Source organism: Lithobates pipiens, unplaced genomic scaffold (assembly GCF_037356315.1).
Source record: "Lithobates pipiens isolate NorthernLeopardFrog02 unplaced genomic scaffold, aLitPip1_a1.2 Scaffold_1, whole genome shotgun sequence".
Taxonomy (NCBI): domain Eukaryota; kingdom Metazoa; phylum Chordata; class Amphibia; order Anura; family Ranidae; genus Lithobates; species Lithobates pipiens.
Genome location: NW_027507685.1, coordinates 217229951 through 217518308, shown reverse-complemented (window position 1 = coordinate 217518308; position 288358 = coordinate 217229951). Strand labels below are relative to the sequence as shown.

At 46.1% G+C, this 288358-nt stretch overlaps 2 protein-coding genes and 1 long non-coding RNA gene across 6 annotated transcripts in view; 2 read left to right on the top strand and 1 right to left on the bottom strand.

Moving 5' to 3' along the window:
• Positions 1 to 92588: 92588 nt before the first annotated feature.
• Positions 92589 to 142113, top strand: LOC143983230 (uncharacterized). 2 transcript variants are annotated; one of them, XR_013274585.1, is made up of 3 exons: positions 92589 to 93226; positions 109546 to 109595; positions 141784 to 142113. It is a non-coding gene; the product is annotated as an uncharacterized LOC143983230 (long non-coding RNA). The 2 variants fall into 2 exon arrangements; XR_013274586.1 differs by lacking the exon at positions 92589 to 93226 and adding an exon at positions 103066 to 104470.
• Positions 142114 to 153468: 11355 nt separating this feature from the next.
• On the top strand, positions 153469 to 261354 carry MAP3K10 (mitogen-activated protein kinase kinase kinase 10). Of its 3 annotated transcripts, none has more exons than XM_077482664.1 (12): positions 153469 to 153609; positions 154280 to 154364; positions 156141 to 157215; positions 201672 to 201852; positions 207283 to 207431; positions 212308 to 212483; positions 213885 to 214125; positions 229246 to 229368; positions 232463 to 232601; positions 241749 to 241861; positions 248720 to 249442; positions 260429 to 261354. In XM_077482664.1, the coding sequence occupies exons 3-12, from the start codon at positions 156474 to 156476 to the stop codon at positions 260821 to 260823; spliced, it is 2982 nt and encodes a 993-aa protein (XP_077338790.1). In that variant the 5' UTR covers positions 153469 to 153609; positions 154280 to 154364; positions 156141 to 156473; the 3' UTR covers positions 260824 to 261354. The 3 variants fall into 3 exon arrangements, with proteins under 3 accessions (XP_077338790.1, XP_077338779.1, XP_077338798.1); XM_077482653.1 differs by lacking the exon at positions 153469 to 153609 and adding an exon at positions 154070 to 154182; XM_077482672.1 differs by lacking the exons at positions 153469 to 153609; positions 154280 to 154364 and adding an exon at positions 155903 to 156021.
• Positions 261355 to 281356: 20002 nt separating this feature from the next.
• Positions 281357 to 288358, bottom strand: part of TTC9B (tetratricopeptide repeat domain 9B) — a 19632-nt gene continuing 12630 nt past the window's right edge. Inside the window, exons 3-4 of the mRNA XM_077482641.1 lie at positions 287999 to 288022; positions 281357 to 282375 (exon numbers count right to left, since the gene is read on the bottom strand). Coding sequence (XP_077338767.1) covers positions 282281 to 282375; positions 287999 to 288022 — 119 coding nt within the window. The 3' untranslated portion in view covers positions 281357 to 282280. The remainder of the gene's footprint in view (positions 282376 to 287998; positions 288023 to 288358) is intronic.

Here is a 288358-nt window from a genome sequence, read left to right as displayed (position 1 = left end):
GTAACATTACAGTAGCAAAAAATAAAACATTTAATGCAACCTGTGCCTAAAATATATATATGCCGAAGCATGGGGGCATCCTCCCGCAAAAGTTAGGAGCAAATTGCTCCTCCACCCCTTCTGCCCCCATGCTTCGGTATATATGCTCTTTTTTTAACTGTGGTGGTGAAATCACCTCCGACATTGCTGAAGTCACGGCTTTATGTATCGTGGGAGCAAACGCTGTTGCTGTCAAGATAAATAAATCTGTGCTGCAGCTGAATGGCGTACCTGCTAAGCAAATTATGGTTAACAATAAAACAAAGTAACATTACAGTAGCAAAAAATAAAACATTTAATGCAACCTGTGCCTAAAATATATATATGCCGAAGCATGGGGGCATCCTCCCGCAAAAGTTAGGAGCAAATTGCTCCTCCACTCCTTCTGCCCCCATGCTTCGGCATATAGTATGTTTTTTTTAACTGTGGTGGTGAAATCACTTCCGACAGTGCTGAAGTCACGGCTTTATGTATGGTGGGAGCAAACGCTGTTGCTGTCAAGATAAATAAATCCGCGCTGCAGCTGAATGGCGTATCTGCTAAGCAAATTATGGTTAACAATAAAACAAAGTAACATTACAGTATAACAGTAGGGCTTACCATACCTGCCAAGCAAATACAAAAAAAATTGCAAAAAATAAAACATTTAATGCAACCGGTGCCTAAAATACATACCGTATATACTCGAGTATAGGCCGACCCGAATATAAGCCGAGGCCCCCAATTTACCCCCAAAAAACTGGGAAACTTATTGACTCGTGTATAAGCCGAGGGTGAGACATGCCTGTCCATCCCTGTGTGTCCGTCCATCCCTGTGTGTGTGTCCATCCATGCATCCCTTTGTGTGTGTCCATCCATCCATCCCTGTGTGTGTGTCCATCCATCCATCCCTGTGTGTGTGTCCATCCATCCCTGTGTGTGTGTCCATCCATCCCTGTGTGTGTGTCCATCCATCCCTGTGTGTGTGTCCGTGCAGCCTTGTGTGTCCAGCCTACCTGTGTCCCGAGCCTCTGTCCCGAGCCTCCGTCCCGAGCCTCCGTCCCGAGCCTCCGCCTCCGTCCCGTGCTGCCTCCGTCCCGTGCCGCCTCCATCCCGAGCCTCCGCCTCTGTCCCGTGCCGCCTCCGTCCCGAGCCTCCGCCTCCGTCCCGTGCCGCCTCCGTCCCGTGCCGCCTCCGTCCCATGCCTCCGTCGCCCCGTGCCTCCATCCCGTGCCTCCGTCGTCCCGTCCTGAGCCTCCGTCCTTCAGCCATGCCAGGATCGCCGCTCTTCGTCGGCGCCTCGGCGGCCATTCCTCTGGTCAAAAGCCGCGCCTCCGTCTGTGATAGGCGGAACACTCAATTTCCCAGCAGTCTGTGTTCCGCCTATCACGGACATCCTCTCATCCTCGTCCGTAGAATGAGGATGAGCGGATGTCCGTGATAGGCGGACCACTGACTGCTGGGAAATTGAGTGTTCCGCCTATCACAGACGGAGGCGCGGCTTTTGAATAGTAGAATGTCCGCCGTCTGTCTGCTCGACACGCTGATCGGGCAGGCAGACGGCGATGACTCGAGTATAGGCCGAGGGGGGCACTTTCAGCCTCAAAAAAGAGGCTGAAAATCTCGGCTTATACTCGAGTATATACGGTATATGCCGAAGCATGGGGGCATCCGCCCGCAAAAGTTAGGAGCAAATTGCTCCTCCACCCCTTCTGCCCCCATGCTTCGGCATATAGTCTGTTTTTTTTAACTGTGGTGGTGAAATCACCTCCGACAGTGCTGGAGTCACGGCTTTATGTATCGTGGGAGCAAACGCTGTTGCTGTCAAGATAAATAAATCCACGCTGCAGCTGAATGGCGTATCTGCTCAGCAAATGATGGTTAACAATAAAACAAAGTAACATTACAGTATAACAGTAGGGCTTACCATACCTGCCAAGCAAATACAAAAAAAATTTGCAAAAAATAAAACATTTAATGCAACCTGTGCCTAAAATATATATATGCCGAAGCATGGGGGCATCCTCCCACAAAAGTTAGGAGCAAATTGCTCCTCCACCCCTTCTGCCCCCATGCTTCGGCATATATGCTCTTTTTTTAACTGTGGTGGTGAAATCACTTCCGACAGTGCTGAAGTCACGGCTTTATGTATCGTGGGAGCAAACGCTGTTGCTGTCAAGATAAATAAATCCGCGCTGCAGCTGAATGGCGTATCTGCTAAGCAAATTATGGTTAACAATAAAATAAAGTAACATTACAGTATAACAGTAGGGCTTACCATACCTGCCAAGCAAATACAAAAAAAAATTGCAAAAAATAAAACATTTAATGCAACCTGTGCCTAAAATATATATATGCCGAAGCATGGGGGCATCCTCCCGCAAAAGTTAGGAGCAAATTGCTCCTCCACTCCTTCTGCCCCCATGCTTCGGCATATAGTATGTTTTTTTTAACTGTGGTGGTGAAATCACTTCCGACAGTGCTGGAGTCACGGCTTTATGTATCGTGGGAGCAAACGCTGTTGCTGTCAAGATAAATAAATCCACGCTGCAGCTGAATGGCGTATCTGCTCAGCAAATGATGGTTAACAATAAAACAAAGTAACATTACAGTATAACAGTAGGGCTTACCATACCTGCCAAGCAAATACAAAAAAAATAGCAAAAAATAAAGCATTTAATGCAACCTGTGCCTAAAATATATATATGCCGAAGCATGGGGGCATCCTCCCACAAAAGTTAGGAGCAAATTGCTCCTCCACCCCTTCTGGCCCCATGCTATGGCATATATGCTCTTTTTTTAACTGTGGTGGTGAAATCACCTCCGACATTGCTGAAGTCACGGCTTTATGTATCGTGGGAGCAAATGCTGTTGCTGTCAAGATAAATAAATCTGTGCTGCAGCTGAATGGCGTACCTGCTAAGCAAATTATGGTTAACAATAAAACAAAGTAACATTACAGTAGCAAAAAATAAAACATTTAATGCAACCTGTGCCTAAAATATATATATGCCGAAGCATGGGGGCATCCTCCCGCAAAAGTTAGGAGCAAATTGCTCCTCCACTCCTTCTGCCCCCATGCTTCGGCATATAGTATGTTTTTTTTAACTGTGGTGGTGAAATCACTTCCGACAGTGCTGGAGTCATGGCTTTATGTATGGTGGGAGCAAACGCTGTTGCTGTCAAGATAAATAAATCCGCGCTGCAGCTGAATGGCGTATCTGCTAAGCAAATTATGTTTAACAATAAAACAAAGTAACATTACAGTATAACAGTTGGGCTTACCATACCTGCCAAGCAAATACGAAAAAAATAGCAAAAAAAAAAACATTTAATGCAACCTGTGCCTAAAATACATATATGCCGAAGCATGGGGGCATCCTCCCGCAAAAGTTAGGAGCAAATTGCTCCTCCACCCCTTCTGCCCCCATGCTTCGGTATATATGCTCTTTTTTTAACTGTGGTGGTGAAATCACCTCCGACATTGCTGAAGTCACGGCTTTATGTATCGTGGGAGCAAACGCTGTTGCTGTCAAGATAAATAAATCTGTGCTGCAGCTGAATGGCGTACCTGCTAAGCAAATTATGGTTAACAATAAAACAAAGTAACATTACAGTAGCAAAAAATAAAACATTTAATGCAACCTGTGCCTAAAATATATATATGCCGAAGCATGGGGGCATCCTCCCGCAAAAGTTAGGAGCAAATTGCTCCTCCACCCCTTCTGCCCCCATGCTTCGGTATATATGCTCTTTTTTTAACTGTGGTGGTGAAATCACCTCCGACATTGCTGAAGTCACGGCTTTATGTATCGTGGGAGCAAACGCTGTTGCTGTCAAGATAAATAAATCTGTGCTGCAGCTGAATGGCGTACCTGCTAAGCAAATTATGGTTAACAATAAAACAAAGTAACATTACAGTAGCAAAAAATAAAACATTTAATGCAACCTGTGCCTAAAATATATATATGCCGAAGCATGGGGGCATCCTCCCGCAAAAGTTAGGAGCAAATTGCTCCTCCACTCCTTCTGCCCCCATGCTTCGGCATATAGTATGTTTTTTTTAACTGTGGTGGTGAAATCACTTCCGACAGTGCTGAAGTCACGGCTTTATGTATGGTGGGAGCAAACGCTGTTGCTGTCAAGATAAATAAATCCGCGCTGCAGCTGAATGGCGTATCTGCTAAGCAAATTATGGTTAACAATAAAACAAAGTAACATTACAGTATAACAGTAGGGCTTACCATACCTGCCAAGCAAATACAAAAAAAATTGCAAAAAATAAAACATTTAATGCAACCGGTGCCTAAAATACATACCGTATATACTCGAGTATAGGCCGACCCGAATATAAGCCGAGGCCCCCAATTTACCCCCAAAAAACTGGGAAACTTATTGACTCGTGTATAAGCCGAGGGTGAGACATGCCTGTCCATCCCTGTGTGTCCGTCCATCCCTGTGTGTGTGTCCATCCATGCATCCCTTTGTGTGTGTCCATCCATCCATCCCTGTGTGTGTGTCCATCCATCCATCCCTGTGTGTGTGTCCATCCATCCCTGTGTGTGTGTCCATCCATCCCTGTGTGTGTGTCCATCCATCCCTGTGTGTGTGTCCATCCATCCCTGTGTGTGTGTCCGTGCAGCCTTGTGTGTCCAGCCTACCTGTGTCCCGAGCCTCTGTCCCGAGCCTCCGTCCCGAGCCTCCGTCCCGAGCCTCCGCCTCCGTCCCGTGCTGCCTCCGTCCCGTGCCGCCTCCATCCCGAGCCTCCGCCTCTGTCCCGTGCCGCCTCCGTCCCGAGCCTCCGCCTCCGTCCCGTGCCGCCTCCGTCCCGTGCCGCCTCCGTCCCATGCCTCCGTCGCCCCGTGCCTCCATCCCGTGCCTCCGTCGTCCCGTCCTGAGCCTCCGTCCTTCAGCCATGCCAGGATCGCCGCTCTTCGTCGGCGCCTCGGCGGCCATTCCTCTGGTCAAAAGCCGCGCCTCCGTCTGTGATAGGCGGAACACTCAATTTCCCAGCAGTCTGTGTTCCGCCTATCACGGACATCCTCTCATCCTCGTCCGTAGAATGAGGATGAGCGGATGTCCGTGATAGGCGGACCACTGACTGCTGGGAAATTGAGTGTTCCGCCTATCACAGACGGAGGCGCGGCTTTTGAATAGTAGAATGTCCGCCGTCTGTCTGCTCGACACGCTGATCGGGCAGGCAGACGGCGATGACTCGAGTATAGGCCGAGGGGGGCACTTTCAGCCTCAAAAAAGAGGCTGAAAATCTCGGCTTATACTCGAGTATATACGGTATATGCCGAAGCATGGGGGCATCCGCCCGCAAAAGTTAGGAGCAAATTGCTCCTCCACCCCTTCTGCCCCCATGCTTCGGCATATAGTCTGTTTTTTTTAACTGTGGTGGTGAAATCACCTCCGACAGTGCTGGAGTCACGGCTTTATGTATCGTGGGAGCAAACGCTGTTGCTGTCAAGATAAATAAATCCACGCTGCAGCTGAATGGCGTATCTGCTCAGCAAATGATGGTTAACAATAAAACAAAGTAACATTACAGTATAACAGTAGGGCTTACCATACCTGCCAAGCAAATACAAAAAAAATTTGCAAAAAATAAAACATTTAATGCAACCTGTGCCTAAAATATATATATGCCGAAGCATGGGGGCATCCTCCCACAAAAGTTAGGAGCAAATTGCTCCTCCACCCCTTCTGCCCCCATGCTTCGGCATATATGCTCTTTTTTTAACTGTGGTGGTGAAATCACTTCCGACAGTGCTGAAGTCACGGCTTTATGTATCGTGGGAGCAAACGATGTTGCTGTCAAGATAAATAAATCCGCGCTGCAGCTGAATGGCGTATCTGCTAAGCAAATTATGGTTAACAATAAAATAAAGTAACATTACAGTATAACAGTAGGGCTTACCATACCTGCCAAGCAAATACAAAAAAAAATTGCAAAAAATAAAACATTTAATGCAACCTGTGCCTAAAATATATATATGCCGAAGCATGGGGGCATCCTCCCGCAAAAGTTAGGAGCAAATTGCTCCTCCACTCCTTCTGCCCCCATGCTTCGGCATATAGTATGTTTTTTTTAACTGTGGTGATGAAATCACTTCCGACAGTGCTGGAGTCACGGCTTTATGTATCATGGGAGCAAACGCTGTTGCTGTCAAGATAAATAAATCCACGCTGCAGCTGAATGGCGTATCTGCTCAGCAAATGATGGTTAACAATAAAACAAAGTAACATTACAGTATAACAGTAGGGCTTACCATACCTGCCAAGCAAATACAAAAAAAATAGCAAAAAATAAAACATTTAATGCAACCTGTGCCTAAAATATATATATGCCGAAGCATGGGGGCATCCTCCCACAAAAGTTAGGAGCAAATTGCTCCTCCACCCCTTCTGCCCCCATGCTTCGGCATATATGCTCTTTTTTTAACTGTGGTGGTGAAATCACCTCCGACATTGCTGAAGTCACGGCTTTATGTATCGTGGGAGCAAATGCTGTTGCTGTCAAGATAAATAAATCTGTGCTGCAGCTGAATGGCGTACCTGCTAAGCAAATTATGGTTAACAATAAAACAAAGTAACATTACAGTAGCAAAAAATAAAACATTTAATGCAACCTGTGCCTAAAATATATATATGCCGAAGCATGGGGGCATCCTCCCGCAAAAGTTAGGAGCAAATTGCTCCTCCACTCCTTCTGCCCCCATGCTTCGGCATATAGTATGTTTTTTTTAACTGTGGTGGTGAAATCACTTCCGACAGTGCTGGAGTCACGGCTTTATGTATCGTGGGAGCAAACGCTGTTGCTGTCAAGATAAATAAATCCGCGCTGCAGCTGAATGGCGTATCTGCTAAGCAAATTATGGTTAACAATAAAACAAAGTAACATTACAGTATAACAGTAGGGCTTACCATACCTGACCAGCAAATACAAAAAAAATAGCAAAAAATAAAACATTTAATGCAACCTGTGCCTAAAATACATATATGCCGAAGCATGGGGGCATCCGCCCGCAAAAGTTAGGAGCAAATTGCTCCTCCACCCCTTCTGCCCCCATGCTTCGGCATATAGTCTGTTTTTTTTAACTGTGGTGGTGAAATCACCTCCGACAGTGCTGGAGTCATGGCTTTATGTATCGTGGGAGCAAACGCTGTTGCTGTCAAGATAAATAAATCCACGCTGCAGCTGAATGGCGTATCTGCTCAGCAAATGATGGTTAACAATAAAACAAAGTAACATTACAGTATAACAGTAGGGCTTACCATACCTGCCAAGCAAATACAAAAAAAATTGCAAAAAATAAAACATTTAATGCAACCTGTGCCTAAAATATATATATGCCGAAGCATGGGGGCATCCTCCCACAAAAGTTAGGAGCAAATTGCTCCTCCACCCCTTCTGCCCCCATGCTTCGGCATATATGCTCTTTTTTTAACTGTGGTGGTGAAATCACCTCCGACATTGCTGAAGTCACGGCTTTATGTATCATGGGAGCAAACGCTGTTGCTGTCAAGATAAATAAATCTGTGCTGCAGCTGAATGGCGTACCTGCTAAGCAAATTATGCTTAACAATAAAAAAAAGTAACATTACAGTAGCAAAAAATAAAACATTTAATGCAACCTGTGCCTAAAATATATATATGCCGAAGCATGGGGGCATCCTCCCGCAAAAGTTAGGAGCAAATTGCTTCTCCACCCCTTCTGCCCCCATGCTTCGGCATATAGTCTGTTTTTTTTAACTGTGGTGGTGAAATCACTTCCGACAGTGCTGGAGTCATGGCTTTATGTATCGTGGGAGCAAACGCTGTTGCTGTCAAGATAAATAAATCGACGCTGCAGCTGAATGGCGTATCTGCTCAGCAAATGATGGTTAACAATAAAACAAAGTAACATTACAGTATAACAGTAGGGCTTACCATACCTGCCAAGCAAATACAAAAAAAATTGCAAAAAATAAAACATTTAATGCAACCTGTGCCTAAAATATATATATATATGCGGAAGCATGGGGGCATCCTCCCACACAAGTTAGGAGCAAATTGCTCCTCCACCCCTTCTGCCCCCATGCTTCGGCATATATGCTCTTTTTTTAACTGTGGTGGTGAAATCACCTCCGACATTGCTGAAGTCACGGCTTTATGTATCGTGGGAGCAAACGCTGTTGCTGTCAAGATAAATAAATCTGTGCTGCAGCTGAATGGCGTACCTGCTAAGCAAATTATGGTTAACAATAAAACAAAGTAACATTACAGTAGCAAAAAATAAAACATTTAATGCAACCTGTGCCTAAAATATATATATGCCGAAGCATGGGGGCATCCTCCCGCAAAAGTTAGGAGCAAATTGCTCCTCCACTCCTTCTGCCCCCATGCTTCGGCATATAGTATGTTTTTTTTAACTGTGGTGGTGAAATCACTTCCGACAGTGCTGGAGTCACGGCTTTATGTATCGTGGGAGCAAACGCTGTTGCTGTCAAGATAAATAAATCCACGCTGCAGCTGAATGGCGTATCTGCTCAGCAAATGATGGTTAACAATAAAACAAAGTAACATTACAGTATAACAGTAGGGCTTACCATACCTGCCAAGCAAATACAAAAAAAATAGCAAAAAATAAAACATTTAATGCAACCTGTGCCTAAAATACATATATGCCGAAGCATGGGGGCATCCGCCCGCAAAAGTTAGGAGCAAATTGCTCCTCCACCCCTTCTGCCCCCATGCTTCGGCATATAGTCTGTTTTTTTTAACTGTGGTGGTGAAATCACCTCCGACAGTGCTGGAGTCACGGCTTTATGTATCGTGGGAGCAAACGCTGTTGCTGTCAAGATAAATAAATCCACGCTGCAGCTGAATGGCGTATCTGCTCAGCAAATGATGGTTAACAATAAAACAAAGTAACATTACAGTATAACAGTAGGGCTTACCATACCTGCCAAGCAAATACAAAAAAAATTGCAAAAAATAAAACATTTAATGCAACCTGTGCCTAAAATATATATATGCCGAAGCATGGGGGCATCCTCCCACAAAAGTTAGGAGCAAATTGCTCCTCCACCCCTTCTGCCCCCATGCTTCGGCATATATGCTCTTTTTTTAACTGTGGTGGTGAAATCACCTCCGACATTGCTGAAGTCACGGCTTTATGTATCGTGGGAGCAAACGCTGTTGCTGTCAAGATAAATAAATCTGTGCTGCAGCTGAATGGCGTACCTGCTAAGCAAACTATGGTTAACAATAAAAAAAAGTAACATTACAGTAGCAAAAAATAAAACATTTAATGCAACCTGTGCCTAAAATATATATATGCCGAAGCATGGGGGCATCCTCCCGCAAAAGTTAGTAGCAAATTGCTTCTCCACCCCTTCTGCCCCCATGCTTCGGCATATAGTCTGTTTTTTTTAACTGTGGTGGTGAAATCACTTCCGACAGTGCTGGAGTCATGGCTTTATGTATCGTGGGAGCAAACGCTGTTGCTGTCAAGATAAATAAATCCACGCTGCAGCTGAATGGCGTATCTGCTCAGCAAATGATGGTTAACAATAAAACAAAGTAACATTACAGTATAACAGTAGGGCTTACCATACCTGCCAAGCAAATACAAAAAAAATTGCAAAAAATTAAACATTTAATGCAACCTGTGCCTAAAATATATATATATGCGGAAGCATGGGGGCATCCTCCCACACAAGTTAGGAGCAAATTGCTCCTCCACCCCTTCTGCCCCCATGCTTCGGCATATATGCTCTTTTTTTAACTGTGGTGGTGAAATCACCTCCGACATTGCCGAAGTCACGGCTTTATGTATCGTGGGAGCAAACGCTGTTGCTGTCAAGATAAATAAATCTGTGCTGCAGCTGAATGGCGTACCTGCTAAGCAAATTATGGTTAACAATAAAACAAAGTAACATTACAGTAGCAAAAAATAAAACATTTAATGCAACCTGTGCCTAAAATATATATATGCCGAAGCATGGGGGCATGCTCCCGCAAAAGTTAGGAGCAAATTGCTCCTCCACTCCTTCTGCCCCCATGCTTCGGCATATAGTATGTTTTTTTTAACTGTGGTGGTGAAATCACTTCCGACAGTGCTGGAGTCACGGCTTTATGTATCGTGGGAGCAAACGCTGTTGCTGTCAAGATAAATAAATCCGCGCTGCAGCTGAATGGCGTATCTGCTAAGCAAATTATGGTTAACAATAAAACAAAGTAACATTACAGTATAACAGTAGGGCTTACCATACCTGCCAAGCAAATACAAAAAAAATAGCAAAAAATAAAACATTTAATGCAACCTGTGCCTAAAATATATATATGCCGAAGCATGGGGGCATCCTCCCACAAAAGTTAGGAGCAAATTGCTCCTCCACCCCTTCTGGCCCCATGCTATGGCATATATGCTCTTTTTTTAACTGTGGTGGTGAAATCACCTCCGACATTGCTGAAGTCACGGCTTTATGTATCGTGGGAGCAAATGCTGTTGCTGTCAAGATAAATAAATCTGTCCTGCAGCTGAATGGCGTACCTGCTAAGCAAATTATGGTTAACAATAAAACAAAGTAACATTACAGTAGCAAAAACTAAAACATTTAATGCAACCTGTGCCTAAAATATATATATGCCGAAGCATGGGGGCATCCTCCCACAAAAGTTAGGAGCAAATTGCTCCTCCACTCCTTCTGCCCCCATGCTTCGGCATATAGTATGTTTTTTTTAACTGTGGTGGTGAAATCACTTCCGACAGTGCTGGAGTCACGGCTTTATGTATCATGGGAGCAAACGCTGTTGCTGTCAAGATAAATAAATCCACGCTGCAGCTGAATGGCGTATCTGCTCAGCAAATGATGGTTAACAATAAAACAAAGTAACATTACAGTATAACAGTAGGGCTTACCATACCTGCCAAGCAAATACAAAAAAAATAGCAAAAAATAAAACATTTAATGCAACCTGTGCCTAAAATATATATATGCCGAAGCATGGGGGCATCCTCCCACAAAAGTTAGGAGCAAATTGCTCCTCCACCCCTTCTGCCCCCATGCTTCGGCATATATGCTCTTTTTTTAACTGTGGTGGTGAAAACACTTCCGACAGTGCTGGAGTCACGGCTTTATGTATCGTGGGAGCAAACGCTGTTGCTGTCAAGATAAATAAATCCGCGCTGCAGCTGAATGGCGTATCTGCTAAGCAAATTATGGTTAACAATAAAACAAAGTAACATTACAGTATAACAGTAGGGCTTACCATACCTGCCAAGCAATTACAAAAAAAAATTGCAAAAAATAAAACATTTAATGCAACCTGTGCCTAAAATATATATATGCCGAAGCATGGGGGCATCCTCCCGCAAAAGTTAGGAGCAAATTACTCCTCCACTCCTTCTGCCCCCATGCTTCGGCATATAGTATGTTTTTTTTAACTGTGGTGGTGAAATCACTTCCGACAGTGCTGGAGTCACGGCTTTATGTATCATGGGAGCAAACGCTGTTGCTGTCAAGATAAATAAATCCACGCTGCAGCTGAATGGCGTATCTGCTCAGCAAATGATGGTTAACAATAAAACAAAGTAACATTACAGTATAACAGTAGGGCTTACCATACCTGCCAAGCAAATACAAAACAAAATTGCAAAAAATAAAACATTTAATGCAACCTGTGCCTAAAATATATATATGCCGAAGCATGGGGGCATCCTCCCACAAAAGTTAGGAGCAAATTGCTCCTCCACCCCTTCTGCCCCCATGCTTCGGCATATATGCTCTTTTTTTAACTGTGGTGGTGAAATCACTTCCGACAGTGCTGGAGTCACGGCTTTATGTATCGTGGGAGCAAACGCTGTTGCTGTCAAGATAAATAAATCCGCGCTGCAGCTGAATGGCGTATCTGCTAAGCAAATTATGGTTAACAATAAAACAAAGTAACATTACAGTATAACAGTAGGGCTTTCCATACCTGCCAAGCAAATACAAAAAAAATTGCAAAAAATAAAACATTTAATGCAACCTGTGCCTAAAATATATATATATGCCGAAGCATGGGGGCATCCTCCCACAAAAGTTAGGAGCAAATCGCTCCTCCACCCCTTCTGCCCCCATGCTTCGGTATATATGCTCTTTTTTTAACTGTGGTGGTGAAATCACCTCCGACATTGCTGAAGTCACGGCTTTATGTATCGTGGGAGCAAACGCTGTTGCTGTCAAGATAAATAAATCTGTGCTGCAGCTGAATGGCGTACCTGCTAAGCAAATTATGGTTAACAATAAAACAAAGTAACATTACAGTAGCAAAAAATAAAACATTTAATGCAACCTGTGCCTAAAATATATATATGCCGAAGCATGGGGGCATCCTCCCGCAAAAGTTAGGAGCAAATTGCTCCTCCACTCCTTCTGCCCCCATGCTTCGGCATATAGTATGTTTTTTTTAACTGTGGTGGTGAAATCACTTCCGACAGTGCTGGAGTCACGGCTTTATGTATGGTGGGAGCAAACGCTGTTGCTGTCAAGATAAATAAATCCGCGCTGCAGCTGAATGGTGTATCTGCTAAGCAAATTATGGTTAACAATAAAACAAAGTAACATTACAGTATAACAGTAGGGCTTACCATACCTGCCAAGCAAATACAAAAAAAATAGCAAAAAATAAAACATTTAATGCAACCTGTGCCTAAAATACATACCGTATATACTCGAGTATAGGCCGACCCGAATATAAGCCGAGGCCCCCAATTTACCCCCAAAAAATTGGGAAACTTATTGACTCGTGTATAAGCCGAGGGTGAGACATGCCTGTCCATCCCTGTGTGTCCGTCCATCCCTGTGTGTGTGTCCATCCATCCATCCCTGTGTGTGTGTCCATCCATCCATCCCTGTGTGTGTGTCCATCCATCCATCCCTGTGTGTGTGTCCATCCATCCCTGTGTGTGTGTCCATCCATCCCTGTGTGTGTGTCCATCCATCCCTGTGTGTGTGTCCGTGCAGCCTTGTGTGTCCAGCCTACCTGTGTCCCGAGCCTCTGTCCCGAGCCTCCGTCCCGAGCCTCCGTCCCGAGCCTCCGCCTCCGTCCCGTGCTGCCTCCGTCCCGTGCCGCCTCCATCCCGAGCCTCCGCCTCCGTCCCGTGCCGCCTCCGTCCCGAGCCTCCGCCTCCGTCCCGTGCCGCCTCCGTCCCGTGCCGCCTCCGTCCCGTGCCTCCGTCGTCCCGTGCCTCCGTCCCGTGCCTCCGTCATCCCGTCCTGAGCCTCCGTCCTTCAGCCATGCCAGGATCGCCGCTCTTCGTCGGCGCCTCGGCGGCCATTCCTCTGGTCAAAAGCCGCGCCTCCGTCTGTGATAGGCGGAACACTCAATTTCCCAGCAGTCTGTGTTCCGCCTATCACGGACATCCTCTCATCCTCGTCCATAGAATGAGGATGAGCGGATGTCCGTGATAGGCGGACCACTGACTGCTGGGAAATTGAGTGTTCCGCCTATCACAGACGGAGGCGCGGCTTTTGAATAGTAGAATGTCCGCCGTCTGTCTGCTCGACACGCTGATCGGGCAGGCAGACGGCGATGACTCGAGTATAAGCCGAGGGGGGCACTTTCAGCCTCAAAAAAGAGGCTGAAAATCTCGGCTTATACTCGAGTATATACGGTATATGCCGAAGCATGGGGGCATCCGCCCGCAAAAGTTAGGAGCAAATTGCTCCTCCACCCCTTCTGCCCCCATGCTTCGGCATATAGTCTGTTTTTTTTAACTGTGGTGGTGAAATCACCTCCGACAGTGCTGGAGTCACGGCTTTATGTATCGTGGGAGCAAACGCTGTTGCTGTCAAGATAAATAAATCCACGCTGCAGCTGAATGGCGTATCTGCTCAGCAAATGATGGTTAACAATAAAACAAAGTAACATTACAGTATAACAGTAGGGCTTACCATACCTGCCAAGCAAATACAAAAAAAATTGCAAAAAATAAAACATTTAATGCAACCTGTGCCTAAAATATATATATGCCGAAGCATGGGGGCATCCTCCCACAAAAGTTAGGAGCAAATTGCTCCTCCACCCCTTCTGCCCCCATGCTTCGGCATATATGCTCTTTTTTTAACTGTGGTGGTGAAATCACTTCCGACAGTGCTGGAGTCACGGCTTTATGTATCGTGGGAGCAAACGCTGTTGCTGTCAAGATAAATAAATCCGCGCTGCAGCTGAATGGCGTACCTGCTAAGCAAATTATGGTTAACAATAAAACAAAGTAACATTACAGTAGCAAAAAATAAAACATTTAATGCAACCTGTGCCTAAAATATATATATGCCGAAGCATGGGGGCATCCTCCCGCAAAAGTTAGGAGCAAATTGCTCCTCCACTCCTTCTGCCCCCATGCTTCGGCATATAGTATGTTTTTTTTAACTGTGGTGGTGAAATCACTTCCGACAGTGCTGGAGTCACGGCTTTATGTATCGTGGGAGCAAACGCTGTTGCTGTCAAGATAAATAAATCCGCGCTGCAGCTGAATGGCGTATCTGCTAAGCAAATTATGGTTAACAATAAAACAAAGTAACATTACAGTATAACAGTAGGGCTTACCATACCTGCCAAGCAAATACAAAAAAAATTGCAAAAAATAAAACATTTAATGCAACCTGTGCCTAAAATATATATATGCCGAAGCATGGGGGCATCCTCCCACAAAAGTTAGGAGCAAATTGCTCCTCCACCCCTTCTGCCCCCATGCTTCGGCATATATGCTCTTTTTTTAACTGTGGTGGTGAAATCACCTCCGACATTGCTGAAGTCACGGCTTTATGTATCGTGGGAGCAAACGCTGTTGCTGTCAAGATAAATAAATCTGTGCTGCAGCTGAATGGCGTACCTGCTAAGCAAATTATGCTTATCAATAAAAAAAAGTAACATTACAGTAGCAAAAAATAAAACATTTAATGCAACCTGTGCCTAAAATATATATATGCCGAAGCATGGGGGCATCCTCCCGCAAAAGTTAGTAGCAAATTGCTTCTCCACCCCTTCTGCCCCCATGCTTCGGCATATAGTCTGTTTTTTTTAACTGTGGTGGTGAAATCACTTCCGACAGTGCTGGAGTCATGGCTTTATGTATCGTGGGAGCAAACGCTGTTGCTGTCAAGATAAATAAATCCACGCTGCAGCTGAATGGCGTATCTGCTCAGCAAATGATGGTTAACAATAAAACAAAGTAACATTACAGTATAACAGTAGGGCTTACCATACCTGCCAAGCAAATACAAAAAAAATTGCAAAAAATTAAACATTTAATGCAACCTGTGCCTAAAATATATATATATGCGGAAGCATGGGGGCATCCTCCCACACAAGTTAGGAGCAAATTGCTCCTCCACCCCTTCTGCCCCCATGCTTCGGCATATATGCTCTTTTTTTAACTGTGGTGGTGAAATCACCTCCGACATTGCCGAAGTCACGGCTTTATGTATCGTGGGAGCAAACGCTGTTGCTGTCAAGATAAATAAATCTGTGCTGCAGCTGAATGGCGTACCTGCTAAGCAAATTATGGTTAACAATAAAACAAAGTAACATTACAGTAGCAAAAAATAAAACATTTAATGCAACCTGTGCCTAAAATATATATATGCCGAAGCATGGGGGCATGCTCCCGCAAAAGTTAGGAGCAAATTGCTCCTCCACTCCTTCTGCCCCCATGCTTCGGCATATAGTATGTTTTTTTTAACTGTGGTGGTGAAATCACTTCCGACAGTGCTGGAGTCACGGCTTTATGTATCGTGGGAGCAAACGCTGTTGCTGTCAAGATAAATAAATCCGCGCTGCAGCTGAATGGCGTATCTGCTAAGCAAATTATGGTTAACAATAAAACAAAGTAACATTACAGTATAACAGTAGGGCTTACCATACCTGCCAAGCAAATACAAAAAAAATAGCAAAAAATAAAACATTTAATGCAACCTGTGCCTAAAATATATATATATGCCGAAGCATGGGGGCATCCTCCCACAAAAGTTAGGAGCAAATTGCTCCTCCACCCCTTCTGGCCCCATGCTATGGCATATATGCTCTTTTTTTAACTGTGGTGGTGAAATCACCTCCGACATTGCTGAAGTCACGGCTTTATGTATCGTGGGAGCAAATGCTGTTGCTGTCAAGATAAATAAATCTGTCCTGCAGCTGAATGGCGTACCTGCTAAGCAAATTATGGTTAACAATAAAACAAAGTAACATTACAGTAGCAAAAACTAAAACATTTAATGCAACCTGTGCCTAAAATATATATATGCCGAAGCATGGGGGCATCCTCCCGCAAAAGTTAGGAGCAAATTGCTCCTCCACTCCTTCTGCCCCCATGCTTCGGCATATAGTATGTTTTTTTTAACTGTGGTGGTGAAATCACTTCCGACAGTGCTGGAGTCACGGCTTTATGTATCATGGGAGCAAACGCTGTTGCTGTCAAGATAAATAAATCCACGCTGCAGCTGAATGGCGTATCTGCTCAGCAAATGATGGTTAACAATAAAACAAAGTAACATTACAGTATAACAGTAGGGCTTACCATACCTGCCAAGCAAATACAAAAAAAATAGCAAAAAATAAAACATTTAATGCAACCTGTGCCTAAAATATATATATGCCGAAGCATGGGGGCATCCTCCCACAAAAGTTAGGAGCAAATTGCTCCTCCACCCCTTCTGCCCCCATGCTTCGGCATATATGCTCTTTTTTTAACTGTGGTGGTGAAAACACTTCCGACAGTGCTGGAGTCACGGCTTTATGTATCGTGGGAGCAAACGCTGTTGCTGTCAAGATAAATAAATCCGCGCTGCAGCTGAATGGCGTATCTGCTAAGCAAATTATGGTTAACAATAAAACAAAGTAACATTACAGTATAACAGTAGGGCTTACCATACCTGCCAAGCAATTACAAAAAAAAATTGCAAAAAATAAAACATTTAATGCAACCTGTGCCTAAAATATATATATGCCGAAGCATGGGGGCATCCTCCCGCAAAAGTTAGGAGCAAATTACTCCTCCACTCCTTCTGCCCCCATGCTTCGGCATATAGTATGTTTTTTTTAACTGTGGTGGTGAAATCACTTCCGACAGTGCTGGAGTCACGGCTTTATGTATCATGGGAGCAAACGCTGTTGCTGTCAAGATAAATAAATCCACGCTGCAGCTGAATGGCGTATCTGCTCAGCAAATGATGGTTAACAATAAAACAAAGTAACATTACAGTATAACAGTAGGGCTTACCATACCTGCCAAGCAAATACAAAACAAAATTGCAAAAAATAAAACATTTAATGCAACCTGTGCCTAAAATATATATATGCCGAAGCATGGGGGCATCCTCCCACAAAAGTTAGGAGCAAATTGCTCCTCCACCCCTTCTGCCCCCATGCTTCGGCATATATGCTCTTTTTTTAACTGTGGTGGTGAAATCACTTCCGACAGTGCTGGAGTCACGGCTTTATGTATCGTGGGAGCAAACGCTGTTGCTGTCAAGATAAATAAATCCGCGCTGCAGCTGAATGGCGTATCTGCTAAGCAAATTATGGTTAACAATAAAACAAAGTAACATTACAGTATAACAGTAGGGCTTTCCATACCTGCCAAGCAAATACAAAAAAAATTGCAAAAAATAAAACATTTAATGCAACCTGTGCCTAAAATATATATATATGCCGAAGCATGGGGGCATCCTCCCACAAAAGTTAGGAGCAAATCGCTCCTCCACCCCTTCTGCCCCCATGCTTCGGTATATATGCTCTTTTTTTAACTGTGGTGGTGAAATCACCTCCGACATTGCTGAAGTCACGGCTTTATGTATCGTGGGAGCAAACGCTGTTGCTGTCAAGATAAATAAATCTGTGCTGCAGCTGAATGGCGTACCTGCTAAGCAAATTATGGTTAACAATAAAACAAAGTAACATTACAGTAGCAAAAAATAAAACATTTAATGCAACCTGTGCCTAAAATATATATATGCCGAAGCATGGGGGCATCCTCCCGCAAAAGTTAGGAGCAAATTGCTCCTCCACTCCTTCTGCCCCCATGCTTCGGCATATAGTATGTTTTTTTTAACTGTGGTGGTGAAATCACTTCCGACAGTGCTGGAGTCACGGCTTTATGTATCGTGGGAGCAAACGCTGTTGCTGTCAAGATAAATAAATCCGCGCTGCAGCTGAATGGCGTATCTGCTAAGCAAATTATGGTTAACAATAAAACAAAGTAACATTACAGTATAACAGTAGGGCTTACCATACCTGCCAAGCAAATACAAAAAAAATAGCAAAAAATAAAACATTTAATGCAACCTGTGCCTAAAATACATACCGTATATACTCGAGTATAGGCCGACCCGAATATAAGCCGAGGCCCCCAATTTACCCCCAAAAAATTGGGAAACTTATTGACTCGTGTATAAGCCGAGGGTGAGACATGCCTGTCCATCCCTGTGTGTCCGTCCATCCCTGTGTGTGTGTCCATCCATCCATCCCTGTGTGTGTGTCCATCCATCCATCCCTGTGTGTGTGTCCATCCATCCATCCCTGTGTGTGTGTCCATCCATCCCTGTGTGTGTGTCCATCCATCCCTGTGTGTGTGTCCATCCATCCCTGTGTGTGTGTCCGTGCAGCCTTGTGTGTCCAGCCTACCTGTGTCCCGAGCCTCTGTCCCGAGCCTCCGTCCCGAGCCTCCGTCCCGAGCCTCCGCCTCCGTCCCGTGCTGCCTCCGTCCCGTGCCGCCTCCATCCCGAGCCTCCGCCTCCGTCCCGTGCCGCCTCCGTCCCGAGCCTCCGCCTCCGTCCCGTGCCGCCTCCGTCCCGTGCCGCCTCCGTCCCGTGCCTCCGTCGTCCCGTGCCTCCGTCCCGTGCCTCCGTCATCCCGTCCTGAGCCTCCGTCCTTCAGCCATGCCAGGATCGCCGCTCTTCGTCGGCGCCTCGGCGGCCATTCCTCTGGTCAAAAGCCGCGCCTCCGTCTGTGATAGGCGGAACACTCAATTTCCCAGCAGTCTGTGTTCCGCCTATCACGGACATCCTCTCATCCTCGTCCATAGAATGAGGATGAGCGGATGTCCGTGATAGGCGGACCACTGACTGCTGGGAAATTGAGTGTTCCGCCTATCACAGACGGAGGCGCGGCTTTTGAATAGTAGAATGTCCGCCGTCTGTCTGCTCGACACGCTGATCGGGCAGGCAGACGGCGATGACTCGAGTATAAGCCGAGGGGGGCACTTTCAGCCTCAAAAAAGAGGCTGAAAATCTCGGCTTATACTCGAGTATATACGGTATATGCCGAAGCATGGGGGCATCCGCCCGCAAAAGTTAGGAGCAAATTGCTCCTCCACCCCTTCTGCCCCCATGCTTCGGCATATAGTCTGTTTTTTTTAACTGTGGTGGTGAAATCACCTCCGACAGTGCTGGAGTCACGGCTTTATGTATCGTGGGAGCAAACGCTGTTGCTGTCAAGATAAATAAATCCACGCTGCAGCTGAATGGCGTATCTGCTCAGCAAATGATGGTTAACAATAAAACAAAGTAACATTACAGTATAACAGTAGGGCTTACCATACCTGCCAAGCAAATACAAAAAAAATTGCAAAAAATAAAACATTTAATGCAACCTGTGCCTAAAATATATATATGCCGAAGCATGGGGGCATCCTCCCACAAAAGTTAGGAGCAAATTGCTCCTCCACCCCTTCTGCCCCCATGCTTCGGCATATATGCTCTTTTTTTAACTGTGGTGGTGAAATCACTTCCGACAGTGCTGGAGTCACGGCTTTATGTATCGTGGGAGCAAACGCTGTTGCTGTCAAGATAAATAAATCCGCGCTGCAGCTGAATGGCGTACCTGCTAAGCAAATTATGGTTAACAATAAAACAAAGTAACATTACAGTAGCAAAAAATAAAACATTTAATGCAACCTGTGCCTAAAATATATATATGCCGAAGCATGGGGGCATCCTCCCGCAAAAGTTAGGAGCAAATTGCTCCTCCACTCCTTCTGCCCCCATGCTTCGGCATATAGTATGTTTTTTTTAACTGTGGTGGTGAAATCACTTCCGACAGTGCTGGAGTCACGGCTTTATGTATCGTGGGAGCAAACGCTGTTGCTGTCAAGATAAATAAATCCGCGCTGCAGCTGAATGGCGTATCTGCTAAGCAAATTATGGTTAACAATAAAACAAAGTAACATTACAGTATAACAGTAGGGCTTACCATACCTGCCAAGCAAATACAAAAAAAATTGCAAAAAATAAAACATTTAATGCAACCTGTGCCTAAAATATATATATGCCGAAGCATGGGGGCATCCTCCCACAAAAGTTAGGAGCAAATTGCTCCTCCACCCCTTCTGCCCCCATGCTTCGGCATATATGCTCTTTTTTTAACTGTGGTGGTGAAATCACCTCCGACATTGCTGAAGTCACGGCTTTATGTATCGTGGGAGCAAACGCTGTTGCTGTCAAGATAAATAAATCTGTGCTGCAGCTGAATGGCGTACCTGCTAAGCAAATTATGCTTAACAATAAAAAAAAGTAACATTACAGTAGCAAAAAATAAAACATTTAATGCAACCTGTGCCTAAAATATATATATGCCGAAGCATGGGGGCATCCTCCCGCAAAAGTTAGGAGCAAATTGCTTCTCCACCCCTTCTGCCCCCATGCTTCGGCATATAGTCTGTTTTTTTTAACTGTGGTGGTGAAATCACTTCCGACAGTGCTGGAGTCATGGCTTTATGTATCGTGGGAGCAAACGCTGTTGCTGTCAAGATAAATAAATCCACGCTGCAGCTGAATGGCGTATCTGCTCAGCAAATGATGGTTAACAATAAAACAAAGTAACATTACAGTATAACAGTAGGGCTTACCATACCTGCCAAGCAAATACAAAAAAAATTGCAAAAAATAAAACATTTAATGCAACCTGTGCCTAAAATATATATATATGCGGAAGCATGGGGGCATCCTCGCACACAAGTTAGGAGCAAATTGCTCCTCCACCCCTTCTGCCCCCATGCTTCGGCATATATGCTCTTTTTTTAACTGTGGTGGTGAAATCACCTCCGACATTGCTGAAGTCACGGCTTTATGTATCGTGGGAGCAAACGCTGTTGCTGTCAAGATAAATAAATCTGTGCTGCAGCTGAATGGCGTACCTGCTAAGCAAATTATGGTTAACAATAAAACAAAGTAACATTACAGTAGCAAAAAATAAAACATTTAATGAAACCTGTGCCTAAAATATATATATGCCGAAGCATGGGGGCATCCTCCCGCAAAAGTTAGGAGCAAATTGCTCCTCCACTCCTTCTGCCCCCATGCTTCGGCATATAGTATGTTTTTTTTAACTGTGGTGGTGAAATCACTTCCGACAGTGCTGGAGTCACGGCTTTATGTATCGTGGGAGCAAACGCTGTTGCTGTCAAGATAAATAAATCCACGCTGCAGCTGAATGGCGTATCTGCTCAGCAAATGATGGTTAACAATAAAACAAAGTAACATTACAGTATAACAGTAGGGCTTACCATACCTGCCAAGCAAATACAAAAAAAATAGCAAAAAATAAAACATTTAATGCAACCTGTGCCTAAAATATATATATGCCGAAGCATGGGGGCATCCTCCCACAAAAGTTAGGAGCAAATTGCTCCTCCACCCCTTCTGCCCCCATGCTATGGCATATATGCTCTTTTTTTAACTGTGGTGGTGAAATCACCTCCGACATTGCTGAAGTCACGGCTTTATGTATCGTGGGAGCAAATGCTGTTGCTGTCAAGATAAATAAATCTGTGCTGCAGCTGAATGGCGTACCTGCTAAGCAAATTATGGTTAACAATAAAACAAAGTAACATTACAGTAGCAAAAAATAAAACATTTAATGCAACCTGTGCCTAAAATATATATATGCCGAAGCATGGGGGCATTCTCCCGCAAAAGTTAGGAGCAAATTGCTCCTCCACTCCTTCTGCCCCCATGCTTCGGCATATAGTATGTTTTTTTTAACTGTGGTGGTGAAATCACTTCCGACAGTGCTGGAGTCATGGCTTTATGTATCGTGGGAGCAAACGCTGTTGCTGTCAAGATAAATAAATCCACGCTGCAGCTGAATGGCGTATCTGCTCAGCAAATGATGGTTAACAATAAAACAAAGTAACATTACAGTATAACAGTAGGGCTTACCATACCTGCCAAGCAAATACAAAAAAAATTGCAAAAAATAAAACATTTAATGCAACCTGTGCCTAAAATATATATATGCCGAAGCATGGGGGCATCCTCCCACAAAAGTTAGGAGCAAATTGCTCCTCCACCCCTTCTGCCCCCATGCTTCGGCATATATGCTCTTTTTTTAACTGTGGTGGTGAAATCACCTCCGACATTGCTGAAGTCACGGCTTTATGTATCGTGGGAGCAAACGCTGTTGCTGTCAAGATAAATAAATCTGTGCTGCAGCTGAATGGTGTACCTGCTAAGCAAATTATGCTTAACAATAAAAAAAAGTAACATTACAGTAGCAAAAAATAAAACATTTAATGCAACCTGTGCCTAAAATATATATATGCCGAAGCATGGGGGCATCCTCCCGCAAAAGTTAGGAGCAAATTGCTTCTCCACCCCTTCTGCCCCCATGCTTCGGCATATAGTCTGTTTTTTTTAACTGTGGTGGTGAAATCACTTCCGACAGTGCTGGAGTCATGGCTTTATGTATCGTGGGAGCAAACGCTGTTGCTGTCAAGATAAATAAATCCACGCTGCAGCTGAATGGCGTATCTGCTCAGCAAATGATGGTTAACAATAAAACAAAGTAACATTACAGTATAACAGTAGGGCTTACCATACCTGCCAAGCAAATACAAAAAAAATTGCAAAAAATAAAACATTTAATGCAACCTGTGCCTAAAATATATATATGCCGAAGCATGGGGGCATCCTCCCACAAAAGTTAGGAGCAAATTGCTCCTCCACCCCTTCTGGCCCCATGCTATGGCATATATGCTCTTTTTTTAACTGTGGTGGTGAAATCACCTCCGACATTGCTGAAGTCACGGCTTTATGTATCGTGGGAGCAAATGCTGTTGCTGTCAAGATAAATAAATCTGTGCTGCAGCTGAATGGCGTACCTGCTAAGCAAATTATGGTTAACAATAAAACAAAGTAACATTACAGTAGCAAAAAATAAAACATTTAATGCAACCTGTGCCTAAAATATATATATGCCGAAGCATGGGGGCATCCTCCCGCAAAAGTTAGGAGCAAATTGCTCCTCCACTCCTTCTGCCCCCATGCTTCGGCATATAGTATGTTTTTTTAACTGTGGTGGTGAAATCACTTCCGACAGTGCTGGAGTCACGGCTTTATGTATCATGGGAGCAAACGCTGTTGCTGTCAAGATAAATAAATCCACGCTGCAGCTGAATGGCGTATCTGCTCAGCAAATGATGGTTAACAATAAAACAAAGTAACATTACAGTATAACAGTAGGGCTTACCATACCTGCCAAGCAAATACAAAAAAAATAGCAAAAAATAAAACATTTAATGCAACCTGTGCCTAAAATATATATATGCCGAAGCATGGGGGCATCCTCCCACAAAAGTTAGGAGCAAATTGCTCCTCCACCCCTTCTGCCCCCATGCTTCGGCATATATGCTCTTTTTTTAACTGTGGTGGTGAAAACACTTCCGACAGTGCTGGAGTCACGGCTTTATGTATCGTGGGAGCAAACGCTGTTGCTGTCAAGATAAATAAATCCGCGCTGCAGCTGAATGGCGTATCTGCTAAGCAAATTATGGTTAACAATAAAACAAAGTAACATTACAGTATAACAGTAGGGCTTACCATACCTGCCAAGCAATTACAAAAAAAAATTGCAAAAAATAAAACATTTAATGCAACCTGTGCCTAAAATATATATATGCCGAAGCATGGGGGCATCCTCCCGCAAAAGTTAGGAGCAAATTGCTCCTCCACTCCTTCTGCCCCCATGCTTCGGCATATAGTATGTTTTTTTTAACTGTGGTGGTGAAATCACTTCCGACAGTGCTGGAGTCACGGCTTTATGTATCATGGGAGCAAACGCTGTTGCTGTCAAGATAAATAAATCCACGCTGCAGCTGAATGGCGTATCTGCTCAGCAAATGATGGTTAACAATAAAACAAAGTAACATTACAGTATAACAGTAGGGCTTACCATACCTGCCAAGCAAATACAAAAAAAATAGCAAAAAATAAAACATTTAATGCAACCTGTGCCTAAAATATATATATGCCGAAGCATGGGGGCATCCTCCCACAAAAGTTAGGAGCAAATTGCTCCTCCACCCCTTCTGCCCCCATGCTTCGGCATATATGCTCTTTTTTTAACTGTGGTGGTGAAATCACCTCCGACATTGCTGAAGTCACGGCTTTATGTATCGTGGGAGCAAATGCTGTTGCTGTCAAGATAAATAAATCTGTGCTGCAGCTGAATGGCGTACCTGCTAAGCAAATTATGGTTAACAATAAAACAAAGTAACATTACAGTAGCAAAAAATAAAACATTTAATGCAACCTGTGCCTAAAATATATATATGCCGAAGCATGGGGGCATCCTCCCGCAAAAGTTAGGAGCAAATTGCTCCTCCACTCCTTCTGCCCCCATGCTTCGGCATTTAGTATGTTTTTTTTAACTGTGGTGGTGAAATCACTTCCGACAGTGCTGGAGTCACGGCTTTATGTATCGTGGGAGCAAACGCTGTTGCTGTCAAGATAAATAAATCCGCGCTGCAGCTGAATGGCATATCTGCTAAGCAAATTATGGTTAACAATAAAACAAAGTAACATTACAGTATAACAGTAGGGCTTACCATACCTGCCAAGCAAATACAAAAAAAATTGCAAAAAATAAAACATTTAATGCAACCTGTGCCTAAAATATATATATGCCGAAGCATGGGGGCATCCTCCCGCAAAAGTTAGGAGCAAATTGCTTCTCCACCCCTTCTGCCCCCATGCTTCGGCATATAGTCTGTTTTTTTTAACTGTGGTGGTGAAATCACTTCCGACAGTGCTGGAGTCATGGCTTTATGTATCGTGGGAGCAAACGCTGTTGCTGTCAAGATAAATAAATCCACGCTGCAGCTGAATGGCGTATCTGCTCAGCAAATGATGGTTAACAATAAAACAAAGTAACATTACAGTATAACAGTAGGGCTTACCATACCTGCCAAGCAAATACAAAAAAAATTGCAAAAAATAAAACATTTAATGCAACCTGTGCCTAAAATATATATATATGCGGAAGCATGGGGGCATCCTCCCACACAAGTTAGGAGCAAATTGCTCCTCCACCCCTTCTGCCCCCATGCTTCGGCATATATGCTCTTTTTTTAACTGTGGTGGTGAAATCACCTCCGACATTGCCGAAGTCACGGCTTTATGTATCGTGGGAGCAAACGCTGTTGCTGTCAAGATAAATAAATCTGTGCTGCAGCTGAATGGCGTACCTGCTAAGCAAATTATAGTTAACAATAAAACAAAGTAACATTACAGTAGCAAAAAATAAAACATTTAATGCAACCTGTGCCTAAAATATATATATGCCGAAGCATGGGGGCATGCTCCCGCAAAAGTTAGGAGCAAATTGCTCCTCCACTCCTTCTGCCCCCATGCTTCGCATATAGTATGTTTTTTTTAACTGTGGTGGTGAAATCACTTCCGACAGTGCTGGAGTCACGGCTTTATGTATCGTGGGAGCAAACGCTGTTGCTGTCAAGATAAATAAATCCGCGCTGCAGCTGAATGGCGTATCTGCTAAGCAAATTATGGTTAACAATAAAACAAAGTAACATTACAGTATAACAGTAGGGCTTACCATACCTGCCAAGCAATTACAAAAAAATTGCAAAAAATAAAACATTTAATGCAACCTGTGCCTAAAATATATATATGCCGAAGCATGGGGGCATCCTCCCGCAAAAGTTAGGAGCAAATTGCTCCTCCACTCCTTCTGCCCCCATGCTTCGGCATATAGTATGTTTTTTTTAACTGTGGTGGTGAAATCACTTCCGACAGTGCTGGAGTCACGGCTTTATGTATCATGGGAGCAAACGCTGTTGCTGTCAAGATAAATAAATCCACGCTGCAGCTGAATGGCGTATCTGCTCAGCAAATGATGGTTAACAATAAAACAAAGTAACATTACAGTATAACAGTAGGGCTTACCATACCTGCCAAGCAAATACAAAAAAAATAGCAAAAAATAAAACATTTAATGCAACCTGTGCCTAAAATATATATATGCCGAAGCATGGGGGCATCCTCCCACAAAAGTTAGGAGCAAATTGCTCCTCCACCCCTTCTGCCCCCATGCTTCGGCATATATGCTCTTTTTTTAACTGTGGTGGTGAAATCACCTCCGACATTGCTGAAGTCACGGCTTTATGTATCGTGGGAGCAAATGCTGTTGCTGTCAAGATAAATAAATCTGTGCTGCAGCTGAATGGCGTACCTGCTAAGCAAATTATGGTTAACAATAAAACAAAGTAACATTACAGTAGCAAAAAATAAAACATTTAATGCAACCTGTGCCTAAAATATATATATGCCGAAGCATGGGGGCATCCTCCCGCAAAAGTTAGGAGCAAATTGCTTCTCCACCCCTTCTGCCCCCATGCTTCGGCATATAGTCTGTTTTTTTTAACTGTGGTGGTGAAATCACTTCCGACAGTGCTGGAGTCATGGCTTTATGTATCGTGGGAGCAAACGCTGTTGCTGTCAAGATAAATAAATCCACGCTGCAGCTGAATGGCGTATCTGCTCAGCAAATGATGGTTAACAATAAAACAAAGTAACATTACAGTATAACAGTAGGGCTTACCATACCTGCCAAGCAAATACAAAAAAAATTGCAAAAAATAAAACATTTAATGCAACCTGTGCCTAAAATATATATATGCCGAAGCATGGGGGCATGCTCCCACAAAAGTTAGGAGCAAATTGCTCCTCCACCCCTTCTGCCCCCATGCTTCGGCATATATGCTCTTTTTTTAACTGTGGTGGTGAAATCACTTCCGACAGTGCTGGAGTCACGGCTTTATGTATCGTGGGAGCAAACGCTGTTGCTGTCAAGATAAATAAATCCGCGCTGCAGCTGAATGGCGTATCTGCTAAGCAAATTATGGTTAACAATAAAATAAAGCAACATTACAGTATAACAGTAGGGCTTACCATACCTGCCAAGCAAATACAAAAAAAAATTGCAAAAAATAAAACATTTAATGCAACCTGTGCCTAAAATATATATATGCCGAAGCATGGGGGCATCCTCCCGCAAAAGTTAGGAGCAAATTGCTCCTCCACTCCTTCTGCCCCCATGCTTCGGCATATAGTATGTTTTTTTTAACTGTGGTGATGAAATCACTTCCGACAGTGCTGGAGTCACGGCTTTATGTATCATGGGAGCAAACGCTGTTGCTGTCAAGATAAATAAATCCACGCTGCAGCTGAATGGCGTATCTGCTCAGCAAATGATGGTTAACAATAAAACAAAGTAACATTACAGTATAACAGTAGGGCTTACCATACCTGCCAAGCAAATACAAAAAAAATTGCAAAAAATAAAACATTTAATGCAACCTGTGCCTAAAATATATATATGCCGAAGCATGGGGGCATCCTTCCACAAAAGTTAGGAGCAAATTGCTCCTCCACCCCTTCTGCCCCCATGCTTCGGCATATATGCTCTTTTTTTAACTGTGGTGGTGAAATCACCTCCGACATTGCTGAAGTCACGGCTTTATGTATCGTGGGAGCAAATGCTGTTGCTGTCAAGATAAATAAATCTGTGCTGCAGCTGAATGGCGTACCTGCTAAGCAAATTATGGTTAACAATAAAACAAAGTAACATTACAGTAGCAAAAAATAAAACATTTAATGCAACCTGTGCCTAAAATATATATATGCCGAAGCATGGGGGCATCCTCCCGCAAAAGTTAGGAGCAAATTGCTCCTCCACTCCTTCTGCCCCCATGCTTCGGCATATAGTATGTTTTTTTTAACTGTGGTGGTGAAATCACTTCCGACAGTGCTGGAGTCACGGCTTTATGTATCGTGGGAGCAAACGCTGTTGCTGTCAAGATAAATAAATCCGCGCTGCAGCTGAATGGCGTATCTGCTAAGCAAATTATGGTTAACAATAAAACAAAGTAACATTACAGTATAACAGTAGGGCTTACCATACCTGCCAAGCAAATACAAAAAAAATAGCAAAAAATAAAACATTTAATGCAACCTGTGCCTAAAATACATATATGCCGAAGCATGGGGGCATCCGCCCGCAAAAGTTAGGAGCAAATTGCTCCTCCACCCCTTCTGCCCCCATGCTTCGGCATATAGTCTGTTTTTTTTAACTGTGGTGGTGAAATCACCTCCGACAGTGCTGGAGTCACGGCTTTATGTATCGTGGGAGCAAACGCTGTTGCTGTCAAGATAAATAAATCCACGCTGCAGCTGAATGGCGTATCTGCTCAGCAAATGATGGTTAACAATAAAACAAAGTAACATTACAGTATAACAGTAGGGCTTACCATACCTGCCAAGCAAATACAAAAAAAATTGCAAAAAATAAAACATTTAATGCAACCTGTGCCTAAAATATATATATGCCGAAGCATGGGGGCATCCTCCCACAAAAGTTAGGAGCAAATTGCTCCTCCACCCCTTCTGCCCCCATGCTTCGGCATATATGCTCTTTTTTTAACTGTGGTGGTGAAATCACCTCCGACATTGCTGAAGTCACGGCTTATGTATCGTGGGAGCAAACGCTGTTGCTGTCAAGATAAATAAATCTGTGCTGCAGCTGAATGGCGTACCTGCTAAGCAAATTATGCTTAACAATAAAAAAAAGTAACATTACAGTAGCAAAAAATAAAACATTTAATGCAACCTGTGCCTAAAATATATATATGCCGAAGCATGGGGGCATCCTCCCGCAAAAGTTAGGAGCAAATTGCTCCTCCACCCCTTCTGCCCCCATGCTTCGGCATATAGTCTGTTTTTTTTAACTGTGGTGGTGAAATCACTTCCGACAGTGCTGGAGTCATGGCTTTATGTATCGTGGGAGCAAACGCTGTTGCTGTCAAGATAAATAAATCCACGCTGCAGCTGAATGGCGTATCTGCTCAGCAAATGATGGTTAACAATAAAACAAAGTAACATTACAGTATAACAGTAGGGCTTACCATACCTGCCAAGCAAATACAAAAAAAATTGCAAAAAATAAAACATTTAATGCAACCTGTGCCTAAAATATATATATATGCGGAAGCATGGGGGCATCCTCCCACACAAGTTAGGAGCAAATTGCTCCTCCACCCCTTCTGCCCCCATGCTTCGGCATATATGCTCTTTTTTTAACTGTGGTGGTGAAATCACCTCCGACATTGCTGAAGTCACGGCTTTATGTATCGTGGGAGCAAACGCTGTTGCTGTCAAGATAAATAAATCTGTGCTGCAGCTGAATGGCGTACCTGCTAAGCAAATTATGGTTAACAATAAAACAAAGTAACATTACAGTAGCAAAAAATAAAACATTTAATGCAACCTGTGCCTAAAATATATATATGCCGAAGCATGGGGGCATCCTCCCGCAAAAGTTAGGAGCAAATTGCTCCTCCACTCCTTCTGCCCCCATGCTTCGGCATATAGTATGTTTTTTTTAACTGTGGTGGTGAAATCACTTCCGACAGTGCTGGAGTCACGGCTTTATGTATCGTGGGAGCAAACGCTGTTGCTGTCAAGATAAATAAATCCACGCTGCAGCTGAATGGCGTATCTGCTCAGCAAATGATGGTTAACAATAAAACAAAGTAACATTACAGTATAACAGTAGGGCTTACCATACCTGCCAAGCAAATACAAAAAAAATAGCAAAAAATAAAACATTTAATGCAACCTGTGCCTAAAATATATATATGCCGAAGCATGGGGGCATCCTCCCACAAAAGTTAGGAGCAAATTGCTCCTCCACCCCTTCTGCCCCCATGCTTCGGCATATATGCTCTTTTTTTAACTGTGGTGGTGAAATCACCTCCGACATTGCTGAAGTCACGGCTTTATGTATCGTGGGAGCAAATGCTGTTGCTGTCAAGATAAATAAATCTGTGCTGCAGCTGAATGGCGTACCTGCTAAGCAAATTATGGTTAACAATAAAACAAAGTAACATTACAGTAGCAAAAAATAAAACATTTAATGCAACCTGTGCCTAAAATATATATATGCCGAAGCATGGGGGCATCCTCCCGCAAAAGTTAGGAGCAAATTGCTCCTCCACTCCTTCTGCCCCCATGCTTCGGCATATAGTATGTTTTTTTTAACTGTGGTGGTGAAATCACTTCCGACAGTGCTGGAGTCACGGCTTTATGTATCGTGGGAGCAAACGCTGTTGCTGTCAAGATAAATAAATCCGCGCTGCAGCTGAATGGCGTATCTGCTAAGCAAATTATGGTTAACAATAAAACAAAGTAACATTACAGTATAACAGTAGGGCTTACCATACCTGCCAAGCAAATACAAAAAAAATAGCAAAAAATAAAACATTTAATGCAACCTGTGCCTAAAATACATATATGCCGAAGCATGGGGGCATCCGCCCGCAAAAGTTAGGAGCAAATTGCTCCTCCACCCCTTCTGCCCCCATGCTTCGGCATATAGTCTGTTTTTTTTAACTGTGGTGGTGAAATCACCTCCGACAGTGCTGGAGTCACGGCTTTATGTATCGTGGGAGCAAACGCTGTTGCTGTCAAGATAAATAAATCCACGCTGCAGCTGAATGGCGTATCTGCTCAGCAAATGATGGTTAACAATAAAACAAAGTAACATTACAGTATAACAGTAGGGCTTACCATACCTGCCAAGCAAATACAAAAAAAATTGCAAAAAATAAAACATTTAATGCAACCTGTGCCTAAAATATATATATGCCGAAGCATGGGGGCATCCTCCCACAAAAGTTAGGAGCAAATTGCTCCTCCACCCCTTCTGCCCCCATGCTTCGGCATATATGCTCTTTTTTTAACTGTGGTGGTGAAATCACCTCCGACATTGCTGAAGTCACGGCTTATGTATCGTGGGAGCAAACGCTGTTGCTGTCAAGATAAATAAATCTGTGCTGCAGCTGAATGGCGTACCTGCTAAGCAAATTATGCTTAACAATAAAAAAAAGTAACATTACAGTAGCAAAAAATAAAACATTTAATGCAACCTGTGCCTAAAATATATATATGCCGAAGCATGGGGGCATCCTCCCGCAAAAGTTAGGAGCAAATTGCTCCTCCACCCCTTCTGCCCCCATGCTTCGGCATATAGTCTGTTTTTTTTAACTGTGGTGGTGAAATCACTTCCGACAGTGCTGGAGTCATGGCTTTATGTATCGTGGGAGCAAACGCTGTTGCTGTCAAGATAAATAAATCCACGCTGCAGCTGAATGGCGTATCTGCTCAGCAAATGATAGTTAACAATAAAACAAAGTAACATTACAGTATAACAGTAGGGCTTACCATACCTGCCAAGCAAATACAAAAAAAATTGCAAAAAATAAAACATTTAATGCAACCTGTGCCTAAAATATATATATATGCGGAAGCATGGGGGCATCCTCCCACACAAGTTAGGAGCAAATTGCTCCTCCACCCCTTCTGCCCCCATGCTTCGGCATATATGCTCTTTTTTTAACTGTGGTGGTGAAATCACCTCCGACATTGCTGAAGTCACGGCTTTATGTATCGTGGGAGCAAACGCTGTTGCTGTCAAGATAAATAAATCTGTGCTGCAGCTGAATGGCGTACCTGCTAAGCAAATTATGGTTAACAATAAAACAAAGTAACATTACAGTAGCAAAAAATAAAACATTTAATGCAACCTGTGCCTAAAATATATATATGCCGAAGCATGGGGGCATCCTCCCGCAAAAGTTAGGAGCAAATTGCTCCTCCACTCCTTCTGCCCCCATGCTTCGGCATATAGTATGTTTTTTTTAACTGTGGTGGTGAAATCACTTCCGACAGTGCTGGAGTCACGGCTTTATGTATCGTGGGAGCAAACGCTGTTGCTGTCAAGATAAATAAATCCACGCTGCAGCTGAATGGCGTATCTGCTCAGCAAATGATGGTTAACAATAAAACAAAGTAACATTACAGTATAACAGTAGGGCTTACCATACCTGCCAAGCAAATACAAAAAAAATAGCAAAAAAAAAAACATTTAATGCAACCTGTGCCTAAAATATATATATGCCGAAGCATGGGGGCATCCTCCCACAAAAGTTAGGAGCAAATTGCTCCTCCAACCCTTCTCCCCCCATGCTATGGCATATATGCTCTTTTTTTAACTGTGGTGGTGAAATCACCTCCGACATTGCTGAAGTCACGGCTTTATGTATCGTGGGAGCAAATGCTGTTGCTGTCAAGATAAATAAATCTGTGCTGCAGCTGAATGGCGTACCTGCTAAGCAAATTATGGTTAACAATAAAACAAAGTAACATTACAGTAGCAAAAAATAAAACATTTAATGCAACCTGTGCCTAAAATATATATATGCCGAAGCATGGGGGCATCCTCCCGCAAAAGTTAGGAGCAAATTGCTCCTCCACTCCTTCTGCCCCCATGCTTCGGCATATAGTATGTTTTTTTTAACTGTGGTGGTGAAATCACTTCTGACAGTGCTGGAGTCACGGCTTTATGTATCGTGGGAGCAAACGCTGTTGCTGTCAAGATAAATAAATCCGCGCTGCAGCTGAATGGCGTATCTGCTAAGCAAATTATGGTTAACAATAAAACAAAGTAACATTACAGTATAACAGTAGGGCTTACCATACCTGCCAAGCAAATACAAAAAAAATAGCAAAAAATAAAACATTTAATGCAACCTGTGCCTAAAATACATATATGCCGAAGCATGGGGGCATCCGCCCGCAAAAGTTAGGAGCAAATTGCTCCTCCACCCCTTCTGCCCCCATGCTTCGGCATATAGTCTGTTTTTTTTAACTGTGGTGGTGAAATCACCTCCGACAGTGCTGGAGTCACGGCTTTATGTATCGTGGGAGCAAACGCTGTTGCTGTCAAGATAAATAAATCCACGCTGCAGCTGAATGGCGTATCTGCTCAGCAAATGATGGTTAACAATAAAACAAAGTAACATTACAGTATAACAGTAGGGCTTACCATACCTGCCAAGCAAATACAAAAAAAATTGCAAAAAATAAAACATTTAATGCAACCTGTGCCTAAAATATATATATGCCGAAGCATGGGGGCATCCTCCCACAAAAGTCAGGAGCAAATTGCTCCTCCACCCCTTCTGCCCCCATGCTTCGGCATATATGCTCTTTTTTTAACTGTGGTGGTGAAATCACCTCCGACATTGCTGAAGTCACGGCTTATGTATCGTGGGAGCAAACGCTGTTGCTGTCAAGATAAATAAATCTGTGCTGCAGCTGAATGGCGTACCTGCTAAGCAAATTATGCTTAACAATAAAAAAAAGTAACATTACAGTAGCAAAAAATAAAACATTTAATGCAACCTGTGCCTAAAATATATATATGCCGAAGCATGGGGGCATCCTCCCGCAAAAGTTAGGAGCAAATTGCTTCTCCACCCCTTCTGCCCCCATGCTTCGGCATATAGTCTGTTTTTTTTAACTGTGGTGGTGAAATCACTTCCGACAGTGCTGGAGTCATGGCTTTATGTATCGTGGGAGCAAACGCTGTTGCTGTCAAGATAAATAAATCCACGCTGCAGCTGAATGGCGTATCTGCTCAGCAAATGATGGTTAACAATAAAACAAAGTAACATTACAGTATAACAGTAGGGCTTACCATACCTGCCAAGCAAATACAAAAAAAATTGCAAAAAATAAAACATTTAATGCAACCTGTGCCTAAAATATATATATATGCGGAAGCATGGGGGCATCCTCCCACACAAGTTAGGAGCAAATTGCTCCTCCACCCCTTCTGCCCCCATGCTTCGGCATATATGCTCTTTTTTTAACTGTGGTGGTGAAATCACCTCCGACATTGCTGAAGTCACGGCTTTATGTATCGTGGGAGCAAACGCTGTTGCTGTCAAGATAAATAAATCTGTGCTGCAGCTGAATGGCGTACCTGCTAAGCAAATTATGGTTAACAATAAAACAAAGTAACATTACAGTAGCAAAAAATAAAACATTTAATGCAACCTGTGCCTAAAATATATATATGCCGAAGCATGGGGGCATCCTCCCGCAAAAGTTAGGAGCAAATTGCTCCTCCACTCCTTCTGCCCCCATGCTTCGGCATATAGTATGTTTTTTTTAACTGTGGTGGTGAAATCACTTCCGACAGTGCTGGAGTCACGGCTTTATGTATCGTGGGAGCAAACGCTGTTGCTGTCAAGATAAATAAATCCACGCTGCAGCTGAATGGCGTATCTGCTCAGCAAATGATGGTTAACAATAAAACAAAGTAACATTACAGTATAACAGTAGGGCTTACCATACCTGCCAAGCAAATACAAAAAAAATAGCAAAAAATAAAACATTTAATGCAACCTGTGCCTAAAATATATATATGCCGAAGCATGGGGGCATCCTCCCACAAAAGTTAGGAGCAAATTGCTCCTCCACCCCTTCTGCCCCCATGCTATGGCATATATGCTCTTTTTTTAACTGTGGTGGTGAAATCACCTCCGACATTGCTGAAGTCACGGCTTTATGTATCGTGGGAGCAAATGCTGTTGCTGTCAAGATAAATAAATCTGTGCTGCAGCTGAATGGCGTACCTGCTAAGCAAATTATGGTTAACAATAAAACAAAGTAACATTACAGTAGCAAAAAATAAAACATTTAATGCAACCTGTGAATAAAATATATATATGCCGAAGCATGGGGGCATCCTCCCGCAAAAGTTAGGAGCAAATTGCTCCTCCACTCCTTCTGCCCCCATGCTTCGGCATATAGTATGTTTTTTTTAACTGTGGTGGTGAAATCACTTCCGACAGTGCTGGAGTCACGGCTTTATGTATCTTGGGAGCAAACGCTGTTGCTGTCAAGATAAATAAATCCGCGCTGCAGCTGAATGGCATATCTGCTAAGCAAATTATGGTTAACAATAAAACAAAGTAACATTACAGTATAACAGTAGGGCTTACCATACCTGCCATGCAAATACAAAAATAATTGCAAAAAATAAAACATTTAATGCAACCTGTGCCTTAAATATATATATGCCGAAGCATGGGGGCATCCTCCCACAAAAGTTAGGAGCAAATTGCTCCTCCACCCCTTCTGCCCCCATGCTTCGGCATATATGCTCTTTTTTTAACTGTGGTGGTGAAATCACCTCCGACATTGCTGAAGTCACGGCTTTATGTATCGTGGGTGCAAACGCTGTTGCTGTCAAGATAAATAAATCTGTGCTGCAGCTGAATGGCGTACCTGCTAAGCAAATTATGGTTAACAATAAAACAAAGTAACATTACAGTAGCAAAAAATAAAACATTTAATGCAACCTGTGCCTAATATATATATATGCCGAAGCATGGGGGCATCCTCCCGCAAAAGTTAGGAGCAAATTGCTCCTCCACTCCTTCTGCCCCCATGCTTCAGCATATAGTATGTTTTTTTTAACTGTGGTGGTGAAATCACTTCCGACAGTGCTGGAGTCATGGCTTTATGTATCGTGGGAGCAAACGCTGTTGCTGTCAAGATAAATAAATCCACGCTGCAGCTGAATGGCGTATCTGCTCAGCAAATGATGGTTAACAATAAAACAAAGTAACATTACAGTATAACAGTAGGGCTTACCATACCTGCCAAGCAAATACAAAAAAAATTGCAAAAAATAAAACATTTAATGCAACCTGTGCCTAAAATATATATATGCCGAAGCATGGGGGCATCCTCCCACACAAGTTAGGAGCAAATTGCTCCTCCACCCCTTCTGCCCCCATGCTTCGACATATAGTATGTTTTTTTTAACTGTGGTGGTGAAATCACTTCCGACAGTGCTGGAGTCACGGCTTTATGTATGGTGGGAGCAAACGCTGTTGCTGTCAAGATAAATAAATCCGCGCTGCAGCTGAATGGCGTATCTCCTAAGCAAATTATGGTTAACAATAAAACAAAGTAACATTACAGTATAACAGTAGGGCTTACCATACCTGCCAAGCAAATACAAAAAAAAATAGCAAAAAATAAAACATTTAATGCAACCTGTGCCTAAAATACATACCGTATATACTCGAGTATAGGCCGACCCGAATATAAGCCGAGGCCCCCAATTTACCCCCAAAAAACTGGGAAACTTATTGACTCGTGTATAAGCCGAGGGTGAGACATGCCTGTCCATCCCTGTGTGTCCATCCATCCCTGTGTGTGTGTCCATCCATCCCTGTGTGTGTGTCCATCCATCCCTGTGTGTGTGTCCATCCATCCCTGTGTGTGTGTCCGTGCAGCCTTGTGTGTCCAGCCTACCTGTGTCCCGAGCCTCCGTCCCGAGCCTCCGTCCCGAGCCTCCGTCCCGAGCCTCCGTCCCGAGCCTCCGTCCCGAGCCTCCGCCTCCGTCCCGTGCCGCCTCCGTCCCGAGCCTCCGCCTCCGTCCCGTGCCGCCTCCGTCCCGAGCCTCCGCCTCCGTCCCGTGCCGCCTCCGTCCTGTGCCTCCGTCGTCCCGTGCCTCCGTCCCGTGCCTCCGTCGTCCCGTCCTGAGCCTCCGTCCTTCAGCCATGCCAGGATCGCCGCTCTTCGTCGGCGCCTCGGCGGCCATTCCTCTGGTCAAAAGCCGCGCCTCCGTCTGTGATAGGCGGAACACTCAATTTCCCAGCAGTCTGTGTTCCGCCTATCACGGACATCCTCTCATCCTCGTCCGTAGTATGAGGATGAGCGGATGTCCGTGATAGGCGGACCACTGACTGCTGGGAAATTGAGTGTTCCGCCTATCACAGACGGAGGCGCGGCTTTTGAATAGTAGAATGTCCGCCGTCTGTCTGCTCGACACGCTGATCGGGCAGGCAGACGGCGATGACTCGAGTATAAGCCGAGGGGGGCACTTTCAGCCTCAAAAAAGAGGCTGAAAATCTCGGCTTATACTCGAGTATATACGGTATATGCCGAAGCATGGGGGCTTCCGCCCGCAAAAGTTAGGAGCAAATTGCTCCTCCACCCCTTCTGCCCCCATGCTTCGGCATATAGTCTGTTTTTTTTAACTGTGGTGGTGAAATCACCTCCGACAGTGCTGGAGTCACGGCTTTATGTATCGTGGGAGCAAACGCTGTTGCTGTCAAGATAAATAAATCCATGCTGCAGCTGAATGGCGTATCTGCTCAGCAAATGATGGTTAACAATAAAACAAAGTAACATTACAGTATAACAGTAGGGCTTACCATACCTGCCAAGCAAATACAAAAAAAATAGCAAAAATTAAAACATTTAATGCAACCTGTGCCTAAAATATATATATGCCGAAGCATGGGGGCATCCTCCCACAAAAGTTAGGAGCAAATTGCTCCTCCACCCCTTCTGCCCCCATGCTTCGGCATATATGCTCTTTTTTTAACTGTGGTGGTGAAATCACCTCCGACATTGCTGAAGTCACGGCTTTATGTATCGTGGGAGCAAACGCTGTTGCTGTCAAGATAAATAAATCTGTGCTGCAGCTGAATGGCGTACCTGCTAAGCAAATTATGCTTAACAATAAAAAAAAGTAACATTACAGTAGCAAAAAATAAAACATTTAATGCAACCTGTGCCTAAAATATATATATGCCGAAGCATGGGGGCATCCTCCCGCAAAAGTTAGGAGCAAATTGCTCCTCCACCCCTTCTGCCCCCATGCTTCGGCATATAGTCTGTTTTTTTTAACTGTGGTGGTGAAATCACTTCCGACAGTGCTGGAGTCATGGCTTTATGTATCGTGGGAGCAAACGCTGTTGCTGTCAAGATAAATAAATCCACGCTGCAGCTGAATGGCGTATCTGCTCAGCAAATGATGGTTAACAATAAAACAAAGTAACATTACAGTATAACAGTAGGGCTTACCATACCTGCGAAGCAAATACAAAAAAAATTGCAAAAAATAAAACATTTAATGCAACCTGTGCCTAAAATATATATATGCCGAAGCATGGGGGCATCCTCCCACACAAGTTAGGAGCAAATTGCTCCTCCACCCCTTCTGCCCCCATGCTTCGACATATAGTATGTTTTTTTTAACTGTGGTGGTGAAATCACTTCCGACAGTGCTGGAGTCACGGCTTTATGTATGGTGGGAGCAAACGCTGTTGCTGTCAAGATAAATAAATCCGCGCTGCAGCTGAATGGCGTATCTGCTAAGCAAATTATGGTTAACAATAAAACAAAGTAACATTACAGTATAACAGTAGGGCTTACCATACCTGCCAAGCAAATACAAAAAAAAATAGCAAAAAATAAAACATTTAATGCAACCTGTGCCTAAAATACATACCGTATATACTCGAGTATAGGCCGACCCGAATATAAGCCGAGGCCCCCAATTTACCCCCAAAAAACTGGGAAACTTATTGACTCGTGTATAAGCCGAGGGTGAGACATGCCTGTCCATCCCTGTGTGTCCATCCATCCCTGTGTGTGTGTCCATCCATCCCTGTGTGTGTGTCCATCCATCCCTGTGTGTGTGTCCATCCATCCCTGTGTGTGTGTCCGTGCAGCCTTGTGTGTCCAGCCTACCTGTGTCCCGAGCCTCTGTCCCGAGCCTCCGTCCCGAGCCTCCGTCCCGAGCCTCCGTCCCGAGCCTCCGCCTCCGTCCCGTGCCGCCTCCGTCCCGTGCCGCCTCCGTCCCGAGCCTCCGCCTCCGTCCCGTGCCGCCTCCGTCCCGAGCCTCCGCCTCCGTCCCGTGCCACCTCCGTCCTGTGCCTCCGTCGTCCCGTGCCTCCGTCCCGTGCCTCCGTCGTCCCGTCCTGAGCCTCCGTCCTTCAGCCATGCCAGGATCGCCGCTCTTCGTCGGCGCCTCGGCGGCCATTCCTCTGGTCAAAAGCCGCGCCTCCGTCTGTGATAGGCGGAACACTCAATTTCCCAGCAGTCTGTGTTCCGCCTATCACGGACATCCTCTCATCCTCGTCCGTAGTATGAGGATGAGCGGATGTCTGTGATAGGCGGACCACTGACTGCTGGGAAATTGAGTGTTCCGCCTATCACAGACGGAGGCGCGGCTTTTGAATAGTAGAATGTCCGCCGTCTGTCTGCTCGACACGCTGATCGGGCAGGCAGACGGCGATGACTCGAGTATAAGCCGAGGGGGGCACTTTCAGCCTCAAAAAAGAGGCTGAAAATCTCGGCTTATACTCGAGTATATACGGTATATGCCGAAGCATGGGGGCTTCCGCCCGCAAAAGTTAAGAGCAAATTGCTCCTCCACCCCTTCTGCCCCCATGCTTCGGCATATAGTCTGTTTTTTTTAACTGTGGTGGTGAAATCACCTCCGACAGTGCTGGAGTCACGGCTTTATGTATCGTGGGAGCAAACGCTGTTGCTGTCAAGATAAATAAATCCACGCTGCAGCTGAATGGCGTATCTGCTCAGCAAATGATGGTTAACAATAAAACAAAGTAACATTACAGTATAACAGTAGGGCTTACCATACCTGCCAAGCAAATACAAAAAAAATAGCAAAAATTAAAACATTTAATGCAACCTGTGCCTAAAATATATATATGCCGAAGCATGGGGGCATCCTCCCACAAAAGTTAGGAGCAAATTGCTCCTCCACCCCTTCTGCCCCCATGCTTCGGCATATATGCTCTTTTTTTAACTGTGGTGGTGAAATCACCTCCGACATTGCTGAAGTCACGGCTTTATGTATCGTGGGAGCAAACGCTGTTGCTGTCAAGATAAATAAATCTGTGCTGCAGCTGAATGGCGTACCTGCTAAGCAAATTATGCTTAACAATAAAAAAAAGTAACATTACAGTAGCAAAAAATAAAACATTTAATGCAACCTGTGCCTAAAATATATATATGCCGAAGCATGGGGGCATCCTCCCACACAAGTTAGGAGCAAATTGCTCCTCCACTCCTTCTGCCCCCATGCTTCGGCATATAGTATTTTTTTTTAACTGTGGTGGTGAAATCACTTCCGACAGTGCTGGAGTCACGGCTTTATGTATGGTGGGAGCAAACGCTGTTGCTGTCAAGATAAATAAATCCGCGCTGCAGCTGAATGGCGTATCTGCTAAGCAAATTATGGTTAACAATAAAACAAAGTAACATTACAGTATAACAGTAGGGCTTACCATACCTGCCAAGCAAATACAAAAGAAAATAGCAAAAAATAAAACATTTAATGCAACCTGTGCCTAAAATATATATATGCCGAAGCATGGGGCATCCTCCCGCAAAAGTTAGGAGCAAATTGCTCCTCCCCCCTTCTGCCCCCATGCTTCGGCATATAGTCTATTTTTTTAACTGTGGTGGTAAAATCACCTCCAACAGTGCTGGAGTCACGGCTTTATGTATCGTGGGAGCAAACACGGTTGCTGTCAAGATAAATATATCCGCGCTGCAGCTGAATGGCGTATCTGCTAAGCAAATTATGGTTAACAATAAAACAAAGTAACATTACAGTATAACAGTAGGGCTTACCATACCTGCCAAGCAAATACTAAAAAAATTGCAAAAAATAAAACATTTAATGCAACCTGTGCCTAAAATATATATATGCCGAAGCATGGGGGCATCCTCCCACACAAGTTAGGAGCAAATTGCTCCTCCACTCCTTCTGCCCCCATGCTTCGGCATATAGTATGTTTTTTTTAACTGTGGTGGTGAAATCACTTCCGACAGTGCTGGAGTCACGGCTTTATGTATGGTGGGAGCAAACGCTGTTGCTGTCAAGATAAATAAATCCGCGCTGCAGCTGAATGGCGTATCTGCTAAGCAAATTATGGTTAACAATAAAACAAAGTAACATTACAGTATAACAGTAGGGCTTACCATACCTGCCAAGCAAATACAAAAGAAAATAGCAAAAAATAAAACATTTAATGCAACCTGTGCCTAAAATATATATATGCCGAAGCATGGGGCATCCTCCCGCAAAAGTTAGGAGCAAATTGCTCCTCCCCCCTTCTGCCCCCATGCTTCGGCATATAGTCTATTTTTTTAACTGTGGTGGTAAAATCACCTCCAACAGTGCTGGAGTCACGGCTTTATGTATCGTGGGAGCAAACACTGTTGCTGTCAAGATAAATATATCCGCGCTGCAGCTGAATGGCGTATCTGCTAAGCAAATTATGGTTAACAATAAAACAAAGTAACATTACAGTATAACAGTAGGGCTTACCATACCTGCCAAGCAAATACAAAAAAAATTGCAAAAAATAAAACATTTAATGCAACCTGTGCCTAAAATATATATATGCCGAAGCATGGGGGCATCCTCCCACAAAAGTTAGGAGCAAATTGCTCCTCCACCCCTTCTGCCCCCATGCTTCGGCATATATGCTCTTTTTTTAACTGTGGTGGTGAAATCACCTCCGACATTGCTGAAGTCACGGCTTTATGTATCGTGGGAGCAAACGCTGTTGCTGTCAAGATAAATAAATCTGTGCTGCAGCTGAATGGCGTACCTGCTAAGCAAATTATGGTTAACAATAAAACAAAGTAACATTACAGTAGCAAAAAATAAAACATTTAATGCAACCTGTGCCTAAAATATATATATGCCGAAGCATGGGGGCATCCTCCCGCAAAAGTTAGGAGCAAATTGCTCCTCCACTCCTTCTGCCCCCATGCTTCGGCATATAGTATGTGTTTTTTAACTGTGGTGGTGAAATCACTTCCGACAGTGCTGGAGTCACGGCTTTATGTATCGTGGGAGCAAACGCTGTTGCTGTCAAGATAAATAAATCCGTGCTGCAGCTGAATGGCATATCTGCTAAGCAAATTATGGTTAACAATAAAACAAAGTAACATTACAGTATAACAGTAGGGCTTACCATACCTGCCAAGCAAATACAAAATAAATTGCAAAAAATAAAACATTTAATGCAACCTGTGCCTAAAATATATATATGCCGAAGCATGGGGGCATCCTCCCACACAAGTTAGGAGCAAATTGCTCCTCCACCCCTTCTGCCCCCATGCTTCGACATATAGTATGTTTTTTTTAACTGTGGTGGTGAAATCACTTCCGACAGTGCTGGAGTCACGGCTTTATGTATGGTGGGAGCAAACGCTGTTGCTGTCAAGATAAATAAATCCGCGCTGCAGCTGAATGGCGTATCTGCTAAGCACATTATGGTTAACAATAAAACAAAGTAACATTACAGTATAACAGTAGGGCTTACCATACCTGCCAAGCAAATACAAAAAAAATAGCAAAAAATAAAACATTTAATGCAACCCGTGCCTAAAATACATACCGTATATACTCGAGTATAGGCCGACCCGAATATAAGCCGAGGCCCCCAATTTACCCCCAAAAAACTGGGAAACGTATTGACTCGTGTATAAGCCGAGGGTGAGACATGCCTGTCCATCCCTGTGTGTCCATCCATCCCTGTGTGTGTGTCCATCCATCCCTGTGTGTGTGTCCATCCATCCCTGTGTGTGTGTCCGTGCAGCCTTGTGTGTCCAGCCTACCTGTGTCCCGAGCCTCTGTCCCGAGCCTCCGTCCCGAGCCTCCGTCCCGAGCCTCCGTCCCGTGCCGCCTCCGTCCCGTGCCGCCTCCGTCCCGAGCCTCCGCCTCCGTCCCGTGCCGCCTCCGTCCCGAGCCTCCGCCTCCGTCCCGTGCCGCCTCCGTCCTGTGCCTCCGTCGTCCCGTGCCTCCGTTCCGTGCCTCCGTCGTCCCGTCCTGAGCCTCCGTCCTTCAGCCATGCCAGGATCGCCGCTCTTCGTCGGCGCCTCGGCGGCCATTCCTCTGGTCAAAAGCCGCGCCTCCGTCTGTGATAGGCGGAACACTCAATTTCCCAGCAGTCTGTGTTCCGCCTATCACGGACATCCTCTCATCCTCGTCCGTAGTATGAGGATGAGCGGATGTCCGTGATAGGCGGACCACTGACTGCTGGGAAATTGAGTGTTCTGCCTATCACAGACGGAGGCGCGGCTTTTGAATAGTAGAATGTCCGCCGTCTGTCTGCTCGACACGCTGATCGGGCAGGCAGACGGCGATGACTCGAGTATAAGCCGAGGGGGGCACTTTCAGCCTCAAAAAAGAGGCTGAAAATCTCGGCTTATACTCGAGTATATACGGTATATGCCGAAGCATGGGGGCTTCCGCCCGCAAAAGTTAAGAGCAAATTGCTCCTCCACCCCTTCTGCCCCCATGCTTCGGCATATAGTCTGTTTTTTTTAACTGTGGTGGTGAAATCACCTCCGACAGTGCTGGAGTCACGGCTTTATGTATCGTGGGAGCAAACGCTGTTGCTGTCAAGATAAATAAATCCACGCTGCAGCTGAATGGCGTATCTGCTCAGCAAATGATGGTTAACAATAAAACAAAGTAACATTACAGTATAACAGTAGGGCTTACCATACCTGCCAAGCAAATACAAAAAAAATAGCAAAAATTAAAACATTTAATGCAACCTGTGCCTAAAATATATATATGCCGAAGCATGGGGGCATCCTCCCACAAAAGTTAGGAGCAAATTGCTCCTCCACCCCTTCTGCCCCCATGCTTCGGCATATATGCTCTTTTTTTAACTGTGGTGGTGAAATCACCTCCGACATTGCTGAAGTCACGGCTTTATGTATCGTGGGAGCAAACGCTGTTGCTGTCAAGATAAATAAATCTGTGCTGCAGCTGAATGGCGTACCTGCTAAGCAAATTATGCTTAACAATAAAAAAAAGTAACATTACAGTAGCAAAAAATAAAACATTTAATGCAACCTGTGCCTAAAATATATATATGCCGAAGCATGGGGGCATCCTCCCGCAAAAGTTAGGAGCAAATTGCTCCTCCACCCTTTCTGCCCCCATGCTTCGGCATATAGTCTGTTTTTTTTAACTGTGGTGGTGAAATCACCTCCGACAGTGCTGGAGTCACGGCTTTATGTATCGTGGGAGCAAACGCTGTTGCTGTCAAGATAAATAAATCCACGCTGCAGCTGAATGGCGTATCTGCTCAGCAAATGATGGTTAACAATAAAACAAAGTAACATTACAGTATAACAGTAGGGCTTACCATACCTGCCAAGCAAATACAAAAAAAATAGCAAAAATTAAAACATTTAATGCAACCTGTGCCTAAAATATATATATGCCGAAGCATGGGGGCATCCTCCCACAAAAGTTAGGAGCAAATTGCTCCTCCACCCCTTCTGCCCCCATGCTTCGGCATATATGCTCTTTTTTTAACTGTGGTGGTGAAATCACCTCCGACATTGCTGAAGTCACGGCTTTATGTATCGTGGGAGCAAACGCTGTTGCTGTCAAGATAAATAAATCTGTGCTGCAGCTGAATGGCGTACCTGCTAAGCAAATTATGCTTAACAATAAAAAAAAGTAACATTACAGTAGCAAAAAATAAAACATTTAATGCAACCTGTGCCTAAAATATATATATGCCGAAGCATGGGGGCATCCTCCCACACAAGTTAGGAGCAAATTGCTCCTCCACTCCTTCTGCCCCCATGCTTCGGCATATAGTATTTTTTTTTAACTGTGGTGGTGAAATCACTTCCGACAGTGCTGGAGTCACGGCTTTATGTATGGTGGGAGCAAACGCTGTTGCTGTCAAGATAAATAAATCCGCGCTGCAGCTGAATGGCGTATCTGCTAAGCAAATTATGGTTAACAATAAAACAAAGTAACATTACAGTATAACAGTAGGGCTTACCATACCTGCCAAGCAAATACAAAAGAAAATAGCAAAAAATAAAACATTTAATGCAACCTGTGCCTAAAATATATATATGCCGAAGCATGGGGCATCCTCCCGCAAAAGTTAGGAGCAAATTGCTCCTCCCCCCTTCTGCCCCCATGCTTCGGCATATAGTCTATTTTTTTAACTGTGGTGGTAAAATCACCTCCAACAGTGCTGGAGTCACGGCTTTATGTATCGTGGGAGCAAACACGGTTGCTGTCAAGATAAATATATCCGCGCTGCAGCTGAATGGCGTATCTGCTAAGCAAATTATGGTTAACAATAAAACAAAGTAACATTACAGTATAACAGTAGGGCTTACCATACCTGCCAAGCAAATACTAAAAAAATTGCAAAAAATAAAACATTTAATGCAACCTGTGCCTAAAATATATATATGCCGAAGCATGGGGGCATCCTCCCACACAAGTTAGGAGCAAATTGCTCCTCCACTCCTTCTGCCCCCATGCTTCGGCATATAGTATGTTTTTTTTAACTGTGGTGGTGAAATCACTTCCGACAGTGCTGGAGTCACGGCTTTATGTATGGTGGGAGCAAACGCTGTTGCTGTCAAGATAAATAAATCCGCGCTGCAGCTGAATGGCGTATCTGCTAAGCAAATTATGGTTAACAATAAAACAAAGTAACATTACAGTATAACAGTAGGGCTTACCATACCTGCCAAGCAAATACAAAAGAAAATAGCAAAAAATAAAACATTTAATGCAACCTGTGCCTAAAATATATATATGCCGAAGCATGGGGCATCCTCCCGCAAAAGTTAGGAGCAAATTGCTCCTCCCCCCTTCTGCCCCCATGCTTCGGCATATAGTCTATTTTTTTAACTGTGGTGGTAAAATCACCTCCAACAGTGCTGGAGTCACGGCTTTATGTATCGTGGGAGCAAACACTGTTGCTGTCAAGATAAATATATCCGCGCTGCAGCTGAATGGCGTATCTGCTAAGCAAATTATGGTTAACAATAAAACAAAGTAACATTACAGTATAACAGTAGGGCTTACCATACCTGCCAAGCAAATACAAAAAAAATTGCAAAAAATAAAACATTTAATGCAACCTGTGCCTAAAATATATATATGCCGAAGCATGGGGGCATCCTCCCACAAAAGTTAGGAGCAAATTGCTCCTCCACCCCTTCTGCCCCCATGCTTCGGCATATATGCTCTTTTTTTAACTGTGGTGGTGAAATCACCTCCGACATTGCTGAAGTCACGGCTTTATGTATCGTGGGAGCAAACGCTGTTGCTGTCAAGATAAATAAATCTGTGCTGCAGCTGAATGGCGTACCTGCTAAGCAAATTATGGTTAACAATAAAACAAAGTAACATTACAGTAGCAAAAAATAAAACATTTAATGCAACCTGTGCCTAAAATATATATATGCCGAAGCATGGGGGCATCCTCCCGCAAAAGTTAGGAGCAAATTGCTCCTCCACTCCTTCTGCCCCCATGCTTCGGCATATAGTATGTGTTTTTTAACTGTGGTGGTGAAATCACTTCCGACAGTGCTGGAGTCACGGCTTTATGTATCGTGGGAGCAAACGCTGTTGCTGTCAAGATAAATAAATCCGTGCTGCAGCTGAATGGCATATCTGCTAAGCAAATTATGGTTAACAATAAAACAAAGTAACATTACAGTATAACAGTAGGGCTTACCATACCTGCCAAGCAAATACAAAATAAATTGCAAAAAATAAAACATTTAATGCAACCTGTGCCTAAAATATATATATGCCGAAGCATGGGGGCATCCTCCCACACAAGTTAGGAGCAAATTGCTCCTCCACCCCTTCTGCCCCCATGCTTCGACATATAGTATGTTTTTTTTAACTGTGGTGGTGAAATCACTTCCGACAGTGCTGGAGTCACGGCTTTATGTATGGTGGGAGCAAACGCTGTTGCTGTCAAGATAAATAAATCCGCGCTGCAGCTGAATGGCGTATCTGCTAAGCACATTATGGTTAACAATAAAACAAAGTAACATTACAGTATAACAGTAGGGCTTACCATACCTGCCAAGCAAATACAAAAAAAATAGCAAAAAATAAAACATTTAATGCAACCCGTGCCTAAAATACATACCGTATATACTCGAGTATAGGCCGACCCGAATATAAGCCGAGGCCCCCAATTTACCCCCAAAAAACTGGGAAACGTATTGACTCGTGTATAAGCCGAGGGTGAGACATGCCTGTCCATCCCTGTGTGTCCATCCATCCCTGTGTGTGTGTCCATCCATCCCTGTGTGTGTGTCCATCCATCCCTGTGTGTGTGTCCGTGCAGCCTTGTGTGTCCAGCCTACCTGTGTCCCGAGCCTCTGTCCCGAGCCTCCGTCCCGAGCCTCCGTCCCGAGCCTCCGTCCCGTGCCGCCTCCGTCCCGTGCCGCCTCCGTCCCGAGCCTCCGCCTCCGTCCCGTGCCGCCTCCGTCCCGAGCCTCCGCCTCCGTCCCGTGCCGCCTCCGTCCTGTGCCTCCGTCGTCCCGTGCCTCCGTTCCGTGCCTCCGTCGTCCCGTCCTGAGCCTCCGTCCTTCAGCCATGCCAGGATCGCCGCTCTTCGTCGGCGCCTCGGCGGCCATTCCTCTGGTCAAAAGCCGCGCCTCCGTCTGTGATAGGCGGAACACTCAATTTCCCAGCAGTCTGTGTTCCGCCTATCACGGACATCCTCTCATCCTCGTCCGTAGTATGAGGATGAGCGGATGTCCGTGATAGGCGGACCACTGACTGCTGGGAAATTGAGTGTTCTGCCTATCACAGACGGAGGCGCGGCTTTTGAATAGTAGAATGTCCGCCGTCTGTCTGCTCGACACGCTGATCGGGCAGGCAGACGGCGATGACTCGAGTATAAGCCGAGGGGGGCACTTTCAGCCTCAAAAAAGAGGCTGAAAATCTCGGCTTATACTCGAGTATATACGGTATATGCCGAAGCATGGGGGCTTCCGCCCGCAAAAGTTAAGAGCAAATTGCTCCTCCACCCCTTCTGCCCCCATGCTTCGGCATATAGTCTGTTTTTTTTAACTGTGGTGGTGAAATCACCTCCGACAGTGCTGGAGTCACGGCTTTATGTATCGTGGGAGCAAACGCTGTTGCTGTCAAGATAAATAAATCCACGCTGCAGCTGAATGGCGTATCTGCTCAGCAAATGATGGTTAACAATAAAACAAAGTAACATTACAGTATAACAGTAGGGCTTACCATACCTGCCAAGCAAATACAAAAAAAATAGCAAAAATTAAAACATTTAATGCAACCTGTGCCTAAAATATATATATGCCGAAGCATGGGGGCATCCTCCCACAAAAGTTAGGAGCAAATTGCTCCTCCACCCCTTCTGCCCCCATGCTTCGGCATATATGCTCTTTTTTTAACTGTGGTGGTGAAATCACCTCCGACATTGCTGAAGTCACGGCTTTATGTATCGTGGGAGCAAACGCTGTTGCTGTCAAGATAAATAAATCTGTGCTGCAGCTGAATGGCGTACCTGCTAAGCAAATTATGCTTAACAATAAAAAAAAGTAACATTACAGTAGCAAAAAATAAAACATTTAATGCAACCTGTGCCTAAAATATATATATGCCGAAGCATGGGGGCATCCTCCCGCAAAAGTTAGGAGCAAATTGCTCCTCCACCCTTTCTGCCCCCATGCTTCGGCATATAGTCTGTTTTTTTTAACTGTGGTGGTGAAATCACTTCCGACAGTGCTGGAGTCATGGCTTTATGTATCGTGGGAGCAAACGCTGTTGCTGTCAAGATAAATAAATCCACGCTGCAGCTGAATGGCGTATCTGCTCAGCAAATGATGGTTAACAATAAAACAAAGTAACATTACAGTATAACAGTAGGGCTTACCATACCTGCCAAGCAAATACAAAAAAAATAGCAAAAATTAAAACATTTAATGCAACCTGTGCCTAAAATATATATATGCCGAAGCATGGGGGCATCCTCCCACAAAAGTTAGGAGCAAATTGCTCCTCCACCCCTTCTGCCCCCATGCTTCGGCATATATGCTCTTTTTTTAACTGTGGTGGTGAAATCACCTCCGACATTGCTGAAGTCACGGCTTTATGTATCGTGGGAGCAAACGCTGTTGCTGTCAAGATAAATAAATCTGTGCTGCAGCTGAATGGCGTACCTGCTAAGCAAATTATGCTTAACAATAAAAAAAGTAACATTACAGTAGCAAAAAATAAAACATTTAATGCAACCTGTGCCTAAAATATATATATGCCGAAGCATGGGGGCATCCTCCCACACAAGTTAGGAGCAAATTGCTCCTCCACCCTTTCTGCCCCCATGCTTCGGCATATAGTCTGTTTTTTTTAACTGTGGTGGTGAAATCACTTCCGACAGTGCTGGAGTCATGGCTTTATGTATCGTGGGAGCAAACGCTGTTGCTGTCAAGATAAATAAATCCACGCTGCAGCTGAATGGCGTATCTGCTCAGCAAATGATGGTTAACAATAAAACAAAGTAACATTACAGTATAACAGTAGGGCTTACCATACCTGCCAAGCAAATACGAAAAAAATTGCAAAAATTAAAACATTTAATGCAACCTGTGCCTAAAATATATATATGCCGAAGCATGGGGGCATCCTCCCACAAAAGTTAGGAGCAAATTGCTCCTCCACCCCTTCTGCCCCCATGCTTCGGCATATATGCTCTTTTTTTAACTGTGGTGGTGAAATCACCTCCGACATTGCTGAAGTCACGGCTTTATGTATCGTGGGAGCAAACGCTGTTGCTGTCAAGATAAATAAATCTGTGCTGCAGCTGAATGGCGTACCTGCTAAGCAAATTATGCTTAACAATAAAAAAAAGTAACATTACAGTAGCAAAAAATAAAACATTTAATGCAACCTGTGCCTAAAATATATATATGCCGAAGCATGGGGGCATCCTCCCGCAAAAGTTAGGAGCAAATTGCTCCTCCACCCTTTCTGCCCCCATGCTTCGGCATATAGTCTGTTTTTTTTAACTGTGGTGGTGAAATCACTTCCGACAGTGCTGGAGTCATGGCTTTATGTATCGTGGGAGCAAACGCTGTTGCTGTCAAGATAAATAAATCCACGCTGCAGCTGAATGGCGTATCTGCTCAGCAAATGATGGTTAACAATAAAACAAAGTAACATTACAGTATAACAGTAGGGCTTACCATACCTGCCAAGCAAATACAAAAAAAATAGCAAAAATTAAAACATTTAATGCAACCTGTGCCTAAAATATATATATGCCGAAGCATGGGGCATCCTCCCGCAAAAGTTAGGAGCAAATTGCTCCTCCCCCCTTCTGCCCCCATGCTTCGGCATATAGTCTATTTTTTTAACTGTGGTGGTAAAATCACCTCCAACAGTGCTGGAGTCACGGCTTTATGTATCGTGGGAGCAAACACTGTTGCTGTCAAGATAAATATATCCGCGCTGCAGCTGAATGGCGTATCTGCTAAGCAAATTATGGTTAACAATAAAACAAAGTAACATTACAGTATAACAGTAGGGCTTACCATACCTGCCAAGCAAATACAAAAAAAATTGCAAAAAATAAAACATTTAATGCAACCTGTGCCTAAAATATATATATGCCGAAGCATGGGGGCATCCTCCCGCAAAAGTTAGGAGCAAATTGCTCCTCCACTCCTTCTGCCCCCATGCTTCGGCATATAGTATGTGTTTTTTAACTGTGGTGGTGAAATCACTTCCGACAGTGCTGGAGTAACGGCTTTATGTATCGTGGGAGCAAACGCTGTTGCTGTCAAGATAAATAAATCCGTGCTGCAGCTGAATGGCATATCTGCTAAGCAAATTATGGTTAACAATAAAACAAAGTAACATTACAGTATAACAGTAGGGCTTACCATACCTGCCAAGCAAATACAAAAAAAAATTGCAAAAAATAAAACATTTAATGCAACCTGTGCCTAAAATATATATATGCCGAAGCATGGGGGCATCCTCCCACAAAAGTTAGGAGCAAATTGCTCCTCCACCCCTTCTGCCCCCATGCTTCGGCATATATGCTCTTTTTTTAACTGTGGTGTTGAAATCACTTCCGACAGTGCTGAAGTCACGGCTTTATGTATCGTGGGAGCAAACGCTGTTGCTGTCAAGATAAATATATCCGCGCTGCAGCTGAATGGCGTATCTGCTAAGCAAATTATGGTTAACAATAAAACAAAGTAACATTACAGTATAACAGTAGGGCTTACCATACCTGCCAAGCAAATACAAAAAAAATTGCAAAAAATAAAACATTTAATGCAACCTGTGCCTAAAATATATATATGCCGAAGCATGGGGGCATCCTCCCACAAAAGTTAGGAGCAAATCGCTCCTCCACCCCTTCTGCCCCCATGCTTCGGCATATATGCTCTTTTTTTAACTGTGGTGGTGAAATCACCTCCGACATTGCTGAAGTCACGGCTTTATGTATCGTGGGAGCAAACGCTGTTGCTGTCAAGATAAATAAATCTGTGCTGCAGCTGAATAGCGTACCTGCTAAGCAAATTATGGTTAACAATAAAACAAAGTAACATTACAGTAGCAAAAAATAAAACATTTAATGCAACCTGTGCCTAAAATATATATATATGCCGAAGCATGGGGGCATCCTCCCGCAAAAGTTAGGAGCAAATTGCTCCTCCACTCCTTCTGCCCCCATGCTTCGGCATATAGTATGTTTTTTTTAACTGTGGTGGTAAAATCACTTCCGACAGTGCTGGAGTCACGGCTTTATGTATGGTGGGAGCAAACGCTGTTGCTGTCAAGATAAATAAATCCGCGCTGCAGCTGAATGGCGTATCTGCTAAGCAAATTATGGTTAACAATAAAACAAAGTAACATTACAGTATAACAGTAGGGCTTACCATACCTGCCAAGCAAATACAAAAAAAATAGCAAAAAATAAAACATTTAATGCAACCTGTGCCTAAAATACATACCGTATATACTCGAGTATAGGCCGACCCGAATATAAGCCAAGGCCCCCAATTTACCCCCAAAAAACTGGGAAACTTATTGACTCGTGTATAAGCCGAGGGTGAGACATGCCTGTCCATCCCTGTGTGTCCGTCCATCCCTGTGTGTGTGTCCATCCATGCATCCCTGTGTGTGTCCATCCATCCATCCCTGTGTGTGTGTCCATCCATCCCTGTGTGTGTGTCCATCCATCCCTGTGTGTGTGTCCATCCATCCCTGTGTGTGTGTCCATCCATCCCTGTGTGTGTGTCCGTGCAGCCTTGTGTGTCCAGCCTACCTGTGTCCCGAGCCTCTGTCCCGAGCCTCCGTCCCGAGCCTCCGTCCCGAGCCTCCGCCTCCGTCCCGTACCGCCTCCGTCCCGAGCCTCCGCCTCCGTCCCGAGCCTCCGCCTCCGTCCCGTGCCGTCTCCGTCCCGTGCCGCCTCTGTCCCGTGCCTCCGTCGTCCCGTGCCTCCGTCCCGTGCCTCCGTCGTCCCGTCCTGAGCCTCCGTCCTTCAGCCATGCCAGGATCGCCGCTCTTCGTCGGCGCCTCGGCGGCCATTCCTCTGGTCAAAAGCCGCGCCTCCGTCTGTGATAGGCGGGACACTCAATTTCCCAGCAGTCTGTGTTCCGCCTATCACGGACATCCTCTCATCCTCGTCCGTAGTATGAGGATGAGCGGATGTCCGTGATAGGCGGACCACTGACTGCTGCGAAATTGAGTGTTCCGCCTATCACAGACGGAGGCACGGCTTTTGAATAGTAGAATGTCCGCCGTCTGTCTGCTCGACACGCTGATCGGGCAGGTAGACGGCGATGACTCGAGTATAAGCCGAGGGGGGCACTTTCAGCCTCAAAAAAGAGGCTGAAAATCTCGGCTTATACTCGAGTATATACGGTATATGCCGAAGCATGGGGGCATCCGCCCGCAAAAGTTAGGAGCAAATTGCTCCTCCACCCCTTCTGCCCCCATGCTTCGGCATATAGTCTGTTTTTTTTAACTGTGGTGGTGAAATCACCTCCGACAGTGCTGGAGTCACGGCTTTATGTATCGTGGGAGCAAACGCTGTTGCTGTCAAGATAAATAAATCCACGCTGAAGCTGAATGGCGTATCTGCTCAGCAAATGATGGTTAACAATAAAACAAAGTAACATTACAGTATAACAGTAGGGCTTACCATACCTGCCAAGCAAATACAAAAAAAATTGCAAAAAATAAAACATTTAATGCAACCTGTGCCTAAAATATATATATGCCGAAGCATGGGGGCATCCTCCCACAAAAGTTAGGAGCAAATTGCTCCTCCACCCCTTCTGCCCCCATGCTTCGGCATATATGCTCTTTTTTTAACTGTGGTGGTGAAATCACCTCCGACATTGCTGAAGTCACGGCTTTATGTATCGTGGGAGCAAACGCTGTTGCTGTCAAGATAAATAAATCTGTGCTGCAGCTGAATGGCGTACCTGCTAAGCAAATTATGCTTAACAATAAAATAAAGTAACATTACAGTAGCAAAAAATAAAACATTTAATGCAACCTGTGCCTAAAATATATATATGCCGAAGCATGGGGGCATCCTCCCGCAAAAGTTAGGAGCAAATTGCTCCTCCACCCCTTCTGCCCCCATGCTTCGGCATATAGTCTGTTTTTTTTAACTGTGGTGGTGAAATCACTTCCGACAGTGCTGGAGTCATGGCTTTATGTATCGTGGGAGCAAACGCTGTTGCTGTCAAGATAAATAAATCCACGCTGCAGCTGAATGGCGTATCTGCTCAGCAAATGATGGTTAACAATAAAACAAAGTAACATTACAGTATAACAGTAGGGCTTACCATACCTGCCAAGCAAATACAAAAAAAATTGCAAAAAATAAAACATTTAATGCAACCTGTGCCTAAAATATATATATGCCGAAGCATGGGGGCATCCTCCCACAAAAGTTAGGAGCAAATTGCTCCTCCACCCCTTCTGCCCCCATGCTTCGGCATATATGCTCTTATTTTTAACTGTGGTGGTGAAATCACCTCCGACATTGCTGAAGTCACGGCTTTATGTATCGTGGGAGCAAACGCTGTTGCTGTCAAGATAAATAAATCTGTGCTGCAGCTGAATGGCGTACCTGCTAAGTAAATTATGGTTAACAAAACAAAGTAACATTACAGTAGCAAAAAATAAAACATTTAATGCAACCTGTGCCTAAAATATATATATGCCGAAGCATGGGGGCATCCGCCCACAAAAATTAGGAGCAAATTGCTCCTCCACCCCTTCTGCCCCAATGCTTCAGCATATAGTCTGTTTTTTTTAACTGTGGTGGTGAAATACCCTCCGACAGTGCTGGAGTCACGGCTTTATGTATCGTGGGAGCAAACGCTGTTGCTGTCAAGATAAATAAATCCGCGCTGCAGCTGAATGGCGTATCTGCTAAGCAAATTATGGTTAACAATAAAACAAAGTAACATTACAGTATAACAGTAGGGCTTATCATACCTGCCAAGCAAATACAAAAAAATAGCAAAAAATAAAACATTTAATGCAACCTGTGCCTAAAATATATATATGCCGAAGCATGGGGCATCCTTCCGCAAAAGTTAGGAGCAAATTGCTCCTCCCCCCTTCTGCCCCCATGCTTCGGCATATAGTCTCTTTTTTTTAACTGTGGTGGTGAAATCACCTCCGACATTGCTGAAGTCACGGCTTTATGTATCGTGGAAGCAAACACTGTTGCTGTCAAGATAAATAAATCCACGCTGCAGCTGAATGGCCTACCTGCTAAGCAAATTATGGTTAACAATAAAACAAAGTAACATTACAGTAGCAAAAAATAAAACATTTAATGCAACCTGTGCCTAAAATATATATATGCCGAAGCATGGGGGCATCCTCCCGCAAAAGTTAGGAGCAAATTGCTCCTCCACCCCTTCTGGCCCCATGCTTCGGCATATAGTCTGTTTTTTTTAACTGTGCTGGTGAAATCACCTCCGACAGTGCTGGAGTCACGGCTTTATGTATCGTGGGAGCAAACGCTGTTGCTGTCAAGATAAATAAATCCGCGCTGCAGCTGAATGGCGTATCTGCTAAGCAAATTATGGTTAACAATAAAACAAAGTAACATTACAGTATAACAGTAGGGCTTATCATACCTGCCAAGCAAATACAAAAAAATAGCAAAAAATAAAACATTTAATGCAACCTGTGCCTAAAATATATATATGCCGAAGCATGGGGCATCCTCCCGCAAAAGTTAGGAGCAAATTGCTCCTCCCCCCTTCTGCCCCCATGCTTCGGCACATAGTCTCTTTTTTTTAACTGTGGTGGTGAAATCACCTCCGACATTGCTGAAGTCACGGCTTTATGTATCGTGGAAGCAAACACTGTTGCTGTCAAGATAAATAAATCCACGCTGCAGCTGAATGGCCTACCTGCTAAGCAAATTATGGTTAACAATAAAACAAAGTAACATTACAGTAGCAAAAAATAAAACATTTAATGCAACCTGTGCCTAAAATATATATATGCCGAAGCATGGGGGCATCCTCCCGCAAAAGTTAGGAGCAAATTGCTCCTCCACCCCTTCTGGCCCCATGCTTCGGCATATAGTCTGTTTTTTTTAACTGTGCTGGTGAAATCACCTCCGACAGTGCTGGAGTCACGGCTTTATGTATCGTGGGAGCAAACGCTGTTGCTGTCAAGATAAATAAATCCACGCTACAGCTGAATGGCGTACCTGAAAACAAAAAATGGTAAACAATAAAACATTGCAGAATAGTAGGGCTGAAACGATTAATCGACATTATCGATAATAATCAATATTGAAAATCGTTGTAAACGATTTTCATTATCGAATAGTTGGTCCACACCATGAGATCCACGGAGCAGTCCGTAGCCTCCTTCAGCCTAGCTCCGGCGCTGGCGACCATCTTGGCACATCCGGCGGCGGTTTTGTAAATTGTAACCCTGTCACTTCCGGTGCGGCTCCGTCACTGAAACAGCTGACGGCGGCCCTTTACGGCGCATGTGCCACTTCAATGCTATTAACAGCGCATGCGCAAGATATTTCTTTAGCGGCGGAGAAAAATTATGGACTAAAGCGGGCGGAAAGGCCGCAGTGGTGCCGAGGGCGTGGTGGGGGTCGAAAGGCCGCAGTGGTGCCAAGGGGGTGGTGGGGGTCGGAAAGGCCGCAGGGGTGCCAAGGGAGTGCTGGGGGGGGGTCGGAAAGGCTGCAGGGGTGCGAAGGGGGTGGTGGGGATCGGAATGCAGCAGTGGTGCCAAGGGGGTGGTGGGGGTCGGAAAAGGCCGCAGTGGTGCAGAGGGAGTGGTGGGGGTCGGAAAGGCCACAGTGGTGCCGAGGGGGTGGTGGGGGTCAGTAAGGCCGCAGGGGTGCCGAGGGGGTGGTGGGGGGCTGAAAGGCCGCAGGGGTGCCGAGGGGGTGGTGGGGGGCGGAAAGGCTACAGTGCTGCGGAAAGGCCGCAGGGGTGCAGAGGGGGTGGTGGGGGGCGGAAAGGCCACAGGGGTGTCAAGGGGGGATTTAAAGACGGCAGGGGGGATTCAAAGATGGCAGCAGTGGCACCATGGGGAGGGGAGGAGACCAGGGGCAGGCGGGTGGGGGGAGGGGGGATGCAAAGACTGCAGCAGTGGTGCCGCGGAGAGGGGGGATTCAAAGACGGCAGCAGTGGTGTCGCGGGGAGGGGTGGTTTAAAAGACGGCAGCAGTGGTGCCGCGGGGAGGGGATTGAAAGTCGGCAGCAGTGGTGCCGCGGGGAGGGGGGATTCAAAGACGGCAGCAGTGGTGCCGCGGGGAGGATGGGGATCAGGGGCAGGTGGGTGGGGGAGGGGGAATTCAAAGACAGCAGCAGTGGTGCCACGGGAAGGGGGGGGTTCAAAGACGAAAGCAGTGGTGCTGCGGGGAGGGGGTATCAGGGGCAGGCGGGTGGGGGGAGGGGGGATTCAAAGATCGGCAGCAGTGGTGCTGCGGGGAGGGGGGATTCAAAGACGGCAGCAGTGGTGCCGCGGGAGGGGGGATTCAAAGACGGTAGCAGTGGTGCCGTGGGAGGGGGGAATTCAAAGACGGCAGCAGTGGTGCCGCGGGGTGGGGGGATTCAAAGACGGCAGCAGTGGTGCCGCGGGGAGGGGGGGATTCAAAGACGGCAGCAGTGGTGCCGCGGGAGGGGGGATTCAAAGACGGTAGCAGTGGTGCCGTGGGAGGGGGGAATTCAAAGACGGCAGCAGTGGTGCCGCGGGGTGGGGGGATTCAAAGACGGCAGCAGTGGTGCCGCGGGGAGGGGGGGGATTCAAAGACAGCAGCAGTGGTGCCGCGGGGGGGAGAATTCAAAGACGGCAGCAGTGGTGCCGCGGGGAGGATTCAAAGACGGCAAAAGTGGTGCCGCGGGGAGGGGGGAGGATTCAAAGACGGCAGCAGTGGTGCCGCGGGGAGGGGGGAGGATTCAAAGACGGCAGCAGTGGTGCCGCGGGGAGGGGGGAGGATTCAAAGACGGCAGCAGTGGTGCCGCGGGGAGGGGGGATTCAAAGACGGCAGCAGTGGTGCCGCGGGGAGGGGGGATTCAAAGACAGCAGCAGTGGTGCCGCGGGGAGGGGGAATTCAAAGACGGCAGCAGTGGTGCCGCGGGGAGGGGGAATTCAAAGACGGCAGCAGTGGTGCCGCGGGCAGGGGGGCGATCAGGGGCAGGCGGGTGGGGGGATTCAAAGACGAAAGCAGTGGTGCCGCGGGGAGGGGGGATTCAAAGACGGCAGCAAAGGTGCCGCGGGGAGGGGGGGATTCAAAGACGGCAGCAGTGGTGCCGGGGGAGGGAGGATTCAAAGACGGCAGCAGTGGTGCCGCGGGGAGGGGGGGATTCAAAGACAGCTGCAGGGGTGCCGCAGGGAGGGGGGATTCAAAGACGGCAGCAGTGGTGCCGCGGGGAGGGGGGATTCAAAGACGGCAGCAGTGGTGCCGTGGGGAGGGGGGAGGATTCAAAGACGGCAGCAGTGGTGCCGCGGGGAGGGGGAGGATTCAAAGACGGCAGCAGTGGTGCCGCGGGGAGGGAGGGGGGAGGATTCAAAGACGGCAGCAGTGGTGCCGCGGGGAGGGAGGGGGGAGGATTCAAAGACGGCAGCAGTGGTGCCGCGGGGAGGGGGGGAGGATTCAAAGACGGCAGCAGTGGTGCCGCGGGGAGGGGGGAGGATTCAAAGATGGCAGCAGTGGTGCCGCGGGGAGGGGGGGAATCAAAGACGGCAGCAGTGGTTCCCCGGGGAGGGGGGATTCAAAGACGGCAACAGTGGTGCCGCGGGGAGGGGGGATTCAAAGACGCAGCAGTGGTGCCGCGGGGAGGGGGGAGGATTCAAAGATGGTAGCAGTGGTGCCGCGGGGAGGGGGGAGGATTCAAAGACGGCAGCAGTGGTGCCGCGGGGAGGGGGAGGATTCAAAGACGGCAGCAGTGGTGCCGCGGGGAGGGAGGAGGATTCAAAGACGGCAGCAGTGGTGCCGCGGGGAGGGGGGGGAGGATTCAAAGACGGCAGCAGTGGTGCCGCGGGGAGGGGGGAGGATTCAAAGATGGCAGCAGTGGTGCCGCGGGGAGGGGGGGAATCAAAGACGGCAGCAGTGGTTCCCCGGGGAGGGGGGATTCAAAGACGGCAACAGTGGTGCCGCGGGGAGGGGGGATTCAAAGACGCAGCAGTGGTGCCGCGGGGAGGGGGGAGGATTCAAAGACGGCAGCAGTGGTGCCACGGGGAGGGGGGAGTATTCAAAGACGGCAGCAGTGGTGCCGCGGGGAGGGGGATTCAAAGACGGCAGCAGTGGTGCCACGGGGAGGGGGGAGGATTCAAAGACGGCAGTAGTGGTGCCGCGGGGAGGGGGGGAGGATTCAAAGACGGCAGCAGTGGTGCCGCGGGGAGGGGGAATTCAAAGACGGCAGCAGTGGTGCCGCGGGGAGGGGGGGAGGATTCAAAGACGGCAGCAGTGGTGCCACGGGGAGGGGGGCAGGATTCAAACACGGCAGCAGTGGTGCCGCAGGGAGGGGGGAGGATTCAAAGACGGCAGCAGTGGTGCCGCGGGGAGGGGGGGATTCAAAGACGGCAGCAGTGGTGCCGCGGGGAGGGGGGATTCAAAGACGGCAGCAGTGGTGCCGCGGGGAGGGGGCGATCAGGGGCAGGCGGGTGGGGGGATTCAAAGACGGCAGCAGTGGTGCCGCTGGGAGGGGGGGAGGATTCAAAGACGGCAGCAGTGATGCCGCGGGGAGGGGGGGATTCAAAGACGGCAACAGTGGTGCCGCGGAGAGGGGGGATTTAAAGACGGCAGCAGTGGTGCCGCAGGGAGGGGGAAGGATTCAAAGACGGCAGCAGTGGTGCCACGGGGAGGGGGGAGTATTCAAAGACGGCAGCAGTGGTGCCGCGGGGAGGAGGAGGATTCAAAGACGGCAGCAGTGGTGCCGCGGGGAGGGGGGGAGGATTCAAAGACGGCAGCAGTGGTGCCGCGGGGAGGAGGGGAGGATTCAAAGACGGCAGCAGTGGTGCCGCAGGGAGGGGGGATTCAAAGACGGCAGCAGTGGTGACGCGGGGAGGGGGGATTCAAAGACGGCAGCAGTGGTGCAGCGGGGAGGGGGGATTCAAAGACGGCAGCAGTGGTGCCGCGGGGAGTGGGGGGGATTCAAAGACGGCAGCAGTGGTGCCGCGGGGGGATTCAAAGACGGCAGCAGTGGTGCCGCGGGGAGGGGGAAGGATTCAAAGACGGCAGCAGTGGTGCCGCGGGGAGGGCGGGAGGATTCAAAGACATCAGCAGTGGTGCCGAGGGGAGGGGGGAGGATTCAAAGACAGCAGCAGTGGTGCCGGGGGGAGGATTCAAAGACGGCAGCAGTGGTGCCGCGGGGAGGGGGGATTCAAAGACGGCAGCAGTGGTGCCGCGGGGAGGAAGGATTCAAAGACAGCAGCAGTGGTGCCGCGGGGAGGGGGGGATTCAAAGACAGCAGCAGTGGTGGCGCGGGGAGGGGGAATTCAAAGACGGCAGCAGTGGTGCCACGGGGAGGGGGGCGATCGGGCCAGGCGGGTGGGGGGATTCAAAGACGGCAGCAGTGGTGCTGCGGGGAGGGGGGGATTCAAAGATGGCAGCAGTGGTGCTGCGGGGAGGGGGGATTCAAAGACGGCAGCAGTGGTGACACAGGGAGGGGGGATTCAAAGACGGCAGCAGTGGTGCAGCGGGGAGGGGGGGATTCAAAGATGGCAGCAGTGGTGCCGCGGGGAGTGGGGGGATTCAAAGACGGCAGCAGTGGTGCCGCGGGGGGGATTCAAAGACGGCAGCAGTGGTGCCGCGGGGAGGGGGGATTCAAAGATGGCAGCAGTGGTGCCGCGGGGAGGGGGGGATTCAAAGACGGCAGCAGTGGTGCCGCGGGGAGGGGGGATTCAAAGACGGCAGCAGTGGTGCCGCGGGGAGGGAGGATTCAAAGACGGCAGCAGTGGTGCCACGGGGAGGGGGGGAGGATTCAAAGACGGCAGCAGTGGTGCGGTGGGGAGGGGGGGAGGATTCAAAGACGGCAGCAGTGGTGCCGCAGGGAGGGGGAATTAAAAGACGGCAGCAGTGGTGCCGCGGGGAGGGGGAAGGATTCAAAGACGGCAGCAGTGGTGCCGCGGGGAGGGCGGGAGGATTCAAAGACATCAGCAGTGGTGCCGAGGGGAGGGGGGGAGGATTCAAAGACAGCAGCAGTGGTGCCGGGGGGAGGATTCAAAGACGGCAGCAGTGGTGCCGCGGGGAGGGGGGATTCAAAGACGGCAGCAGTGGTGCCGCGGGGAGGAGGGATTCAAAGACAGCAGCAGTGGTGCCGCGGGGAGGGGGGGATTCAAAGACAGCAGCAGTGGTGGCGCGGGGAGGGGGAATTCAAAGACGGCAGCAGTGGTGCCACGGGGAGGGGGGCGATCGGGCCAGGCGGGTGGGGGGATTCAAAGACGGCAGCAGTGGTGCTGCGGGGAGGAGGGGATTCAAAGATGGCAGCAGTGGTGCTGCGGGGAGGGGGGATTCAAAGACGGCAGCAGTGGTGACACAGGGAGGGGGGATTCAAAGACGGCAGCAGTGGTGCAGCGGGGAGGGGGGGATTCAAAGATGGCAGCAGTGGTGCCGCGGGGAGTGGGGGGATTCAAAGACGGCAGCAGTGGTGCCGCGGGGGGGATTCAAAGACGGCAGCAGTGGTGCCGCGGGGAGGGGGGATTCAAAGATGGCAGCAGTGGTGCCGCGGGGAGGGGGGGATTCAAAGACGGCAGCAGTGGTGCCGCGGGGAGGGGGGATTCAAAGACGGCAGCAGTGGTGCCGCGGGGAGGGAGGATTCAAAGACGGCAGCAGTGGTGCCACGGGGAGGGGGGGGGGATTCAAAGACGGCAGCAGTGGTGCGGTGGGGAGGGGGGGAGGATTCAAAGACGGCAGCAGTGGTGCCGCAGGGAGGGGGAATTAAAAGACGGCAGCAGTGGTGCTGCTGGGAGGGGGAGGATTCAAAGACGGCAGCAGTGGTGCCGCGGGGAGGGGGGCAGGATTCAAACACGGCAGCAGTGGTGCCGCTGGGAGGGGGGGATTCAAAGACGGCAGCAGTGGTGCCGCGGGGAGGGGGGGATTCAAACACGGCAGCAGTGGTGCCGCGGGGAGGGGGCGATCAGGGGCAGGCGGGTGGGGCGATTCAAAGACGGCAGCAGTGGTGCCGCGGGGAGGGGGGGAGGATTCAAAGACGGCAGCAGTGATGCCGCGGGGAGGGGGGGAGGATTCAAAGACGGCAGCATTGGTGCCGGGGGAGGCGGGGATTCAAAGACGGCAGCAGTGGTGCCCCGGGGAAGGGGGGATTCAAAGACGGCAACAGTGGTGCCGCGGGGAGGGGGGATTTAAAGACGGCAGCAGTGGTGCCGCAGGGAGGGGGGAGGATTCAAAGACGGCAGCAGTGGTGCCACGGGGAGGGGGGAGTATTCAAAGACGGCAGCAGTGGTGCCGCGGGGAGGAGGAGGATTCAAAGACGGCAGCAGTGGTGCCGCGGGGAGGGGGGGAGGATTCAAAGACGGCAGCAGTGGTGCCGCGGGGAGGAGGGGAGGATTCAAAGACGGCAGCAGTGGTGCCGCGGGGAGGATTCAAAGATGGCAGCAGTGGTGCCGCGGGGAGGGGGGAATTCAAAGACGGCAGCAGTGGTGACGCGGGGAGGGGGGATTCAAAGACGGCAGCAGTGGTGCAGCGGGGAGGGGGATTCAAAGACGGCAGCAGTGGTGCCGCGGGGAGTGGGGGGGATTCAAAGACGGCAGCAGTGGTGCCGCGGGGGGGATTCAAAGACGGCAGCACTGGTGCCGCGGGGAGGGGGAAGGATTCAAAGACGGCAGCAGTGGTGCCGCAGGGAGGGCGGGAGGATTCAAAGACAGCAGCAGTGGTGCCGCGGGGAGGGGGGGAGGATTCAAAGACAGCAGCAGTGGTGCCGCGGGGAGGGGGGGAGGATTCAAAGACGGCAGCAGTCGTGCCGCGGGGAGGGGGGAGGATTCAAAGACGGCAGCAGTGGTGCCGCGGGGAGGGGGGATTCAAAGACAGCAGCAGTGGTGCCGCGGGGAGGGGGGGGATTCAAAGGCAGCAGCAGTGGTGCCGCGGGGAGGGGGAATTCAAAGACGGCAGCAGTGGTGCCACGGGGAGGGGGGGAGGATTCAAAGACGGCAGCAGTGGTGCCGTGGGGAGGGGGGGAGGATTCAAAGACGGCAGCAGTGGTGCCGTGGGGAGGGGGGGAGGATTCAAAGACGGCAGCAGTGGTGCCACGGGGAGGGGGGGAGGATTCAAAGACGGCAGCAGTGGTGCCGTGGGGAGGGGGGGAGGATTCAAAGTCGGCAGCAGTGGTGCCGCGGGGAGGGGGAATTCAAAGACGGCAGCAGTGGTGCTGCTGGGAGGGGGAGGATTCAAAGACGGCAGCAGTGGTGCCGCGGGGAGGGGGGCAGGATTCAAAGACGGCAGCAGTGGTGCCGCGGGGAGAGGGGGGATTCAAAGACGGCAGCAGTGGTGCCGCGGGGAGGGGGGGATTCAAAGACGGCAGCAGTGGTGCCGCGGGGAGGGGGCGATCAGGGGCAGGCGGGTGGGGGGATTCAAAGACGGCAGCAGTGGTGCCGCGGGGAGGGGGGGAGTATTCAAAGACGGCAGCAGTGATGCCGCGGGGAGGGGGGGAGGATTCAAAGATGCCAGCATTGGTGCCGCGGGGAGGGGGATTCAAAGACGGCAGCAGTGGTGCCCCGGGGAAGGGGGGATTCAAAGACGGCAACAGTGGTGCCGCGGGGAGGGGGGAGTATTCAAAGACGGCAGCAGTGGTGCCGCGGGGAGGAGGAGGATTCAAAGACGGCAGCAGTGGTGCCGCGGGGAGGGGGGGAGGATTCAAAGACGGCAGCAGTGGTGCCGCGGGGAGGAGGGGAGGATTCAAAGACGGCAGCAGTGGTGCCGTGGGGAGGATTCAAAGATGGCAGCAGTGGTGCCGCGGGGAGGGGGAATTCAAAGACGGCAGCAGTGGTGACGCGGGGAGGGGGGATTCAAAGACGGCAGCAGTGGTGCAGCGGGGGATTCAAAGATGGCAGCAGTGGTGCTGCGGGGAGTGGGGGGGATTCAAAGACGGCAGCAGTGGTGCCGCGGGGGGGATTCAAAGACGGCAGCACTGGTGCCGCGGGGAGGGGGAAGGATTCAAAGACGGCAGCAGTGGTGCCGCGGGGAGGGCGGGAGGATTCAAAGACAGCAGCAGTGGTGCCGAGGGGAGGGGGGGAGGATTCAAAGACAGCAGCAGTGGTGCCGCGGGGAGGGGGGGAGGATTCAAAGATGGCAGCAGTGGTGCCGCGGGGAGGGGGGATTCAAAGACGGCAGCAGTGGTGCCGCGGGGAGGAGGGATTCAAAGACAGCAGCAGTGGTGCCGCGGGGAGGGGGGGATTCAAAGACAGCAGCAGTGGTGCCGCAGGGAGGGGGAATTCAAAGACGGCAGCAGTGGTGCCACGGGGAGGGGGGCGATCGGGCCAGGCGGGTGGGGGATTCAAAGATGGCAGCAGTGGTGCCGCGGGGAGGGGGGGATTCAAAGACGGCAGCAGTGGTGCTGCGGGGAGGGGGGATTCAAAGACGGCAGCAGTGGTGACACGGGGAGGGGGATTCAAAGACGGCAGCAGTGGTGCAGCGGGGAGGGGGGGATTCAAAGATGGCAGCAGTGGTGCCGCGGGGAGTGGGGGGATTCAAAGGCGGCAGCAGTGGTGCCGCGGGGGGATTCAAAGACAGCAGCAGTGGTGCCGCAGGGAGCGGGGGATTCAAAGACGGCAGCAGTGGTGCCGCGGGGAGGGGGGATTCAAAGACGGCAGTAGTGGTGACGCGGGGAGGGGGGATTCAAAGACGGCAGCAGTGGTGCCGCAGGGAGGGGGGATTCAAAGACGGCAGCAGTGGTGCCGCGGGGAGGGGGGATTCAAAGATGGCAGCAGTGGTGCCGCGGGGAGGGGGATTCAAAGACGGCAGCAGTGGTGCCGCGGGGAGGGGGGATTCAAAGACGGCAGCAGTGGTGCCGCGGGGAGGGGGGATTCAAAGACGGCAGCAGTGGTGCCGCTGGGAGGGCGGAGGATTTAAAGACGGCAGCAGTGGTTCCGCGGGGAGGGGGGAGGATTCAAAGACGGCAGCAAGGGTGCCGCGGGGAGGAGGCGATCAGGGGCAGGCGGGTGGGGGAATTCAAAGACTGCAGCAGTGGTGCCGCGGGGAGGGGGGGATTCAAAAACGGCAGCAGCGGGGAGGGGGGAGGATTCAAAGATGGCAGCAGTGGTGCCGCGGGGAGGGGGGGAGGATTCAAAGACGGCAGCAGTGGTGCCGCGGGGAGGGGGGAGGATTCAAAGACGGCAGCAGTGGTGCCGCGGGGAGGAGGCGATCAGGGGCAGGCGGGTGGGGGAATTCAAAGACTGAAGCAGTGGTGCCGCGGGGAGGGGGGATTTAAAAACGGCAGCAGCGGTGCCACGGGGAGGGGGGAGGATTCAAAGATGGCAGCAGTGGTGCCGCGGGGAGGGGGGGAGGATTCAAAGACGGCAGCAGTGGTGCCGCGGGGGGGATTCAAAGACGGCAGCAGTGGTGACGCGGGGAGGGGGGGATTCAAAGACGGCAGCAGTGGTGCCGCGGGGAGGGGGGGATTCAAAGACGGCAGCAGTGGTGCCGCGGGGAGGGAGGATTCAAAGACGGCAGCAGTGGTGCCACGGGGAGGGGGGGGAGGATTCAAAGACGGCAGCAGTGGTGCTGAGGGGAGGGGGGGAGGATTCAAAGACGGCAGCAGTGGTGCCGCGGGGAGGGGGAATTCAAAGACGGCAGCAGTGGTGCCGCTGGGAGGGGGAGGATTCAAAGACGGCAGCAGTGGTGCCGCAGGGAGGGGGGCAGGATTCAAACACGGCAGCAGTGGTGCCGCGGGGAGGGGGGGGATTCAAAGACGGCAGCAGTGGTGCCGCGGGGAGGGGGGGATTCAAAGACGGCAGCAGTGGTGCCGCAGGGAGGGGGGGATTCAAAGACGGCAGCAGTGGTGCCGCGGGGAGGGGGCGATCAGGGGCAGGTGGGTGGGGGGATTCAAAGACTGCAGCAGTGGTGCCGCGGGGAGGGGGGGAGGATTCAAAGACGGCAGCAGTGATGCCGCGGGAGGGGGGGAGGATTCAAAGACGGAAGCATTGGTGCCGCGGGGAGGGGGGGATTCAAAGACGGCAGCAGTGGTGCCCCGGGGAAGGGGGGATTCAAAGACGGCAACAGTGTTGCCGCGGGGAGGGGGGATTTAAAGACGGCAGCAGTGGTGCCGCAGGGAGGGGGAGGATTCAAAGACGGCAGCAGTGGTGCCACGGGGAGGGGGGAGTATTCAAAGACGGCAGCAGTGGTGCCGCGGGGAGGAGGAGGATTCAAAGACGGCAGCAGTGGTGCCGCGGGGAGGGGGGGAGGATTCAAAGACGGCAGCAGTGGTGCCGCGGGGAGGGGGGATTCAAAGACGGCAGCAGTGGTGCCGCGGGGAGGGGGGATTCAAAGATGGCAGCAGTGGTGCCGCGGGGAGGGGGATTCAAAGACGGCAGCAGTGGTGCCGCGGGGAGGGGGGATTCAAAGACGGCAGCAGTGGTGCCGCTGGGAGGGCGGAGGATTCAAAGACGGCAGCAGTGGTTCCGCGGGGCGGGGGGAGGATTCAAAGACGGCAGCAGTGGTGCCGCGGGGAGGAGGCGATCAGGGGCAGGCGGGTGGGGGAATTCAAAGACTGCAGCAGTGGTGCCGCGTTGAGGGGGGGATTCAAAAACGGCAGCAGCGGTGCCGCGGGGAGGGGGGAGGATTCAAAGATGGCAGCAGTGGTGCCGCGGGGAGGATTCAAAGACGGCAGCAGTGGTGCCGCGGGGAGGGGGGAGGATTCAAAGACGGCAGCAGTGGTGCCGCGGGGAGGAGGCGATCAGGGGCAGGCGGGTGGGGGAATTCAAAGACTGAAGCAGTGGTGCCGCGGGGAGGGGGGAATTCAAAAACGGCAGCAGCGGTGCCGCGGGGAGGGGGGAGGATTCAAAGATGGCAGCAGTGGTGCCGCGGGGAGGGGGAATTCAAAGACGGCAGCAGTGGTGCCGCTGGGAGGGGGAGGATTCAAAGACGGCAGCAGTGGTGCCGCAGGGAGGGGGGCAGGATTCAAACACGGCAGCAGTGGTGCCGCGGGGAGGGGGGGGATTCAAAGACGGCAGCAGTGGTGCCGCGGGGAGGGGGGGATTCAAAGACGGCAGCAGTGGTGCCGCAGGGAGGGGGGGATTCAAAGACGGCAGCAGTGGTGCCGCGGGGAGGGGGCGATCAGGGGCAGGTGGGTGGGGGGATTCAAAGACTGCAGCAGTGGTGCCGCGGGGAGGGGGGGAGGATTCAAAGACGGCAGCAGTGATGCCGCGGGGAGGGGGGAGGATTCAAAGACGGCAGCATTGGTGCCGCGGGGAGGGGGGGATTCAAAGACGGCAGCAGTGGTGCCCCGGGGAAGGGGGGATTCAAAGACGGCAACAGTGTTGCCGCGGGGAGGGGGGATTTAAAGACGGCAGCAGTGGTGCCGCAGGGAGGGGGAGGATTCAAAGACGGCAGCAGTGGTGCCACGGGGAGGGGGGAGTATTCAAAGACGGCAGCAGTGGTGCCGCGGGGAGGAGGAGGATTCAAAGACGGCAGCAGTGGTGCCGCGGGGAGGGGGGGAGGATTCAAAGACGGCAGCAGTGGTGCCGCGGGGAGGGGGGATTCAAAGACGGCAGCAGTGGTGCCGCGGGGAGGGGGGATTCAAAGATGGCAGCAGTGGTGCCGCGGGGAGGGGGATTCAAAGACGGCAGCAGTGGTGCCGCGGGGAGGGGGGATTCAAAGACGGCAGCAGTGGTGCCGCTGGGAGGGCGGAGGATTCAAAGACGGCAGCAGTGGTTCCGCGGGGCGGGGGGAGGATTCAAAGACGGCAGCAGTGGTGCCGCGGGGAGGAGGCGATCAGGGGCAGGCGGGTGGGGGAATTCAAAGACTGCAGCAGTGGTGCCGCGTTGAGGGGGGGATTCAAAAACGGCAGCAGCGGTGCCGCGGGGAGGGGGGAGGATTCAAAGATGGCAGCAGTGGTGCCGCGGGGAGGATTCAAAGACGGCAGCAGTGGTGCCGCGGGGAGGGGGGAGGATTCAAAGACGGCAGCAGTGGTGCCGCGGGGAGGAGGCGATCAGGGGCAGGCGGGTGGGGGGAATTCAAAGACTGAAGCAGTGGTGCCGCGGGGAGGGGGGAATCAAAAACGGCAGCAGCGGTGCCGCGGGGAGGGGGAGGATTCAAAGATGGCAGCAGTGGTGCCGCGGGGAGGGGGGGAGGATTCAAAGACGACAGCAGTGGTGCCGTGGGGGGATTCAAAGACGGCAGCAGTGGTGACGCGGGGAGGGGGGGATTCAAAGACGGCAGCAGTGGTGCCGCGGGGAGGTGGGATTCAAAGACGGCAGCAGTGGTGCCGCGGGGAGGGAGGATTCAAAGACGGCAGCAGTGGTGCCACGGGGAGGGGGGGAGGATTCAAAGACGGCAGCAGTGGTGCCGCGGGGAGGGGGGAGGATTCAAAGACGGCAGCAGTGGTGCCGCGGGAGGGGGAATTCAAAGACAGCAGCAGTGGTGCCGCTGGGAGGGGGAGGATTCAAAGACGGCAGCAGTGGTGCCGCGGGGAGGGGGGCAGGATTCAAACACGGCAGCAGTGGTGCCGCGAGGAGGGGGGGGATTCAAAGACGGCAGCAGTGGTGCCGCGGGGAGGGGGGATTCAAAGACGGCAGCAGTGGTGCCGCGGGGAGGGGGGGATTCAAAGACGGCAGCAGTGGTGCCGCGGGGAGGGGGCGATCAGGGGCAGGTGGGTGGGGGGATTCAAAGACTGCAGCAGTGGTGCCGCGGGGAGGGGGGGAGGATTCAAAGACGGCAGCAGTGATGCCGCGGGGAGGGGGGGAGGGATTCAAAGACGGCAGCATTGGTGCCGCGGGGAGGGGGGATTCAAAGACGGCAGCAGTGGTGCCCCTGGGAAGGGGGATTCAAAGACGGCAACAGTGGTGCCGCGGGGAGGGGGAGGATTCAAAGACGGCAGCAGTGGTGCCACGGGGAGGGGGGAGTATTCAAAGACGGCAGCAGTGGTGCCGCGGGGAGGAGGAGGATTCAAAGACGGCAGCAGTGGTGCCGCGGGGAGGGGGGGAGGATTCAAAGACGGCAGCAGTGGAGCCGCGGGGAGGAGGGGAGGATTCAAAGACGGCAGCAGTGGTGCCGCGGGGAGGGGGGAATTCAAAGACGGCAGCAGTGGTGACGCGGGGAGGGGGGATTCAAAGACGGCAGCAGTGGTGCAGCGGGAGGGGGGATTCAAAGACGGCAGCAGTGGTGCCGCGGGGAGGGGGAAGGATTCAAAGACGGCAGCAGTGGTGCCGCGGGGAGGGCGGGAGGATTCAAAGACAGCAGCAGTGGTGCCGAGGGGAGGGGGGAGGATTCAAAGACAGCAGCAGTGGTGCCGCGGGGAGGGGGGGGGGATTGAAAGACGGCAGCAGTGTTGCCGCGGGGAGGGGGATTCAAAGACGGCAGCAGTGGTGCCGCGGGGAGGAGGGATTCAAGACAGCAGCAGTGGTACCGCGGGAGGGGGGGGATTCAAAGACAGCAGCAGTGGTGCCGCGGGGAGGGGGAATTCAAAGACGGCAGCAGGGGGTGCCACGGGAGGGGGGCAATCGGGCCAGGCGGGTGGGGGGATTCAAAGATGGCAGCAGTGGTGCCGCGGGGAGGGGGGGATTCAAAGACGGCAGCAGTGGTGCTGCGGGGAGGGGGGATTCAAAGATGGCAGCAGTGGTGACACGGGGAGGGGCGATTCAAAGACGGCAGCAGTGGTGCAGCGGGGAGGGGGGGATTCAAAGATGGCAGCAGTGGTGCCGCGGGGAGTGGGGGGATTCAAAGACGGCAGCAGTGGTGCCGCGGGGGGGATTCAAAGACAGCAGCAGTGGTGCCGCAGGGAGCGGGGGATTCATAGCAGGCAGCAGTGGTGCCGCGGGGAGGGGGGGATTCAAAGACGGCAGCAGTGGTGCCGCGGGGAGGGGGGATTCAAAGACGGCAGCAGTGGTGCTGCGGGGAGGGGGGATTCAAAGACAGCAGCAGTGGTGACACGGGGAGGGGGCATTCAAAGACGGCAGCAGTGGTGCAGCGGGGGGGGGGTTCAAAGATGGCAGCAGTGGTGTCGCGGGGAGTGGGGAGGGGATTCAAAGACGACAGCAGTGATGCGCGGGGGGGATTCAAAGACAGCAGCAGTGGTGCCGCGGGGAGGGGGGATTCAAAGACGGCAGCAGTGGTGCCGCGGGGAGGGGGGATTCAAAGACGGCAGCAGTGGTGCCGCGGGGAGGGGGGATTCAAAGACGGCAGCAGTGGTGCCGCGGGGAGGGAGGATTCAAAGACAGCAGCAGTGGTGCCACGGGGAGGGGGGGAATTCAAAGACTGCAGCAGTGGTGCCGCGGGGAGGGGGGATTCAAAAACGGCAGCAGCGGTGCCGCAGGGAGGGGGAGGATTCAAAGATGGCAGCAGTGGTGCCGCGGGGAGGGGGGAGATTCAAAGCCGGCAGCAGTGGTGCCGCGGGGGGGATTCAAAGACGGCAGCAGTGGTGCCGCGGGGAGGGTGGGGTTCAAAGACGGCAGCAGTGGTGCCGCGGGGAGGGGGGTGGATTCAAAGACCAATCACCGTCTTCAGGATTTGTAAGGGTGCAATTTTTGATTTCACTCCTCATTACCTATTAAGGATGCGCTCAGGCATTTTCGCATACTTCATGTGCAGAACCCGCCAGGAAGTTGGCACAGCGCTAATCACAGGCAGTGAGACATAGCCCGATGTGCGGCTGCAGAGAATGGGCAATGTCTCACTGCCTGTGATTAGCGCAGCGCCACGCCAACTTCCTGGCGGGCTCTGCACATGGACCATGCAAACATGCCGGAGCTCATCCTTACTACCTATCACAGTTTTGAAAAGGCCATAAAATGCCAAGATGGTACAAACCCCCCCAAATTTTGGAAAGTAGACACGGCGATCGCTAGGCAGCGGTGGTGCCAAGGGGGTGGGTGGGGGATCGCTAGGCAGCGGTGGTGCCGAGTGGGGGTGGTGGGGATCAGTAGGCAGCAGTGGTCTGGGGGGGAATCAGTGGCAGTGTTGTTATTAAGAGATGGGTGAGTGTGGGCAAAGTCTATACCAGTGGTGGCTGGTGAAGTTTTAGGATGGGGGGTGCAAGACCACGCCCCCTCAGATTTGGCCCCTCCCACTTCTCACAAGCCACACTCCTTATCGAATCAACATCATATACCAGGCTGCACATTATACACTGGGCTCTGCAGATCATATACCAGGCTGCACATTATACACAGGGCTCTACTAAAGCAGATGAATTATGCCTATCTTGTGTATAACCACATCAGGTACCTTTTCTGCAACCTGTAAATGACACATATCTGAATTCTGCAACATGTAAATCGCACATCTGCATTCTGTAAATCGCACATATCTACAACCTGTAAATCGCACATATCTACAACATGCAAATTGCATATATCTACAACCTGCAAATCGCACATATCTACAACCCGTAAATCGCACATATCTACAACCTGTAAATTGCACATATCTACAACCTGTAAATTGCACATATCTACAACCTGTAAACTGCACATATCTACAACCTGTAAACTGCACATATCTACAACATGCAAATTGTACATATCTACAACATGCAAATTGCACATATCTACAACATGCAAATGGCACATATCTATAACCTGTAAATAGCAGATATCTGCATTCTGTAAATCGCATTCTGTAAATTGCACATATCTACAACCTGTAAATCGCACATATTGGTGGTCGGCAGCATAACCCCCATACCTGCCCCCCCCCAAACAAGATTTAAAAAAAAAGGGTTAATATCGGTGGTCGGCAGCATTAACCCCCCACCCCAGATCCCCCGCGCAACAAGATTTTAAAATAAGGGTAATTTATCGGTGGTCGGCAGCATACCCCCCCCAGACAAGATTTTTTTAAAAAGGGGTTATTAATAATAACCCTTTTTTTTAAAAAAAAGCTTCTTTGGGGGGGGGAATGTATGCTGCCGGCCACCGATAACATTCTTTAACCACTTGCTTACTGGGCACTTAAACCCCCCTCAGTCCCAGACCAATTTCAGCTTTCAGCGCTGATGCACTTTGAATGACAATTGCGCGGTCATACAACACTGTACCCAAATGAAATTTTTATCATTTTTTTCCCACAAATAGAGCTTTCTTTTGGTGGTATTTAGTTACAGCTCGGAGTTTTATTTTTTGCTAAACAAACAAAAAAAGATGCAAAAAAATAAAAATAAAAAATCATGTTTTAATAGTTTGTTATACAATTTTGCAAACGGGTCATTTTTCTCCTTCATTGAAGTGCGCTGATTAGGCGGCACTGATGGCTGCATTGGTGGGCACTGATGGGCTGCATTGGTGGGCACTGATGGGCTGCATTGGTGGGCACTGATAGGCTGCATTGGTGGGCACTGATAGGCTGCACTGGTGGGCACTGATAGGCATAGTTAAGGCGGCACTAATAGGCACAGATAAGGCGGCACCGATCGGCACAGATTAAGGCGGCACTGATGGGCAAAGATGGGCACAGATAAGATGGCATGGATGGGTGGCACGGATAAGTGGCACGGATGGGCACTGATAGGTACCACTGATAGATGGGACTGATGGGCACTGATAGGTGGCACTGATAGGTGGCTCTGATGGGTGGCACTGCTGGGCACTGATGGGCGGCACTGCTGGGCACTGATGGGCGGCACTGCTGGGCACGGATGGGCGGCACTGGGGTGCAGCACCTTTGCGGCAGATTGTGGGCACTGTGGGTGGCACTGTTGGTGGCACTGCTGGATGGCACTGTGGGTGGCATTGTGGGTGGCACTGTGGGTGGCGCTGGGGGGCACTATGGGCACTGCTGGGTGGCACTGATGGGGGGCACTTACTTTCATTCAGGATGGCACTGCGGTGGGCAGGTGGGCACTGGCAGGGGGCAGGTGGTCAGCTGTATTGCTGGCCGTGATCAGGACTGATGTCCCAATCACGGCCGCCGGTGATAGGCTTTTTTTTTCTCTCCTCGCGCTGTCAGCGCGAGGAGGAATAATAGCCGATTACCGGCTCCGTTCTGTCACATGATCAGCTGTCATTGGCTGACAGCTGATCACGTGATAAGGGGTCGGGATCGACCCTTACACGGATCGGTGATCAGGCGAGTCTCATGGACTCGCCGATCACAGAGCGCGCCGCGCGCGCCCCTCAGGGGGCGCGCAGGCCGCTCGTAACCAGGACGACGTCAATAGACGTAGTCCTGGAAATGTAGGTCCGCGCTAATGCCGTCATTTGGCAATAGCGCGGATCTCAAGTGGTTAAATCTTGTTTAGCAGGAGGGAGGGGGGGGTTGGGGTATGCTGCCGAGTGCGACCACCATAGTAACCCTGTGGATGTGGAGGGAGTACCGGCGGGGGGCGCTGAATAAAGAATCAAGAATTTGTAAGCTGCCATGCGGCAGCCCCTTACCTGATCCTCTCAGGCGGGCAGAAGAGAGAAGTGCCGTGCCAACGTCACTTCCTTGAGTGGCAGCCGAAGCAACACCCAGCGATCACTCAAGTGCAAGTCTATGCACTTGCTGGGCCAGTCGATCATGCCGTAAGCTGTGGCGCGATCGGCTGCGCCACAGAGCGCTTTTTTTTTTTTTGGCCAAATGAAGCGCCTCTTCTGCAATCTTGTTATTGCATAGACGTGGCGCTTCCAATATTATGCTGCGCCCCGCGCCAGTGTATATCGGGAGGGAAATTAAAAAAAAAAAAAATCTTAAAGGGACATGTTTAAAAAAAAATTTTTTTTTACTTTTTTTTTTTTTTTACTTTTAATTTTTTTTTTACTACATGGTGAGGGGCGCCTATGGACGGGCCTCCACTGGTCTATACAATACATACATATAGAGAACTAGATCACACAGGCGCTTCAGCGCCCCTACCTTCCTCTGCCCTTTCTTCTATGTACGTTTTGCAGAGTTCCCTACCTATATGATCAGGGCTAACGGCCGCTTAGGCTGGAGCTAGAACTAAGAGATGTTCACCAGGCAAGAAGCCGGTGAAGACTGAGCTCTCAGCTCTCTGCTCCTATATTTATAGTCCTACAGACCTCCTCTGTGACGTCACGGCTAACGGTCCGCTGGCAGAAGCTGGTCACGTGTCTGTAGCTAATCCGCCACGTGACCACAGCTCATCAGGCACCTTGAACGTAGCTCATCAGTCACGTGCCCTGTTTCATCGATTTTCTTCCCGTATTTCTATATATTTATTTTCTATTTATTATATAATCTAAATGTGTTTTTTATTCCTAATTAATAAAGTATTACTATTTAATATATATTCTTGTTTCTTAAGATTTTGTTGCCTCCGTCTACGGTAAAATGTCTCTTCTAATGCAGACTGGACGGATCAGCCGTTGAAATCCCTGCAGTGTGTTTGAGCTGTTCCCCCCCCCACCCCTCCCCCGGAGTTACCATGGCGATGCTGGCTGAACGTGAGTGCGGGGTGATCTGTGTCCATTGTGTTGTGTGTGTGATGGATGAAGGGACTGCTCTGTATTGTAGATATTATGATGGAGAGAATGAGCTGTCCCTGTGCGGAGCGCTCTGATCTGTGTCCCTGGAAACATGGAGAGACTGCTTGTGTGTTCTTATATCTGATATTCTATCAGTTCTCTCACTATTTTATTATATATATATATATATATATATATATATATATATATATACTCTGTTTTCCTATGAGGTCCCCCACCCTTATAGATATATATGTGTATATATTATAATATATTTATCATAGAACACCATGGTGTCCCTCCCCCGGTATATATTGTTTTTTTAACCACTTCAGCCCTGGAAGGTTTTACCCCCCTTCCTGACCAGAGCACTTTTTACAATTTGGCACTGCGTCTATGTAAATGATAATTGCGCAGTCCTACAATGCTGTACCCAAACAAAATTTGCGTCCCTTTACAACAAATAGAGCTTCTTTTGATGGTATTTTATCACCTCTGCGGTTTTTATTTTTTGCGCTATAAACGGAAAAAGATCGAAAATTTAAAAATATATATTTTCTACTTTTTGTTTATAAAAAAAAAAATTCAATGAACTCAATTTTGGTCATACATTTAGGGCAAAATGTATTCGGCCGCATGTCTTTGGTAAAAAAAATGTCAATAAGCGTATATTTATTGGTTTTGCGGTTATAGCGTCTACAAACTAGGGTCGATTTTCTGGAATTTACACAGCTTTTAGTCTATGACGGCCTATCTCATTTCTTGAGGTGCTAAAATGGCAGGGCAGTACAACCCCCCCCCCCCCCCCCCATGACCCCATTTTGGAAAGTAGACACCCCAGGGAAATTGCTGAGAGGAATGTTGAGCCCATTGAATATTTTATTTTTGTGCCAAGTGATTGAATAACAAAAAAAATTGCACCCCAAAATATTCTGCTGCTTCTCCTGAGTATGGGGATCCATGTGTCTGACTTTTTGGGAGCCTAGCCCGCGAACGGGACCCCGAAAACCAATCACCGTCTTCAGGATTTGTAAGGGTGCAAATTTTTGATTTCACTCCTCATTACCTATTAAGGATGCGCTCAGGCATGTTCGCATACTTCACGTGCAGAACCCGCCCAGGAAGTTGGCACAGAGCTAATCACAGGCAGTGAGACATAGCCCGATGTGCGGCTGCAGAGAATGGGCAATGTCTCACTGCCTGTGATTAGCGCAGCGCCACGCCAACTTCCGGCGGGCTCTGCACATGGACCATGCAAACATGCCGGAGCTCATCCTTACTACCTATCCACAGTTTTGAAAAGGCCATAAAATGCCAAGATGGTACAAACCCCCCAAATTTTGGAAAGTAGACACGGCGATCGCTAGGCAGCGGTGGCGCCAAGGGGGTGGTGGGGGATCGCTAGGCACCGGTGGTGCCGAGTGGGGGTGGTGGGGATCAGTAGGCAGCAGTGGTCTGGGGGGGAATCAGTGGCAGTGTTGTTATTAAGGAGATGGGTGAGTGTGGGCAAAGTCTATACCAGTGGTGGCTGGTGAAGTTTTAGGATGGGGGGTGCAAGACCACGCCCCCTCAGATTTGGCCCCTCCCACTTCTCACAAGCCACACTCCTTATCGAATCAACATCATATACCAGGCTGCACATTATACACTGGCTCTGCAGATCATATACCAGGCTGCACATTATACACAGGGCTCTACTAAAGCAGATGAATTATGCCTATCTTGTGTATAACCACATCAGGTACCTTTTCTGCAACCTGTAAATGACACATCTGAATTCTGCAACATGTAAATCGCACATCTGCATTCTGTAAATCGCACATATCTACAACCTGTAAATCGCACATATCTACAACATGCAAATTGCATATATCTACAACCCGTAAATCACACATATCTACAACCTGTAAATTGCACATATCTACAACCTGTAAATTGCACATATCTACAACCTGTAAACTGCACATATCTACAACCTGTAAACTGCACATATCTACAACATGCAAATTGTACATATCTACAACATGCAAATTGCACATATCTACAACATGCAAATGGCACATATCTACAACCTGTAAATAGCAGATATCTGCATTCTGTAAATCGCATTCTGTAAATTGCACATATCTACAACCTGTAAATCGCACATATCGGTGGTCGGCAGCATTAACCCCCATACCTGCCCCCCCCCCAAACAAGATTTAAAAAAAAGGGTTAATATCGGTGGTCGGCAGCATTAACCCCCCACCCCAGATCCCCCGCGCAACAAGATTTTAAAAATAAGGGTAATTTATCGGTGGTCGGCAGCATACCCCCCCAGACAAGATTTTTTTAAAAAAAGGGTTATTAATAATAACCCTTTTTAAAAAAAAAAAGCTTTTTTGGGGGGGGGGGGAGTGTATGCTGCCCGGCCACCGATAACATTCTTTAAATCTTGTTTAGCAGGAGGGAGGGGGGGGGGTTGGGGTATGCTGCCGAGTGCGACCACCATAGTAACCCTGTGGATGTGGAGGGAGTACCGACGGGGGGCGCTGAATAAAGAATCAAGAATTTGTAAGCTGCCATGCGGCAGCCCCTTACCTGATCCTCTCAGGCGGGCAGAAGAGAGAAGTGCCGTGCCAACGTCACTTCCTTGAGTGGCAGCCAAAGCAACGCCCAGCGATCACTCAAGTGCAAGTCTATGCACTTGCTGGGCCAGTCGATCATGCCGTAAGCTGTGGCGCGATCGGCTGCGCCACAGAGCGCTTTTTTTTTTTTTTGGCCAAATGAAGCGCCTCTTCTGCAATCTTGTTATTGCATAGACGTGGCGCTTCCAATATTATGCTGCGCCCCGCGCCAGTGCATATCGGGAGGGAAATTTAAAAAAAAAAATCTTAAAGGGACATGTTTAAAAAAAAAATTTCTTTTAACTTTTTTTTTTTTTTACTTTTAACTTTTTTTTTTTTACTACATGGTGAGGGGTGCCTATGGACGGGCCTCCACTGGTCTATACAATACATACATATAGAGAACTAGATCACACAGGCGCTTCAGCGCCCCTACCTTCCTCTGCCCTTTCTTCTATGTACGTTTTGCAGAGTTCCCTACCTATATGATCAGGGCTAACGGCCGCTGAGGCTGGAGCTAGAACTAAGAGATGTTCACCAGGCAAGAAGCCGGTGAAGACTGAGCTCGCAGCTCTCTGCTCCTATATTTATAGTCCTGTGACGTCACGGCTAACGGTCAGCTGGTAGAAGCTGGTCACGTGTCTGTAGCTAATCGGCCACGTGACCACAGCTCATCAGGCACCTTGAACGTAGCTCATCAGTCACGTGCTCTGTTTCATCGATTTTCTTCCCGTATTTCTATATATTTATTTTCTATTTATTATATAATCTAAATATTGTGTTTTTTATTCCTAATTAATAAAGTATTACTATTTAATATATATTCTTGTTTCTTAAGATTTTGTTGCCTCCGTCTACGGTAAAATGTCTCCTCTAATGCAGACTGGACGGATCAGCTGTTGAAATCCCTGCAGTGTGTTTGAGCTGTTCCCCCCCCCCCCCCCTCCCCCGGAGTTACCATGGCGATGATGCTGGCTGAACGTGAGTGCGGGGTGATCTGTGTCCATTGGGTTGTGTGTGTGATGGATGAAGGGACTGCTCTGTATTGTAGATATTATGATGGAGAGAATGAGCTGTCCCTGTGCGGAGCGCTCTGATCTGTGTCCCTGGAAACATGGAGAGACTGCTTGTGTGTTCTTATATCTCATATTCTATCAGTTCTCTCACTATATATATATATATACTCTGTTTTCCTATGAGGTCCCCCACCCTTATAGATATATATGTGTATATATTATAATATATTTATCATAGAACACCATGGTGTCCCTCCCCCGCTATATATTATGTTTTTTTAACCACTTAAGCCCTGGAAGGTTTTACCCCCCCTCCTGACCAGAGCACTTTTTACAATTTGGCACTGCGTCTATGTAAATTATAATTGTGCAGTCCTACAATGCTGTACCCAAACAAAATTTGCGTCCTTTTCCAACAAATAGAGCTTCTTTTAGGCTAGGTTCACACTATTGCGATGCGGGAACGCCGCGAATCCGCGGCGTTTTCCCGCATCGCTCACCTCCCGCCGGCAGTTCACACTGCCCTATGCGGACGGCTGGGGGTGTCAATGTTATGTTAATGACACCCCCAGATCCGTCGGCATATCGCAGTGCGATCTGCCGACTCGCACAGGAATCGGATCGCATGGTGTGAACCCCCATGCGATCCGATTCCGTTGCGGACCCAAAAAAGGGTCCTGTGCGAGTTTGCTGCGGGACAGCTGCGAGTTCAGCCATACTATCTGTATGGCTGAACTCGCAGTGCTACGGAGATCGGATGTGATTTGCTGTGCGAATCACATCCGGATCTCCCCCCGCAGCAGTGTGAACCCAGCCTTAATGTTATTTGATCACCTCTACGGTTTTTATTTTTTGCGCTATAAATGGAAACAGACTGAAAATTTTGAAAAAAAAAAAATTTTTTTTTCTACTGTTTGTTATAAAAAAAATTCCAATGAACTAAATTTTAGTCATACATTTAGGCCAAAATGTATTCGGCCGCATGTCTTTGGTAAAAAAAATGTCAATAAGCGTATATTTATTGGTTTGCGGTTATAGCGTCTACAAACTAGGGTCAATTTTCTGGAATTTACACAGCTTTTAGTTTATGACGGCCTATCTCATTTCTTGAGGTGCTAAAATGGCAGGGCAGTACAACCCCCCCCCCCCCATGACCCCATTTTGGAAAGTAGACACCCCAGGGAAATTGCTGAGGGGAATGTTGAGCCCATTGAATATTTTTCTTTTTTTTTTGTCCCAAGTGATTGAATAATGACAACAACAAAAAAAATTACAAAAAGTTGTCATTAAAGCGGAGGTCCACCCTAAAATGGACCTCCGCTCATCGGAATCCCCCCCCCCCCCCCTCCGGCGCCACAATTGGCACCTTTCAGGGGGGAGGGGGGTGCAGTTACCTGGATAATCCAGGTAACTGCACCCACTTCCGGGATAGCTGTCTACGGAAAGGGGCGTAGATTACGCCCCTTTCCTCAACTGCCCACCCCTTTGCACAAGTGCCCCGCTGCCTGCTGGGAAACACACAGTTCCCAGAGGCAGCGGGGACTGTCCGGATTGCGCCGCGCGGCTCGCGCATGCGCAGTAGGGAACCGGGAAATGAAGCCGAAAGGCTCCATTTCCTGATTCCCATACCCTAGATGGCGGCGGCAGCACCCGAGTGTCGATCTAGAGATCGGCTTCGGGTGCCGACATCGCGGGCGCGCTGGACAGGTAAGTGTCACCATTTTAAAAGTCAGCAGCTGCAGTATTTGTAGCTGCTGACTTTAAAAAAAAAAAAAAATGCGGAGTCCCGGCGGACTCCCGCTTTAAATGATATATTGCGCACACATGCCATAGTTATATGTGGAATTGCACCCCAAAATACATTCTGCTGCTTCTCCTGAGTACGGGGATACCTCATGTGTGAAACTTTTTGGGAGCCTAGCCGCGTACGGGACCCAGAAAACCAATCACCGTCTTCAGGATTTCTAAGGGTGCAAATTTTTGATTTCACTCCTCACTACCTATTAAGGATGAGCTCAGGCGTGTTATATACTTCACGTGCAGAGCCCGCCAGGAAGTCAGCGCAGCGCTGTGCTAATCACAGGCAGTGAGACATTACCCGATGTGCGGCTGCAGAGTTTGGGCAATGTCTCCCTGCCTGTGATTAGCGCAGCGCTGCGCCAACTTCCTGGCAGGCTCTGCACATGGACCATGCAAACACGCCGGAGCTCATCCTTACTACCTATCACAGTTTTGAAGGCCATAAAATGGCAAGATGGTAAAAAAACAAAACAAAAAAAAAAAAAAAATGACCCCATTTTGGAAAGTAGACACCCCAAGCTATTTGCTGAGAGACATGTTGAGTCCATGGAATATTTGATATTTTGCCACATGTTGCAGGAAAATGACACATTTTTTTTTTCTTTTTTTGCACAAAGTTGTCACTAAATGATATATTGCTGACACATGCTATGGGCATATGTGGAATTGCACCCATACAATACATTCTGCTGCTTCTCCTGAGTACGGGGATACCACATATGTGGGACTTTTTGGCAGCCTAGCCGTGTACAGGGCCCTGAAAACCAATCACTGCCTTCAGGATTTCTAAGGGCGCAAATTTTTGATTTCACGCCTCACTACCAATCACAGTTTCGAAGGCCATAAAATACCAAGATGGCACAAACCCCCCCAAATGACCCCATTTTGGAAAGTAAACACCCCAAGCTATTTGCTGAGAGGCATGGTGAGTATTTTGCAGCTCTTATTATTTTTTTTGAAAATGAAGATTTTTTTCAATTTTCAAAACTTTGTGACAAAAAGTAAGGTCTGCAAAAAGGGGTCCTGTGCGCGGTAGGGGTGCAACGGATCGGCAGCGTTCTGTGATCCGAATGGGTCACCCCACTCGGATCGGAACACGCCGAGATCCGCGGTCTCGGCTTTAGGAAAGACCACAGCTTCGGCCTAGTTCCGGAGCGGTGGCCTTCTTGGTGCACCCGTCAGCATTTACAATGTGATCGCTCCGTCCAACGACAGATCGATCACTTGTAAACAAGCCGGCGTCATGATGACGCCGGTACCTCTCTCGTGAAATCGGATGGCAGCAGCGCTGTGGGCTGCATCTGTAAAGCCCACAACGCTGCTCTGTGACAAGTGCAGTCACAGCCATCCCTCCATACCCTGCCAATACTCTGCAATTCCCTGCCAATGCTCTGCCATACTCTGCCAATGCTCTGCCAATACCCTGCCAATACTTACCCTCCAATACTCTGCAATACCCTGCAATATCCCGTGATACCCAGCTATACCCATCCATGCTTAGCCAATATTACATTGGGGGAGAGGACGTGGATATTACAGTGGGGGAGATTGTGGATATTACAGTGGGGACTATATGGTGGTGGCATTTTCACAGGTTTTTGCAAATTCAATTATTATTTGCTGATCCGAAAAATGATCCGATCCGTGACTCTGATCTGAGGAATGATCCGTGAGTTTTTTGATCTGTTGCACCCCTAGTACCCGGCTAGGCTCCCAAAAAGACCATACAACATAAGAAAAATAGAAGGTGCTGCCATAAGACCATACAACAGAAGAAAAATATTACAGCGCACACATGCAAAACTAACATTTACCTCCAGCAAGGGTTTTTAAAAGCACCTAGACATTTTCAAAAAAACATTATCAGAATGGTCTTATTGCAGCACCTACTGCACATATCTACCACCTGTAAACTGCACATATCTACAACATGCAAATTGTACATATCTACAACATGCAAATTGTACATATCTACAACATGCAAATTGCACATATCTACAACATGCAAATGGCACATATCTACAACCTGTAAATAGCAGATATCTGCATTCTGTAAATCGCATTCTGTAAATTGCACATATCTACAACCTGTAAATCGCACATATCGGTGGTCGGCAGCATTAACCCCCATACCTGCCCCCCCCCAAACAAGATTTTAAAAAAAGGGTTAATATCGGTGGTCGGCAGCATTAACCCCCCACCCCAGATCCCCCGCGCAACAAGATTTTAAAAATAAGGGTAATTTATCGGTGGTCGGCAGCATACCCCCCCCAGACAAGATTTTTTTAAAAAAAGGGTTATTAATAATAACCCTTTTTTTAAAAAAAAAGCTTTTTTGGGGGGGGAGTGTATGCTGCCGGCCACCGATAACATTCTTTAAATCTTGTTTAGCAGGAGGGAGGGGGGGGGGTTGGGGTATGCTGCCGAGTGCGACCACCATAGTAACCCTGTGGATGTGGAGGGAGTACCGGCGGGGGGCGCTGAATAAAGAATCAAGAATTTGTAAGCTGCCATGCGGCAGCCCCTTACCTGATCCTCTCAGGCGGGCAGAAGAGAGAAGTGGCGTGCCAACGTCATTTCCTTGAGTGGCAGCCGAAGCAACGCCCAGCGATCACTCAAGTGCAAGTCTATGCACTTGCTGGGCCAGTCGATCATGCCGTAAGCTGTGGCGCGATCGGCTGCGCCACAGAGCGCTTTTTTTTTTTGGCCAAATGAAGCGCCTCTTCTGCAATCTTGTTATTGCATAGACGTGGCGCTTCCAATATTATGCTGCGCCCCGCGCCAGTGTATATCGGGAGGGAAATTTAAAAAAAAAAATCTTAAAGGGACATGTTTAAAAAAAAATTTATTTTAACTTTTTTTTTTTTTTTTTTTTTTACTTTTAATTTTTTTTTTTACTACATGGTGAGGGGCGCCTATGGACGGGCCTCCACTGGTCTATACAATACATACATATAGAGAACTAGATCACACAGGCGCTTCAGCGCCCCTACCTTCCTCTGCCCTTTCTTCTATGTACGTTTTGCAGAGTTCCCTACCTATATGATCAGGGCTAACGGCCGCTGAGGCTGGAGCTAGAACTAAGAGATGTTCACCAGGCAAGAAGCCGGTGAAGACTGAGCTCGCAGCTCTCTGCTCCTATATTTATAGTCCTGTGACGTCACGGCTAACGGTCAGCTGGTAGAAGCTGGTCACGTGTCTGTAGCTAATCGGCCACGTGACCACAGCTCATCAGGCACCTTGAACGTAGCTCATCAGTCACGTGCTCTGTTTCATCGATTTTCTTCCCGTATTTCTATATATTTATTTTCTATTTATTATATAATCTAAATATTGTGTTTTTTATTCCTAATTAATAAAGTATTACTATTTAATATATATTCTTGTTTCTTAAGATTTTGTTGCCTCCGTCTACGGTAAAATGTCTCCTCTAATGCAGACTGGACGGATCAGCCGTTGAAATCCCTGCAGTGTGTTTGAGCTGTTCCCCCCCCCCCCTCCCCCGGAGTTACCATGGCGATGATGCTGGCTGAACGTGAGTGCGGGGTGATCTGTGTCCATTGGGTTGTGTGTGTGATGGATGAAGGGACTGCTCTGTATTGTAGATATTATGATGGAGAGAATGAGCTGTCCCTGTGCGGAGCGCTCTGATCTGTGTCCCTGGAAACATGGAGAGACTGCTTGTGTGTTCTTATATCTCATATTCTATCAGTTCTCTCACTATATATATATATATACTCTGTTTTCCTATGAGGTCCCCCACCCTTATAGATATATATGTGTATATATTATAATATATTTATCATAGAACACCATGGTGTCCCTCCCCCGCTATATATTATGCTTTTTTAACCACTTAAGCCCTGGAAGGTTTTACCCCCCCTCCTGACCAGAGCACTTTTTACAATTTGGCACTGCGTCTATGTAAATTATAATTGTGCAGTCCTACAATGCTGTACCCAAACAAAATGTGCGTCCTTTTCCAACAAATAGAGCTTCTTTTAATGTTATTTGATCACCTCTACGGTTTTTATTTTTTGCGCTATAAATGGAAACAGACTGAAAATTTTGAAAAAAAAAAAAAATTTTTTTCTACTGTTTGTTATAAAAAAAATTCCAATGAACTAAATTTTAGTCATACATTTGTCTTTGGTAAAAAAAATGTCAATAAGCGTATATTTATTGGTTTGCGGTTATAGCGTCTACAAACTAGGGTCAATTTTCTGGAATTTACACAGCTTTTAGTTTATGACGGCCTATCTCATTTCTTGAGGTGCTAAAATGGCCGGGCAGTACAACCCCCCCCCCCCCATGACCCCATTTTGGAAAGTAGACACCCCAGGGAAATTGCTGAGGGGAATGTTGAGCCCATTGAATATTTTTTTTTGTCCCAAGTGATTGAATAATGACAACAACAAAAAAAATTACAAAAAGTTGTCATTAAAGCGGAGGTCCACCCTAAAATGGACCTCCGCTCATCGGAATCCCCCCCCCCCCCTCCGGCGCCACAATTGGCACCTTTCAGGGGGGAGGGGGGTGCAGTTACCTGGATAATCCAGGTAACTGCACCCACTTCCGGGATAGCTGTCTGCGGAAAGGGGCGTAGATTACGCCCCTTTCCTCAACTGCCCACCCCTTTGCACAAGTGCCCCGCTGCCTGCTGGGAAACACACAGTTCCCAGAGGCAGCGGGGACTGTCCGGATTGCGCCGCGCGGCTCGCGCATGCGCAGTAGGGAACCGGGAAATGAAGCCGAAAGGCTCCATTTCCTGATTCCCATACCCAAGATGGCGGCGGCAGCACCCGAGTGTCGATCTAGAGATCGGCTTCGGGTGCCGACATCGCGGGCGCGCTGGACAGGTAAGTGTCACCATTTTAAAAGTCAGCAGCTGCAGTATTTGTAGCTGCTGACTTTAAAAAAAAAAAAAAAAATGCGGAGTCCCGGCGGACTCCCGCTTTAAATGATATATTGCGCACACATGCCATAGTTATATGTGGAATTGCACCCCAAAATACATTCTGCTGCTTCTCCTGAGTACGGGGATACCTCATGTGTGAAACTTTTTGGGAGCCTAGCCGCGTACGGGACCCAGAAAACCAATCACCGTCTTCAGGATTTCTAAGGGTGCAAATTTTTGATTTCACTCCTCACTACCTATTAAGGATGAGCTCAGGCGTGTTATATACTTCACGTGCAGAGCCCGCCAGGAAGTCAGCGCAGCGCTGTGCTAATCACAGGCAGTGAGACATTACCCGATGTGCGGCTGCAGAGTTTGGGCAATGTCTCCCTGCCTGTGATTAGCGCAGCGCTGCGCCAACTTCCTGGCAGGCTCTGCACATGGACCATGCGAACACGCCGGAGCTCATCCTTACTACCTATCACAGTTTTGAAGGCCATAAAATGGCAAGATGGTAAAAAAACAAAACAAAAAAAAAAAAAAAAATGACCCCATTTTGGAAAGTAGACACCCCAAGCTATTTGCTGAGAGACATGTTGAGTCCATGGAATATTTGATATTTTGCCACATGTTGCAGGAAAATGACACATTTTTTTTTTCTTTTTTTGCACAAAGTTGTCACTAAATGATATATTGCTGACACATGCTATGGGCATATGTGGAATTGCACCCATACAATACATTCTGCTGCTTCTCCTGAGTACGGGGATACCACATATGTGGGACTTTTTGGCAGCCTAGCCGTGTACAGGGCCCTGAAAACCAATCACTGCCTTCAGGATTTCTAAGGGCGCAAATTTTTGATTTCACGCCTCACTACCAATCACAGTTTCGAAGGCCATAAAATACCAAGATGGCACAAACCCCCCCAAATGACCCCATTTTGGAAAGTAAACACCCCAAGCTATTTGCTGAGAGGCATGGTGAGTATTTTGCAGCTCTTATTATTTTTTTTGAAAATGAAGATTTTTTTCAATTTTCAAAACTTTGTGACAAAAAGTAAGGTCTGCAAAAAGGGGTCCTGTGCGCGGTAGGGGTGCAACGGATCGGCAGCGTTCTGTGATCCGAATGGGTCACCCCACTCGGATCGGAACACGCCGAGATCCGCGGTCTCGGCTTTAGGAAAGACCACAGCTTCGGCCTAGTTCCGGAGCGGTGGCCTTCTTGGTGCACCCGTCAGCATTTACAATGTGATCGCTCCGTCCAACGACAGATCGATCACTTGTAAACAAGCCGGCGTCATGATGACGCCGGTACCTCTCTCGTGAAATCGGATGGCAGCAGCGCTGTGGGCTGCATCTGTAAAGCCCACAACGCTGCTCTGTGACAAGTGCAGTCACAGCCATCCCTCCATACCCTGCCAATACTCTGCAATTCCCTGCCAATGCTCTGCCATACTCTGCCAATGCTCTGCCAATACCCTGCCAATACTTACCCTCCAATACTCTGCAATACCCTGCAATATCCCGTGATACCCAGCTATACCCATCCATGCTTAGCCAATATTACATTGGGGGAGAGGACGTGGATATTACAGTGGGGGAGATTGTGGATATTACAGTGGGGACTATATGGTGGTGGCATTTTCACAGGTTTTTGCAAATTCAATTATTATTTGCTGATCCGAAAAATGATCCGATCCGTGACTCTGATCTGAGGAATGATCCGTGAGTTTTTTTGATCTGTTGCACCCCTAGTACCCGGCTAGGCTCCCAAAAAGACCATACAACATAAGAAAAATAGAAGGTGCTGCCATAAGACCATACAACAGAAGAAAAATATTACAGCGCACACATGCAAAACTAACATTTACCTCCAGCAAGGGTTTTTAAAAGCACCTAGACATTTTCAAAAAAACATTATCAGAATGGTCTTATTGCAGCACCTACTGCACATATCTACCACCTGTAAACTGCACATATCTACAACATGCAAATTGTACATATCTACAACATGCAAATTGTACATATCTACAACATGCAAATTGCACATATCTACAACATGCAAATGGCACATATCTACAACCTGTAAATAGCAGATATCTGCATTCTGTAAATCGCATTCTGTAAATTGCACATATCTACAACCTGTAAATCGCACATATCGGTGGTCGGCAGCATTAACCCCCATACCTGCCCCCCCCCAAACAAGATTTTAAAAAAAGGGTTAATATCGGTGGTCGGCAGCATTAACCCCCCACCCCAGATCCCCCGCGCAACAAGATTTTAAAAATAAGGGTAATTTATCGGTGGTCGGCAGCATACCCCCCCCAGACAAGATTTTTTTAAAAAAAGGGTTATTAATAATAACCCTTTTTTTAAAAAAAAAGCTTTTTTGGGGGGGGAGTGTATGCTGCCGGCCACCGATAACATTCTTTAAATCTTGTTTAGCAGGAGGGAGGGGGGGGGGGTTGGGGTATGCTGCCGAGTGCGACCACCATAGTAACCCTGTGGATGTGGAGGGAGTACCGGCGGGGGGCGCTGAATAAAGAATCAAGAATTTGTAAGCTGCCATGCGGCAGCCCCTTACCTGATCCTCTCAGGCGGGCAGAAGAGAGAAGTGGCGTGCCAACGTCATTTCCTTGAGTGGCAGCCGAAGCAACGCCCAGCGATCACTCAAGTGCAAGTCTATGCACTTGCTGGGCCAGTCGATCATGCCGTAAGCTGTGGCGCGATCGGCTGCGCCACAGAGCGCTTTTTTTTTTTGGCCAAATGAAGCGCCTCTTCTGCAATCTTGTTATTGCATAGACGTGGCGCTTCCAATATTATGCTGCGCCCCGCGCCAGTGTATATCGGGAGGGAAATTTAAAAAAAAAAATCTTAAAGGGACATGTTTAAAAAAAAATTTATTTTAACTTTTTTTTTTTTTACTTTTAATTTTTTTTTTTTACTACATGGTGAGGGGCGCCTATGGACGGGCCTCCACTGGTCTATACAATACATACATATAGAGAACTAGATCACACAGGCGCTTCAGCGCCCCTACCTTCCTCTGCCCTTTCTTCTATGTACGTTTTGCAGAGTTCCCTACCTATATGATCAGGGCTAACGGCCGCTGAGGCTGGAGCTAGAACTAAGAGATGTTCACCAGGCAAGAAGCCGGTGAAGACTGAGCTCGCAGCTCTCTGCTCCTATATTTATAGTCCTGTGACGTCACGGCTAACGGTCAGCTGGTAGAAGCTGGTCACGTGTCTGTAGCTAATCGGCCACGTGACCACAGCTCATCAGGCACCTTGAACGTAGCTCATCAGTCACGTGCTCTGTTTCATCGATTTTCTTCCCGTATTTCTATATATTTATTTTCTATTTATTATATAATCTAAATATTGTGTTTTTTATTCCTAATTAATAAAGTATTACTATTTAATATATATTCTTGTTTCTTAAGATTTTGTTGCCTCCGTCTACGGTAAAATGTCTCCTCTAATGCAGACTGGACGGATCAGCCGTTGAAATCCCTGCAGTGTGTTTGAGCTGTTCCCCCCCCCCCCCTCCCCCGGAGTTACCATGGCGATGATGCTGGCTGAACGTGAGTGCGGGGTGATCTGTGTCCATTGGGTTGTGTGTGTGATGGATGAAGGGACTGCTCTGTATTGTAGATATTATGATGGAGAGAATGAGCTGTCCCTGTGCGGAGCGCTCTGATCTGTGTCCCTGGAAACATGGAGAGACTGCTTGTGTGTTCTTATATCTCATATTCTATCAGTTCTCTCACTATATATATATATATACTCTGTTTTCCTATGAGGTCCCCCACCCTTATAGATATATATGTGTATATATTATAATATATTTATCATAGAACACCATGGTGTCCCTCCCCCGCTATATATTATGTTTTTTTAACCACTTAAGCCCTGGAAGGTTTTACCCCCCCTCCTGACCAGAGCACTTTTTACAATTTGGCACTGCGTCTATGTAAATTATAATTGTGCAGTCCTACAATGCTGTACCCAAACAAAATTTGCGTCCTTTTCCAACAAATAGAGCTTCTTTTAATGTTATTTGATCACCTCTACGGTTTTTATTTTTTGCGCTATAAATGGAAACAGACTGAAAATTTTGAAAAAAAAAAAAAATTTTTTTCTACTGTTTGTTATAAAAAAAATTCCAATGAACTAAATTTTAGTCATACATTTGTCTTTGGTAAAAAAAATGTCAATAAGCGTATATTTATTGGTTTGCGGTTATAGCGTCTACAAACTAGGGTCAATTTTCTGGAATTTACACAGCTTTTAGTTTATGACGGCCTATCTCATTTCTTGAGGTGCTAAAATGGCCGGGCAGTACAACCCCCCCCCCCCATGACCCCATTTTGGAAAGTAGACACCCCAGGGAAATTGCTGAGGGGAATGTTGAGCCCATTGAATATTTTTTTTTGTCCCAAGTGATTGAATAATGACAACAACAAAAAAAATTACAAAAAGTTGTCATTAAAGCGGAGGTCCACCCTAAAATGGACCTCCGCTCATCGGAATCCCCCCCCCCCCCCCTCCGGCGCCACAATTGGCACCTTTCAGGGGGGAGGGGGGTGCAGTTACCTGGATAATCCAGGTAACTGCACCCACTTCCGGGATAGCTGTCTGCGGAAAGGGGCGTAGATTACGCCCCTTTCCTCAACTGCCCACCCCTTTGCACAAGTGCCCCGCTGCCTGCTGGGAAACACACAGTTCCCAGAGGCAGCGGGGACTGTCCGGATTGCGCCGCGCGGCTCGCGCATGCGCAGTAGGGAACCGGGAAATGAAGCCGAAAGGCTCCATTTCCTGATTCCCATACCCAAGATGGCGGCGGCAGCACCCGAGTGTCGATCTAGAGATCGGCTTCGGGTGCCGACATCGCGGGCGCGCTGGACAGGTAAGTGTCACCATTTTAAAAGTCAGCAGCTGCAGTATTTGTAGCTGCTGACTTTAAAAAAAAAAAAAAAATGCGGAGTCCCGGCGGACTCCCGCTTTAAATGATATATTGCGCACACATGCCATAGTTATATGTGGAATTGCACCCCAAAATACATTCTGCTGCTTCTCCTGAGTACGGGGATACCTCATGTGTGAAACTTTTTGGGAGCCTAGCCGCGTACCGGACCCAGAAAACCAATCACCGTCTTCAGGATTTCTAAGGGTGCAAATTTTTGATTTCACTCCTCACTACCTATTAAGGATGAGCTCAGGCGTGTTATATACTTCACGTGCAGAGCCCGCCAGGAAGTCAGCGCAGCGCTGTGCTAATCACAGGCAGTGAGACATTACCCGATGTGCGGCTGCAGAGTTTGGGCAATGTCTCCCTGCCTGTGATTAGCGCAGCGCTGCGCCAACTTCCTGGCAGGCTCTGCACATGGACCATGCGAACACGCCGGAGCTCATCCTTACTACCTATCACAGTTTTGAAGGCCATAAAATGGCAAGATGGTAAAAAAACAAAACAAAAAAAAAAAAAAATGACCCCATTTTGGAAAGTAGACACCCCAAGCTATTTGCTGAGAGACATGTTGAGTCCATGGAATATTTGATATTTTGCCACATGTTGCAGGAAAATGACACATTTTTTTTTTCTTTTTTTGCACAAAGTTGTCACTAAATGATATATTGCTGACACATGCTATGGGCATATGTGGAATTGCACCCATACAATACATTCTGCTGCTTCTCCTGAGTACGGGGATACCACATATGTGGGACTTTTTGGCAGCCTAGCCGTGTACAGGGCCCTGAAAACCAATCACTGCCTTCAGGATTTCTAAGGGCGCAAATTTTTGATTTCACGCCTCACTACCAATCACAGTTTCGAAGGCCATAAAATACCAAGATGGCACAAACCCCCCCAAATGACCCCATTTTGGAAAGTAAACACCCCAAGCTATTTGCTGAGAGGCATGGTGAGTATTTTGCAGCTCTTATTATTTTTTTTGAAAATGAAGATTTTTTTCAATTTTCAAAACTTTGTGACAAAAAGTAAGGTCTGCAAAAAGGGGTCCTGTGCGCGGTAGGGGTGCAACAGATCGGCAGCGATCTGTGATCCGAATGGGTCACCCCACTCGGATCGGAACACGCCGAGATCCGCGGTCTCTGCTTTAGGAAAGGCCACAGCTTCGGCCTAGTTCCGGAGCGGTGGCCTTCTTGGTGCACCCGTCAGCATTTACAATGTGATCGCTCCGTCCAACGACAGATCGATCACTTGTAAACAAGCCGGCGTCATGATGACGCCGGTACCTCTCTCGTGAAATCGGATGGCAGCAGAGCTGTGGGCTGCATCTGTAAAGCCCACAACGCTGCTCTGTGACAAGTGCAGTCACAGCCATCCCTCCATACCCTGCCAATACTCTGCAATTCCCTGCCAATGCTCTGCCATACTCTGCCAATGCTCTGCCAATACCCTGCCAATACTTACCCTCCAATACTCTGCAATACCCTGCAATATCCCGTGATACCCAGCTATACCCATCCATGCTTAGCCAATATTACATTGGGGGAGAGGACGTGGATATTACAGTGGGGGAGATTGTGGATATTACAGTGGGGACTATATGGTGGTGGCATTTTCACAGGTTTTTGCAAATTCAATTATTATTTGCTGATCCGAAAAATGATCCGATCCGTGGCTCTGATCCGAGGAATGATCCGTGAGTTTTTTGATCTGTTGCACCCCTAGTACCCGGCTAGGCTCCCAAAAAGACCATACAACATAAGAAAAATAGAAGGTGCTGCCATAAGACCATACAACAGAAGAAAAATATTACAGCGCACACATGCAAAACTAACATTTACCTCCAGCAAGGGTTTTTAAAAGCACCTAGACATTTTCAAAAAAACATTATCAGAATGGTCTTATTGCAGCACCTACTGCACATATCTACCACCTGTAAACTGCACATATCTACAACATGAAAATTGTACATATCTACAACATGCAAATTGTACATATCTACAACATGCAAATTGCACATATCTACAACATGCAAATGGCACATATCTACAACCTGTAAATAGCAGATATCTGCATTCTGTAAATCGCATTCTGTAAATTGCACATATCTACAACCTGTAAATCGCACATATCGGTGGTCGGCAGCATTAACCCCCATACCTGCCCCCCCCAAACAAGATTTAAAAAAAAGGGTTAATATCGGTGGTCGGCAGCATTAACCCCCCACCCCAGATCCCCCCGCGCAACAAGATTTTAAAAATAAGGGTAATTTATCGGTGGTCGGCAGCATACCCCCCCCAGACAAGATTTTTTTTTAAAAAGGGTTATTAATAATAACCCTTTTTTTTAAAAAAAAAGCTTTTTTGGGGGGGGGAGTGTATGCTGCCGGCCACCGATAACATTCTTTAAATCTTGTTTAGCAGGAGGGAGGGGGGGGTTGGGGTATGCTGCCGAGTGCGACCACCATAGTAACCCTGTGGATGTGGAGGGAGTACCGGCGGGGGGCGCTGAATAAAGAATCAAGAATTTGTAAGCTGCCATGCGGCAGCCCCTTACCTGATCCTCTCAGGCCGCGTACACACGCGCGGACTGTTCGCCCAACCTTGTCCGCTGAACAGTGTTTGGGCGGACAGTCCGCTCGTGTGTGGGGCTTCAGCGGACAGTTTCAGCGGACAGTTGGCCGAACAAGGTCTTACGGAAATTCCGAAAAACTGTCCGCTGAAACAAGGTTTCAGCGGACTGTTCGCTCGTGTGTAGGCTTGTTCGGCCAACTAAGTTCCGCGCATGCTCAGAAAGGATTTCCACGTCGGAAGGTTGCATTGCAGTGTATAGGACGTCGTATTTTTCGTCCCGTCGTACGTGCCGTTCACGTCATCGCGCACGGTTTCAGCAAACTGTTCGTCCGTCGTGTGTGGCCATGTCCGTCCATGCTAAGTTTGAGCGGACTGTTCGCTCAAACTGTTGGACGGACAAAGTTGGGCCAACAGTCCGCGCGTGTGTACGCGGCCTCAGGCGGACAGAAGAGAGAAGTGGCGTGCCAACGTCATTTCCTTGAGTGGCAGCCAAAGCAACGCCCAGCGATCACTCAAGTGCAAGTCTATGCACTTGCTGGGCCAGTCGATCATGCCGTAAGCTGTGGCGCGATCGGCTGCGCCACAGAGCGCTTTTTTTTTTTTTGCCAAATGAAGCGCCTCTTCTGCAATCTTGTTATTGCATAGACGTGGCGCTTCCAATATTATGCTGCGCCCCGCGCCAGTGCATATCGGGAGGAAATTTAAAAAAAAAAATCTTAAAGGGACATGTTTAAAAAAAAATTTCTTTTAACTTTTTTTTTTTTTTTTACTTTTAATTTTTTTTTTTTTTACTACATGGTGAGGGGTGCCTATGGACGGGCCTCCACTGGTCTATACAATACATACATATAGAGAACTAGATCACACAGGCGCTTCAGCGCCCCTACCTTCCTCTGCCCTTTCTTCTATGTACGTTTTGCAGAGTTCCCTACCTATATGATCAGGGCTAACGGCCGCTGAGGCTGGAGCTAGAACTAAGAGATGTTCACCAGGCAAGAAGCCGGTGAAGACTGAGCTCGCAGCTCTCTGCTCCTATATTTATAGTCCTACAGTCCTCCTCTGTGACGTCACGGCTAACGGTCCGCTGGTAGAAGCTGGTCACGTGTCTGTAGCTAATCCGCCACGTGACCACAGCTCATCAGGCACCTTGAACGTAGCTCATCAGTCACGTGCTCTGTTTCATCGATTTTCTTCCCGTATTTCTATATATTTATTTTCTATTTATTATATAATCTAAATATTGTGTTTTTTATTCCTAATTAATAAAGTATTACTATTTAATATATATTCTTGTTTCTTAAGATTTTGTTGCCTCCGTCTACAGTAAAATGTCTCCTCTAATGCAGACTGGACGGATCAGCCGTTGAAATCCCTGCAGTGTGTTTGAGCTGTTCCCCCCCCCCCTCCCCCGGAGTTACCATGGCGATGCTGGCTGAACGTGAGTGCGGGGTGATCTGTGTCCATTGTGTTGTGTGTGTGATGGATGAAGGACTGCTCTGTATTGTAGATATTATGATGGAGAGAATGAGCTGTCCCTGTGCGGAGCGCTCTGATCTGTGTCCCTGGAAACATGGAGAGACTGCTTGTGTGTTCTTATATCTCATATTCTATCAGTTCTCTCACTATATATATACTCTGTTTTCCTATGAGGTCCCCCACCCTTATAGATATATATGTGTGTATATATTATAATATATTTATCATAGAACACCATGGTGTCCCTCCCCCCGCTATATATTATGTTTTTTTAACCACTTAAGCCCTGGAAGGTTTTACCCCCCCTCCTGACCAGAGCACTTTTTACAATTTGGCACTGCGTCTATGTAAATTATAATTGTGCAGTCCTACAATGCTGTACCCAAACAAAATTTGCGTCCTTTTCCAACAAATAGAGCTTCTTTTAATGTTATTTGATCACCTCTACGGTTTTTTTTTTTGCGCTATAAATGGAAACAGACTGAAAATTTTGAAAAAAAAAAAAGTTTTTTTTCTACTTTTTGTTATAAAAAAAATTCCAATGAACTAAATTTTAGTCATACATTTAGGCCAAAATGTATTCGGCCGCATGTCTTTGGTAAAAAAAATGTCAATAAGCGTATATTTATTGGTTTGCGGTTATAGCGTCTACAAACTAGGGTCAATTTTCTGGAATTTACACAGCTTTTAGTTTATGACGGCCTATCTCATTTCTTGAGGTGCTAAAATGGCAGGGCAGTACAACCCCCCCCCCCCCCCCCCCCATGACCCCATTTTGGAAAGTAGACACCCCAGGGAAATTGCTGAGGGGAATGTTGAGCCCATTGAATATTTTTTTTTTTTTTGTCCCAAGTGATTGAATAATGACAACAACAAAAAAAATTACAAAAAGTTGTCATTAAAGCGGAGGTCCACCCTAAAATGGACCTCCGCTCATCGGAATCCCCCCCCCCTCCGGCGCCACAATTGGCACCTTTCAGGGGGGAGGGGGGTGCAGTTACCTGGATAATCCAGGTAACTGCACCCACTTCCGGGATAGCTGTCTGCGGAAAGGGGCGTAGATTACGCCCCTTTCCTCAACTGCCCACCCCTTTGCACAAGTGCCCCGCTGCCTGCTGGGAAACACACAGTTCCCAGAGGCAGCGGGGACTGTCCGGATTGCGTCGCGCGGCTCGCGCATGCGCAGTAGGGAACCGGGAAATGAAGCCGAAAGGCTCCATTTCCTGATTCCCATACCCAAGATGGCGGCGGCAGCACCCGAGTGTCGATCTAGAGATCGGGTTCGGGTGCCGACATCGCGGGCGCGCTGGACAGGTAAGTGTCACCATTTTAAAAGTCAGCAGCTGCAGTATTTGTAGCTGCTGACTTTAAAAAAAAAAAAAAAATGCGGAGTCCCGGCGGACTCCCGCTTTAAATGATATATTGCGCACACATGCCATAGTTATATGTGGAATTGCACCCCAAAATACATTCTGCTGCTTCTCCTGAGTACGGGGATACCTCATGTGTGAAACTTTTTGGGAGCCTAGCCGCGTACGGGACCCAGAAAACCAATCACCGTCTTCAGGATTTCTAAGGGTGCAAATTTTTGATTTCACTCCTCACTACCTATTAAGGATGAGCTCAGGCGTGTTATATACTTCACGTGCAGAGCCCGCCAGGAAGTCAGCGCAGCGCTGTGCTAATCACAGGCAGTGAGACATTACCCGATGTGCGGCTGCAGAGTTTGGGCAATGTCTCCCTGCCTGTGATTAGCGCAGCGCTGCGCCAACTTCCTGGCAGGCTCTGCACATGGACCATGCGAACACGCCGGAGCTCATCCTTACTACCTATCACAGTTTTGAAGGCCATAAAATGGCAAGATGGTAAAAAAACAAAACAAAAAATAAAAAATAAATGACCCCATTTTGGAAAGTAGACACCCCAAGCTATTTGCTGAGAGACATGTTGAGTCCATGGAATATTTGATATTTTGCCACATGTTGCAGGAAAATGACAATTTTTTTTTTTCTTTTTTTGCACAAAGTTGTCACTAAATGATATATTGCTGACACATGCTATGGGCATATGTGGAATTGCACCCATACAATACATTCTGCTGCTTCTCCTGAGTACGGGGATACCACATATGTGGGACTTTTTGGCAGCCTAGCCGTGTACAGGGCCCTGAAAACCAATCACTGCCTTCAGGATTTCTAAGGGCGCAAATTTTTGATTTCACGCCTCACTACCAATCACAGTTTCGAAGGCCATAAAATACCAAGATGGCACAAACCCCCCCAAATGACCCCATTTTGGAAAGTAAACACCCCAAGCTATTTGCTGAGAGGCATGGTGAGTATTTTGCAGCTCTTATTATTTTTTTTGAAAATGAAGATTTTTTTCAATTTTCAAAACTTTGTGACAAAAAGTAAGGTCTGCAAAAAGGGGTCCTGTGCGCGGTAGGGGTGCAACGGATCGGCAGCGATCTGTGATCCGAATGGGTCACCCCACTCGGATCGGAACACGCCGAGATCCACGGTCTCGGCTTTAGGAAAGGCCGCAGCTTCGGCCTAGTTCCGGAGCGGTGGCCTTCTTGGTGCACCCGTCAGCATTTACAATGTGATCGCTCCGTCCAACGACAGATCGATCACTTGTAAACAAGCCGGCGTCATGATGACGCCGGTACCTCTCTCGTGAAATCGGATGGCAGCAGCGCTGTGGGCTGCATCTGTAAAGCCCACATCGCTGCTCTGTGACAAGTGCAGTCACAGCCATCCCTCCATACCCTGCCAATACTCTGCAATTCCCTGCCAATGCTCTGCCATACTCTGCCAATGCTCTGCCAATACCCTGCCAATACTTACCCTCCAATACTCTGCAATACCCTGCAATATCCCGTGATACCCAGCTATACCATCCATGCTTAGCCAATATTACATTGGGGGAGAGGACGTGGATATTACAGTGGGGGAGATTGTGGATATTACAGTGGGGACTATATGGTGGTGGCATTTTCACAGGTTTTTGCAAATTCAATTATTATTTGCTGATCCGAAAAATGATCCGATCCGTGACTCTGATCCGAGGAATGATCCGTGAGTTTTTTGATCTGTTGCACCCCTATTACCCGGCTAGGCTCCCAAAAAGACCATACAACATAAGAAAAATAGAAGGTGCTGCCATAAGACCATACAACAGAAGAAAAATATTACAGCGCACACATGCAAAACTAACATTTACCTCCAGCAAGGGTTTTTAAAAGCACCTAGACATTTTCAAAAAAACATTATCAGAATGGTCTTATTGCAGCACCTACTGCAGGGGTCGTCAACCCCCGGGCCGCGGCCCACTACCGGGCCGTGGCCTTTCTTCAGCGGGGCCGCGGGCACGGCCGGGCAGCATGAGACAGCCGGGCGGCCAGCATATAAGCACCGGGTGGAAGAGATAGCGAGCGGGCAGGCAATATGACAGGTGACATCTTCTTTTTCCGCCCCCCGCATCGCTGCTCTTCCACCCTGTCAGCCTCAATGTCGGAAGTGCGGCGGGGAGCAGAGAGATGACATCATCATCTCTCCGACCCCCGCATCGCTGCTCTCCCGTCCTATCACCCTTAATGTCGGAAATGGAGCAGGGAGCAGATGACATCATCTCTCACTGCTCTCCTGCCTTCACTGGGTGCCCTTCTGTGCTAGATGGACCAGTGCTGCCACCAATGCAGTGGCAGGCAGTGTGGCAAGTGACAGTCCACATCTGGTGACAGGCATCCTGACAGGGGACGTGACAAGTGACATTCCGCATCTTGTGGCAGGCAATATGGCAAGTGACATTCCGCATCTGGTGAGAGGCAACATGGCAGGTGATGTGGCAAGTGACATTCTGCATCTAGTGACAGGCAATGTGGCAGGTGACATGGCAAGTGACATTCCACATCTGGTGAGAGGCAACGTGGCAAGTGACATGGCAAGTGACATTCCGCATCTTGTGGCAGGCAACATGGCAAGTGTGACATTCCGCATCTGGTGGCAAAGGACGTGGCAAGTGACATTCCCCATCTAGTGACAGGCAATGTGGCAGGTGACATGGCAAGTGACATTCCGCATCTGGTGGCAGGTAACATGGCAAGAAACACACTCAGGGCTGCCACTAATTCTGCATTATGGTGAGTTGTACTATTTTATTAATTACTACAATGTAATAATAGAAATAAAGTGCTGACAAACCGGCCACGGAAAATCGCTTACCCCCTATGGGTCCCCCCCCCCCCAACCGGGCCTTGGCACAATTTTCTTCCACGCAGCCGGTCCTCGATGCCAAAAAGGTTGGGGACCACTGACCTACTGCACATATCTACAACCTGTAAACTGCACATATCTACAACATGCAAATTGTACATATCTACAACATGCAAATTGCACATATCTACAACATGCAAATGGCACATATCTACAACCTGTAAATAGCAGATATCTGCATTCTGTAAATCGCATTCTGTAAATTGCACATATCTACAACCTGTAAATCGCACATATCGGTGGTCGGCAGCATTAACCCCCATACCTGCCCCCCCCAAACAAGATTTTAAAAAAAGGGTTAATATCGGTGGTCGGCAGCATTAACCCCCCACCCCAGATCCCCCCGCGCAACAAGATTTTAAAAATAAGGGTAATTTATCGGTGGTCGGCAGCATACCCCCCCCAGACAAGATTTTTTTTTAAAAAGGGTTATTAATAATAACCTTTTTTTAAAAAAAAAAGCTTTTTTGGGGGGGGGGAGTGTATGCTGCCGGCCACCGATAACATTCTTTAAATCTTGTTTAGCAGGAGGGAGGGGGGGTTGGGGTATGCTGCCGAGTGCGACCACCATAGTAACCCTGTGGATGTGGAGGGAGTACCGGCGGGGGGCGCTGAATAAAGAATCAAGAATTTGTAAGCTGCCATGCGGCAGCCCCTTACCTGATCCTCTCAGGCGGGCAGAAGAGAGAAGTGCCGTGCCAATGTCACTTCCTTGAGTGGCAGCCGAAGCAACGCCCAGCGATCACTCAAGTGCAAGTCTATGCACTTGCTGGGCCAGTCGATCATGCCGTAAGCTGTGGCGCGATCGGCTGCGCCACAGAGCGCATTTTTTTTTTTGCCCAAATGAAGCGCCTCTTCTGCAATCTTGTTATTGCATAGACGTGGCGCTTCCAATATTATGCTGCGCCCCGCGCCAGTGCATATCGGGAGGGAAATTTTAAAAAAAAAAATCTTAAAGGGACATGTTTAAAAAAAAAATTTCTTTTACCTTTTTTTTTTTTTTTTTTACTTTTAATTTTTTTTTTTACTACATGGTGAGGGGTGCCTATGGGCGGGCCTCCACAGTTCTATACAATACATACATATAGAGAACTAGATCACACAGGCGCTTCAGCGCCCCTACCTTCCTCTGCCCTTTCTTCTATGTACGTTTTGCAGAGTTCCCTACCTATATGATCAGGGCTAACGGCCGCTGAGGCTGGAGCTAGAACTAAGAGATGTTCACCAGGCAAGAAGCCGGTGAAGACTGAGCTCGCAGCTCTCTGCTCCTATATTTATAGTCCTGTGACGTCACGGCTAACGGTCCGCTGGTAGAAGCTGGTCACGTGTCTGTAGCTAATCCGCCACGTGACCACAGCTCATCAGGCACCTTGAACGTAGCTCATCAGTCACGTGCTCTGTTTCATCGATTTTCTTCCCGTATTTCTATATATTTATTTTCTATTTATTATATAATCTAAATATTGTGTTTTTTATTCCTAATTAATAAAGTATTACTATTTAATATATATTCTTGTTTCTTAAGATTTTGTTGCCTCCGTCTACGGTAAAATGTCTCCTCTAATGCAGACTGGACGGATCAGCCGTTGAAATCCCTGCAGTGTGTTTGAGCTGCTCCCCCCCCCCCTCCCCCGGAGTTACCATGGCGATGATGGCTGAACGTGAGTGCGGGGTGATCTGTGTCCATTGGGTTGTGTGTGTGATGGATGAAGGGACTGCTCTGTATTGTAGATATTATGATGGAGAGAATGAGCTGTCCCTGTGCGGAGCGCTCTGATCTGTGTCCCTGGAAACATGGAGAGACTGCTTGTGTGTTCTTATATCTCATATTCTATCAGTTCTCTCACTATATATATATACTCTGTTTTCCTATGAGGTCCCCCACCCTTATAGATATATATGTGTATATATTATAATATATTTATCATAGAACACCATGGTGTCCCTCCCCCGCTATATATTATGTTTTTTTAACCACTTAAGCCCTGGAAGGTTTTACCCCCCCTCCTGACCAGAGCACTTTTTACAATTTGGCACTGCGTCTATGTAAATTATAATTGTGCAGTCCTACAATGCTGTACCCAAACAAAATTTGCGTCCTTTTCCAACAAATAGAGCTTCTTTTAATGTTATTTGATCACCTCTACGGTTTTTATTTTTTGCGCTATAAATGGAAACAGACTGAAAATTTTGAAAAAAAAAAAAAATTTTTTTCTACTTTTTGTTATAAAAAAAATTCCAATGAACTAAATTTTAGTCATACATTTAGGCCAAAATGTATTCGGCCGCATGTCTTTGGTAAAAAAAATGTCAATAAGCGTATATTTATTGGTTTGCGGTTATAGCGTCTACAAACTAGGGTCAATTTTCTGGAATTTACACAGCTTTTAGTTTATGACGGCCTATCTCATTTCTTGAGGTGCTAAAATGGCAGGGCAGTACAACCCCCCCCCCCCCCATGACCCCATTTTGGAAAGTAGACACCCCAGGGAAATTGCTGAGGGGAATGTTGAGCCCATTGAATATTTTTTTTTTTTTTTTGTCCCAAGTGTTTGAATAATGACAACAAAAAAAATTACAAAAAGTTGTCATTAAAGCGGAGGTCCACCCTAAAATGGACCTCCGCTCATCGGAATCCCCCCCCCTCCGGCGCCACAATTGGCACCTTTCAGGGGGGAGGGGGGTGCAGTTACCTGGATAATCCAGGTAACTGCACCCACTTCCGGGATAGCTGTCTGCGGAAAGGGGCGTAGATTACGCCCCTTTCCTCAACTGCCCACCCCTTTGCACAAGTGCCCCGCTGCCTGCTGGGAAACACACAGTTCCCAGAGGCAGCGGGGACCGTCCGGATTGCGCCGCGCGGCTCGCGCATGCGCAGTAGGGAACCGGGAAATGAAGCCGAAAGGCTCCATTTCCTGATTCCCATACCCAAGATGGCGTCGGCAGCACCCGAGTGTCGATCTAGAGATCGGCTTCGGGTGCCGACATCGCGGACGCGCTGGACAGGTAAGTGTCACCATTTTAAAAGTCAGCAGCTGCAGTATTTGTAGCTGCTGACTTTAAAAAAAAAAAAAAAAAACGCGGAGTCCCGGCGGACTCCCGCTTTAAATGATATATTGCGCACACATGCCATAGTTATATGTGGAATTGCACCCCAAAATACATTCTGCTGCTTCTCCTGAGTACGGGGATACCTCATGTGTGAAACTTTTTGGGAGCCTAGCCGCGTACGGGACCCAGAAAACCAATCACCGTCTTCAGGATTTCTAAGGGTGCAAATTTTTGATTTCACTCCTCACTACCTATTAAGGATGAGCTCAGGCGTGTTATATACTTCACGTGCAGAGCCCGCCAGGAAGTCAGCGCAGCGCTGTGCTAATCACAGGCAGTGAGACATTACCCGATGTGCGGCTGCAGAGTTTGGGCAATGTCTCCCTGCCTGTGATTAGCGCAGCGCTGCGCCAACTTCCTGGCAGGCTCTGCACATGGACCATGCGAACACGCCGGAGCTCATCCTTACTACCTATCACAGTTTTGAAGGCCATAAAATGGCAAGATGGTAAAAAAACAAAACAAAAAAAAAAAAAAAATGACCCCATTTTGGAAAGTAGACACCCCAAGCTATTTGCTGAGAGACATGTTGAGTCCATGGAATATTTGATATTTTGCCACATGTTGCAGGAAAATGACACATTTTTTTTTTCTTTTTTTGCACAAAGTTGTCACTAAATGATATATTGCTGACACATGCTATGGGCATATGTGGAATTGCACCCATACAATACATTCTGCTGCTTCTGAGTACGGGGATACCACATAGGTGGGACTTTTTGGCAGCCTAGCCGTGTACAGGGCCCTGAAAACCAATCACTGCCTTCAGGATTTCTAAGGGCGCAAATTTTTGATTTCACGCCTCACTACCAATCACAGTTTCGAAGGCCATAAAATACCAAGATGGCACAAACCCCCCCAAATGACCCCATTTTGGAAAGTAAACACCCCAAGCTATTTGCTGAGAGGCATGGTGAGTATTTTGCAGCTCTTATTATTTTTTTTGAAAATGAAGATTTTTTTTCAATTTTCAAAACTTTGTGACAAAAAGTAAGGTCTGCAAAAAGGGGTCCTGTGCGCGGTAGGGGTGCAACGGATCGGCAGCGATCTGTGATCCGAATGGGTCACCCCACTCGGATCGGAACACGCCGAGATCCGCGGTCTCGGCTTTAGGAAAGGCCACAGCTTCGGCCTAGTTCCGGAGCGGTGGCCTTCTTGGTGCACCCGTCAGCATTTACAATGTGATCGCTCAGTCCAACGACAGATCGATCACTTGTAAACAAGCCGGCGTCATGATGACGCCGGTACCTCTCTCGTGAAATCGGATGGCAGCAGCGCTGTGGGCTGCATCTGTAAAGCCCACAACGCTGCTCTGTGACAAGTGCAGTCACAGCCATCCCTCCATACCCTGCCAATACTCTGCAATTCCCTGCCAATGCTCTGCCATACTCTGCCAATGCTCTGCCAATACCCTGCCAATACTTACCCTCCAATACTCTGCAATACCCTGCAATATCCCGTGATACCCAGCTATACCCATCCATGCTTAGCCAATATTACATTGGGGGAGAGGACGTGGATATTACAGTGGGGGAGATTGTGGATATTACAGTGGGGACTATATGGTGGTGGCATTTTCACAGGTTTTTGCAAATTCAATTATTATTTGCTGATCCGAAAAATGATCCGATCCGTGACTCTGATCCGAGGAATGATCCGTGAGTTTTTTGATCTGTTGCACCCCTAGTACCCGGCTAGGCTCCCAAAAAGACCATACAACATAAGAAAAATAGAAGGTGCTGCCATAAGACCATACAACAGAAGAAAAATATTACAGCGCACACATGCAAAACTAACATTTACCTCCAGCAAGGGTTTTTAAAAGCACCTAGACATTTTCAAAAAAACATTATCAGAATGGTCTTATTGCAGCACCTACTGCACATATCTACCACCTGTAAACTGCACATATCTACAACATGCAAATTGTACATATCTACAACATGCAAATTGTACATATCTACAACATGCAAATTGCACATATCTACAACATGCAAATGGCACATATCTACAACCTGTAAATAGCAGATATCTGCATTCTGTAAATCGCATTCTGTAAATTGCACATATCTACAACCTGTAAATCGCACATATCGGTGGTCGGCAGCATTAACCCCCATACCTGCCCCCCCCAAACAAGATTTAAAAAAAAGGGTTAATATCGGTGGTCGGCAGCATTAACCCCCCACCCCAGATCCCCCGCGCAACAAGATTTTAAAAATAAGGGTAATTTATCGGTGGTCGGCAGCATACCCCCCCCCCAGACAAGATTTTTTTTTAAAAAGGGTTATTAATAATAACCCTTTTTTTAAAAAAAAAGCTTTTTTGGGGGGGGGGAGTGTATGCTGCCGGCCACCGATAACATTCTTTAAATCTTGTTTAGCAGGAGGGAGGGGGTGGTTGGGGTATGCCTCCGAGTGCGACCACCATAGTAACCCTGTGGATGTGGAGGGAGTACCGGCGGGGGGCGCTGAATAAAGAATCAAGAATTTGTAAGCTGCCATGCGGCAGCCCCTTACCTGATCCTCTCAGGCGGGCAGAAGAGAGAAGTGGCGTGCCAACGTCATTTCCTTGAGTGGCAGCCGAAGCAACGCCCAGCGATCACTCAAGTGCAAGTCTATGCACTTGCTGGGCCAGTCGATCATGCCGTAAGCTGTGGCGCGATCGGCTGCGCCACAGAGCGCTTTTTTTTTTTTTGGCCAAATGAAGCGCCTCTTCTGCAATCTTGTTATTGCATAGACGTGGCGCTTCCAATATTATGCTGCGCCCCGCGCCAGTGCATATCGGGAGGGAAATTTAAAAAAAAAATCTTAAAGGGACATGTTTAAAAAAAAAAATTCTTTTAATTTTTTTTTTTTTTTTACTTTTAATTTTTTTTTTTTTACTACATGGTGAGGGGTGCCTATGGACGGGCCTCCACTGGTCTATACAATACATACATATAGAGAACTAGATCACACAGGCGCTTCAGAGCCCCTACCTTCCTCTGCCCTTTCTTCTATGTACGTTTTGCAGAGTTCCCTACCTATATGATCAGGGCTAACGGCCGCTGAGGCTGGAGCTAGAACTAAGAGATGTTCACCAGGCAAGAAGCCGGTGAAGACTGAGCTCGCAGCTCTCTGCTCCTATATTTATAGTCCTGTGACGTCACGGCTAACGGTCAGCTGGTAGAAGCTGGTCACGTGTCTGTAGCTAATCCGCCACGTGACCACAGCTCATCAGGCACCTTGAACGTAGCTCATCAGTCACGTGCTCTGTTTAATCGATTTTCGCCCCTACCTTCCTCTGCCCTTTCTTCTATGTACGTTTTGCAGAGTTCCCTACCTATATGATCAGGGCTAACGGCCGCTGAGGCTGGAGCTAGAACTAAGAGATGTTCACCAGGCAAGAAGCCGGTGAAGACTGAGCTCGCAGCGCTCTGCTCCTATATTTATAGTCCTGTGACGTCACGGCTAACGGTCAGCTGGTAGAAGCTGGTCACGTGTCTGTAGCTAATCCGCCACGTGACCACAGCTCATCAGGCACCTTGAACGTAGCTCATCAGTCACGTGCTCTGTTTCATCGATTTTCTTCCCGTATTTCTATATATTTATTTTCTATTTATTATATAATCTAAATATTGTGTTTTTTATTCCTAATTAATAAAGTATTACTATTTAATATATATTCTTGTTTCTTAAGATTTTGTTGCCTCCGTCTACAGTAAAATGTCTCCTCTAATGCAGACTGGACGGATCAGCCGTTGAAATCCCTGCAGTGTGTTTGAGCTGTTCCCCCCCCCCCCTCCCCCGGAGTTACCATGGCGATGATGCTGGCTGAACGTGAGTGCGGGGTGATCTGTGTCCATTGGGTTGTGTGTGTGATGGATGAAGGGACTGCTCTGTATTGTAGATATTATGATGGAGAGAATGAGCTGTCCCTGTGCGGAGCGCTCTGATCTGTGTCCCTGGAAACATGGAGAGACTGCTTGTGTGTTCTTATATCTCATATTCTATCAGTTCTCTCACTATATATATATATATACTCTGTTTTCCTATGAGGTCCCCCACCCTTATAGATATATATGTGTGTATATATTATAATATATTTATCATAGAACACCATGGTGTCCCTCCCCCGCTATATATTATGTTTTTTTAACCACTTAAGCCCTGGAAGGTTTTACCCCCCCTCCTGACCAGAGCACTTTTTACAATTTGGCACTGCGTCTATGTAAATTATAATTGTGCAGTCCTACAATGCTGTACCCAAACAAAATTTGCGTCCTTTTCCAACAAATAGAGCTTCTTTTAAAGTTATTTGATCACCTCTACGGTTTTTATTTTTTGCGCTATAAATGGAAACAGACTGAAAATTTTGAAGAAAAAAAAAGTTTTTTTTCTACTTTTTGTTATAAAAAAAATTCCAATGAACTAAATTTTAGTCATACATTTAGGCCAAAATGTATTCGGCCGCATGTCTTTGGTAAAAAAAATGTCAATAAGCGTATATTTATTGGTTTGCGGTTATAGCGTCTACAAACTAGGGTCAATTTTCTGGAATTTACACAGCTTTTAGTTTATGACGGCCTATCTCATTTCTTGAGGTGCTAAAATGGCAGGGCAGTACAACCCCCCCCCCCCCCCCCCCCCATGACCCCATTTTGGAAAGTAGACACCCCAGGGAAATTGCTGAGGGGAATGTTGAGCCCATTGAATATATATATATTTTTTTGTCCCAAGTGATTGAATAATGACAACAACAAAAAAAATTACAAAAAGTTGTCATTAAAGCGGAGGTCCACCCTAAAATGGACCTCCGCTCATCGGAATCCCCCCCCCCTCCGGCGCCACAATTGGCACCTTTCAGGGGGGAGGGGGGTGCAGTTACCTGGATAATCCAGGTAACTGCACCCACTTCCGGGATAGCTGTCTGCGGAAAGGGGCGTAGATTACGCCCCTTTCCTCAACTGCCCACCCCTTTGCACAAGTGCCCCGCTGCCTGCTGGGAAACACACAGTTCCCAGAGGCAGCGGGGACCGCCCGGATTGCGCCGCGCGGCTCGCGCATGCGCAGTAGGGAACCGGGAAATGAAGCCGAAAGGCTCCATTTCCTGATTCCCATACCCAAGATGGCGGCGGCAGCACCCGAGTGTCGATCTAGAGATCGGCTTCGGGTGCGGACATCGCGGGCGCGCTGGACAGGTAAGTGTCACCATTTTAAAAGTCAGCAGCTGCAGTATTTGTAGCTGCTGACTTAAAAAAAAAAAAAAAAACGCGGAGTCCCGGCGGACTCCCGCTTTAAATGATATATTGCACACACATGCCATAGTTATATGTGGAATTGCACCCCAAAATACATTCTGCTGCTTCTCCTGAGTACGGGGATACCTCATGTGTGAAACTTTTTGGGAGCCTAGCCGCGTACGGGACCCAGAAAACCAATCACCGTCTTCAGGATTTCTAAGGGTGCACATTTTTGATTTCACTCCTCACTACCTATTAAGGATGAGCTCAGGCGTGTTATATACTTCACGTGCAGAGCCCGCCAGGAAGTCAGCGCAGCGCTGTGCTAATCACAGGCAGTGAGACATTACCCGATGTGCGGCTGCAGAGTTTGGGCAATGTCTCCCTGCCTGTGATTAGCGCAGCGCTGCGCCAACTTCCTGGCAGGCTCTGCACATGGACCATGCGAACACGCCGGAGCTCATCCTTACTACCTATCACAGTTTTGAAGGCCATAAAATGGCAAGATGGTAAAAAAACAAAACAAAAAAAAAAAAAAAAAATGACCCCATTTTGGAAAGTAGACACCCCAAGCTATTTGCTGAGAGACATGTTGAGTCCATGGAATATTTGATATTTTGCCACATGTTGCAGGAAAATGACACATTTTTTTTTTCTTTTTTTGCACAAAGTTGTCACTAAATGATATATTGCTGACACATGCTATGGGCATATGTGGAATTGCACCCATACAATACATTCTGCTGCTTCTCCTGAGTACGGGGATACCACATATGTGGGACTTTTTGGCAGCCTAGCCGTGTACAGGGCCCTGAAAACCAATCACTGCCTTCAGGATTTCTAAGGGCGCAAATTTTTGATTTCACGCCTCACTACCAATCACAGTTTCGAAGGCCATAAAATACCAAGATGGCACAAACCCCCCCAAATGACCCCATTTTGGAAAGTAAACACCCCAAGCTATTTGCTGAGAGGCATGGTGAGTATTTTGCAGCTCTTATTATTTTTTTTGAAAATGAAGATTTTTTTTCAATTTTCAAAACTTTGTGACAAAAAGTAAGGTCTGCAAAAAGGGGTCCTGTGCGCGGTAGGGGTGCAACGGATCGGCAGCGATCTGTGATCCGAATGGGTCACCCCACTCGGATCGGAACACGCCGAGATCCGCGGTCTCGGCTTTAGGAAAGGCCACAGCTTCGGCCTAGTTCCGGAGCGGTGGCCTTCTTGGTGCACCCGTCAGCATTTACAATGTGATCGCTCCGTCCAACGACAGATCGATCACTTGTAAACAAGCCGGCGTCATGATGACGCCGTTACCTCTCTCGTGAAATCGGATGGCAGCAGCGCTGTGGGCTGCATCTGTAAAGCCCACAACGCTGCTCTGTGACAAGTGCAGTCACAGCCATCCCTCCATACCCTGCCAATACTCTGCAATTCCCTGCCAATGCTCTGCCATACTCTGCCAATGCTCTGCCAATACCCTGCCAATACTTACCCTCCAATACTCTGCAATACCCTGCAATATCCCGTGATACCCAGCTATACCCATCCATGCTTAGCCAATATTACATTGGGGGAGAGGACGTGGATATTACAGTGGGGGAGATTGTGGATATTACAGTGGGGACTATATGGTGGTGGCATTTTCACAGGTTTTTGCAAATTCAATTATTATTTGCTGATCCGAAAAATGATCCGGTCCGTGACTCTGATCCGAGGAATGATCCGTGAGTTTTTTGATCTGTTGCACCCCTAGTACCCGGCTAGGCTCCCAAAAAGACCATACAACATAAGAAAAATAGAAGGTGCTGCCATAAGACCATACAACAGAAGAAAAATATTACAGCGCACACATGCAAAACTAACATTTACCTCCAGCAAGGGTTTTTAAAAGCACCTAGACATTTTCAAAAAAACATTATCAGAATGGTCTTATTGCAGCACCTACTTTATGCATTTTTTTTTAGGGTGTGCCCCTCAAATATCTTGTTTGTCTATTGTATGGATTCTGACCAAATCCTGTTGGGTGGAGCACCCCACTCCCTCCGTAAGTATTATTATACAGGTTTTATATAGCGCCAACCGTTTGCTCAGAGCTTTACAACATGAGGGCAGACATTGCAGTTACATTACAATTTGGGGACAGGGACCCCCTTCTCCACTGGGGACAGGGATTTCATCTCACCTAGTGACCCCGCCTGTCCTGGGGATCAGTACCCCACCTCCCCCTAAGAACAGGAACCTGATCACCCTGTTTGTGCCAACCTCACTGCCCTGCCTGCCATGTGTCCTGTGTGAGGGCCCTCCTGTGACAGCTCTTATAAGGACTTCATCCCACTGTGTGATCGCCCTACATGACTGATCCCTCTGTGTGCACCCCTTACACAGAGAACCCCTCTGTTTGCTCCTCAGAGAGAGAGGAGGGGGTTCCTGTCCCCAGGATACATGAGTTAGATTAGATGGGATGGATCTCCAGGGAAAACAGAGGAGGCCTCCATCCCTTCTAATCTATCTCATGTATCTTCTGTGTACTCTGGACTTGTCTCTGGGCCTCCATCCCTTCTAATCTTACAGGGGGAACTCTGCGAACCCTGCCTTTGATGGGTACAGTGAGGCGGCGTTTGTTGGGGGCAGTGAGGTGGCGTTTGCTGAGCACAGTGAGGCGTTTGCTGGGAGCAGAGAGGCGTTTGCTGGGCACAGTGACAGTGTATTTATTGGCAGAACAATGTACTGTACTTGGATTCAGTGCTATGCACAGGGCGCCCGTCCCCTCCTCAAAGCTCTGCTCTATCTCCCCCTCCCACCAACTCTCCGCCTCCACTCGCCCCCTCGAGTCCATAATTTTTCTGGACCCCCTGGACATACATAAGATTCACGAATGCGTGATTCACAGCATGTTAGTAGGGTGGGCGGAGCTGTTTCTGACGTTAAACCATCTCTCCGCCTCTGCCCACCCACCCGCTCGAGAGCATAATATTTCTTGACCGTGGCTAGCTCCCGCACATGCGCGATCAAGGGCCGTGAAATCGCGCATGCGCAGTAAAGCAGCGCCGTCGGCTGTTTCCGTGATGCATGAGTCGCAGAAATTTTTACAACACCGGAACGAAAAGGCTCCACCAGAGTGTTTACATTACAACATTTTCTCACATGGAGTGATTACCTCTCACTTTGTGTTCAGGCCATGGGGTTTTTTTATTTTATTTATTTATTTTTTCATTTTATATAGAATGGAGAGTGATTAGAACACGTCAGGTTTTTATTGCTGTCTGTGCCCCCAATAGGGAGATTCACCCTCTCTATTTGTCCTGTTTACCATTATCAGTAAGAATGAAAGTGAAAGAAAATTTTGGGTTGTCACCAGAACAGGAATAGAGGGCAATCCTTCCAGAGGGGACGCTAGTTATAGTGACACTGGTGACAATTGGGGATTCCCCCACTTCCTGTTTTGGCTACGGGACAGGAAGTGAAGGGAAATCTCCCCAACGGGACAAAGATGGCAAAAATTAACCTTACAGGGGTCATAACCCTCCCGTAGGCTATCCAAAATGAAAAAAGTATGTGATGCCCTCACTACAGTGCTTAAAGGGTAGCCCCACCTTTTTCACAATTCTAAATCACAACAACAAAATAATGAACATTTTACATTTAATTTATTGCTTGTTTCATCCTATACAGTATGTACACGGTCTTGAAATTTCCTTGAAGGAGAGTGGATACTGTAAAAGGTAAGATGGTATCTGTGTGATCATTCCATAGTTTACTGTAGAAAGTTGTCCATAATGATCCTGGCTTCAAAGCAAAATCTGGACATTTCTAGAATGGCACAAATGCTTGTTAGTTACATAGTTGATAAAGTTAAATAAAGACACCAGTCCATCCAATTTAACCTGTGTGGTGTGGGTGTGAGCCCCCTTATTAGCTTTGTCACCTTCTCTGGACTCTCCCCAGTTCTAGCACACCCTTCGCCCCCGTACACACGGTCGGACATTCTGCCTACCAAATCCGTTGGATTTTCTCCGTCGGATTGTGTCCGAAACTGTTGCATACACACGGTCGGACAAAGTTGTCGAAAAATCCGATCTTTCAGAACGTGATGACGTAATTTCTTTACGATGGGACTACGTTCAGGCTAGTAGCCAATAGCTTTGATGTAGGAATTTGATCTGAGCATGCGTGGCACTTTGTCCGATCGGAATTCTCTACACATGATCGGAGTATGTCCGATCGGACCAGTTTGTCGGAAAATATTTCCAACAAGTTGGAAAATTTGGCTTGACGGATATTCCGATGGAAACAGTCCGATGCATACCACACACAGTCGGATTATCCGACAACATGGTCCGATAGGACACATTCCGACGGATTCTCCGACCGTGTGTACGGGGGCTTCCTGAGAACTGGTGACCAGAACTGGGCAGAATACTCCAGATGTGGCCGGACCAAAGTTTTACAAAGTGGGAGAATTATCGTTTTATCTCTAGAGTAAATTTCTTTTTTTAATACATGCCAATATTCTGCCAGCTTTGTTAGCAGCATCTTGGCATTGCATGCCATTGCTGAGCCTATCATCTACTTGGACCTCCAGGTCCTTTTCCATCCTAGATTCCCCCAGAGATTCTCCCCCCTAGTGAGTAACTTGAGTTTGTAGTTTTAGCACCCAAAAGCATTACTTTTACATTTTTGAACATTAAAGCGGGATTCCACCCTAAAGTGGAATTTACGCTCATTGGAACCCTCCCCCCCCCTCCAGTGTCACATTTGGCACCTTTCAGGGGGGAGGGGGGTGCAGATACCTGTCTAAGACAGGTATTTTCACCCACTTCCGGGCATAGACTCCCACAAGACTCTATGCTGTTTCCTGTCCCGGCACCCTGTCTGCTGGGACACACACGGGTCCCAGAGACAGCGCGGACCATTCCCATTGCACTGTGCGACTCGCGCATGCGCCGTAGGGAGCCGGGAAGTGAAGCCGCAACGCTTCACTTCCTGATTCCCTCACCGAGAATGGCGGCAGCAGCCGAGAGCCAAGCAATCGATTGGCCTCGGCTGCCGACATCGCTGGACCCTGGGACAGGTGAGTGTCCATTTATTAAAAGTCAGCAGTTGTAGTATTTATAGCTGCTGGCTTTTAATAATTTTTTTTGTAGGTGGAATCCCTCTTTAAACCTCATTTGCCATGTATTTGCCCACCCCATTGTTTTATTGAGGTCTTCTTGTAAGGTTTCCACATCTTGCTGTGAAGATATTGCCCTGCTTAGCTTTGTATCATACGTAAATACTGAGATTGAGCTATTTATACCAACCTCTATATCATTTATGAATAAGTAAAGAGAATTCATCCCAGGACAGAGCCTTGGGGTACCCCGCTTACCACTCCAGACTAATCTAAGTTCTCACTGGGGACCCTTCGGGGTAAGACCTCGCTATATTAACCACTTCCCGACCGGCGCACGCCGATGTACATCGGCAGAATGGCACAGGCAGACAAATGGACGTACCTGTACGTCCCTTTAAATTTGCCGCCCTGCCATCGTGAGCGCGCCGGTCGGGACCCCCGTGAGTACGGTCGCGGGTCCTGCGGACTCGATCGCCGCGGGCTTACCCGCGATCGTCTCACGGGGTGGCTGAGCTAGGAGATGCCGTTGTAAACAGCATCTCCCAGTTCTGCCTAGCAACAAGTGACGCTGATCTCTGCTCCATGTGATTGGAGCAGAGATCAGTGTTCACTAAAAGAAAGCCCAGCCCCCAACAGTTAGTAACACGCCCCTAGGAACACTAAACCCCTACACTGCCACCCACTGGTTAACCTCTTCACTGCCAGTGTCATTTACACAGGAATCAGTGCATTTGTATAGCAGTGATTGCTGTATAGATGACAATGGTCCCAAAAATGTGTCAAAAATGTCCTATGTGTTTGCCATAATGTCGCAGTCACAATAAAAATCGCCGATCACCGCCATTACTAGTAAAAAAAAAAATTAATAAAAATGGCGTAAAACTATACCCTATTTTGTAAACGCTTATTGCGATTTTTTTTAAAAATGTTTTTTTTTACCAAAAATATGTAGAAGAATACGTATCGGCCTAAACTGAGGGAAAAAAACTGTTTTTTTAAATATATTTTTGGGGGATATTTATTATAACAAAAAGTAAAAAATAATGCGTTTTTTTTTAAATTGTCGATCTATTTTTGTTTATAGCGCAAAAAATAAAAACCGCAGGGGTGATAAAATACCACCAAATAAAAGCTTTATTTGTGGGGAAAAAAGGACGTCTATTTTGTTTGGGAGCCACGTCGCATGACTGCGCAATTGTCATTTAAAGCGATGCAGTGCCGAATCGCAAAAAGTGGTCTGGTCTTAAGCCAGCAAAATGGTCCGGGGCTGAAGTGGTTAATATACCTCTCAACTCTTTTATCACTAGCCTTTGAACACTCCCTTGTAACCAGTTTTCTATCCAAGTACATTCCCTATGGTCCATGCAAACAGACCTCAATTTGTAAAGTAAACGCATAGCTCCCAAATGTCCCTGATTTGAAACAAAGTCCCTCTGTCCCTCTTTCCTCTTCCCTGTGGTCTGATTTATATAGTTGTACATAAAATGCACTATTTATCTTTCAAAAAGTGTTTCCCAGTGCTAAACCTTTCATCCAACTTCTAAATTGCTGCATTTGTAAATGTCTAAAGCCAATATAAAAGAAAAGTAGTGGTAAAAAAAAAATCACTTGTGGGTTTAACACATTTTTTTTATGGTATAATTCTCCTTTTAAGGGGCGTGGCAGGGGGTGTGTTCCTTGTCTACATACTTTTCCTAATAGGTGTGCCTCATTCCCATCTTAACCACTTCAATACAGGGCATTTAACCACTTGGGTACCGCGCTATTGCAAAATGACGGCAATAGCGCGGACCCACATTTCCGGGACTACGTCTATTGACGTCATCCCGGATACGAGCGGCCTGCGCGCCCCCTGAGGGGCGCGCGCGGCGCGCTCTGTGATCGGCGAGTCCGTGAGACTCGCCTGATCACCGATCCGTGTAAGGGGTCGATCCCGACCCCTTATCACGTGATCAGCTGTCAGCCAATGACAGCTGATCATGTGATAAAACGGAGCCGGTAATCGGCTAGTATTCCTGTCAGCGCGAGGAGAAAAAAAAAAGCCGATCGCCGGCGGCCGTGTTCGGGACATCAGTCCCGATCACAGCCAGCAATTTAAACGGACACCTGCCCCCTGCCAGTGCCCACCTGCCACCCGCAGTGCCATCCTGAAATAAAGTAAGTGCCCCCCTGTCAGTGCCACCCAGCAGTGCCCATAGTGCCCACAGTGCCACCCAGCAGTGCCCACAGTGCCACCCAGCAGTGCCCACAGTGCCACCCACAGTGCCACCCAGCAGTGCCACCCACAGTGCCACCCAAAATCTGCCTCAAAGGTGCTGCACCCCAGTGCCGCCCATCAGTGCCCAGCAGTGCCGCCCATCAGTGCCCAGCAGTGCCGCCCATCAGTGCCCAGCAGTGCCACCTATCAGTGCCACCTATCAGTGCCCATCCGTGCCACCCATCCGTGCCACTTATCCGTGCCACCCATCCGTGCCATCTTATCTGTGCCCATCTTTGCCCATCAGTGCCGCCTTATCTGTGCCCATCGGTGCCGCCTTATCTGTGCCTATTAGTGCCGCCTTAACTATGCCTATCAGTGCCCACCAGTGCAGCCCATCAGTGCCCACCAATGCAGCCCATCAGTGCCCACCAATGCAGCCTATCAGTGCCGCCTAATCAGCGCACTTCAATGAAGGAGAAAAATGACCCGTTTGCAAAATTTTATAACAAACTATTAAAACATGATTTTTTTTTTTTTTTTTTTTTTTGCATCTTTTTTTGTTTGTTTAGCAAAAAATAAAACTCCGAGCTGTAACTAAATACCACCAAAAGAAAGCTCTATTTGTGGGAAAAAAATGATAAAAATTTCATTTGGGTACAGTGTTGTATGCCCGCGCAATTGTCATTCAAAGTGCATCAGCGCTGAAAGCTGAAAATTGGTCTGGGACTGAGGGGGGTTTAAGTGCCCAGTAAGCAAGTGGTTAAACACCTTCCTGCCCAGACCAATTTTCAGCTTTCAGCGCTGTCGCATTTTGAATGACAATTGCGCGGTCATGCTACACTGTACCCAAATGAAATTTTTATAATTTTTTTCCCACAAATAGAGCTTTCTTTTGGTGGTATTTGATCACCTCTACGGTTTTTATTTTTTGCGCTACAAATTAAAAAATACCGAAAATTTTGAAAAAAAAATGTTTTTTTTTGTTTCAGTTTCAAAACTTTGTAAATAAGTACGTTTTCTCCTTCACTGATGGGCACTGATGGGGCTACACTGATGGGCACTGATAAGTTGGCACTGATGGGCACCAATGAAGTGGCACTGATGAGGTGGCATTGATGGACACTGATAGGCGGCACTGATAGGCGACATGGATGGGCGACACGGATGGACACTGATAGGTGGCACAAATTGGCACTGATAGCTGGCACGGATTGGCATGGATGGGCGGCAGAGATGGGCATGGATAGGCGGCAGAGATGGGCATGGATAGGCGGCAGAGATGGGCATGGATAGGCGGCACAGATGGGCATGGGTGGGCACTGATAGGCGGCACAGGTGGGCACTGATAGGCGGCACAGGTGGGCACTCCTAGGCGGCATTGGTGTTATACTGTACTAATGGATGCCAATCAGTGCCAAACAATAATGCATGCCAATCAGTGATGCCCATTGTGGGCACTGATTGGCATCCATTATGGGCACTGATTGGCATCCATTTTGCTGACTGGCATCCCTGGTGGTCTAGGGAGGATTACCTTTTCCCTGGTGGTCTGGTGGCGTCCCTGGTGGTCCAGTGTGGGCATCCTCGGGGGGCTGTGCTGATAATCGATCAGCACAGACCCCCCCCCCCCCCCGTCAGAGGAGCAGCCGATCGGCTCTCCTCTACTCGCGTCTGACAGACGTGAGTGAGGAAAAGCCGATCACCGGCTCTTCCCATTTACACTGTGATCAGCCGTGATTGGACACAGCTGATCACGTGGTAAAGAGTCTCCGTCGAGACTCTTTTCAGAGATCGTAGTTGCCGGGTGTCAGACTGACACCCCGCAACAACGATCGCCGCGATGCGCGCCCCCGGGGGCGCGCAGCGGCTTATAATCCTGAGGACGTCATATGACGTCCGGTCAGGATTATGAAACCACTTTGCCACCGTCAATTTGTAATAGGGTGGGCGGCAAGTGGTTAAAAAGTTGGTAAGTATGTAAATGTTTATGGGGAACTGTACTCTTTTGCAAAATCCAGATACACCACATCTGGCTTGTAAATACATAAAATAAATGAGGCAATAAAAACTATTGTGTTTCAAATGCTGCTTATGTCCAGACAGTATGGTTCCCTGCTGACTTGGCAACATCCACAGGCAGCTTAAAGCGGAGTTCCACCCAAACGTGGAACTTCCACTCATTTGTCTCCTCTCCCCCTCCGGTGCCACAATTTTCACCTTTTGGGGGAGAGGAGGGACAGGATACCTGTCTTTGACAGGTATCCTGTCCCCAATTCCAGGAGTCCGCGCCGCGGCCCATGACGTCACCATGGTACTCCCTCCTCCTCCCCCTGTCGCCACGCCAGTAGGAGAGAGGAGCGGGTCCTCTCGCATGCGCAGTAGAGTTCCTGGTGTGAAGCCGTAAGGCTACACTGCTGGGTTCCCTTACCCGCAATGGAGGCGGCAGCACCCCACAGCTGATCGAAACATCACCTGCAGTGCCGACATCGCTGGACTCCAGGACAGGCAAGTGTCCTATTGTTAAAACCAGCAGCTGCAGTATGTGTAGCTGCTGGCTTTTTCTTTTTTTCTTTTTTTCTTTATTTTTTTTGGCGGACCTCCGCTTTAACTCTTCAGTAAGACACACAAGTTGATTACAACAAAATTTTACTTCAGCTAATTACAGTATAGAGGAAGTTTTTCAGTATTTTGTAGTGTAGAAAGACAATGGGGTTGATTTACTAAAACTGGAGAATCCAAAAAGCAGTACTTGGTAGCCAGTTTCTAACTTCAGATTGTTCAATTAACCATTTAAGGACCAGCTGTAGCAGTTATACTGCGGAAGGTTAGCTCCCCTGAGCGAATCGCCGTTTCTGTATGTCGGCCACTTTAAAGAGTTTGTGAACCCATTTATCTAAGTCTATGCCAGACCCTCTGTTAGAACATGGCATAGCACATTGTATAAAGCATTTTTAAAAACGAGCAGTGTAAATACTGATTATCAGTTATCTTCAGGCCGGTCACGTGACTTGCGGCCACTTTCCAGCATCAATGGATTGCTTCTGCAGGAGGGGACGAGATCTCCCTCTGACGTCAGCCGGGGAGATCATGTGGCCGCTCAGCTCCACCCGCAGAAGTCCTATCTCATAGCTGTAAAGCGGTGACGATTCATGTGACTAAAGACAGCTGAAAATCAGTATTTACACTGTTTTTTAAAATGCTTTACACAGTGTGGTATGCCAGCTTTTAATAGAGAGGCTGGCAGTGACAATTGTAGTTCTTTTTTTGTTTTTAATAATAGCATGGGGGGGGGGGGGGTTCTGAGGGGAGAGGAGAGCAGAACAGGGCAGCGTATGACGAAGGTAACGCACTTTAACCACGGTGATTAGGGAGGAGCAGCCCTGGTTATCGTGCTCTGTTTAGAGAGGGCATACAGCAAGTGGCAGATTCAGGGGCAGGGTGATGCACGTGGCCCCCACCCGCAATCGCTCCTTACAGAGACAGAACAGAGTTCTTCTGTCAATGTAAACAGACAGATCTCCGTTCTGTCAGGGGATGAAAGACAGATCTCCTGTTCCTACTGATTAGGAACAGCGATCGGTCTCCTCCTCCAGGCAGTCCCATACCCCCACAGTTGGAAACACTCCCTAGGTAACACATTTAACCCCTTGATCGGCCCCTAGTGTTAACCCCTTCCCTGCCAGTGACATTTGTACAGTAATCAGTGGCTATTTTTAGCACTGATCGCTGTATAAATGTCAATGGTCCCAAAAAAGTGTCCGATCTGTCTGCCACAATGGCACAGTCCCGCTAACAATCGCAGATCACTGCCATTACTAGTAAAAAATATTAAAAAAATTAATAAGAATGCCATGAATCTATTCCCTATTTTGTAGATGCTATAACTTTTATGCAAACCAATCAATATACGCTTATTACGTATTTTTGTTTTGTTTTTTTACCAAAATGATGTAGAAGAATTTATATTGGCCTAAACTAAGGGAGAATTTTTTTTTAATTATTATTTGTTTTTTTTGGGGAGGGGATATTTATTATAGCAAAAAATATATATTTTTTTTTTCAAAATTGTCTCTTTTTTTTGTTTATAGGGCAAAAAAATAAAAACCGCAGAGGTGATCAAAAACCACCAAAAGGAAGCTCTATTTGTGGGGAAAAAAAGGACATAAATTTTGTTTGGGTACAGCATTGCACGACCACGGAATTATCAGTTAAAGGGACGCTGTGCCATATCGCAAAAAATGGCTTGGTCAAATAAAACCTGGAAGCCAATTGGTTTCTATGCAGAGCTGCACCAGATTTTGCCCTCTTCTTAGTAAATCAACCCCAATGACTTCATAGTTGTCAACATTGTAAAAAAAATTTATAGGGACACTGTTTTTGGCTGTAGGCGGAGTCTTATTATAATTAGGGGGGTGGGGAAGCGTTTGGCGTGACATAGCAAAAAAAGAAAAACCCGGCGCGCACAGCCCTGAAAATGGCGTGTTTATGTGAAGTAGTGGGCGTGACTCATATGGGCGTGGTTCAAATGGGGGTGTGGTTCGAGTCTGAGATGAATGAGAGATGGATAAAGAAAGGGTAAAAGAGGGAGGGAGAGAGGAAGAAGGAAAGAGGGATGGAGGGACAGCAGGCCCAGATCCTACACCACAATAGAACTGTGTATTCCAGAGTTTAACAAATCAGCAGATGAAGATACTCCAAACACCTGGTGTTAGTGCTTCAATCATCCCAGCACCATGGTTGTTGTGGTGTCATGATGATTGAAGTGCATTATTACATTGTAATATAGAATGAAATCATTCAACTCACCATAATCCAGAATCAGTGGGACCCCTGAGCATGTCACCTGCAACGTCACCTGCCATCAGGTGCCCCCAGCGGAACCCGTCCTTACATCAGGTGCCCCCAACGGAGCCCGTCCTTACATCAGGTGCCCCCAGCGGAGCCCGTCCGTACATCAGGTGCCCCCAGCGGAGCCCGTCCGTACATCAGGTGCCCCCAGCAGAGCCCGTCCGTACATCAGGTGCCCCCAGCGGAGCCCGTCCTTACATCAGGTGCCCCCAGCGGAGCCCGTCCTTACATCAGGTGCCCCCAGCGGAGCCCGTCCTTACATCAGGTGCCCCCAGCGGAGCCCGTCCTTACATCAGGTGCCCCCAGCGGAGCCCGTCCTTACATCAGGTGCCCCCAGCGGAGCCCGTCCTTACATCAGGTGCCCCCAGCGGAGCCCGTCCTTACATCAGGTGCCCCCAGCGGAGCCCGTCCTTACATCAGGTGCCCCCAGCGGAGCCCGTCCTTACATCAGGTGCCCCCAGCGGAGCCCGTCCTTACATCAGGTGCCCCCAGCGGAGCCCGTCCTTACATCAGGTGCCCCCAGCGGAGCCCGTCCTTACATCAGGTGCCCCCAGCGGAGCCCGTCCTTACATCAGGTGCCCCCAGCGGAGCTCGTCCTTACATCAGGTGCCCCCAGCGGAGCCCGTCCTTACATCAGATGCCCCCTAGCGCAGCCCGTCCTTACATCAGGTGCCCCCTAGCGCAGCCCATCCTTACATCAGGTGCCCCCTAGCGCAGCCCTTCCTTACATCAGGTGCCCCCTAGCGCAGCCCGTCCGTACATCAGGTGCCCCCAGCGGAGCCCGTCCTTACATCAGGTGCCCCCAGTGGAGCCCGTCCTTACATCAGGTGCCCCCAGCGGAGCCCGTCCTTACATCAGGTGCCCCCAGCGGAGCCCGTCCTTACATCAGGTGCCCCCAGCGGAGCCCGTCCTTACATCAGGTGCCCCCAGCGGAGCCCGTCCTTACATCAGGTGCCCCCAGCGGAGCCCGTCCTTACATCAGGTGCCCCCAGCGGAGCCCGTCCTTACATCAGGTGCCCCCAGCGGAGCCCGTCCTTACATCAGGTGCCCCCAGCGGAGCCCGTCCTTACATCAGGTGCCCCCAGCGGAGCCCGTCCTTACATCAGGTGCCCCCAGCGGAGCCCGTCCTTACATCAGGTGCCCCCAGCGGAGCCCGTCCTTACATCAGGTGCCCCCAGCGGAGCCCGTCCTTACATCAGGTGCCCCCAGCGGAGCCCGTCCTTACATCAGGTGCCCCCAGCGGAGCCCGTCCTTACATCAGGTGCCCCCAGCGGAGCCCGTCCTTACATCAGGTGCCCCCAGCGGAGCCCGTCCTTACATCAGGTGCCCCCAGCGGAGCCCGTCCTTACATCAGGTGCCCCCAGCGGAGCCCGTCCTTACATCAGGTGCCCCCAGCGGAGCCCGTCCTTACATCAGGTGCCCCCAGCGCAGCCCGTCCTTACATCAGGTGCCCCCTAGCGCAGCCCGTCCTTACATCAGGTGCCCCCTAGCGCAGCCCGTCCTTACATCAGGTGCCCCCTAGCGCAGCCCGTCCTTACATCAGGTGCCCCCTAGCGCAGCCCGACCTTACATCAGGTTCCCCCAGCGAAGCCCGTCCTTACACCAGGTGCCCCCAGCGGAGCCCGTCCTTACACCAGGTGCCCCCAGCGGAGCCCCTCCTTACACCAGGTGCCCCCAGCGGAGCCCCTCCTTACATCAGGTGCCCCCAGCGGAGCCTCTCCTTACATCAGGTGTCCCCAGCGGAGCCCCTCCTTACATCAGGTGTCCCCAGCGGAGCCCCTCCATACATCTGTTGTCCCCAGCAGAGCCCCTCCTTGCATCCAGTGTGTCTGCAGAAATTATTCCGCCACCATTATCGTACATTATTAGTAACAGTCCGAGGTAATCAAGACAGAGGCGGAGCCAGCAGAGTGGCTACAATAGAAATTGAGCTGCGGCGCTGCCCACCCCCGCCCCTTTCCACAACAGGTCACAAACAGACTGGTGGCGGGGGTGGGAGGTGCCGCAGCTCAATTTCTATTGTTAGCCACACGGCCGGCTCTGCCTCTTGTTCTTGGTCTTCAGTAAAATGGTGGCCGCGGAGGTGGCGGGGAGCCGCGATAAATCTGGAAAAATATTTCCTGGGACATTTCCCGGGAAACGTTAAAATTGGGAAAAAGGTCTAAATCCCAGGAATGTCCCGGGAAATTCGGGACAGTTGGTAAGTATGTGACTTCCCTAAAAACAGTCTCTGTGAATAACTAACATTGACTGAGGAAACATGGATGAAATAGTGAGGGTCTAGCTAGGACTATACTAACTAGCATTAAACAGGAGGGGAGATCAGAGAAAGATACCAACATTACATTAATAAACAAGTTGCAGTGGCCCAAAACCATCACTAGATGTCAGCATACCACAGGAAACTGATAACCTAATCCACTTCAATATAAAACATAACAATTATTTCAAAGTGGGGCAGAAGCAGAACAAATAATACTTCTATCACTACTATTTTGCAGCTCAGCTTTGCAATATCCAATTTGTCACAGAGGAGTCAGAGAACTGACATACATAGATAAAAATATGCTCAGCAGTGGCCCTCTGTAAATGCTATTTCGGTGTGGTGTAGAATTAATACACCTTATTATTCTTGACATATCATTATGCCGTGACGTCCCGTCACCTGGCCTGCTATGCAATGTGTGGAATGTCAGATTGCGTTGGTATGTTGTTTATTGTAGTCTTGTCTTATGACGGGAAGGTGTGGCTTTGGAACTAAAGAGGTTTGAACTGGAATTATGAGATTGAAGAAAAGCCGGAAATCGTAGTTTCATCATGCAATAAAGGGACTTTTTGAGTCAATTGTTTTCTGTTTACCAGAAGTGTGCCTGAGTTCTTCTTCTTTGGTGCAACCAAAGTTAGAAACACACCTTGCACCCATCAGACTGCATTGGGTACTCAAGTAGCCAAACCTCAAGTATGAGCATTGTCATGGGTGAGGAAGGGAAGTGAGTCACATGGTGTAGGTGAATGGGACTGTGGTAGTAAAGGAAAGGTGCGTGTTTACAGATGGAATGGCTGGATGTTGGGAGGCTAATACTTGCCCTGTATGGGCAAGGCATGGGTTGACCTTAAAACCTTACATTAGACATGTGTGGTTTTCGTTTTGTTCCAAATTGAAATTCAGACAAATTTTTCTTTATTCGAAAATTTGGATGTAGCCGGATTTCTGAATTACAATAGTAACGAATTTAAAGTGGTTGTAAACCCATTTGGAAAAAAAAAAAAAGCAACCTGCAAGGCAAAGGCATAATGAGTTAGTATGCATAGCATACTAGCTCATTATGAATAACTTACCTGAGAACGAAGCCCCCGAAGTGGTCCTCCGTCTTCATATCTGGCGCTGCTATGGATCCCGGAGTGACTTCCGGGTCTCATTGCTCCGGTGCTGTGATTCGCCGGAGCAGCGATGACGTCACTCCCGCGCATGCGCATGGGAGCCGACACTTGCGGCATATCGCTGCGATCTGCGGCCTGCCCAGTGCGCCTGCGCACCGCTGTCTACGGGGCATGCGCCGTAGACAGCGGTGGCTGTCTTTTTGTAAATATCTCCTAAACCGTATAGGAGATATTTCTTGGACCTACAGGTAAGCCTTAATCTAGGCTTACCTGTAGGTCAAAGTGGTTTGTAAGGGTTTACAACCACTTTAAAAAAAATCCAAAATAACTAAATTTCTGACGAAATTCGATATCGTATAGTTATCAAATCGAATTTGAATAGTTTAGTCATAAATAGTAATAGTAAAGGAATAGACTAGTAAAGATTAGAAAAGAATGGAATACAAAATAAAAAAAGTAGCATATATTAGAGTAAAATAGAACACAATTCAAAATAAAAAAGTGCAATATATTAGATTAAAACAGAAGAGACTACAAAATAACGACAGAATAGGATAGAATAGAAAATAGACAAAAAAAAGGATAGAATAGAAAATAAAAGAATAGAGTAAAACTGAACAAAATAGATTAGAAAATAAAAAAAACAGAATAGAAAAAACATTAGAATGGAATAGAAAGAATACAACTATCTTCCAACATTCGAATTTCGAATAGCATAAATTTGATTGCGAGTGGAATTTGATTTGAATTAGAAAAATTTGAATCAATCGAATAAATGAAACAAACTAAACTAATTCATGTAAATAAACATGTCTGCCTTACATTAGTATGCACCTGGTGTAGTTCCACAGTTTGGCCACAAGATGCCCACAATCTGTGAATCTTGGCTATTAGAACTGCCTGGGTAAAGCAGTCCTTCAGTCCCCGTTTCCCCCCAAAAAATTAAATAAAAATAAAAGTTAGCAGCTACAAATACTGTACTTTTAAATGAACACTTACCTGTCCAGGGATCCTGCGCTGTCCTTACCCGGGCTGGTTCTTCGCTGGTCTTCGTGTCCCCAGCGCTGCTATAACAGTGGAAAGCCAGCTTTGACTGCTTGCAGCTTCACAGCTGGTTTCCCACTGTGTTGTGTGAATGGTCCCACAGCCTTCTGGGACCTGTGATGTGTCCCAAGAGTCTGTGGGCAAGGGGTGGGGGGGGGGGGCAGGATCCAGTTGGAAGTGGGAGTGGGTACCTGTAGAAAACCAGGTACCCGCCCCCACCCAAAAAATAAAAAAATCCAAAAGTTGGGTGGGGAGGAGGAAGCAGAAAAGCAGAACTTTTTTCTTTTGGGTGAAGTTGTTCTTTAACCACTTCAGCCCCGGAAGATTTGGCTGCTCAATGACCAGGTAATTTTTTGTGATACGGAACTGCGTCGCTTTAACTGACAATTGTGCGGTCATGTGATTTTGTACCCAAACAAAAGTGACGTCCTTTTTTTTTTCCCCACAAATAAAGCTTTCTTTTGGTGGTATTTTATCACCTCTGCGGTTTTTATTTTTTGTGCTATAAACAAAAGAGCGACAATTTTGAAAAAATATCTTTTACTTTTTCGCTATAATAAATATCCCATTTAAAAAAAAAAAATGTTTCCCTCAGTTTAGGTCGATACGTATTGTTTTACATATTTTTGGTAAAAAAAATTTTGCAATAAGCGTGTATTGATTGGTTTTCTCAAAAGTTATAGCGTCTACAAAATAGGGGATAGATTTATGCTATTTTTATTTATTACTAGTAATGTCGGTGATCTGTGATTTTTTTTTAAATTTTTTTTTTTTTATTTATTTTGGTGGGACTGCGATATTGCAGCGGACAAATTGTACACTTTTGACACATTTTTGAGACCATTGACAATTATACAGCGATCAGTGCTATAAAAATGCACTGATTACTGTATAAATGTCACTGGCAGGGAAGGGGTTAACAGTAGAGAGCGATCAAGGGGTTAATTGTGTTCCTTAGGTGTGTTCTAACTGTAGGGGGGATGGGACTGACTAGGGGAGGAGAGAGATTGGTGTTCATACTTTGTATGAACAAACAATCTGCCTCCTCTCCTTCGAGAGAACCAGGATTTGTGTGTTTACAAACACAGATCCCGGTTCTCGCTCTGTCATGAGCGATCGCGGGTGTCCGGCGGTCATCCTGCCTGCCAGTCACTCGTATTGGCTCCGGGCACAGGCTGCGGGTGTGTGCGCCTCCTACAGCGTCTTAAAGGGCCGATGTACAGGTACAGCGGCTCGCCCAGGGGAGCCAACCTGCCACAGTTAAACTGCAGCGGCTGGTCGGGAACCAGTTAAAGTGGGTATAAACTCAATAGTTTTTTTTTTTACCTTAATGTATTCAGTTGCATGTAGAGTAAAAAAAACTTTCAAATACCTGTTCCCCTCCCCTCCCCCATTCCCCTTCCTACACACTTCTCTCAATACAGTGCTGTCCTTATCTTCATCATCACTGCTGCTCCTTCCTAGTCTAGGAGACTCCCTCTGCTGTCAGTCAAATCCTGTGAGGAGGGAGTGGGGGACAGGGTTGAGCCACACTGAGTGTGACTATGGACACACACAGCCCAGCTTGGGAGATCACCCGCACAGGCATCCCCTCAGCACAGGGATGAAGGACCAGGCAGCGTTTGGGGGGGGGGACTCCAGAAGAGGAGGTAGGTACTGCTCTGTGGAATACCATTCCATAGAGCAGGTAAGTAGTAAGTATAAAACTCTTGAAAAACAGCGCTGTGCGGAAAATACCAAAATACTGAAAAATCCTATACCAGTGAAACAGGAAATTAAATTATAAATTCTTGCTGCAACTTAATGTGAGACACACACAATATACAATAATTCAAAAGGAAAGCTGTGCTAGAACTTATATAGTGCCAGAATAATAATATAACATAATATATCCTGTGTGCAAAAAAAAAAGGAAATTGATATAACCACATGTAATACAAATAGAATCATAAACTGATTAAAAAGGTGAACAGTCCAAAAAAGGGGAGAGAGACAAGAAGATGAGGCTTCAGTCCATTTAGGTGACTCCGTAAAACACCCTTCAAGTATGGAGCAAGTGCACCCAGAGAAAGAAATTCCTCCACCACCAGATTCAGTGAGGCTTTACCAGCTGACAAGATTTCTTTTTAGGGAGATCATACGTGCTCGCAAACAAGACTTTTAATCTGCTCCCTTTAAAAGACACTGCTGGTATCTCCAACTCATGTATCCCCTTCTCAGAGCGTCTCCCGTTTCACCATAATCATTAAATGAGATAAAACAGAAAGGCTCCCATAGCGTAACTCCATATAAAACTTTTATTTAAACACAATAAAACAAAGATTGCAAACTCACAATTTTCAGCTGTATACAAGCGTGTATATAGTAACGAGCCGGCCGGCTCTCTCTCGCTTACACTGCCCGTCCTTCCTAGACCAACGGGGAATAGCGGTGACGTCAGCACGCCGCTCAACCCTACGTTGTTTCGTCAAAGCTGACTTCTTCCTGGGGTACGGGCGGCGCGCTGATCCACCGCCATAAGTATTCGCTGGCAAAAATTGTAACCGCCCACTTCCGAGCTCCTGGTTACCGCTCCTAGTCCACCATTTTAGAACAGGGCAATATTGATCTCAATATTTCCCTGTTCTGTAAATGTAAATGTGACTGACTTGAGGAAGTGTTGGGATTATGGACACTCATCTTTCCTAGGTAGCAGGTCTCCTGGTTCTGTTTTCTCTCTACATTTGAACAATTTTTGTAGTAAAAAAAGCAAAAGAGGTTTGATGTGTGGGCTACATTCTTCATCTAACCTATATGGGGACATTTCCTGGAAATGGCCCTATACAATGGGGTCATGGCGAGGTCTATTGCTTGGTGACGGGTATGGAAGGACTCGGGGGGTCCTGTTTAGACCAGGTTGGGTTGCCCTGCAGGCATTCCATAAAGTGATCAGCACTGGGATTCTTGGGGCCCCATTGGATCAGTGTAACCATCCAGGGGCCGGGCAGAAATAAGTTAAAAGTCAATGTGCTCCTCCATTACATTATGATGTTAACTCATTTTAATCCATATTTACCTTATCATTGTCAATACTTCAAGGCCACTTTGCGCCAGGATTGTAGCTTCTGTGCAGTAACAAAGCAGCGCTGACATGATAGTACAGAAAACCATTGTTTCGATCTTAAGATACCTCATCTCAGTAAAAGCCGCTCTATTTGAAGTTCGTAGAGCAACACATGTAGTATAGTGTACACTGGAAAATATGTTTGCCACTGATCTGTTCATAAATTAAGTGCCTGTACCTACCTACCAAGTCGGGCATGTAGCACCCCAAGTACACACAGTAGTGCAGATGCTGCCTGTGCATGCCGGTGGAGAATGAACACTGCACGGGCCTGAGAGGCAGTTTCTCCTGGCGAAAATATTACAACCAGCTCAGGAATAAAAAAAGGGTAGAACTTTAGGATTTACATTGTCTGCAAATACATCAAGTACTGTGGCCAGATGAGTCTATAACTGGTATGTTAGGGAAGATCCGGAGGTGTTGTACAGAGGGGCTTCTGGTGTCCCGTTACAAGTCACTAGAGGCCTCATGGTGCATTTATATCACGTGTAAAGCTGAATAGGATGAAGATAACCACTGGCCTTAAAGGAGAAGTACAGCCAAAGCTCATTTGGCTGTACCTCTCCTGTGGATCACAGGAGTGCAGGTTTTTCTGCACTCCCATGACCCATTTCAACCGACAGAGGGCTAAAGCCAACTGTCTGCAGACACCACAGAGCCGGTCCAGGCTTGGGAAAGATTGCAAACATATAGTCAGAATCCACCTGGTAGCCTGGACAGTCAGCTTGCTCAGCCTCTCAGCGAGCCTCTAAGAGCCTGAGCCAGCGGCTCCTGCCCCCTCCACAGCCCATCGCTCCAATGGGCGTGTGGGGGGGGGGGGGGTGCAGAGGAGACAGCAGTGACTGACAGGCACCAGCTCTCTGCTCAGAGCGGTGGGGAGAAGTGAATGATCAGTGGCGTTTGACCGCTCAGTTCTCACCCTTAGAGATGATGGGGACAGAGATGTTTTTATCACATTAGTACTCCCACATTTATGATGTAACAGAGAAATGGTGAAGCATTGATTTGAATGCTGTGTAACCGGGAACAAGAAGTTGGCTGTCTCTTTAGCAAATAGGAACAAGCTAAGTGAATGAATACATGGACATGGGGAATAGATCAGCAACAACACCAAGAACTGCAGCCACAACAGGTAAGCCCATCATTACAAGGTAAGGAAAAAAATTACGCAGGGAATATAACTACACTAATGCCTAGTTTAAAGCGGAGTTCCACCCATTTAAAAGTAAAAAGAAAAAAAGTCAACAGCTACAAAAAGTATAGCTGCTGGCTTTTAATAATCAGACACTCGCCTGTCACACGGTCCAGTGATGCGGGCTCCCAAAGCCCCGCTCCTCTCCCCTTCCTCTCCGAGGCGCCAACATTCCAACTGTGGGCGCCCAGCTGTGGTTTCACAGCCGGGCACACACTGCGCGCTTTGAATAGTCAGGCAATCTTCTGGGACCTATGACGTGTCCCGGAAAATTGCAGGGAGGAGAGGTGAACTTCCTTCTGGTGCTGCGGAGCCCAGGGAGGAAGTGAGAGCTGGGTGCCCATAAAAACTGGGTATCCGCCCCCCCCAAGTAATGACATGCCAAATGCATAGCTCCCAACTGTCCCTGATTTGGAGGGACTGTCCCTGATCTGGAGCAATGTCCCTCTGTCCCTCTTTCCTCCTCATTTGTTCTTCATTTTGGTCTGATCTATATAGCTGTAAAGAAAATGCACTTTTTATCTTTCAAAAAGTGTTTCCCAGTGCTAAACCTTTCATCTGATTTCTACATTGCTGCATTTGTACATTTGAAAAGCTAATCTAAAGTAGTGGTAAAGAAAAGTCCTTGTGGATTTAATTAACCTTTTTTTTTGTTGGTTATTTCTCATTTAAAAGGGTGTGGCAGGGGGCATGTCCTATGCCTACCTACATTTATTAGTAGGTGTCCCTCATTCCCATCTCAAAGTGTTGGGAGGTATGCAAATGTGGCATGTCAGGTGGTCACCATAACGTACAGCAGAAGTTCCATTTTTGGATGGAACTCCGCTTTAAGCAACAAAGACATTTGAAAGGGTACAATGCCTTTAAATTATATATAAAAAAAACTCTAGCAAGTTTACTACTATTTTTTGTATTCTATTATGATTGCTGTTCAATAAAACTCAACATCAAAATAATTAAACTGAACACATGTCATAAGGGCCTTTAGACAGCATAAGCATCTGTCTTACATCAAATCTGGGCATTCACATTGCTTACGTAAATGTGGATATTGACAATTTGTCGCTTGCAGTTGAAGATCAATCACTCTATAGAAATTACACCAGTGATCCGGGGGCACGCTCGATATCATATACCTCATTTGATGCCATGGTGTGTTGGGTCCGGCATTAGGGCCAGGGTGCCCTTATGGCAAAAACGGATGTGGAGGCAGCATTCCGGCTGCTGCCGGTTCTTCCAGACAGTTTTTACCTTTTGGGGTGTCGTGGCTGGGAGTTTTTTATGTCGACCGGTGTTTGCCTATGGGCTGTTCGATCTCATGCTCTCTGTTTGAGACCTTCAGTTAATTTGTGGAATTGGTGGTGAGGGACATGTCGGGCATCAATTCCATCATCCATTACCTGGATAACTTTCTATGCGTGGGCCCTCCTTCTTCCGGGTTGTACAGGATTTTGCTGGCTACTTTGCAGCATATAGCGTAATGTTTTGAAATACTGAGAAAAACTGTTGGCCCAGCGGTCAAAATTAGCTTCTTGGGTATAGTAATCGATTCGCGGGCCATGGAGTGTCGCTTGCTGGAAGACAAGTTGCACACTCTACAGGCTGAGATCCGCTCAGTGGTGGGCAAGAGCAAAATCCAACTACGGCAGCTGCAGTCCCTGTTAGGCAAGTTGAATTTTGCATGCAGGATTATGCCCATGGGGTGGGTGTTTCATTGCCGCTTAGCCGATGCGACTGCTGGCGTCTCCTCCTACTCATTTCATTACTCTGATGCGGGAGCACCGGGAGGACCTGCATGTTTGGCAGGTCTTCCGGGACTCTTGAATAAAGAAGGGTACCCCGTGCTTGGACTAAATAAAAGTAAATATATAATTAAAGCGGAGGTCCACCCTAAAGTGGACCTTCCGCTCATCGGAACCCTCCCCCCCCCTCCGGCGCCACAATTGGCACCTTTCAGGGGGGAGGGGGGTGCCGATACCTGTACAGTACAGGTATTCTGCACCCACTTCCGGGATAGCTCTCTGCGGAAAGGGGCGTAGATTACGCCCCTTTCCGCAAGTGCCCGCCCCTTTCCGCAAGTGCCCCGCTGCCTGCTGGGAAACACACAGATCCCAGAGGCAGCGGGGACCGTCCTTATTGCGCAGCGCGACTCGCGCATGCGCAGTAGGGAACCGGGAAATGAAGCCAAAAGGATCCATTTCCTGATTCCCATACCCAAGATGGCGGCGGCAGCACCCGACAGACGATCTAGAGATCGGCTTCGGGTGCCGACATCGCGGGCGCGCTGGACAGGTAAGTGTCACTATTTTAAAAGTCAGCAGCTGCAGTATTTGTAGCTGCTGGCTTTTAAAAAAAAAAAAACGCGGAGTCCCGGCGGACTCCCGCTTTAATTTTAGGAGCAGATCCCCACGAAGTGCAATTAACTGAAAGTTACTCCAATTCACAGTTGTTCAGAAAAATTATAGAGAGAGCAGGACCATAGTGTGATAACGTTTCATTAAAAATACAAACATAAAACAGAACAGCCAAATGGCCTCTTACTTTAAAAGGTGCCTTGCCTCAGCACTAGAGGGAAATAGCATGTTAGACAAGGTGGATTGTGAACCAGCCGTACCGCTCACACTGTCTGTAATCAGCGTGCCTTCCGCCACCTGGGACTGTAAAACTGGAAGTGCAAACGTGACCGGAATGCTCCTCCGGGACTCTTATAATGGCCGATCTCTCTGGATGGAGGGGCCGGTGAGTAATTTTAATATGGAGTTATACACCGATGCGGCTGGGTCGTCTGGGTTTGGGGCCTATGTTGGGGGACGGTGGTGTGCGGAGAGTTGGCCAGAGGCTTGGGGCGAGGCGAGGTTTCTCAGGAACCTGGTATTGCTGGAAATTTTTCTGGCAATTGTGGCGGCAACCTTCCAGGACCGGAAGATATGGCTCCACTGCGATAATCTGGGGGTAGTTCAGGTAATCAAAGTGATGGCTTCTTCTGCTCTGGTGGTGCGTTTGTTGCGTTGTTTGCAATTAAATATTTTTATGTATGATGCGCACATTCCAGGAACATCTAACACAGTGGCTGATGCTTTGTCTCGGTTTCAGTGGGACAAATTCCAGGAGTTGGCACTGGGAGCGGAGCAACACGGTAGTCCGTGTCCCCAACAGCTGTGGCAAATTGCATTGGAGTCGTCGTTTTATTCAGAATTCTGTAAGTGTGGGTACATGGTAGGTTTATGCGAAAGTTTGGCAGGATTGGTGTGAGTTGCTGGGACGGGTGGGTCAAGTGACAGGTGAGGGGGTTATCACGGTCTTGCTGTATTGCAGTGTTTCTCAACTCCAGTCCTCAAGGTGCACCAACAGGTCATGTTTTCAGGATTTCCCTTCAGATGAAATGGCTGTGGTAATTACTAAGGCAGTGAAATCTGATCAAATCACCTGTGCAAAATAGTGGAAATCCTGAAAACATGACCTGTTGGTGCGCCTTGAGGACTGGAGTTGAGAAACACTGCTGTATTTTATTGGTTTGAATTATGAAAAAGGGGTGTCCGTCTTGGCAATTGACTGGAAGGTAGCGTGGTTGGCCTTTTGGTTCAAACTGACGGGGGAGGGATGTTACCAAAGATTTTATGGTTAGGCAGGCTTTGAAGGGCTACAAGAGAGGCAACAAGAGATGCGACAGCAGGCACCCGGTCACTTTTTCCATGTTGCACCAGTTGATTTACGGTATGTAATTCCAGGTATGAGGCCTGTTTATTCATGGCGGCGTTGACATTGGCTTTTTATGGGGCCTTCAGGTTGGGAGAATTGGTCAGCCCATCTAGGACTGCTCTGGGGGGAATCCAGGCGAGTGATGTTCATTGTAGAAGTTCTTCGGTGGCTATATTCCATGTGGTCCCAGGGGAGGTGGTTTGTCCAGTAGCAGTGGTATGGGAGTTCTTGGTTGTCTGTCCCTTGGGTGGTGGATCATTTTTAGGTCACCCAGGATGGGTTGTCCTTATTTGTGTTACAATTCCGTTCAGCGTTTCATCTGTGTTTAGTGTCAGCGGGTTACGACCCCTCTGCATATTTGTCTTATTCCTTTCACATTGGGGCTGCCACTGAGGCAGCCAGATATGGTTTGGACAAATCAGTTATAAGGCACATTGGGTGATGGGAATCAGACCAGTTCAAGCTCTATGTGCGCCCCCATTTGGTATAGGTTAATTTAAGATACGCATTCATTGTGTTATGTCCTTGTGTTGTTTGTTGGTGGTGTTAGTGCTATGTGCTGCATTTTTCTTTCAGATGATGCTACTGGTCTCATGTGGATTATGGGACACATTTGTCTATTGGGGGGCAAAGTGGGCAGACGTCTGGCCGAACGGCCACCAGTTGGGAGACCCAGAGAGGTAGCTATGGTACATTGGATTAGAGTGGCAGGCATGCTGTGGAGCAGGGTGTTGTCCGAAGTGCATAAGTATGCCTGGCTGGATGTTTTCGTTTTACATATTGGAGGCAATGACTTGGGGATCAGGTCCATGCGGCACTTGATTAGGGACATTACATTTGATGTCCTCCGAATCCACACGGATTTTCCCCACACCATGGTCGTGTGGTCTGATATAGTTGGCCGCACGTTTTGGCGTTGACCCAGGTCGGTGGAAAAGGTCAAGACCCGCATTAAGGTCAATAAGGAGGTAGGTAGATTCATAGTTCATATTGGCGGTCTAGTGGTGAGATATAGAGACTTGGAGGGTGATACTAGCCAGTATCTCGGTGGGGGGGGGTTTTGGTGCTTAGGCCTGCAGGATGGCATTCAAAGAGCGTTGTGTGTAAGGTTTCACATCTGTGAGCGGTGGCGGTTGGGGATCTTTGGAGGCATTCGAAAGTAAGACCAATATGGCATAAGTGGGGAACCATCATGGTATGGAATCCTCGGTTGATGCCAGTTAACTGAGGTTTAGCTGGCATTGGGAGATGGGTATCAGCGTGGGAAGGTGCAGGTGGTATGATCCTCGAACCAGTGTGCAGCGACTGGGGACTTTGTGTGGCGACGCTGATACACACGGTCGGAAATTCCGACGGAAAATGTCCGATCGATCCATGTTGACGGATAATCCAACCATGTGTGGGCTCCATCTGCCTTTTTCCGTCGGAATGTCTGACCAACAAAGTTTGAGAGCTGGATCTAAAATTTTCCGACATGATCAGATGCGCATCAATTCCGATCGTCTGTAGCCTAGTCTGATGGACAAAGTGCCACGCATGCTCAATAAATTCTGAGACGGAAGCACTCGATCAGGTAAAACTAGCCTTCGTAATCGATATAACACATTCGTAACGCTGCAATTGTTTAATGCAGCGCATTCTCTTTTTCTTTATAATGCTACAAGAATGAAGTTGTTTTGCTGCTGATATTCACACACACTTCTCCAAAATGTATTTCTTTATTCTTTTTCCTGATTTCATGAATAGAATATTTTTATTCGTCAGATCTCCCGAATCATTTTTTATTTATTTTTTTGTTTAAATTTTGTGGTTGCTTTTTTAATCAAGATTTTTTTTGACCTTTTGCTCATCTTCGTAATTTTTATTAACGTTTTATTTTATTGTTTTATTTTTTAATCTCTAGGAGGTTGTTTGGTGCCCCTTGTTAATTTGACTTGGTATTTTTGAAATGTACCTGCCTACTCACAAATAGACTGTCCTTTTTGAAATAAAACACAGTATTTCTTGAACCAAAAAAAACCTTTATTTAGGTGTCATAAGCAAATAAAGAGGGAGGCAACGCTGGAGAAACTGAGGAAATTGGCAAAGCCTTTGGCCTCCAGGGCACACATCAATTATTTAAAGGCAAAAATTGGTGGCCCGAGGAGTGCATATCTAAGGGAGAACAGTCTGGTCCAGACCAGACTAAACCCAGGCCATCACTCTCTGGTCTTCCTTCCACACTTCCTTCCAGGCTGTTGCTGTGGTGCTGGAGGTGTGGCAGAAGGAGGAGCTTGGTCCAAGTTGCACAAGTGCGTTTTTTGTGTAATTTGGCCCTTCAACCCCTTATTTAAAGTTTGGAACATTATTTCCTCACACATGAGGCCTTGCCCCTCCTCCATTTGGTCCAGTTTGCACGCAGCCAAGGCGGCAAAGGCCTCTTGATATGTGGGGGTGGCTTTGAGGGCTGCAGAAGCCTCCCCAATTAGCTTGAGCACCAACTCTTCCACATCCCCCCCCCCTTTCTGGCCCTATTGGGTGGAAAGCGGAAGGGAGGGACTTGTGATTGAGTCAGGCTCCTAGGCCTGCCCACCTCTTGGCTGCCACTTTCCCCTGCCCACCTCTTGGCTGCCACTTTCCCCTGCGTCCTCCTGGCTGCCACTTTCCCCTGCCTCCTCCTGGCTGCCACATTCCACAGCCACCTCCTGGCTGCCACATTCCACGACCTCCTCCTGGTCTTCCTGTGTATGAAAAAGGGACATAGTTTTCGTTTTTGGTTCATCAAACACACACAATTTTCAGCTCTTGACTGTTACAAATTGTTAACAAATAGAAAAGACTATCATTCTGAGCCCAGCATTTTTCATTCTTGGCCCAAATATTTTGGCCACTACTGTCTATTGATATGTAAAACACTTTATAAAATCAGCAATTAGTGAGCAAAAATCAAGTTAACATCATTCATTTTACTCCAAAAATATGTAGAACAATGTTATACCTGGCTCAAGCTGGGCTCCTCCACACCTTCCTGATTGGAAGGCCCAGGTTGGGCGTTGGAAGCCTCAGCAGGGGTGGAATGAAGCGTAGAAGGAAGGAAGGAAGGAAGAAGGAAGCGTGTAATGAAGAGTGGAGAGTGATTCCCTGACCTCACTCTGAAAAATGCATCCTCTCATAGTACCACAGCCTGGGGACATAAACTTCATCTCCTGCACCTTCTTGCGCTCCCTCAGATTTGTACTCCTCAGGCCACCAATTTCCGTTTTTAAATAGGTGATGTCTGCCCTGGGGACCACTGGCTTCACCAGCTTCAGCCGTTTCTCCATCGCTGCCTGCCTCTTTAATTTGTTGCTGTAATGGGGATGTTTAGCCTGCCACAGACAGCGCAGCTCCTTGTACTTGTCAATGAACAGGGGGAGAAAGCTGTGGTCGTTAAACCCATCCATATTATCTGCAAGACACAACACAAGACAAACCCTAATGTCAGGCTAAACTCTCCTAATCTTGCCTCAATCTAGAAGCAGTATAGGCTAGTGATGTACCAAGTTAAAATTTCGAATGATCGGCGCGTCAGTTCCTCCCTCTGCTCACAGATCGTACGTACGACACACGCATGTTGCAGTTTATATACAGTGAAACTCCGCCCGCCCCTGATGTTCTTTCTAGTCTATTCCCCGCCCCTTCTCTTTCGGCACAGTGGGGAGAGCAAATGGCGGAGACACAGCAGGTGCGCACAAAGTATACCAGTAACAAGGAGGAGGAGGACGAGGAAAGCCCGGAGCCAGAAACGTCCCGATCCCGGAGGAGAAGATTTAAGACCTCAAATATGTCTTTTGGAAAGATGTTGGAGAAAGTGGACATATTGAAGAGGAATGACTATGATGGGAAGTATGGACCATACCCAAAGTTCAGGCCAAGATCATGACTAAAGTTGTGAAGAGTCTCCAGAAGAATTTTGGGGTACGACAATCCATGGATCAACTGAGGAAACGCTGATCAGACCTGAAACTGAGGGAGCACGATCAGTACAGAAGGATCAAGCGAGTTCTTCAAAAAAGTAAGTAGTTGTGTGTTCATATTAAGATTATTGCTTGCATACTGCTCCATGTGCTTTGATTTAATGTTGTACAGTTTAAAATGGCCACTTTCATGTTCATGGTTTCAATCGTTTGTAATAAACATCGTTCGTTAGCCCACTCCAAAGACGATGTTTTGGCAAGTTGCACTTGACTACATTTGTTCACAAAACAGGTAAGTATTCCGGCTTTAGAAAGTGTCAAAAATAATGTTTTCAGCTTTGAACTCTGGCAAAAAACACGATTGTAGGACACTTCCAAGCAATGTTTCATATTCTTATTTCTGCCCTTAAATATCTGTGTGCTAAGTATTCCTTTTTTACATTCTCATAGGGGAGAGAAGACTCGGGACATCTGAGGATACCAGGGACCCCCCACCTCCCAAAGAAGGGGAAATACCAACACCAGAAGCAGAGGAGGAGGAAGGAGAGAGTGTAGAAATAGGCGAAATTGGCACCACAACAGGTGAGTATCTGAGACCACAGCTTCAGGTAAGCTAATCAATGTATGCCTGCATATATATAATACACAGTGTTTTTTTGGTTTATTTTTAGGTGATGTGGATATTGTGGAAGAAGAATCGCAATTTAGCAGTGAAAGTGCCCAGATCGGGCATTGGAGAGATAATGGGGTGCAATCGCGATTTAGATAATATCAAGAAAAACATCAATGATGTTCAACAAAAAATCAACAACATCATTGATGTTTTAGGGAGAAAATGAAACTCAAAACTAGCTAGCATCCATTTTCATTTTTAAAAAATTAGAAAATCCAAATTTGGAAGATGCACACAATGTGTCAACATGTGCTATCTCCCATCATGGGGGATCAATGTACGTGTTTTGTGGGTGCAACCCCTTCCTTGCTACTAAAGTGGCTGAGAGGAAGGGGTTGCACCCCCAAAACAAGTACATTGATCCCCCATGATGGGAGATAGCACATGTTGACATTAGGCATGGGATCAGGTGGAAAATGGCCACTTTTTGATTCACAATTTGTGTGCATCTTCCAAATTTGGTTTTTACAGCGGTGACACCCCATGTGATGAAGGCAATATCCACACAGTTTGGACATACGCGTGTCTGATATTGTCTTCACTTTTCAAAGTTGAACTTTGTAAGTTCCTGTGTTCTGTATATTATGCTTTGATACATGCCTGTTTACACAAAAATGCCAAATTATATTATGTTATGTTACCAAAAATAATGTTATATACACCAAATATGTTGGTTTGTTGTAAAAACCTTTTCTAAACGCATATGTGAATGTGCTTTGAGTAAAAAGTTTAATTATGAACAATGTGTGGCTTCCTTTTTCAATGCACAAAAGCAGTATTTGTAGTAAAGTTGTTGTTTTCTGTGACAATGGTTGTTATTTACTAAAGGCATATCCACTTTGCACTCCAAGTGCAGTTTCAGGTGCACTTTAGCAGTGCACTTGTAGTCCATAGTGGATTTGCCTTTCGTAAATAACACCCACAGTGCTTTTTAATTTGCCTCAATCACGCCATTTTCATGACTCCAGACATTTCTGTCATGGTGCTGAAAATGAGCAATATTTTTGTCAGTAATGCACTATATACATTAACAACAAAAACAAGGTGTGTGTGTGTGTAGCAGACCCACAACATAATAATATTTTTATCTGAAGAAGAGACTTTCACCTCATCTCTCACAGAAATTGGGTTTACACTGTTGAAGAAAAAGGCCCAAAAAATAACCAAAAAAAAAAAAAGCTAGGAGACCTTAAAGAGGAGCTGGCCATTATCCCAAAAGTGTTCTCCACTACTCTTCTGGCACTGACCAGCCGGAAATTAAAGACCCTCTGGTCCGGGGTGAGGGTCCTCATCAGGAATGGCTGCATCAGATGGTTTCCGACCGCAAACGCCTCATCCGCGAAGAAGACGAAGGGGAGTCCTTCCGCATTCTCCTCTGGAGGTGGCAAGCCCAGACTGCCACTCTGGAGATGCCAGTAGAACTCTCAGATGCCAGTAGAAGTCTGCGCAATCACTCCACCATCCGGCATCTGGCCATTTTTCGTCATGTCGCTGACACCACCGCCAACATCACAATACTATTATACCCCTTGTAATAATAATAATAATAATAATAATAATACATTTCAAAAAGTATTTAAAACCAAAAGTATAAGGTCCCCTTATAACATTCTTCACCCCCCCCCCATTCCCCCCCCCCTCTGATGGCCCATTGCAAAAAATTAGGGGGGGTGTTTTGGACAGGTAACCCTCCTGGGGGAGAGAGGTTCCTAATGAGTTTGGACAACCAAAAAAAAAAAACCCTCTGGCACTCTACATGAATTTAAGCACACACATAACATTTGTACACATTTTAGGGGGTGTTTAGGGGAAAGCAATACTATGGAGCTGACAAAATACATTGCTAAGTGACTAGGCTAGAGGTATATGGGCCCAGAAGAGCATGCTGGGGAGGTTAGTGAAGGCAAATATGCATGAAGGACAAAAAAGGAACTTTAAAAGCTTCCAGCATGCATGAGGACAAAGGGGCACAGCATATCAATTACAGCATATTACAATCATGGTAATTAGGGAACAATGAAAACATTGCAAACATTAAATACATAGAATGTGATGTTAAAGGAAAAATCTTACCTTTTAATATAGTCCTTCTGTAGGACCTGTATGATGGCAGAACAGGTCTCTGGAATAATGATCCCCAGAGCCTGGGGGGAGATGCCTGTGGAGAACTTGAGGTCCTGAAGGCTTCTCCCTGTCTCCAAGTACCGCAAGGTGGCAACTAGCCTCTGCTCTGGAAGTGATGGCTTGCTGTATGCAGGTATCCTGCCTGCTGATATAAGGGGACAGCAAAGCTAACAGACAGTGAAAAACGGGGTCTGTCATCTGGAGATAATTCCTGAAATCATCAGGATTATTCTCCCCGGATCTCATGAAGCAAAGGCATGTGCAAGAATTGGTCATGCTGGAGCATCCAATTCTTGCTCCATGAATTCCTCGCCCTGTTTATGGACTGGGCTTGTGTCAAAGCTAAAAGCCCAACACCAAGCCCCTGCACAGCACGAACTCTACGATGAATACGTACATGAAACATGGCTTCAGAACGGTCAGCTGGTCAGAACGGACTAACAGAAAGCACCGATAAACAGCAAGGCCTGAAAGACCGATCTGAAAACCATAAACGAGAGCACAATAAGCACTGAAAATCAAAGCGTACTATACCAAGATATAGTCCGCAATGACCAACAAATGCGAACTGACTACACGCACTGATAAGCAGATACGCACAAACTGTAGAGCAGTAACAATCTGAAGCACAAATCTGAAAAGTGTGAATTGTCTCTAACTAAACTTCTACTAACACGCGATAAACACGAGATCAGCAGAAGGAGCCCAAAGGGTGAACTTCCCTTTTCTAGTCCCGTTGTATGTGGTTTACGTCACCACGTTCTTGACGAGTGGAAATTCTGACAACTTTGTCCAACCGTGTGTAGGCAACACCAGTTCCAGACTAAATCCGTCTGAACTTATCCGACGGATTTGGTGATCGGAATGTCCGACCAGTACGGGGGCTAAGACCAATATGGCATAAGTGGGGAACCATCATGGTATGGGATCCTCGGTTGATACCAGTTAACAGAGATTTAACTGGCATTGGGAGATGGGTATCAGCATGGGAAGGTCGGTGTGCAGGGACTGGGGACCTTGTGTGGCCACACTGATACGAAGAAAATTTGGTCAGTGCCTTCAGTGATCCTCAACATGGTTACAACGTATCTGTGAAAGGATTGTTGGCAAATAAATGTTATGGTTAAATGTTAATAAAATGGTTGGTGCGGCCCATTTACTCCAAAATGGGTGTCATCTGGTTATTGATAGGTTAAGTAAGGTTATGGTATTTTAGGTAAAATAAAATAAAACAAATTCCCCCACCAACGGGGTTTTTTGGCAGCAATAAACAATGAGCGTAGCATAATATAAAAAGATTATTTTATTGTATGGTAAAAATATGAGCTTCACCTAGGTATTTAAAACAAAAAATAGAGCCAGGCTCTCATATACAAGAAATACAATGACATCAATGGGCATACACTAAGCAGACCTAACTATAAATATACTGTATAAAATTTTATACTAATTTTATACAAAAACCCTGTTGGTGGGGGAATTTGTTTTATTTTTTCGATTTATAGGGGTGAGCAGCACCCTCCCCGCTCTTGCCAGCAGTGTGTTCTTTCCAATATCATGGTATTTTAGGTATAGGCAGTTTGCAGCTGTCTTACCATAGTCATGTGATCGTGCTGCTCACGCGCCCCCTGCGTCGCGTGGGCAGCACGCTCTCTGATCGTCAAGTTTGGACTCAGCTGATCACAGAGCAGGGTAAAGGGCCAATCACATCGCGGCTCCTTACTACATGAGCAGCTGCCAGCCAATGACAGCTGATCACGAAAGAAAACGGAAGCCGGTTATCAGCTTTTTTTCTCCTCACGATCAGCGCGAGGAGAGAAGTCAAAAGTCGGTAACCGTCTTCTGTTACAGGGACATCGGTCCCTTCAGCAACCATTAGCGCAAATCGGTGCCCCCTATCAGTTCCCACCAGTGCCACCTATAAGGGACCAACAGTGCTTCTAATCAGTGCCCATCAGTGTCACCTGTCAGTGCCCATTAGTGACTCCTCATCGGTGTCACCTTCCAGTGCCGCCTATCAGTGCCCATCAGTGCTGCCTATCAGGGCCATCTCTCAGTGCCCTTCAGTGCCGCATATCAGTGCCACCTATCAGTACAGCCTCATAAATGCCCATAAGTGCTGCCTCATCAGTGCCTATCAATGTCCATCAGTGAAGGAGAAAAATTACTAGTTTGCAAAATTTTATAACAAACTATGAAAAATGTTTTGTTTTTTTTTCAGAGTTTTTGGTCTTTTTTTGTTTCTTTAGCAAAAAAAAAAACCCAGTGAAAATGTATTAATTAGAATCTATTTGTGTGAAAATATAAATAAAATTGTAGTTTGAGTACAGTGTTGCATGACCGCAATTTTCATTCAAATTGTGACAGGTGAAACAAATTGGGCTGGGCAGGAAGGGGGTATAAGTGCCCAGTAAGCAATTGGTTAACAATGATAAAGTTTTCAGCAAAAATGTGTGCTGTGCCTCCCTTCTGACTGTAATAACTTAATTAAAGAGCACTCCATAGGAGAACGCTGAGGATCTGATGCCGCTGCTGAACAGGTAGGCTGAGTTTAGTAACTATACCGTCTGGTCACACAAGAGTTAATCATACGTAGAAGTGCTTGGGTGTAGCTATAGTGACCTGAAGCCTGGCGGAATGTGGAGGAACCTGCTCCTACCAATAGCAACAGAGTAAGGTTCCTGTCTGACCGAAACTAGTTCCCTTTAACGTAGACCTGAGCATGACAAAAATACTTTGCAACGTGGCAGAGGATTAAGAAGTTTACTGTTGCCCTTTCCTTGGCTAGATAAGCTGTTGGAAAAATAAGCCTCTGTGGAATTTATTTATGTTGTTTAGTCATATGTGTAAAATAGGTTACAGTAGCCTTACTATTCTTTAGATACACTTAATGTCAAAGAGTATCTTAAAGGGGCTGAACATGAAATATTTTATTATATTATTATACAGGATTTATATAGTGCCAACAGTTTTCGCAAGGCTTTACATGAGGGCAGACGGTATAGTTACAAATCATTTAAGAAAACCCCTGCCCATTGGCTGGGACACCCCATATACCCATAACCTGACCTTGCATTGCCTTTCTCATATCTAATGCCACCAAGTACCGGGCCACCTAGCGGAAAAAGAGAGAAGTGCAGCAATTACAGACTTAAGCCTCGTACACACGGTACGATTGTTGGCCAACCAAGCGCCTGATTTTTGTCAAAAGGTCGTGTGCCAGGATTTTGTCTTGCATACTAACATTACACAATTGTCGTGCACAAACATGAATTTTGTGACGTACTACGAGGAATTTCAGCTCTTGAGCGCCACCCTTTGTGCCCCTTCTGCTAATTTCATGTTTGGTGAGCATTTATTCCGAGCATGTGTTTATATTTTTGACTTTTGTGTGACAGATTTGTGTACTGACCTTACGAAAATCAATCGTGGAGCCGTTATCTGCCAAAAGTTTACTAGTCTGCCATCCAACATTTGTTGGCCAAAAATTGGACAACAATTGTCAAAGGGAGCGTACTAACGGTAAGAATTTAGGAAAATAGTCTGTCAACAGACAATCCCCTTCCAACAATCAAACCGGTTGTATGAGGCTTTAGAGTGAAATCAATTGATCCTCAACAATTAACCAAGGCAGCTATACCTGGCAGGTAAATTTAGGAGCAACCCTGCCTAAACACCAGGGTGCTACATTTAATTTGTTAGAAACCCTGCCTAAACACCAGGGTGCTACATCAGAAGAGTTGAAGCTGTTATAGCTGCAAAGAGTGAGCCAACTCAATATTGAACCCTACGGACCCTACGGATGCCATTAAAGTTCACGTGCATGTAAAGGCAGGCGTCACAATACTTTTGTTAATATAGTGTGTGTATGTATGTATGTGTGTGTGTGTGTGTGTGTGTATATATATATATATATATATATATATATATATATATATATATATTCATACCTGGATGGACTTGGACGTAAGTGAATGCCATCTAGCCCACTACAAGATTTAATCTGGCCAGCAGCTAGGGTGAGTGGTGTATCCTTAATAAGTTCAGTTTGAGAATTCAGGTTAGCAAAGGTTGCCAATGGTCTCTACTTCTACCCTAACCCCAAATTTCCCCTCCACTGCGCAATCTCCAGCACAGGTCTCCCTCTCAGTTGCTCTGTGATCATCCCTGTCCAGACTTGTTCTACCTCCCGACTCCTGCCCTGCTGCTACAGCCAAGCTGTAAGCCTAACAGTTGTAAGGGGGACTCGGATGAAAGAGGGGACACTGATGTATAAAGGGACTCTGGTGTTAGGAAAACTCTGATGGATACCCTGATGTAAAGGGAGACTGTGATAGAAAAGGGACTCTAATGTAAGTGGGAACAAGGATGTATGAAGGGACTCTGATGTAAGGGGGACTTGGATGGGGACTCATTCATTCATTTATAAAAACTGTTTTTTTTTTCAGCAGGCGAATTTTTGTAAAATATACAATGTGGCCTTCAAACTGGAAATTTTGAAGGCCTCTGGCCTATTGTCAGGGCTTGGCTTGGCCCTTCCTTCTCTGGGCTGGCTACTCGGCTGTCGGCTAATTGCCAGCTCTCATCTATCTCCACAGTTACCCAGCTGTTCCTGATCCTGCTCGTCTGACCTGCCTACTTAAGGCTGTCCAGCTCACTTCATCTCTGCCTTCGCCTTGGTCACATCACAAGAAACCATCTCCTGCGTTCCTGTTTAAAGACTGGCTTGCTGGCATCCCTTCTGGCTCCTTATCCTGCTTGCTGGTCCTCCACTTGGATCCCTGACTTCTGGCCTGGCTGATTACCTGATCTGGTTATTGAAGTCTGACCTGGCTGACTACTCGATCCGGTTACTGGACTCTGGCTATGCTTTGACTACTTACACTCTATTTACCTTTTTATTAATAAACAAGTGTGATTTAATTGTACTTCTGTCTTGGTCTTGGAACTTGGTTCATGGTTTCTGATACCTATGTAAAAAGAATTTTTATTTTATTTAAAACTGACCTTCAAGTGGAACTATATTCACCTTACCTACAGCACTGTGGCATCCACAAGCTCCTGACATCTTGCCCAATCCTCTCCTGGGTTTCGGATCTTTGGCCATTTAGATTGGCCGTGTTGGGTTGATACATCCCAGGTACTCAGCAGATACTGGGATTGTACAATGAGCTGCACATGCTCAGCTCAATGTACATTGTCAAAAACATTACAAACAGACAAGTAAGATCCTTTATTGCAGAAGAGACACAATGGGGTTGATTTACTAAAGGCAAGTAGACTGTGCACTTTGCATGTGCAGTTGCTCCAGAGCTTAGTAAATGAGGTAAAGCTACACTTTGCAAAGAATACCCAATCATATGCAGGCCAGGGTCCCCATAGATCCCCCTTTAGAGCAGGGTCCCCGTAGATCCCCCTTTAGAGCAGGCTAGAGTCCCCATAGATCCCCCTTTAGAGCAGGGTCCCCATAGACCCCCCCTTTAGAGCAAGCTAGAGTCCCCATAGATCTCCAATTAGAGCAGGGTTCCCCATAGATCCCCCTTACATTATGATCCGATTCTTCTAGTGGAGTTATAGGAATATGACACATACACGACTCATGACGAGGAAGCTGGGGTCCAGGGCACAGAGTGGGCACTGGCAGGTTTAGAGAAGGAAGTTCCGCTCTCCTCATCTAAAGGTCAGGGCCTGGGGGTGGGGCAAGCACCTGATTGGTTGATAAGACGCCAGCAGCCTACCAAGCAGCAGGCCGGGGCGGGGGAGCTGCTGTGACTGTCAGACCGCATATTCATCCGTCCTACTTCTCTGACCAACTCCCCGCAGCCCAATGCAAAACGGGTGGATCGGGTGGCCACGGACCCTGGAAGGAGCGCCCACGGACACCAGTGTCTGTGTACAGACACCTTGCTGATCCCTGATGATGGAAGTCAGCAGAGCTTACCCTCATTTACTAAGCTTGGAAGCAACTGCACTTTGCAAAGTGCACAGCCTATTTGACTTTAGTAAATAAATCAATCAACCCCTATGTCCCATTCCCTGTGGAAAGCATCTTCTGTGGAGAAGTTACAATGGTCATGAGTGAACTTGCCAACTGGTAAGGCCCTGATGGTGTGGGACGGATTACAGTTGGAAGCATGCAAAGTGACATTACCAGATTGCTACTGCAAAGTACACCAGATTATTATTAGTAAAGCAGGGGCGGACTGACAACTCATGGGGCCCCCGGGCAATAGGAGATTATGGGGCCCTGGGCAATAGGAGTTTATGGGACCACACAGTATACAGACACATACTGTCCCTGGTTTTATTGAGCCTGGCAACCCTGATGGGGCCCTCGGGCAGTGCCCGAGTGCCACAATGGTCAGTTCGCCCCTGAGTAAATGCTATGGGGGCCACAGGAGGTCATTACAGGAGGTAGATGAGAGCAGCAATGAAGGTGGAGGAGGGGGATGTAGAGGAGACTGTTCACCTTGTAAGGATGGAAGGGGAAGAGGATGTGTGCTGTGTAGCTGGCCGAACAGTATACAATCCCATCATACAATCTCTGTACATTTTCCTTTATGCTGAATATACACCATACAATCTGATTGTACAATCTCTTTTAAATTGGACACACACTATACAACAGTGGCGGCTGGTGGTGAATTTTTTGGGTGGAGGGGGCGGCAAACAAACCTGGCCCCCCCACATTGCTCAATCACCCACTCGCTCACCTGCCAGCCCCGCACTTACCCCATCCAGGTCATGGCTTTGACGGCTTCCTCTCTACTTCTCCTCCCAGCCAAGCAGATCTTAGGACTCCCAGCTAATCGGGTCTCAGGACTCCCGGCCAATTGGGCCTTGGTACCCGCTTCCTGATTGGCTGGGAGGAGTAGCAGGAAGACATTAGCGAATATAAATTAGCTGTTGTCACACAGGTGGGTGGGCTCAAGGCACAGTGCTCTGCTTCCCTAGTCTACCCTTTCTGAAGCCAGTTAGAGCCTCAGGCTCTAATCGTGCTTCAAAATAAAATAAAAACATTGAAATCCATGCGTCTGGTGCCCTGCAAAGAGATTAGGGGCGGGGCACATGGCTTAGGAAGGCAGCACCTCTTATGAGCGGCCGCCACTGCTATACAATCTTATTGTACAGTTTATGCATAACCGCCTGAAGATTTACCAAAACGATATTTGTATCCAATCAGGAAGGCCTTTGCACTGCACAGCTGAAGGTAGATCTAAAGGAGATTGTACAATCGAATTGTATGGTTTATGGCCAGCTTTAGGGGGAACAAGAATGACAAGCATGGTGCAGTGTAGGGATTCATAGAACACAGGACAAGTAAGGATGAGGACAAGAAGGAGAAGGCACATGATGGAGTTTGATGCATTTTGTCATATGGTTCCTCTATGGCAGTGGTCTTCAAACTGTGGGCCAGGGGCCAGATGTAGCCCTTTGCTTGCCTTTATCAGGCCCTTGGGACACTATTCCTCCCACTGATACAAGTCACTATTCCTTCTACACCAATGATGGGCATAATTCTTGTCGCTGATACCAACAATAGGGCACTATTCCTACCACTCAGCCCAACAATGAGGCACTATTCTTTCCACTGATACCAATGATGGGACTCAATTCCACCCACTGAAACAAATGATGGGGCACTATTCTTCCCACTGAGCTCAAAAATGGAGCACTATTCCTTCCACTGATACAAGGCACTATTCCTTCTACACCAACAAAGGGGCATTATTTTTATTACTGATACCAACAGTAGGGCACTTTTCCTACCACTGAGCCCATTCCTATCACTGAGCCCAACAATGGGGCACTATTCCTACCACCGAGCCCAACAATGGGGCACTATTCCTATCACTGAGCCCAACAATGGGGCACTATTCCTACCACAGAGCCCAACAACGGGGCACTATTCTTCCCACTGAGCCCAACAGTGGGGCACTATTGCTACCACCGAGCCCAACAATGGGGCACTATTGCTACCACCGAGCCCAACAATGGGGCACTATTGCTACCACTGAGCCCAACAAGGGGGCACTATTCCTATCACTGAGCCCAACAATGGGGCACTATTCCTACCATTGAGCCCAACAATAGGGTACTATTCCTACCATTGAGCCCAACAATAGGGCACTATTCCTACCATTGAGCCCAACAATGGGGCACTATTCCTATCACTGAGCCCAACAATGGGGCACTATTCCTACCACTGAGCCCAACAATGGGGCACTATTTCTACCTCTGAGCCTAACAATGGGGCACTATTCCTATAACTAACAATGGGGCACTATTCTTCCCACTGAGCCCAACAGTGGGGCACTATTCCTACCACTGAGCCCAACAATGATGGGACTCTATTCCTCCCACTGACACCTATGATGGGGCACTATTCCTTCCCCTGATACCATCAATGGGGCACTATTCTTCCAGTAATACCAATGATGGGGCATTATTTACTACCATTGACAGAGGACATTTTATACGCACACTGACCACAGTCCTCCTCAAACTCTAAAGGACAGTAAACTGGCCCTTTATGCAGAAAGTTTAGAGACCCCTGCTCTATGGTGTAAAAGCTGATCTCATACCAAAGCTCCTCACACACCTTACAATCTGATTGTACAATCCTCTTTAGATTTATCATCAAGTATGTAATGCAAGGTCCTGCCTGACTGTATACAGATTGATTGGATAGTTTGGGTAGGTCCTCGTGTTACATAGTTTTGGTAGATTTGACCACTTGAGCTCCAGAAGGTTGAACCACCCTCCATGACCAGGCCATTTTTTGCTAATGGTAATTGCGCGGTCATACAAAGCTGTACCCAAATAACATTTATTTAATTTTTTTTAAACAAATGGTGGTATTTGATCACCTGGGTTTTTTTTATTTTTATAGACCAACAATTTTGAAAAAACAAACAAACAACATTTTTTACTTTCTGCTATAAAACACATCCAATAACAAAAAAACAAACAAACAGCTTCTTCATAAATTTAGGCCAAAATGAATTCTGCTACATGTAAAAAAAATTCTAAAAACTGTACATTGAATGGTTTGTGTGAAAGTTAAAATGTCAATAACAATCGATGGTATATATACTGGATTTTTATTTTTTTTATACTAGTAATGGCGGTGATCAGCAACTTATAGTGGGACTGGTTTTGAGATCTTAGTGCATGTGTAGAGGTGCACTTTTTTTTCTACCCTGTTTCCCCAAAAATAAGACCTAGCGTGATGTCGGTGTTGGCTGCAATATAAGCCCTACCCCCCAAATAAGCCCTACCCCGTTTCCCCAAAAATAAGCCCTACCCTGAAAATAAGACCTACAAGGACTTTAACTAGGGCTTATTTGGGGGGTAGGGCTTATATTGAAGCCATCACCGACAATCACGCTAGGTCTTATTTTTGGGGAAACAGGGTAACTGTAGGCATTTGCATTGTTATGCATCAATGGGGGTTATTTACGAAAGGAAAATCCACTTTGCACTGAAAGTGCATTTGGAAGTGCAGTCGCTCTAAATCTAAGGGGTAGATTTAAAATGAGGGGAAGCTCTGCTAATTTTAGCATCCAATCATGTGCAAGCTAAAATGCTGTTTTTAATTTTCCTTGCATGTTCCCCTCGGATCTACCGCGACTTTACTTCCAAGTGCACTTGCAGTGCAAAGTGGATTTTCCTTTAGTAAATAACCTCCAATGTGTGTTTTCTTTGTGCATTAATGTGCATTTTCAATGCATTTTTTTTCCCTAAAATATGGCGTGCATAAATTTAACCACCATTGATCAAGACATGTTAAAGCAGAACCAAAATTCTCAAAAATACTCACCTCCTCATTCCAGCAATGTGACGGTTAACCCCATGCTGGCCGCTGTCATCTTCTCATTGACTACTTCTGGGTGCCAGGTTTTCAAGCCTCCATCATTTCTGGAACCGTCCAATTGTACTGGGAATGCAGTGTGCATTCAATAGCAGACTGCAGGAGTGCCATTAATTGTTAATGGCACACTCATGCATCAGGAACTGTGGCACGGTTTTGGGAATGCAAAACCGCATGGTGCCAAAACACTATATAGTTTTATGTGGCCGCTTTTTTTTTTTTTTTTTTTTAAAGGGTCAGGAACTTTTTCCCTGTGGGAAACTGAATGAGCTGCTTTGACCACACAATTGTGAGCTTCACAATACGCAATAGCATGAACCTAGCCTAATATGTGTTGCCAACTTTGCCAAGCATTTTAATCTGCTGCTATTAACTTTTATGGGTCTCCCAATGCATTAACCACTTCAGCTCTGGAAAGTTTTGCGATAAGACACTGTGTTATTTTAACTGACAATTGCGCGGACGTGCGACGCTGTACCCAAACAAAATGTTTCTCCTTTTTCTCCCACAAATAGAGCTTTCTTTTGGTGGTATTTGATCACATCTGATCAAATTATTCTTATTTATCGTGCTATAAACAAAAAAAGACCGACAATTTTGAGAAAAAAATATATTTTTTACTTTCTGCTATAAAACATACCCAATAAAAAATGTAAAAAATCGAATTTCTTCATCAGTTTAAGCCAATATGTGTTCTGCTACATATTTTTGGTAAAAAAAAATCCCAATAAACGTATATTTATTGATTTGCGCAAAAGTTATAGCATCTACAAACTGTGGGATTTTTTTCTTCTTTCATTTGTTTTTTTCACTAGCAATGGCGGCAATCAGCCACTTATAGTGGGACCGCAATATTGCAGTGGACAAGTCGGACATCTAACTGACACTTTTGACACTTTTTGGGGACCAGTGATCAATGCTAAAAAATATGCACTGTGCCCCGAGCCCACCCACTTGTGACATTAGCGAATCAACATTCGCTATTATCTTCCTGCTTCTCCTCCCAGCCAGTCAGGACAGGAAGTGGGTCTTAAGACCAAATTGAGCAGGATTCAAAGCCGGGAAGCCACCCGCAACCTAGCGGTGGGAGGGGGATTCGCTGCCCCCCCCCAAAAAAGATATGGAGCACCAGCCGCCACTGCTGGCGCAGAGTAGCCACCCTGCCGCATTATATCTGCATGGGGCGATCATGAAGAGGTTAAAACACAGAAAAAATGGATGGCATGTTTTTCAAAATGCACTGCATTGCCGCCAGGAGATAGTAACAGGTTCTATTTTTTTTTTTATTGTAGGGAATTTGTTTTTGTTTTTGAGTGTTGCAACACATGCATTGCAATGCAACAGTGTGAATGGGCCCAAAAGCAAGCTCTGCATTAGGGTTGCCACTTTTTCTTCAAGCCAAACCCGAACACTTTAGCAGTGCACTGCAAAATTATTATTATAATTTTTTTTAACATACACTATAGGATTGTAGCAGACCTAAGACACCTTTGGGTGTTCCAAAGAGAATGGTAATGTGGCATGCATAATGCCACCTCACTTTTCTATCAGGCCCTCTTCTGAGCCACATTCCTGTCCGAATATTGTGTCCGGGTTTCAGGCAGACTGAAACCCGGACATATGATTCAAAACCCGAACTGTCCAGGTGAATCCCAGACAGGGGGCAACCCTACTCTGCATTTATTCGGTCATCTCTACAATTATGTGACCTCTCTCCATTAAAAAAAAAAAAAAAAATACAATACTGTTATTAATTTAAAAATAACAACAATAGTCATAATAACAATATTTAAATAATTATAATATACCTTAGATTTTAAGCTGCTTTTCAGACAGGGACTGAGGTGAATGTTCAATACATAAGTGTAAAGCGCTGCGTAAATGGATTGGTTCTATATAAGTACAAGTAATGAATAAAGAAATCAAATATGATGATAATGATGATGTTGGACTGGATGCAGTTATCACTTCTGTCACTAGATGTCGCTCCTCCAGCAGCCTGTGCTCATCCACCTGTTCACAGAGCACTGCGCACAGCCCATCCAGCCTCCTCCATTGTTTGCATTCACCTGCTATGCATTGACACAGGATGGAGCTGCTCCATTCCCAGCCTGCCCATCACCACCCCCTGCACTCAGCAATCCCAGCCAAGACTACACCTCCCAGAAGGCTCTGCTCTGCCAGGGGAGGACCCAGCTCACTGCCTGTTCCTGAGCAAAGGTTGTTCATTAGGGAAGCAGGTTGATGTTGGGGATATCCAGGGTTACATGAGATCACATAGGAGGAGAGTAGGCTGACTACTAATCCACATTTTAGAGGAGGGCAGGGCTAATTGCATCTCTAATTAGACTTTTTTTTGGGCTATTGCAATTATCTGTCCTGCTGATAGGGATGTTTCTTTCCATGACTGTCCAGCTCAGCCAGTTTTTGGCAGTTAACCCTTTACTGTAGGTACTCTGTGTCTGTGATCAGGATGGGTTTTGTTCCTGGACATTTTACTATTAGTGCTCATTAACAAGTGCTGACCCTCTGAAAAATTATCTGTGGGGGATTGCTTTTCAGTGGGCATTTGATACTCGTGTATTGTATGCGACTGCTGGGCAGCTCCATGTTGCGTTTGGCAGGGGTGTGAGACGCTGTCTACTTTTTTTTGCCATGGCATATGAATGGTTGCATGCTCTGGCTCCGGCAGGAGGTTGGGGGGAGTAAAGACACAGCTGAAATACCTGGTTCTACCACCCCCTAGCCACACATGTGAACTAAGCCTTAGGAAATCCTGATTTTTATTTACATCTGTCCATTATTATTACCTTCCCACAGGCAGCAGGGCTAGGGAGCGAGCCTGCACGAGTACTCCCCCTTAGCAAGCAGCTTACTATGGGGGGAGGAACACAGGTGGGGGACCCCAAAAGAGGAGGATTGGGGCTGCTCTGTTTGAAACCATTTCACACAGCAGGTAAGTATAACATGTTTGTTATCCGCCCCCCCCCCTTTTTTTTTCTGACGGTTTACAGTCATTTTAAGGTAAAAAAAAACATCTGCTAGTGCGTACAGGAGCAGCAGCGGTAAGTAAAAAATACTTACCTGCGCCCGATCTCAATCCATTGCTGTGTCTGAGATCAGCGGTTCTCTCCCTCCTCACTGGACATGGAGGCAGCAGTGGGAGCCATTGGCTCCTGCTGCTGTCAATCACAGCCAGTGAGGAGGGGCAGGGATTAGCAGCTCTGTGTGTGTGCCCTTACGAGTGCCCACCTAGCAAGCGGCTTGCTAGGGGGGCACTCAGCAGGGGCGGGGGACCCCCCCAGAAGAGGAGGATCTGGGCTGCTCTGTGCAAAACCATTGCACAGAGCCGGTACGTATAACCTTATTAAAAAAAATCCTTTACAATAACTTTAAAGTAGCATTTTTTTTTTTTTTTTTTTTTTTTTTTTTTACTTTTTTTTTTTTCATTTTGGATACAGCAAGGGAGGGTTATAACCCGTCTTTTTTTTTTTTTTTTTTTTTGCCCTGTGTCCTTATTGGGGAAATCCCCCTTCACTTCCTGTCGCATAACCACAACAGGAAGTGAGAGGAAATCCCTGTAAAGTTAGGAAATTCTGGTTCTGACCAGAACTAGTGTCCCCATTGAAAAAAATAAACCTTCAATTCCTGTTCTGGCGTCAACCCAAAATTCTGGATTTTCCTTCAGTTGCTATGATACCGGTAAACAGGACTAATAGAATGAATGCAATAATCGCATTTAAAATCCAACAGGCTGGTTATACCCAAGTTGATCGATCAGCTTTGGTAGATTCAGCCTGCCCACACATGGTTCAAATCTCATAATTTGAACCATCTGTGGCTGGTTTAAGGCTGCTTTCACACCTACGCATTTTCACTGTGCTACAAAAACACATTCCCTTAACCCTACGTTAACTCTTATGCACTTTTTGGTGCATTTTTCATTTTGCAGAAACGCACCACGGTCCATTTAACATGGTTTCCTATAGATGTAGTTCATATGTGTGCATTTTGCGGTGCTGCGTTTTTTGGAAAGGGTCAGGGACTTTTTTTTTCCAGCTGCTGATTACGTTTTGCGTGTAATAGAGTTCAATAGAGCCACACCAGAAATGCAAGTGTTGCGTTTTTGATGCATTTTGCATTTTTATCACCTGTGTATGATAATCCACACCTTTCCCTATTCTCATCAATCCGCAAACTCAAACGCGGCCGCACAGATGTGAACTTAGACTTAAATCCAAGGGGACTCTTCACACCACTGCGCTGCATTTGGGGTGTCTTTAGGAATCCATTGACCCCCGTAGCAGATCGCACACCCAATGCGTTTAGAACGCGGAGCGGAAAACGCGTACAAAACGCAGGTTTCCAGCACTGTGTTCCAAATTTATTGGGTGTCCATAGATCACAAACATTTGCCTGCACAGGATCACATGGCACCGTACCCTAAGGTCATGTTCACATGGGTAGCTGGGGGAGGGGGGTTGATATGTAGTAAAAAAAAAAAAAAAAAAGACAGTTGATCCATGGTTTTTTCCCTACCCCACAACTGCCCACCTACCAGCAGGCATGGTGGACACTCAGGTCTGTTTACATTGTCATGGCTGCAATGCTTTGCGGCAATGTTATCTTGGCATGTTGAGTATGATGGGCATCACCGCCTGTCAAATGTGTCCATTAGGCCTCATGCACACAGGACATATTGCAGTCCTTCCTAGACGCCTTTCCTCCTGGCAGCTGCGTTTTGGTAAAAAAAACGTTTGACGCCTGTAAACGTATGTAACGCATTTAGACATGTCAAGCGTTTGGGCATTAAATATTGTACTGGCCAACAAAATTAATTATTCTGGCCACTGAAATAAATTGCTACTCAAATGCGAAATGTACCTAGTGTTAACGCATGTTTATAGGCATCAAGACTTTTTTTTTTTCTGGCAAAACGCCGCTGCTCTTTGATGCAATGGCAGTGTTTGGTTGTTTATATTTATTTTTTATTTCTGCCTCAACGCCTATGCATGCATGGACACATAAGCTAACATGCAGGGGTGTTTAGAGGCAAAAAAAAAAAAAAAAGACACCCCTTAAAGTAAATGGTACTGCACTTCATCCACATGTTAAATGCAGCTATTGCATTCGTTTACCCCTTTTAAAGGCTTAAGAATGGCAGGGGTGGGGCCTATGATCATGTGACCGCCGTTATTGGCTGTCACATGATCAGAAAGCTCGCAAACAAGAGCTTTCAGGTAGCCGCTGGGAACGCCCTTGGTACAGCACTATCAGCGCTATTGCATGCAAATATGCCCCCGCAAAGGCAGCAGATGGGGTGTACACATGCTGATGCTTTGCTTCATCGCTGCAGCAGAAATTATACTTCCTGCCACTTTTGATGGGTAGCGCACGCCAAACACGACCTATTCAAGTGAATGGTGCCGCTCTGCACCAAGGCGCCAAGGAGTTGAAGTAAAATCCTCTATTTCTATTGGCACAGAAGGTGGGACATATTGCCACTTAAATGCACGTAGCCGCTCTAAACTGCCTTTGAAAAGCCTCTTTTACATGGGCACTGTGGGAAGGGGTGGCAGTAAAATCAGGCCCTTAAGCCATAGTTTTACTGCATCCCAACCTCCCACCTAAAGCCTACAGTACAGTTGGAGGAGGCTGTTGACGTGCCCCAGCTGCGATAAATTGAATGCGGTATGTCGAGTTGACAGGTGGCACCACCTGTCTAAGGGCACATGTACGTGTGCTTTGATCCCTGAAGAGCGATCTTCAGAGAGCATTTGACAAGCGGTGAGAAGCCATTATATCACCTCCTGCTTTAACCCCTTGAACCCCACATTGCATGCAGTTGCGGGTGCTTACAGAGCGGCACTATTCACTTGAATAGGTCATGTTCGGCGTGCGCTACACCCCCCAAAAGTGGCAGGAGATATAATTTCTGCTGCACCGATGAAGCAAAGCGTCAGCATGTGTACACCCTATCTGCTGCCTTTGCAGCTAAAGGGGGAGCAGTTGGAGCATTTTAAAAACATGTCTCAAACACAAGATTTTTTCGCCCCTCATCTGCCAGTGTAATGAGCACAAACTCCGCCATTCAAGGCAATGGGGATGTACTTCAAATTGTTGGCTCATGTTTGCAGCACATTAGTCCTGTTGAAAACTGCTGTTCAAAAAAAGGGGGCGTTCAGGAAGCAGCACAATCCTGAATGCCTGACAGCAGCTGCTTAGCTGCACTCTGAAATGCGACCCAATGCGAATCGCTTTTCAGAGGATGGGCAAGTGCCAAAAAGTCATCTACCGCAGATGGCTTTTTGGAGGGGCAGTAGAGCCTGCCACCCATGTGAATGAGACTTAACACAGGCACTCTTATACTGAAAAGCATTCATTCTTTTATTATTATTATTATACAGGATTCATATAGCGCCAACAATGTGCTCAGATTGCAAATTAAAGGGAGACCGTACAGCTACAATACGGTTTAATACAAGAAGGATCAGAGGACCCTGCTCACAAGAGCTTACAATCTAAAAGGGAGAGGCAAGTGACACAAAAGGTAAAAAGTTCTATGTGTATAAATGAATGAAATAGTTATATTTACTGTATATAACGTATAATATATTAAATATAATAATAAAAATATAAAGTATTTTGAAATTAATGAAATATATTTATATAAAGAATATTAAATATAAATCTAATAATATATAGTATTTAGAAATTAATGAAATATTTTAATAAAAAATATATAAAGTATATTTACGTATATTATATTGGTATAAGCTGCAATATTTATATACATATGCATATATATACAGCATTTACAGGGACATGCAAGATCTGTATGTTGTATAACAAATGACAATGATCTCTGACATGTCACATTGACAGTGCTTGTTTTATTGAAAGCTTCCTGGGCCCACAGAGAGCACACACGGCACAGTCTGCTGGTCACAATGTGCAATTGTCTGGTTGCAGCACAGACCAAACTACGACTCCCACAATGCAGTGCGGCAGAGGCAGGGAGGTGAGGGGGGTGGCTGTGTATCTGTTCTGCCTGGAACAGCTGACAGCCTGTGTAAGGTGAATGGAAACCATTACCCTGGGGAAAGGGGCTGAATTCCTGCAGGTGATGGAGGGGGACGTTTCTCATCTGCACCTTGTCCTAGAGGGGGGCACACCATGATACTGCACACCTTATGATAACTGTAATGATGTTTTCACAGGAAAGATACCGGCTGCTATTGCTGATCCTTCCATGCTGCATCTCTCTGTAAGCTGGGTGCAAGGCGCTCGGAATGGACCTAGCAGGTGAGCATTCATTACAAACCTGCATATTAATGTTACCTTTAATTTGTAGTAAAGACCGGGGATGAAAGTCATTTGTAGTTGTATTGTATTCTAAAAATGCTATGCGATTGGATATTTGTCTATATTAGCTACAGGAACCTGTACTTATCTTATTTTCTCCTGAATATAATAGGATACGTAAGATAGAGATAGGCTCTGGACTATGGGACTATCTCTATATTAAATACAATATCCATCTCAGTTCCTATCTGGATAATAATATCTACTCTGGAGATCTCTGTGAAGCCAGATCAATAATATCTAGCCAGCAGATCACTGAGTATTAAATGTATGAAGCAGCACTGTCCTGATAATATCCAGTCAGCAGATATCTTTATTAGATATAGAAGCTTTCAGATATGGTCGTGAGAAAACTGTCCAGTTAGATATCAGAACCAGCACTGGATGATCCTGCCTTGGTATTGGTGGTTAGTTACGGGTTCCTCCATGTCCTGGCTGATCTGGCCTTGTTAATGATGGTTGCTAGAAGTTCTTCTGTGTTCTGACTAATCGGGTCTTGTTAATAATGGTTGGTTAGAAGTTCTTCCATGTTCTGGCTGATCCAGCTTTTTAATGATGATTATTTAGAAGTTTTTCAATTTTCTGACTGTTCCGGTCTTGTTAATGGTGGTTAGTTATACATTCTTCAATGTTCTGACTGATCCGGTCTTGTTGATGGTGGTTAGTTATACGTTCTTCAATGTTCTGACTGATCCGGTCTTGTTAATGGTGGTTAGTTATACGTTCTTCAATGTTCTGACTGTTCCAGTCTTGTTAATGGTGGTTAGTTATACGTTCTTGAATGTTCTGACTGATCCGGTTTTGTTAATGGTGGTTAGTTATACGTTCTTGAATGTTCTGACTGATCCGGTTTTGTTAATGGTGGTTAGTTATACGTTCTTCAATGTTCTGACTGTTCCGGTCTTGTTAATGGTGGTTAGTTATACGTTCTTCAATGTTCTGACTGATCCGGTCTTATTAATGGTGGTTAGTTAGACGTTCTTCCATGTACTGGCTGATCCAGACTTGTTAATTGTGGTTAGTTCTTCCATGTTCTGGCTGATCTGGCCTTTTAATGGTGATTAGTTAGAAGTTCTTACATGTTCTGACTGATCCGGATTAATAGAGCGGCTGGACCGTAGCTATTGGTAGTAGAAAATCCGCTGCCATCAGTGCCCCTTTATTGGTTTTATTGGGAAACATAATGATGGTGCCCAGTAGGAGGAATGGTTCTCTATCGTTGGTGTAATAGTGCCCCAAGGGCCAGATAAGGGCAAGCAAGGGGTCACACCTGGGCCCTGGGCCGCAGTTTGGAGACCACTGCTCTAGATGATTCAATCTTGTTAATGATGATTAGTTAGAAGTTCTGGGCTGTTTACCTACCAATCAGGAGGACTTGTAGTTCTAGTAATATTTGTGACATCCCAAAGATCTCTGAATGTTCGGTATCTCACAAATGTAACCTTAATCCTTAACTTGAAGCTGTGTGACAGGTAGACCGGCCAGTGTCACACACCAGCATCGTATTTCTTTAGATCAAATAAACAAAGACATGGCGTTAACTCTTTCACGAGGTTGATGTCACAACTGAAGAAGCCATACACCAGCAAACATACAGGTAAACACAAGCACTCTGATAGGAGTTGTGGACACACCGGAAAAAAAAATCATTTATTTGAAGTTGTCTCTGATGTTTGTACTGAGGATTTACCTTATGATTTTCTTAATCCCTTACAGTTTCTGTTTGAAGCTCAAGGCTTTCTGCACAAGGATTTATAGACAGTTTGAGACACTTTTTTTTAAGTCCTCTTTCCAAGCTGACGCACCTGAAAAGTTTGGACAACGTGACCTGGCCTTGCTCAACTACGAAACCAATTTGCTAAGCAGAATGTTTCTGTTCGACAGTGGGCGGTAAGATGACCGATGGAGACGTTTCATGGTATATTCGGGAACCATTTGATGGACAGCTGGTTCTGGACGTCTTTAAATGTCTTTATGATGGATACATGGTTCTTGTCCATGCTTGGGATTACCATGGAGTAAACTAGTATCCTACCTTAAGCAGCAGGCATGGATGGCCTTCCAAAACCTGAGCCTATGTTGTGGCAAAACCCTAAAGACCCAAATGAAAATGGGATGTGGCATGAGGTACAGAATTACGGGGTGTCCAACCCTTTGTGGACGGCCGTTTTTGACTACGAGGCCACAGCAGAAGAGGAATTGACATTGCGAAGGGGCGACCTGGTGGAGATCCTCTCCAAGGACTCCACAGTCTCTGGAGATGAGGGTTGGTGGACAGGAAAGGTTAGAGACAAAGTGGGCATATTTCCCAGTAACTATGTGGTCAGTAACCTTAAGTATACCACTTTGAGAAATGCCCCAAGAGACTTCCCACACCCACTTCAAATAAAGTTTGAAGAGCTGGAACTCGAGGAGATCATTGGTGTAGGGGGTTTCGGGAAGGTCTACAAGGGAATATGGAGAGAAGAGGAGGTGGCAGTTAAGGCGGTACGTCATGATCCTGATGAAGACATTAATGTCACAGCCGAAAATGTCAGGCAAGAGGCCAAGCTGTTTTGCATGCTACGACACCCCAACATTATAGCTTTGAAAGGAGTGTGCTTGTCACCCCCTCATCTATGCCTAGTTATGGAGTTTGCCCGAGGGGGACCATTACATCGGGCTCTGGCAGGAAAAAAGGTCCCAGCTCATGTATTGGTCAACTGGGCAGTGCAGATTGCTCGAGGCATGAAGTATCTCCACGATGAAGCAATTGTACCTATCATCCATAGAGACCTGAAGTCCAGCAACAGTGAGTATTCACTAAACTGTTTTTTGCTTTAGGTTGAATACTGCTACTCCCTGTGCTCAAAGACACCCAGTTTAACTATTCGTATTTAAATGGTTCAGGCTATAGGTCAGATCTTAAAGGGCAAGTTCATTTCATTAACAAAAAAAAATGATGTTTCAGAGTTATACATTTAGCATCTACTTCAGAGATTATCAACCAGGATTCAGTGAAACCCTAGGGTTCCTTCAGAGGTTGGTAGGGGTTCCTTGAGCTGTGGCTGATTGATGTCCTATCTTATGGGGCCTCCATGGTTTCAGGTCTAATGCAACTTGGCAGAACCAGTGTGATGACATCAGTGAATATTCAGCTGTCTGTGGCATTCTGACCACCACTGTGAGAATTGAATCATTCCTATTGACTACCAATGCAAGTGACCTTCTTTCTACTGACCCCGGTTGAATTAATTTTAAGCAGGCGTTCCCTGAGATGTGAATATTATTTCAAGGGTGCTCTTCTAAGACGGTACAGAAAGGCTGGTCTACTTCATCAATGTAGCAACTATCCCTTGGTATATCATTTTGTAATTTATGCTTACCTAGTACAGTGACCCAGGGCTTACTGCTACTGTAGATTTCGTTGAGGTTGGCGTTGCGGTAACGTTTGTTAAAAACTGCACTTTTATGTGCGTTACTGCAACACGCGGTAACAAACAACCTATGTGCTTCACCCCAATGCACGTATACAGTAACAACAAACACACCTGCACTACAACGCACAGATGTAAATGCTTTATGCGTAGTGATGCGTTATGTTGCATTGGGGCTGAGTTGGCAAACTATTCAGAGTAAATGGGCTGCTTTAAAACAATTTGCGTGAACATGGCAAGGATTAAAATAACCACTCTCAACCAGGGTTCCTTGAGCTGTGGCTGATTTGACCTTCTATTTCATGAAAATCGGAAGGCCTACTCCCAATGATCTTTTTAGCTGTCAGTAAGGGTGGTGTTCTGACTACAATGTAAGGGGGAGCATCTTCCCACTGACCCTGATAAATAGATTTTAGCAGGGGTTCCCAGATAGCTGAAAATGAATTTAAAAGTTCCTTTGGAATAGAAACGAATGAGAGAGGATGGATTAAAGCAAAGCATTAAAGAAGAGGGCAGGACGGGGTAAAATATCTACCTGACCAAACCTTCTGGTGCACTTGTTGGTACTGCTGTAAACTCAGTAATGTTGTTAGACCCTGGTACATTTTTAAGGAACATAGTCGACCTTTAGTATCATAAGGCTCAATTCAGAAACTTTAGCACACGGAAAGGGATCTTTATTTTTAGCCATGTGGCTGTTATTTTGCAAACCTCACTGAACTCTGCTAAAAATAACTGTTACGTTTTTGAAAATAAGTATCCTTATCTTGATGTGTATCCTTGCAAATTTAGTTCATAGTGTGATATCTGCTATTGCTAACCTCCTTCTGAACACACTAGTTGCCTGGATGTAGTACTGGTCCAATAGCTTCAATACCTTCTGGGTCACTAAGGTAGGAAATGGCATGCAGAAAGTGCTGTTAGAATGAAATTACTATCCTTGCCCACTTGCTTTCGGTCAGTGACTTCGAAAATCCTAAAGCCAATAGATAGGCATGATAGCCAAGCAACTGGCAATTTCAGAGGGAGAGGCCATTGCAGCCTCTTTTCCTTTTCTGTTTCCTTTCCTTTTTCCACCTGGGCAGGCCACAAACAGTTAGTAGCCCTTATGGCAAAGGCCAGAACTCACAGACTACTTGTCTTGGCCTGGGAAAGACTATACTGTTGCTGCAGCTTTTTCTTTTCTGGAACTGCGAGGGATGGAGTCGTGTGTTTATGTTTAAAAAAAAAAAAAAAAAAAAGTTTTTTATTTTCCATAAAGAGACAGAAAAAAAAGAACAGTTAAAGACATTAAGCAGTGGTCATATCATACTGTCTACATAAATGTATGTTTATCATATCTATCAACGTTTTCCTCAAGTAACAAGTGGGGAGATAGCATGGGCGGGGGGCACGGGGATTAGATGGAACATAGCAAGTTATAACATTTATTGTCATATCATAGAGAGTATCTTCACCTGTATTCTTATAGGCCTGCACAGTACTGTCAACATCACTGTCCTTAGCAAGTGTTGTGAATATAGAGCTATAGGTGATGAATTTAGTCTTCCTTGGTTGCCCATGTGGGGTTTGGTAGAGAGAAGATGCAGGAGGTATTTTTCCTGGGTAGTTTTAGTGGGGGGGGGGGGGGGTGCACCCCTGATCCAGTGGGGTGTAGAAGGGCTCGGGTGTTTCCATTGTTCCTTGACTTCAATATGTATGGCCTAGAGAATCTCTACAGTTATTGTTACAATTTATAAGATGGTGTTAAGAGTTCCCTTAACTCCAAACCCTAATCTATGGCCAGCTGTTCCTCTCGAACCCAAGGGTCCCATATCTTGGCAAACTTTTTGGGACAGTTGCGGCCCAGGTAGGTCAACTTGTATAGCGGGAGGGCCTTGTTGGTGACAGTTCTCCAGAAGTGTGTTGTTCGAGGAGTGGCTCCCTTCCAGTGTAGCAGAATTGTCTTTCTGGCATAGAATGCTGCATAGAATACAAACAGTTTCTTGGCTTGGGGAGCTTCTAGTGTGTGTACTATTCCAAACAACAATGGTATTCGGTCACATGGGACTTTCAGTTTGCTAACTAGGTTTATTGTGCTAACCACCCCTCTCCAGAAAGTCTGTATGTACCGACAGGACCAGACTACATGGAAGAAGGTACCTTCCTCTGATACATTTGGTGCAGAGCGAGCTACTGTTAGGGTATATTTTCGCCAGACGATGTTGGGAAAAATAAGCTCTATGGAGGAATTTCAGTTAAACAAATCTATCTCTGGTGGAAATCATCAGAGGGAGATATTGCTGGATGCCCTCCTCCCAATCATCATCAGCCAGTGAGGGTATATCCCCCTGCCAGACTGAAAATAACTGCCAGACTTTGGAGGTGTCTAAGCTCGCCAGAACCAAGTATAGTGTAGATAAGGTTTTGTTCTCCCCTTCCTCGCTCATCAACTGCTCAACCCCAGTGGTTCCCAACATCGGTGGCGTGGAAACCTGGGAGCACTATGCGTGGCGGAGTTGCGGGTACCTAAAGAATATGCGGTTAGAAAGTCCCTTTTGTTCCTTCAAGATGTCAAATGAGAGTAGACCATCTGGGGATGATATGTCTGCCAGCGTGGCAATTCCATGATGGGCCCATAGTACCGGGTCTGGATTAGTTTGGAAGTGTGACTGTCGGGGGTTCCCCCCATAACGGAGTGCGAGGGGACCAACTGTCAGACTTCAGGGCCTTGTCTCTAACAATTTCCCAAACTTTTAGGGTGGTCTTCATCGAGGGGGTGATGTTAGGGTTAGATTTAGGCCCCCGGTGAATTAAATTTCTCAATTCTGAATATGAGCCGAGCAAAGCTGCCTCCAGTGTTGAGGCAGGGTTTGCCGGCTCCTCTGACAGCCACCAACGAAATGTGACCAGCACAGCGGCCCAGTAATATTTGAAGAAGCATGGTAAGGTGAGGCCCCCTAGCGAGAGAGGGAGCTGAAGGGTGGATTTAGCTATTCTAGGGATGCTACCATTCCAAATGAATGCAGTAATCAGGGTGTCTAGTTTTTAAAAAAATGCGTTTGGCATATACACCGGTGTTTGTCTAAAGATATGTAAGAATTTAGGCAGTATGGACATCTTGACCAGGTTGACTCTTCCCACGGGGGTCAGGGGCAGTGTTTTCCAGGCAGCGCATCTCTGAGTCAGGAGGGACATCACCGGAGTTAGATTAAGGGGGATAAACTGTGTCAAGTCCCTGTGTATCTCCACTCCTAAGTATCTGAATTGTGACACCTTCTTCGGGGGGATGTGGGGGTGGCGGGTGTCTGTAGGTATCGAGGCCTCCCCTGGGTGTAATGCAAAAATCACTGACTTACTCCAGTTAATGCAGAAGCCAGAGTATTCGCCAAAGGTATTAATGAGTGTCAGGGTTGTTTCTCAGATAAAGCAGGGTGTCGTCCGCGTATAGGGATATGTTTTCTTGGACCGATCCTACCTTGATGCCGCTAACTGAGGGAGATGACCGCAAAAGATTGCCATTGGCTCTATGGCCAGGGCAAAAAGGGCAGGGGATAGCGGGCACCCTTGTCTAGTGCCCCTATGCAGAGAGAAAGGTGGTAATATTGTCATGCCCTGCGGTGACTTATAAAGGGCCTGTATCCAGGATATAAATTTGGGACTGAATCCAAATCGACACAGGACCCCCCACAGATAATTCCATTCCACCGAATTGAATGCTTTTTCAGCATCTAGGGAGGCCACTGCTTCAAACTCAATAAGGTAACCCTTGGCACCCATGACTGTTTATAAAGCCTGCGAAGGTTTATATCTGTCCCCTTGCCTGGCACGAATCCTGTTTGGTCTTCATGAATTAAAGTAAGAATGACCTTGTTAAGTCTTCTGGCTAGAATCTTGGTAAGGATTTTGGCGTCTGCATTAAGGAGGGAGATGGGGTGGTAGGAGGTGCAGAGTTTGGGGTCTTAACCCAGTTTTGGAATAACTACAATGATTGCTTGCGCTATAGAGACCGGGAGAGTGGTGTCTTCCAGAGTCCCTACTATCATCTCATGTAATTTGGGTGATAGCTGCTCCCCATATTGCCTATAAAACTCGGGGGGGGGGGGGGGGGGAAGACCGTCAACACCCAGAGTTTTCCCTGCCTGAAGTTCGCTCATGGCTTGCTGTACCTCTTCTATAGTGATGGTCCTATCCAGGTGGTTTTGGGCCTCCTCACTAAGAACAGGGAAGGGGAGTCATCCCAGGAAGGAGTCCAGCTCCTCGGAATAGTTCACCCTAGAGGAATAGAGGGAACCATAATATGATGCGAAGCATGCATTGATGGCCACCGGATCAGTTACCAGTGTCCCATCTGGAGTTTTGATAAGTGCAATAGTGGTAGTTGGTTGTTCCTTCGCTAGCCACGCCAACAAGTGTCCTGTCTTCTCCCTCTGCTCAAAGATGCGCTGTGTCTGTGTTGGCTGTTGTTTTTTTGCTCCCGCCACCCGTAATAGTGTCACTTCCCAGTAGGCAGCTTGCATATCTAACAGGGTAATTGGGTTTTGGGTCTGGACATATTGAGATTCAAGACCCTGGGCCCTAGCCTCAGCTTCCTCAGGGGACATATTGGCGTTGTGCCTTGCATGGGAGATTGTCGTTTGGTAGCAGCCCCGTATATACGCCTTAAAGGCGTCCCACCTAGTGTGCAGTGTCGAATTTGCATTGGCTATCCAGAACTCAGTAATTGAGCTATCTCCGCTACTATAGTTTCCTCGGAGATCAAATAGCGGGACAATCTCCATATTCTCTCTGAGGGGGGGTGTTTGAGTTTGTAGGCAAAGGAGCATGGGGGCATGATCCGATATGCCCCTAGGAAGTATATTTACCTCTCTTACACGTGAAAGCAACCTCCCACTAGCATACACCAAATCTATTCTGGACATTGTGCGGTAGGAGGCCGACTGACAGGTGAAGGCCCTGTCAGTTGGAAATCGCCATCTCCAGACATCCGTCAAACCAGACGGAGTCGTTTTATTCCCATGGACAGCACTGGCCCTTCATATTTGCGTACAGATGCAGTCCAATGCTATGAACTATGCCAGCTCTGAAATAAAATGTTAAGCAGAACCCAGAGGTCAATTTCTGAGATTGTTTACTGACGTTGGTGTGACTTTAGACTTTTTTTTTTGCCTTTTACACGATTGTGTTCGGAGTTTATTATAGCATGGAATGTGTACAATGTTGGTTTCATTGTAATAAAACACACTACTGTATATTTTTTTATTACCAATAGATATAGATGTCAAGTTGGCCCTCTTGGAGTGACATTCTCAGAATTCCAGGTTGTTGAATGTGAAATCCAGGCCGACGATGAATATTAATGTCTTAATGCAGTTTGTTAATCCTTTGAGAATAAGTAAATGTATTTTACATACAATTATCAAAACTATCTTATGCCCCCTTCCTGTCATTCCTCTGTGCAGCAGCACTCAGACTGGGAGAGGGAGGGGCAGGTCTAAGAGCCAGTCAGACTGAGCAGCATGCACATATGCTGATTGGGAACATGCTGACAGGAAGAGAGATCTGAGTGAGCAAAGCTGATGACTCTCTAGCTTGTTGTAGCTTCTTCATAGTCCAATCAGCAGGCTGCAGAAGGGGAGCTGGCACCCCTGTATTCTTTAAAGCGGGACTAGACCTTTCAATCCTTTACTACCAAGGAAGCTGCCATCTTGGCTTCTGTTTGATCTACAGTTGCCATAGTACTGCACGTGATCATTTATGACACCAGCCATTTGATGGCTTGATAGTTCAGTTGAGAGCACAAGCAACTATGACAGTTATTATTCAGTGTGTCCTAAACAGTGGTGGCTGGTGGTGTGTTTTTTTTTTTTTTTTGGGGGGGAGGTTGGGCGACAAACAACCAACCCCCACCACAGTCAGCTGGCAACCCCCCCACGATGTCGGCTGGGTGGCACGCATCGCCCCATCCGCCACCCCCTCCCCCCCACGGGCAGGCGGTCATGCAGCCCCGAACTTGCCCTAGGTTGCGGCCAGGCAGCGCTCCTGCGGGCAGTGGCTTCTATCACATCTCCTGCTCCTCCTCTGCATTATGGAGGCTTCCGCTGTGCGTCTCCTCCCTCTTCCACCTAGGTGTTCTATAGGATCGCCTGTACTTTCAGCCAAACGGGTGACAGGTCTCAGGACCTGCTTTCTGATTGGGTGGGAGGAGGATCAGTGTGACAATACTGAATATTCATTCATTATTGTCACACAACTGGGTAGGCTCAGGGAACAGTGCTCTGCGCCCTGAGCCCACCCTTTTTTGAAGCCTATTAGACCCTCTGGCTCTAATCCATGTGTTTAAAAAAAGAAAAAAAAAACCTCATTGGAATCCATGTGTCTTGCGCCACGCATGTAGATTGGGGGCCGGACGCATGGATAGGGAAGTTGCGCCCGTGTGCCCCTAATGGATGGGCCGCCACTGGTCCCAAATAGAACTGTTTTGGAAAGCGGTTAAATTGATGGGTTTAGTTTTAAGTTCGAAGGTCTCATTCACCAGGGATTTTTGTGCCAGTGTTTTCTCAGGTGGATGCGGATAACTGCGGAAACTCAGCTTGTACAGAGCAATGACAGGCTGACATTGCTGACCTCTTCTTTAGAAAATGATAGTTGCCTGGCTGTAATCTGCCACATTCTTGTCTTTAACACATTCTGAGTCACTGCACTGGAACAAGTGTAGCACTAGCCCCCGAAGGACCTGCTGGTTATTTTTGGGCTTACCGTTACCTTTCGTTCTCCTTGTTTCACGTCTAGGGGATGTCCCATGGTAAATGGCCCAGTAACTTGTGACTGACAATAGATCCACTTGAATGGATTTTATTTGCAAAACTTAAACCATTGAACAGTCTTTCAACTTGGGATCAGAGGGTTGGAAAGGAAGTTCAGGTACTCTCAACGTCAAAGTCCAAAAACGTTAAAGAACTTGCTTACTTTGACTGCATCCAGAAAATAGCCATTTGCAGCTGGATGATCACTCAGGTTGGACAGTCCCTCTCTCACAAGGCCTAGCAGCCAACAAGGTGATTACTCAAGAACAAAGTCTTTGTCACAGACGTTGTTGCAGAATACGTAGGGAAACTAAGCTTTAGAACACTTGTAGGATACCTGGATCTTTCAGCCTGCTTGGCTATATCCACAAGACCGGATTCTCTTGGTTACTTCTGCCCTTCCAGGCTCTTGTTAAAGAGGAAGTAAACCCTGATGGGTTTACTTCCTCTTTGATTCCCTGCAAAGGTAAAGCATAATGGACTACTATGCATCGCATAGTAGTCCATTATGTGTCACTTACCTGACACAGGAGCCAGCGAAGTCACCGCCGTAGACAGCGGTGCCTGTCTTTTGGCAAATATCTCCTAAACAGTGTAGGTTTAGGAGAAATTTCTTGGACCTACAGGTAAGCCTTAATCTAGGCTTACCTGTAGGTCAAAGTGGTTTGTAAGGGTTTACAACCACTTTAAGAAAACCAACCCGTACGTGGTGTTCTTCTAAAGAGTCCTCCCCTGGAATGCTTGAAGTACACTGGGTCTCTCCTGATCTGGAGACGGCACCCAACCACCTCGGCATCCTCCTTTAGTTTGCTTGCCTTGCTTACACTGTTATCCAAGCTGTTCACTCACTACATTACATTGTAGCAAAGTATAATTTCTTCAGTGTTGTCACATGAAAAGATATAATAAAATATTTACAAAAATGTGCGGGGTGTACTCACTTTTATGAGATACTGTATACATCTGGCGCACAGTAAAATTGCTATAGGGCAGTCAGCAAGTGGTTAAACAAGCACCTCAAACGTCTGCTTTTGATGCCAGTGTGAGCACCACCTAAATGTAATTTCATATTCTCACTGCGCACATTCCTGTTTTAGGCTCAGAAGTAGCAGGTGCTGCAGAAACAACCAACTGGGAACTGGAGGCATCACAGGTCAATGTACATTTTCACCAGTACACTATGGATCAATCGGTACCAGGGGTCAAGTCCTGGGGAAAAAAGTGTGGGAACTCCCGCCCAAGATCCACTCGCACACCAAAAAAAAAAAACATAATACGCTCATATGCACGAATGCTTCAAAAGTGGTATTTTTCATCCAATTTTCGTATTGTGTGTATGAAGCTTAACTGTTAGTACATAAAAAAAAAAAAAAAAAAAAAAAAAAAACAATCCTCAATAAACATAAATACGGTAATTCTCTGAATAATCAGCATTCATTCAATTGTGCTTCCATGCAAACGTGAACATCATGTTCTGATCTTTATTGGGGAATTTTATTTTGTATATAGAGTGTTTATGTGGTGAGTTTACACGCTTCATTGAACAGAGTTTGGATAACACAGGGTTAAAGGGAAAGGTCATAAATTAACTGCACATTATCTGGACAGAATGCTTGGGGAGATAGTGATGTGATCCTGCTTAGATGTATGTTAGCTTGGGGGGCTGCAAACTCTGCAGGGCTCTAACACACACTCGCTGCAATTCCAACCCTTCACATATTTCCACATAAACTTCCCTCCTGGCATTAAACTTTGCCAGGTATTTTGCTCAGCTTACCACCCTAAACTGATGTTCCTCCCTCAGCTTACCTCTCTCCCTGCATGTCCTGTGAACAGAATAGCTGTGCTCCTCCTCTGGGTTCTCTCATCATATGGCACTGAAGATAGAGGAGGGGGGATTCAGCAGGACATACAGAGCAAGTATGCAGGAGATAGGGGGGAGACGAGGAGACAGAAAATCAGGAGGGGCCGGCGGGGAGGAGCGCATCACGAGAGGTCTGACTAAATACAATCTCTTAGCAGCAGGGACCTGATCTACGTGTCAGCTAGCTGTGATTGACAGGTAGATCAAAGCGGAAGCTGTCATGGGGCCCCCTACTGGCAATGCCTGAATGGTCAGGTGTGCGGCACTTACTATTGCGAGCTGTGTTGGCGGCTGCTGGTGTAGCACCTGCCACACAGCTCAGATACTTCAACGTCTTGCAGGACACGACTGCTAATGGGAACTGAGTTCCTGTTGTGGAAAAAGTACAGAAACTCCGTTCCCATGCTTTCCCGCAGGACTTGAGCCCTGATCGGTACTGTTGGAAATTGGTCTGGGCAGGAAGGTGTATAAGTGTGCTGTATTGAAGTGGTTAAAAGGCCCATTGACACCGGTGAATGTATATTACGTGCCCCCTGGTGTATGTTGTTTAGGGGTGGTGTGATATGTTGTAACTTTTTTTTTTTTTTTTTTTTACTTTTATTGAAATGTAAAACATTACCATTCATTCAACTTTATTCATTGTGCTCTGTTGCGTAAAAATGCATACATTTTTATGCCCTATTCAAAGCAAGGGTTTTTTGCATTTGTTTCTGCATTGGACATTGTTCTGAACCTGTTTACGTCTACTTTAACCAGTTGCCGACCGCCGCACGCCGATGTACGTCGGTACAATGGCACGGGCAGGCATAAGGACATACATGTACGTCCCTTGCCTCCCGCGGGTCGGGGGCCCGATCGGGCCCCCGCCCGGTGCCTGCGGCGGTCGGAATTCGTACGGGAGCGATCCCGGACGAGGGGACGGCCATTCATTCATGGCCACCCCCTCGCGATCGCTCCCGACGAATAGAAATCCCCGGTGACATCACTTCCTCTCCTGTAATGTAAACACAGGAGAGGAAGTGATGTATTCTCTCCTCCGTGTCGGTATTTTTCGTTCCGACACGGAGGAGAACGGATCAGTAAGTTGCACCAACACTCACACACACAGTAGAACATGCCAGGCACACTCACACCCCCCCTTTACCCCCCGATCACCCCCCCAATTACCCCTGCCCCCCAGTCACAGTGACACCAATGTCATTTTTTTTTTTTTTTTTTTTTTTTTTTTGCATTGGTGTCATTTGTGACTGTAATAACTGTTAGGGCAGTTAGAGTTAGCCCCCTTTAGTTCTAATGTACCCCCCTAACCCCCCCAATAAAGGTTTAACCCCGTGATCACCCCCCGTCGCCAGTGTCACTAAAGGCCCGTACACACGGTCGGACTTTTTGACAACAAACATGCAAATTAGCTGTTTTGGAGCAACATCCGACTGTGTGTACGCTCCATCGGACAAACTTTTTCTGTTTTCATCGGACTTTTGTTGGCTGTGCGAACGGACAAACTTTCTGGCAACAAAAGTCCGATGGAGCAAAGTCCTACCGTGTGTACGCAAAAGCATCGGACTTTTGTACAAGGTACAAACACGCATGCTCAGAACCATTGCAAACGATCAGACTACAATACAGAAGTTGACCAAAGGTGGCGCTGGAGTCATTGAACGTCCTCTTTTGAAGCGGCGTCAGTACGTTGTGACGTCATTACGTTCGTGTTTGTTGTCAAAAAGTCCGACCGTGTGTATGCAATACAAACTTGTGGACAACACACTTTGTACAAAAGTCCACGGAAAAGTTTGTACAAGTCCGACCGTGTGTATGGGGCTTTAGGCTGGGTTCACATTGCAGCGGTTTATGAGAACGAATGTGATTCGCACCGCACTGCAGTGCAAATCACATCCGATCTCTGTGCGATTCGAGTTCAGCCATTCGCCGCACCCGCCGCACCCGCCACACCCGCCGCACCCGCCGCAAATTCGCACGGGACCCTTTTTTTGGCCCGCAGCAGAATCGGATCGCATGGGTGTTCACACCATGCGATCCGAGTTTGCAGATCGCACTGCGATATGCGAACTGATCTGGGGGTGTCAGTAACATTTCACTGACACTCCCAGCAGTTCGCATAGGGCAGTGTGAACTGCCGCCGGGAGGCATGCGATGCGGGAACCCGCCGCGCATTCGTGGCGTTCCCGCATCGCTCCAGTGTGAACCCAGCCTAATAAGCGATCGTTTTTCTGATCGCTGTATTAGTGTCACAGGTGACGCTAGTTAGGCAGGTAGGTATTTAGGTTCGCTGCAGCTTTTTATAGCGCCAGGGACCCCCATATACTACCGCATAAAGCCCCCTGATTGCCCCCTAGTTAACCCTTTCACCAGTGATCACCATATAACTGTTACAGGTGACGCTGGTTGGTTAGTTATTTTTTTATAGTTTCAGGGCACCCGCCATTTATTACCTAGTCTCACTAGTGTACCCCTAAATTTAGGGGTGTCTACTTTCCAAAATGGGGTCATTTGGGGGGGGTTTGTGCCATCTTGGCATTTTATGGCCTTCAAAACTGTAACGCCCTTAGAAAGCCTGAAGGCGGTGCTTGGTTTTCGGGGCCCCGTACGCGGCTAGGCTCCCAAAAAGTCCCACATATGTGGTATCCCCATACTCAGGAGAAGCAGCAGAATTTATTTTGGGGTGTCATTTCACATATGCCCATGGCATGCGTGAGCAATATATCATTTAGTGACAACTTTGTGAAAAAAAAAAAAAAAAAAAAAAAGTTTGTAATTTTCCCGCAACTTGTGGCAAAATATAAAATATTCCATGGACTCAACATGCCTCTCAGCAAATAGCTTGGGGTGTCTACTTTCTAAAATGGGGTCATTTGTGGGGGTTTTGTGCCATCTTGGCATTTTATGGCCTTCAAAACTGTAATAGGTAGTGAGGAGTGAAATCAAAAAATTACGCCCTTAGAAAGCCTGAAGGCGGTGCTTGGTTTTCGGGGCCCCGTACGCGGCTAGGCTCCCAAAAAGTCCCACATATGTGGTATCCCCGTACTCAGGAGAAGCAGCAGAATTTATTTTGGGGTGTCATTTCACATATGCCCATGGCATGCATGAGCAATATATCATTTAGTGACAACTTTGTTAAAAAAAAAAAAAAAAAAAAAAGTTTGTAATTTTCCCGCAACTTGTGGCAAAATATAAAATATTCCATGAACTCAACATGCCTCTCAGCAAATAGCTTGGGGTGTCTACTTTCTAAAATGGGGTCATTTGTGGGGGTTTTGTGCCATCTTGGCATTTTATGGCCTTCAAAACTGTAATAGGTAGTGAGAAGTGAACTCAAAAATTTACGCCCTTAGAAAGCCTGAAGGCGGTGCTTGGTTTTCGGGGCCCCGTACGCGGCTAGGCTCCCAAAAAGTCCCACATATGTGGTATCCCCATACTCAGGAGAAGCAGCAGAATTTATTTTGGGGTGTCATTTCACATACGCCCATAGCATGTGTGAGCAATATATCATTTAGTGACAACTTTGTGTAAAAAAAAAAAAAAATTTTTTTTTTTGTCATTATTCAATCGCTTGAGGCAAAAAAATAAAATATTCAATGGGCTCAACATGCCTCTTATCAATTTCCTTAGGGGGTCTACTTTCCAAAATGGGGTCATTTGGGGGGGTTTTGTACTGCCCTGCCATTTTAGCACCTCAAGAAATGAGATAGGCAGTCGTAAACTAAAAGCTGCGTAAATTCCAGAAAACGTACCTTAGTTTGTAGATGTGACAACTTTTGCGCAAACCAATAAATATACAATTATTGACTTTTTTTTTACCAAAGACATGTGGCTGAATACATTTTGGCCTAAATGTATGACTAAAATTGAGTTTATTGGATTTTTCTAATAACAAAAAGTAGAAAATATCATTTTTTTTCAAAATTTGCGGTCTTTTTACGTTTATATCGCAAAAAATAAAAATCGCAGAGGCAATCAAATACCATCAAAAGAAAGCTCTATTTGTGGGAAGAAAAGGACGCAAATTTTGTTTGGGTACAACATTGCATGACCGCGCAATTACCAGTTAAAGCAGCGCAGTGCCAAAGTGTAAAAAGACCTCTGGTCATTTACCAGCAAAATGGTCCGGTCTGAAAGTGGTTAAAGCGGTAGTAAACCCGCATTTTTTTTTTTTTTTTTTTTTTTAAACCTGCAAAGCAAAAGGCATAATGAGCTAGTATGCACCGCATACTAGCTCATTATGAAATACTTACCTTAGAACGAGGCCCCGACATCTCGCCCGATCCACGCCGAGGAAGCCGACATGCTCCCTCGGCGTCTCTTCCGGGTATCGCGGCTCCGGCGCTGTGAGTGGCCGGAGCCGCGATATCGTCACTCCCGCGCATGCGCGGGAGATTTAAATCCGGCCGGACGAGCGCTGCCGGATTTTCGCGGAGAGAACCCCCTTGTGCGCATGCGCCGCTGCAGTCAGCGGCGCATACCGAGGGGAATATCTCCTAAACCGTACAGGTTTAGGAGATATTTTTTTTACCTACAGGTAAGCCTTATTATAGGCTTTCCTGTAGGTAAAAGTTAAAAAAGTGGGTTTACTTCCACTTTAAGCTGAGCAAGCCACCCCACCGATACTATCGTCAGACCCAACATAAGTACCTGAAATAACATGATTCCACCCCCAGAATGTCGCCATGACAGGGTTTGGTTGTGGGAGAGTTTAATGTGTTATTCTGAGATCCTCAATGACAGCTGAGCCTCTCACACCTATCATTCCCACATCATCTCCTTGCTGTGCTGCCATGGAAACAGTTAAACCGTAGAGGCCTACAATGCTACACAAAGCCTAAACATAATACTCCCAAAATACCCGTCCAAGTCATACAGTCCACATATATAGTGTGTCTGGAGTTCCACTTTAGGAACAGCGTACTTTCTATAATGTATCAGCATACTAACAGATCATAGCATAACCTGCTTCTGATTGGTGTGTGTGTGTGTTATACTATAGTGCAGGGGTCTCAAACTGGCGGGCCTCCAGCTGTTGCGAAACTACAAGTCCCATGAGGCATTGCGAGGCTGACAGTTACAAGCATGACTCGGTCAGGGAATGATGGGCATGATGGGAAGTTCCGCAACAGCCAGAGGGCCGCTGTTTCTTCACATATGGCGACCCATCACATTTGGCTACCTGCTGGACAGCACATGCGTGACGCCGCCATACGCGTTCCACCCCTGAGTCCCGGGTTCAAGCCCCACCATCCAAGTGGACATAGACTTAGATTATATTAATGCAGGGCGAAGCAAGGCCATGCCAGAAGCGTGGTAAGTGGCCCTGTGCTGGAACACATATGGCGGCATCGCGCATGCGCACTCCAGCGGGTAGCAAATTATGAAGGGTATGAATGTGACGTGACACTGCCAGTTTGAGACCCCTGCTATAGTGGCTTGTTTATACATGCATTGCCCTCTGAGGAGCAACTTGCAGTGGATCATTTTTCAAAAGGTGTTTCGACAGGTGGTGAGGAGGCGTTATGTCACCATTCAGTTGAATGTTTTGCATTTAGGCGCTACTGCTTGCCAAACATGACAGGGGGATAATTTTTACTGCTATGCGTTGTACACCATCATCCACTACCTCTAGAGCTTTAAAAGGATGGTTCACCTTTACAAAAAAAACTGTAGTTTAAAACAAACTGTGTAGCTCTGACTAAAGATTAATAATACCCTTGCTATAGGTGTAGGCTATTTAATTTTACATACCTCCCGAAGCCTGACCCAGAACGTTGCTAAGTACTACAAAATCACACCGCTTTGAGCAAAAAAAGCCAAATGATGAGATGGACTGTGGTACACCTAGGTGCTCTGGCTCAGGATGTCCTTCCCACATCCAGAAGCAAATCACAAATGTACATAGAAGAGTTGCGTGTTCTTGTTATCATGGTCATACGACAACAATAAAAGACTGAATTTCCAGTGGTGCTCTACTAGGTACATTTGTTGCTAAGTACTCCCAGGACGTTGCTAAGTGAGGCCTAGTCATCATTGCTCACCTCCACTATCACACACTCTTTCTCTGATTCAAACCCCCTCACATGCTCTTTCACTCCCCTGATGCGGTAGCACTCAGAACAGCATTTTAGAGCTTACTCCTGTGATGGTGAAGGTGAGCAGTGACGACTAGGCCTCACTTAGCAACGTCCTGGGAGCATTCCAACCAGGCTTCATAATGTATGTAAATGACCTACACCTATTGCAAGGGCTTTATTTAACTTTAGTCATAGTTGCGCGGTTTGTTTTTATCTACAGATGCCCCTTATCTGCACAGACAGTTTGATGGTAAAGGTGAACTATCCCTTTAACCACTTATCACCCGGCCTATAGCAAAATGACGGCCGGGCGGTGGTTCAGTTAGCATCATATGACGTCCCTTCAGGATAACAGCCGCCGCGTGCCGATCGGTGGTTCACCCGTGCCAATCACGGCTGATCACGATGTAAACAGGTGTAGCGGCCACAACCTTTGCTGTGCAGCCTTGATTTGTTGGGCCTAACAGTTACCTTCTCTCGACCTGCTCTTCCACGTCTAGGGGTTTCCAGGGTTGATACCCAACGACTTGAACACTGACACAGATGAAGTCCTCTTTAAAAGGTTTTATTTTGCAGTAAGAACTTTCAAATAACACAGTCTCTTAGGGAACAGAGGACACAGGTGAAGAACTCGGGCACTTTGAACTGCAGGTCTAGCAAAGTCTCTAATTCCACCCAGAGAGTAGCCACTCGCAGCTGGGTACTTCAAGGCTGAACAGATCTCCTGCCAGAGATCGTGGCAGTCAGCACGCCGACTCAAAACTTGAAACAGTCCTGTGAACGTGGACAAGTTGTAACTAAAGGCAACAGGAACCTTTTCCTCAGCACCTGGAATGTTTCCCGTCTCCTCAAGTGTAAATGAAAAGGCGTGAATTCGTCAATGTCCTTCCCAACTCAGTAACCAGGCACTTCTCAGGATGCCACTTGCCGGCCCTCCTCCGAAGAGTCCTCCCCCCGGTCACTTCCACGAACTGTGGTGCCTCTCCAAGCCGAGAGCACACCTGGACACCTTGAATCCTCCCTCAGTTACTGTGCCTCAGACCAGCAAGCTCCGAGACTTGGGAACAGACGGATTCCTACCCCAGACCAGACGAGTCTATGGGGGGCCTTCCACAGGAACATGTTGCGGGGTGTCGAACACCCCATGACCGGGACCCCTCACGGGGCTACCCCGGTCCTGGAACCAGACCAGACCCCATGGGTTTCACAAACTCCTCTCCCCTGAACACGTGACCCACACCCCTTAAGTACCCCTTCCCAGAGTCCTCAGCGGGCCCTGGCACTCCCAATGATTGCTTCTAAGAAGGCTGATACTTAAACATCCAACCAGACCTGGTTCTAGCCTGTCATGTGCACCTCACCGTTCACATAACCAGGCAGAACTTTCAAACACAGCCTGGCCAGACTTAAGGCCTAACCTACACAATCAACCTTCAGAACCCCTACTGTTCTAAGGCAAAAACTAAATTTACATGCATATGACATTTTGTCCAGACTGTCATCTGCTACACAGGAAAAGCCGTTGATCCTGTTTTTCCTCACGAGTAGAGGAGAGACGATCGGCAGCTCTCCTGATGGGGGGGGGGGGGTCTGTGCTGATTGTTTATCAGCACAGCCCCCCCCCCCCCCCACCAGATGCCTACACTGGACCACCAGGGGAGGGGGCAACATGTGGATGGCCAGGTACATCCCCCATGGCCATCCACATGTGCCCAATGTGCCAATCAGTGCCCACAAATGGGCACTGACTGCCACCATAAGTAACTGATAAATTAATGCCCAGCAATGCCACCCATCAGTGCCACCTATCAATGCCGCCTATCAGTGCCACCTCATTGGTGCCCGTCAGTGAAGCCATATCAGTGTCCATCATTGAAGAAGAACTTATTTACAAAAAAATTTAACAGAAACAAAGAATGGGTCGCATTCAGTTGTACCACCTGCTGAATGCAACACGCCTTTTAATTTTTGCTGTGCCTGCGCAGCAAATAATCCTAGCTGCAGAAAGGGTACAGTCCTTAGCATCTGCATTGCTGCATTTTAGGTGGGCAGTTGGGGGCTGTAAAACCGTGGCTCAACAACCTACTTTTACTGCCCTTGGCCTATGTGAATAAGCCCTGACAGAGTCTCTGATTCATATACATTGTACTGTTTTCCTATCTGCATACTCTACACTTGTTACGTTTATTTATTAGTATGACATTGACATTCCTAAGAAGCTGATAGGCTGCATTCTCAGGAAGACTAACTGGCTTTTCAAAATGGGCGCTATACTATGCAGTAACGACAGATGGACCTCAAGAATGTTGCACTGCTTGAAGCAGTGTGTTCATCATATAGTGTCAGATATATTCACTGCAGTACTTCTATATCTAAGCCCAACACTGGGTGACTTCCCTTTTTGGCATGTGCAGTATGGAGGGCTTAGGCTGCATTCACACTTCAGCGCAGATCTGCCCGCGATTTGAAAACGCTGATGTGTGAATGGCAAATCTCAGGACTCGCATTTGAATGACACCTCAAATTGCGATGCAGGTCTGCCGTGATTGTCATGCGATAAAACGCGCTGCAATCACGGCAACACACATCGTGGGAAGCATGTCAAAGTTCCAGATCTACGTGTGGGTGAAATGTGTCCCCCACCATGATTTAGAGGTGTCATTCAAATGAATAGCATCTCAAACGTGAGTCGTGTGATTTGTCATTCACACATCATTGCTTTAAAATCGCAGGCAGATTTGCGGCAAACGTGTGAATGCAGCCTTAGGTGTGGTTTGTCTGCTTTGTAGTGATTTTCACTTTTCCTTTTTTTTTTTTTCCCAAACTGCTTAAATAAGATTAAAAAATATAAGCCGCACTCCAAAAATTGGCTCTCGTTTCTGTGTTTAATTTATCCAATAAAGACTATGTACATTGCTCTCTATACCCGAAGCCAACCTTATTGGCGTGTTTCTGCTGGCTTGCTCCCCCATCCTTGTGAACAAGCCAGCAGTAGACTCGCATCAAGGAAGGTTGGTTTTGGGTGGAGACATCAATGAGAGCAGAAACAGGCTATGGTAGCCAGGACCAGGGCTGTCCGTGTAGGATGGAAGGAGCAAGTCTAGAGCAGAGTCATGGGTTTGGATATGTTTTTAGCTTAAAAAGATTGTTTTCATGGTTGCTCCTGCCGTACTTCCTGCCCCTGCCGACAACAGTGGTGTATGTATACTAGACACTAGTGGTGGCGTTCTCCCCCTCCATCTATGTGTAGTCAATGACAAAACACAGCCTCCGGTGACTGCGGCCAACTGTTTTGTGAATGGTAAACTGTTTTGTATCACCATACATGCAGACTAGCGTTAGAGGGGTACTGGAAATACAACAGGAGCTATACTATCTGTGGAAATTAAAAACTATTTTTTAAGCTGCAAATAAAAAGCATATAGTAAAAAGGGACGCTCCTGATGACATCAAGATGACAAAACACGTTGGGCGGGGCTTTATTGTGTCATTCCGGTTCTGCTCACTTCCAGTCCGTGGAGCACAGAGACACAAGTCCCACTGGTTTTATGCTTTGTAGCTTGTCCAATACAAGTCAAACCTCATTGTTAGTGTTTTTAACCATGTTTATGCAATTAAAGAAACAATATTACATTATTGGGACATTGCTCTTTGGTCTGTGTTCTATGTAATCCATATGGTGGTTTGTGGAGGAGAGGAAAACGACACCTGGGGATACCTTAAAAGGAGAGAGAGGAGCCTTGGACGAGCCATCTTAAAGCGCGTTTAGACCCACTTACAATATTAAGGGGTCATGGATTGCTGGTGAGTGTTCAAAAGGGGAGCACGAATGAACACTGGCATGAATTTAAAGCACTTTATTTTGGAAGTAATACAAGAGACACTAAAGCACTTTATGCACTTTATTTGGAATTTCTTTGCATGTGAATAATGTGATGGACTGTATGAATTGTGTATTGGCTAAAATGTATTAAGTGTGTGTAATAGGAACGTTTTATTTTATGTTTGGGGAATTGCATAACCACGTTATTGGAAAAGGGGGCGATGTACTGTACTGGATTCTCATTTGTGGAAATGGGGCAAAAAAAAATTTGCGCTTTTGGCATACATTTTTTATTTTAGGTGAGATTGTTTATTCACAGCAGGGGAGGTGCATTGTAGTGCCAAACTCACATTTTTGCACATTTAGTATAACATTTTATATCTTTTTTTTTAATTTAGATGGTATTTGTTAATTTGGTCCCAATATGAGGAGGTGTATTGTAGTGCCGTAACTGTATATATTTATATAGTAAAAAAAATTCTGGCTTTGTTTAAAGGGGTAGTTCACCTTTACCAAAAATTGCCTATGCAGATAAGAGGTGTCTGTAAAAACACATTGTACAGCTCTGACTACTGTACATCATGAAGCCTGACTGAAATACTCCCAGGTAGGGTGGATTTGATTTAAATCAAGTTGATTCAAATCATGATTTAACTCCCTAGTAAAAGAGGCTTGATTTAAATCAATTCAATTTAAATCATACATTTTTAAAGAGCAACTGTCATTTTTGTCCCACGGCAGCTTCTCCTCTGACCCGCTGTTGACTCACTGACAGTCCCATTCACTTTATTGAGACAGCTGGTGATGCAGCAGCGCCACAGCAAGGTGAGGGACGTGGCGGAAGCAGGTGAGTGGATGCCCGCTAACAGGCACTGCCATGATGGATCTGAAATGACCGGTGCTCTTTAAATGTAAGGACGTATTCTTGCTGGTAGTTAGAATCTTTAATATTTGCAAACAAAATTACAGTTTCCTATTTAGAATAATAAGCTGTCGGCTTAGTAAAACAGCGGTATCAGAACCGATTCAATCATACAGTTTGTAGTGTACATAGATCTGAAAAACAATGTTTAATTTTTATCCACTCTGCTCCCAGGACATTGCTGAGTGAGGCCTAGTCATTACTGCTCACCTCCACAATCACAGGAGTGAAATGTCAGACTCTAAGCTCAGAACTACTGCATCAGGATAGAGAACGAGCATGTGAGGGGTTTTGAATCCGAGAAAAGCTCACTCCTGTGATGGTGGAGGTGACCAGTAATGACTAGGCCTCACTTAGCAATGTCCTGGGAGTATTCTTGTCAGGATTCATAAAGTACGTAAATATGGGTGTAAACTATTTACGTACTTCATGAAGACTGACTGGAATACTCCCCGGACATTGTTAAGAGAGACCTAGTCGTTACTTGTCACCTTCACCATCACAGAAGTGAGCTCTCATACGCTGAACTCAGAGCTACTGCATTGGTGGAGGTGAGCAGTAATGACTAGGCCTCATTTAGCAAAGTCCTGGGAGTATTCCAGTCAGGCTTCATGAGGTACAGAAATGGCCTACACCTATAGCAAGGGCAAGATTTCAAATTTAGTCAGAGCTTTACAGTTGGTTTTAATCTACAGACTCCCCTTATCAGCATAGACAGTTTTTTGTGAAGGTGAACGAACCCTTTAAAAAACGTTTTTTTTTCATTCTTGTTGCTTCCAAAATCCTTGCGTAGGCGAAAAATAGCTATGTTGGCCTTCTGCACAGACTGCTGCAGTTCTTGCCAGTCTGTGGAACCTGGCAGAGACTCCATGCATGTCTGCGCAAGAAATGACAGACCACTCCCCTTTATGCCTGTGCAGACCGCTGCAGTTCACTGCTAGTCTTTGGGACCTGAAGAAGCCCATGGAGGTATTTACATGCTTGAGAGGGAGCAGGATGTTGGCACAACTCTCTGTCAGGTTCCTTTTGACTGGCTGAGAACTGCAGAGGTCTGCGCAGGCACAGAGTAATCTCAAGATAGTGGCATGGGAAAAGAGCAGCGCAGGGAGGAATTTGGCTGCCACAAGAAATTGCTGGACTCCACGGACTAAGTATGCTCCTTTTTTTTTTATTTTTTATACTGGGACAGTTAGTAGACAGGCTGAAGTTTCTCTTAAAATACTACAAATATCACTAAAAACCACTCCCAAATCCTCTGTACCTATCAAAAAAAGATGGAGCCAGAAGTTCGACTTTAACCACTTCAGCCCCAGAAGATTTTACCCCCTTCCTGACTAAAGCACTTTTTGCGATTTGGCACTGCGTCGCTTTAACTGACAATTGCGCAGTCGTGCGACGTTGCACCCAAACAAAATTGACATCCTTTTTCTCTCACAAATAGAGCTTTCTTTTGGTGGTATTTGATTGCCTCGTTTTTATTTTTTGCGCTATAAACAAAAAAAGCGTTGATTTTGAAAAAAACACAATATTTTGTAATTTTTGCTATAATAAATAATATAATCAGTGTTTTGCTTTTAAAAAAAAAAAAAAAAAAAAATTTTCTCAGTTTAGGCCGCTCTATATTCTTCTACATATTTTTGGGGGAAAAAAATCGCAATAAGCGTACATTGATTGGTTTGCGCAAAGGTTATAGCGCCTACAAAATAAGGGCTAGATTTGGAGCATTTTTTTTTTATAATAGTGTTGGCAGCGATCTGCGATTTTTATCATGACTGCGACATTATGGCAGACACATTGGCCAATTTTTAAACATTTTTGGGACTATTGGCATTAATACAGTGATCAATTCATTAAAAATGCAATGATTACTCTAAAAATGTCACCGGCAGTGAAGGGGTTAACACTAGGGGCGGTGAAGGGGTTAACTGTGTTCCCTGAGAAGTGATTCTGACTAGAGGAAGTGATGGATCGTGGTTCCTAGCAGTGGCGTCACTAGGGTTGGTGTCACCCGGTGCGGAAAAAATTGGCGTCACCCCCCCCCCACCAACTATAGTCCCCCCCCCTCAGTACAGACCCCCCTCCACAAACTACAGACCCCCGCCATTAAGTACAGATCCCCCTCCCACAGTGTAGATCCCCCTTCCTCAGTACAGACCCACCTCACCAAGTAGAGCCCCCTCCATCAGTGTAGACCCGCCCGCTAAGTATAGATCCCCCCTCCCGCAGTATAGATTCCCCCCTCAGTGCAGACTCCTTCATCAGAGCTGATCCCCCCTCAGTGCAGACCACCTCCCCATGAGTGCAGATCCCCCTCAGTGCAGACCACCCTCCCTCCATCAGAGCAGACTCCCCTCAGTGTAGACCACTCTCCCTGTATCAGTGCACAACCCCCTTAGTAAAGACCATCTCCTTCATCAGTGCAACCCCCCCCCCCCCCCCTTCATCAGTGCAGACCCATCTCTCCCCTCCCATAGTGCCCCCCAGCACATGTCCATTTGCAATTATATTAAACAGTACAGACCTCAGAACAGCGCAGGATACAGCGTTGTGTCCCTTGGACTCCCTCCTTCCTCTCACACAGAGAGGAGGGGGGAGGGGGAGGCGACTTCGGTCCGCTCCACTGTGTCAGACAGTCCGCGAGACACCAGTTTCAGGGTGAGGACCGTGCAGCATTAGTGGTGCGCTGCCCACAGGTGTCACCCCTCTGGCGGTTGTCACGCGGTGCGGCCTGCACCCCCCCGCACCGCCCCAGTGACACCACTGGTTCCTAGCTAATAGGAACACACAATCTGTCAGAACAGGGAAGTGTGTGTTTACACACACTTGCCCCTGTTCTGTGTCTCCTGGTCATGATCCCTTGTAGCTGGCGGTCATCGCCACGAGCATCGGCACCCCCACAGTGGGCTCACGCGCGCCTGGTATTCCGACCCCAGGAGCCGACGTATAGCTATGACGGCTCGCACAGGGGAGCCAACCTGCCATAGTATAACTGCAGAGGTTGGTCGGGAAGTGGTTAAAGCAGTATTAAAGTGAAAAAACTAAAATGAAGTATATTGTAGATTAATAATCATATATGTGGTGGCTTAGTTTTATCTTTGGGGGCTTTTTTCCCCTCTGCATTCACCTGGTGATTTGTCCAGTAACGCACCTCCTGTATTAGAGTGCCTCCACTCTGAATGAAGGATCACAGGGGGCACCTTTTGGGCAGCAGCATTGTCAGTCTCAGGGGAGGGGAGTGTTAGATGTACTAGCACAGGGGTGTCAAACTCCATTTCATCACAGGCCGCATCAGCAGTATGGTTGCCCTCAAAGGGTCGGTTGTAACTGGGGAGCGCTACGTACTGTGTGCAGAGTTCAGGATTATGCTGTAGAGAGTGCAGCGTTCAGGAGTGTGTTGTCCACAGAGTGCAGGGTTCAGGGGTGCGCTATGTACAGAGTGCAGGGTTCAGGGGCGCGCTATGTACAGAGTGCAGGGTTCAGGGGCGCGCTATGTACAGAGTGCAGGGTTCGCTACATACAGAGTGCACAGTTCAGGGGTGTGCTGTGTACAGAGTTTAGGGGTGTGCTATGCAGTGTCCAACCCCAACCCCCCGCCCCAGTTTTTCCTAGCATCTCTTTCCTACCAGGCCTGGCTGTAGTACCTCCCTGTGTAGGCGGCTCTGCCTCTCCTTGCAGGGAGATCATTCTCTCTCTCTCTCAGGTTATGGAGATCCCTCCTCGCCATGAGAATGTGCAGGAACCTGTTAGACCTGGGAGCCACTGAAAGCAAAGCTGTCCCTTGTAAACGCGGAAGGCTTCTGTGTTTACAAGTGACAGTAGGTATTGAGAGCGGAGGGTGAAAGCCAGAGGTGGTGGAATGGAGTTCTGCCACATTCCGGCTGTAAAACTGGGTGCGAGGGCCACATGACAAGGCCTGGCAGGCTAAGTGTTTAACATGTACTAGCAGATTTGGATACATTTGCAAATTGAAGACAAACTTCAGCTAATACTTTAAAAGTAGTTACAGCAAACCGTTTTTTTTTTCATTTGGGATAAAATTGTTACATAAAAGCTGATCATTGTAAGCACCCCTGCAATTGTTAAATGGTTTGCCTCAACCCCCATAATGGATATATCTGAAGAAGTGTTTGTTCTGTTGAAAGACAACAGACTTACCGACTAGATGAGAATAAAAGAAAGCCTAGAAAACAACTACAGCCATCACATCTAAGAATTGATAAGCTGCAATATAATACGACTTTAAAGGCTAGAAAGTTTCCATGTATTCAAACCTCTCCAGGAGCTTCTAATAAATCTAGTTGAAAACCTGCCCATGTGCAGTGCGCTTTTTCTCCCACTGTCATATCAATGGCTGAGCGTTGTGCGGTAAAAGAATAGAAAACGCACTGCACATGTGTGGGTTTTTAGTTCTGCAGAGTTTTCCTTCCTGCAGTGCTGGGAGTGCTCACCCAACGTGTCCTGGTATCTTGGTAGGATGGGGAGGGTGACTTAACTAGGAGTTTTCTGTCAGGCTACGGAGAGGCCAGGCGTGGTCTACAGGTATGACATGTAAAGTGTTCCCCCCACCCCCCAAAATAACATTGACAACAGAAATAAAATATAAATGTAACAACAAAAAATGTAGTAAATAGTTACTTATGTCTTTCCTTTACATTTTTTGCAGTCTTCATGTTCTATCTCCTTACTGCAGACCCCAGCCCCACACCGCCATTCCTTAAAAAAACACCATTGGTGGATGGCTTCTTCTTTCTAAGGCCAGGTTCGCGTATTACCAAAAGTTTTGGGACACCTGCCTTTACACGCACATGAACTTGAATGTCGTCTTAGTCCATAGGGCTCAATATTAAGTTGGCTCACTCTTTGCAGCTTTAACTCTTCTGGGAAGGCTGTCCACACGGTTTAGGAGTGTGTCAACGGGAATGTTTGACCATTCTTCCAGAAGTGCATTTGTGAGGTCGGGCACTGATGTGAACGAGAAGGCAGTGCTCACAGTCTCCGCTGTAATTCATCCCAAAGTTCTTCTATTGGGTTGAGGTCAGGACTCTGTGCAGGCCAGTCAAGCTTCTCCACCCCAAACTTGCTTACCATTGTCTTTATGGACCTCGTTTGTGCACTGGTGCGCAGTCATGTTAGAACGGAAAGGGGCCATCCCCAAACTGTTCCCACAAAGTTGGTCCAAAATGTCTTGGAATGCTGACGCCTTAATGCCCCGTACACACGAGCGGACTTTTCGACATCCAAACTCCGACGGACTGAGTCCGGCGGACTATCCGATCGTGTGTGGGCTGCAACGGACTTTAGCGAAGCTAAAGTCTGACGGACTTTAGAAATGAAGCATGCTTTAAATTTTCCCGACGGAACTCCGCCGGACCCGGTCCCCTTTGAAAAATCCGCTCGTGTGTGTGCTACTCCGACGGACTAAAACCGACGCTAGGGCAGCTATTGGCTACTGTCTATGAACTTCCTACGTCGAATCCAGTCGTACGTCATCACGTTCGACTCCGTCGGAGTTTGGTGTGATGGTGTGTGGTCAAGTCCGTTCGGTCGAAAAGTCCGCCAGAACTCCGTCGGAACTCCAGCGGAACTCCGTCGGAACTCCAGCGGAACTCCGGCGGAACTCCTTTGGAGGTCTGTCAGACTTAATTCCTCTCGTGTGTACGGGGCATAAGAGTTCTCTTCACTTGAAGTAAGGGGCCAAGCCCAACCCCTGGAAAACAACCCCACACCATAATCCCCTCTCCACCAAATGATTTAGACTAGTGCACAAAGCAAGGTCCATAAAGACATGGATGAGCGATTTTGGGGTGGAGAACCTTGGCTGGCCTGACCTCCAACCACCCGAAAGAACACCTTTGGGATGAATTGGAGCAGAGACTGCGAGCCAGGCATTAGTGTTGGAAACAGTGGGGAGGACTAAGGAGAGGTTCAGGAGCACACAGAGGACATTACAAGGAGGCAGAAAACCGTAAGAAACTGTCTTGTGAAAGAATAGTTTACAAGACCATTATGTAGTGGATGTGTATGGATTATATTTGGAAAATAAGGCTATTGTTCAGTGTTACTTTATTCTCTAAGCATTGGATTGCACACTGCAGTGTGTATGAAGCTCTTCGGTACCAGTTAGATGGCTTTTACACCAAGCCGCCCATAGCGTCGGCGGTAAAACGGCACTATTTTTAGCAGCATTTTACCGTCACATTTGCAGGTCATTTCGGCCCCTAGTGGGGCTCTTTTACCCCCCGCTACGGCCGAGAAAGGGTTAAAACCACCCGCAATACGCTGCAATAGCAGCGTTTTGCCAGCGGTATTGCAGCGCTGCCCCATTGATTTCAATTGGGAGCAGCAGTGGAGGAGCGGTAAACACACCGCTCCTTCACCGCTCCAAAGAAGCTGCTAGCAGGTAGTGATGGCCGAACGGTTCGCCCGGCGGTCGTTTCGCGGCGAATTTCCGACTTTCGCCGTCCGCGGGTTCGAACGCCTTTTTCCGTCGTTCGCCCCGGCGGACTTACGTGTTTAATGTATACAAGAACTTTAACCTTTCGTGACACGTTTATCATGTGTTACAGGACAACCAATTGAGACATGACAGCTCATGGACACTTGGACATTCCCCCTAACCTATAAATACACCCGATCCGGTGGCCATTTTACATTCTTTCTTCTGTCACTGTAGGGAAAGGATCCTGTGTGGAGTAGGGACAGAGAAAACGCTAGCTATTTGGTACACAAAAGTTCTTTTCAGGACTGGTATAGGTGTTAGGTCAGCAGCCTGAGTTTCTTTTGTCAGTTTAGATAAAGGGACAGAGCGCTGTATGCTGCTATTTTAGGGACAGCTCAGCCAGATTAGTCTTTCTTCATCATCATCATCATCATCATCATTAGCTGTTACTATCAGGTCCACAAAAGAGCTGTTCCAGCTAATCGTTCCAGCCTACTCTTTTTTGCCAATTTGTATAGGGACAGGCAGGAAGCAGTGTGTCAGGCAGTGAGGATAATTTTAAAGACTTGCTGTTACTATTAGTTCCACAAAGGTTCTTTTCAGGACTGGTATCAGTGGTACGGTAATAGGCTTGTACACGTATAATATTCTTTCTTCCAAATATAGAAAGAATATTATACTTGACTGCTGCCCTTCTGCTGCAGTCTGCTAATCATTCACAACTCACTTGTTCCACAAAGCTCTTTATCAGGACTGGTAACTTGGTCTGTCTAGGGTGCTACGGTACATAGGCTTGGGTGCGGTACAGTCTGCTGTTCTGTAAGGACCGCTATCGGTCCACAATACATAGGGTTGCCGTGCACTACTGCTGACCGCTGCCCTATACTGCAGCAGTCCTTCATTGGTATAGGGACTGACGTACAGTCTGCTAATCACTAACACACAACCTGCTTGGTCCACAAAAGTTCTTATAAGGACTGGTAACTTGGTATAGGGTGCTACGGTACATAGGCCTGAGTGCGTTACAGTCTGCTGTTCTGTAAGGACCGCTATCGGTCCACAATACATAGGGTTGCCGTGCACTACTGCTGACCGCTGCCCTATACTGCAGCAGTCCTTCAGCGGTATAGGGACTGACGCACAGTCTGCTAAACACTAACACACAACCTGCTTGGTCCACAAAAGTTTTTATAAGGACTGGTAACTTGGTATAGGGTGCTACGGTACATAGGCCTGAGTGCAGTACAGTCTGCTGTTCTGTAAGGACCGCTATCGGTCCACAATACATAGGGTTGCCGTGCACTACTGCTGACCGCTGCCCTATACTGCAGCAGTCCTTCATTGGTATAGGGACTGACGTACAGTCTGCTAATCACTAACACACAACCTGCTTGGTCCACAAAAGTTCTTATAAGGACTGGTAACTTGGTATAGGGTGCTACGGTACATAGGCCTGAGTGCGTTACAGTCTGCTGTTCTGTAAGGACCGCTATCGGTCCACAATACATAGGGTTGACGTGCACCACTGCTGACCGCTGCCCTATACTGCAGCAGTCCTTCAGCGGTATAGGGACTGACGTACAGTCTGCTAAACACTAATACACAACCTGCTTGGTCCACAAAAGTTCTTATAAGGACTGGTAACTTGGTATAGGGTGCTACGGTACATAGGCTTGAGTGCGGTACAGTCTGCTGTTCTGTAAGGACCGCTATCGGTCCACAATAGATAGGGTTGACGTGCACCACTGCTGACCGCTGCCCTATACTGCAGCAGTCCTTCAGCGGTATAGGGACTGACGCACAGTCTGCTAAACACTAACACACAACCTGCTTGGTCCACAAAAGTTTTTATAAGGACTGGTAACTTGGTATAGGGTGCTACGGTACATAGGCCTGAGTGCGTTACAGTCTGCTGTTCTGTAAGGACCGCTATCGGTCCACAATACATAGGGTTGCCGTGCACTACTGCTGACCGCTGCCCTATACTGCAGCAGTCCTTCATTGGTATAGGGACTGACGTACAGTCTGCTAATCACTAACACACAACCTGCTTGGTCCACAAAAGTTCTTATAAGGACTGGTAACTTGGTATAGGGTGCTACGGTACATAGGCCTGAGTGCGTTACAGTCTGCTGTTCTGTAAGGACCGCTATCGGTCCACAATACATAGGGTTGCCGTGCACTACTGCTGACCGCTGCCCTATACTGCAGCAGTCCTTCAGCGGTATAGGGACTGACGCACAGTCTGCTAAACACTAACACACAACCTGCTTGGTCCACAAAAGTTCTTATAAGGACTGGTAACTTGGTATAGGGTGCTACGGTACATAGGCCTGAGTGCAGTACAGTCTGCTGTTCTGTAAGGACCGCTATCGGTCCACAATACATAGGGTTGCCGTGCACTACTGCTGACCGCTGCCCTATACTGCAGCAGTCCTTCATTGGTATAGGGACTGACGTACAGTCTGCTAATCACTAACACACAACCTGCTTGTTCCACAAAAGTTCTTATAAGGACTGGTAACTTGGTATAGGGTGCTACGGTACATAGGCTTGAGTGCGGTACAGTCTGCTGTTCTGTAAGGACCGCTATCGGTCCACAATAGATAGGGTTGACGTGCACCACTGCTGACCGCTGCCCTATACTGCAGCAGTCCTTCAGCGGTATAGGGACTGACGTACAGTCTGCTAAACACTAATACACAACCTGCTTGGTCCACAAAAGTTCTTATAAGGACTGGTAACTTGGTATAGGGTGCTACGGTACATAGGCTTGAGTGCGGTACAGTCTGCTGTTCTGTAAGGACCGCTATCGGTCCACAATAGATAGGGTTGACGTGCACCACTGCTGACCGCTGCCCTATACTGCAGCAGTCCTTCAGCGGTATAGGGACTGACGTACAGTCTGCTAAACACTAATACACAACCTGCTTGGTCCACAAAAGTTCTTATAAGGACTGGTAACTTGGTATAGGGTGCTACGGTACATAGGCTTGAGTGCGGTACAGTCTGCTGTTCTGTAAGGACCGCTATAGGTCCACAATAGATAGGGTTGACGTGCACCACTGCTGACCGCTCACCTATACTGCAGCAGTCCTTCAGCGGTATAGGGACTAAGAGTTTTGTCACAGGGTCATTTAAAAAATGACATGCAGAGGAAGAGGCAGGCCCTTCCGCAGGGGTGGTAGGGGTAGGGCAGGAGCAACAGGCTTGAGCCAAAGTGGGAAGTTGCAGAAGGTGCGTTCAATTACTTTAAAGGATGCACCAGACTTGGTTGAGTGGCTCGCTCAGCCTTACTCTTCTGCACCCTCCTCATCCTCTCGATCTGCACCCTCTTCTTCACTCTCTGCTATGTGCACCCCCAAAGACACTACCACCAACAACACGACCACCACCACCACCACCACATACCTTCCGCTTGAGTCACTGGAATTATTTTCCGATCCATATCAAGAGGACATTTCTGATGCGCAGCCACTCTTGGTATTGGATCAGGAAGAGGAGGTAGCAACAAGCGCTACTCAGCAGTCTGACGCCAGTACCCAGATCAGCCCAAGGAGGAGGTTGGTCCCCGGTGTTGCTGCCTACTCTACTTATAGCGGTGGGGAAGGTGACGTTGATGATGACGTGTCTAGTGATGTCACGTGGGTGCCCACAAGAGAGGAAGAGGAGGGGAGTTCAGAGGGAGATATGGACCAGCAGATAGGGAGGAGAAGCAGCAATGACTTACATTGCACAGCAGGGACAAAGCAGACTGCAAATGTATCAGGAGCGAGTCATCGACCATGTACGGTCACATCTGGCGCTCCCAGGACACCGGCACATGGCTCCGCAGTGTGGGCTTTTTTTAACGTGTCCGCTGCTGACAATAGCGTTGCCATCTGCAATCTTTGCAGTCAACGCGTTAGTCGCGGTAAGCCCAATACTCACCTAGGGACGACCGCCTTAAGAAGGCACATGAGCAGCCATCACCGAGCCCAGTGGGAGCAACGGAACACACAAAGCCACACTGCAGGCTCTCACCGTCCAGCCTCGTCTTCTACTTCTCCTTCTCCTCTCTCCTCACAATTGTCCTCCACTCCACCTTCCATCACGCCAAGCTCACATTTTTCTGCAAAAAGGCAGGCTTCCGTGGGCCTAATGTTTGAGCGTAAAAAAATGATGACGCCGGATAACCCTCTTGCCCAACGGTTGGCGGCTGGCTTGTCAGAACTCATAGCCCGCCAACTACTGCCATATAAACTGGTGGACTCGGAGGCCTTTCGCAAATTTGTGGCCATTGGAACACCACAATGGAAGGTCCCAGGAAGGAAGTATTTCTCAGAGAAGGGCATCCCAGAGCTATATGGCCATGTTCAGCGGCAAGTGAATGTATCTCTGGCACACAGTGTCGGTGCCAAGATACATCTGACCACAGACACGTGGTCTAGCAAACACGGGCAGGGAAGGTATATCAGTTTTACTGCCCACTGGGTGAACCTTCTGACGGCCGTCAAGCATGTAACCCGTGGCACCCGTGTAGATTTGGTTTTACCGCCACGGATTGCATGCAGGCCTGACTCTTCTTCTCCTCCTCCTACTCCATCCTCCTCCCTCTCCTCCTCAGCTGCCTCCTCCTTTTCCGCTGCTAGCGTCTCTTCCACTGCACCGCCCAAGCTCCCCAGAACCTATTCCACATGCCAGGTGAGACGTTGCCATGCCGTGCTGCGTCTGTTGTGCCTGGAAGCAAAGAGCCACACTGGCCCGGCACTCCTTTCAGCTTTGCGTTCACAGGCAGATGAGTGGCTAACACCGCTCAATTTGACAGTTGGTAAAGTGGTGTGTGACAACGGTGCCAATCTGCTTAGCGCATTGAAACAGGGCAAAATCACGCACGTGCCGTGCATGGCACACGTCTTAAACTTGGTCGTGCAGCGATTCCTTGTCAAATACCCTGGGGTCCAGGACATCTTGCGGCAGGCAAGGAAAATCTCGGCCCATTTCAGAAGATCTTACACGGCCATGGCTCGCCTTGCTGACATTCAGCGGCGACACCATCTGCCGGTCAGACGTCTTATTTGCGATTGCCCGACGCGATGGAACTCAACCTTCTATATGCTTGATAGGCTGCTCCAGCAGAAACGTGCAGTTAACGTCTACCTGTATGAACTCTGCGAAAGAAACGGTTCTGGGGAGCTGGGTTTTTTTTCACCGCGCCAGTGGCTGCTCATGCGCGACACATGCAGACTTCTGCGGCCATTTGAGGAGATCACCAAACTGGTCAGTCGCAGCCATGGCGCCATCAGTGACATGGTACCTTATGCCTTCTTTCTGGAGCGTGCATTGCGTCGTGTCATTGATCAGGCTGTGGAGGAGCAGGAGCGGGAAGATGAGGAAGTCGCAATGCTGGATGAATTCCCAGGGGGGGCTACTCTATCTGAGACAAGTCAACAACAGGAGTCTGATGAGGAGTCAGAGGAGGATGGTGCCGGGGCGGATGAGCAGGAGCAAGAAGAGCATGCTTTAAACCTTTCTGGGATCCCTGTTGTGCGAGGATGGGGAGAGGAGAATGAAGAGGACGACATTATCCTGGATGATGAGCAGGAGCCAGGCCACCACACCGCTTCCACTTTAGTGCAAATGGGGGCCTTCATGCTCCAGTGTTTTAATAGGGACCCCCGTATAAAAAGCATGAGGGTCAAGGACCAGTACTGGGTGGCAACGTACTTAGACCCCCGGTACAAACACAAAATGGCGGAAATGTTACCGCCGTCGCAGAGGGCTGTCAGAATGCAGCACTTCCAGGCCTTGCTTCGAGAAATGCTGCATTCTGCTTTTGCGTGCGCTGGCAGAGGAGCAATTCCCACTCCCAGAGAAGGATTTGCGGGTACCAATCCAACAGCGCCTGCAAGAAGAGGCCGGTTTGAAGATGTGTTGGTGACTTCGGATATGAGGTCATTCTTTCAGCCGACCCATCGACAGGTGTCATCCGGATCCAGCATCAGGGAACGCCTAGACCGTCAGGTGTCCGACTACATTGGGTTAACGGCCGATGTGGACGCTCTGAGGAGTGATGAACCCCTAGACTACTGGGTGGGCAGGCTTGACCTCTGGCCAGAGCTTGCCCAATTTGCAATCGAACTGTTGGCTTGCCCCTCATCCAGTGTCCTGTCCGAAAGGACGTTCAGCGCAGCAGGGGGGATTGTGACCGATAAGCGTACTCGCCTAGCTCACCACAGTGTTAACTACCTCACATTTCTAAAAATGAATGAGGCATGGATCTCGGAGGAATTCAACACATGTGATCAGTAGACCATGTATATGTCTATAAACAATTTTTGGAATCAAGCACACAGACCTTCTTAATTCATTTGGCTCACTTCCCTGACCCAAAAAAGCACACCGTACTATATGCCCCTACCCTCCTCTTTGAAGAGGTTGAGCGGTGTCATATTTCTACTGGGGCTGCTTATTATGAGGGGTTCCCACCATCCCTGTGCTGTGCTGACTTCCTCCTGGGTGTTCTTATTATGAGGGGCTCCCACCATCCCTGTGCTGTGCTGACTTCCTCCTGGGGGTTCTTATTATGAGGGGATCACACCATCCCTGTGCTGTGCTGACTTCCTCCTGGGGCTGCTTACGGTGCTGCTGTCAGCGCTGTATGTCACGGAGCTGCTGTCAGCGCTGTATGTCACGGAGCTGCTGTCAGCGCTGTATGTCACGGAGCTGCTGTCAGCGCTGTATGTCACGGAGCTGCTGTCAGCGCTGTATGTCACGGAGCTGCTGTCAGCGCTGTATGTCACGGAGCTGCTGTCAGCGCTGTATGTCACGGAGCTGCTGTCAGCGCTGTATGTCACGGAGCTGCTGTCAGCGCTGTATGTCACGGAGCTGCTGTCAGCGCTGTATGTCACGGAGCTGCTGTCAGCGCTGTATGTCACGGTGCTGCTGTCAGCGCTGTATGTCACGGAGCTGCTGTCAGCGCTGTATGTCACGGAGCTGCTGTCAGTGCTGTATGTCACGGAGCTGCTGTCAGCGCTGTATGTCACGGAGCTGCTGTCAGCGCTGTATGTCACGGAGCTGCTGTCAGCGCTGTATGTCACGGTGCTGCTGTCAGCGCTGTATGTCACGGAGCTGCTGTCAGCGCTGTATGTCACGGAGCTGCTGTCAGCGCTGTATGTCACGGAGCTGCTGTCAGCGCTGTATGTCACGGAGCTGCTGTCAGCGCTGTATGTCACGGAGCTGCTGTCAGCGCTGTATGTCACGGTGCTGATGTCAGCGCTGTATGTCACGGAGCTGCTGTCAGCGCTGTATGTCACGGAGCTGCTGTCAGCGCTGTATGTCACGGAGCTGCTGTCAGCGCTGTATGTCACGGAGCTGCTGTCAGCGCTGTATGTCACGGAGCTGCTGTCAGCGCTGTATGTCACGGAGCTGCTGTCAGCGCTGTATGTCACGGTGCTGCTGTCAGCGCTGTATGTCACGGAGCTGCTGTCAGCGCTGTATGTCACGGAGCTGCTGTCAGTGCTGTATGTCACGGAGCTGCTGTCAGCGCTGTATGTCACGGAGCTGCTGTCAGCGCTGTATGTCACGGAGCTGCTGTCAGCGCTGTATGTCACGGAGCTGCTGTCAGCGCTGTATGTCACGGAGCTGCTGTCAGCGCTGTATGTCACGGAGCTGCTGTCAGCGCTGTATGTCACGGAGCTGCTGTCAGCGCTGTATGTCACGGAGCTGCTGTCAGCGCTGTATGTCACGGTGCTGCTGTCAGCGCTGTATGTCACGGAGCTGCTGTCAGCGCTGTATGTCACGGAGCTGCTGTCAGTGCTGTATGTCACGGAGCTGCTGTCAGCGCTGTATGTCACGGAGCTGCTGTCAGCGCTGTATGTCACGGAGCTGCTGTCAGCGCTGTATGTCACGGTGCTGCTGTCAGCGCTGTATGTCACGGAGCTGCTGTCAGCGCTGTATGTCACGGAGCTGCTGTCAGCGCTGTATGTCACGGAGCTGCTGTCAGCGCTGTATGTCACGGAGCTGCTGTCAGCGCTGTATGTCACGGAGCTGCTGTCAGCGCTGTATGTCACGGTGCTGCTGTCAGCGCTGTATGTCACGGAGCTGCTGTCAGCGCTGTATGTCACGGAGCTGCTGTCAGTGCTGTATGTCACGGAGCTGCTGTCAGCGCTGTATGTCACGGAGCTGCTGTCAGCGCTGTATGTCACGGAGCTGCTGTCAGCGCTGTATGTCACGGTGCTGCTGTCAGCGCTGTATGTCACGGAGCTGCTGTCAGCGCTGTATGTCACGGAGCTGCTGTCAGCGCTGTATGTCACGGAGCTGCTGTCAGCGCTGTATGTCACGGAGCTGCTGTCAGCGCTGTATGTCACGGAGCTGCTGTCAGCGCTGTATGTCACGGTGCTGATGTCAGTGCTCTGTATTACGGTGCTGCTGTCAGTGCTCTGTATCTCCTGCACCCTCTTGTTTGCCTACCCTGGTCCCTGACCTTCCCTCTCCTCCATTGCCTTCATTAGCTCCATAGTCCTGAATTGTCAGAACAATTTCCCAAATAAAAAAAAAATGCTTGTAGTTATCGATCCCAAATTCACCTCATACATGTATTATGCTATTGTCCAGGTGGTGGGACTACGTGCTACCCCCTAATAATTACCCCGTGGCCGCAAATTCGACCTAAAGGTTTGCGAAATTCGCCTCCCATTGAAGTCAATGGAGCCCGCGGCGAACGGTCGTTTTCGCGAACGTTTGTGTCCGTTCGCGTTTCGCGTTCGCGAAACGTCCCGTCGGAAGTTCGTCCATCACTACTAGCAGGACGTTTCCTGATTTCCTGCCAGCGCACCGCTCCAGTGTAAAAGCCCTCAAGCTTTCACACTGGAGACAACAGAGCAGCAGTTTAAGGGTGGATTGCAGGCGCTATTTCTAACTCTATAGCGCCTGCAAAACGCCCTCGGTGTGAAAGGGGTCTTATGGTGTGTAGGTGCTTGACTGCCTGACTCCTGCAGTTTGTCCAGTTCAAGGCTTTCTTTTCAACCCTACTTTTCCCGATAATCTATATACTGTAGACAAACCTTTCTCAACCATGGTTCCTCCAGAGGTTTCTAAGGGTTCCTGAAGCAATGAGCAATTTCTGCCTTCCGATCCCCACCACCCCCTCGGCACCACTGCTGCCTTCCGATCCCCACCACCCCCTCGGCACCACTGCTGCCTTCCGATCCCCACCACCCCCTCGGCACCACTGCTGCCTTCCGATCCCCACCACCCCCTCGGCACCACTGCTGCCTTCCGATCCCCACCACCCCCTCGGCACCACTGCTGCCTAGCGATCCCCACCACCCCCTTGGCACCACTGCTGCCTTCCGGAGGGTTTTTTTTTTTTTTTGTAATGATCAATCAACAATGTAAGGAGCATTCTTTCCACCGACCCCCAATGTAAAGAACATTCTTCCCACTGACCCCCAATGTAAGGGGTGTGCTTCCTGCTGATCACCAATGTAAGGAACATTCTTCCCACTGACCACCAATTTAAGGAGCATTCCTCCCAATGATCACCCATTTAAGAAGCATTCTTCCCACTGATCATCAATGTAATAGACGTTTTTTCCCATTGACCACCAATTTAAGGAGCATTCTTCCCAATGACCATCCATAAAAGGAGCATTCTTTACACTGACCACCAATGTAATGGACATTTTGCCCATGAACCACCAATGTAAGAAGCATTTTTACCACTGACCACCAAAGTAAGTCGCTTTTTTCGCAATGACCGCCCATGTAAAGAGCATTCTTCCTATTAATCCCCAATGTAAGGAACATTTTTCCACTGACCATCACACATGAGCGCTGTAGGTATGGTAATTTATTTTTATTTTAGTTATTTAGTTCTCTAAAGCCTCGTACACACAATGAGAATATCAGACAAATTATTTGTGTTTTTTTTTTATTTTTTATGCTCGTCTCATATTGAAAATTAAGAGGTTACTCAATTTACGAAAATTCTTGTATGACAGTATACAACCTTGGATGTGCTGTAATGTATTCTTTCGTTTCCAAGAAAGTGTAGTCTTGCTCCTGCGATTTTTTTTTTTTTTTTTTTTTTCTTCGGACGCATATTGTACTGAATAAAATGAAAATCATACGATCTGGTATCTGCGAGGAAAATTGTTTATTTGTCCCTCCAGATAATTTTGGATGAACTGTCTTTATCAGATCTCGGAAGCTGTGTACTAATGATCAGATTATCATACGATCGATACGAAAGCGGTATTTTCCATCTGATTTCCTGATCCTGTGTACCAGGGTTCTTCCTCCATGTTAAAAAGGTTGAGAAAGGCTGCTGTAGGTTCATAAGGCGTCCATTTTCAGTTTTACTTGTCCTGTCCCCATGTAATTACATTCCTCCGTCCCACTTCTAGTAAACATTTGGACTGCACAGATTTAGTGTTTATTATGGCAGAAGGCCCGCTGCCAGCTCTCAGGTGTGACCTTTATGATATTGATCTACTTTCGGTTCACTGTACACATGGGTCACATGCACTATTGTGAGCAGCACAGTGCTGGATTAAAAGGAGGAGACAGGTAAGTATTTTTAGGGGAGGATTGGGGGAGCTGATACTGGAATGTTTGAGCTGCGTTGAACCCTGTTTTTAACGCCCCTCAACCACTGCCCTCTTTTGCTACAAAGGCAGCACCGCAGCTGGGGTGTGCACATGCCACGGCCGCAATGCCTTGCTTTCGGCATTTAGGGGGTTAAAATGGGTAGTGAGGAGGCAATAAAACACCAAATGTTCTCTGAAGAGCTCAGATTGCTCTTCAAAGACCACATGTGAACAAGCCCTAACTCTGTAAGCCTGATTTTTATATATATCTATATATAGATAGATAGATCTATTTATAGATCTATCTATATATAAATATATGTGTTTACATACAGTATCTCATAAACGTGAGTAAACACCTCACATTTTTGTAAATGTTTTATTATATCTTTTCTCGTCAAATGTGTTTGTTATTTTTTAAATATAATAAAGATTGACAAATTGAGTACATATAAGGATGGTGGTACAATATTCAAATAGCAATAGAGCTAAACATATCTATTTATGAACAGGATGCGTATATAACAATGTAAAAATTTAATGATTAGAGCAACAAATAAGCCAATAAAGTATTACATTGAAAGTATAATACAATTCTATTCTATTGGATCATTTTGCAACAGCAGTAAAGATCAATCTAATAGGTATATATTAAAAACGGAAGAGATAATCTGTTTCTAATTACCACACAATATAAAAAGAAAGGTAGAAAACAAAAAATAGGAGTCGATAGAAGAAGGTAGGAAAAAGGGGGGTTTACAGGTCGTGGTGTTATCTTTTTTCATGTGACAACACTGAAGAAATTACACTTTGCTACAATTTACAGTAGTGAGTGTGCAGCTTGTATAAGGCCCCTTTCACACGGCAAGCCTGCTCAGATCTGCCTGTCCGTTTTTCAGGCGGATCCGATCGGGCCATCCATTGACTCCTATGGGGAGACGGATGTCAGCGGAGACACCTGTCTGCCATCCGCTAAAATCAGACATATGGCGATACGTTCGCCATCCGTCTTATCGGATGAGATCTGATGAAAACAGATATGCTGTCCATTTTCGTCCGATCTCTCCATAGGAATCGGTGGCGCTGTGACAGACCCCTCCCCGCTCAGTGAGTAGAGACGGACCTGTCATCTGCCGGCTCAGGGGAGATCAACAGAGCGATTTCCTTCTGAGCTGGCAGACTCCGCTAAACGGATCCGCCTCGTGTGAATGAGGCCTAACAGTGTAAATTTGCTGTCCCCTCAAAATAACAACACACAGCCATTGATGTCTAAACCGCTGGCAACAAAAGCGAGTACACCCCTAAGTGAAAATGTCCAAATTGGGCCCAAAGTGTCAATATTTTGTGTGACCACCGTTATTTTGCAGCACTGCCTTAACCCTTTTGGGCATGGAGTTCACCAGAGCTTCATAGGTTGCCACTGGAGTCCTCTTCTACTCCTCCATGATGACATCACGGAGCTGGTGGATGTTGGAGACCTTGCGCTTCCGTTTTGAGGATGCCCCACAGATTGTCACACAACTGGGTGGGCCTCCGAGCACAGTCCTCTGCGCCCCGAGCACACCCATTTTTGAATCCTATTGGAGCCTCTAGCTCTAATCACATGCTTCAACCGCCCCCCATTGGAATCCATGGTCCAGCACCCTGTATGTAGATCAGGGGGCCGGATGAATGGATAGACCGGCGCCAGCCTAATGGATGAGCCACCACTGCTCCTAAACCTTGTGTACAGCCTTCCCAGAAGGGTTGAAGATGTTATAGCTGCAAAGGGTGGGCCAACTCACTATAGAACCCTACGGACTAAGACTGGGATGCCATTAAAGTTCATGTGCGTGTAAAGGCAGGCAGCCCAATACTTTTGATATGTATGTATAAACGTACATCAGCACAACTGTAGTGACAGCAGAGGAGGAAAGAGGGACAAAGGGGATTGGTTCCAAAAAGGAGACAATCCCTCCAAATGAGTGACAGCTGGGATCTCTGCCTAATAATGGCCATACACATAACAATTTGATAAATCGGAATTGAGTCATATGATCAAATGTATGAACTATAGAAAAGAAGTGTCTTCGATTTGATTTGGAGCAAAACTGATCAATTTCATTGCAAATATTCTGATTAGGACAGGCGGAAAAACGGATCGTAGGAAACAAAATAGATCAAAGCAATCAGTAAGTGTGTGGCACATCACATGATCTCTAAATGCGATTGTGGTTTTTTTAAACGATTGTTCATTTTATGAATTTTTTTTTATTTTTTTACTTGTTCAGTATTTTATTAAAGATTGTCATAGAACATTGAATAAAGTGTATAAGAAGAAGAGTTTTACATCGTTGCATGAATATAAACTCATTACAGGAAAATATATTACTAGTTGAATATGACATTTCCGTTCTTAAAAGTTTTTCTTAATAAATTAATGCAATACATTTGTATTATTCAATCTAAGAGTCTACCCAATAGATATAGATTTATGTAAAGTCATTCATCTTGAGTTTTTTTTTTTTTTTTATCAAAACATATTTGAAAGCAATTTTCATTAAACGCCAACAGCATTCTCCGATTGTATCCATATTTTTGTTTTGATTTGTACGTAACTAATAAGATCTTATGCTCATGGCCTGCTTGACCAGAATGCAGTTTGGGAAAGGATGCGTTTCCTGAACCGCATTCAAAATGCACTGCCTTTTCGATCTGCTGCAGGTGCCAGTACATTGTTAATGGCACCTCAAACGAAGATTGCAGTGCGTTTACCGTCACCAGTTCGCATAGTACCGCAGTATAGATGGATTTGGTGTGGCGCCTTTTTCAAAGGTAGTGCATGCACTACTCTTTTGTGCAATTTCAGCAAAATTCAAATGATTGAGCTAAAAATTGCACTGCAGGGGAACGCAGGGAATCACACAGGAACATATAATACGTTCCTGTGCGATTCTGGTGTGAACCAACCCTAAGGCTGGGATTGGGTTCACACTAATGCAATGCGTCACATCGCATGAGTTTCACATAGGAATTGCACTGCATATGCAATTCTGTGCGGTGCAATTTGAGCCCATCATTTTTTTTTTTTTTTTTTTTTTTTTTTTTTTTTTTTTTTATAGCTCAAATTGCTCCGCATCCACGCAAAAATGTGCAGATACCTTCTTTTTTATTTTATTTATTTATTTTTATTTTTTTGCCACACTGGAATCTGATTGCATGGATGTTCATACCCATGCAATCCGATTCTAGCAAATGCATTGCATTCTGCGACCTGCTTTTTTGGGTGTCCTTTTTTTTTTTTTTTTTTTTTTATATAATCTTTATTTTTCATTTTCATAAAACGTACAAAAACATACAATGCACAATAAAGTCGACAACGTATCTTTTTCATGGGTCTTACGTAACTAATCTTGCCAAAGAGATCTGACAATGTATAACATCTAAGGCCGCGTACACACGGGCGGACTGTATGGCCTACTTAGTCCGTCGAAACACATTTCAGCGGACAGTCCGCTCGTGTGTGGGCTTCAGTGGACTTTTTCAGCGTGCAGTCTGGCGTACTAAGTATTTCGGAATTTCCGTAATTCTGTCAGTCATACTTTGGTTTCAGCGGACAATCCGCTCGTCAGTAGGCTAGTTCGACGGACTAAGAATGGCGCATGCTCAGAAAGGATTTACACGGCGGAAGGGTGCATTGCTGTGTATTGGACTTCCTATTTCTAGTCCCGTCGTACGTGCTGTACACGTCATCGCGCAATCTTTCGTCGGACTGTTTGGCTATCCGTGTGTGGTCAAGTCCGTTCATTCGAAAGTATGACGGACTGTCCGTCGGATTGTATGACGGACTAAGTAGGCCATACAGTCCGCCCGTGTGTACGCGGCCTAAGTAAGATCAGGGCAGAAAAAGAAAAACAGTAACCATACAACTGGAAAAACATCGGGAGGGGGACCCACCCCAATTTATGACATTGATGGGGGACCCACCCCAGAGACCCAGCACAAGGCTCACGCCCCCCAACAGCTGTTGGCACCTGCAATGGGGCACAAAACCCCTGGCCACCGGCAGGGTCCCGACCAACACCCCCCCCCAAAGGTTCTTTGAGTGGGGCCAAAGAACCTGGGGGGGAAGCATCCCCCAGAGCCCCGCCACGGCCTTCTTGGGCACAGGTCCCGCCGTGTCCCCGGGGGCAACCAGCCTAACCTCCATCCGATGGAACTATCAGAATGCCCAAAAGACGGCAGCTGAAGGTGTAGGTCATATCAACAGGTTACAAAGGGTGTGCTGCACCTAGGGGTAGCTCCCCCCTTCGGGCCCTGAGAACCTTAAAGAGGAATAGAGGGTACAGGTCATTTCACTGCGGTTAGGTCGGTAAAACACCATGATCAGGTATGTACATCACTATTCACTGGCCTTTTCAGCTTCAGTGAGGGCTCCGCTAGCTCCAACAGCGCAACATCTAGGCTAGATGGCATTGGGTGCGTGTCGGTAGTATGCCTCCACCACTGAGCCCAGATCCAGTTGAAACGGTCACTCCTGTCCTTACACCTCGCCACCCATTCCTCCGCCTCCCTAATATCATCCACCTTCTTAAGCCACTCAGTTATGGTAGGGATTTGGGTGTCTTTTTAACTTTTCATTGACACTCGCAGTAGATCGCATGAAGACAGTGCAATTGCTTTGTGGTGTGTTGAGGAAAGCGATTCCTGTGCATTTCCTCAATCCTTATGTTTTTGGTGCAGCATTTAGCCCTGCTGCCAGAAGTTCAGCAGGAATTCTGCGTCCAAAGAATTCCTCCCTGAGCGCATACAACCCTAAACGCGAGTGCCGCGTCCATCCACAGCATATTTCCAAACTAGATTGTGAGTATAGGGTTCGATCGTGCTGAAATTTTTTAATTGGTGCCTGATTCGATCTTCCAATCTTCTTTTTCTCGCGGAGAGTAAAACAGTCGATTTTTATATAAAATGATTCTCTGTGTGGCCACCATAAGAGTGTGGGGTTGATTTATTAAAGGCAAACAGATTGCGCACTTTGCAAAGTATAGTTGCTCCAGAGCTTAGCAAATGAGCAGAAATGATCAAATATGCCGTATGCAAGCAAATATGCCGTTTTAAAAAAAAATCTTGCATGTGATTGGGTATTCAAAGTGAAGTTTTTTTTTTTTTAATCTCTTTTACATTTACTACTTTGCAAAGTGCACAATCTTTTTGCCTTTAGTAAATCAATCCCAATGTCTGAATTTCCCCTAGACATGTTCAGAAGCTTGTCTTTCACCTTGGCCGGTCCCAGGCAGGACGCAGTAGTTCTCAAGGTGTAGTGGTGTGGTGTGGGGGGGGGGAGGTGTGTCCTCTGGCCTGTTCTAGTATCAGTACAAGCTGACTTTTCACACACTCCTCTCTGCAGAAACCTGTTTGACTTTCTCCTTTTGTAGTCTGTCCCGGCATTAACCCCTTCCCTGCCGGGCCGTTCATTCTTTTTATTGGCCCTCGGCGGCTTTCTTCTCCTGTTGGTGTGTGCAAACAAATTGGAGGCTGTTTGTTGTTTGATCAGTGCCCAGGAGAAGTGGAAGCCGGTGCTGAAACAGAAACGCAGATTTTTATAGGCTGCCGGCAAGGGTTAATAGCCTTCCTGTTATTTGTGTATACCTGTCCTGTATTTTGCATGAATGTTCTACACAGCTGTGTCTGTGTCGGTGTGCCTGAACAACCTGAATGGGAGTAACGTGGCTAAAATTGGAACGGTTTGTTTGCAACTGTCAGAAAAGGAAGGAGAGATGCCGACTAAAATACATTTTGGCTTATTCGGTAAAACAAAAAGCGCCAGTGACCTACAGAGTGCAACACCACATAGCAACCAATCAGATTTCAGCTTATATCACGAAAGGGTGAAGCATGCTTCCTGGGACCTACTATCTTGGGCAGCACTGTAGCTAAGTGGTTACCACTACCGCTTGGCAGCACCGAGGTCCATAGGCGTGCGCACAGGATGTGCCAGGTGTGCCTGGGCACACCCTAACCACCCAGATTCCCCCCGCAACTGAGGCTACAGAGAAAGGGACTGGGGGAATCTCTGTCCTCAGTCCCTTTCTGTGCTATTTCACCAATGCCCCTCAACGGGGGTTCCTAACGCATTATAAAAATAAAATAAATATTCTGGAAAAAAAATTATTTAAAAAAAGGAATAAAATAATAAGAACAAAAAATGACTGACACCAATCTCATCCCTACTGATGCCATCCATTGCTCTACTACTAATAATCTACAACTCACAGTACTCTAACATGCTGGTCATAGGTGTGCACAGCCCATTGCATTAGAGTGTGCACCCCAAAGCTTAAACACACAAGCCTTTCTCTGCAGCCTCAACTGCACAGGACAGTGAATGAATGGGAAGTGCTCTGTACTGAGCCGCTTCCTATTTATTTGCAAACTGAAGAGTAGTAAACCGAGTTTGCTATGCTTCAGTTATGAATGCACATAGTGAGTGAGTGTGTTCATTTTTGAAAAGCACCTCGCGTAGTGAAACCCCCCCCCCCCCCCCCCGTGCATGCCTATGATACTGCTCACTGGAATGAAAGCTCATTACATTTGTGGCCATAGGGAAGAATGCCACTTAAAGTGGGGTGCCCCCTAAAAAAAACAAATACTGCAGCTGCTGACTTTTAATAATTGGACACTTACCTGTCCCAGGGTCCAGCGATGCGGGGGAACGAAGCCCCCCTCGTTCTCCGCTCGCGGAGCCATCATTCTCACTGTGGGCACCCGGCTGTGGCTTCACAGCCAGGCACCCACTGCGCATGCGCGAGCAGCTCAGGGCGCCGTGATACGCCGCACAGTCATCTGGGACACGTTTCAGATCCCAGATGACTGTACGGCGCAAGGGGAAGTGATGTCACCAGCCCGGGCAATGAAGAAGGCAGACTACGAGGGACCCCCTAGCAACAGGCATTTAGAGGTGAGTAAAAAAAAAAATTTCCAATTATTTTTATTTTTTAAGAATTTTTAACTATTTCTTATTTTTTGGTGGCAACGCCACTTTAAAGATGACTAAAATGATCATTGGTGTCCATGTTTACTCATCCGAGAGGAAAAAAATGCTCATTTGATCAAGGGAACCCCAAGCAACCTCTGGAAGGAATCCATGAGTTCTAACTTCAAAGAAATCCTGGTTCAGAAAGGATGATCTTTTTTTTTTTATTGGTGCCCTTTTTTTGTTTCCTCCCTCTGAGCACTATGCTCTTTTCTTCTGTTGCCTTCCTTTGCAAAACATTTGCATGATGCTCAACTCAAAGCAATGTTCTTGGTGTCATCAGAACAGGAAACTAAGGGTAATCTTCCAAATGTTCTTCTTTTCTCTCCCTATTGCAGTCCTAATACTTGAGAAGATCGAGAACAACGATTTATTTAATAAAACCTTGAAGATCACAGACTTTGGTCTAGCCAGGGAATGGCAGAAGACCACGAAGATGAGTGCTGCAGGTACCTACGCTTGGATGGCCCCAGAAGTGATTCGTCTCTCTCTCTTTTCCAAGAGTAGCGATGTGTGGAGGTAATGGGGCTTAATATTGTTATCAATATACTCTGAACTTTATTAAACTTTACTTTAAGTTCTCAGTTGTTGACTGCATGCATTGTTTTTGCCATTTCGCATGTGCTTCTCCATATTTAAAGCTTTAGAGACAGCAGTAAACAGGTAGTGTATTGTACGAGGTGCAAAAATCCCATAGCGATCAATCCAAAGTCATTTTTCATCAATTGGTCTTCCGCAAACTGACAGGTTATCAAGTGTTATGGGTTAATCCAATAAACCCATCGTTCTTGCTCTTGGCAGTGCCTTACTGAATAGCCATCTCTTTTACTCCAACAATATTCAAAGGAGAAGTACAGCCAAAGCTGGTTTGGCTGTACTTCTACAGTTCGTTCTGCACTCCTGCGACCTGTTTTCAGCAGACAGCGGGCTGAAGTCTGCTGTCGGCTGACATCAGAGTCGGTCCAGGCTCCGGCAAGATCATGACAATGAAGTTGGGATGCACCCACATTCCTGTACTGGCGCCTGGCTCAGCCTCTAAGCAAGCAGCCGAGAGCTTGAGCAGGCCACTTCGGCCCCCTTCACAGCCCAACGCTCCAGTGAGCATGGGGTGGGGGCGGTGCAAAGCAGAGAGCTGCTGGCTGACAGTCACCAGCTCTCTGCTCTGGGAGCTCTAAGAAACAAGTGATCGGTGGCATTAGATCGGTTCTCAAACTTAGAGGCGCCAAGAGACAGATGCAGCATTGGTAAGTATGAATCTGCAAAATTAATAAACCCTCATACTTCTCTTTTAATGCCCAACTCCAACATAAACGATTTAAACAATTTTGGGCAGAGAGTGTTAGCAGTTGAACCATTGTCAGGTCTCTGCTATGGTCTGTGACATCATCGGGTTGATTTTCCTTCACCTCCTGGGACAACACTTTTTTCCCATTAAAAAAAAGGGAAGGGTACCAACAATTGCTGTCCCAGTGACTACTGCTCTTTCCATTTCTTGCACAGCTATCAAAGACTATTTCTAAATATTCCCATCACACATGTTCCGGGGCAAGGCATATAGAAAGATGGGGCTGTAGCAACTGCAAGCAGGTTGACTAGTATCAGCTAGCACATCATGAATCCTTAATCAATAGTTTTTGTTTAAAGTGATCATATTATAATAAGTGTCTTTTAAGGCCATGCAAGACCCTGAGCTTTGAAATATTACTCCTTCGCTTATTGTGATGTGATTGCTTTAAAGGATAATTGAACTTTGGAAGCTGTGCCCCCCAAAACAAAGCAGGCACAGAACAAATGATTAGTCACCAGTATTGCCTTTGGTCTCCCAACATCTAACCTTTCCCCATTAATGACCTGCCATGCCTTCTGTACTGTGTCTCTGTGTGGAAACAGTCACCTTGACAGAAGCAGGGCAATGACTTACCGTATGTTAGAGTGTCCAGCAAGAACAGTGAAGCAGCACAGTAGTGACATCCCCAAATCTCCTGATACTAATAGTCAGAGACAGCAGTGCCTTAGGTCTCACACTGCTGATATACAGATCATAAGCCCGCAAGCCCCGCAGTGCCTAGGCACACTCACATACCAATAAGTTTACTGCTGTTTTAGGCACTGTTAACGTGGTTATAAAACCTAAATGTTTTTTACCTTAATGCGTTACATAATTACATAGGTTGAAAAAAGGCACAAGTCCATCTTGTTCAACCATAAAAAAACTAAAACTAAATAAAAAATATCATACAATCCCATATACTAAATCCTATAACCACAGTTGATCCAGAGGAAGGCGAACCCCCCCCCCCCCCCCCCCAGAAAAGCAGGATCCTATATGCTACAGCAGGGGAAAAAATTCCTTCCTGGTCCCAGAAGGCAATCTGATTTTCCCTGGATCAACTTTACCTATAAATGTTAGTACCCAGTTATATTATGTACATTTAGGAAATAATCCAGTCCTTTCTTGAAGCAATCTGCTGAGCTGGCCAGAACCACCTCTGGAGGGAATCTATTCCACATTTTCACAGCTCTTACTGTGAAGAAACCTTTCTGTATTTGGAGAGGAAATCTTTTTTCCTCTAGACGTAAAGAGTGCCCCCTTGTCCTCTGTGTTGACCGTAACGTGAATAACTCAATACCAAGTTCACTATATGGATTCCTTTTATATTTATACATGATGATCATATCCCCCCTAAATCTCCTCTTCTCAAGAGTGAATAAATTCAAATTCATTCTTTGTATTAAGGAAAAAAATGTTTAGGCATTAGTATCCCGCCTTACCCCCCCACCCCCCCATACTTACCCAAGCCCTCATTCGATCCAGCACTGTGAACATCTGCAGCTCTTCTGTCCCCTCACTTCTTAGTCTCAGTGGCTTTGCTGCGGCAGTGGGAGCCATTGGCTACTGCTTCTGTCACTCAAAACCAGTGACAATGGCTTAGGGGGCGGGGCCGAGTCCCACTGTCTGTGTCAATTTCTTTGGAGTCACTTGGCAGGGGGGAGGAACCAGGAGCGCTGGTGGGGGACCCGAGCAGAGGAAGTTCAGGGCCACTCCGAACAGTTCTACTGCACACAACAGGTAAGTGTAAATCTGTTTGTTAATTTAAAAAAAAAAAAGCCTTTACAAACACTTTAACATTTCTGGATGTTCCCTAAAACATGAAAAAGTCTTCACTTTGAGTTCTGTTTCATTTTAAGACCCCTTTCACACTGAAGGCACTTTGCAGGCGTTTTTAGCATTAGAAATAGCGCCTATAGAACGCCTCTCATGCCGCACTCAGGCTTTCACACTGGGGGGGTGCGCTTGCGGAACTTAAAAAAAAAAATGAATGGGCAGCACTGCCAAAGCTCCACAACATGGGCACTTTAACCCTTTGTTCAGCCACTAGTGGGGGTTAAGAGCGCCACGCTAGTGGCCAAAAAGTGCCGCTTTAAACTAGCGGCACTTTACCGCTAACATGCACAGCCCCAGTGTGAAAGTAGTCTTAATAAATGCTTGGACTTTTTATTATGAATCCATAGTGTACCGGCAACATACATTCTTGTCTTGCGTTATCACAGACTGCCACAAAGATGGGAAATTACATGAAATCTTCCCAAAAGGGCCACAGTCATCAGTATAAACTTGGCAGAAGTATTTACTCTTCCGAAGTCAATCCTAAACCAAAAAAAATAAAAAATATTTTGGCTGGAACTGTGTTTCATCAATATTCCTACAGTAGAAGACCAGGCACACATGTTGCCTACTATCCCAGACAATGAGTAAATGATCATGAGAATGCTGCCTCTATGGTAGGACATTTTTGTAAATGAGTTGCCAGTTATGCCGCGTACATGAGCCTAATTTCTGTCTGAAATTCCGCTCAAGCTTGGCTTGCATACACACGGTCACACAAAGTTCTCTGATCTTTCGACCGTCAAGAACGCGATGACGTACAACACTACGACAGGCCGAGAAAATGATGTTCCATACTTGAGCATGCGTCAAATTGTTTCTGAGTATGCGTAGGAATTTTGCTCATCAGAATTGGTACAGACAATCGGAATTTCCGATCAGAACTTTTTCCGACCGAAAAAATTTAAGAACCTGCTCTCAATCTTTTGTTGGTGGGAATTCCACCAGCAAAAGTCCAATGGAACATACACACGGTTGGAATTTCCGACCAAAAGCTCACATCAGACTTTTACTAGCGGAATTTCCGATCATGTGTACGGGGCATTAGTCTCTGGCCCTAATCAACTTGACTGAATGTACCAAGGAGATACTTCTGCAAGATTCATTCATCTGTGGAAGGGAGCAGGATAGCTCAGAACCCCCATTGTGTCATATAAAGTACATACCTTGTATGTAGCATACCTTGCCTACAGTTTACCAACATATACAGTAAATCTAAATTAATTATCACTGATCTTTAATTTTTCTGGGCATGGTAGTGTGTAGTGTATATTTATGGATCAGCAAGGTAGGTAGATATAACAGCATTCCCCTTATCTACAAGTCACCAGTCATACATGCCAGACCACTAACTCCACCTTATTCCCTAAACCAGAGCCATCAGCCATTGTAAACCAAATACAAGTCCAGCAGAGACTACAAGGATATTTTTTTTTTCCAGTATGCCCTTGTGACCTGGTTTCACTTTGGTACCTTGGCCCTGGAGTTAAGTTAGCAGTGGGTGGGCAAGGCTTACTCATGAGGTCGAGAAAGCTGAGTATGGAGTAACCAAGTACACCCAGGGTCCGATTGGCACACATAATAGGCTTTTCTGTATAGTTCAGGTAAATACACCTGCAGTTGGCCAGGAGTTCCCTATTTTAAAATTAAAAAATTGCTATAAACTTTGTTTCAGGGTACACTGAGCATTGGGTTGAAATCAGCTGAACTCACAATATTTCAAGCCCGCTTTTCAGTGCGAGTACAAAGACATCTGTCTATTGAAATCACTCCTGAGGTCACCAAAAGTAGTGCAGGAACTTCTTTTAGAAATCGGTGTGGCGCCGCAAACTCGGCGTCGCACCGGTTGGGACAGTGCCGTTGCCGGCATTAGGCTGCGATTTGACATATCAAATCAGGCCAATGTGAACAGTGCCTTTTAAGGTTATGGAAAGAAGTATCCAGCACTCCCTTCTTAATGCTGAGTAGTTTATTGATTATCGGGTATACAAAGCACTCAAAGTTTCTGTCCTTCACTTGGATGTTTTTCAAGCTTGCAAATGAAACCTTATATTTTCTATATGACCCTAAAGTCGATAATTGAATTTGCCTTGGAAAATGGCATTGCTTTTTTGAAACACAATATATTTTATTTTCACAGTTCCAATCCAAAAATAGGTTTATTCTCCTTTTTTAGAGTAGTAAGTGTAGTAATTTTGTTCATTATTATTTCTTGGTTTATTTACTGTGGCTAAAAGTTTATTGACCATTGGCACCTACACTATATATCCTAAAGATATCTGGACATACTTATAAATTATTGAGTTCAAGTGTTTCTACTGAAGGGTACTGATCATGCTACAGCATACAAAGAAATAGATTTTAGATAATTGTGCTCTTCTAACCTTACCTTACCTCTTCTAACACAATGGGGAAGGCTGATTTCTGTTGCAGTATCACAAATGCTCTTTTGGCTAAATGAGCACAAATCCCAACAGACACACAATCTTGTGGAAAGTCCTCTCAGAAGAGTGGAGAATATTATAGCTGAAAGAGGGGCTGTGGATTTGAATAATTTTGGAATGGGATGTCCACCAAACTCAGTTGTTATGGTCCGGTGTCTACAAAAGTTAAACCATATGGGATAGCAGGGATGCAGGACAGATTATGGAGCCAACTATTCATGTTGTACATTAGTCCTCATAATTGCAAGCAATGTAAAATATAGCTTCTCTGGAGACTGTGAAATGTGCTGTCTGTCGTGTGACAGGTCAGAATACTTAGTATTTCTTTTTGGATTTCAGTTTTGGCGTTCTCCTCTGGGAACTGCTGACCGGGGAAGTTCCATATCGGGAAATTGATGCTCTGGCTGTTGCCTATGGGGTTGCAATGAACAAACTGACACTTCCAATTCCATCAACTTGTCCGGACCCATTTGTTCAGATACTGGAAGGTAATCATATTTTATCCCCTTTTGATTATATCACAAGAATTTACAAGAGAACTGTAGGCAAATATAAACCACTTCCATTTACTCCAGTCATGTGTTCCTTGAAACATTCTGTTTATTTATTTTGTTCAGGACTTTTTTTTTTTTTTATATATATTTAGTCAGATAAAATTGAAATAAAGCATGGTAATATTTAGCACTCCTTTTTCATTTTCACAAACAGGTTTCACATTTTTTAGTTCCTCTATGCCAACTGTTGTAAAGAGCTCAATAGCTCAAGCTGAAATTAGTTTATAGGTTAATTAGTCAGAGCTGTGTCTTATCCTATGTTTCTGTTCACTTGCTAAGATGGCTCAGTGTAAGGTTTTGGTTTCATCAGCCTGAGCCCCAAAGGAGGCTGTTTCTGCGCTAACCCATATTGCTCTAAGACTCCTTTGTCATGAGCTAAATATATATTTGGAACTGAATTTCAGTTTACTAGCCAAATCAATGAAACGGGGCCAACAAAGGTGGGACAGAGGAGGGTTTATCTGATTTGGCCAAAATAGCATCATTAAAATATACATGCATCTCAAAAAATTAGAATATCATCAAAAAGTTAATTTTATTTCGGTATTTCAATTCAAAAAGTCAAACTCGTATATGTTTTATAGATTCGTTACACACAGATTGACCTATTTCAAGCATTTCTTTCTTTTAATTTTGTTTTATGGCTTACAGCTAGTGAAAACCCAAAATTCAGTATCTCAGAGAGTTAGAAAAGATCAATAAAAAAAGGATTTTAATACAGAAATGTTGGGTTACTGAAAACTATGTCCATGTACAGTATGGTATGCACGCAGTAGAGGCTCCTTTTGCATGAATTACTGCATCAGTGTGGCTTGGCATTGAGGTGATCAGCCTGTGGCACTGCTGAGATGTTATGTAAAGCCCAGGTTCCTTTAATACCGGCCTTCAGCTTGTCTGTATTGTTGGGTCTGGTGTCTCATCTTCCTCTTGACAATACCCCAGTGTGGACAGGTACCAAGTCGTGCTGGAAAATGAAATCAGCATATCCATAAAGCTGAGCAGCAGAGGGAAGCATGAAGTGCTCTAGAATGTCCTGCTAGAGGGCTATGCTGACTTTGGACTTAATAAAACACAGCGACATGGCTCCCCAACTCATCATTGACTGACTGTTAGAAACTTCACACTGGACCTCATGGTTCCAGAGTCTGGAGGAAGAGTGAAGAGGCACAGAATCCAAGTTGCATGAGGTCCAGTGACTTCATAATGGCTCTGCATAATCAAGATGAGAAATATTGGCAAATATGGATACCATAGTTTGTCTTTAAAGATCAAACTTCTTTAATGTCTTTGTAGAGGTACACTGTGGACCCTTGGCTTGTATCTTAATTGTAGAACTAGTCTTGGATTCAGAAATAGGACGGGGGGTAACTAAGCCTCTCCCCCTTCCTAGCCGCCTTCACCCTTTTTTTTCCCTCCTCTACTCCCTCCCTAGATTATGTCAATGCTCATAAAAACCAACTCCTCCCTATTTCTTTTTCTGTCACTTTTTCTATATTTCAACATTTTTCTTCATCCTTTTTCCTTTTACCTTTGCCCCTAATGTGTTATACGACTTCTAAAGAATAAACAAACTAATGGAAATGACAGTTGTAAACTCTCTACAGTAAATCCATAGTCTGCATTATACCCACACAAGCATTGTACTTTACGTGTCTGTTATTTAATGTCATTGCCATTTTTCTGGACTGTCTTTTTCTCTTAAAGCGGGATTCCACCCTAAAGTGGAACCTCCGCTGATCGGATCCCTCCCCCCCTCCGGTGTCACAATTGACACCTTTCAGGGGGGAGGGGGGGTGGAGATACCTGTCAAAGACAGGTATTTTCACCCACTTCCGGGCATAGACTCCCGTGGGAGTCTACGCCATTTCCTGCCCTGCCACGCTGTCTGTTGGGACACACACGGGTCCCAGTGACAGCGCGGAGATGTCCTATTGCGCGGCGGGGCTCGCGCATGCGCAGTAGGGAACCGGGAAGTGAAGCCGATTCGCTTCACTTCCTGATTCCCTCACCTAGAATGGTGGCGACAGCAGCCGAGAGCCGAGCGATCGATCGGCCTCGGCTGCCGGCATTGCTGGAACCCGGGACAGGTGAGTGTCCATTTATTAAAAGTCAGCAGCTGTAGTATTTATAGCTGCTGGCTTTTAATATTTTTTTTTTTTTTGGTGGAATCCCTCTTTAAATACAGAATTTGTAAATCTATATTTAAAAAAACAATTTTTTTTTAATAATAATATCATTATGATATATGTATACGTATTCCCCCTAGGCAATGTAAATAATGAAATCAGCTCTATTAGACTATGATGGAGTGTTTTCACATGGGGGTGGTCACCCACATCAGGGTTGGACCGCTGACATACAGTATACTGTATGACTGCTTTGGTAAGTGCCAGCTTACACCTCTCACACCATGTGATAAAATCAGACAGTTATCACAATGGATGATGGGGACAAGGTTGTGTCTGATCTCCACAATGTGGAAGTGAATATGTATTATTGGGTCCTCCAGTTGGCGCTGGGTGGATGCAGCCTGAAATAGAATCTACATTCTAACAACTTATGCTGCTCACTATTTGCTAGCACTGCTACTATAAAATGGCACACTTGGCGAACAATGCCTCCCCCCCCCTGCAATAGTTAAATGCTCTTTTAGTCTAAAAGTGCAAGACAAGAAGTACGGCAGGCTCCCTCCATCCCTTGCAACGTCACCTCTAAGCCGCTCTCAGCAAGTGTTGAATACTTGCCTCCTTCACATACAATGTAAGGTAATAGCTCTACACTACACCAGAGCTTCGGGCAGAACTAAACGGCGCTAGAGCCTGCTGAACCTAGGGATAGGATAAGAGATGCAGTTTTATCTATGCAAGCTTAGACTAAATGCACATTTAACCTGAACGGTGCTGGAGGCCCCACTGCAAGTTCAACTTTAGATTCTTCTTAGTAGCACATAGTTTTACTTTAAGGTAAAAAACAAACTGAAGAAACCCACAGCAGTTAATTGGAAATCGCCTCTTAATTTTTATTTGGTAAAAAATTTATTTTCTTGCTGTGGGTGATTTTAGGTTCATCAAATTAGGATGTACAATTTTACAACAGAACAATTGGCTTTTGAACATTGATGACACTGCCCAATTCTGCCACATCTTATCAGCCAATGATAGCAGTTCTGCAGTCAAAGAAAGGAATCTACATTGGATGGTAGAAGAGAAGAGGTAGGGGACTCGCTTATGGCTGCTATCCAAGTGTCCTACCTTTGCTCTGTTCTTGTACGTCAGCTTCTTCAGTATTCAACACTGCTAGAAGTGTCCGATGCCTGTACCTCAGCTATACAGTGTGATAGGGGTTGGAGGAAGGGACCACAGGATGCAATGGGGGAAACGGGCATCTGACATGCTCGGAAGTGTATTTTATGCTGCAGATTGAAGGAGTAAAGAACGCCCTATTGCACTGCCTGATTCAGGGCCTTTTTGCGTATCAGCAGAAGCTTGCAACTTACCTGTTCATAGCCGCCAAAGGCTAAAGCATGGAAGACCCCTTCTGTATCGTTTGCAGCGGTGAAGAGCAACCTGACCACCATGGATTTCTGAAAGTGTGTTCTCCCTGGTAGTCGTATGCCCTCCCCATCCTGCATCAGACCAGTCTGGGTATCCTATAATGGAATGTAACACCACCCGGGCCTGCAGGTCCCCCTTTCCCTATCCTTTTCTTTAATTCCCAGCTTTCCTCTTTGGGAACTACTCCCATCCCCCCCTTGCCCCCCCCCCCGTTGTCTAGTTCGACCCTTATCCCCCGCCCCTCTTTCTTTCTCCTTTTCTTCGGTTGACCAGCTTGCCCCTCTTGTCTCCCCATGATATGCCCCTATGCATTTGGGCTTAGATTCCATCCGTGAGGTCGGTTAATTGACATTTTGCTCTTCTAAAAATATTAAGTTGCACAAGATATTACTCGTGCCTATATGTTGTCTTGTTTCCTGTTCATTGTTGTATAACCCCATACATGGGTAATCGGCTGTCTTGTTGCTTTCCTTTTGCAACAAAAACAATTATTGTACTAGGATGAAAGAACAGTAGCACAGCCAGCAGGACCGGTAAGTATTCAATGGGTGCACCTTTAAAAAAAAAAAAAATTTTTAGAGACGGAGTCACTTTAAAGAGACTATGGGGTTGATTTACTAAAACTGGAGAGTGAAAAATCTGGTGCAGTTGTGCATGGTAGCCAATCAGCTTCTAACTTCAGCTCGTCCAATTAAGCTTTGACAATAAAACCTGGAAGCTGATTGGTTACAATTCAGAGCTGCACCAGAGTTTGCACTCTCTAGTTTTAGTAAATCAACCCAATAGTCTGGTCGCTAAAGTTTTAAAACCATTAGATTACTGCACTATAAGTGTATATTCCTCTATCTGGCAGCCTTTTTGGCATTTGGCTCTTATGGGAGTGTTGTATGCCCACCAGCAGGAGTGTAGGGGGGGTCAAAGGACTGAATTGTAGAGGGTACACAGAATTCCAGCACTCTCAGATACTTTGAATGCCAAAGACACCGGTGGAGGCTACACAGGTGGATCCAAAGGGAAGTAGGGCACACAAACTACCTCTTCTTTTAGAGATAACTTCCCTTTTTATTCCTTAATAAACCTGACGGTTTGTTCAGGGTAGCTTGTTTTTCATTTATGCTGTATATGGTATGCGTTTGTTATAGAATTCCATCAGCAGTTTGATTCAGTTACTGTAGTTTTCAATATTCTGTATCTGCCATTATTCAGATCTTTGTTATAACATTAAACAATTTTAAGGTCTGTGATTGTGGTTACAGCCTGTTGGAACCCTGATCCTCACAGCCGCCCCTCCTTCTCCACCATTTTGGATCTACTGATCACCATAGAGCAATCGGCCATGTTTCAGATGCCCTTGGAATCTTTCCATTCCCTGCAGGAAGACTGGAGACTGGAGATTCATCAGATGTTCGATGAACTCAGAACCAAAGAGAAGGTGATTGGAGATGTGTATATACTGAGCATTTAGTAGACATATTTTGTTTGAATACTGTATATAGTTTAGTTATTTGGGTGTGTGATCACATGGACAACCTGAGGCATACATGATTTTGTGCTTGCGTCATTTGTTTTTCAAAAGGTGATAGGTTATTTCCAGCAAACACAGATTTTGAGTTATTACTGTTATTTAGGTATCGTGACGCTTAAGGCACATCCTTATTGTGACACTCAATATGCACAAGCCTCACCTCTTGCATTGATAATGTAGTTATTATAGCAATCTCTAAAACTAAAATGCATTGCTGATTGTTGCATACTGTTCTTGATCATTACCTCTACTGTTTTAACTGTACAGCTCATTAAAAAAGAGGAGAGATTGTTTGGTTAGGGTATAGTCCCTTCCATCATTTGAGGCATTATTCCTTTCACTGATACAAGGCACCATTCCTCCCACCGTCACCAATCATGGGGCACTATTCCTCCCGCTGCCACCAACGATGGGGCACCATTCCTCCCGCTGGCACCATTGATTGGGCAACATTTCTCCCACTGGCACCAATGATGGAGCACCATTCCTCCAGCTGACACCAATGATGGAGCCCCATTCCTCCCACTGGCACCAATGATGGAGCCCCATTCCTCCCACTGGCACCAATGATGGAGCCCGATTTCTCCCACTGGCACCAATGATGGAGCCCAAATCCTCCCACTGGCACCAATGATGGGGCACATTCCTCCCACTGGCACCAATGATGGGGCACCATTCCTCCCACTGGCACCAATGATGGGGCACCATTCCTCCCACTGGCACCACTGATGGGGCACCATTCCTCCCACTGGCACCACTGATGGGGCACCATTCCTCCCACTGGCACCACTGATGGGGCACCATTCCTCCCACTGGCACCACTGATGGGGCACCATTCCTCCCACTGATATCAATAATATAGCACCATTCCTTCCATTGACAACAACAGTGGGTACAATTCCTCCCGCCAACACAAACGATGGGGCGCGATTCCTCCCATTGATCTAATAAATCGGGCACTATTTCTTCCACTAATACTAAGGATGGGCACTATGTATCCAACTAACCACCAAGCCTGGGACAGTTTCTACTCCCGCTTGCCACACTCCAGCCCTCCTAAAGTCTGAAGGACCATAAATTGGCCTTTTGTTTAGAAAGTTTGGAGACCCCTGATCAATAATGTTTTTTGACTTTTCTCAACATCCATTACATTCACTTCCCCCTATATTCTGCAGGGGATGATATAAAACTGATTAAACCTTCAAACTTTGGCACGGTAGTGTTACCTTAATAGCATTACCAGGTCACAGAATACTGTTTTGTTGCATGGATTTGCTGATAAATGTTGCTAACCTTGCATCCTATTAGGAGCTGCGTAGCCGGGAGGAGGAGCTGGTGCGTGCAGCTGAGGAGCAGAGGAACCTGGAGGAAATGCTTCGCAGGAGGGAACAAGAGCTGGCAGAGAGAGAGTTTGACATTGTTGAGCGGGAGCTGAATATCATCATGTACCAAATGTACCAGGAGAAACCCAAGGTCAAAAAACGGAAGGGCAATTTCAAGAAGAATCGCCTGAAGCACAAAGATGGCAATCGAATCAGCTTACCCTCAGGTAGAATGAAAAGTGATGGTGTGACCATTCTTAAGGCCCATACACACGATTGGACTTTTTGACAACAAACATGCAAATTAGCTGTTTTAAGGCAACATCCGACCGTGTGTACACTCCATCGGACAACCCTATTCGGTTTTCATCTGACTTTTGTTGGGTGTGCGAATGGACAAACGTTCCGGCAACAAAAGTCAGATGGAGCAAAGTCTGATCGTGTGTACAGAAAACCATAGGACTTTTGTACAAAGTACAAACACGCATGCTCAGAACCAATGCAAAAGATGACCAAAGGTGGCGATAAAGAGCAGAAAAATCACATGATTTGGTGAAAGTTGGCTGAAAAAGTCCTGCCGTGTGTATGCAATACAAGTTCACGGTCGACGCCCTTTGCACAAAAATCCATGGGAACGTTTGTACAAAGTCCAATCCTGTGTATGAGGCTTTATTGCTCTGGAGTTGAAGATGTATGTGATTGGTTGGTTTAGGCAACAAGAGCAGTCCTTCTTTCAGATAGGCATTTAGTCAGTTTACCCATTAAATCCAAAACCTTTTCTCTTCATGTTGGATAGGGTTGGGAATTCTGTGTCCCCAATGGTCTGATAGATTTGTGATAGCACTGGACCAATGTAAGTAGGGATCCATTGAAACATGTAATAATTGAATACTGAAAAAAGTGCATTTTCCTAACCCAAATATAATTTGTGGTCAAGGTAGGTACCCCGTCTCTGGGCTTAGGCTGTTGCCTCTCTGGTCATGATACTAAACAGAAGGACAGGTTCTAGGTATGTGGTTAGGCGCACCTACTACCAACTTCCATCTTGCTGGAAATTCATTTAAAAGCTATATTTGTTAAGAACATCACTACAGCCAATGAATTTTTGGTGAAAGGATTCCTCCTCCTTCAGGGCTTGAGACAGCCTGAATTGTGGCTGGATGCTAGTGTATCCTGTCAGCAATGTAACCAGCTGGTTGAAAATTTACCCTTGCTGTTTGTCTTGGGGCCACTGTCATTGGAACAGGAAGTGTTGGTAAATCAAAAATTCTAGTTGCCACCAAACAGGATAAGAGGGGAATTCCGCTAACTTTAGAGAGATTCCATCTCATATCTTGCTGTGTCCCTTGGGCAGGAAGTGAAGGAAACGGCAAGAAAAAAAATTGAAGGAGTTTTTTGATTACTCCTTATTCTATGGAAAACAAAAAAAACTTGTGGATTGGGATATGAAGCTCCGGAAAGTTTTACCCCCTTCATGACCAGGGCATTTTTTGCTATTCTGCACTGCCCTACGTTAACTGGCAGTTATGCCCTCATGCAGTGCTGTATACAAATGAAATTTATATAATTTTTCTGACACAAATAGAGCTTTCTTTTTGTTGTATTTGATCACCTCTGGGGTTTTTAAAACAAAAAAAGACCAACAGTTTTGAAAAAAAAATATATTTTTTACTTTCTGCTATAAAACATATCAGAATATCAAATTTCTTTATAAATTTAGTCCAAAATGTATTCTGCTGCATGTCTTTGGTAAAAAAAAAAAAAAATCAGAATAAGTTTATATTGATTGATTTGTGTGAATGTTTTAGCATCTACAAATTAGGGTATAAATCCTTCTTTTTTTTTTTTACTAGTAATAGCAGTGATTTAGAATGCACTGATACCAGTTTTTTTAAAGGAGAAATACAGCTGAAGATTGTTTGGCTGTACTTCTCCTGTGGATCACAGGAGTGCAGTTTGTTCTGCACTCCTGTGACCCGTTTTCAGCACGCAGCGGGCTGAAGCACGCTGTCTGCTGATTTCACAGAGCCAGTCCAGCTTGGCCAGGATTGCGACCATATGGTTGGGATCTGCCCACATGCCTGGACTGGCACCCAGCTCAGCCTCTCATCGAGCCACTGAGAGCATGAGCCATCTGCTCCCGCCCCCTCCGCAGCCCAGTGCTCCATTAGGTGGGGGGGCAGAGCAGAGAGCTGGGGACTGTCGCACTGTCAGGAAGCTGTGAGAACCGATCGATCGGTGGTGTTTGATCACTCGGTTCTATATGTTAGAGCCGGAGGGAGATAGATGCATCATCTACCAGTGCTTGGGTAAGTATGATTTAAAAAAAAAAAAAAAACAACTCTCATACTTCTCTTTTAAGAAGTACCGATACTTTTTTGTCAAGTACTTGCCGATTCCAATTACTGATGATTATTTTGGATGAATTTATTTTTTACACAAAACACCCAGCTCACCTGCCTCTGCCCTTTCCTGCAGGTATGGTGCCATACAAAATGAATGGCTCAATTCGCACTGCAAATAATCTCATGTGATTTGAACAGGAATGCAGTGCAATTTCTGTCTAAATCGTATGTGGTTTCCTGCACCGCAATAGTGTGAAGAGGGACTCAAGTTATTGGTTGTAGTATCGGAGCATTTGCACGGTACAAGTACTTGCAAATGCTTAGTATTGGCACCGATACCAGTGACCAGGGACTTATAGTGGGACTGTGATAGTGTGACAGGCAATCTGACACTGGGTGGGAACTGACTAACTGCCACTGACATCACCAGTGACACTAACATAGTGATTAGTAATAATACTATACACTGTCACTGTACTAATGACACTGGCTGGGAAGGGGTTAACATCTTAACTGTGTGCCTAACAATGTGTAATGGGTGCTGCTTTTACTAATCAATGTGGTTGTTTTTTTCTCGCTGCTTTGCCTGGAGAAGAAGACATATCGCTGCTCCATGTGCCGAGCCCTGTGTTGTTAGTAGACACAGGGCTCTGTACTTTGATTTGCTAAGCTGATCAGCAGGTCCCAGTCATAAATCATTGGCCAGGACCTGCTGGACAACTTGTGCTGTACCGAATGACTGCACAGATCTGGCAGCGCGTGCCCCCTATACCCAGAGATGCCAGATCATGTACATGTGTATGTGATCCAGAGCAGAGTGACCGCTGTGCCACAGTATTTTTACAATGCGGCGGTCCGCAAGTCGTTAAGGGATTTATTACGCAGATAATTTTGGAATAATTTTGGATTAAATACTCTTATATTTGATTAAGTTGTATTAATCCTCCACCATCAACTGTTAATTTTTGGTTTTGCTGGAGTCTGTCTGCCTCTGACTGCAGACTTGCTTCAGAAGCTTCAATATGAAGTCCCAGTGGCCTGAAATACTCCAGGGAAAGATCTCCTTCCCTTCCAGCTGCTGCCCAACACAGTTTAAAATCTGGTTTCAGCAACTATACACTCTGATGCTTTGGGATCTACTGTGAATATTATTAATAATGGGAATAATCAATTTATATAAACTTGATGTTGGGCTAGTATGTGCTTTGAAGCATTTATCTGAACACCCTTCTCATACATGTGCCCGGAAGTATTCAGTGTAATTAGGAGCACCAAATGCTTCCATTTGCTATCTGTGTGCATGACCCTTAAAGTGATTGTAAATGCAATAAAAAAAAAAAAGAAGAAAAAAAACATGTTTATACTTGGAATTGCACTTGGAAACTTGGAAGTGGCTGTGATTCTCCTTTTCTGGTATCTCCTGCTGGCACTCTTGACTTCTCCCCTTTTCAGCGTGCCCCATAGCAAGCTGCTTTCTATGGGGCCACACCTGTAGACTCGCTCCCGAGTGGCACTACCTGTGTCCATAGACACAGACATCACGGCTCGGCCCCGCCCCCTCTTCACAGGATTTGCTGACAGCAGTGGGAGCCAATGGCTCAGCAGATTCTGAGAGAGTAGGGAGGGGGCCGCTACAGGTGGGCACATCACTGGATCAAGCAAGGTAAGTATAAGGCAAGGGGGGTTGAAGGGGATACTGCTACCTAACATTTTTTACGTTAACTATTTCCAGACTGCCTTCCACACATTTACTGCAGCAAGGCAGCCTGACTGCGCAAAACTACATGCGCACGCCATTTGGGGGAGCCAATCAGTGGGTGCGGCAGACGCGATGTCCGCCAGCCACCCGCAATCATCTCCCAGGGAGGCAGATCGGCAATATGCCTATTTAAACCAGGCAGATCGCCATTCTGACAGGGGAGAACATAGAGTTCTAAGCAGTCAGGGCAACCCCAACACAGTTAGCAAGCACCGGACTCATTTAACCCTTTGATCACCCCTGGCATTAACCCCTTCCCTGCCACTGTCATTAGTACAGTTACAGTGTGTTTTTAGCACTTATTACTGTATTAATGTCACCGGTCCCCAAAAAAGTGTCAAAAATGTCAGGTGTCCGATTTATCCGCTGCAGTGTCGCAATCCCGCTAAAAATCGCTGATCGCGGCTATTGATAGTAAAAAAAACCACAAAAAATATAAATTTCATAAATCCCGCTAAAAATCGCTATGTATAAAAAATTTTTTAAAAAAAATACATTTCATAAAAGTATTCCATCATTTGTAGACGCTAACTTTTGCACAAACCAATCAATATGCACTTTTCTGGATTTTTTTTTAACCCAAAAAATGTAGCAGAATACATATTGGCCTAAATTAATGAAGAAATTCTATTTAAAAAAAATAAAAAATTATTGGATGTGTTTTATAGCAAAAACAAAAAAAAATATATATATATATATATATATATATATATATATATATATATATATCTCGTGAGAGAGCTATAGATATATTTATAGCGCAAAATAAAAACCGCAGAGGTGATCAAATACCACCAAAAGAAAGCTCTATTTGTGGGGGGGAAAAAAGGGATAGCAACTTTTTTGGGTACAGTGTCGCATGACCGCGCAATTGTCAGGTAAAGTAACGCAGTGCCGTATTGCAAAAAAAAATGGCCTGGTCATGAAGGAGGTAAAACCTTCCCAAGGCTGAAGTAGTTAATGCAGGGAATGCATTAAGGTAAAAAAAAAAAAAGTTTAGACTCTATAACCATTTTAAAGCCAATCATGCAATCTGATTGCACTATCTTTGTACTGTCTGCTTTATTGTCAAGTCCTACTTAAACAGTCCATTTCATTTTTATTCAGTCGGGCAGACCCTTGTACTGTAAATGTGGGCAGACCCAATGGAGGTGGTTCAGTGATCTTGCAATATGTATGATGAGCCTAATGCCGGCCATACACGATGTGAATTCCGAACGAAAATCCGAGCGAAAATAAAATCGACCGATTTTCGTATCGTTAGTGTGGTATGCGCGACATGCGATTTTCGTACGACAGGGCAAATTGACAAATCCAACATGTTGGTTTTTTTTTCAAAAATCGTCCAAAAATCGTATCGTTAATGGCAGAGTTGGACGATTTGACATAAGAAAATGAACTGCGCACCATCTCTGGAAAGTATAAAACAACGAACGAATGGTCGAACGCAACACGGAATAAAAAAAACCCGTTAAAACATAGTGTTTTAACGTACGATTTTCGTACTTAATTGATGGCACATTCGCATGTTGTTGTGAGTGCCGCTTTCGTTTATCGCTCGACGGGTCGTTTGGAATTCGCATCGTGTATGGCCGGCATAAGTAGTATTTATTTTAATACCAACTAGACAAAATCTACCCATGCAGTGTGACCCCCCCTGAATTTTAAGGGTTCAATACTCATTTATTTTAGGGTGTGGGATAAGGTGCATTGCTGACCTTCATGCCTGGCTCTAGCAGGTTCCTTTCATCCATGCAACCAGTCCAATGCGGCGTCCTCTCTATAGCGCTTCAGGCCCCAGTTGCAAGCTCAACTCCTCATGTACAGCACAGTATACATTTTCCATCACACGTAGCTTTTTACTTTTAGGCCAAAAAGTTGAGTTTTGTTTTCATCTGACCTGAGCGCTTTCTTTCAACAATGTCTTTCTTCATCCACTCTTCCATAAAGGGCAGATTTGTGGGGTGCCGACTAATAGTTGTCCTGTGGACAGATTCTCCCACCTGAGCTGTGGATCTCTGCAGCTCCTCCAGAGTTACCATGGGCCTCTTGTAGGGTCGCCATCTTTTTTCAAATCAAACCCGAGCCCTTTAGTGGGGCACAGCATATTTTTTAATAGTATGAACTATAGATATATTTTGCTGTTAAATTACATTTCTAATCATATGGCGTTAATTTCAAGAGTCCCCCTTTACATCAGAGTCCACAGAGTTCCCCTTTTACATCTGAACTGGCAGAGTTCCCTTTCACTGTACTGGGGGTTCTACAGACTCTGATGTAAGGGAGAACTCTGGGGCCTCTAAGGGATGCTCTGGGAACCCTGATTTAAGGGGGAACACTACGCATTCTGATGTACGGAGTGGAATCTGATGTAAGGGGAGAACACTGTGGCCTCTTGTGTAAAGGGGAAACTCTGATGTAAGGGGTGCTCTGATAACTCTGATTTACCTTTAGTTTACTCACTTAGAGAGAGGCAGGAGAGAGAAGAGGAGGGAGACTGCAGTCACAGACAGGGATGGATGGTGAGCTCACTCACCCCTTGGGAGTCAGCACCTCTCATTTAGATGAGGCTGCTAGACTTCCAATTTTCTAACCACCACTATACTTTTTCTGAGACACAGTGTCGGGGATTGGACTGTGGGCAGACACAGAGGGGTGGGGGGGGGGGGGAGAGAAAAAGGTGCAGCTCGAGCCCTCTCTCCTCTCCTGTCAGTGTGGGGGTCAGGGGTTGGGGAAATTTTTAGTATTGTTAGTGCTGGCTTTTGGCAGTGTAAAAAAGAGTGTAACACACACTCTCAGCTTAGCCAACTGCAGTCAGAAAACCTGCTGGGAAGCCATAGTCCAGTCTGAATAATGTGTCCGGGTTTCAGGTGTGAAACCCGGATGCATGCTTCCAAACCCAAACTGTCTGGGTGAATCCTGGACAGGTGGCAACCCTAGCCTCTTGGCTGCTTCTCTGATTAATGTTCTCCTTGCCTGGCCTGTCAGTTTAGGTGGACGGCCATGTCTTAGTAGGTTTGCAGTTGTGCCATACTCTTTCCATTTTCAGATGATGGATTGAACAGTGCTCTGTAAGATGTTCAAAGCTTGGGATATTGTTTTCATAACCTAAACTTCTCCACAACTTTATCCCTGACCTGTCTGGTGTGTTCCTTGACCTTCATGATGTTGTTTGTTCACTAAGGTTCTCTAACAAACCCGAGGGCTTCACAGAACAGCTGTATTTATACTGAGGTTAAATTACACACAGGTGGACTCTATTTACTAATTAGATGACTTCTGAGGGCAATTGGTTCCACTAGATTTTAGTTCGGGGTATCAGAGTAAAGGGAGCTGAATACAAATGTACGCCACACATTTCACATATTATTTGTAAAAAAAAAATGAAAACCATTTATTATTTTCCTTCCACTTCACAATTTATGTGCCACTTTGTGTTGATCTATCACATAAAATCCCAATAAAATACATTTACGTTTTTGGTTGTAACATCACAAAATGTGGAAAATGTCAAGGGGTATGAATACTTTTTCAAGGCACCGTACCAATTTATTTTATGAATTAGAAGATTGGGGTGCGCACATGCTCGCCACCGGCGGCTCGCTTGCGCTGTGATTACACAAAGCAGACGCCTATCAGTGGGCGCAGGGTACTCGATGTCCTCTGGCACCCACCAATCATCAGTCAGAGAGAACTGCGATCTGCCTATTCCAATAAGGTAGATCACCGTTCTGATAGGAGGAAAGGGATGAAATTTGTGTCCCTGCAAAGCAGGGAATAAATTCCATCTCTTCCCCTAATAAAAGTACCTCACACAGTATACAAAAAAACACTGGTTAGGCACACAGTTAACCCTTTAACCTCCCCTGATGTTAACCCCTTCCCAGCCAGTGTCATGTGTACAGTGACAGTGCATATTTTTTAGCATTGATCATTGTATTAGTGTCACTGGTTCCCAAAAAGTGTCAGAATGTCTGCTGCAATATCGCAGCCCTGCTATAAGTCGCTGATTGCCGCCATTACTAGTAAAAATAAAAAAACAAAAAAAAATCCCATAAGTTTGTAGACACTATAAATTTTACACAAATCAATCAATATACGCTTATTGGGATTTTTTATTATCAAAAACATGAAGCAGAATACATATTGGCCTAAATTTATGAAGAAATTAGTTTTTTGTTTTTTATTATTTTATTGGATGCGTTTTGTAGCAAATGTAGTTTTTTATTTATTTATTTTTTTACAAAATTGTTGGTCTGTTTTTTGTTTATAGCGCAAAAAAAAAAAGAAAAAAGCAGTGGTGCTCAAATACCACCAAAAAAAAGCTCTATTTGTGGGAGAAAAATAAATGACACCAATTTTATGCGGGTACAGTGTTGCATGACCGCGCAATTGTTGGTTAAGGTAAAGCAGTGCCCTATCGCAAAAAAATGGCCTGGTGATGAAGGGGGAGGGTAAATCTTCTGGAGGTGGAAGTATATGTAAACGATCTAAGAGAAGATATCTTATGTCACACATTTGAGTTGCTGCTGTTCTATTTTAATTTTAATCAATTTCTCACTTGGAAGCGTGGTTTCTTTCCCATATGTAAGCGATCACCTTGTAAAAAAACCCGTTCAGTTTAAAATAGAAATGAAATGAAAGACATTTTTGTATAGATATAGAAAGAAAAAAAAAAAAAGAAAAAAAAAAAAATAGATAGATAGATAGATAGATAGATAGATAGATAGATAGATAGATAGATAGATAGATAGATAGATAGATAGATAGATAGATAGATAGATAGATAGATAGATAGATAGATAGATAGATAGAGAGAGAAATTTGATTGATTTTCTCCCTTTTTTTTGCATAGGTGATCAAATTCCCTCTGTTTTCAGCTGCATAAAAGCTCTTTGAGGAGAAACAGCAGTACACTGATCTTCCCAGTGAATGGGGGCGGCGAGGGGGTCAGGACAAGTCTGATCATTGGAGGGCTGGCTGAGTTCCTAGTACAGCTAGGACTGACCATGTTGTGCTCTCAAACCTAATGTGGTCAGTTTTTAATGGAAAAGCAGAGGGACAGGCAGGAACACCAGGGATTTCACACAAAGAAAGCAACACGCAACATATTTTTATCTACAGAAATTCAGATTTGATGGAAGTCATATGAGTTTCTGCACTGAGCACTCTTTTATCTGCTCAGTGATATGTTCTAGTGCAAACCACCAACCCCCCGTCTGTACACTTGGCTCATTGATTGAGCATTATTTGTGGTTCTATCAGTCACATTGCTTTACATTTATTGTGCATTTTTTAGCAGCTGTCATTTTTCTTATGTGCTGAAGGTCATTCAGTCTACATTATATAATCTGGAGGAATAAAAGATATGGAAACATCATTCAATGTGATCCCTGATATAGGTTGATGGCACAGGTGTATAGCAGGGTCTCCTTTTAAAGAGGACCACCCCCTCCAAAAAAATGGCTATAATATCCAATACAATGTATATTAACATCTACACGTACCTAGAGCCATGCTGCTTTTCTTTGCTATTGTGCGCTTTTCAGGCTGCCTCTGTGTCCCTTCAACAATGGAGTTGAGTAATTCTGTATGGCACATTCATGAGATGAAGAGTATGATGTCCTGTGCTTTATATCACGCATGTGAAGTACGAGAATACTGCAAGATCTCACACCTTTGGTGTAGGATCTCCCTGTCGGTACCAGTGAGATTGCCCTGTGGGGCTGGGAAACTGTCACCATTACTGTCGGCAAAGCAAGGAAGTGAACACAAGACATTAAAGTGGTTGTAAACCCTTACGTATACCCATTGAAGTGACTTACATAAATCCTCATACATAAGTTGTATTTGTTTATCTGCTGTCTTCTTTCCTATACATCCATTCAAAGTCCAGAATTTATGAAGCTTGTCTGAGTGTTCAGAAAAAAGGGGATGGAGAGCTGAATTTACACTGCAGATTTCAGTGAGGAGAGCTCTGACCGCTGATTGGAGGGAAGAGACACACCCCCTTCATACAGCACACAGGAGGGTTCTTTACTGTAAGAGCGGCAAGGATGTGGAATTCTCTTCCACAGGCGGTGGTCTCAGCGGAGAGCAACGATAGTTTCAAGAAAATATTAGATAAGCACCTGAACGACCGCAACATACAGGGATATACAATATAATACTGACATATAATCACACATGGGTTGGACTTCATGGAATTTTTTTTCGACCTCACCTACTATGTAACTATGTAACAGAGCTGAGGCTGTCAATTAGCTGAGGCTCCCTCCCCTGTCACCTTTTTTCTCTTGGTGTCATAAACACTTGTCAGAAGTGACTCATGCTGATAGCAGAGCAACAGGGTAGCAGACAGGAATGACACTTAGTTCACTTAATTGACACAAGTACACACTATAGAGGGATACGCTTTGTTCAAATTTCATGTCTGAGGTTTGCAACCACTTTAAATCAATAATATGTGTTTTTTTTTTAACCGCTTCCGGACCAGCTGCTGCAGTTATACTGTAGGTTGGCTTCCCTGCATGAGCCATCGTAGCTGTATGTCGGTTCTTTTAACCCCTTCTCGACCAGCTGCCGCAGTTGTACTGGAGAAGGCTGGCTCCCCTGGGCGAAACAATGTAACTGTATGTCGGTTCGCCTTTTGACCACTAGGGGACTCGCGCGTGCTGCCGGAGGCACGCACCAGAGCCGATGAGTGTCGTGCCCGCTGGGCACCCATGATTGCTTTTGACAGAGCGAGAACTGGGATCTCTGTGTGTAAACACACAAATCCTGGTTCTCTCAGAGGAGAGGAGACAGGTCATGTGTTCATACCAAGTATGAACACCGATCTTTCTCCTCCCCTAGTCAGTCTCATTTCCCCCACAGTTAGAACACATCTAGGGAACACAGTTAACCCCTTGATCGCCCCTTAGTTTAAACCCTTCCCTGTCAGGGACATTTATACAGTAATCAGTGCATTTTTATAGCACTGATCGCTGTATAAATTTCACTGGTCCCAAAAATGTATCAAAAGTTTCCGATTTGTCCGCCACAATATTGCAGATATGAATCGCTAATCACCACCATCACTAGTAAAAAAAATAATAATTATGAAATTGCCATAAATATATCCCCTATTTTGTAGACACTATGACTTTTACACAAACAATCAATATACGCTAATTGTGATCTACATATTTTTGTTAAAAAAAAAAAAAAAAGAATACATATCAGCCTAAACCGAGGATTTTTATTTATTTTTTTATATTTATTATAGCAAAAATTTAAAGATATTGTGGTTTGTTTGTTTTTTCAACATTGTCGCTCTTCTTTTGTTTATAGCGCAAAAAATAAAAACCGCAGAGGCGATCAAATACCACCAAAAGAAAACTCTATTTGTAAGAAAAAAAGGGCGTCAATTTTGTTTGGGTACAGCATCGCACGACCGCGCAATTGTCAGTTAAAGCGACGCAGTGCCGTATATCCCAAAAAATGGCCTGGTCAGGAAGGGGGTAAATTCTTCTGGGCCTGAAGTGGTTAATAAAAACAATGTTAAATGATTTTACATCAGCATAACCAGAGTCGTGTATCCTTCCTTGAATCTTTGTGTGCTTTGTGTATTTCTTCCAGATCTGTGCAGTAATCCAGTGCGAGACCTCTGTGTAGGAGCTTCCTGTAATAAAGACCGCTCATCGCTGCTCTCTCTCCTTGTGCAGGGTGCAGGTCTTGTCTCCGCCACCTTCAGGCGTTTTCTGCTGGCAGCCTCTAGTGGGTGGGGCCTGCGGGGCCCCTCCCACAGCTCTGCTCTCTGCACTGGCTTTGTACAGCACAGAGATTATTGGCACTGGTAATTTTACATTGTAGTATCTGGGTTTGCAAAGGTTTATGGTGCACACAAGGTGGATTTATCTAGGTTTTGGTTCAGATATTCTGAAAGCCACGTGATTCGGCTGCCTGAATACAACAGCATAGTGATCACATATGCTCAGTTACTATTGGGTTGTTTAGCGCAAAGTAAATTTTATGTAATTTGCACATGCCTTAAATTATTTGTTTTCTTATTTCTTTAGTTTCTAATATTGTTATTGAATTAAATATTGAGATATAGATTGGCCAGTAGAGGGAGCAAACAATTTTCATTTTCTCTGCCTCATTTCTAACAAATACCGAGATAAGAAATCAGCCGCACAGGGAGAGCATTGTTTTCAATGACACAGGAGCAGTAACGCACAACCACTGTGTGGCTCAAGTAGCAAGCAGAACTTGCATTTGTAATGAGAAAATATGTCTGCCCCCATGTACGTATGTAATTACAAACCATATGCAGAAAACCCTTCTTTTTTTTTTTTTTTTTAACTATTAACACACGTAGAATTATTAACATCAATTTCACCTCTTTTGACATACAATACTTTCCAAATTTTTAGGCAGGTGTGAAAAATGCTTACACAAATAGAAATGTTTATAGTTTATTTTTTATCAATTAGTGAAATAGAATGTAAATGAACAGAAGAGAAATCCAAATCAAATCCATATTTAGTGTGACCACCCTTTGCCTTCTAGGTACACTTGCACACAGTTTTTGAAGGAACGCGGCAGGTAGGTTGTTTCAAACATCTTGGAGAACTAACCACAGATCTTCCGTGGATGTAGGCTGCCTCCAACTCTTCTGTCTCTTCATGTAATCGCAGATAGACTGCATGATGTTGAGATCAGGACTATGTGGGGGCCAAACCATGACTTCCAGGACTACTTGTTCTTCTATGCGTTGGGCATGGAAACAAGGCTAAGTGACTCAACTATGCATGCAAACATGGAAGTTGGGTACAGAAAAATGGCAGCAGGTGCTCTGGACTGATGAGGCAAAATGTGAAATATTTGGCTGTAGCAGGAGGCAGTTTGTTGGTGAAGGGCTGGAGAGCAGTACAATAATGAGCATCTGCAGGCAACTGTGAAGCATGGTGGAGGTTCCTTGCAAGTTTGGGGCTGTGCTTCTACAAATGGAGTTGAAGATTTGGTTAGGATCAAGGGTATCCTCAATGCTGAGAAATACAGGCAGATACGTATCAATCATGCCATACCATCAGAGAGGCATGTGATTGGTCACAAATTTATTCTGCAGCAGGACAATGACCCCAAACATTCAGCCAATGTAATTAAAGTGTTACTAAACCCACAACAGTAAAATCAGTCTGTATATGCAGTAAAGCATGCTTGTTATACTCCCTGTTGAACCTAAGGGGTTAATCCTCTGCATTGTGTCAAAAGGCTGTTTGATCCTGTCTACTCTGATTCTCCCCTTTTTCTACTGACTCCTAAAATATTCCTGATCACACAGAGTCTATGGAGTCAGGCTGCACATGCTCAGTTTGGTTTGTATTGTTAGTTTTTTTTTCTCTTGGGAGAGTGCATGTGCAGACAGAGGGTCAGAAAACCTCTTCTACAAGGTTTAACCAGTGCTTGACTGGAGACTGTTTAAAGTCGTTAGACTGCTATATACTGCTGATGAGAAAATGTATTTAGCAGTTTATATTTACTGAAATAATTGCATTTCCAAATTGTGTTTACTGTGGGAAACCAGATGTAGTGAATGTAGGGTCCTGGGTTTAGTAACACTTTAAGAAGTATCTTCAGCGTAAGGAAGAACAAGGTGTCCTGGAAGTGATGGTTTGTCCCCCACGGAGCCCTGATCTCAACATCATGAAGTCTGCCTGGGATTACATGAATAGACAGAAGGATTTAACCTACATAAACAGAAGAGCTGTGGTTAGTTCTCCAAGATGTTTGGAACAACCTACCTGCTGGTTTCCCTTTAAAAACTCAGTGCAAGTGTACCTAGAAGAATTGATGCCTTCTTTGGCACAGGGGGATTGGCCTTCCCAGACTTTAACCACCTCAATACAGGGCACTTACACCCCCTTCCTGCCCAAGCCAATTTTCAGCTTTCATCACTGTTTAAATGGCAATTGCGCGGTCATACAACATTGCACCCAAACAGAATTTTTATAATTTTGTTCCCACAAATAGAGCTTTCTTTTGGTGGTATTTGATCACCTCTGCAAGTTGAAGATTGAAAGTATATGTTGTAATATATTTTCCTATTGAAAAATTAATAAAGAGATAAAAAAAACAAATCAATGCTGTTTTGAAGGCAAAGGTTGGTCACACCAAATAGTGATTCGATTTGGATTTCTCTTCTATCCATTTACTTTCCATTTTGTTAATTGATAAAAATAATTTATTAACACTTCTATTTCTGAAAGCATTCTTCATTTACAGCATTTTTTCACACCTGCCTAAGACTTCCCATTGAAAGCAATGGAAAACTCTGCAAAAACACTCCCCCCCCCCCCTCCCCAATTAATGATGGGCTCAGGTGTGTTCGGATCGTACCCGCCAGGAAGCGGTCACTGCACACTGTCAATCATAGGCTGCAGGCTGGGAAATGCCTCACTGCCTATGATTGGCGGTGTGTTTTAACTGCTTCCTGGCGGGTACGATTCAAACATGTTTTGGTGCTGGTTTTGAGTCGCATGTCCTTTAAAAACCGCTGTAAAATTGCGACAAAAATGCGTATGCGTTTTTGCAGTGGATCGGTGTCGACATTTTGTAAACTGTCTGCCCCTATGGGATTAGTTCAAATTGAAAATAGTTTCCCTTCTGTTAGTTGCCCTATGTTGCTTTGAAAAAGTACTAATTGGCACAGCACTGGGCGGTCAAGTGGGGGGTTACAAATGGGTGGCTGAGATGTGGTTTTACTGCCCCCCTGGCCAGTCACCTGAAGTGTAAAATAACAGCTGGGCGGGGCTGTACTCATGCCACAGCCACAGCCATGACCATTAGCTTTGTGGCCAGAGCAACTCGGGTGCAGAGTTTGATAGGCGTATGTGGATAGAACGCCTCCCTGCTGCCTGTCAAATGCTCTCTGAAAAGAGATCTAAGCATATATCACTCTTCAGAGGGCACCACAATCCGCGGTTTGTGTTTTTATCCATTTTTGATATGTTTTGCTGTATTTATTTTTGGGACTGATATTTAGTTCTGATCACTTTTTTATATGTGGGTGAGGTGAAATGCATTCTGGGTGTGCCCCACATCGAGCCACGTTGGCGCCATGTTCACTGGTCTGGCACTCAGGCTGTGCTGTTTGTTGTACAGTGTTTTCATATTTTCTTCCCAGATGAAATGCATTTTGGGGGGGGGGGTTTATTGTGTTTATTTAAACTGCCTTAACTATTTGGTTCTGTCTGCAGGATTTGAACACAAGATCACCGTACAGGCATCACCGACTATAGACAAGTGCAAAGGTCAGGGGTCAAGCAGTTACAGCCCCCCGGGGAGCCCCCTGATTATCCCAAGACTCCGAGCCATTCGATGTGAGTTTTCAACTATATGCAGAAAAAATAGGTGTAAATGAATTTATATACATTAAATGCAAGCTTCTAAGGCATCTATTCATAAAAATGTGTATAGCCATTTGTCCAGCTAATCTGCATATATATTCCTTCAAAATGGGGTAAAAATTAATGTCCTTTTGGCAGGGCTGGATTGAGACAAAAATTTGGCTCTGGACTTCATCCAGACCTGGCCCACTTTAGTTATGCAAACACGCACAAAAACAGTATATAATCTGTACGCAATTGCACACAAAAACATAAGTAGCATAACATTTCTATGTATCATCACCTCATTGGCTGGAATTTTAGAAACCTGCATTGCTGCACAGCCATTGGCTGCCTTTTAGCAATGCAGTGGCGCTGAGGCAGGGTCCCCAGAGAGCCTCCCACTTAAATCAGGGTCCCCAGAGAGCCTCCCTCTTACATTAGGATCCAGAGAGAGCCTCCACACTTACATAAGGATCCCTAGAGAGCCCCCCCTTACATCAGGGTCCCCAGAGAGCCTCCCTCTTACATTAGAATCCAGAGAGAGCCTCCACACTTACATTAGGATCCCTAGAGAGCCCCCCCCTTACATCAGGGTCCCCAGAGAGCCCCCCCACAGGGTCCCCAGAGAGCCTCCCCCACATTACATCAGGGTCCCCAGAGAGCCTCCCCCCTTACATCAGGGTCCCCAGAGAGCCTCCCCCCTTACATCAGGGTCCCCAGAGAGCCTCCCCCCTTACATCGGGGTCCCCAGAGAGCCTCCCCCTTACATCCGGGGTCCCCAGAGAGCCTCCTCCCCTTACATCCCAGTCCCCAGAGAGCCTCCTCCCCTTACATCCCAGTCCCCAGAGAGCCTCCTCCCCTTACATCCCGGTCCCCAGAGAGCCTCCTCCCCTTACATCCGGGTCCCCAGAGAGCCTCCTCCCCTTACACCCGGGTCCCCAGAGAGCCTCCTCCCCTTACATCCGGGTCCCCAGAGAGCCTCCTCCCCTTACATCCGGGTCCCCAGAGAGCCTCCTCCCCTTACATCCGGGTCCCCAGAGAGCCTCCTCCCCTTACATCCGGGTCCCCAGAGAGCCTCCTCCCCTTACATCCGGGTCCCCAGAGAGCCTCCTCCCCTTACATCCGGGTCCCCAGAGAGCCTCCTCCCCTTACATCCGGGTCCCCAGAGAGCCTCCTCCCCTTACATCCGGGTCCCCAGAGAGCCTCCTCCCCTTACATCCGGGTCCCCAGAGAGCCTCCTCCCCTTACATCCGGGTCCCCAGAGAGCCTCCTCCCCTTACATCCGGGTCCCCAGAGAGCCTCCTCCCCTTACATCCGGGTCCCCAGAGAGCCTCCTCCCCTTACATCCGGGTCCCCAGAGAGCCCCCCCCACATTACATCAGGGCCCACAGAGAGCCTCCTCCCCCCCCTTACATCAGGGTCCTCAGAGAGCCTGCACCCCTTACATCAGGGTCCCCAGGGAACCTCCCCCTTACATCAGGGTCCCCAGAGAGCCTCCCCCTCCACTTACATCAGGATCCCCAGAGAGCCACTCCTCACATCAGGCCCAGGTCACATTGAGGGCACAACAGCAGTGATGCGGGCCAAGCGGTGAGAGATGAGCAGCGTGAGTGTGAGCCGCACAGCCATTACTTTGACAGGCTGTCACTGAAACCGGCCCACTGAGCCATCGGTACACCGGGAAATTATCAGTAGTCCTGATGGCCAGTACATGCCTACATCTAGGCTATTTTCTCCTCTGAACAAATGTTATTTTATTATGCACAGTGGTAAAATACCAAGAGCATAAAAAATATATATGTTTTTGTAACAAGGGGTACAATGTAACAATTTTAGAGAATGCTAGAAGGAAATGGCAAATAAATGTAACCAATGGTTACAGATTCCTGCTGAATCAGCCAAAATTCGTTCTGTGGATTGCCCTGTGTGCTCAACAAAAGTAAATCGGTCCCAATGCATAGACGGGACCATTTTCAAATAGTTGCAGTTGTGTATGCTGGAAAAAAAAGTAGGACGTGTTTTACTTTTTTAATCGTAGCGCATTGCAATGCAGTACACTACATCGCAACCCACTGCGGTAACTCGCGGTTGGATTGTTTTTTTTTTTTTTTTTTTTTTTTATAAAGTTCAATTTACAGCACTTCAGCACTACACTCTTTACAGTACACATCAGCAGACTTGTATTCATTAGAGAAAAATGCAGGTGTTCTGTAAATGGTGAGCGCCTCAGTGTGCAGAGGGGAAGCTGCTCGGCACATGACCCTGAAGATCGCAGCTATTACTGTAGTAGTGCCAACTAATACAGTGGTTGTCAGCTTCCCAAGCCACCCCTCAGGTATGATACAGTCCTAACATCAAGTACAGAGCAGGGTCCATAGCCTTGTTCTGGGCAGAACACAGAGGCACAGTCCACCACTGGATCCTGGGGAAGCAACTCCTGCAGGTAGAAGGATCAGGTAAGTAAAACTGGTTCTCCTCTCGTCTTGACAAAACAAGCCCCGCTGCAAGGGATACCTTTTTTTTTTTATTTGCCCGGAGTTGGGCTTTAGAGTGGATGTAAACCTGATTCCTGAAAATGTATATATCTGTAGTGTTTTCTTATAGCTCTCCAAAACACTAAGTCCCTTGTCTTTTTGCTGGTTCGTTGCTCTGTTATCAGCATGATAACTTCTGACAAGTTCTCAATCAGCCAAGATAAAACCAGCCTGAAATTTATGTTGTGGGAGGTTGCTATACATAGATTAGCAGAGAGCTTGCCATGTCACAGCACAGATCTGCACATTCCTTCCTTCCTTTGTGGAGTAGGGTGTGTGCCTTTCCTCCAATCAGCTGTCACACAGTGTATGTCAAGAATCCACTCCTGGTGCTGAACAGGAAGAGAAAATCTCTAACACATTTGTGAAGGTTTACATCCACTTTAAGGAATTTTTTATTGTCTCCATCCTCTTTTTTTTATTATTTATTTTATTCTAAGCTCAAGGTTTATATGTTTTTGTATATTGGCACTAGTCTTGTCTTCTGTTGTCATAAATGTATGATTTCTTCTAGAATCAAACAATAAGCTTTCTTTTGCGTTTTATCGCAGTGACCCCTGTGGATGGCAGTAAGACTTGGGGGCGGAGCTCTGTGCTGAAAAAAGAGGAGGTGGCTTCGACCAAGAAGAAAGGGAGGACATGGGGCCCCAGTTCTACACAGCCAAAGGAGAGAGTCGGCGGGGAGGAAAGGTGACCATCCAACATGTTCAACCCACTGCTGAATTCATAGAAGGTCGCTCTACCTATATTGGAGGCGATTCTGTAAAGCATTTTCAACACTTTTGTGGATGTCATGTTAGAACATCCTTCACAATATTTATGAAATCCAATGTGCACACTTGAAACTAAACACCCGGCGGTTGATTTACCAAAATCTGGTTCCGCTCTCCAGAGAAACCAATCAGCTTCCAGGTATTTTGTCAAAGCTTACTTGAACAAACTAAAGTTAGAAGCTGATTGGCTACCATGCACAGCTACACCAGATTTTGAACATTCCAGTTTTAGTAAATTCCCTCCATAGTGTCATAAACAGTGAGCACACAAAACATGCACAGGGTGTACACATGGTGGTCCTTCAAAGGGAAAGGACTGGCCCTGATGCCCCAGGGGTACAAGATTCTGTTTTGAAAAACTACATTTGTGATGTGTAAAAAATGCAAAAATAAAGCTACGGGTGCCAAAATTCTACACTATATCGGGCCTTTCCAGTCGATATAAAAAATTCCTCTAGTCTCAAAATGCCCAGCCCAGGAGGCAGGTGTGAAAAAAAAAAAGCATGCAGAAATGCTGCGACTATGGATCCATATTAAAACTATGGTGAGTTACCCCAAAGTAAATTATTCTGGCACCCTTGCTAAGGGCTTATTCACATTATACGTGCATAAAAACTCATAAAAAAAAAAACACACACACAGATTTTTTTCATACGTTTTTTACCATATGCCCTTTGTCTCCTTTTCCCATTTCTGGTTTGGGTTTATGTGCATTTTACATGCATTTATTTATGTTGAGGTGTGAAAAAAAATCACAGCCCTGCAGAGGTGCTTGGGGCACATAGAAAGCAGATTTTGTCTGCGTGCCCTTACAGAGACCTGCGCTGTATTTTTTTTTTTTTCTGGTTGTATTGTTTATTTTTTGGTTGAACCAGATAGACTTGTCTCTTTTTTCAACTTACTATATGTTTACTAGTGTAGAATGTCTCTGCACACAGTGTAAAGTAACCCATAGTACTCATTCATGCTTGTGCAGAGATTGTGATTTTCTACTCTAGAAAGCAGCATTTTTTTCTATGTGCCTTGTTCACACTTAGGGCTAGTTCATACCACAACAACTTTCCCCAGATTCGTTCCAGATGCGTTTCTGCATGCACGCTCTTGACGCTTTTTTTTATGCATTCTGGTGTGTTTTTGATGCATTCTAGATGCTTTTTTTTCTCCTTTTTTTTGTCATTTTCCTATTTTTTTTCTACTGTACTTTATGTTTTTGATGCATTTTATTGCATTCCAGTACAGTTCTGTGCAGGAAAAATGCAGCATGTTCTACTTTTCTGGAACCAGAACGCACTGAAACTGCAAGCACTGATGTGAATTATGCCACTGAAAACTTTGTAACCTACTGTCTATGCATTTTGAATGCAGAAAAAAAGCACTGGAAAGCATGTGGTGTGAACTAGCCCTTAAAGCAGCACTATACTGCATCTGAGCACCACAAACAAAAATGCTTTTTAATTCATTTTTAATATTCAAAGCAAACTCCCCCATCCATCCATGTCTTCATGCTTTATTGAGAAATCCCTTAAAAAAAAACCCTAACATCTCTAGCCATAGCCATCTTGAGTAAGGGCAGATGATGTATCAATTACTTCCTGGAATCCATCTGCCCTTAACTCAGGCAGGCAGGGTGGTGTTCTTAGCTAAGAAATGTATGATAGCATTTTGGCCTAGGCCAGAAACCAGGAAGCAACTGAAGAGTTGTAATAAAATTAAAGAAAGTAAATATAATAAATCTTCCTGTCTAATTACTATTGCTAGCCGCATAAGGATTACAAAAATGTTCATTTTGGTTGGGAGAGTAAAGTTCTGCTCTAAATGCCACCTTTGGGTGAGCCGTGGTGTGAAAATCTGCAACATGTCTGCATTTTTCTATCTTGCACCGCGGCTCATCCGCACCTCCATTCCTGTGTGCCATTTTGGGTGAATGGTAATAAATGAAATGTCACAACGCACAGCCTGGCAACCTGGCAGCCAAGACTACAGTATCTGCACAGGGAAATGGAACATTTTACCATGCCGATAGTGTGAACCAGCCTTTGAGGACCCATCATTTGAAGGTCTGGGAAGAAGCAGTGTGTGTTTAAGTGCATCGCCTTTGTGTACTTTTTTTTTTCTTCAAACTTTATTGTCAAAAATTAGCGAGCTGCGGTGTATATAAATATACGTTATGCCGAACTTTGGTCCGTTGCAGATAATTGCATACTGTATGCATTTTTCCTCACCGCACTGCTTGGTGCCTGGGGCAAAACTGGCAAGTTGGTTCACTCTATCTGCACAGTAAAAGGCTGAATTTTACTATGCATTGGTTCTGACATTCTTACCAGTTTGGGCATTGTCGCATTTCATTTGTTTCTATGCACCCAGAATTGCATACAGGATTGGAGCTCGGAAGAGCCCTGCGTCCCCGTTCACACTGAATGCGGCTTTGAAATCGTGCGACTTCACTTGAAATCGCACGATTTTAAAGCCGCATTTCAGTACCACTTCAGCAGGGACTTGGCTGACATCTGTGCGACCTCATGCACAGATATCTATGTAAGTTGCACCGGAAATTGCCAAAAATAGTGCAGGAGCTTCTATTTCAAATCGGTGCGGCACCATTTTGAACGGTTCCATTGCCAACAATAGGGTGTGACTCGATTTGACCTGTCGAATTGTATGACAAGTCTCACCGGTGTGAACGGTATGTGAAGGTTCCATTCTGCCACCCAGCTTGTTATGTTTTCTTTGTTGTTGAAATAGTGTATACCTGTAGTACAGTCAGTAATATGTCTTCTTCAGCCCCTCTGCCCCCAGCGCCAGCATGCATAGTTTAGCTATAATGTGTGATTTTGTTGGCATGATACAAGAGATAGAGATAGCAGTACAAGGTAACCAGCTGGGGGGGGGGGGGGGGGGGGGGGCTGTACGGCAGGAGGGTTAAATCTGTCCGAACCTGGAGTTAAAGGGTTAAATAATTCCATTTGGAGGTTTCTGTAGCTCATCAAAAGCAGCTCACAATAAAACCATTTGCAGATTTGTCCTAAAAATACTATTTTCACCTAGAAAATGATTTTATCAGACGTATCAACCAGTTTTGGTCTTTGTTGCTCAGAACATGGCCTAGAAAGGTCCCTGGGATGCTACGACAGCGAACAGAAAAATGTCTGCTGCATCTGCCTTCACACACTGGAGCATCCCTCCAATTACTGGCTCCCGTTTTTAAACCCAGTGTTGTCTGGTGTGGGGGTGTGTGTGGCCCCCGTCCAATCCGCTATCACTTCACGCGGAGAAAATTGAGCCCTTTTAGGACACGCAGGAAGCAGTGGGAGGTGGGGGGAATTTTTCCTCTTTTCACAAACCTGCAGCTGTGGTTTGGTGGAATAGTAATTATGACTTTTACTTGTTTTGCATTCTCCAAGAACATACTGGGAGGTAACTATATATATATATATTCTCTGTAGATGGCCGCAAGAGAGAATGGACTTCATGACGAGTTTAAAAAAAAAATACATTTGATGATTTATACTTGTACTAATAAAATAAATGGAAGCCTTAATGTAAATCTTCTATATAGTGTTTTTTGTTTAGATAATACCTTTACACAATATAATGCAAATTCTCTTACATATCTTTCATATGTTCTACTAGTGAAATAATATTTTCTTTTTTTTATTCATTTTTTTAAAATTACGTTTCCCTTCATCATTATCCAGTCTTCCTGTATCTGCCCACTATTTAGAATATTACTGTGTGTGTGTTAGAAGGCTGGCCGGAGACCAGCCTGAATTTGTAGGAGGAGTCTGAGGGCTATATATCCCTCCTCCTCCTCCACCCACCCGTTCCCCCCATACTTTCATTATTTAATTTAATTTAAATTGTATTCACATTCTTTCAGGGTATGCCCTCTTTCAGGCATACTGATCAGCTAGGCCAAGGCACCACACCTCAGGTCTTGGTTGTTAGGGTTATCGCATTTCCGCATTTCCAGGTGAAGACTCTGACTACAAATATAAATATATATATATATATATATATATATATATATATATATATATAATTAGAGAGAGAGAGAGATATGTAGCACTAACCCCCGAAGGAGCTGCTGGTTTGATTGGGCTTACCCTTACCTTCTTCTCCTCGATTTACGTCTATGGGTGTCCCATGGTAGATGGCCCAGTAACTTTATAGATCCGCATAAAGGGATTTTTATTTGCAAAAACATATTTAACGAACAGTCTCTTAAAATAGGATCAGAGGGTTAGGAAGCAAGTTCAGGTACTCTTAGCCCCTGTACACACGGTCGGAGATTTCGACAACCAAATCCGTCGGATCTTGTCCGAAACTGTTGCATACACACGGTCGTACTAAGTTGTCGAAAAATCCGATCTTTCAGAACGTGATGACGTAATTTCGTTATGATGGGACTACATTCAGGCTAGTAGCCAATAGCTTTGATGTAGGAATTTGATCTGAGCATGCGTGGCACTTGGTCTGATCAAAATTCGCTACACATGATCGGAGTATGTCTGATCGAACCAGTTGGTCGGGAAATATTTCCAACATGTTGGAAAATTGGGTCTGACGGATATTCCGACGGAATCAGTCCGATGCATACCACACAGTCGGATTATACGACGACACGGTCTGATAGGACACATTCCGACGGATTCTCCGACCGTGTGTACAAGGGCTTAGTGTCAAAGTCAATAATGAAGAACTCCCTTACTTTGACTAAATCCAGAGAATAGCCATTCACAACTGGATGTTCACTCAAGTTGAATGGTCCCTCTCTCACAAGGCCTAACAGCCAACAAGGTGCGTAAATCAGGAACAAGTCTCTGCCACAGACGTTGTTGTAGAACATGTAGGAAACTAGGACTTGTGGAACACTTGTGTAATATTTGGATCTTTCAGCCGGTTTGGCGATACCCACGAGATTGGATTCACTTAGGTCCCTCCGCCTCACCAGGCTCTTGCTAAGAAGCCAACCCGTACGTGGCCTTCTTCTGAAGAGTCCTCCCGTGGATAGCTACGAAATTGCTGGGCCTCTCCATGACCGGAGATGGCACCGGACCACCTCGGAATCCTTCCTTTTAGTTTCCCTGCCTCGGGCTAGCCAGCCCGAGACATAAAGTTGGGTGGATCCGCACCCCAGGCCATAGCCTTCCTGGGGGCTGGTCAGGAGGACCAGGACCATTGAGTCAGAACATACTTTCTGGACCGGAACCCCAAACCACGTGACATCTGCATCTTAAGTACCCCCTCCCAGAAAGCACACCAAGATTGACACTCCCACTGGGCGAGCTCTGAGAGAAAGTAACCTTAAAGCACCCAACCAGACTGTGGTTCCATGCGTGCCAGAAGAGACAGTGCCCCCGGTGGTCAGGCTGAACACTCTATAGTCCAGTCAGATGGATGCTGAGGTCAAAATTTGGAATAATTATACCCAAACCAAACTGCAGTTCAGGTTTAACCTTACATTTCAAAAACATAGCGCATGCTCTTCAGGAGCTGGCGCAACATATATATCTATAGATATAGGTATGTCTATATATAGATATATATCAAGGTCCCAGGCCTCCTTCGGTCTATTGAGAACCTCCAGGGCCAGCGATAGCTGACATCTTTCTGTATATGGTGGGTTGCATGGCAAAGTGTATGTAGTACAAGGTAGATTCAAGGGGCGCCAGACATTTCTTCAATGCAAAAGAGATTTTATTTCTCTCAACAGAATTTTGGGAAAGAGCGTTAGGGCCAGGACACTCTTAGGTATTTGCAAGGTTAATTGGCGGATTCCGAGACTTCAACAGGAGGACAGCCATGCAGGAAAAGGCATCCAGCAAGGCACCACATCTGCATTTGAAGAAATGCTGTCTCCTATGGCAACAGTCTCTAACAGTTCCTAACACAAAGTGCAACAGTTCCTTCACTTCCACTACAATCACTTCTTGTAGTTCTTCAGCCCACTGAGCTCCCAGTCTCTCACTAGACTAGATGATTCACTGCCACTGAATCCCTTGAGCTGTTTCGATCTTCACAGTAGTATCTTCCTCAAGTGTCACCCCCACCACTCTGCTGGGTCCCTAGTTTGGCACCCAAGAGAGCTCTCAAGCTTCACCTCACTGCCCTGCTCAGTCCCTGTCTTGACACACAAGGCTGCTCTGCAAGCGTCACCTCCACTGGCTGGGTCCCTGACTTGATACTCTCTGAAGTTTCCCGATTATTTACCATCATCGGGTGGTGAGAATACTGCTCCGGTACTTTCTTCAGCTACTCACTGTGGTTCCTGGTAATAAGGTGGTTGGTCACTTAGTGGCGACAGCTTCCCCTCTACCTTCGACCACAACAGGTTCACTGGCCAGCAGAACTGTTACTTCTGGTTGGACTGCAAGCTGCAGTCCCAACCCTGCGCTTCTTTCTTGCTTCTGGATAGGCCCTCGGACAGCCTAGCAGCCAGATGTGCCCGGGATGGGCCCAAACTCCAGCCTAGCAGCCCATGCAATACAACACACATCTACCCAGTCAGCCGTCCAGGTGGTACAGAACCTTGATCACCTGACTCCACCCAAATATATAGGTTCTACCAGCAGGCCAAGGGATTTAAGAAAACTCCTGCCCCATATACCCATAATATGACCTTGCTTTGCCCTTCCCATATCTAATGCCTCCAGGTACACAGCCACCTAGCGGCAAAAGAGAGAATTGCAGCAATTACATACTTAGAGTGAAATCAATTGATCCTCAACAATTAGCCAAGGTAGCTATAACTGGCAGGTAAATTTTAATAACAACCCTGCCTAAACACCAGGGTGCTCTATCTCTATCTCTCTCTATACATATACATATACATATACATACACACACACACACGCAGTATCTCACAAAAGTGTGTACACCCCTCACATTTTTATAAATATTTTATTATACCTTTTCATGTGAAAACACTGAAGAAATTACACTTTGCTACAATGTAAATTAGTGAGTGTACAGCTTGTATAACAGTGTAAATTTGCTGTCCCCTCAAAATAACTCCACACATAGCCATTATGTCTAAACCGCTGGCAACAAAAGTGAGTACACCCCTTAGGGGAAATGTCCAAATTAGGCCCAATTAGCCATTTTCCCTCCCCAGTGTCATGTGACTCGTTAGTGTTACAAGGTATCAGGTGTGAATGGGGAGAAGGTGTGTTAAATTTGGTGTTATCATTCTTACTCTCTCATACTGGTCACTGGAAGTTCAACATGGCACCTCATGGAAAAGAACTCTCTGAATTGTTGCTCTACATAAAGATGGCCTAGGCTATAAGAAATTTGCCAAGACCCTGAAACTGAGCTGCAGCACGGTGGTCAAGCCCATACAAGCAGTTTAACAGGACAGGTTCCACTCAGGACAGGCCTCGCAATGGTCGACCAAAGTAGTTGAGTGCATGTGCTCAGCGTCATATACAGAGGTTGTCTTTGGGAAATAGATATGAGTGCTGCCAGCATTGCTGCAGAGGTTGAAGGGGTGGGGGGTGTCAGCCTATCAGTGCTCAGACCATACACCTCACACTGCATCAAATTGGTCTGCATGGCTGTCGTCTCAGAATGAAGCCTCTTCTAAAGATGATGCACAAGAGAGCCTACATGATATCGACCCAAACACACACCTCCAAGACGACCACTGCCTTACCAAAGACGCTAAGGGTAAAGATGATGGATTACAGTGAAAATAAAGGATCAAATCTACATAAGAATGTACATACAGAGGAAGACTGATATGGCATTCCCTACCCTTCATCACGTTCATGGTTTATGTATTGAAGAGTGGGACACGCAAAACGCTCTTCCTTTAAATGTAAATTCTGATGTACCATAAATGTTGAGAAATACATTTAGATATCCAGCTTTTTGGAGGGTCACATCTGTTTGTGGGATTTACTGACAGAGAACACCCACTACTGAAGTTTGAAAAACTCCTCTGCATCTCATCCCAGCTGTGTGTGTATATGTATGTATGCGTGCGTGCGTGTGTGTATGTGTATATATAATATAATATAGTATATATATATATATATATATATATATATAGTTACACATACATACATATACACACATTTATATATATATATATATATATATATATATATATATATATATATATATATAAAATGTGTATATGTGTGTGTATATATATAATGTGTGTGTGTGAAACGTTTTTATTTTTTTCATTCCACATGACAAATGGATTTATAAAACCTGCAGGTATCTAAGCACAGAAGATATCCGAAGTATGCCATGTTAGGACATAATGGGAATTTAATGAATATATCTTAATGGAAAATGGCCATTCATTTGATGCATAGAAATCTATATCACTAGCATGCCAGTCATATCTGCAGTCCTACAATGTATTTAAATCTATAGATCCAATACAGTAGTGTAAATGCAGGAAGGACACCATGGGTGGTCCTTTATCTGTCTTTACAGTACTGTAATCATTCTGTAGGTTTATAATGAATTGTGCAGGTGAATGGAGTGCTGGTAACTGGGATTTCTTAGCGTCTTTTTTTTTTTTTTTATGCCAGTCACTATCCAATGGGCATGGTTGTAACAAATGTGAAGTGGGGATTTACACAATAGCTGTGGTGATACGGCCATGTATTTAGAAATAAAGATGGAAGATTTAGGGAACTAACGACCCCCTAGACCCTCCCCACTGTTTACCATAAGGCCCCATTCAGACCTGAGCGTTTTGTAGCTTGAAGCCTGAAGCTACAAAATGCTAGAGGAGAAAAAATATAGTTATTCTCTATGGAGATGGTTCACATCTCCACTCCAAAACGCCTGAAGCTCCAAAACGCCTGAAGCTCAAACAGAGAGATTTGGGTGTTTTTCTGCTTTTTACATTGGTGACCTTTTGACCTGTACAAAATCATGCGACTTTTTGCCTGAAAACGCTACGTTCAGGTGTGAATGGGGCCTTAGACCCTATGCTGGAGGGGTCTTCCTATGAGTAGGCAACTGGCAGAATTATGTGTCCTTCTGATATCGTCACCTGTTTCCATCCTGCGTACTAAAAAATTCTTTGTCCTCCTCACAGGCTGAAGGCACTTGGAGAAGGCAGCAAGCAGTGGTCTAACAGTGCCCCCAACCTCGGAAAGTCACCTAAGCACGCACCTATTAGCGTGGGTTTTGCAAGTCTGACAGAAATGGGTAAGATTTAGAAGGACTTGTATCCTTTAAGCAGATTTAGAAAATGACTTTATGTAAAACATGGGTAGCACAGTGGATAAGTGGTTAGCACTTTCGCAGGCAGCACTAGGGTTGTTGGTTTAAATCCCATCCACCATTACCTGCATTTCATCTTTTCCCTGTGCCTGCGTGGGTTTCCTCCGGGTCCTCCAGTTTCCTCCCACACTCCAAAGACATGCTCATGGGTTAATTAACTCCTGTCTAAATTGGCTCTAGTATGTGTATGTATGAATGTGAGTTGGGGACCTTAGAATGTAAGCTCCTTGTGAGCAGGGACCGATTTGAATGTATAATATATATTTAAAGTGCTGTGTAAATTGACTGCGCTATATAAGCACCTGTAATAATAATAAAACATTGCACCAATCAGGTGCGAATTTGTCCTACAGTCAGACTAATCCAATAGCTTGCAGTTTCTGTAATAAATGCCCCCTCTAGTGGTCAGATTTCGTTTTGCATCTAATCATGTCTAAAGCTGGCCATACACTGAGCAAATTTCTTCCTGTTCCTAATGAACCAGTTGAAATTCCAATCAGTGTGTAGCCCTCTCACCACCCTCCCGCCTGACATCATACAATTGAATAATTGAAGGAGCTGGATGGAAACTTTACAGCTGAACAGTGGCTGCATCCACTCAGGTATTCTGACAGCTGCTGATGCTGGCTATCAGAATACAATAGGAGCAGCGGGAGATATGTCCATCTCCGCTGTATATGGTGGATGGAGCAATCTACAGGAATATGATCAACTTGAGGAGCAAGAGCAACCATTAATAAGATCCGCCATGCAGTTGCACATTTGTGGTCTCTTGTTTTTTGTTTGTTTTGTTTTTTATGAATTTGTAGAAAAGTCTGCATACATGTTTAATTTTAGCCGATGCCTGGGCATCATACAGTCAACCAAGCACCAGCCAGGAGTCGGGATGGCACCCTGGAGCTGGGAAGGAGCCTGTTTGCCTTAGCAGTATGTCTACAGTTACAAATGTCCTGGATGGTGCAGTCTGGATGCCCCATTATGAGCTTGACTTGACAACATGCGGAATCCCGTTTGTTCTAATTGTCCCCATCCACACTTGTATACATGTACGCTCAGTCTACGGCCTGCACTCAAGAAAAGTACATGAGCTTTTATTTGAATCTATTCTATGTTTTTTTTTCCTCTTTAAGTTGGCCATAGATGGTTTGAATCCTTGCCATTTCAGCAGGGATTCAAACCATGTATGAGCAGGCTGATTGTACCCAAGTTGATTGATCGATCAACTTGGGTACAACCAGCCCTTCACATTTTTCATGCGATTATTGCCAGCGGCTGTAGCCACTAACAATAATCACTGTGTGTTCTCCCAGCTGGGATGGATCCCTCCACAATGGCCACATGAACTGAACTGACTGTGTTGATTTAGGGCGGGTTCACATATGTGCAGCCGCAGTTCCCAGCATGGGGTCCGGTGCGTTCCTGTTCACCGGTTCAGGTGCAAATCTAAATTTTAGCCTGAATTCGCTCCTGAACTGGACATCCAAACATGCACAGGACCCTTTTGGAATGCTGACCGCAGCGGACCCGTGTGAACAGGCCCGTACTCCCTGGTTTATGCTTTCCCCCTGATCCCTCTCCTTCCACATCTGTTTCACAGGATTCAGAGAGAGGAGAGTTCCAGTCATTCTGGTGGCACCTGCCTGGCCCAGAAGGCCCTGGTTGCCAGAGATTGTTAGACTGACAATAGACGGGCCCTGGACGCCTTCACGTCGCCCCGCTCTACTGTCTGAAGGTCCTATAGTCCACTCCAATTTATAGTCTCTAAATTTGACGGCATGGCTATTGAAGCCAGGCTGTTGAAGGACCATGGCATCTCGGGACCAGTGGTGTCTACCCTAGTGAATGCTAGAAAAGCTGTCACTAGGAAGATCTATCATAAGGTCTGGAACACTTGTATTGCTTGGTGTGAAGCCAGAAAATGACATCCTCGGAAATACGTGATTGGGAGGATTCTCTCTTTTCTACAGTCAGCTGTGGAAGTCAGAGGTCAGATTTCGGCCCTGTCAGTATTCTTCCAAAGGCCTCTAGCCTCCCATTCGCCGGTCCGAACCTTTATGCAGGGGGCAACTCGTTTGCTTCCCCCCATGATGTCACCTACGTGTCCTTGGGACTTGAACCTGGTGCTGTCTGTGTTACAAAAACAACCATTTGAGCCTTTCAAGGAAATTCCATTAGACTTGCTGTCATGCAAGCTAGCCTTCCTGATGGCTATCACCTCGGCTAGAAGGGTTTCGGAGTTGGCAGCCGTTTTGTGCAGGGAGCTATACTGGATCCTTCACCATGACAGGGTCGTGTTATGGCCTGTTCCATGCTTTTTGCCAAAAGTGGTGATGGCCTTTCATTTAAATCAGGACAAGGCACTTTTTTCTCTCAGCCTCATTCGGTGGAAGAGAGATGACTGCATTCCTTGGATGTTGTCAGGGCAGTCAAGGTTTAGTTGTCAAGATCTGTGGAGATCCGAGGATCAGACTTTTGTTTTACCAAAAGGACCCAAGACACTCACTAAAAACTGAGCATGTGCAGTGTTGCCGCTACAGCTGCAAAATCCCTAGCTGCACTGGGGACATGTACCCCATGGAGATAGAGAGCAGCAGGATCAACCAAGTTATTATTATTTATTTATTTTTGTGAGTGGTATATAATACAGGGGCGCTATACCAATCTAATTGGTGATCATAAAGTGCTCTAGTGCTATTATCGGCAAACCATACTATTTGTACAGTTATAAACAAAAATTGCTTGCTTATACATAAAACAATAAATGACATAAATCTCAAAAAAGTCCATATAATTGAAGAAAAATTGCACTGAAGAGAGTAGATTTGTTAAACCGTCACCACTTGCATATGAAGACAATAGATGCATAATAGTAGGTAACCTACTCACCGACTCACCATGACCCCTTTAATTAAAAAAACAGGTCAGGTGCAGCTTTGGAAGGTTAAGGGACTGCCGCCTTTGATGGAAAATCTCTGTTTATAATATGCCAGGAAATGTTGGTTCCATCCATAAAAGCTCAGGCAAAAATACAGAGAGAGTAGGGCCATAGCGTGATATAGTTTTATTAACCACTTGCCGCCCACCCAATAACAAATAGACGGTGGCAAAGTGGTTGCATAATCCTGACCGGACGTCATATGACGTGATCAGGATTATGAGCCGCTGCGCGCCCCCGGGCGATCAGTCTGACACCCGTCAACTACGATCTCGGTAAAGAGTCTCCGACGGAGACTCTTTACCACGTGATCAGCCGTGTCCAATCACGGCTGATCACAGTGTAAATAGGAAAAGCCGGTGATCGGCTTTTCCTCACTTTCGTCTGTCAGACGCGAGTAGAGGAGAGCCGATCGGCTGCTCCTCTGACAGGGGGGTCTGTGCTGATCGATTATCAGCACAGCCCCCCCCGAGGATGCCCACACTGGACCACCAGGGACGCCACCAGACCACCAGGGATGCCCAGGACAAGGTATGCCACCCTAGACCACCAGGGATTCCAGTCAGTGCCACAATGGATGCCAATCAGTGCCCACAATGAGCATCACTGATTGGCATGCATTATTGATTGGCACTGATTGGCATCCATTAGTACAATATATTAGAATACAATGCCGCCTATCAGTTCCCATCTGTGCTGCCTATCAGTGCCCATCCATGCCACCTATCAGTGCCCATCCATGCCCACCTGTGCCGCCTACCCATGCCCACCTGTGCCGCCTACCCATGCCCACCTGTGCTGACTAACCCATGCCTACCTGTGCCACCATTCCATGCCCATCCATGCCAATCCGTGCCAGCTATCAGTGCCAATTTGTGCCACCTATCAGTGCCCATCCGTGTTGCCCATCAGTGCCGCCCATCAGTGCCACATATCGGTGTCCATCAATGCCACCTCATCAGTGCCACTTCATTGGTGCCACCTCATCGGTGCCCATCAGTGCCGCCTTATCATTGCCCATCAGTGTAACCCCATCAGTGCCCATCAGTGAAGGAGAAAACTTACTTATTTGCAAAGTTTTGAAACTGAAACAAAAAAAAACATTTTTTTTTTCTAAATTTTCGGTATTTTTTTATTTGTTTAGCAAAAAATCAAAACCGCAGAGGTGATCAAATACCACCAAAAGAAAGCTCTATTTGTGGGAAAAAAATGCTAAAAATTTCATTTGGGTACAGTGTAGCATGAACGCGCAATTGTCATTCAAAGTGCGACAGCGCTGAAAGCTCAAAATTGGTCTGGGCAGGAAGGTGTTTAAGTGCCTGGTATTGAAGTGGTTAAAAATACTATAACATACAAAATAAAACAGCCAAGTGGCCTCTTACATTAAAAAGTGCCTTGCCTCGGCACTGAACGGAATAGGCATGTCAGACCGGGTATGTTGTGAACTGGCCATGCCGTTTCCACGATCGGCGTGTGTTCCACCGATTGGACTGAGAAAACCGGAAGTGTATATATATATATATATATATATATATATATATATATATATATTTATATTTTATAACACCATTTTAGCGCGGTGTTTACTGTAGGTTTATCTCAAGTTTTTTTTTTTTTTTTTGCAGTATGAACAGCATGTAATACACAATTTATTGATAGATTTTTGTTTTTTTTTTGTATGTGGGTTTAGTGACACTTTAAAGTGCATGCCCGGAGACTGCTGTTTTTCATGTTTACTATTTGGTGGTATCAACTTTCAGGAGAGCATACAGGTATATTACAGTTACAATAAGTCAGTGTATACAAATATTTAAACTTGAGTTCCAAATTTTATGTTTTGCATATTGTTCCTTCTTCAATAAAGTGGCCTACCGAAGTGCTGATGATCCATTGTTTCAGTTCCTGTTCCTGCAGTCTGGGGTTTTACACTTCGCAGGGTCAGCTTCGGTTCAGAATACACAGCTAACCGCTTATTAGTGTTTTCTGCATGCTTGGCTGCATTGTATTGCATTCATTTAGTAGATAACAGTGGGAAATGTTAAATTAAATAACCATTTGAAGCCTATTTGACATGTTTCTCTTCTAGTAATTTCTACTATCACCTTATAGCTCAACTGTGGGAAATTTTAAAATCCTCCCTTGAAGTGGGCTGAACCTGCACTGCCAGTGTTTACTGCTAAATTAGTCTAGGGGAGTAGAGAAGCATTTTTACTTACCTAATTCCCTGCTCCCCTGACCGATGGCACTTCCCCATACGAACCCTGCATTGTTTTTGATGTCAGAACCTAAGACTGCTGAAGCATAGGGGAGAAGATGATATGAAGACTAGTCTAGTAACATGGAGGATCGGGTTAGTAGATCTTCTTTTCTATGTCTCCTAGGCCTAAATGAGCAATCAACATTTGCAGTGTGGGTGCAGCCCCACTGTAAGCCCACTTTTAATCAAGCGTATCCACCTGCCAGTCCGTTTTTCCTGCGGCTGTCATCCGATCCGATCCGCTGGACAGATTTTTTTTATCGGACCGGATACCGGAGGGTGTCAGCAGACAATGGGTACAATGGGTGGTCCGATTGGGTCTGTCTAAAAACTGATAGGTGGACCTGATGGGTCCACTGGCATGATAGGGGCCTAAGGAATCATTTTTAATATTCCCGGAGTTGGGCTTTGATGCAAGATTCTGGTTTATTATGCTTTTTATATGAGGTGTCACAGGATTATGCTGGTTTGCCTTTATGGAAATGCTTGCATACAACATTTAGCCCTCGTTCTCACTGAATGCGGCTTTGGAATTGTGTGACTTCTTCTGAAATTGCACAATTTCAAAGCCGCATTTCAGTGCGACTTCAGGTGTGACTTGGAAGAAATCTGTGTGGCTTCAAGTAGCACCTGAAATAGCCAAATGTAGTGTAGGAACTACTTTTCCAAATCATTGTGGCGTCACACCAATTTGAACAGTGCCATTGCCGACAATAGGGTGCGACTTGTCATGCGATTTGACCTGTTGTTCAGAATACCCTACATGATATGCTTGCCAGATACTTACTTACTAAGTAATGAAAGTGACTCTTCCCGCTCTCCTCTCCAGCACTATTTACTCACATTTTCTGGCTCCTGCAGTGCTCTCTATAGCCGCCGGCACCAAGGAAACAAAACCCTGTGTAAGCTCCAGACTGACTTGTTGGGGCTTACACAGGACTATGGAATTCTTCCCCATCCCCATGTGATGGCATGGGGCCAATCACCAGGCACCTGGCCATGTCACGTGGGAAAAGGGGAGTGAGCCACGCTCATCCATTCTTGGGACTGCCGGGTATTTCACCCAGCCTTCCTGCCAAAGGACGCTGGGGGCTGGGGAAGTGAGGATAGGTGAGTATATGCTGCTGGGGATGGGTGGAGTTAGGTGACTATTTATTTTATTTTGCCCTGCATGGCCAAAGGAAATGCTCTCTTTAAGCAGCTTCATAAATAAGTCAGTACTGGTTTTAAATAAATATTTTTTCTATAGCACGTTCCGCTAGTGGGCCTCAGTGCCTTTATGTGCTGTTGGGGTAGATAAACAACCATCTTGGGCACACTCAGTAGAATATCATACTGGAGCCAGTGTTTAGACAGGAGCCAATTAACCTACCAGCATTTCTTTGGAGCTTGGGAGGAGAACCGGAGTAAACCCACTTAAGTACAGGGAGAAAATGCAAATTCCATGCAGATATTGTCCTGACCGGGACTCGAACTGAAGACCCTAGTGCTGCAAAGTAGGAGTGCTAACCACTAGGTCACTGTGTTGATATGTGCTGTTAGCATCCATACATCTGCCATGACCAGTTCACTTTTACTTTTCTCATTCCAGAGGAATATGCTGATAATGAAGGTTCAGTTCCCCAATCCCCATACTCCACACAGTCCTACCTCAGTCTGCCCCTCCAGTCCGATGCTAGGAGTAATAATGAAGACTCAAGCCTTTCTGCAGCATCGTCTTCGGATAGTCCCAAGCGCAACTCCCAGTCCCGCAGAAAAAGTGAACTGGTGTTGTTGGGATGCGCATCTCTTCTGGCAGCTGTAGCACTCGGCAGTGATCTCTCGGAGTTGGTACCCCAGGAAGAGAAAAGGAAGGGCATTTTTCAATGGGCAGCAAAGGGCATGAAGCGTAGCGGTAATTCTCCCAGCCACTCCTTGTCTAAAGAGGAGCCAGTCATCCCTCCCAGTTCAGTCACACTCATCTCATTGTCTTCCATCTCAGACTGTAACTCTACCAGGTCCCTTATACGCTCAGATAGTGATGATACTGGACTGGCCAATGATAGCGTGCCCTGTGGGCAGCTTGCAGACGAGGATCCCAGTAGGGAGCAGGCTGCCCCTGGCCGGAACCCACTAGTGGACTACAAATTGGAAAGTTTTAAGAGGGACCCACGACAGTCCTTGACTCCTACTCACGTTACAGCCGCCAGAGCTAACGCCACCGCAACCAGGGGTCACAGAAGGACACCATCTGATGGGGCCATACGGCAGGTGACACCGGGTCATAGACGTTCACCTTCAGATGGCAGCACACCACCACAGCAGTGTGACAATGGTCAGTATGAAATCCTGCGACACTGAGGTTACACAATTGCTATTGTAATTTATTATTTTTGTTATGTTGGCAATATTGGTACACAATTTAATTGAATTTTGTTTGTTAATTCATTTTAATTCCTTTTATATGTATTTTTAGATTAGAATTGGTGAAAATACCTACATTTGCAATTAGCTTTACATTTATCCAGTTCACAACGGCATTGACACTAGCAGAAGTTCATGTAGTGTAAAGACAACGCACAACCAAAACTGAATGTGAAATCACGGTGAAAGGCGGCCTCCGCTTTGACACCTCCATTCTTTTGCACGGTACTATCAGTCAGTAGTTTGCACATTTACAGGTTCATCTCAAAATATTAGAATATGATCCAAAATTTAATTTTTTTCAGTAATTCCATTCAAAAAGTGAAACTCATATGTTATTTAGATTCATTACACACAGTGTGATATATTTCAAGCATTTCTTTATTTAAATTTTGATGATTATGGCTTACAGCTTGTGAAAACCTAAAATTCCGTATCTCAGAAAATTTTAATATTACATAAGACCAATAAAAGGGATTTTTTTATACAGAAATGTTGGCTTACCGAAAAGTATGTCCATGCACACTATATTATGCACTCAATACTTGGTCGGGGCTCCTTTTGTATGAATTACTGCATCAATGCAGTGTGGCATGGAGGCGATCAGCCTATGGCACTGCTGAGGTGTTATGGAAGCCCAGGTTGCTTTAATACTGGCCTTCAGCTTGTCTACATTGTTGGGTCTGGTGTCTCATCTTCCTCTTGAGAGTACCCCAGTGTGGACAGGTGCCAAGTCATGCTGGAAAATTAAATCAGCATCTCCATAAAGCTGGTCAGCAGAGGGAAGCATGAAGTGCTCTAGAATTCCCTGCTAGAGGGCTGCACTGACTTTGAACTTGATAAAACACAGTGGACCAACACCAGCAGATAACCTGGCTCCCTAAATCATCACTGACTGTGGAAACTTCATACTGGACCTCATGCAACTTGGATTCTCTGCATCTCCACTCTTCCTCCAGACTCTGGGACTTTGATTTCCAAATGAAATGCAAAATTTTATTTCCTCTGAGAAGAGGACTTTGGACCACTGAGTAACAGTCCAGTCTTTCTTTTCTCCTTAGCCCAGGAAAGACTCTTCTGACGTTGTCTCTGTTTCAGGCATGGCTTGACACAAGGAATGCTCCAGTTGTAGTCCATGTCCTGGACATGTCTGTGTGTAGTGGCTCTTGAAGCACTGACACCAGCCGTAGTCCACTCTTTGTGAATCTCCCCCAAATTCTTGAATGGCCTTTGCTTCACAATCATCTTGAGGCTGTGGTTATCCCTGTTGCTTGTGCACCTTTTTCTACCACGCTTTCTCTTACGTTCACCGACTAACACAGCTCCTTTCTTAGACCATGGGGTTGTTAAGCCACCTTCGGGAGAGGACTAGGCAGAACATATTAACATGTTATAACAAAAACAGAACTTTCTAGTTCCGCCCAAGGGGTGGTCCCTTAGGTAACAACCCCCCAGCCTGCCTCCTGCAGCCTCAGTTGTTTTCTGCCTAGTGAAGGAGAAGAACCTAGGAACCCTGCGGGCCCATCAGTCCGTGGATTTTTTCTGCAGAAGTTTGCCTTTTGCGCAAGATTAAGATCCTGTGATCTGCTATCAACAGCCGGCTGGGTGACAGGCTGTATACCCTTATCCTTGTAGTCTCCCCAGCCTGGCCAGCGAGCGTGTGCAGACCAGAGCTCCGTGCTGGGTCGGCCACAACATGCCCCCCAGCTCCAGGGGTGGCCGATGGGCGTAATGCATATGCCGGGCTTCTGATGTCTGCGTCACAGTGTGCCGTATCAGCAGCCACCCCGTACTGATCGGAGAGTGAGTCTGTGATGGAATGTTCCCCCGCTCTTCAGGACTGGTAAGTACAGCTCTTCCTCGGGGAAGCAGCTGGGCATTCCCTGGGAGGTCGATTCGGGAGTCCCTCACCTCCCTCTCTTCTCTCCCTGTCCCTATCTCATCCCCCCCCCCCTTCCCTGTGGGGGATGCTGCATGGGCTGCTGAGTGGTGTTTGTGCCATAGACAGCGGCTCCCCGGAGGGCTCTTATCTGGGGTGGGGACAGCGCTGGGTAGCTGTGCCCTGGATGTCTGTAGTTCTCTCCCCTGGGTGTCTGGAGGCTGTGTCTGCTGATCGCTGTAGCGCTGTCTACCGCCATTTCCTCTGCCTGTTTTTCACTGTCCCTCATGGCATACAGTGTTCGGAGGCCATTTTTGGTGTGACCAGGGAGCAGCATGCTCTAACTCCATTTTACTGTAGTCCAGTGGCCATTTTCCCTGTGATTATATCCTTTATACTGGACACTTGGTGGCCATTTTGTTGAAGCCTGAACACGTTTTTCATCTTTAGCGCTGTACAGTGGGGCTCAGCACAGCGCGGTTTGCACTCATAAGCATCTGGAAGCTGACACAGGCACACCTAGCTGGACTGCGCAGAACTCGGTCAGGGTAGTGAGTCCTGCAGTGGGGGCCCCTCAGCCTCAAACAGTTAGGAGGGTGGGACCATCACTGTCCTAAGTCCCCAACAGGTGGCAGACAGGCTAGGGTCAGCATGACTTCAGAAACTGGTGTTTCTTCCCCCGAAATCCAGGCAATTGCAACCGGTTCGCCTGCAGACAGTGCTGTGCCTCTGGACGCTTTGTCAGCGGTCCTTAATACGTTCGTTGCCAAGATGGAGGCGGTGCGTGGGCGCAAAGGTGGTAAAAACGGCCCCTGCCCCCCCATCCTCTAGGGAGAGCTCTGATGCAAATCGGGCCCTGCTGAGGCTGGTAACCCCTGCTCTGTCGTTTCAGATGACACTGACCAGGGCCGATCGGAGGATGATTCCCCGTCCGTGTCCGTGCACGATAAAGTGCTTGTTGGAGCACTTATCACAGCTGTGCGTGATACCCTGAAGATTCAGGATACAGCAAATCCCTCTGCTGATGTAGTGGTCCCTTTTGGGTCCCGTAAGCCAGCCCGTACACATAAGGTGTTTCCGTATCTGACTTATTTTGATAAGTTCATATACAAGGAATGGGGTCGACCGCAACGGACCTTTTCTGGTCCCCAAATACATGGCGGTGCATTACCCCTTTGAGGAGAGCCTTCTCAAAAAATGGTCGGCTCCTCCGGTCGTGGACCCCCCAGTATCCAGGTTAAACAAAGTAACCACGATCCCGGTAGAGGGGACTCCTGCCTTTAAGGATCCCACGGACAGGAAGGCCGAAGCAGTGGCTCGTTCCTTGTTTATGGTTGTGGGGTCAGCAATGCAACCAGTACTGGCATCCGCACTTGTGTCGCAGACACTTACTGAGTGGGCAAAACTTTTGCACCGCAAATTGGGGGAGCAACAGGCTTCTCCTGTCTGCGTGGATCTAGCAGACCAGCTAGTGCAAGGCCTTAAAGCGGGGTTCCACCCTAAAGTGGAACCTCCGCTGATCGGATCCCTCCCCCCCCTGGCACAATTGGCACCTTTCAGGGGGGAGGGGGTGGAGATACCTGTCAAAGACAGGTATTTACACCCACTTCCGGGCATAGACTCCCGTGGGAGTCTACGCCATTTCCTGTCTTGCCGCGCTGTCTGCTGGGACACACACGGGTCCCAGTGACAGCGCGGAGAATTCCTATTGCGCTGCGCGACTTGCGCATGCGCAGTAGGGAACCGGGAAGTGAAGCCGATTTGCTTCACTTCCTGATTCCCTCACCTAGAATGGTGGCGGCAGCAGCCGAGGGCCGAGCGATCGATCGGCCTCGGCTGCCGGCATCACTGGAACCCGGGAAAGGTGAGTGTCCATTTATTAAAAGTCAGCAGCTGTAGTATTTATAGCTGCTGGCTTTTATTTTTTATTTTTTTTGGTGGAATCCCTCTTTAAGTACGTTTGTGACATGGCCCTGGATACTCTCCCTCTGTTATCCAGGGCTTCAGTGTCAGCTGTGGTACTGAGGCGCCTGATTTGGCTAAAATGCTGGTCGGTTGACCGGGCATCTAAAAAAGCCCTCATGGATTTACCCTTCCTTGGTGAGCTGCTCTTTGGAGCCTCGTTGGATGACATTATTAAAAATGCCACAGGTGGTAAGAGTACACTACTCCCACAGGCCAGGAAGGCTAAGGAACCACGCCGTAGGCAAGGGCCCTCATTTTCCGCTCACAAACGGCTTTTTCGTCCACCCGGGGCTTCGGCTAAATGTTCCCAGCCTGACAGGACGACCTCTGAAGGACAAAAACATCCCTGGAACCACAAGCCTAACAAGCCTGCGAGCAAAAGTACTACCACACAAAGGTTTGCCCCCGCCAATAACACGGGTGGGGGGGTCACCTTTCAGGAGTTTGCAGCCCGGTGGGCCTCTCGGCTGTCCGACCAATGGGTCTGCGATCTAATTTCCTCCGGCTACAAGATAGAGTTCCTCTCTTGGCCACCAAACAGATTCTTCCCCTCCAGCATACCCGTACTCCCGGCTTGCCGAGAGGCCCTGATGGGGGCGGTAAGGGACCTGCTGATTCGTGGGGTGATAGTACCTGTTCCGGAGCCGGAAAGATTCCAGGGGTTCTACTCCAATCTGTAATCCCCAAAAAGGAAGGGGTACGTCCAATCTTGGACCTAAAAGCCCTTGATTACTTTGTAAAAGTGCAGAGGTTCAGAATGGAATCAGTTAGCTCAGTAGTCACTGCACTCCATCAAGGGGACTCCCTGGCGTCTTTGGACATCCAGGATGCATACCTGCACATACCCATATGCCTTAGGCATCAGAAATGTCTGCGATTTGCAGTTGGGGAAGCCCACTACCAGTTTGTGGCTCTCTCCTTTGGCTTGGCATCAACTCCCGAGTCTTTACCAAGGTATTGGCTCCTGTTTTGGCGTTGCTGCGACAACGCAGGATCGCGATCATAGGTTGCCTAGACGATCTCCTCCTGAGAGCATCTTCTGCCTCAGAACTAGAGGAGGATGTGGCGATCACCATGCAGACCTTGCAGGAATTTGGGTGGCTGTTGAACCTAAAAAAGTTGGTGATTGTACCGACTCAGTGCTTGGAGTACCCAGGCTTACTGCTGGACTCCATGGAAGCAAGAGTTTTTCTCCCTTCAAACAAGCTGCAGACTCTCAGAGCCGCGGTAAAACTGCTGATGAACCGCAGGTGGTCATCGCTAAGCTTCTGCATGCGAGTCCTGGGACTCATGGTGGCCTCCTTTGAGGCAGTACCATATGCCCAGTTTCACACCAGAGTCTTGCAGAAGGAGATCTTGATGAACTGGGACAAATCTCCATTATCCCTGGATCGGCAGATTCAGGTGAGCCAGTTAGTCAGGGACTCCCTGCTCTGGTGGCTGAGGTCCCCGGCACTTCGTCCGGGAAGTCGTTCCTACCGCTACATTGGACAGTGATAACAACGGACGCCAGCCTAACTGGCTGGAGTGGAGTAATGGGAGTTCAGTCGACCCAGGGCCTCTGCTCGGAGGAGAAATCCAAGTTGCCGATCAATGTGCTCGAGCTGCGAGCGATCAGGCTATGCCTCTCCACATGGTCGATAAGACTTCAAGAGCATCCGATCAGGATCCAGTCAGACAACGCTATGGTGATGGCATATGTAAATCACCAAGGAGGAGCAAGAAGCTTGGCCACTGCATGGGAGGTTGCTCACGTCCTTCAGTGGGCAGAGCGACATGTATTGGCCCTATCGACCATTCACATCCCGGGAGTGAAGAACTGACAGGCGGACTACCTAAGTTGCCAGGCGCTGGACCCAGGAGAACGGGCGTTGCATCCAGAGGTGTTCAGGCTACTGTGCTTGTGATGGGGCATACCAGACGTGGATCTTCTGGCCTCCCGGCTCAATCAGAAGGTGCCGAGATTCGTGTCCAGGACAAGAGATACTTGGGCAGGCGCGTCAGACGCACTGGTGGCTCCATGGGATCAGTACCAGCTGATCTATGCTTTTCCTCCTCTGAAACTGTTACCACGTCTGCTCCACAGAGGGATTCCAGTAATACTGATTGCCCCAGATTGGCCCCAGCATCCCTGGTACGCAGACCTAGTGCGCCTGGTTGTGGACGCCCCATGGTGACTGCTGTTACGAGACGACCTGCTGTCTCAAGGTCTTATTCTCCATCCTGCTTTACCATTGCTGGTTTTAACGGCAGGACTATTGAGAGCCAGGTGTTGAAAAACCGGGGTCTCTCACACTCTGTGATTCCAACTATGCTGAGAGCACGGAAATCTTTTTCTCGGAAGATATATCATCGTACCTGGAAGGCCTACATCTCCATGTGTGAGGAGAAAGGATGGCATCCGCGCTCCTTTTCTATACCCATTATCAGTAGACCAGAAGTGGGCTTTAAGCACCATTAAAGGACAAATATCAGCTTTGGCTGTCTTTTTTCAGCAACCCCTCAAGGGGTCCGACAGGTAGTTCCACCGGTACGTCCACCGTTACCCCCATGGGATCTGAACCTGGTGTTATCGGCACTTCAGAAACCACCATTTGAAAATATCAGAGAGATCTCTCTGTTCTCAGAAAGTGGTCTTTCTAGTGGCTATTACACCGACCAGGAGGGTTTCAGAACTGGCGGCCTTGTCTTGCAAGTCGCCCTATCTGGTTATCCACAAGGATAAGGTGGTGTTGCGTCCGCAACCTTCTTTTCTGCCGAAGGTAGTTTCAGCGTTCCTCATCACTGAAGACATTGTGTTACCACCTCTGTGTCCAAAACCGACACATCCTAAAGAGGTGGCCCTCCATTCCCTGGACGTGATCCGGGCTCTGAGGGTGTATTTGTCGACTACGGCTCCCTTTCAGAAGTCTTGTTTGTTTCAGTGGCTGGTCTGAAAAAAAGCATGGCGGTCTCGTCAGCCACCATTTCCAGGTGGATCAGACAGATTGTAGTACAGGCCTACACCTTGAAGGGGCAGGTGCCGCCCTTTCCGGTCACGGCCAACTCCACCGGGGCAATTGGAACGTCTTGGGCCTTCCGACATTAAGCATCTATCGCTGAAGCATGTAAAACAGCGACTTGGTCGTCTGTTCACACCTTTACAAAATTCTACAAGGTAGATGTCAGCTGATGCCTATTTTGGGCGCTAAGTTTTGCAGGCGGCCGTGTAAGTTGCAATTGCACTTACATTTCTTCCTGTTTTTTTTGGTGAAAAACAGTTACTTTTAGTAAATGCACTGTTGCATTTGTTACCGCAAGTTTTGAGGCGATTTGTAAGGTAGTGACTCCCAGATTGAGGAGCACTCTGGGTTTTTTTTGGGGGGTAAAAGTTCTTTGCTGTTCACACATTTTTTTTTTTTTTGTGGGTGAAGTTTTATACTGGTTCCCACATGTCATTGTGGGTGAAGTTATTATGCTGTTTCCCACCCCTCGTTTTGGCACTGCTTGGGGACGTCCCAATGGTCTAAGAAAAGAGCTGTGTCAGTCGGTGAACAAAAGAGAAAATAGGATTTTTTGTACTCACTGTAAAATCCTTTTCTCTGTAGTTCGCCGACTGACACAACACCCTCCCCTCCTATTTTTTTTTTACGTTATACTGCTTGTTGACGTACTGAGGCTGCAGGAGGCAGGATGGGGGGGGTTGTTACCTAAGGGACCGCCCCTTGGGTGAAACTAGAAAGTTCTGGTTTTGTTATAACATGTTCTGCCTAGTCTTCTCTTGAAGGTGGTGTAACAACTGATGGTCTAAGAAAGGAGCTGTGTCAGTCGGTGAACTACAGAGAAAAGGATTTTACAGTGAGTACAAAAAATCCTATTTTTTCCTTCCACTCAACTTGCCATTAATATGCTTGGATACAGAACCCTGTGAACAGCCCACTTCTTTAGCAATGACCTTTTGTGACTTACCCTCCTCATGGAGGGGGTACCAATGACTGTCTTCTGGACAACTGTCAAATCGGCAGTCTTCCCCATGATTGCATAACCTACTGAACCAGACTGAGAGACCATTTAAAGGTTCAGGAAACCTTTACAGGTGTTTTTAGTTAATTAGCTGATTAGTGTGTGACACCATGAGTCTACAATATTGGACATTTTCACAATATTCTAATCTTCTGAGATACTGAATTTTGGGTTTTCACTAGCTGTAACAATAATTTACAAATTTAAAATAAAGAAATGATTGAAATATTTCACTGTGTGTAATGAATCTATATGAGTTTCACTGTTTGAATAAAATTATTGAAATAAATGACCTTTTTGATGATATTCAAATTTTTTGAGATGCACCTGTCTGTATATTGGTGGAGAGCGAGTAGTGCCCAGTCACAATGACTTTGTAGTTTTGCTTAGGAGCAGGGGAGAAAAGTGAGGTCTTCAAACTGGCAGCACTGTCTAGCAGTGGTGCTTGGATCACAAGGCTGGCTGGACAGAATAACAAATCCTTTGCCAGGGAGAGTAATTTCTTAAAGTTGTATTTCAACTGTGCATGTAGGTGTTTGCATGAAATATAGCTTTATAAATCGAAAGGGTTCCGTATCCAAGCCTAGCAATGAGCCAATTCCAGTTACTGTTTGATGCACAAATCTCATAATGTAAACAGAAAATTTCCTTTACCTACCCTGAATGAGACAAATCCTCCTTCCCTTGTATCTCACACGCTTCCCCTCCCAGACACTGCAGCTCACAATAAGAGGGTTTCAGCAACAGAAGCAGTTCTGTCAATCCAGGTGCTGATTGGTCAAGCTACAGGCTTGTCAATGAGCAGCGACAAGGCTGATGACCACACCTCCTGGAACATTTTTTAATTCCACTGTAGTGCAAGCAGGCACAGCCTACATGCAAGTGGCAACTCTTTAAGCGGAGCAATGCAGCATCGTTGCCACCCAATCGCAGGAAGCCGAATTAGGTGGAGGCATTTATGGGACTTTGCAGAGGAGCTAAGCAAAAGCTGTAGTCGCAAATACACATTTGATTAACTGCTGCAGCACATATTTTTTAATGGGAGGCTATAGTTCTACTTTACCTCTTACCAACCATGGCAAGGAAGGTGAGCTTTAATGCCCAGTCGCCTCACATATCCATCCATGGCAGCGTTACGTTGTATACTGAGAGCATACTCGCTGCATACTCCACGCACACTGTCCGAGCTGTCGCCAATAGCTCTCGCTCAAAGCTTCTCATCAGAAACCAGCAGGATAGGCTCCTGATCATGTGATCAAAGTAATAGCCAATCACAGCAGTCACATTATACAGAGGTCACGCTGCCTCCCAGGCATTAAAGCCCACTTAAAGGGGTTAAGAACTGTGTCAGGGATTGTATATATGCAATATGCTTTAATACCCAGTGGCAATCATTGTGCCCCAGTGACTTTTACTTTTGTGTTAATGCTAGGTTCATAGGGGTGTGCCGGGTCTGCCTGGGCACACCCTAATCACTCTGTGCAGTTCCGACTCCCCTACTGCACATATACTGGCCCCTTCCTTTTCTAAATGAACACTGTGTTCATTTACAAACTGAAGCAAACACAGTCCACTATGCTTCTGTGAGTTTTAACTTTGGGGTGCACACCCTAATGCAATAGGCTGTGCACACCTATGGCTAGGTTCCCTCTATGGTTCAAAAAACCTCAGTGGTGGGTTATGAAGAATATTACTGCACTACTGTTACCATAGTTATAGGTATATATAGCAACAGAACACATGAAAAAATCTGGGCCCCATGAAAAGCCATGTACTTATATATATATTTTTATGTTAAGTGGATGTATGGTAAGTATTGTGTAGGTTTTAACACTTACAGGGCCTTATTAGATCTCAGTGGTCACAATACTCTTCCTGACACTGCCTCTATATGCTTTATTCTCCAGAAGGATGGTGCCATCTATGCTAAGGCAATATCCAGGGTTACCATTTACTGTGAATAGAAATGCCCCGGCATCAGTGGCAGTAAAAAATACCCCATAATTGGTATTAGTAGGAAGAATATTGTCTCATTGTTTGTATTAGGTGAAAAAATGGTGCCCCATCATTGGTGTCATTTGGAGGGATAGTGCCTCATTGTTGGTATCGGGGGAAGGCACAGTGTTCCATCATTGATGTCAGTGGGAGGAATAGTGTCCCATTGTTGTTGTTATGGAAATAGTGTGTAATCATTGTTTTAAAGTGGAAGTAAAGGCAATATAAAAAAAAAAACACACCCTGTAAGGCAAAGGCATAATGAGCTAGTATGCATAGCATACTAGCTCATTATGAATAACTTACCTGAGAACGAAGCCCCCGAAGCGGTCCTCCGTCCTCCTCTTTGCTGCTGCCATGTATTCCGGAGCGACTTCCGGGTCTCGCTGCTCCGGCGCTGTGATTCGCCGGAGCCGCAATGAAGTCACTTCCGCGCATGTACACGGGAGCCGTCACGAGCGGCATATCGCTGCGGCCTGCCCGGTGGCTGTCTTTTTGTAAATATCTCCTAAACCGTATAGGTTTAGGAGATATTTCTTGGACCTACAGGTACGGCTTAATCTAGGCTTACCTGTAGGTCAAAGTGGTTTGTAAGGGTTTACAACCACTTTAAGTGTGAGGAACAGTGCTCCATTGTTGGTATCAGGGAAAGGAATAGTGCCCCATAATTAGTGTCAGTGGGAAGAAGAGGTCCTGGAAGTTGGTGTCAGTGGGAGGAATAGTAACCTATTGTTGGGCTCAGTGGTAGGAATAGTGCCCTATTGTTGATATCAGTGACAGTATTTATGCCCCATTGTTGGTGTAGAAGGAATCGTGCATGCTATCAGTGGAAGGAATAGTGTCCCAAGGGCCTGATAAAGGTAAGCAAAGGGCCACATCCAGCCCCCAGGCCACAGTTTGGAGACCACTGCTCTAAATTGTGAAATGTCAGAAATGTATTTATTTAGACTTCTAATGTCACTGAAGGGTCTAGTTTGAACTGTGATGCTTTGATCTACATGTGCTAATCTGTGCTGGTTTAGTAGGAATAACTTGTTTTCTTTTTTTCTCCCATAGATTCCAAAGAGCTCACTCCGTTCCCACTTTTGCCAGACCCCCGCTTCGTATTTCCCCCTCCAGCGCGACGCAAAACCCAAGACAAGGATTCTGCAGTTGAAAGGCCCACCACCCTAGAATTTGCACCCAGGCCTCGCCCTTCTGCCGGACGCCCGAGACTAGACCCTTGGAAATTTGTGTCCCTTTCTCGGACTCACAGCTCATCTCCATCTGGCAGTGGAGGGGATGCCAGCTCGAGTGGATCTGCAGATGGTGTTCAGGTGGGAGGTGCAGAGGAGACCCTTCTGGACATGGAAGTGGAAGGACAAAGATTGGACAACACTGTCCCGCTGTGTGGGGGAGGGATCCGGCCACAGATTGACCCTTATTTTAATTTGGGGGCAGATGTTTCTTAATATAATAGTCTGCTGGATCAGAGCATTATCTGAAGGAAAGAAGCAACCCTTATGAATGTATTATGAAGTTGTAAAACAACGGGTATAAATCGATATTATTAACTGATTAAACGAAGCGGGGTACCCCCACTATAGTCAGTTAAAACTGAAGGTGTCAGTAAGCGAATACTCAACTGCAGGCTTAAGAAACAACCAACTCGTCTTACGACTATTTTCCTAATGGTTATTCTATGGGCCCCTCTGTAGATGAGGATTTGATTTTTATTTCTGTGAAAACGACTGAGCCTCCGCTTGCCACACCTGTGTTTACAGCTTATCCTTACCACCTGCCCTGTGACGGGGGGGGGGGGGGGGGGAGCTTGGTAGATCCTGCTGGACCCTGGGATGTCACTGGTTTAATCTGCGTATAGCATGGCAATAGGCAAGGGTCTTGGCAGTTCTAGTAACTTAAAGGGTGACAGACCCACCATAACTTGCTCCATCATTGTCTTAATGGTGACCGAAGTATTAATAAAGAATTTGACCACTCTCCTTTGCAGTGTATGTTGCATAAATGCATCTACAGCAGCGTTATGTGATTATCTTAGAGATTCAAGAATCTTCCAGTTAGATGGTTTAGAAATATACTGATAGCCAAGTGCAAAATAAAAAACAACCAGGGGTTGATTTACTAAAACTGGAGAATGCAGAATCTGGTGCCGCTGTGCATGGTAGCCAATCAGCTTCTAACTTCAGCTTGTTCATTTAACACTAAAATCTACAGGCATCCACAATCTAATACTAACCTATTTAGCCCTGTAAAGAAGAAATTGCTATACATACCTTCTTTTTTTTTTTTTTAAGCTGCTCCTGGCTGGGGCCATGCTGAGGTGCCAGCAGTGGCTTTGCTGTGGAAACATGTGCAGAGGAGGCAGCCAACAACTGAAGCCTCGTAGTAACTTCCTGGGTGACGTCACTTGCCATTCATTTCATTTTTGTCAGCTGTCTCCTGTGTAGAGCTTCCGGCGCTGGAGACTGGACGGCTTCAAAAAAGGTTATGTATACTGATTTCTTCTTTACAGGGCTAGATAGGTTAGTCTTAGATCGTGGATGCCTGTAGATTTAGAGATGTTCGTGTTAGTGTGGACTTCCACTTTAAGCTTCGACAATAACACCTGAAAGCCGATTGGCTACCATGCACAGCTGCATCAGATTTTGCACTCTTTAGTTTTAGTAAATAAAGCCAATAGTCTCCAATGTTGATGCTTGCCAGTCATTTGCTCCTGAGCTCTTATGACTCTTGACTTCCCTTGACGATTTTTGTGGTGGGCTCTTAGAAGTTTACCTTGGCATACCTAGAGGGTCTTTATTAAACTCTATCTCTAGCTCAACTTTTTTTCTAGTCTTGGATAGCATGTGAAAGGGTTGGAAATCTATTGTGGATTTATTGCTGTACAGGACTCTGCGAGATTCACCCTCTTTTTGGCAGGTTCACATGCTTTGCACACAAGTGCTTAAAGGGTTCCTCCACTTTCATGAGAAACCAAAATTTGCAAATTAAAAAATCTAGCATGCACAATTGTGACTCAAGTCATATTGTAATTGAATGTCATTAAAAATGACCTTTTCTTTTCAATCGGCAGCTTTGTATTTTTCTGTCAAATGCAATATGGCTACCTGCAGGTGTTCTGTACACAGATGGTATACAAAACGCTACCTGAAAATGTAATTTCCGGCTTGAGCGATTGGCTCACTGATTATCCCAGAAATCTGCACTGAGATACAAGTCAGATTTTGGGCATCCTGTGCCACGCTTACCCCTAACGCAGGTGGTCAGGCAAGATAGCTGGCTTCTGTGTTCTTCACCTATAACAGCCCCCTTTCCCAAGCAGGCCTACCAGTACTCGGTTGCCCCCAGGCCTTGTACACAATGCTGTTGTGCCTGGCTGCCTTGCCAAGGCAGACGTAAACTGAGCTCTGCAAACAGGTACTTGCATTTGGCAGACAGGCAGTGGTTCAATCACAGTCCAGATACATGGCAGGCAAGGTTGAGAATAGTGAGTGTCAAATCTGTAGTCAAAAGGAAGGCAGGGTTCTCAGATTATTCGACATCCGATCTCAGGTCATCAACAAGGGAATTCAGACAGTAGAGCAGATAAACAGAGCTTGATCGCGTAATTTAAAAAGCATGAAACTGCAGGCTTGGCTGGCATAAATTAGATTAGTCTCCACCCAGGGTCTGGCCATATCAATCACCTTGCAGGTGGACAAACAGGGAAAAGGTATCACAGCCAAAATCAGGATGCTGGAATGAGACCAGCAGCTATCAAGGATCATTCCTGCCTCCACCAACTCACTCACTGCCCAGGAGATCGCAAATCACTTCAAACATAAGATTGATACAATTTGCAAGGAGATCTCTATTGTTCAGATACCCTCCATGCTTTACACTTCATGCCCACAGGTACAATCATTACGTCCCTCTTTCAACCCCACCACTATAGATGAGGTTGCTAAACTACTTGTTAATGTCCATCTTGCCACCTGCCCTCTGGATCCTCTTCCCTTGCATATGCTACATTCACCCTCTGGCTCTATTCTACATTCTCTAACCCACATCTTCAATCTCTCCCTCTCTTCTGGCATTTTCCCCAACTCACTAAAACATGCACAAGTCACCCCCATACTTGAAAAGCCCTCACTGGATCCATCCGATCTTAACATACGCCCCATCTCCTTGCTCTCCTTTTTTATCCAAACTCCTTGAATGTCTGGTCTACAACTAACTGAGCGACCACCTTGATGATAATAGCCTTCTTGATCTCCTTCAGTCTGGATTTCGTCCCTAACACTCCATAGAAACGGCTCTCCTAAAACGAAGAAACGATCTACTAAGGACCAAAACCCATGGACACTACCTCTGTACTCCTACTCCTGGACCTTTCTGCTTCCTTTGATACAGTTGACTACCCCCTCCACCTCAAAAAACTCCACTTTGGTCTCTGTGACTGTACTCTTCGCTGGTTCTCTTCCTACTTATCCAACCGCACCTTTAGAGTTACTTACAATTCTACTTCCGGCTCTTCTCTTCCCTTCTCTATTGAGGTCCCCCAAGGTTCTGTTCTTGGACCTCTCCTATTTTCAATCTACACCTCCTCCCTCTGTCAGCTGATAGCCTCCCATGGCTTCCAATACCACCTCTACACTGACGACACCCAAATCCATTTCTCTACCCCTCACTCCTTCAGTCTCCTCCGTATCACTAATTTACTATTAGATATATCAGTCTGGAAGTCGCACCACTTCCTCAAACTCAATCTATCCAAAACCGAACTTAGTGCTTCCTCCCACTCGTGCTGCTTCCCCTGATCTGTCTGTCAAAATCGATGGCACAACTATAAGCCCATCCCCGCATGCCAAGGCCCTAGATGTAGTCCTGGACTCTGAACTCTCCTTTAAGCCCCACGTCCAATCATTGCCCAAATCTTGCCGCCTCAACCTCCGCAACATCTCCAAAATATGCCCCTTTCTAACCAATGACACCACAAAGCTCTTAATTCCCTCCCTGTTCATCTCTTGTCTCAACTACTGCAACTCCCTCCTCATTGCCTTATCTCTACATAGTCTTTCCCCCTTTCAATCCTTCATGCATGCTGCTGCCAGACTCATCAACCTTACCAATCGCTCTGTCTGCTACTCCTCTCTGTCAAACCCTCCACTGGCTCCATTCATCCAACAAATTAAATTCAAAATACTAATAACTACTTATAAAGCCATCCACAACTCTGCCCCTAGCTATATCACTAGCCTAGTCTCAAAATACCAACCTAATCGTCCTCTTCGTTCTTTTCAAGACCTCCTGCTCTCTAACTCCCTCATCACTTCCTCCCATGCTCGTCTCCAGGACTTTTCCAGAGCCAATCCATTCCTATGGAACTCCTTACCCCAATCTGATTATCACCTATTATCTCCTCCTTCCCTGAAAACCCTCCTCTTCAGAGAAGCTTTTCCTATCCACACCTAACAACTGTATTTTCATTTTCTCCATCTGATCACCCCCCACAGCTATTACCTTTTTGTTCCACTTGACCCTAGATTGTAAGCTTTGATGAGCAGGGCCATCTGATCCCTCCTGTATTGAATTGCATTGTAACTGTACTGTCTGCCCCCATGTTGTAAAGTGCTGCTCAAACTGTTGTCGCTATATAAATCCTGAATAATAATAATAATAATTCAATCCTGGTAGCTCATTGAGAATTACATGACATCAGCCGCAATAGCTGACATAACTTGTAGGCATTCATTCACCGGAAGCTGTGACTGGAGGCGGCATGGGGAGAAGAACCTCCACCAGCTGCCACGGGGAGAGGGAGGTGATAGGGGAGAGCTGCAGAGGCAGCGGGTGGAACTTGTAACATCTTCCGAAAGGGAATTTATCCTTTAACGGCACCCCAAACGCAGATCGCCAACATGGTGGCTTTGCAGGAACCAAATTGCATAGTACTACAGTACCATGCGGTTTGGCGCAGCATGTTTTTTTTTTTTTAAGTAGTGCATGCGCTACTTTCCTCCGCATTCCAGTGCAATTTTAGCTCATTCAAATGAACAGGCTGCAAAATCGCATTGCACAGGAACCCGGTGTGAACTACCCCTAAGTTAGACAATTTTAAAGCCATTGGAACACCTAGCCAGGCAACTAGTATTTTCAGCTGTGGCCACCCGTGGCAACCTCTATACTTCTTCACCACAGGTTTATTTTAAAGTTAATTTACAGCTAAAACTTTTTCTTTTTAATTATGGATAGAGCAGAGAATGGTTAAAACCCTTGCCATTTTTTTTTTATGTCCTGTGGCTCGTCAGGGAAATTTTTATTTTCACTTCCTGTCCAGCGACACAACAGGAAGTAAGAGGAGATGTCCCCAAACCGGTGGGATATACCTTTAGTCCAGTCTTTCTCAACCTTTTAGATACTGTGGAAACCCTTGAAATAGGGTTTTTGGTCTCTGGGAACCCTACTAAAAGTGACTACATCTCACTGTACATTAGTGTAATAGTCAATGAGAAGAACACTCCTTGCATTTGTAGTCAGTGGGAATAATACCCCTCAGATAGTTAAAAAAGAAATCATTGGTTTCAGTGGCAATTTATCCGAGTGGCAGCATTTGCTCCTTGCTCAAGGAACCTCTGGAGGAAACCTGGATGAGAAAGGCCGCTTTCAACTGTTGTCACCAGAACAGATTTAACCGAAAGAACATTTTCCCTTACCTTCTGATCCCATGGCAACTCAAAAAGTTTTATACAAAATAAAAAAGGAAAGGGGCTATGGACTTTCTAGGCACGATTATTTATCAATTGTGTATCCACCATACCACTTGGTGTGTCGATACACTTACTCTTCATAACTCAAAAAGTTTGATGTTTCTTTCACGTATAGTGCCGGAGGGTGAGTCTTTCCATCGGGGACACGAATAATAATGATAAAAAAAAAAACAGGCGTTTCTAACCCTTCCACATGCTATCCAAAACTAATAAATGGTTTGGAATAGACATACACTTTAAATATAACACATGCAATACACCAAAACCTTTCTTGTTGGAAGAACCAAGCAGATCATCTTCTCTACGCTCCTCCTTTACTGTGTTATGTTTAGTACAACAGATGATACCACTGCCAAATGAGCCTTATTCTAGTGAATGGGATCAGACTGCAACTGCCATGCAACCGCATCCAAGGTATGAGGTGAGGCAGGATTTCCCCCAAAAAACAGGTCTCCAGGAGGTAACAAACCAAGGCTCAATTACTTAATTTTGCCATCTCCTGTTTGAATGAGGTTGGAGTTAATGAGTTAATATATATATATATTTGTCTATTTTTATTTTTTCCTTCTACCTTGCCACAACAGTCGTGTATCAATCATATGTGCCCAGCCATCTTGTCGCTACTTTCTAAAATATGTTATCAATGGCTGGCTGCTTCTTCCAAGTTCCTTTGCCAGTCCACCATTGAGGTTGGTCCAAATCTAGGGCATGTGCTGCATAAGATCTGGGAAGCCTGTTATTGCAGAATAACAAGCCACCTCAGATCACATACATGTATCTGCCAGATCACGTACAGCATATGTGCCATAAAAAAATCTGACGTGGCCTGTTATGCTTGAATAACAGGACACCCCCAGGTCTCATATGCTGTTTACCATAAACTGTTTGATTTTCAAAATTACTTTTATGACCGTTATGGATGGGCATTCAGTTTTGTGTCTGTGGGTAAAGGTCCACCTTTAACAGTCAAAGATAAAAGAACGTTAAACTGTTTAATATATCATTTTTAACAAACCTTGTTTAAGGGCTTTTTGCTGGACTTAGTGTGACTTATTGATTTGTATAGTTATGGTCTAATGTAGTCCACAGCCTAAAACGGGTTGGGAACCTCCATCTGTTTGTATACAGATTTAATTTGGAAGATCTGAAGATCAGACAGATTTTTGTATGGTTCTGAAAAACTAAGCAGCCCTTTTTTTTATGATTGAATGTTCCATTGAAGAGGTGACTGACAACCAGTAGATCATAACTGCTGGAGAACTATAATACATTTAAAAGAGTGAACAAAAGTCCTGGATGGTTTATCTCCAATGCAAAAATGCATATAAAAGCAAAGGAGAAGGCCTTCAAAAAATACGGGGTTGAGGGATCATCTTTAGCATTCAGACTTATAAAGAATGCAGCAAGAAATGTAATTGTGCAATTAGGGCGGCTAAGATAGAACACAAAAGACACATAGCGGAGGAGAGCAAAAAAAAATCCCAAGAAATTCTTAAAGTATGTAAACAGTAAATAAGGGAGGACAGACCATATTGGCCCCATAAAGAATGAGAAAGGACCTATGGTTACAAAGGATGGGGAGATGGCGAAGGTATTGAATTTATTCTTCTCCTCAACCTTCACAAGGGAATCGGGGGGGCTTCAGTAACCAAAACTGCAGTGTTTATCCTCATAACACATCACAGGAAGCACCTCCATGGTTAACAGAAAACAGAATTAAAATTAGACTTGGGGAAAATTAATAAATCACGGGCTTGCATCCGAGGGTACTTGAGGAACTCAGTCAAATAATTGCCAGACCATTGTTCCTAATTTTTACTGACAGTCTACTGACTGGAATGGTACCAGCTGACTGGAGAAAAGCCAATGTAGCACCAATATTTAAAAAGGGCCCAACATACATCCCTGAGAATTAGACCAGTTAGCTTAACATCAATAATATACAAGGTCTTGGAGGGGATGATAAGGAACTATATACAAGATTTTAGTAATGAAAATAGTATCATTAGCAGTAATCAGCATGGATTCATGAAGAATCGTTCTTGCCAAACCAATCTATTAACCTTCTATGAGGAGGTGAGTTTCCTTCTAGATAAAGGAAGGCCCATAGACAAGGTGTATCTGGATTTTGCAAAAGTATTTGACACAGTTCCCCATAAATGTTTACTGTACAAAATAAGGTGCATTGGCATGGACCATAGGGTGAGTACATGGGTTGAAAACTGGCTACAAGGGGAGTTCAGAGGGTGCTGACAAATGGGGAGTACTCGGATGGTCATGGGTGGGTAGTGGGGTCCCCCAGGGTTCTGTGCTGGGACCAATCCTATTTAATTTGTTCATAAACGACCTGGAGAATGGGGTAAATGGTTCAATCTCTGTATTTGCGGACGATGCTAAGCAAATCAGGGCAATAACTTCTCCCCAGGATGTGGAAACCTTGCACAAAGATCTGAGCAAATGAATGAGGTGGACAACTACATGGCAAATGAAGTTTAATGTAGAAAAATGTAAACTAATGCATTTGGGTGGTAAAAATATGAATGCAATCTATACCCTGGGGGAATCTAGGATGGAAAAGGACCTGGGGGTCCTAGTAGACGATAGGCTCACCAATGACATGCAATGACAAGCTGCTGCTAAGAAAGCAAACAGAATATTGGCATGCATTAAAAAGATGATCAACTCCAGAGATAAAACAATAATTCTCCCGCTCTACAAGACTCTGGTCCAGTCATACCTGGAGTATGCTGTCCAGTTCTGGGAACCAGTCCTCAGGGAGGATGTGCTGGAAATGGAGCGAGTACAAAGAAGGGCAACAAGGCTAATAAAGGGTCTGGAGGATACTAGCTATGAGGAAAGGTTACGAGCACTGAACTTATTCTCTCTGGAGAAGAGACGCTTGAGAGGGGATGTGATTTAAATGTATAAATACTGTACTGGTGACCCCACAATAGGGATAAAAAAAATTCGGGGAAGGGAGTTTAACAAGACACGTGGCCACTCATTAAAATTTGAAGAAAAGAGGTTTAATCTTAAATATGTATAGGGTTCTTTACTGTAAGAGCAGCAAGGATGTGGGATTCCCTTCCACAAGCGGTGGTCTCAGCGAGGAGCATCAATAATTTCAAAAAACTATTAGATAAGCACCTGAACGACCACAACATACAGGGATATACAATGTAATACTGACATATAATCACACACATGGGTTGGACTTGATGGACTTGTGTCCTTTTTCAACCTCACCTACTATGTAACTATATATACAGACCCAGCATCTCCTGTAAGTCAAAGTGTGTATAAGGTCAACCAAGGACATCCATAAATCTGCCGGTTTTACTGCTATTAGGGGTCTGCTGTTTATATGGAGTAATTTGTTGATAAACACTAAAGGGCAGCATTCCATAGACCCGATAAATTATATGAAGAAAAGAGTTTTATAATCGCGATTTTGCATGTACAAAAAATTATATATAAATGACCAAAAGCTGCAACAACCCCGTGAGATATTCTATCACAGTAATAATAGTAGTAATACAAAATCACAATCATATCTGTTGTGCTAATGGCAAAATGAATACTCAATTTGTTATATAATCACAAAATAATGTGAAAAAAATTATTCAATTCTACTAAATAACAAAAATTATCACAATAGTGAAGACCAAATTGTGAAAAACAGTCCACTTTGACTGTGTATTAAATCCACCATCACAATTGCTTTCAAAGAGGATCCATGTGAGTACCACCAGTATCAGAGACAGACGTAAGCTTACCAGCTAATTTTGACCCTCTATAACACAGGTGGCAAACGCAAGGCCCGCGGGCCGAATCTGGCCCGCCAGGCCTTGTCATGTGGCCCACACAGCAGCCTCCAGCTGCTACCTCTTTCTCTGCAGGTATCCAAGGCAATAAGGGAAAACCTCCTCTCCGGTGCCGCGAACGGTGAGGCTTTGTATTAGCGCATGCGCGGCTGGTCTCCATGACAATAAGAGTAAACATCTCCCCTCTGCTCTGTCTCTGCCTCCACCCCCGCCTTCTCTCTGTCTCCACCCCTGCCTCAGCTTTGTGTCTGCTGTCGCTCTGTCTCCACCGCCGCTCTCTCGCCTCCCCAGTCCCTCCAGCAAGTGATTTTGTTTTTTTCCATCCAGCGGACTGCGTCCTGAGGGCGGGCTTTTTAAGCACTTGTGTTGTTGGAGAGACAGTGTTGTGCTGTTTATTTAGTACAGATACTGAACACAGAGATCCACCCTAGAGGGAGGTACTAACTTATAGCCCAATACAAATGGAGGGAGCCACCTATATGGGGAAGTTCCAGAGCTGGGCCAGGTAGGAAGGTAAGAGAAAGTGCATATATCAGGAAAATTGGGGGGGGGGGGGGGGCATGTGAAGGCAGATATGTGTATGGGATGGGAGCAGAGGTCAGAACCGAGGAGGAGGGTGGAAATGAGATGTTGCACACTGCATAGTACACTCCTGATCCCTCCACTCTGTACGTAGTGTAATCCTGACCCCTGCACTCTACGTAGTGCAATCCTCACCCCTGCACTCTACGGGGCACAACACTGACCCCTGCACTCTGTACGTAGCACAATCCTGATCCATGTACTCTACGTGGCGCAATCCTGACCCCTGCACTCTGTACGTATTGCAATCTTGACCCCTGCACTCTGTACATAGCACAATCCTGACCCCTGCCTTACAGATACAATCGGCCCTTTGAGGGCAACCATTCTGCCAATGCGGTCCCCCATGAATTTGAGTTTGACACCCCTGCTCTAAAAGAAGCAAAGTTAAAAAGTGCTTGTGTTCAATGTATTTGGATCAGAGACGTGCGGTGAGGTCAGTGGGTGGTGAGGCACTGGCTAGTATCAGAGTAGTGGTCATCAACCCTGTCCTCAGGGCCCACCAACTGGCCAGGTTTGCAAGATAACTGAAATACATCACAGGTGATATAATTTGCTGCTCAGTGATTGCAGTATTCTAGTCTGGATCTCCCCAAGGTAATACATAAAACCTGACCTGTTAGTGGGCCCTGAGGACAAGGTTGATGACCACTGCCCTAGGGTGTCCGCTAAAAAATATATATGTATGTGTGTATATATATATATATATATATATATACACACACATAATGTTTGGGGGTTCTGAGTAATTTTCTAGCAAAAAAAATTATAATTTTTACAAGGAGGAGAGAAGTGTCCGGATTGGCCTGGGTGGCAAGTGGTTAATTACTAATAGTAAGTAATATACAAATAATTATTATATATTGTTTTTAGGGTAATTTACTATATTTTCAAAAACTTTTTTTTTTTTAAATAATTCATCTTTATTAGGAAAATTTTTCCGTACAAAATAGGAATGTATCCCGCAGTTCAGAGATCATCATTTCATACATATATAATACAATGGCGAGGGCGTACCCAACCCATACTCACGCCGGGTTCGCCCTTCACCCCTTATTTTCAAAAACTTTACTCAAGCAGGTGACAAATTGTCTACAGTCAAATGTAAGTGTAATATATTAAAGCTGGGTTTTAAAGTTTTTGCACTCTGTGGAGCAAGTTTTGCTTCCTCTGAGAGATTGTATAATGGATGTGGCTATGCTAGTGTGAACTGGAGTAGTGTTTCCTTGTATCCCTGGTGCTAGTGGGCTGGATCAAATTGGAGGCAGTTGGTGAATGACCATATGATCTGAATACATTGAACACAAGTGCTTTTTGACTTTGACTTCTTATAGAGACTAAAAATTTGCTGGCAATTGTCTGGATACTCTTTGAATGTAATTGCAGTGGTGAATTTTATTCCCATAATCAAAGTGGATTGTTTTTCACCATATGGACTTTTTTGGGAAATCATTTTTTATACACATTATTTTGTGATTATATAGCAAGATTATTAATTATGCCATTAGCGCAACATATATATTTGTTACGATATATATTTTATGGGCAAAAATTTAGGAACAACTTTATAATTCCGTGGACAACCCATTTTAAAACCATGGGCCATATCAAAAAGTTGCCCCCCCCCCCCCCATATGTGGCTATAACTGCCCTCCATGCTTCTGGGAAGGCTTTCCACAAGATTTTGCTGTGCTTCTATGGGGATTTGTGCCCATTTAGCCAAAACAGCCTTTGTGAAGTCACCTCCTGAGGATGGTTAACGAGGAACTTCACCCGGGCTTGTGAAAATGAAAAGTCAGCAACTACAAATATTTAAAAAATTGGCTTTTAAGAAATAGATACTTACAAGCCCAAAAAGTCCAGATCTGTCCTAATCTAAACCAATTCTTATTAGTGCTTCTGATCTTCTACTTTGCCATTTTGACTTTGGGAACTGGTTGTCACTTCCTAAAGACTCATAGCCGGCTCCCTACTGCACAGCGGACTGCTGTAGCCTCCTGGGGTGTGTGCTGTTATCCCAGGAGCCTGCAGGCCGAGGCAAGGTAATCCTCTTCTAGGTGAGTACTAGGTGCCCCCCACAAAAAAAAAAAAAAACTGTGCCAGGGGCTGGGGAGGAAGATCATAAGAGTAACTTTCATTTTTGGATGAAGGCCTACTTTGAGAAACTTGGTTCACAATTGAGAACAATGATTTTTAACATGTTTGAGGTCAGGGCTCTGTGTAGGCCACTTGAGTATCTCCACACCAATCCCATCATCCATGCCTTTAGGGAGCTGCACAGGAGCATAGTCATGCTAAAGCTGCAAAGGGTCTTTACCAAGCTATTATTACAAGGCTGGAAGCACAGAACTGTCTACAATACCTTTTTATTATGTAGTATTAAGTGTCCATTCACAATACTGCACTGGTAATGTGTGCATGAACGTATCTTGCTATGAGAACCCAGTCATTCTGAATGACCTCATCTTCCTTCTCAACGCACTTGTTCTGTGTATGTGCATTACCAAAAATTCCACATGCACATGTTTTTGGCGTGTTATGGTACATTAGGCAATCCATCCAAATGATGCACGTTAATGCAGCACAACAGTGTGAACAGGCCTTAACAGTATTCTTTTCACTAGAATTACCTGAACTCGATCATTTGGAGGGGTATCCAGATCATTTTGGCTGTATATTTAGGAGCCTGTACAAAAAGGGTAACCAAGTAATGTAATAAATTAAAAGAATTTGAGGAAGGGGCCTGTTATCTATAACCCCTCCCTTCTCTTTCTGTGAATTACCCTTTTACTGCTTGACATCTTGAACCATTGGCCTGTGATGAAGTCCTTTCTGACAGATTACTATTCACAAACTGAATGACTTCATTACCTCCATTTGACATATAAAATAGTCAAAAATGTGAATAAATTTGAGCGATGGAAAAATGCTAAGGTGCTAATAATTTTATGGTTTTGATGGCGGGGGTGGGGGCATTGCTGTTTTTTTCCCCCCAATCTTCTGTGCATATTACTATCCCTGTTTGCAATTGTTCACATATGAAAAAAACTTACTGCATTTTGAAATATTAAATATTCTGAACTGTGTTACATGTGCCCTTTATTAACATTTTGGTGATGATTGGATTGGTTAATTTTTGAATAGTGACCACCCATGTACTTTCAAGACTTAATTTCCACCAGTTTCTAAGGAAAATAGGGCCCCTTTCACAGGGGTGTTCTGGCAGCACATTTTTGATTTGCGATTAAATGGATAAAAAATAGACCTACACCTACATCCTGGTCTCTCAAGTCCATTGGACTGAATGCAACAAGTTTGCATCTAGGTCTGGTTCCTTCCTCCAACTCCTATGTCCCTGCTGAGTGCTGTTGTGATAAAGAGTTCGTAGGCTTTCTCTGGTGCCACACGGCATGGTTCCACCCCCTCACCCCTATGTCCCTGTTGAGTCTTGTAAAGACAAAGGGTTCAGAGGGCACCTTTGTCTCCTGCCACATGTTGTGGTTCCATTTAGAAGACACCTTTGCTTACTGGCACATGTTGTGGTTCCATTCTCTGACCTCTATATCCTTTTCTGAGTCCTGCAGTGACCAGAGGGTTCGGAGCAAGCATTGTGGTACCTTCCTCCAATTATTATTATTATACAGATTTTATATAGCGCCAACAGTTTGCGCAGCGCTTTACAACATGAGGGCAGACATTACAGTTACATTACAATTTGGTACAAGAGGAATCAGAGGGCCCTGCTCATTAGAGCTTACAATCTAAAAAGGAAGGGTCAATTGATACAAAAGGTAATAGCTGTGAGGGGAGGAGCTGATGAAGGAACTAAAACAGTGTTAGTAGCAGAATAGGCTTCTTTAAACAGAAGGGTTTTTAGGGATCGCCTAAAGATGGATAGATTAGGGGACAGTCAGGCAGATTGGGGTAGGGAGTTCCAAAGGATGGGTGAAGCTCTGGAGAAATCCTGGAGGTGAACATGGGAGGAGGTGACAAGGGAGCTAGAGAGCAGGAGGTCTTTGGATGACCGAAGAGAGCGGCTTTATTGGTATTTTGGGACTAGGTTAGTGATGTAGCTGGGGGCAGAGTTATGGATGGCTTTGTAAATTATTGTTAGTACTTTGAATTTTATTCGTTGGGTGAGTGGAAGCCAGTGGAGGGATTGGCAGAGAAGGTTGGAGGACACTGAATGGCTGGTAAGGTGGATGAGTCTGGCAGCGGCATTCATTATGGATTGAAGGGGGGATAGTCTATGTAAAGGTAATCCAATGAGGAGGGAGTTGCAGTAGTCGAGGCGAGAGATGACCAGGGAGTGAATTAGAAGCTTGGTGGTGTCATTAGTTAAAAAGGGGAGTATTCTGGAAATGTTGCGGAGGCTAAGGCGGTATGATGTGGATGGGGATTGTATGTGGGCCTGAAAGGACAGTTCAGAGTCTAAGGTTACCCCTAGCACCCTGGCATGTGGGGATGGACTGATAGATGTGCCATTGATCTTGACAGAGAAGTCAGGGGTAGGGGCACGTGGGGGAGGAAATATTAAGAGCTTGGTTTTACATAGATTAAGTTTGAGGAAGTTTGACATCCAAGCTGATACGTCCGTTAGTAGATCAGTGATGCATGAGGAGATTGATGGGGTGAGCTGAGGGGCAGAGAGATAGATTTGGGTGTCATCAGCATATAAATGGTAGTGAAAGCCATGGGAGGCTATCAGCTGACCCAGGGAGGACGTGTAGATCGAGAATAGTATAGGTCCAAGGACAGATCCTTGGGGGACCCCAACAGAAAGGGGAGTTGGAGAAGAGGAAGTGGAGTTGTAAGTGACACTGAAGGTGCGATGGGATAGGTAAGATTCAAACCAACAGAGAGTGCAGCCACGGAGACCAAGCAAATTTAGTTTTTTGCTCAACTGTACCAAAGGGCGCAGAAAGGTCCAAGAGTAAGGGTATGGAATAATGACCGTTGGTTTTGGCTGTTAGTAAGTCCTGTGTGAGTTTTAGGAGGGCAGTTTCTGCGGAGTGCTGTGGGCGATATCCAGACTGAAGGGGATCAAGAAGGTTATTTTCAATGAGGTGGTCGCTCAGTTGGTTGTAGACTAAACGTTCAAAGTGTTTGGAGGCAAAAGGGAATAAAGAGATGGGTCTTAAGTTGTTAAGATTGGTGGGGTCTGAGGCCTTTTTTGGTATCGTAATGACTAGTGCATGTTTTAGAGGGTTGGGGAAGATGCCAGTAGAGAGTGAGAGGTTGAAGATATGAGTTGAGTGTAGGATTGAGTCAGATGGTGACAGTAGTATTTGAGAAGGAACAGGGTCCAGGGGGCAGGAGGTTAGGTGGGCATTAGAAAAAAGTTTAGTGACTTCCTCTATAGTAGCTGGGTTAAAAGATGGAAGTATTGATTGTGCAGGAGGACAAGGAGTGTAAAGTGAGGGAGATGTCTGTAGAGCGGAAATCTCGAGACGAATCGTCTCAATCTTATTTTTGAAGTGATAAGCAATCTCCTGGGCATTGAATAAGTTAGTGGGTGGGGGTAATGGAGGATGAAGTAGAGTGGTAAAGGTAGAAAAGAGTTGATGGGGACTGCGTGAGAGGGTGTTAATGAGAGTGATAAAGTAGGTCTGTTTGGCAGTGTGCAGGCAGGAATGGTATTTTTGGAGGGCAGATTTATATTGGCTGAAATCTTGCTGTGACTTAGTTTTATGCGTGACTACGTTTTTAGAGGCTTCTGGTATTGTTTGTCTGCCAGGGTTGTAGCGGTCGGGGCCCGATTCTGTGCGTAGTGAGGGGGGTGAAGGTATCCAGGGTGGATGACTGAACTGTTGTAGACAGAAGTAGCCAAGTTGGGGCAGGACAAGGATGAGATGTTATGGTAGAGACAATCTGTTGCAGAAAAAAGAAGAGAAGGGTTAAGATGGCGAAGGTTTCTACGGGTAATAGTTTGGTAGTTGGAAGGCAAGGAGGAAGCAGACAAGGAGAGAGTGAAACTAATAAGGTGGTGATCAGATAGAGGAAAAGGAATATTGGAGAGGGTGTGTGGAGTGCATAGCTAGGAGAATATGAAGTCAAGGCAGTTGCCAACAGAGTGAGTAGAAGCACTTGTCCATTGTTTTAGATCAAAAGAGGAGGTTGGGCTCAGCAGCTTAGAAGTAGCAGGAGTGTTAAGATTAATAGGGATGTTGAAGTCACCAAGAATGATTGTTGGAATTTCAGAGGAGAAGAACGTAAGGTAGCCAGGCAGAGAAGTCGATCCAATGCCTATGCTTAAGTCGAGCCAATGCCTATGTCCTTGCTGAGTCCTGTAGTGAAAAGGGAACAGGGGAAACCTTTATCTCTATTTACACATTGTGGTTCAATTCTCTGCCCCCCTACGTCCCTGCTGAGTCCTGTAGTGACAGACGTTCAGAGGACACCTTTGTCTCTAGCCATGCATTATGGGTCCTTCCTCCAACCCTTAGGTCCCTACTGAGTCCTGTAGTGACAAAGGGAGCGCAGAATGGAATCATGGCACATGGCATTGAAAAAAAGAAGTGTTGAATGCTGACGTGTATACTACCTCTACTATAGCATGGGAGTGCCAAATTGACTTCTTGACTTAATAAGGTTTCTATAGAATGGTAGGCAATTCCATGTAGACTAAGCCCCCAGTCAGTTGAAACCCATTGAAGGGGATGTCCCTACGGGCAAGGACTGTCATCATGTTTGCTTGTGCAAATAAACATGGACTGATGTCATTGGTGTGAACTGGCTTTTTTCTTCTTTCCAGGCAGGTAAGTTTGTTTTATTGCAAAAGTGATTCTTCTGTAATAGAGAGCTGTCCTGCTTTTTTCTTTTTTTTTTTTGTAGATTTAGCACATTGAAGCATACAGAGTGAGAAGTCAGAAGTAAGTAACAATGTCCCTTACACTGGTGTCAATGGACATAAAAAAAAAAAAAACACAGTTGTCAACATTTGAAAGCAGCGACCCCTTTGATAAAAAACATACGGTGCCTTACTGAGCCCCCTGCCACCTGCCTAGAAGGGATAAGACACAAAATGTGACACATTTGTGGGCATAGCCAATTTATTGGGTGTTGCTTCACAGTGTATGGCTTGTTGTGTACCACCTTTCCCTGTTTGCTTTGCTATGGTTTAGAAAAAATAGGACATGGGCATACACCAAATAGAATGTGGGTGTAAATAAGCTCAATTTTTGGTGTCAGTGCCAGCAATAATAACACCCAGCATGTGTCAGGGCAAGCAATAACCTCCTGCAAGTGTCAGGGCAGGCAATAATCCCCAGAAATCAACTTCCAGCAATAATAATTACCACCAGCATTGGTGCTCAATAGTTTTACTTATCTGAGCATCCGATCCAACAAAGTTGCCCCTTGTCGTGCAGGAGATTGCTCCGCCAAACAGAGGAGAAAAGCAACACAATTGGAGGCTGTGTTCTGGAATGCTCTAAATCTCATGGTAGCACAGTACCTGTGATAAGAGTGCATGATGACATTTTGGGATTGCAATAGCACACCAAAGCACATAAACCTACCATGATAGAGCTTATATGACAATTATTAATTGGATTTGCATTTGATTGAAATCTAGAAATACGCTTTAGGTCTCTTTCTGACAGACAGCAGTGGTTACTGTCCTCTGAAAAGTAATTTGCAGCAATTTTACATTGCGGGACCACTCTGCAACTGCGTGCCAAGCATTTGGCTTGCGGTTGTGGTACGGCCTCATTGATTTCAGTGGGCGAGTTTCACAAGTGGTGCCTTCTGTAAAGCTCTGCAGCCTGAGTTAAAAATGCAGAGGACATGAAGCAAAGTATTTTGTTTGGGGGGAGCAGGTACCTGTTTTTTACACTTTCCCCCTCCTTCCCTGCAGTCTTCTCGGACATGTCACAGGTCCCAAAAGACTGGGGGACTAGACGTGCACTCCTGAAAAAAATTCAGCTTTTTTTTCATTCGTTTTTTTTGTTTATCGGATCATTCATTATGATCGGCATTCATTATTTTGATCATTCATAAATTCAAATGCATTCAAATTCGTTCCGTTCCGTTCGCATACGGTATCTCACATTTAGACCCCTCACATTTTTGTAAATATTTTATTATATCTTATCTTATGTGACAACACTGAAGAAATTACACATGTACAATGTAAAGTAGTGAGTGTACAGCTTGTATAACAGTGTAAATTTGATGTCCCCTCAAAATAACTCAAAACACAGCCATTAATGTCTAAACCGCTGACAACAAAAGTGAGTACACCCTAAGTGAAAATGTCCAAATTGGGTCTAAAGTGTCAATATTTTGTGTGGCCACCATTATTTTCCAGCACTGCCTTAACCCTCTTGGGCATGGAGTTCACCAGAGCTTCACAGGTTGCCACTGGAGTTCTCTTCCACTCCTCCATTACAACATCAGAAAGCTGGTGGATGTTACGAGACCTTGCGATCCTCCACCTTCCGTTTGAGAATGCTCCACAGATGCTCAATAGGGTTTAGGTCTGGAGACATGCTTGGCCAGTCCATCACCTTTACCCTCAGCTTCTTTATCAAGGCAGTGGTCATCTTGGAGGTTTGTTTGGGGTCCTTATCATGTTGGAATACTGCCCTGCGGCCCAGTTTCCGAAGGGAGGGGATCATGCTTTGCTTCAGTGTGTCTCAGTACATGTTGGCATTCATGGTTCCCTCAATGAACTGTAGCTCCCCAGTGCTGGCAGCACTCATGCAGCCCCAGACCATGACACTCCCACCGCCATGCTTGACTGTAGGCAAGACACACTTGTCTTTGTACTCCTGGTTGCTGCCACACACGCTTGACACCATCTGAACCAAATAAGTTTATCTTCATCTCATCAGACCACAGGACATGGTTCCAGTAATCCATGTCCTTAGTCTGCTTGTCTTTGGCAAACTGTTTGCAGGCTTTCTTGTGCAGCATCTTTTAGAAGAGGCTTCCTTCTGGGACAAGAGCCATGCAGATCAATTTGATGCAGGGTGCGGCGTATGGTCTGAGCACCCCCCCACCCCTTCAACCTCTGCAGCAATGCTGGCAGCACTCATACGTCTATTGCCCAAAGACACCCACTGGATATGACGCTGAGCACGTGCACTCAACTTCTTTAGTCGACCATGGCGAGTCCTGTTCTGAGTGGAACCTGTCTTGTTAAACCACTGTGTGGTCTTGGCCACTGTGCTGCAGCTCAGTTTCAGGGTCTTGGCAATCTTCTTATAGACTAGGCCAGTGATGGCAAACCTTGGCACTCCAGATGTTTTGGAACTACATTTCCCATGATGCTCTGGCACTCTGCAGTGTAGTTGAGCATCATGGGAAATGTAGTTCCAAAACATCTGGAGTGCCAAGGTTCGCCATCACTGGACTAGACCATCTTTAAGTAGAGCAACAATTTTTTTTTTCCAGATCCTCAGAGAGTTCTTTGCCATGAGGTGCCATGTTGAGCTTTCAGTGACCAGTATGAGAGTGAGCGTGATAACACTAAATTTAACACACCTGCCCCCCATTCACACCTGAGACCTTGTAACACTAACGAGTCACATGCCACGGATTGAGGGAAAAATGGCTAATTGAGCCCAATTTGGACATTTTCACTTAGGGGTGTACTCACTTTTGTTGCCAGAGGTTTAGACATTAATGGCTGTGTTTTGAGTTATTTTGAGGTGACAGCAAATAATTCATAACTTCAGATGCATTCATATTCGTTATGTTCCATTCATTTGCATTCAGATGCAGCATTCGTTATTTTGGATAATTCATAACTTCGGATAAATTCGTATTCGTTACGTTCGCTAACAGCCAAATTTGAAAGGAAATTCCAAATCCTATAATTTAATAGTTTATAACTATTATTAGAGTTTTTATTATTATTCATTATTAATAAGTAATAATAACAATAAAAAAAACTATAATGGTTTAATTATAAGAGCAAATATGAAAAATGAAATTATCTGAATGTTCTTCGTTCTTTCCGATTTTCTGATTTTCGTTCTATCGAATTTCCGTTGTTTTAGAAAAATAAATTTGAAAAAATTTGTTGAAATACACTTTTGTTCATTCGGATACTTCCAAATGAACGAATATGCCAAATTTCAACAAAAAACTAATTCGGAACAAAACGAATTGCACATGTCTATGCGGGGGACCATTCATAATGAAGCCGCAAGCTGTCACAGCCAGGTGCCCACAGTTAACATGCTGGCGCCTAGGACCAAACACGGTCCCCATGCCCCCTTGGGTTAGCACAGCCCTGGATTCCGGTACATGTAAGGGTCTGATTAATAAAAGTCAGTAGCTACAGTTTTTGTAACTGCTGACTTTTAATTTTCAGAAAACTGATTGAAGCTCCACTTTAACTTCTGTACAAATATTTTAACTGAAATATATTCCTCAATAGTCATAAAGTATATCAATGCACTTTGTATGGACCCAATCCCTTTGCAAACCTATTTGTTACCTTGTAAGGGTAGCAGTGAGGGACATAGCCAGTGCAGAGATTAGAGCTGTGGGAGAGGCCCAGCAGCTCCACCCACTACATGGTGCCTACAGAAAACTACAGGAGGAGGCTGAGACCAGACCAGTCTCCCTGCACAAGGAGAGAGAGCAGCAGTGAGCGGTCTTTATTACAGGAAGGAAAAGCTTCACACTGGATTACTACACAGATCTGGAAGATATGCACAAAGCCCACTCAGATTCAGGTAAGGAAACATATGATGAATGTATTTAGACAAAATTAGTTTTTCCTGGAGTTAAGCTTTAATGGTTTGTGTCAATGGGGTATCACGTGATTTTTAATTATTTTTTTTGTCTGTCAATGAATTATATGCAGACACAGGCTTTGTTTATTCTTTATTTACAAAAAGAAAGTCCTACACAACATCCTTATAATTCTGAGACCGAAGAACAAGCTACGAATTCACTTAGTATGGCGTGGGGGAGCATGTCTCTCTTAGATATGGTTCCTGCTGATGCTGAAAGTGCAGAGCGTTCGATGCGGCGGTCGTAAGGTGCAGAGGCGATATATTGGATCAGGCATCACATGTACATCCACTTTTCTGCAAAGGTCTTCATCATTCCTATGAGAAACCTTGAAATTGAAGACAATGCAATATTTCGCATTGAGGGGTTCTCCGAGCACATGTGTGGGTATGTATGATGGATTCTGAATCATTATATTGTAGAGGAGTTTATAGTTGGTAGTACACTCTCCAGATCATGTTATCGGATTAACTAACCCATTGGCATCCATGATGCTATTATGGCAGCGACCAGCAGAGGTCGATGTGTCACTGGGGGGTAGTTCCTTTCTCTCATAGGCTGATAGGAAGAATGACAGCGTAAAGTTGGGGCATTCTTTAAATCAACATGCTGCATCCAGAGCAATACTGAGCATGACCCGTTCTCTTCAATGAGGAGTATGTCTATATATATATATATATATATATATATATATATATATATATTTATTTTTATATATATTTATATATTTATCTATGTTCTAGATACATATATACACATACTTGTGCTGCATGCATTGACACATTATAGGTAGTCGAGAGGCAAATATATAAAATGATTCATATAATTTATATAAAGTGCCAGAGCTGCATTGTTATTATTTTTCTATATTGCCATCTCCTTGTAGGAAGGAGACTGGTGAGGTTTGTACCGGGCGATGCTCAGTATTAGCCACCATCCCTTGGCTCACAGGATCGTGAGATATGAGTCTGGTGGAGGTTGGGATTGGGTGCCAGGCTGCGCTATCCAATCACCTCCTTCAATCCTTTCCTCTCCCGTTGGTTTGACCGCTGCACTTTCATCTCTGTCAGCTGGATATAACGGAGAACATTGGTATCTGGGGAGAAAAGAAAGTAATGGTTTTAAGTATAGTAAAAGAAAAAAAAAAAGAACTAAAAATGTAATTATTTAAAGTGGACACACACAAGCCAATCCCTAAGTGGAGGTGTAGTTGATGTGTATATATGTGGGAAATGTCAACATGGATTGCATTATGGATGATGTACTGTATATGTTGAGAGTGTGTGTTAAGAGTGTGGGGTATCCCTGCTCCATCTCAAAAGACCAACCCCCTAAGGCCCTGGTGCCCAACGTGAGGCACAAAGGCCACATGCGGCCCTTTGCCAACCCCAGCAGCCAATGGTGGAAGCACACCTTTGTAAATAAGCTATATAGACAGTGATCTCTAGCAACCTTATGTAACATGTTTACAGTGTCTGACTCTCCTGCAGTGTGTCTTCAGACTCAAACCACTCCTGTTGCATGTGTGCAGTCTCTGATTTTCTCTTCTAGTATGTCTTAAGTCTCTGATTGTGTCCTTTAGTAGATCTGAAGACTCTGCTCTTCTACTTTAGTAGGTCTGAAGCCTGATGGTCTCCTTTAATATTTCTGAAGACTCTGATGGTCTACTCTAGTAGGTCTGCAGTCTGATTGTTTCCTCTAGTAGGTCTGAATTCTCTGTCTCCCCTAGTAGGTCTGAAGACTCTTATGCCCTGTACACACGGTCGGAAATTCAGACGGAAAAGGTTGGGATTATGTTGTCGGAAAATCCGATCATGTGTGGGCTCTATCTGACTTTTTCCATTGGAGATTTAGACGGAAAAAATTTCAGAGCAGGATCTAAAATTTTCCGACAAAAAAAAATCCGATCAGACTTTTTCAGATCGTTTGTAGAGAATTCTGACGGACAAAGTGCCACGCATGCTCGGATCAAATTACGAGACCAAAGCTATTGGCTACTAGCCGCTACCTAGTCCCGTCGTATGTAATGAATGTCACCACGTTCCGAACAATTGGATTTTCCGACAACTTTGTCCGACTGTGTGTATGCAACATCAGTTTCGGACAAAATCCGTCAGAAAAATCCAACGGATTTTATGGTCGGAAAGTCCGACCGTGTGTACAGGGCATTATTGTCTCCTCTAGTAGGTCTGACGTCTCTGATGGTCTCCTCTAGTAGGTCTGAAGACTCTGATCATCTCCTCAAGTAGGTCTGAAGACTGATCATTTCCTCTAGTATGCCTTAAGTCTCTGATCGTCTCCTCAAATAAGTCTGAAGTCTCTGATTGTCTCCCCTAGTAGGTCTGAAGACTCTGACTGTCTCCTCTAGTAGATCTGAAGCCTCTGATCCTCTCCTCTAGTAGGTCTGAAGACCCTGATCATCTCCTCAAGTAGGTCTGAAGACTGATCATTTCCTCTAGTATGCCTTAAGTCTCTGATCGTCTCCTCAAATAAGTCTGAAGTCTCTGATTGTCTCCCCTAGTAGATCTGAAGCCTCTGATCCTCTCCTCTAGTAGGTCTGAAGACCCTGATCATCTTCTCTAGTAGGTCTGAAGACTCTGATCATCTTCTCTAGTAGGTCTGAAGACTCTGATCGTCTTCTCTAGTAGGTCTGAAGCCTCTGATCGTCTTCTCTAGTAGGTCTGAAGACTCTGATTGCCTCCTCTAGGAGTAGTGAAGAGAAAGAGAGGCTCGGGGGCTTGCGTTACATTACAGAAAAACACAGTAAAGCCTCATACACACGATCGGACTTTGTACAAACTTTCCCGTGGATTTTTGTACAAAGGGCGTCGGCCGAGAACTTGTATTGCATACACACGGCAGGACTTTTTCAGCCAACTTTCACCAAATCACGTGGGTTTTTCTGCTCTTTACCGCCACCTTTGGTCAACTTCTGTATTGGTGTCATCTTTTGCATTGGTTCTCAGCATGCGTGTTTGTACTTTGTACAAAAGTCCTATGGTTTTCTGTACACACGATCAGACTTTGCTCTATTGGACTTTTGTTGCCAGAAAGTTTGTCCGTTCGCACAGCCAACAAAAGTCAGATGAAAACGGAAAAAGTTTGTCCGATGGAGCGTACACACGGTCGGATGTTAATCCAAAACAGCTAATTTGCATGTTTGTTGTCAAAAAGTCAGATCGTGTTTATGGGCCTTAAGAACACAGTATAAAAAATTGATTACTGGGTTATTAAAACCCAACCCACTAAAGCATAGGAGGGGAGACACTGCTGGCACCAATCTGGCAGGAGGAGTGGAGGTTTGGGTGCATAAATCTTCTTTAACAAATCCCCTAGACCTAAATGAGAAAACAACCCATTTAGTCTGGGCCTGACTGCAAGGAATAATTGTTAAGGTTCCCAGAGTTGGAATTTAAGTAGTAGATGTGTATGGATTTTTTATTTTTGGAGCATAAGGTCGTTTAGTGACACTTTAAAGGGGTTGTAAAGGTTCGTTTTTTATTTTCTATATAGGTTCCTCTAAGCTAGTGCATTGTTGGTTCACTTATCTTTTCCTTCGATTTCCCTTCTAAATGTTTTTTTTCTTTGTCTGAATATCTCACTTCCTGTTTCTCCTCAGTAAACTTCTCACCATCATCCGAGCTGGTGGTTAGTCAGCCAGAACAGCTTACTGAACAGCTTACTGAGGAAGAACAGGAAGTGAGAAATTCAGACAAAGAAAACAAAGAAAAAAAACATTTATAAGGGAAATCGAAGGAAGAGGTAAGTGAACCAACAATGCACTAGCTTATAGGAACCTATTTAGAAAATAAAAAAAACAACCTTTACAACCCCTTTAAGCATTCGAACAGACACAATGAACTATGATGGTCTCCTATGATCATCAGCACCATCTGGTGGTCATACATTAATCAAAAAAAATACTGCATTATGACAACTAGATGGAGTTGGCAATCACAAGAGATAATATTACAAACAATACAATAAATATTCTGGGTACCTGTGCAAATAGTTAAGACATCCTGACTGCAAATGATTTATAGATAGACCCCATGTATCTAGAAGCTGGAGACCAGTCCAGCAGCACATATCTTATGGAGGTAGAAGCACACGTGATGTGAGATGATTACAGTAAAGAGAACCTGTGAGGAGACAAACATAGACTTGGGAGCTATCATCCTAAGTCTGGATTCACTACATGGTGAGCAACTGACTTAGAACAAGTATGCAACCATTAAAGCCTGAACTCCGACCCTGAATACTCACTCCAAGTCAACAACTTATTGGGTGGTATTGGCAAGTTCAAGAGTACAGTCCAAACATTTGCCCTCCCCACCTAGAAAATATTCCTTATTACATATTACTAGGGTACACAATAACTAAGGATTCTTCTGCATGTCAGAAATGTGCGCAAAATCTGTGTGCTTTCCCAACATGCACAGAAATGCATTGCTATTTAGCAGACGCATGGCGGTGTCATTAACTCTTAATAGTAACCCCATGCATCAGCTAGCATACACTCCCCCCCCCCCCCTGCTGTGAAAAGCTACAGCGCCTACAGACCATGGGATCTATACTAATGCATCAGTGACAGTGCATTAACCCCCTTCCTGCTGCATATTACCAATACCATTGGCAATTAAGTAAACTCCCCTCAGAGACTGCAGACACAATATAAGGCAAGAGATGGTTAGAGACTGAGGACATGATACAGGCGATGGTTAAAGACTGAGGACATAATTCTAAAGATGATCGGAGACTGCAGACAAGAGATCAATGCAGTCTCATCAGTGCCCATCAAATGTAGCCTACCGCTGTGCCCATCAATGCCGCCTCACTGTGCCCATAATCACAGCCTCTCTGTGCACATAATCACAGCCTCTCTGTGCCCATAATTGCAGCCTCACTGTGACCATCAATGCCGCCTCACTGTGCCCATAATCGCAGCCTCTCGGTTCCCATAATAGCATCCTCTCTGTGCCCATAATCGCAGCCTCACTTTGCCCATAATCGCAGCCTCTCTGTGCCCATATTCACAGCCTCTCTGTGCCCATAATAGCAACCTCTCTGTGCCCATAATCGCAGCCCCACTGTGCCCATCAATGCCACCTTACTGTGTCCATCAATGCCACCTTGCTGTGCCCATAATCGCAGCCTCTCTGTGCCCATAATCGCAGCCTCTCTGTGCTCATCAATGCCGCCTCACTGTGCCCATCAATGACACCTCACTGTGCCCATAATCGCAGCCTCTCTGTGCCCATAATCGTAACCTCTCTGTGCCCATAATTGCAGCCTCTCGGTGCCCATAATAGCAGCCTCTCTGTGCCCATAATTGCAGCCTTACTGTGCCCATTATTGCCGCCTCCCTATGCCCATGAATGCCACCTCACTGTGTCCATCAATCCCGCCTCACTGTGCCCATAATCGCAGCCTCTCTGTGCCCATAATCACAGCCTCTCTGTGCCCATAATCGCAGCCTCACTTTGCCTATGAATGCAGACTCACCATAGCCTGCCCTGGATCTCACGCAGCACTGTGTGTCACATAGCTGGGTCAGTGTGTGTGTTCAGCTGCACCGTAACAAGGTCCCGCCCACCCCCCCCCCCCCCCCCCCCAGACCGGCTCGCGTGATAGGTGGAACACTGATTCAATCTGCTACCACATGTGCCCCCGAACACACACGCACAGACCCAGCTCTCTGACACACATCGCTCCAGGCGCTGTGTGACAAACAAGGGGAAGAGGTGGGAGGGGAGAGCGCTGCAGCCACAGATCAAAGCAGCCCCAGAACAGGCAGCCTGTAGCGTGGCCTCTACTGTGCCCCCTTCTTCCAGTAAATGGTCCCGCCCAGGGCATCCCTGCCCTACTGCTGTTGGTCCTTACCACCATGTAAGCTTGAATAAGTCTTTGATGCCCTGGCAGCCTTGGGGAGTCTTGGGAAGAGTAGGAGGGCCGCTTAGATTTTTGCCCGTGACATATGTAGAGGTTCCATTTTTGTAGCGTTAGGCGGGTGCCTTTCCTTTTTTTGTTGATCCAGGTTTCCAATTTGTTTATGAATTTAGAGTTTGGAGTGGATAGGGTTAACAACCATTGACTAACACTTTTTATCTTCTGTGGCCAATGCATGAAAACACATGTTATATGCGTTTTGATGCGCTGCTGTTGACTTCTATTTGCCTCCCAACAAAACACAGAAAAAAAGGACATGTTCTATTTTTAAAACTGCGGCACTGAAATTGGAACAGATAATATTTTTATTATCAACCTTTTGCAAAGCATGCGTTAAAATGCAGCAATGTAAATGGGCCCTAAATATTCCATAAGGTTTGGTTTAAAGGTTCAGAACTTGCCACCCCTCTGAAAAGCAGTCAGCAGTAGATGACTTTTCAGAGGACAGTTGGCAGGTATCTGGGAGGCTGGTCTCCTCCCCGCCCATTTTATCTCCAAAAAGACCATACAACCACACTGCAAGTTGCAGGACAGTTGCGGCACAGCCCCATTCATCTGAATGGTGTGGGTTTGGTGGGCATTTCCAGCATCATGACTGCGGCATGTGTACAACCCCCTCTCCGCCCACTGTGTTGGGTTAAGGTGGGTGGTCGGGGTGTAAAGCTGCCTGTTTTCATGGCAAGTGTGAATCAGCCCTAAAGCTCTGTCACTAGATCAACATTAAAAATATAAAATAAAGCCAGTCTCTAAGGAAAAGGATTTATAGTTACCCATTGCCTTGCCTGGATCACCCACTGAGAATAGAAAAAAATAAATCAAGAAAATACTGCATTATGGCCACTAGATGGCGTTAACAATCATAATAAATATTTTTCCTATTATTACTTCCATTATCGACTGAGCACAACAGGAAAAAAATAATCAAGACAATACTGCAATATGGCCACTAGATGGAGCTGACAGTCATAAATATTTTTTTCCTATTAGCTCAATTATCAGTTGCGAATAAGGGGAAAAATTAATCAAGAAAAAAAAAATATTGCATTACGGCCAATAGATAAAGCTGACAATTATAGAAGTTTTTTTTCCTGGTGCCTACATGTCAGCATACATGTGGTGGTATGCTGCCA

What these genes read in the sequence shown, in the direction of transcription:
- MAP3K10 (XM_077482664.1), top strand. Translation starts at nt 156,474, where the DNA reads ATGGATGGCCTTCCAAAACCTGAGCCTATGTTGTGGCAAAACCCTAAA. An exon ending in AAGAGTAGCGATGTGTGGAG is followed by an intron (nt 201,853 to 207,282) that starts GTAATGGGGCTT and finishes TTTGGATTTCAG; the next exon opens with TTTTGGCGTTCTCCTCTGGG. An exon ending in AGAGTCGGCGGGGAGGAAAG is followed by an intron (nt 232,602 to 241,748) that starts GTGACCATCCAA and finishes TCCTCCTCACAG; the next exon opens with GCTGAAGGCACTTGGAGAAG.